Genomic DNA, 270,092 nt, shown 5'->3' on the forward strand with positions numbered 1-270,092 from the left:
ACTTATTCACACTTTTTGCTTCGCTATATAGGAGCTATCTGAAGACATTAGATACATTTTTCGATCTAGTTTTTCATGCTTAATTGCATGAGATAAAATTCAAGTGTGTGGCATAATTGGTTTTAAAGCTGTAAGAAGTTTCTTTTAAATAAATATACTTTATAAAAAAAAACGCATTTTAAATATTAGTCCATTAGAATAAGCAAGAAAAAATGCATTGGGAACAATATTTATAATTAAATACGATTAGGAATAAGCAATGTAAAATGCATGAATAAAAACTTAAAACCCTCTATTCGATTCCTGTTACATATCTCATTCTATTCAACACACATAGGAGGGGACATCCTTTTTTTTTCTTAGAAAACTGTTAGTTTATTTTAAGTATTTATGCATATACGTATGCATACGCATTCATATTTGTATATCTATACACATGTATACATATTTATGGATACGTAATATGTTTACGAACGTAATATGTATACGTATGTATATTTATATATAAATGTGTTTATAAAACTTAAAGTAGACAAACAGTTTTCTAGAAACAAAAAGTGTGTAAAAATTTCTTGAAAAAAAAGGTCGATAGATAATGCCCTTTTACAATTAATATTTTCGGAGATATCAATAGTTCCTTCTCAATGTAAATATTTTTTAACTTTTAAATAACTATTTTTTAAAATAATTTAAAATCAAAGATCAGGAACAGATAAATTCTAAAAAAAAAAAGCGAAACGAATGACGCCAACCGTTACCAAAAATTCTAATTAAATAGCATTACATAAGCTGAAACGTAATTTGCCTTTTTCAGGCAGACACTGCAATTGTCTATCCATCGACGTTGATCATTTATGTTTTAACGTATAATACGGTTTTCGGAATTTTATGTTATGCAATATTTAATTTAATTATGAGCATACGATTGATTATTTTAAGAAATTTCATATTTAAAATTTTTTATAGTATTTAATTTTTTAATATTTTAGAATTTATACAAGCAGAAATTCAAATTTGAACCATTCGAATTCGTGGCTTCAAAAATTCATCATTTTACAGCTAATATTTTCACGTTCAAAGCAAATAAAAAAATAAATTTAGAGTTAAAATAACTCTTATAAAACTTATTTCCGCATCAATAACACTTTCAGAATATTCCTGATATATTTCACTAAAATGGGCAAATTTTCCTATTTTACTATACCCTTGTTTCTCTACGGGGGCGGTGGGAGTATGCTGAGGGGCAGGGAACTTCTTTTGGGCTGTAGGGGGGCGTTGGATATGTTATGGGCGGTAGGGGGGCAATGAGCATGGTTAGTCATTCAAATTTAGTTTTAAAACTCCCAAATAAAATTATTAAATTAAGATTAATTTAATAAGTAAAATAAATCTTAAATCAATATTAAATGAAAAAATAAGAATATTCGATACATCATTTGCACCAGCAATAAGACGAACTTGTACGACACCTTTTCTCCGTTTCGAAACAGTATTGCACAGCGCATGAGTCATTTATTTTTGCCACTGACTTTTTCAAACCATTTGGCGTATGGTTCTAACTCATTTAAGCCGTTTGGCGAAAATTTGATTCATAAATTTCTTATTTCTGGGAACGGCTTATTTATTTTGAATAAAAATTTTTTTTTTTTTTTTTTTTTTTTTTACTATCGAGCAATAAATTTGCGGTTTTATTTTCATCAAATTTAGACTGGCACAGACATTCGAGAGTTACATATTCATTAGATCTATTTTTAGATTTTAGTGCGGGGTGACTACTGTGTTCTGAACTATTGGACGGATAGGCGTCAATTTGATATTCATATTCGCTTAATAACTTTAAATCGAAAGTGCTATGCTGTTTAGTTTTTTTTTAGAGTAAAATCATTATTAGAACGAGAGGAAATTATTATTATTTTTTTAAAATTCGAGTGTATTCCATTTTTGCTTTATTAGGATCCTCAAAAATATTAGGGGGGTTATTAATTCACAATTAAGATTTTGGCAGACAGCTGCCGTTACTGTTATCGGATTTTCTGTCTCCTATAGCTCTGACTCATTCAAGCCATTTGGCGAAATTGAAGTGCATGCTCTTTTAGTAAGAATGTTTGATTTGATCAGTATTTCTTATGATCGTTTTCATTCACTCCTTTCAGTTTTTTCCCAGGTTTCAATTCGATTTCATTATTTCTTTGGCCAGGTACGTGTGTGAATTAGTTTTTCATAGTATATTATTCATTAATTTTAAGAAATAGTTATTTTTTTTTTTCATCGTTTGCATTTTGTTGCCGCCAACAATGTCATTTAACAAAAAGAAGTGTCGTCAATATTATGCCACTTACTGGAAGTTTGGATTTGTTTAATCACCGTCGAACTCTCAACTAACTATGTGTTTACTTTGTAACAAAGTTTTATCGAATGAGGCCATGAAACCCTCTCGTTTGCAGGAGCATTTGCAAAAAATTCACCCTGACAAACAGAATAAAGACTTGTCATTTTTAAAGAACATCAAGGACAAGTTTCTGAAGGCACCTTCGGTCTCGGGCTTACTAGCAGGGTTGGGTTTTTGCCGTCAAAAACTGGTTTTTGACATGACAGTGGTAAAAACCGTGTATTTACCGGTAAAAACTGTCAAAAACCTACCGTTTTCTTTTGTTTATGGCATATGGTGGACAATATATTATTTTCACATAATTGCCTTTATAAATTAATTTTGAAAATGATTGCTATTGATTTTGCAACTGCATACACGTATTCTTATGGAAGGATATACATTCATACAGAAATATTGTAATATACTTATTGAAAATAGTGATACTTACTTTTATCATTATAGCTTGATTTGCAAAGGATTCAAAATTTTGCACTTCTTAATTGTTAGAAATAAACAAACAAACAAAAAAGCTTGGAACTATTAATAAATTCAGGAACTAAAATGAAGAATTCAAAATTTGGCATTTCTTAAATATTAGAAATAAGCTAAACAAAACTTCTAACTACTAACAAACTCTATGTCAAGAATTACTGCTATTTTGTCAAGTTAAAAGCTTTTATTCAGTTGAAAAAGCACATTAAACAAAACTTAATTACAAACAAAATTATATGTTCAGTAGTCTGGGTCACTGTGCCGAAGCATACGATAGCAAGTGACTAATTTTGCACATTTTTCATTGCCCAGTCGATTTCTGAGTTTAGTATGAATGAGTCTGAAATTCAAGAATAATGAGGATTCGAGATCATTGAGGATAATGATAACAAAAGGTTAGTGCAATGTTGCAAGGAAACTCTAAAAGGATTTCCCAGGCTTTTTCATGTCTCATTTCTGTGTAAAATATTGAAAACAAAAATGATAAGAAAAGTTTTTTTTTTGATGAGGCTTTCTTTTTATGTGTACATGTGTTTCTCACAGCAAGATTTTATGAATGAAAGTAATCAATCTTGACATTCTTCAGTAACGTAATATGCCAAACAAAATGATGCTTGGAAATGTTGAAAATTTTGATTAGTATCCTAATATTTTACTTCAAATAGTATGTTTTGATATAATCATGTTGGGGAAAATGCAGAAATCTGTTCTTAAATATCTTTTAGCAACTTTGTTTTAAATTTTATTGCCAAAAAAATGAATTAATTTTAAATTATAAGCAGTTAAACCCAAATAAAAATACAGTTTTATCCAAACTATGGGTTTTTGACAGAGGGGTTTTTGACATGACGGTAAAAACCATGGTAATAACCGGTAAAAACCGTCATGTGTCAAAAACTTGCCAACCCTGCTTACTAGCAACCTCGTCCCAAAAATGCGACGATGGTCTGATAGCCTCTTATAATATATCAAAATTAATTGCCAAATCTGGCCAAAGCTCATACCATAGGCGAAGAGTTGATACTTCCATCTATTAAGGAAGTCTTAGAAACAGTTTTACATCATCCAGCCGCATCTAATGTAATAAAAAATATCCCATTAAGCCGGCGACGAATTGATGAGATGGCGGAAGACGTTGAGGATTCCTTATGCAAACTTTTGATATCGAATGAAATTCTAGATAGGCTCTTTGCACGAAGATTGATTATAGATACCAAAGGAGAATCTATTTTTAACACTGTCAAAGATTATTTTAAAGAGAAAAACATTACTTTTACGAATATTATGTCTGTTGCCACTGATGGAGCTCCAGCAATGGTGGGTCGACATGGTGGGTTTATCGCCTTTTTGAAGAGGGAGGTACCAGATATTTAAGCTGTTCACTGCGTGATTCACAGACAGCATTTAGTTGGAAAAAATCTCAGTGACCGCTTGCATCAGTCACTGCAATACGTTATCTCTGCTGTGAACAAAATTCGCAGTAATGCTCTTAACGATCGATTATTCAGACAGCTATGACCTGTCTCAATAGGTTTTGAAATCTTTTCGACTCTGTGCTTGAGTTCCTGGAAGACAAAGATGTAGCTCTGAGAGACAGATTGCTAGAATTTAAGATAGACGTTGCCTACGACATGACGGATTTATTTTCAAAATTTAATGGTGTTAATTTAAAATTTCAAGGCAACGAACTCAATTTGATCACTTCAAAATCAGTTATTTCTGCCTTTCTAAAAAAACTCATTTTGTGGAAGCAGAATTTTGGTAGGAATGAGTTTAGCCAATTTCCGATCTTATCGGATCTTAAAAAGAATGGTGAAATTTCCTCTGGTGATATACAGGAATATTGTCAACATCTTGAGTCTTTTTACATGGGTTTTTCTAATCGTTTTAAAGATGTGTTGACCCTGGAAGTCCCTCAATGGGTTATGAACCCTTACGTGAATATTGAAGCAGCAGAGGTTCATATTCAGGAGGAATTGGTCGAACTTTCAACTTATGAAACTTTGAAAGCTAGCTTCCAGAATGGTGATCGTCTCACAGAATTTTGGCTTCAAGATAACATAAGTTGTTTTTACCCTGGACTGTGCTGTGACGGATCTAGTCACAAAAAAGAGAAATCGACTCGAAATCGTGCAACGAGGGGACTTGCGTCTTCACCTCACCGAAAATATTGAACCGAATGTTAAGAAACTAGCTCTGAACCATCAAGCAAAATCATCCCACTGACATAGTTACTTGATTGCTTGGTTGATACCACGTTTCAGTGTAAAAAATTACTTTTGATGTTTTTTTAATTATTTAATTAAGTTTAAATAACTCTTTTTAGCATAGATTTCTTTGTTTGTTTTCTCATTACCGTATTTATTTTGATTATAATAAATAGATTACCTGTCGGGAGAAAAGTATCGAGTTAACGTTCACACTATTCTTTTTTAAAAAACCAAACAATGTTAACGCGTAAGAATATTGCTTAAAAATGTTACCTCTTATAATTCAGCTCACCCTATGCTCCAAATAACTGAATTTTCACAAAAGGGGCGTTTAAACTTTTTTTTTGCTCCTTATGGGGGCGGCAGCGTTAAAAAGGTTGAGAACCTATGTACTATAGGGGAGAGGGGGGCACATGTGAACAGGGGGCACATGTGAACATGGTATGTTTTACCAATATGATTTGAAATAAAAAATCTCGAAAAATTTCCAATTGTTGGCAGTACTAGTCCTACCTCTCTGAAAAACTTTCAGAACAATGAGACATTTTGTTGGTCTATTCTGACAATTTCTTTGTATCAGCTGGTGTTGCATATATTATGATCGCCCGCTTCTTCAAGTGAAAGCATAATATAAATCAACCAATAAACTAAAATTAACTATTGCAGATCATTATATGAACATTCAGGTAAGTTTATGACAATTAATCTTTTTTTTTACTCAATTAAAAGTTCTTTATTTTTCAAGCTAGGTTTAAGAAGGATGATGGGGGCACTTGTGAACAAAACATCTGGGGCAGATGTGAACAGTTCACAAGTGCCCCTACATAGTATTAAGATTATTATCCTCATGATATTATCAGTTTAAAAAATATGTATGCATTTAAAATTGTCATTATTTAATTTTCCATAATTAATTTATTAATTTTTCCTTTTAAAAAAAATTTGTTTTATTAAATGGTTGATCGCGCATCACGCATATTAACTGATACACCTGAGAAAATAGAATTGCTAAAGCTACAAATGAAAAGATAGAAAAAATGAAGAAAAAAAGCATGAAAGAGTATTAGAGAAGAAAGAAAAAGGCCCATTACAGCAACCGTGGAGCATTAAGTTGCGAAAAACCCAATTGCGGAAAAATTATTGTACAGCTGAAAAATTATTTTTTTATTGACAGTACTGTTGTACAATTTAAATTCACATAGTAAGCTACAACCACCTCAGTATAATGCATATCTACATCTGTTATATTAAAGATTTTTTTCTTTGAAATATGATGATTGCTTTGTGTTTTTAATCTTGTTCATATGTGCCCCAGGCCTGTTCACATGTGCCCCCAATAGGGGCACATGTGAACAATTGAAGTCATTTTTCTAAAATATTATAAAGTAAAGAAATATTTTATTGAAAAATCTCAAAAAATTCCACAAGACAAAGAAAAGACTATTTAAACATATGGACTTTTTTACTATGAAAAATTGATGATATTTTTCGAAAAGTGAAGAAATAAAAAAATTTGTTCACATGTGCCCCCCTCTCCCCTACCATAGTTTATTGCTTTTGACATGAAGAAGAGTTAGATATTCCTCTATGGGCTGTCGTGCCACTGAGTTCAGTTTTTAGTACATCGTGTAACATATCATGTAAACAAGAAAAAGAAAAAAAACCGAGAGCAATATTATTTTTTACCAGAAAACAGCCTAATTGCGAGGACATTATGGTCATGGATATAGATCCATAATGTTCGTTGCGACTCAGTCTTCATATTTCCCTTCTACAAAACAAGCATGAATTTAATGATGGAGCCTAAGTGGAGTAATAGTTATTAAAAAAGCAGTTAATAAGTAAAATTATATGCAATTTTTTAAGTAATAGTAATTATCGAAAAATAATAGAGTAATAGTTAATCACAATTTAATTAAAAAGCAATAGTTAGTAGTTATTTAAAATTTTTATAGAAATATTTAAGGTTGTCAGGAAAAAAGGAGAATGTAATACATTATAAAACATCCCTTTCTGTGACCTTGCTTTTTATTGATCATAAAATGAAAATAGTGGAGATAATGATCATGAGAGTAATAATTTTCTCGCTTTTTCGCTGCATTAATTTGAATTTATTCAACCCCTAACTGAAAATACTGTGGAATGACTCTTCCAGGTAACAATACTGAATACAAGCAATATCTTTGCTGTGCAATCAATATTTTGCTTACACCATAATTAACAAGCATTTTAGCTGACTAATTTATTGTGCTTATTCACATACTTTAAAAGAGCTAAATAAAATAACTTTTTTAATACAGTTTCAATAAACGTTTTTTCGTTATATAAACATTGCTGTTCTATATTTAAATTTGCAGATTTCATTTACAATAGGAATTTTAAATTACATTTGAACAAACCAGTTATTAAAGAATAATAATGAAATTGAAAAAAAATATTTTGCTGGAACTTTCCAAAGATATCATTTAATTTTGTAAGCAATACAAAATAGATAACAAAAGAAACACAGAAATGCAAAAGAGATAATATTTCACGGCAGATAACAGTCAGGTGAAGAGTAGAAGGTTAAACCCTTTGACGCAGAATTTTCATTCAAAATATTTTTTATTATTTCGTAATAATTAAAGTCAAAATAAGTAAAAAACTTAATATTTTGAATTATAATAATTTATGGTTATGAAATAGAGAAAACTAAATGTAGATAAGGATACAAGTGTCCATTGCGAAGCATGGACTGACGGCGCACTTCCAAACAATGCCTTTCCAAATTTACACTTATTTGTAATCATTTAAACATAAGGGAACATAAGTAATTCAACATGTAAATTTCTTTAATTTTCAAAATTAATTATTGATAAATTTTTGAATGTAAATAAAAAAACATTTTTTCAAACTACTTTTTTTTGGATTTTAATAGAAATATAATTCCGATAATCTAACAGATTTTTTTAGTAACTATTAGACGGTTTCTTATGTATTTAAAAAAATAAAAAAACCATGTTTCTATTAGTAATTAAACTGTCTGAAAAAATATATAAAAGGGACGTCGCTCTTTCTTCTAAACTGTGTGCATCTTTGACGACAAATGAAGAATCATAACTTAAAAAGTGTATTTAAGAACCAACAAAAAACATATTTATAACAAGATAACATGCTAGCAATTAAGTAACAAAAGATTAGCTGTAAACATCTATTAGTAAAGTCTTTATAAGGGAACATAAGTAAAGTCTGGATCGGTGAGGCAGCGCCGCTGTTCGACTGTCGTCATTGATTTGTTCAGAGCCGTTTTTATGTTTTTCGGGGCCCTGGGCCTGTCGTTATTTGGGAGTCCTTTATGATTAATTTTAGTATAAAATTTTTTTAGCTTAAATCATTTTTAAAAAATTATTTTACTTTAAGGTTGAAAAACAAATACATTATTATAAAAGCGTTAATACATAATTAGTATTGAAAGTTTAAGGTAACAGTACTTTTCATGGTTTTTGAGAGTCTTCTGTCACATCATTAAAATTCATTTCCTGCCAGACATCATATTCAATGCTCATGATTGACAAATAATTAAATCTTTTTTAAATAAAAAAAAAAAGAAGTGTATGAAGAAGAAAATATAAAGGGATAATAGCTCAATGCCCTGAAACCTTTTGTTTTCGAAGCACTACTCAAGTATTTCGTTCAAGCACTTTTTTCACATTGAAAATGAAAATTTAAAAACTAATTGTACTACTGAACTCCAAATTATCTTTTTCAGTTAAAAGTAGAGAGAGTGAGAAAGAGAAGCTAGATGATTTTTCGTGGGAAAATTTAAAAAAAAAAAAAAAAAATGAAGAATTTGAATCAAGATTGAAGCTTTAATTTTTTATAAAGGATAGGTTGGGATAGAATTTTTGTTGTTTACAATACAAAATTACTTCATAATTTTCTTACAAAAACTAGTTTTTCATTCACCTGTTATACCATCTATTTACATGGAAGTATTTGTTTTAAATTTTTTTTTAGTGTTTCAGTCTCATAATTCCTTCATTATTATTCTTTGAATTTACACTAGGAAGAATTTCATTTAACAATAATAATAATATATTTTCTAAGCAAACAATGTCATCGTAAAGGAATTTTTTTTATTTAATAATAATATATTTATTAGTTGCTATGAATTTTGATTTCATAAATGAATTTTTGCAATATAAATTTAAAATTATCGTTAATATTTTTTTATTCGCTAAATTTAAAAATTTTAAATTTATAATTACATATTCATAATAATTATTTTAATTGTACAAATAATAATTTTGTATTATTTTTATATAAAAGAAAAATATCAATTTACTAATTTCGTTTTTTAAACTTGCTTCTCAAAAAACAGGTGTGGTCAATACATTTAAGAAAACAAGTATTATTAGAAACACATAATTCAAATTTTCTGTCATATAAAAATTTAAATTTTTTAAAAATAAAAAGAAACATAAAGTATGTTCTAGTATGTATGTATAGAAAGAAACATTTGTATTGTTCTACTGTTGTTGGCTGGCATACAAAAATCCCCTTTCCAAGAATTGTATAGCTGGTGCAGTAATTGAGTAAAACAAACAACCCCTTTAGAAATCAAGTTTCGAGTCCGCTTCTACAAGAACGTATTAATTCAATCATTTGCCACATGCCTTGGGCCAGGCCCATCCTTAAAAACGGCTCTGTATTTGTTAATAATGACGGAAAGTGGCGTCGGCTGGCATCACTACAGCTTCGCCAGCGCCAGAGGGTTAATGATTTCTCTCTTGATGGGGAATTAGGGAAACAGAGAGCATCTCGGAATTATCCATATTTCAAGCAAGAACCATATTTCAAGTTTCAATATTATATGTGCAGTTGATTTTTATATATATAAAAAAATAATAAATAAATAAAACGTTATAATATAAATTTTTTTAACAGTTTGAAATACGTTTTACTGTTAAAGTTACAATGAGTACTATAGATAATGAAAAGAGTAAGCAAAACATTTATCCAAAGTTCCTAAATCAGATTTTTTTCTCAGTTTGCATTATTATAATAGTAAAAAGTAAAATTATGGATATAAAATCACTATAGACTATTTTAAGAAATTTTTTTCGTGACTCATCAAATTTCAGTAAAAGAAAGAATGCAAAAAAAAAAAAAAAAAAAAAAAAACGAAAAAATAATAATAATGAATAAATAATAAATGAAAGTACTACGTGCAACATCAAATGTTTTCAATTGGAGAAAATTGTGAAATATTTTCTTAAATAACATAAACAAAGGTTTTAACTCTACGATGAATATTTATGATACACTGATGTGAAACAAACATTTGCTGTGGATGGACTAATTCTCATGCATGTTAATTAAAAAAGTATAACAAACATAAAGAATAATTTTATTAATAAAAGGTTCATTTTCCAGTTAATGATCCTTTACATCATTATCTATTAATTTTATAACCAAAAGATAATATGCTAGTGCTTTTATTAATGAAAAATCATAGCAAAAATCTAAGGACAGAAACATGTGAAATGAGACATCCTAAAAATTTAGATACAAAAAGTACGAGAAATCATTCTTATATCCTTGCTAAGTGTTCCGAAAGGAGTAAGAGGGAAAAACGGAGAGAAAAAAAAGAAGAAAAAACTATTCCCACTAATTTAGTAGCATCCGTCAAACATCCCCTCCCCTCCCACTAGATTTGACAGTCCAGACAAAAAGTAAAATTCCAATGTATCTCAGTGCCATCTTTTGGCGATATACGTCTCCACTAACTAAAAAGAAACTATTATTATTTATTTTAAATAACTGGTGCAGCCATCTATTAACAGAATAAAAAATATATAATCCACACTAGCAAAGACTCTGTTTTATGATTTAATTCAACTAAATCTTTATATTATAACATATTTTGTTATCAGCTGAATGAAAGAGTATAAAAACAAAATATGAAATGAAATTGATAAATTTGAGTAAAAAACAAATGCATTATGAAGATTGAAACAATATTTATTATATAACAATATTTTTCAATATTTATTTGGATTTTTTGTTTTCGGAATGCTTTTAGTAATAAAGAATGGGAACGTCACCTTAATTGTAATAGCAATAAAAAAAATTGAAGTTTAAAGTAAAAATTTTAAAGACATCAATTTGCATATTTTAAAGTTTTATGAAGTAAAATTAATGAAAAAAAAACCCTATATTTTTATATATAAATATTTAATTTCAAACGAATTTTTGGGAATAAGAAATAAACTCTGAAAATTTAATGTTTTTTATAAGAAAATAAAGTATTTTTTTATAACAGTGAGTAGAAGTTCATTATTGCTTAAATAATATATTGCTTTGATGAAATGTTTTTTTATTTATTTTTCTTATGTCATTTATGGCAATCTTATGAATATTCTATTGAGTCAATGAGTGAACAAAAGGGAACACAGTATTATGAGTAGTAAATATATTTTATTCTATATATTTATTGCTGCCTTTTCTCTATATATTATTAAATGCTCGTTAAATACTATTACAAAGGATTGCATAAACATATTTAAATTTAAAAATCATTCTCTATTCGGGTTTCCTCTGGTAATCCACCAGTCATTGCACATTTTGACATCAAATAAAGATTTTCGTTAGTCAAATATTTTAAAGAAATGATCATTCAACTCTTAAGGAGGTATAAATTTCTAGTGAAAAGGCAGATAATAAATATTTTGAATAAAGTATAGTCACATACCCTTTATGTAATCCTTGATCCAAAGAAGTAGTCACATTTTTGAAATGCCATTTCTCGCCATTTTCTATCGCGTAGTCATCTGACTAGGAAGGACAGGGAGGAGGCGTTACTCATTATGATTAGTATACTGCGCATGCTTGAAAACATGCCTTGAGGGATCATCCTGTTTCCTGAGGATTCACAGGCATCCTCACGCTATACACTACCAAATTGGTAAACTGCCAAATCCTCCTTTATGATGTTTACAAAACAATCAGGCAGCGGAAATGACTACACGGTTCAAGTTAAATTCCACGTCATCATATTAATTATCTCAATATAAGCATTAAATTCTAAAAATAGGTATTTAAAATATAAAAAATAATTTGATTGTAATGTTTTTACATTTAGTTTTAAAGTATCTGATATATTTATAAATAAAGATATACGGTTATGAACATTTTTAAAATGTGTTAAATTCTGAATCTGGCAATGGGTAGCGTTTCTATGACAACCAGTATTTACTAGAGTAAGCTAACGACAAATTTCTTGTTTTGTTTTGTTTTGTTTTAATCAAATAGACAATTAGTTTGAACATGTAACAAAATAAGTTGACCAAATAGACTGAAATTTATACAACCATTTGGTAACTTTTTAAACTTACAAAATATGAATGGTATCGTGCCTTGCGATTTAAAAAACTTGATGAAGCTTTTAAACTTAGAAGATAATTGTCTTGCTGATGAAGATGAATCTTCATCTCATTATACTCCATCTTCGATAATAAGCAGTTCTGTGAGTGATTCATTCGATACCAGCAATCAGTGTTCACCTCAAAAATTTACAGACAGTTATGCTCAGATTGAAAACTCAAAAAATATATGGTCAGAGGAGGAAGTTTTAGATGAAATCTATGATGAATTGGTTTCCAAGCAAACACCAAGCTACGAACTAATTTACCGACAAAGTGTAACAGCAGATGATATTTATTTGCAGGTTTGAATTCAGTTCTACACTTCTTTGTTTTGTTTACTATAATAATTAAATGAAATAGAAAGTTGTAATAATCTTATCTTTATAAATTTACAGAAAATTATGTGTGTATAGTTTTCACATCATGCACTTGACCAATGAAATTAATTTTGATCAGAAAAGTTAAGCTTACCATGATAAATTTGTATCATATTTGACTTTAATATACATCACTTGATAGCTATGCTATTTACTGGTTTTATTTAATGATTATATAATTGAATAAACGTAATAGTAAGTTGTAAAGTTTTTATTTTATATAGCATAGAGCAAGATATTGAATTCGATAATTGCTTCATTACAATATAGTAGAAAATGAATTTCAGGGTAATTGCCTAATTGATTCATAATTTAAATCTCCTGATTTTTTTTTATTTAATTATTTTTTTATTCTTTAAAAAGAACATTGATCTATATCCAAAATGTCTTTTATTAGTTTAATTTATAAATACTTTCTTACGAGTGGGATTTTTATTTTATAGTCATTGGAATTCATTGATCATGGAGATTTATTCCCGAGAAATAATGAGATGAGGTAAATGTATGTGCATTATTTGACGGTAAAAAATACGACATATAAATGTCAAAAAAAAGAGACTAAATGTTCGGAAAAAAAGTTGTGTGAAACTTTTAAATTACAATTTTTCATTATAATTTTTTTTCTTTCATTATAATTTTTTTTCTTCATTATAATAGTTTCTTTATTTGGTATCTAGCTGAAAAAATGGATCTTTGTCTTCACAACTACATGAGGATGTCAAGCTTGAATAAAAACCACTAGGATTTTATTTATTCATTGATCAATTTGTAATAATTATATAATGATTTTAACCATTTTAGTTGGAAATATGACATTACACTTTAGCTATGATATTACATTTAAATAATATTATAAGCATCATCACTATCAAAGATTGCTTGGTAAATGTCTCGAAAATAAAAGAAATCTAATTTAAATAGAAAAAAAAAATTCCTTTTTTAAAAATATATATATATATATATATCTTTTGCAAAAATTATCTATAATTTTTATCAACCCTGGGCCAACTGCTCACTAAGGCAACGATCATGGGATCTATTAGTCAGCAAAGGATGTTCTGTTAATTAAAATAAATTACAGGATGTAAAAGGGTTTAAACAGCGGAAGCTAGATGGAGACCCTCATTTTCTTTAGCTTCATTTTATTTTAATTGAAAAGAAAGAAAAAGATAACTTTCTTCATTTGAATATGTGTTTTCGATTTATTCTAGTTATATGTTAACTAAATATAAAAAATTGGGCACACTATGTACTGTTGATGAATGAACATCTTTATTCCTGATTTATCTCCCTATCCTCCAAAATAGAAAAGTCAGAATACTAGTATGAAAATATAGTTCCAATAACCAATATTTTTTTAAGAGAAGTGGTTTAAAATTTGTTCTTTGTAGTTCGAATTTTAAGTTTTTAATTTTTCTCACACGTTTGCAATTCAGTTGCAAAAATTTTAAATCTTTTGCACACAATTATGTGCCAATTAATTTACATTTAACAAGATTAAAAGGACCAAATCGTATAACTAATTATTTATTATTTGACTTATCAGTAATGAAAAAGTGAACAAAAAGAATATTTTTTATAGTGCAGGCATATTACGTATCAATAATTTCCTTACGTTTTTAAGGACACATTGTAATCTTTGAAATGAAAAAAAAAAATATATATACATACACACACACACACATATATATATATATATATATATATATATATATATATATATATATATATATATATATATATATATATATATATATATATATATAACGTCGTTGCCGAGTGAAAGGATTAAAACAGGTCTTAGGCAGGGAAGGAGGGTACAAAATTTATTTATTAATTATTAGACAGATAACAGCTATAAAAGTGGTCACGAAAAGTTTTTATCCTAATTTTTAGTTAGAGAAAATCTTGCCAAGTAAATCCCTAAAATGTTTCAATTTAGGGAATGAGGGAAATGTTAGTAATTTTAATTGGTTTATTAAATAGGTCCCGCGATTTCCACAACGAGCAAAATGTCTTAGTTTTAATTAATGCATGCTTGAGCCAAAAATAGATTTAAAGGACAGGATGTGAATTTAAAAGTGTGAAAAAGTGTTTCGATTAGAATAATAAAATATAAGAAAAGGATTTACAGAAAAGGAATAACATAAAAAAATTAATTGAAGCTTTTTATGTTACATATAAATATATAATTTTAAGTCTGTTATTTGGTTATCATATTGATTTATTTTTAGCTAAGCAATAAGAACCCTGGCTCTAACAGTTGTGAAAATTTGGTCTTTAAAATCCAACTGAAAGATACTACTTCAATTGAAGAAATTACATTGAAGATAACAGCGCATTCGCTTCTGTGTACAACTAAAATATATTATCTTAATCTTGAGCTTCCAAAAAATGTTGATCCAGGAAAATGTTCTGCAAAATGGGATCAGTCCAGCTGCATTTTGACTGTGACATTGTTTTGTGAAGAAGAAAGAAGTATAAATATTTAATTTTCATGGTCAGAATTGATCAATGATCAAACAAAACTATAAATGTATACAAATTCATTAGAAGGTAAATAGTTGTCTGTCACTTAAATTTAAAATTTTCCAAAAGCATAATATTATTTTCTGAGAATATTTTTAGGTTTCAGCTTTGTATGACTTAAGTAATTTTACATAGTTAAATAAATGTACTACTTTACAATAAAAATTATTTGTTGTTTTGTATACTCGATTTTGTAAAGGAAAACATCAAACAAGCTACAAAATCGAGAACTAATTCATGAATTGTCAAATATCAAAAGCTTGAGCATCATTATCCCAATTTTTTTTATAAAGATGCCTAAGTTTTTTGGGTAGTAATTTCCTCCATAGAGTGTATGGTTCATATTCTGATATTTTTTATTTTGCTTTTTACTATAAGACTTATGATTGTTCTAAGAATAAGATAAGTACAGCTCTATTGGTTCCACTGAATTTCTAAGACCATACTTAGGATTATTCAGAGAATAGGATAAATACAGGTCTAATGATAGCATTAATGACCTAACAAAAAAATACTTTCTACTGATAACTTCTGGGTTGCCTCTGCAGACAGATAATAAAGAAATGTAATTCATATTCTTTGTTTTTTTAAAACAGTTCTTTTGTTACCTTCTTATTCTGCAAACTTGGCTTACCATTATTTTTTACAATATCTAATTACATAAATATCACATTGAAAGTCATCATTTATATGTTATATATCAAACTTTTAATTAACCAAATTAATGCATTAAAAACAAACATTTAATGTCGTAGTTTATAGTGTTAGCTTGAATCACAAAATGTTTTGCACTTTTCATGTTCTTAAAATTTGTCAACTATAACATCTATTCACAACTTTCTTTTTTTCTTTAAAAAAAATGCTCTGAAAGGCAAAAGCCCGAGACTTTTGATAACAATAGAATAGGCATAGTGCAATAGAAAAATAATAATAGATTTTGATAAAAAAAACTCACACATTCTTTAAATTAATTAATATTTTTGTTAATTAATTCATAAATTAGTTAACAAATATTTTTTTAATGATTTAATATTAATTAACATTTTTTTACATTTATAATTATATCCTTAATTAAGGGGTCACAGTACCCAAAAAATGACAAAAATACCAAAATTTTTTTTATTGCTTATAATAAAACTTCAAACTATTTCAAATGTACAGAAAAAAATTCATCTCTCTATCTACATTTTTAAAAAAGTTATGAATGATTTTAAATTGTTCTAATACAGAAACTTGCTCAGCAGCCTGACTTCAAAGTGCTTTTTCGCATAGATGATAATTTTGTGTCTTAATCTTAATTAAATCCCTAAGGAATTTTTTCTATTTAAGATAAAGCTTTGAAGTAAACTTTTTTATCTTGAGTATAATACTCTTATTTAAACTGTGCATGGAATAAGCATTTTATGAGGTATTACAACTTTTACGGCATGTTATATATACCTAACAGGAGTTTTTACCCTTTTTTTTCTACTTTTTTACGAAATAATCTATAAAAAATATTCTAATTGATATATCAGCAAATGAATGCACAAAATTGTTAAGATAAATATTGCAAGCACTATGAAAAAAACTTTTTTTGAAAATATGTTAAAATAAAAAAGCCTTAGGGATTTAAAAATTTAGAAGTTTTTCGACTTTTTTTAAAATTTAGAAAAAATTAAGCAGTTTAATCATTTTTTGAAGATAAATTATTGATTATAGCTGAAATTAGCATGTAAAGCATCCTCAAAATGAATGATTATACCTTTATTTTAAAAAATTGTTGCAAAGGTACTGTGACCCCTTAATTAAAAAATAAATTTTCACATTCTTTAAATTAAATTTGTTTTAATCTTGTTCCTACTATAAAAATTACAAAATATTAAATTAATCTATTGTTTTATAACAGATTGAGAGATAGATTTAACATTTCCTAAAACTCTTATGTAACAATAATATTTTCTTGTCAACAAATTCTTCAAAGTTTGTTTTGAGAAAGAAGAATAGAAAATGTATTGATTTCTGTTATGCGACTGAATATTCTCCCACAGGTGGCATCGCAGTAAGGAATGATTATACACTGCAGACAATGCTTTTCGAAAACAAAAAAACTATGAAATAAATAAATAAATAAAAACTTGATGCTCCAATATCAGTAAAGTTAATTTAGCATAAATTAAATTATTACTCTTAAAAGAATCAGGCATTTCAAATGTTTTGTTTAAAAAAAGTTATAATAAAGAATTAATGACAAACCAAACACACTCAGACTACAAACTGACTGATCAAGGGAAATAATTTTGGGCTCTTTATGCAAATCGTGCACTGGTTTACTGATTTGTGTAGTTAAAAAAATACTTTATTGTCCAAAAGTACCGAGATTGAAAACCAAAGTCTGAGATATTATTTTAAATAAACTTAAATCGGCAATTTTTAAATGTTTACCTAGAAATGGTTTTTCCCAAAGATATCTAAGTTAAACAGGATTGGCATTTCTTTTGTACAATGTAAGAAACTAGAATGAATCGAAGGAACTAAAAATGACCTATACAATTGTTTAGCAAAAAGTATCATAAGAATAACTCAAACTTAAACAAATTTAATTTAATATAGTAACAGAAAGTATAATGAATATGCATATACATTTACTTTCTTTTAAATTTTTTTTTATAGAGAATCTTAAAATCTATATCATATTATTTAAGAATCGGTTTAAGCATTCATACTTAACATTATTTGATTATAAAAGTTAGCATGCTATTTGCAATTGACAATTCAATATGTGTTTTTAGCAGTATCTATGTATAGTGTGTAATTTGTTAATTTAGTGGTAATAAAATTTAGATTATGTTATTTTAATTGTCTTTTATATAATTATAAAATTAACTTTTACTTCACTATTTAACATAAAATATTAACCACTAGTTATTTTAATTCTTTAAGAAATTCATAAAAAAGAATTTTTAAACTTTCACTTATTTGAAAATGCTACATTAAATAGCTTAAAAATAAATACCATTATTTAAGCCGGATTGTAATTATAAGCTGTTTAAATATTTATTTTTGAAAAATAATTTCTCCCACTTGAGTTGGAAGAAATATAATTCGTTCAGGTGCTAATTTTATATTAAAATTTGTATTGATTCAATAAATAAAAACAAACGTTTATTTAAAAAGATCTAATTGATATTAATACAAATTGCTTATTACTAAATAAGAGCTTTAAGGCATCTTTATATATGAACAACTAGCAAGAAAGGAAGTAAACTAACTTTTACATACATGCACTACTAAAAAAAGAAAAAAACTTTAAGATATTAAATGTTTATTTTCTTGTTGAGTTGAAATAAATATTTAAGATCTTTAGATATACTTTTTATCATGTTCATATATTTATGAGCATAAGTGAATATTTTTGTATCCTTTATCAAAATATTAATCAATAGTTAAAATAGTTTTCTATGAAATAATTTTTAATGGTTTAATTATTTTTAATTTGGGACTGAACATGTTATTTTACCTTTTGTTTTAAATAAACCAAAATATCTGGTTTTATACAAAGAAAAGCTGAATAATTAATTATTATATTTATAATTTCTGATAAGTGAATTAGAAATATTAGGGGTTCTTTGAATTTTCAGAAATAATATATTTTCAAATTGAAATTGTAATTTAAATAGAATACTCTTACAAAACTAAATGTGAATATTCAAAAGAATTAGATGATAATTCTTAAACTCCAATTTTATGATAGTGAGAATTTTAATGTTTCCCGTTTTCTAAACAGAAAAAAAAATAGACAATTTATTGATAACAGACTAAATATATTTATTTATCTTTCAGAGAAATAAAACATAAGTATTTATAGACAAATATATTCATACTGCAAAAGAGGAAACATAAGTTAAGTATGAATTGTAATACTTCTTAAAGTTTAAAAGAAGAAAGACATACCTATGTATAAGATTTTTGGCACAAAATGATGTATAAATATAAAAACTAAAAATAACAAGAGTAGAAATATTAAAGCTAATTATAAAATGTAGAATTTGATCAAGTAAACAAGAAATATTTTGATTACAATAAAACAAAATTATAAAAAAGATTGTTTGACAAGCTTTTTTTTATTTATTTAAGAATATAACATAGTTGCCAACATTAAAAAATATAAGTTCCAGGAGATTGTAATATGGTGAATTTTTTACACGAAATATTTTTTAAAATAAATTATTACACAATATAAATGTCCTTTCAAATAATAAATAAAAATTATCATTCTTTTTAATTTTATTTATATACATTTTACATTCCGTAAATTTTCCTAAATTTTTACACTTCTATATGATTAAAAGCAACAGTTTTGAAGATTAAAAGTTTCTTAGACACAGCAACACCTCAAAAACAATAGTTAACTATTTTCGAAAATTATGCTCTTTGATTTAAAAAAAAAAAAAAGGACAACTCGTGGTACATAAAAATAATTTTTTTTAAAGTTAATTTTTTAGCTTAAAATTTTGTAACATAAAACAACAGTTTTAATAAATAATACAAATCATATAAACAAACTGCTTATTATACATTCTTAATATTTGAACACAGATAAATACTTTTTGCTCAGATTTTTTGAAGAAATTTTTTTTTTAATTATCATCAGGTGATATCAACTACCACAGTAATAAAAATAGCACATGCTGAGAAATGTAGAAAATGTTAAGAAAGAATATATAATACAAATACCACAACTGTGAGTTTTATTTCACTACAACTTCAAATTGTTTTAATTGCGACATTTTTAGGATGAAATATAGTTTAAAAATACATGTACAATTTATATTTTTTATTATGGAGATACAGGATGAATATACTTGAGGTTACAAAATGAGATTCTAAACATCTGCTTATAGTGTTAACACTATAAATATTTTAAATAAAAGATAGAAATCTGTGCACAAGATAGCTTCATACAACCAATAAATCATAATTTAAATTCGATAGGACTGATGAAAAGTTTGAGATATTTAAAATTCAGTTTGGATAGTTCTAATTTTGCTTCTTGATTCTTAAGTAGCGAATATTTAAGTCCATTCTAATTAATACTGACTTGCAATTGAAAAACTTCAGGAGAGATTTTGAGAAGAGTGGCTTGGTAACTAATTTCTTTAAACTGTAAATGCTATAAATGATAAAATAGAATTCTAAAAAATTGGAAAAAAAAAAAAAAAAAAAAGGAAATATTTTTCTGTTTACCACACAATGATGCTAAATACATAAAAATCTCATTTTTTCCCTTCTTTTTGTCACTTTTGTTGAATTTTCTATTGCATGGCAGAATAAGAAATTGGAATGTGAAACATGTTTTTATGTGTCACACTTTCTTGAAATAATTGTGAATAATTCTCATAGTTCACATATCTGAAGGTGCCACAGTTAAAATTTTTTAAGGAGGTTAAGTTTGAGTGCTGAGAATAATTATTATGGATGGAAAATGAAGGCGTTAGAAACAAAACTAAAATCAAGCTTAAGCAAACATTGAGTTTTCAGTTGATGAGCTATAATGAATTAACTGCAGTAGAAAATTATATGCAGTAAAAAAAACTTTTCAATAGATATATCATAAATATTAGTTGAATATGATTAGGAAGACTTGTTATCTAAGATATGTATATTAACAGATTTTTAAAATAAATTATAGTATCATTTTTAATATATAATTATAAATATAAAGCATAAATTATTCAACTAAGCTTAATTATTTTCAAAACATTTAAAATAATAAAATCTTAATTGAGCTCAAGCTTTTAGAGCATAATTTTGAAATTCTGTTCCAAATATTAAAGTTTAGATAATAAAAAATTATTTAAATAAAATGCTTTAAAGAAAAGTTAGTGCCAATGATTTACAAATATTTTTATTGCAATCTAATGATATTTGCATTAAACTCAAGCTAAAAAAATAATTAATTTTTGATTTCTAATTGTTAATTTTCGAAAATAATTACTCAAAATACTGGGAATCTAATATAACCTTAATTTGGTTTTGATCAAAGTATTAAAATAAAGTGCTCTCTTTGTGATTTTAAAATTGATAGAAAATTCTTTCCTCTTTCATTCAAATCGCAATTTTTATTTACAAATAATTTTCCTCGTTAACCAAATGCAGAACGCCGATGAGCAATATCATCGGCTCCATTTCTCTAAAGGAAGAATTGTGAAAAATGTCAGTTCTTACAATTAAAAATGTTGTGAAGAGTCTGTTAACAGATCCATAAGCAGATCCCCTGTGACGGAATTTTATCAAATAAAAAAAATTAGGTTCGAAATTTAATATAACTTCGTTTTTATGGGTTACCTACGTTAAAAACAAAGCAATACACAATCATTTATTAGAAATAGATACACGAAATATGACTATTTTTGAAACAAAGTGATACGCAAGAATCCGTAGCAATAATAAAATATGAGAAAAATTTAATAAAAAGAATTTTAAAATATCTAACAATCATATAATATTTAATCTTTCAGAAAACAATATATTCTGTATAAGGTAAAAATATAGAATATATATATTTTAAGTACAAAATTCTATATAAAAGATTTCACTGGTAATTTTTTTTAAATATAAATGTTTTTTTAGATTGCATACATGAGATTCTTTTAGAATATGGGGAATTCACATCAAAATTCGTCATGTCTCTTTAGTGCTTCTCCGAAATCAGTGGCTTGGCTTCCAACAAACAGATCAAACTTATTCAAAATTTCTTCTTTGCTTAGCAAGTTATCCTGTAAATATAGATTTTGAAAATATGAATGCAATATATAAATATTCAGTTTTTATTGAAGGGTGTTGGTCAGTAAACATAAGTCATCTACTGATGGTACTACAAAAATTCATACTTTTGTCTAAAACATACAGCCACTTTACCAAAAATTGAAAATTTTTAAAGAGTAAAAAGTTATTGATAATAATAAGGGATTATGTAAGGGATTTCTCTAGAAGCATTTATCAAAATATGGGAAACATTACAAGGTTCATTTCCAAAACAATAAAATTTTTTAAGAAACAAGCGTAAAATAAAGTAATTTTCCGAATATTATAAAATATTTGCAACTACTCTTTATTTATTAAATAATAATAATACTAATAAAATGCACATAAAGTGCATTTTAAACTAAGAAAGTGGGAACTGGCAGTAGTTTTCAACAGTTTTTAAAGCATTTTATGGACAATAGATGTCACGGGTAGAGTAGTAATAACTTTATTCTTAGTATCAGTGGACTTAGTTTCGATGATTAAAAGAGAATTTTGTAGATTAAACTCAGTTTTTTTTTTAAACTGTAAGAAAGGAAGAAAACTTTAATTGGTTTAGTTAAACTTTAATTGGTTTTCTGTCAGGTTATTACCGGCATCCTATAATAAACTTCAAAACAACTGACTGTATTTGTCAAAATTATTCATGCTTTATGGCAAAGGATGATGATAACAGTTTTTGCCAAATTTACAAAATAAAGTCTAATCTCCAAAATGAATGTATGTATTTTATTACCATTTGTAGTTCTACAAATAGACTTTATTTGGCGTACTTAAAAAATATAAAATTGTACCCCTATTGAGAAGCCGAAAAAAAAAAAAAATTTAGAAATGTTAAATCACATGAATTAGGAGAATGACCTATTTCGAATAAAACAATTAATTCATCGCTTCATACAGACAAGTAAGGTGATATCAGTGTAAAACAAAAAATTTAATTTAAATAACTTAATTAATTAACGTACTTTTTTATTTTGTTTTTCCAAAAAACCTTTCTAAATTAAAAGAAAAATTATTCAGAAATTTTTAAACATAAATAAAACTGTATCAAATTTTTATATATGGATTACTAATAAAAGAACAAAAGACTTCAACTGGTGAGTTACCAATTGGAAAAAAACAACATAGATTTATCAGAATAAAATTCAATAAAAGAGTGATTTTTTTGTCAGTAAAAATGAGGACTAAGATTTAGTAAAACCTTTTTTGGTGTATAATTGATTAAAATTTTTACTAGTGTACATGTCATATAACCATTAACAGAATTGATAAACAAATAGTAAACTCATTTTGTCCGTCCAAAATAGTGTAAACTAGGGTTTCTTAAACTTTTTACTGCGAAGATCCTATAAGCATTGTGCAAGTCTGACAAACATGTGAGTGAAATTGTCAGAATTTTCAGTTGTATTGTAATACACCATTGCAGTTTAATGGCTTTAATTTTTAATTTTAAAAGTTAGAAAAAAGGCAACAATATTAATTAAATAACAAATTTTAAAGTATAATACAATAATAAAAATGCGCCAAATCATTGATTTTGATTCAAATTGATTTTTTTCTTTGCCTTTATTGTCTTACCTTTCTCTATTTTTAGACACATTGTGTAAAATTATTTGGTAAATAATTTTTATAATGTATTAAAACAATATCAAAAACTCAAAAAATTTTAGCAGCCTCTGCTGTAGGTCCTGTGACCCCAATTCCAGTCAAGATTCACAGTTTAAGAAACTTGTATGTAAACATTAAACCCATTCTGTCCACTTTACTTACTACAACTTAGACAATTATAAATAGCATAGTTATATAAATTTACACTTATATATGAACAATTTAAGTTTATTACGAAAATCTAATAAAAAAATTAAGAACTAGCAATTCTTAATATTTTTACTTAATTTAATTTAGGAAAAAAACACCTATTTTAAATAAAGCATCACACTGTATCAATAAGTTTTACATTCAATAATCCAATCCCATTAACTGTTAAATATTTCAAAATTGCATAGTGATGTGTTTTAAATCTTCATGGGCAAAACAATTCTGAAGGTTTCGATAAATCAGAATGAACTTACTCTATTCAAATCAGATTCATAAACAAGATGTTTTGCTTCAGCTTCACTATTGTCGTAATCATCAGGCAATATCCAATCTTTTACTTCATCAAACTCCATAAAACCACTCTTATCTTTGTCTCTAAATTGAAGGAATTGATCTTTTTCAGCTTCAACCCAACTTGGTTCAGCTTCTAGGTCATTGTCGTCCCACATATCACCTGGAAAAGTAATTTTAGTAGAGAGATAAAACAGCAATAGTAAAAAAAGTACAGTACAGAACCCGTTATCCGGAAATCAGAAAACCAAAAAACTGGAATAAAATTCGTAAAATTCCTCGTAAGATTTAAAACATTTTCCTTCTTTTCTTAAATATGTTTACCTTACCATCATTTTGGAAATAATCATTAGTGTATTACTTAATCGTGTTTTCTTATTTTTAAGATTATTTCCAATTTTTTTTGTTATTTTTTAGTTGGGTTTAACAATAAAAAAAAACGGCTTTTTGTAGCGATTCAGAAAACCGGAAAAATCAGTTATCCGGAATAGTGATGGTCCCGACCGTTCCGGATAATCGGGTCTCCTACTGTACTATATTAGTTGAAACAAAAATAAAAGTTTTATAAGGTTAACTATGATAGACAAGTACTAACTCTTTCAGTATCAGTTATAGTAAATCGATACTGACAGAAGTGATTGTGAGCCCAACTCAAAAATCTTGAAAATTTCTTGAGTAAAATCATTAATGACGCATTTCAAATAATTAATGTCTTTATAAATTTAAATCATTCATATTTTCACAACATGAAATTCTAAATAAATTAAATGTAGCATAATTTAAATTAATAATTATGTATATGTTTACTTTTATCTCTAATCTCATTTATTATTCTATCAGCATTTCAAATAATTAATGTCTTTATAAATTTAAATCATTGATATTTTCCCAACATGAAATTCTAAATAAATTATACATAGCATAATTTAAATTAATAATTATGTATAAGTTTACTTTTATCTCTAATCACATTAATTATTCTACCAGAAAAAAATATTTACAAATGAAAGAGATGTCAAGTATAAATTCTAGTTCTAATATTTTGAAATAAAATATACAAGAATTTTTATACATAAATGTGATCAATGATTTCTTGAAACTTCTGGACCTTGGATTTCTGGTTAGCGAAAAATCTGAAAATCCGGATTTTTTCTGGAGCACAATCATTTCTGTACTGAGTATCAATAACTAGATACTTTCCATAATAGATGTTCAATTTTAATCAAGAAAATATATCAGTGATGTTTGTTTTGATATTATTGATGGAAGTGAATCATTTCAGCATTTTATAAAAGTTTTGTTTTCTGAAAATTAGTTTAATTAACATATTAGAAAAAAAAAACATTGAATACATATGTATGATGAATATTAATATACTTGCAACAGGCGTTCTAATGAATGCCATTGAAGCAGTAAACCTTTTTCTCCAACACACAAGAACAAAAGACACAAAGGAGATGCTTGACCATGGTAAGTATCAACATTGGTTGTAATCGTACATCAACAATTCAGTTTAATTGTTAACTTTTAATTAATGATCTGAGAAACTGATTCTTAAAGACATTGTTTAGTCCATAATTCTTTTAGTGAAGTACTTAGTGGTTTCAATAATCAGAATATTGAAGGCTCAGATGATTATTGAATAATTGGAAGGATATTTTACAAATAGAATTATAAATTAATATTACCCTTGGACCCAGACAACACTTTTGATGATGCACAAACGTCTCATTGTGCATATTACAGAACATCAATATACTTTATTTAGCTGGTATATGTAGAATGAATTTACGGGTAATTTTCTCAAAACATTACTCTGTTCTATTAACATTATTCTCAAACATTATACAATCATTTTGCTCAAGATAAGTAAGAAAAATTCATCACATAATTAACTTCATGTTGATAATTTTTACATTGTGATCATACAATGAAGTATACGAATCAATGACCAGCAACGAAAAAATATTAAAAATAAAAATTTAGTGACAAGTTTAAACTGTAATTGCATGGAAAAAATGTTATTACTGTCCCCTCGTTTTGAAGTTTAAAAAACACACGAGGAAAATATTTAATTAAAAATTTAATTAATGTTTTTTAAGAAAATAGATTATATCTAAAATTTTGAAGAAATATTAAGAACTTTCATAAGAATATTTCCTTTCCCATTACAAAAACATCTTTATATCACTTATATTTTTATATTGCCTTCAATATGATCACATAATAAATTGAAATCAATTTTAATTTTAAAAAATATATATACAAATATTTTTAAGTGTAATTTAAGTACAAAATGTATCTGAATGCATAAATTTTTTTTTTTTACTTCTTGTGATCATTTTAAGCAAGCTATATCATTAAATAGCGAACATAATCTTTTTGATGAGAAATGTTGCTTAAGGATGTAAAAGTTAACAAATTGAGAAAACAACCCTTAAAGCAATTTTTAGGAATTTGAAGTAAATAGATAACATCAAATGTCAGAAGCTGAAATAAATTTAATTGATTATTACTGGATTATCTTTTGATAAAAAGCTTTACAATATGTTAAGAAACATCAAAAGATAAGATTGTGGAGGATCTTTTGAATTACTTTGAAAATGTTAAAAAATAAATTAATCTTAATGAAATGCATTTGAAAAATGTTAAAAATGAAATTAAAAGACTGGATATGCTTTTTAAAAGTAAAAATGGAACTATTTCAAGTTTTCTATAAGGTTAAAAAAATTAGTGATCAGTAGTTGAATGTTAAAAAAATTGAAACTACTGTAGTAGCTATTTTTTTCCCCATCTCGTGGCATCCATTTTTTTTTTATAATATCATAATGAATAGTGTGACTAGAAAGAAAAAAAAAGTGTTTTATAGCAATTACAGTCAACTACTTTTAGCTTTAATTTAGTTAAGAAAAAAAGTTCAAATTCATCTAAATTTTGAATCTGATTGGTACAAATCTTCCTGGGTCCTTCAATGGGCTTTTTGAGAATATCCCTGTGTGGCTGAGCATAATTAAAAATTATGTATTTAGAGCTATATTTTACTCATATTTAAATTAGCCATTATGATTAATAGTTAATTTATTTCTTTGACCACACCTTCAAATGTGAATGTGCACCCTTGAAACATTGATTTTATTTCAACGGTAGAGAAGATATTTACCCTGTTTTCAAAAAACTTTAATTCTTAGAGGAATTAAACGTGCATTAAATAAAAAAAAAAAAATAATACTTGATAATTTCCAAAAATTTAATAATTGGCTAACGAGTAAGGTTAATAAAAAGTTGAAGGTTAAAAGAACAAATTTATAACTAACTGACTCATGTAAACAAGAATCATTATTTATTAATAATTCTTCATATTTAAACAAAGCCAAGTTTTTATTCAAAACTATTTTGAACATGGGTGCAAATAATTAGGCTCTCCGGAAAAGTTTATCTCCTAAAAGTAGTGACTACATTTCGAAAACAGTTTGTAGTCACTAAATTTTTTTAAAAAAATAGCTGCAGTTAACTACAGTTTTAATTAAGTAGTTGTAATTAACTACAAAAATAATGTAGTTTTCCCCACCACTGAATAAACTCCATTAAGAGAGAAAAGTTTTCCATACTTCTAAAAGCATTATGTGTTACAGAATTTTAAATATATAGATATAACAAAAAAAGTAAAAATGATAATTTTGCAACAAAATTAAAGAAACAAAAAAGTTCAGAAAATTACTATTACATTTTGTAAGTGACCTTGCATTATATAAATTCATTATAATTGAATAAATTAACATATATGTACCTATATACTCTTCTAAGGAAATTTTCCCATCATTATTTTTATCAATATCTTCCATAGTTTCCACAACAACAATATCTTTCATGTGAAGGCTTTCTTCTGGGTGCACAAAATTCACAAACTCTTCTTTACTCAAACTTCCACTATTATCTAGATCAGCCTTTTTCCATCGTCTCATATCCCGCTCTATCATATCTTTGTAATGAGATAAATCATCTTCATCCTCTGCAAAAAAATAAATTTAAAAACGCTCGTATTGAAATAGCAAATTTTTATTTAAAAACGCTACTTACAAGAAAAAATATCTGTTCTATTTGAATAACTAGATATTGGAGAAACTTATTTATAAAAACAGTAACAGTAGCTACTTTTCAGTTAAGCAGTTTGCTTGGTTCTATGATGTGAAATAAAATATGATTTGCAACAAAATATTGACTTCAACTAACAACGGAAGTTTTAAAACAAACAAGTAATGTAAAACATTTTTTTTAAAAGTCAATTCCTACTTAGATCAACAAAGAAAAATTTTATTTTAGTTACTTTTTATTAAATAATTAAAATTTTTTCTCTCATATAAAACTATAATTAATTAATTAAATTTAATTGATGAATTAAATTTAATTGATGAATTAATATTTGAAAAGCTGTATCAACATCAAGTGTCATCCAGTTTAAAAAAATTTATTTGAACTTGAATGGATGGATAAAAAGTATTTTATTAACAATTGAAAATTTGAATAAGATATATATTTGGTGACGCGGACCATATGTGCTACCATGTAATGTTCTTTATTGAATTTATCTGACACAGCGCATATAAAATAATTAAATGTGCGTAATAAACTATTTTTTTTGTTCAAATAGAGCTATAAGTTAGAAATTATCAGGTATGTTATTTTCAAAATAAGTGAAAAACTGAATCACTTATGGATGGTGTTTTCAATAGAAATGTAAACAATAGCAATCTCGAGCTCGGCACCTACTCTGGTTATTCTGATAGGCGATGTTTTCAAACGGATAATTTTGTTTTCAGTAAAAGAAATAAATTAGACAATTTCTGAGCTCAAATCTGCCATATTTCATAAGATATTGTTAATATGTAATTCTGGTGAGTTTGAAGTGAAAATTTGTTTTAGTTTTTTAGAGATATATTGTTAAAAAAGGTGACATGGTTGCTAGATTTTGAATAACTCGCTTTTTTGGCAGTCTTGATATGGCCTCTTTCCATAAGTTTATTACTGTTTGTTCTTGTTGCAAGCTGTGCACCATCTTACGTTAGTGTTAACACTTTTAACATTGTAAACACAAGTAATAAGTAATCAAATACATTGTTTGCATGAATCTCAAAACACAATGATGCCAAACAGCTTCAAAATCCCACGGAAACAGTAAACCGTAAATTTAGGCGGTACCAAGCTTGCAGCGTTCCCTAGTGTAGAAAACACCATCCATAGTAAAATGTAAAACAATGGCTTAACCAATCAGAAAATTCCATTTCGTTTTTCGCTCATCCCTATTTAATTAATGAATTAATATTTGAAAAAAACTGTAGTATAACCCACTACAAGTTCAAAAAAATGTATTTGAGCATGAGTGGATGAATAAAAAGTATTTTTTTAGCGATTGAAAATTTGAACAAGCTATAGGGAGAGTGTGAACTAATATTAGGAATTGAATAACAGCGTACTAAATTGATTAATAACAACAAATGATATTCAGAGTGAATATAATGCATATCAACAATAATTTTGTATCTATGAGCTTGAAATATCCTCATTATGGAAACAAAATTATTACAATTAAAATTATGATTACAATAAGTCACAATAAATCGATTCATCAAATACAACGGATGAATGGTCAAAAGCATTGATGCAGCTGACTTTACTGAAATCCGCTAAAAGCCCATTAGCAATAAGTTCAGGATAGATTAGGGAGAAACAGGTTTATATACTTTTCTATCTAGCCCCAGTTTGCTCAAGATAATTCCCCGCTTAGGTATTACAAAAATAATTACTATGTTTATTACTCAACTATTGTTGTTGAAATTATTATCTCTAAAAGAAATTCTTAAAAAATGCACTATCTGAAGGATAATGAATAATCTTGATAACCAAAAGTAACTGGGGATGATTCTTAGTCTGGAAAATCAAAATTCTTAGAAAATTGCAATTCATAATTTGAATCTTCTAATTTCATCAACAAACTATGAAAGTATAGCTTATGTTTAAATAATAGTGCTATCTATTAAATTTTTTTATTATTATAACTTTTATTATTATATATTTTACTATTATTTTTTATATTAAAGTTTTACAGTCAAATATGCACATTAAAATACTTTGTTTAAAAACTTTTTAAAAACTGCATTAATTTTTATGTAGTTTAAACTGAACTTAAATAGAAAATCATTTATTTGACATTAACAGGAAGCTAAAGGTTTGTGCAATTCCAAGGGTAGAAAAAAAAAAACTGTTCCTCTTACTATTATGAAAGTCTTATTTATAAATTACAATGTTTTGAAAATGAAAAATCATAAATAAATTAGAAAAAAATTAAAACAAATGGGAGTATAATGGGATATTAAATTTAAAAAAAATGGGAGTATAATTTAGAGGAAAAGCACACATTGGAAAAAAATCACATCTTAAAAATTGTCTAAATTTTAGTGAATATAATTTCGTTTGAATCATATGCTGATAATCACCTATCTTTGTAATAGTTCATTCAGAGATAAAATTTTCACTAGGAAACATTGCAAACATTTAATTACAAAATTTTAAAATTAGCCTAAATTTTTATTATTTATAATTTCTTCTCAATTGGCCACTGTTAAAAATATATAATCTATCCTAATAATAAATTATTCAGGGGTGAAATTTAAATTCAGTTTAAAATTGAAAAAATAGAGAGAAAAAGTAATATTTTATAATCATAACATATTAGTTTTTCCTGTCTATTTACTCTACACTACAGTTAGAGGTTAAATTAACAATAAGAAAATAATTAATACTTTATACATAATTAGCAATAAGGAAAAATAATTGAAATTCATAAATGCAGGAAACCTTTTCTTTAAAGTTAAAATTTGTAGTAAAAAGAAAACAATTTTTTATTTTATTTATAGTTCCGATTGTACCATTAGTAATTCCATAAGTCTGTTGTTTGTATGATGGCCACGGCAGTTCTTTCTCATTTTCTGGATTCAAACCAATCCACTGACGATCAGAATCTTCAATAATGTAGCGCCGCTGTGTAAGTTGGATCCAGTCTTTTAATTCATGCATTGATACAAAACCATCCTGAAATAGAGTGTGTTAAATAAAACATGATTTAGATAGAGTGATTAAGCTATAATATTAAAATTGTATCATGTTTCACAACTCCTAACATTAAAAGAAGCTTAAAAGTAACTACTCTCCCTAAAGTTAATGCAGTAGGATAATTATTTTTTGTATTTTAAGTTATTGGATAAAAACACTCAGCAAGAAATTTAAGTTTAAACTCCAAAAAATTATCTTTCATATTACATGCTGGTATGTGCACATTTCCACACATTAAAAGAAGACTTGAGATTTTGCCCAAAAGAAACCTGTTTCTCCCAGTACACTGACCGAAACTGCTCAAAACTGAAGAAACTAAAAATGACTGTAGTATGTACTAAAAGTACATTTTAAACAAATTAAATTTAATAAAGTATTAGAAAATTAAAACTTTTCCACAACTACTAATTTTTAAAAAAAAACATTATGTTACATATTTTAGTTTTGCTCACAATTTTAAAACACAGCTATTATGAACACGGTTTATAGTGAACTCCCGAATATAGTGAATGAGATGTTCGGTCCCGTGCCTTGCTATACACATATAATGTTATTTTTTGTGGATATAGTGAAGTAAAAAAGTGAAGAAGTTGGATATTATGAACTTTTTCTGCCTTCCACTGATTTTTTTTCCTTCATATTCTTTTAAAATAATTTTGAAATGTCTACTTCAACATAAATATTTATACTGATTTTTAAAACCATCTATAGAGTGGAATGTAGCGATAAGCATTTTCTCTTGTTTGCTTCTTTTATCACACTTTTCCATGCCCAAACAAAGGTCTACCGAGGCAGATGCAAGGACAAAATTTTCCCTGCATCAAGACGAAGAGTAATAAAAAATAAAAGCAAGTTAACACATTATTTGTTACTACGTAATACTTTTCAGTCAATTTTGTATTTCATTTTATGGGTCATTTATTTAAATAATGTATAATAAAAAAGAGGAGTTCGGAACCATTAGTGAAAATTATTTGCAGAACGGATATAGTAAACTCCTGGTTATAGTGTACATAGACTGTACATAGGTATGACTATACATAGGTATCTTAATATTTTGTAGCCAGTTTGAATATTCATACTTAACAGTACTTAATTATAAAAATTAGTATGCCAATAATTCATTATGATTTATAATACAGTAAATGTTTAGTACATGATTTGTTAATTAAAACTTTTATTAAAAGTTCATTTTTATTATAACAGCTCTGAATTCTTACGAATTCGCTTACGACGACGAATTCTTACGACGACGCTTATGAATTCTTAATAACGAAACCTTTACCTTATCGGTATCTATTTTGTCGACAATTTTTCCAAGTCCAGCTTTACTCTCTTCAGGTGAAAGCTCGTCAAAAGTTTTTGCTTCTTTTTCTCCCAAAAATGCTTCATGGTCATATTCCACATTGTGAATTTCTTCTGGTTCATAGTGTTTTTCATCACTTAGAATCTAAAAGTGTTCAAGAATATTAAATGTTTGCAGCAGGGTTGGCAAGATTTTGCCGCAGGTGGAAAAAACCATGGTAAATACCGGTAAAAACCGTCCTGGCAAAAACAGGTTTTTGCCAAGCAAATTGGCAAAAACCTATATTTTCCAAGATGAGAGGACAAAAACACATTTTTGGTACAAAATTATTCCTAAAATTGAAATATATACTATAAATATAAATAATAACAAAAAAATTAACAAAATTATTATTCCATAATTAAATCATAATGTAACAATATATCATTTTAGTTGTTTAGAACATTATTGATGGGAAAATTTGCAATTATTCTCTTTTTTCCAGTGAAATGAACTTATTTTAAATTAATATAACTATAATTTAATGCATAAAATATCTATCAAGATGTGTAGTTAATTATTGTACAAATAATAATTTTTCATAATATAATATTATACAAATAATAATATTTATTTATTTGTAAAAAAACATTTATTTAAGGATTCTAAAATGAAAAGAGGTCAAAAACTTTAATGTTTTAAAAATTATTGCCTTTATATTATCTATTAATATGTTAAAAATAATTTTTTCATGTAATGTATCAAAATTATTATTCCTTATGATTTATTTAAATTTGTTTAAAGTATTTTGTAATAATATTTAATCAGCAATTTAGATAATTTGGTTTTTGCCGGTTCTTACCACTGTCCTGGCAAAAAACCCTTTTTGCGGCAAAAACTCCAACCCTGGTTTGCACCTAGTTAAAAGCAAAATTTAAAAACTGTATCTTTAACGATTGATCCACTATTGGAAAGTGGTCATGGTATTAGCTTTAATTGTTAAGAATCAGTTTAATCCTTTATAACAGCTTTTTATTGATAGATGCCTGCTAGCATTCGCAGTAAAGATAAACAATGCATAATGCTGACCACTTTGCCACAATCATGCAGTAGGTTTCAAGCTTATTGAGTATTAACGCCCATGGCCCTCTTTTAGGATGACTAGCTAAAGCATTAGTACTGCACAGTAATTTAATTAAAATTATTGGTTTTACAATTAAATTCAGTAGTTTATTTTCAAATTGTTCTTACATACATAGATTTCAAATTGGCAATCAAAAAAATGCATCCACAATTTTTATCTAAATTCAATTCGAAGTATTGATAAACAAAAAGTTTTAAGAAAATAAATGAGTTAAAAATGAATATTTTTAAAATTACTCGCTTTACCACAAATAAAAAGAATGAACGAAGCAAAGAAGTAAATTACAAGAAAAAAAATCTTAAAAAGGCGGAGCCGGATTAAGCGTATGTGGGCCCCTAGACCATTCAAATCTTTGGGGCCCTTAGATTAAATTTTTTTCTTGTATATTTTTTATTTATTCAAATGTAAAAGTATTTATATATCTTTTCATTTAATAAAGCATATTTAAAATAAAAATAAATCAAATTTTACTTTATTTGAGAACTAAATGTTAAATGTTATTATTTTAGAACTAAAAAATAATAACATTTTGAAAAATCATTGTTTTTCTTAATTTTTTAAAATTTATTTTCAAAAAATCCATTTTAAGGGGGACCCCTAATCACTGGGGGCCCTAGGCCATGGCCTAGTCTGGCCTAATGGATAATCCAGCCCTGAAAAAATGTATATAGAAGGAATAAAGATAAATGTGTTTTACTTCTCTTTTTATGCAACAAAAATAAGTCAATCCTTATTAAGTAAATTTAAATTTTAAAAATATGTGCATGGAATGAAATTAAATAGTTTTCAAACAATTAGATAATTCTTAAATAGCAAGCTTAAATTTGAAAAAGCTGCAATAAATTAAATTACTAAGGTATAAAGTTTTTAAGGTTTCCAGAAAATTAACAATTAAAAAAATGAGACCTTAGTACAATGCATATTTGAATCTAAAAAAAATTGTGGAAAGAATGAAAATAATTATTGAGACAAAAAAAAAAAAAGTATCTCAATTTAATGGAATATCAAAAATGACTATCCAATAGGGTTTCTCTACTCAATATTTTAATAATCATTTTGATATTATTCTAATGTTTACACATTCATTGCTTGTAAAAGACTAACAGTTTTTGTTTACACTTTTGAATCAAGTGACAAGGATATGAATTCCAGAACTGTTTGAAACATATAAAAAAGTATAGTGTTAATATCGAAAATTAATTTATCACGTAACAATAGTAATAAATATTTAATTTAGTAGTATTTATTTCAGATTAAGCAACGATCAATACAAATTAATAACCACACAATCGTGAATGGCTTAGGTTATTCAACACGAACTTCAAGTAGACAGTTTAAGAAAAATTGAAACCATGTAATTAATAGAACATTGTTTCTAAAAGTTAACAATAAATTAAGTGTACACTTACGTTTTCATATACTCGTTTTGATGGTCCTTCAGACTTTGGTATTACTAAACAATTGATCTGAAATAATAATGTAACAAGAAGAAAAACTTGACATTTATAACCGGACATGATTATCAACAGTCTTTAAAGGATGAAAAAGTATAGAATAACTAGATTAAATTTCGGTAGCAAAATAGGATAATAAGAGAGACAAAAAAAAGAAAAATTGAAAGAGGCGGCAGACAATTCTCCCACTCAAATTCCAAACACAGTAATGTTTTTCATATGGCAAAGCAAAAAATATAAACAATCAACACTTCAGCAGACGAATTATTTGATGTATTTGATAGCGCCATCTAGTATCTGCTTGAATTATTAGGAGAGAAAGTAACTTCATAAGGAAACTTTGCCTTATGAGTAGTGCTGCCCTCTGAAAGATATATGGAAAGCTATAATGCGATCACTAAAATTTTCGATGCACATGTAAACATAAAAAGTTATCTCAAGATTTATCTTGGAAAAAAAATTATTTATTACCTTTTCTTCAAATTCATTCCGCCTTCAAATTTCAAAACGCTTGAATAAACTGCCGCATTTTCGAATGCTTTATCTTAAAAAGAATTTTTAAATGAACTCAGATTAAAAGAGACATAAATCGATGATAGAACATAATTTTGACACAAATTTTCTGAAGAAAAAAGCGATCCGCGGTATATTTTACTCAACGAGATTTTACTACATAAGCCATCAATCAAATTTATTTGTTTACAATCACGTTGGCGTCATTGGCGAGTTGATAATTTGGGATTTAGCGTCATTTTTGGCAAATATTTCATCGCGAAATTGATATTCGTGATGCTTTTGTTTTGTTTATGTTGCGTTCAAAATTAGTTTTGTCCTAACGTGTTTTCACTTCGATTTGGTAATTGTTCCTTTACTAAAAATTTTTCTTTTTGTTGCAAGTGTTATGATTTAACATAACTTTTTTGATTTGTTTGCACTGCAGTCATATATGGCTGTTCCTTTGCGGGTCTCTATCTTTTAAGGAATTGGTAACTAATTTTAAACCATAGTTTCTACTACAGAATGGCAACAAGGAAATGATAACGTCGGATCCATGGGCTTTTCGCATTGTGATTGGCTGTTGACTATCACTCATGGTTGCAAGAATTTGGGAAGTTATCGCGTTTATTGTGAATTAAAATAAAAATTTCAATAATTTTGTGCACGCCTGTCTGTGTTCTCGCGTAATCTCGTATTTGGTGTGATGAAACAATTGGTTCATTGATGGATTGTGTTTACATTTATTTCGTAAACAGACACTGGAAAAGAGGAGATTTGTGTTTAAAAAAGAAATTAGGCGAAAATGTTTTCGAATTTTTAGATATTTATAAATGTAACAATAAAAATGAATGTTTTCTTTGCTATGTTTATTATTTGTTTTTAAATAAAAGTATGTCATTTTGATATTAAGAGTATGTTCTTAATACTTTGCTCTTAATACTTTTAAATTAAGTATTCTCTTATAAAAGCTTAGCTGCAATATTTATATGATTTTCTTACATTCTGTTGTAAGGAAAAGAAAATTCGGATCTAAATTATAAGAATAATTATGTCATGTAATGTCTAATCATCCTATGCATATTTCCTAACATTTGTACTTAATTATTAAGCATTATAATTGTAACATAAAAAATAATTCTGGAGTAAAGTTCAAATTGATGTTTAAGTGTTTATATATTATGTTTATTCGACATTAAAAGTGTTTCTACTTCTAACATTTTATAAATGAATTTGTAACCCGCAGTTTTAATAAAATAAAATTATCGCTAGTTAATAAAACTATGGCAAGAGAAAAATTATCGGTAAAATTTTTATGTGGTTATCAATTATTATATATTTATTTGGAAGTAATAATATATTTGTGAATCTAAGCACATCATGATAAGCAATAATATTGAAATGATAAAAATTCTGTGGAAATAACAATAATATTGGAAATGAAAAAAATTCATGTTACATGAAATTTATTTTCGAATAGTTGACTACTTACTTTCATGATGATAGATTAGATGTTTGATTACATATTATTTACTGCTGTGTATTAAGAGTTAGGTCAAATGTGCATCAAGTGGCAGTATAAAAATGTTGCTTTTTTTAAACTTACCACTGCTTTATTAGAAAAACAATTTTGTAACAATCAAATAATAAATATATAAAAATCTATATTTGAAGCATATAAGAGTAAAATTTTTTATTTTTTGATTTAGAAACTATCAATCAAACTTTAAAATTTGAATTATATTTATATAATAAGTAGAAAGAAATATTAGCAAAGGAAAAATTTCATAATGAGTCATTGAACAATATATCAATCACTTTTGAACTGACCCCCCTACTATTTTAATGAAATTTGGTGGAACATGCACACATGATAAAGTAAACAATTCGAACAGTTTTTAATTTGAAATTTGTCCAAGTTATAAACACTTGAAAAAATAAAATTTTCACTGAAAAAACCACTAACTTGCATACATATAAATAACTGTATTTTTTTTTTACTTAAAAAAAGTTACTTTAAGAACTTTTATTTTATAAGTTACTTTTTTTTTACTTTAGAAGAAAGTAAATGGTGTTTAAAAAAAGATTTGAAACACCATTGCAATAAACCTTTCATTTGATACCTTATATGACTTTCTGAGGCTAGGTCAACTTTCAAAGCAACCTGATTTGACCTGTGATATGTGGTCTCAAAGAATTATGAAAGAAATATTTTTTTTTAACTACAACATTCTTCTACACCTTTCAAATTTGTAGCTTAGAAATTGAAATTTAAAAAAAAAAAAAAACATTAATTATTGCAAACCAAAATTTTTATTAATTGAAAGTGGTATGCTGTACAACTTTTTTCCCCTTTAAGACATTTCATACAATATACATGGAAAACTGAGTAAAAAGCCTAAAATTCTTAAACCAATATATAAATCAATGATTATTCATACCAAAAGTAGTATTTATCCCATACTTTTGTCTCCTAAAATGTATCGAAAATAACATTTTTATTTTTAGCAAGTGTATTATATTTTTCTTATTAAAAAATAGTTTACCTTTTGATATGCAAAAAATATGTGAAATAGTTACAAGATATGAATAACATTTATTTCATAGAAAATATTTTTTAAAATTATGATTATTAACTCTGTTACAATATGTTATGAACAGAATTAGTAATTTTTTAAACATATAAGCATTATAAAATTTTATGAAATAGTTAGGAATGATGTAGTGCTATTTTTTTGTTAATTATTTTTATCTCATTAGACGGTATGAAAAAATCTTAACCTGTTGTTGTTAGTACTTCAACCTTCTAAATGATCTGTGATTTATTTACTTTCAATATCAAAGGCTTCTGTGGGTACGAGTATGACAGTGAGGGTCCATGAGGCTGTAGAAAACGTATCTTAACTTCTTCGTAGTTTATATTTACATCTAAAATACATCGTATCCACCATTGGCTGTACTGCAAAATTACAACATACCCTCTAATATCTTCTAAGAGCAGTTCTAAAGGATGTAACACCACTGACTGGATCTTACTTTCAGATGAATTTTAATAAATTTTCGTTTTAATTGATGTGTGGCTTTCGTGTCTGTTTTCATATATTTTTTTGTGTACCGGAGATTGTGTGGCTTTTCAAAAAAGTGTCTCTATTTCTCACAATCATAATATGATTTTATAATACACAAAATTTGTTTATTGAACACAAATTTTAAAAAGTGTAAATAATTTACTCTAATTTTTATTTCATCAAAGTTTTTTTTTAAATTTTTTATAGGATTGTTTTGTGTTGAATGAATATCTAATTTAAATTGGTCTAAATGTTGCTAGCATATATATATATATAGATTTTTTTTTCTGAAAAAGTTATGTATGAATGCTGAAACATGAAGGAAGAAATTTTTTTTACAGTACAACTATCGTTTTATGTTAAAAGGGCATTTATTTTTTATGCTTTGTTTAGAAACATAAAGAGACCAAAGAACATCTTAAGGGATTGTGGATCTCATTTCAAATCAACTTAAATAAATAGAATTAAATTGTTTTTTATTATTTGAATTAACAGTATTTGTTTATGCTTACATGGTTACTGCTACTTTATAGCCTAAAATAATAATTTCTTGTTTTGTAATCAAATGGAGAAGTGTATTATTTCTTCTTAGTCTAAATCAACTACAGTTTAAATGGTCATAAAAAGTATATTTAATTCTTAATTTATTTACCATTTGTATCAATGTTAATGTACTCAAAGTTTGGTATGAAATAAAACCTAATATTAAAAAGAAGCTGCTTTTGTACATAGTCTCAAAAAAAAAAGCTACAAGTAAAGTAAAGTTTCATTTTTTCATAACATGTTACACATATATAATTTTTTTTCTTCATTTTTTTATCATGGCTAAAATAAATTTTCATAAATTTAATACAGAAAATGAGATTTGTTAAATATTTAGTTAATTTTTTACTCATGAAAAAAAAATATATATATAATTTTTATTTTATTTGCATGTATAGAATTGGCCTTTTATGTATAATCTGCACTAAGGCTCTTTCTCATACTGTTTAGCAGTTTTGGAATTTTGACATTTTTTTCAAAAAAATTATTGAATATAGCTTTTTTTATTTTATTTATTTTTGTCATTTCTTAGATGACCCTTTGACTATCCTTGGGCTGCAACCCGCAAACAGTAAGCCTATACTTATCCCCATGATTCATGCATAGAATAAAAAGGCATACCCCATTAATTTAACAGTACTTTTTATTATTTATTTTTAATTCTTTATTTGTAAAATCGCTGTTTGAACTCTAATGCACCATTGAAAAAGATTTTCCTTAGAGCATGAGTGGTGAGTTTTCATTGCTTATTACTAAGGAAAATAGTGAGGTTAACTGGTAATCAATAAATAATGTTTCAATTTTGATTTGCTACGTTTTATATATGGATTAATTGTATTTGAAGAGAAGTGTGCTTAGGATAAAGCTCAAACTGGACTGACTCTTTCTAGATGAAATTTCAGTTATAGTTTAATGACAGCATTACCAGAATCGACTACACTGTTCCAAACATCAATGATATTAAAGAAAGCTCATCAATATTTGCAACATGCCTGATAAACCTAGTATGAAACACAAGGATAAAAGCAGCAGAATTTTATTTATTTACTTTTTTTTTTCCAGAGTGCCTTCGACATTCTAAATGCTCCTCAATATCGTTTGAACACTAAGTTGTTCTTTTTTTCGTAAAATCTATGCAACTTTTTACAATAGCTCATTCTAAAGAGCGGTCGAAAATATGAGCACAAATGCTATGGCAATTCGCATTTCCGTCGTATCTATGAAGTTAAATTCAAGAATTTAAAAATATTTTCACATTACAGTAAAATTTATTTATCCAAAACTAATGTTGAAGTTCCTTTAAGAATTAAATATTATTTGTATTTTATTCATTAATGATTATAAAAAGAAGTGTATTTTAAAAGGTATGAAACATTTTATATCATTCTTAACATCATAATTTTTCAACATAATTTTGAAGAGACGTAGTAATTACAAGAAGTTAAAAAATGATATTTTTAAATTTTAGGTATTAGAAAAGCTATTTATCTTATTAAAATTTAAATTTGATTGTGAAAATTACCTAATTAATAATCACGTAAAATACTGTATATCATACAGGGTGTTCTGTAATTACATCTAACACGTTGTGAAAGCTGCAAATTGATATTTCATAGAGGAGAAAAAATGACAACTTCATCGTATCAGTTAAATTAATTGGTAAATAGGCGGTATGAAAAATAGAAAACCAGTTTGAATGGCCGATGACACACGAACGTGTTAAGTTTTAATCGCCTTCTAAGTTTTGTTTTCTCTAGTAATCACAAGTTTTTAGTCAATCCCACCTTCATCAGTCGTGATTCATTAAATTTTGATTTTTTTTTCCTTGCCTAAATATTAATATAATTTATGACCCTTAATGTGTGTACTCGTTTTTTTACTTACATTTCATCAAGGATTTTAAAAATATACATTAAGGTTGAACTTTATGAAATGCCCTGTTTAAGTTGAAACCTTTTATTGTTTTTAAATGAAATTATTACAACAACCAGTTTCGACAACAATGATTGTAATAGGATGATTTGAATGCAGTCATCCAACTCCATCCAAACTCAAATATGTTATGCAGTTTAAGTAATGATATTTAAGAGCTTTAAATCTGACTCTCAAAAAAAAAAAAAAAAAAAAAATCGGGATATTACTGAAAAATATTGTGATTGGAGCGCGTGGTTTTTATTTTATTTCATAATCGTCGTTCAACAGCCGACCCAATTTTGGGTTTACTGTTACCAATGTTCAACAACGTCGCCTTGTAATTTTGTACCCAATCCAGAAGACAAGGGAACTCTTGGATCAAGTGTTGGGAAATTTTTTTTATTGAAACTAACCCGCGTTTGCGTTACACGAAGAAAAAAACCACGAAATCCTATAATCCGTCTACCGTGGAGGATATTTTGCATCAGCACTGTAGTAGGTGCAAGCCGGGTGCGGAATTCGTATCGACCAGCCATTATTGGGATTCGAATCTGGTTCACCTCATTCGGAGGCGAATACTCTTTCCCTTGGTTCCATCTTCACTGAGTATAACTCTACAGGATGTTCCAATTTTATTGATTGGTACCAATTTTATTGTTTTGTCTAAATTTAGTCATCTTCAAAATGTAAATAGCAATTCGATCGTAATTTAAGGAAATAAACGTTTTTTTTCTCTTAATCCGCAATGATTAATGAGAAGCAACCATGAGGGTTGATCAGCAACGTAAACAAGGGGCGGAACTTTCCAGTTTTTAATTATAAAATTACAAAACTACGGAGTTGAACATTAGTGGTCGTAAACCCAAAAATTGGATCAGCTGTTCTACGACGGATATAAAATAAAATAAAATCTATCTATTATAGGCCTGGATAGTAGGGCACTGAACCCATGCCCAAGAGTTCGTGGGTTCATCCACAGCCGGCCGAAGACTGCCCGTGTAGTAAATGGTGACTGATGCAAGTTAAATCTATCGAGTTGCAAAGTCCTCCATGTTCCTATAACAAATCAATACCTCTGAGGGTACTGAAACAAAAATTTCCTTGTCTTCTGAATTTGTTCAAAATTACAAGGTTACAGAGTTGAACATTAGGAGTCGTAAACCTAAAATTAGGTCGGCTGTTCAACGATGGTTATAAAACAAAATCTATATTTTAAATAAGGCGAGTGAAAAAGTCTTTCTCACAGTTCAAATAAGGGGAAAAATCAAAACTGTTACTCGAGTAACCAAAAGTAGATTACAAGACAGGATGTGAATATTAAAGTGCAAGAGCGTTTAGTTTAGAATAGTAAATTAAGAAAAAGACTTCGACAAAGGAATAACATAAAAAGATTAGTTGAAGCGCTTTATGTTACACACACACATATATATATAGGGAGGGGGGAGAACTCCCCCCACTCTATAGGTACTGCTGCGGTCATAATTTTACTTCTTATAATCTTTGCTTAACTAAATTACGCCGAAGGAAAAAAATGTAGCTTTAACTTAAACTAAACTCAGTGGCGCGACAGCCCCTAGGGGGACAAGGCCTATTGGGCCCATCTCAGTTTTCTTGACATTGGGCTCTGGGGTACAGGAGCAGATGTTCCAGTTAGGTGGTCAGCCGAACGCGGAACTCCAAGTGTTTAGTTCCCAAGCATGCTTGGTACTCATTTGTCTACCCACTTAAGGGATGAAAGGCTGAGTCAACCTTGCCCGGCCTGAGGATCGAACCCAGGACCGGTGGCACGGGAGCGCAAAGCACTACCACTCAGCCACCGGGCGTCTAGCTTTAACTTAAGATAATTTAAAATCTGTTCTCCTATTTATATCCAATTATGATAGAGGCTATGTGTCTTTTTCGCTCGCACTCACTTGTTTTTTTCTATATTTTTAAAACATGAATGTAATTATAAATGGATGCAGAATTTAACAGAGTATTTATAGTTTGTCTAAGCTAAGAACTCCCCCCGCCACATGGTCTGAGGCCGTCTGCTGCTGTGGATACAAGAATAGCGTATTCCAGGGAAGGTAGCTAGCCGACCGGCCTGTGGAGGGGTTAGGGAACTGCCTTTGCACCAGAAAGGTTCTGGGATCGAATCCCGGGCAAGGCATGGATGTTCTTTTCTTCTCTGTGCTATCTGTCCTTACTGTGGGAGCAACGTTGGCCCACCTAATATGGTGCCCTTGTAAGAGAGGCCAACAAATCTGCCCTGTTAATGTCCGAATTGACGAACAATGTTAACACAGGAGGGCATTGGGGGGAGGGAAGGTAGCTTCTCTTCACTCTAGGGCTAACACAATAGACTGGAAAAAAAGTCCTCTTACTCTCGCTGAATCTTAGCCAAAATCTGTCCTAAGCAATGACCCCACATCCCTTGAAATAGTTAGACCTCGTTACCATAGTCACCGCCAAGGGTCTTGACAAATGGCTAGGCGAGTTTTTACTTTAGACAAACTATACATTAACTAGTTCATTAAACATTTTTTTAGAAAAAATTGCACGTTGAGACATAAAGGTTTGCCACCCCTGGACTAAACCATCCGACAGAGAGCAATGAAATTTGGCATACTAATAGTTCGTCGCACGAAGGTTACTGTTCACATTAAAAACATTATATTACAAACCGTTCGAGCGAAAAACGGATTGGAACATTCTTGCGTCATGTCCACTTAATTACATGTCGGATAATCGAATAACAAGCTTACACGAATGGAACCAAATCATTTTGTATGCAACTAATGTTAAACTTCCCCGTTTAAACTTACATTCTTTGTTTTTTGTCCCCGCCTAATTGCATGAAGAAGAGGTACTGAAATGAAAAAATTTTGTTTATTTTGGAGAAATGCTTCACTAACTAAAATGAAATTTTCGTTTTTCAGTTAAGATAAGGATACAATAGGTGGTCACTTCAAAAGGGTCCTGTTCATTAGTTGGTCTAAACAGGTGTTAGGGGTAAAATTGAAAAAAAAAATCTAATCTTGCTGCTAGTTATACATTGAAGTGAGCGACGAGTGTTTTACCCCTCTTTGAATTATAGTTTGTTTACGGTAAGAACTCCCCCCGCCACTAAATCTGAGGCCGTCTGCTGCTAAGGAAACAAGAATAGCGAATTTCAGGGAGGGTAGCTTCTCTTTACTTTAGGGCAGTGTTTCCCAAACTTATGACTTTTGTGTACCCTTTCTAAATTTTTCGTAATGCTGTGTACCACTAATAAAAAAATGAGTGTATTTTTTACAATAAAAAAAATTGCACAAAAGTTAAAAATCACAACTGGCTGTTGACACCACTAATTATTAACTGCAAACTCCGCAAAAAATAGCAAATAGAAAAATACGTAATCGTAAATTTTCATGGCTAGCTTTGTTTTTAAATAAGTTTGTTTGAAATTTTCGTTTATTGCAAGATATTTCGCATAAGGACGCGTACCCTCGCTAAACTGTTCCCGTACCCCTGGGGGTACGCGTACCACACTTTGGGAAACACTGCTTTAGGGCAATATGAAGAAAAATGATTCCCTTTCTCTCCCCCACCCGAGACAAAATATATCCTAAATAGTGACCCACACCCCTATTTGAAATAGTTATACCTTGTTACCATAGTCACCCCCACAGGTCCAGACGAATAGGGGAGTTCTTACTTTAGACAAATTGTACTTACTTACACATCATTTAGAATTTTAAAAAGGTACAGAGTGATTTGTTTTGTAATCAAGATTTGTGGTCCCCTCCTGGTGCGCTATTAGCTTTCATAAGAAAAAATTTCAAAAACGTAACAAATCAGTATACAGTGTGTCTTTCTCTTAAGTAAGAATAATTATTGCTTAATCCAGAGAATAACTCTGAGAATGATTGCAAGTTCAGCGAGAAAAGGATGGATTTGAATTAATAGAGGGGGGGGGGCAATGAATCTGGGAAACGATATATTAAAAAAAATTCCAAACTAAAACAGCTCATTAATTTGGAAATTCTCAAGACGAGGTTAGAAAAAAAAAGTTTTAAAATAAATAATCTGACTATACGTTTGAGAGGAATACGCAATTATTCATGAAAGTCTTAATAGAAACTGAAAGGGAAAATCTAATTTTGATAAATTGACGAATTAAACGGGTATAAAAATAGTCTTCAATTATATATTTTTTCGGAAGGGATCAAATAATATTTTAGTACCTATATGTTATACTATTCACTAATATTGATTTATTTTTATATAACTTTAAATGACATTTATATTTTATGATACTAACACAGATACTATTAATCAAAATTGTTTATTGATCATAAAACTAAGTTTATTTAATCAAAACACTATAATTTGCATTAAATACCATTAAAAATAAAATTTCGCAGAAATTTAGGATAGAATATTGCACTATCCTTTTAATCGAATAACCCGCTCAATTGCATAGATTTGGCTGGAACTGATGATATTCCTTTAAGCGGGGTTGACTGGTTAAGCCTTAGCCGTTGTTTCCTCAAAAATCTTAAAGATAACATCATTGATACTTTATAGCTCTATTTAATAACAATAAAAAAGAGTTATTGCTTGTACTTTATTTAGTTTTTTTTTTCTCGCTACGTCATAATTTCAATCAACAACAGTTCCGCAATTGACTGATTGTTGACACGTTCTCAGCAGATCACCGAAGTCGAGCATAACTGGCTGCTGTCAGCATGCGGGTGAAAAACTACTTGGATCAATCTGTGAAGGGACCGAGGGTGTGAGGTATTGGTTCTCGTTAAAATGTTATACGTAAGTACTTGACTTCACGCGCATGTCGTCGGTCTATCGAAGCGAAGGGAGCCTCACCTCGGCAGAGTTCAAAATTGTGATAGCATGTCTTCAGATGATTGTCAGGAATGTTTACCAGACCGTTACCAATAGCCCATTGAGCAGCTTTAGTGCGACGTAAACAACAACAATGAAAAAAAAAATTTACGTGGTAGCACTATGTCACCAAATTATCTCTGAAGTTATCTGAAATCACGTATTTAATTTGTCACGTCTGTCAAAATGTGTTTCGGTATAAGTAAATAATTTAAAAACAGCGGTAATTAAAATTAAAAAAAAATTCTTTTGCAATGAAAGGCAAAATTAATGGGAAAGTGGTACTAATTTGCTTAGGAAAAACGTAGAAAATTACTTCAGTTTTATTAACAGCTGTCCCTCTTTTCTTTTTCTCTGGCCTTTTAATTCCTAGTAAGAATATATATATTTTTTTTGGTATTCTCTCTTTAAAAATAAAAAGTCAAACAGCTGATAAAAAATATTTGTTAGATTACGGAATTATATATTTTACTGAAATATAAAATTCAAAATAATTAGTTTGGAAAAATCTTTTTTTGATTCATATTCAAAAATGTATTAATGATTTTGTAAATTAAAGAAGTTTCAATTATAAATAACTGTTTCGCTAAGATTTAAATAACTGCATATTAGTTAAATTGTTTGGAAGTGAACCGCGTTTGAAATATTTGACTTTTTATGAAGGAAAAGACATGGTGTTTCACGTTATATTTCATCTCACCAAATATTATTAAACTTCTAAATTTATTTCTCACCTACCCTGACATGAATAAATACAAAGAAATAATGAAAAAAAATATATTTAATGAAAATTCTGAGTCAAAGTGTTAATGCTGAAGCTCAGTTCATTTAAGTAATGTAATAGATGCATATTGAAATACTAAAAAGTAAGCCATTATGTTACAAAAAGCAACATTTATGGAGTTCAGGTACTTATTCGTATAGATTAATCGTAAACAAGCGCCATACTATTATTGTCGCCAATGATGTTTAATTAATATGGGTAATTCCTATTATATAAATTAAAAAAATTACTTATTTACAAAAATTCCAAGTTAATGGTTAATTTCGATATTATGCCTAGTAATGTTGAATACAGTTAATCTCAATTTTAATGGGCTGAACAACAAAAAACAGGTTTTGTTATGTTTTTGCTTATTAATTTTGTCAGTATATACCGTTCAGTTTTGTCCACGATTTCATTGGGTTGTTCAGTACCGAGTTATTGTTTTTTTGATTTTATTAATCCTGTTCGAAGAGTGGATATCTAGCTAGTTGAAAATAAAAAAAAGTTGAATTACAGTTCGTTAAAAATAAGTTAACTAACGCTTTTCGTTTCCCGAAACTCTTGTTTTTTTCTCAGGTCAAGAGCTAGCCCTTGTACAATACTTATCAATATTTTAGTCAAATAACTTCTAAACGTACTATTGGACGTATTTTCAAAATTTTAATTAAATATAGTAGCATTAAATTCTAACTTGAGATTCATTTAAACTGAAATAGTTGCAGTGTTATAGTAGTAGCACCTTGGATACATATGTACTATAAAATAGTATCTTTCTCTTGATATACATCTTCAAGAAAGAATAAATAAATGAGATAAATTTTCTTTTGAATATATTTATTTTTAGTGGTAAGAGTACAGCATATGTAAAAAGTATAAAAAAGGAAGAAAAAAAAATTATTCAAGTTGGATCTGAGAATTTGAAGCACGTATATATGTTTTTGTTCTTACACAATAAACAGAGTATGGTAGCTAGCTTGACTCTATGAAGGTGCTTGCAGATGCAATCATATAAGGTCTATGACCACTATCAGTGGCATCATCCTGAGAAAAAGAGCAGCTAAGTCTTTCTTTATAACTATTGCATAGCTGCCAACCTTATGAATCAAAAATGAGGAACACTACATGCGACAAAATTATACGCACTAATTACGAGAGTAAGATAAAAATTTAATTATTAAATCATAACATTAATAGACATACATTTAAATATGTAAATTAGTAAAACAAAACTATAAACACTATCTTTTGTGGGAAACTTATAATATTAATGTTTTATAATTAGGAATACCGGTATAATATATTAAAAACAAACATTACCTATTAATATATAATTATTTATCTCCAAATTATAAAACACTGGTAAATAATAATCTACATCATAAACAAATATTTCTGATGCAAGTGTTTAAATACTACAAAAAAAAAAATTTCCAAAAATAATAATTTAGTTAAATAATCAGCAACAGACAGCTATTGGAATAATATTTTCCAATAAAAAGCTACTAAAAATTACTTTAGCACAATAATCACAGGATGCATGCTTGTGGCAATCAGAAAAAAGGATTGGTTTAAAATCAAAAATTTTATGAAAATTCAGAATTTTTATAAAAATATCAGATTGGATTTAAAAATTAGGAACAAATCCGAAAAATTCTGAACAGTTGGCAGCTATGCTATTGTCTGCTTAGTCAGCTGTAAAATAAAAGCATTTTTCTAGATAAAAAAATAGAAATCATGCTACTTTAAAATTCTACAGTGGATCAGAATCCAATCAAAGACTTCAGTTATATTAATAACTGACAACCGTGCCGGAAAATAAAGAGCTTAATTATTTTTATGAATTTAAAAAATATACAATTATATTTAATACATATAGCAAAATCAATGACTGAAATGTTATCTTGTTACGGTACAGAGATATTCTTCAAACTAAATGAGACTCTGCATAAACCATTGTAGAAAATCAAGTCCTGGTAAATATATCTCACAGAAAAGCTTTAAGCAGACAATGCTGTGAGACCATTCCCCGGGACAAACATGAATCATCAGCAGAATCCAGGCAAAAGCTAGAAGAGAACAAGTTGCTTCAAATTAATATTGTAATCAAGATACCTTGTTAAGATTTCAACCAATGGTTAAGTATATAGATAAAAGCACAACTCTTCAAATTGTGAATCTAATAAAGGATTGCATACATTAGTTTGAATCAATTTGAATTACAGAATGAAAGAACTTTTAGCACAGAAGTATAAGTTTTAAGTTATAAGCACAGATTAACAGAAAATTTTTTTTTATTATTAAATCTGGCATTTCCATCTTTTTCCACGCATATGGCATACTTGCGACACTTTCAGAGTGGTCTCACAACTCTTTTGGGAGGAAGCATCACTCAAACTCATACTCGGAGATTTGACACATCTGTCACTTTAAAATCAAGACATAAAAAAGGAGTGTAAATTATTGCAACATTAGCTTTGTTGCTCGATTTTTTCTTTTTGCAGATCCCCAATTTAGTCAGGTTACTTACATCTGAAAGAGAGGGAAAGTGTCTGATTAATATTATTTAATATATCTATTGCAACATCAATCAGGGTTTACATATAAAGACTAATGGCTTTAAGAACAAGACAATCACAGGACATTACATCACAGCATTTAATAGTTAGTCACAGCACAGATTTTATTATATTTTCTTTACACAACATAAATGACCCCACAGCCAATTGTTCAGTTGGTGTGTGCACTGTTGAGTCACCGTTTACCCTAGAGACAGCCACGTAGGCTTCTTAAAGGCACGAGTCCATGATGGATCATGGAATGTGCATGTTGTGTTATCCCCACGCTGACTTTTAATGATGAGCCAGTACATGTTGATGTGTTTGTCCATTGTTCAGGTTTGATTGCACTGTTCCCAGTTTTTTAGTATCTAATCATCTAAATTCTGTCGACATCACCAGTTCCTTAATGAATATTATTTTCTAAACCTTTTACAAGAATAAAAAATAAAATCATAAATTAATTTTCTAAACTTATTAGTATCTAGATCAAACATTAAATTAGTTTTTATTTAGAATGCAATAAATGCCACTGATAAAAACAAAAGTAATAAATATTTTTGAAATAATCAAAGTAAAAGAATATATATTATTAATAAAAGAGGAATATACTAACTGGTAGGGCACTGTCTTTTCCTTAACCACGTTGTGATTAAAGACAAATACTGATAAACATTAAAAGATCATTTAATTCATTCTGACTTTAATTATTTTATTAATACTGTAATAATTTATAAACAGTGCTGTACTAACAGTAAACAATCCATACTATAACAATACAGTTGGGGAAAAAAACTCACAACGATTAAGGTATAATGCCACTGTTAAAAATATACAATTCTCCGAATAATCAAAACATTATAGTAATAAAAGAGAAAGATACTAACTAAGACACTCATATTAGCTTCTGTTAAGTCTAGATCTCATTTAAGCTAACAAAGAATAGAATTAGATCAATCTCCGTGCAATCATAATTTTTTATAATCTCTTTTAGTGTTGAACATATACCCATTGCTATTTAGAAATAGCAATTGGCATTATTCATTAGCGTTATTAGCATTATTCATTTAGTATATTTTACCAAAGGCATTTAAAGTGGAAGAGTATTTATAATTCAGGTACAATGCTCTAAACAATCTTCCCTCTGTCCTTTAAGCAGGGATGAGAGTAGTCAGAAAGTAAAAAAGAGGAAATCCAAAAAACAAAAAAAAAGAAAATAAAAAGAAGAAAAATATATATATATATATAAACAAAAATTTGACAAAAAAGTGCGATTTTTAAACTTGTAAATCATGTGAATATAAATTCCGATATGAGACTTTTCATTCACGTAAATATGAAACTCTACATCGAATTTAAAAAATGCGAAAATACAAATCATGATTTTTTAATTTTTTGATCACGATGCATAATTTTTAAATCGCACGATATTACAACCACAAAAACGAATCACGATATTGGATTTTGAGCTCACGTGAATACGAATTGCTACATAGGGCTTTAAAAGCTCGTAAATACAAATCGCGATATTGTTTTTTAAATCTCGTAAGTAAGAATCGCACTGTACAATATTTAAATCGCCTGAATAAGAATCGCAACGTTCAACTTTTAAATCAGGTAAATACGAAAATTAACAAAACAATTACTCAAGCTTATTCGATTAACAAAACAATAATGAAGATAAACGAATTTGTGAAGGGTCTGAGTAAAGGATAAATTATTTTGTGAAATGTCCGTTTTTATGAAAAGATATTTTGTGAATAGTTCGTTAACGGACCCAAATCTCTTCTAAACAGATATCTGACTGTGACTACTCTTTCTTATTTGTATGGGATGAGTTCTGGTTATCTGGCTAAATGTCAAGACAAGATTACAATATTTTTATATTATTAGTATATAAAGTTGTGTATAAATACACTTCTTTTTTTTAGCAACTTTGCTATGCATTCTTCAAAGATGTTTGCCAGTTGAATATGGCCCTGGCAGTTTAAATGTATGTGATCTTAACCAATACATTCATCCACAGATAAAGCTGATTCACAGAACATTAGCCCAAGTAAAATTCACAAAGTTTTAATTACTTCATTGAATCGCTTTATAGTGACGTTTTCAAGATTAACAAAGTGTTGATGCATAAGCTGATCTTTCAGCAAGAGAAATTTCTAAACTCTTCGGTCGAGAAAAACAACTCAGAAATATTTCTGTATTGTGATCTGCCGTGCCAACTACAATCGCCAAGGTGCTAAACAGATTTTAAACTTGCAAATTTAATAACAAAAAAAAAAACACATGTAGATAGTTGTCCGGGGGTGGTTACGAGTTATACCTTCTGAGTTCCCTTCTCTTTTTATTAGTTCCTGGCGGCTGGCTACCCAGAATTATTCTTCCACAGATAACCAAACAAAATCTCCCCAATAACCCCACAAATTTTATTAACCACACAAGCCAGTTTTTTAAAGTTGGGCATTGTACCCAATTGCACATCATTAGTTCCTTTATTTTTAAGAAAAGCAAAATAAATTATTATTTTATAGCACAACCATAAGTAATATTAATAAAAAAATAAATAAGTATCTGAATTAGAATAGTTACACAAGATACTAACAATGCCAACAAATGGTTTAGATACATAATCATTAAATATGTAAATAAATTACATTTCAACTTACCAATATGAATTAAGACAAAAACACAATCGTCCCTTCACAACTGCACACTTAATTTGTCCACACCGATTCCAGGGTGTGCAAACATCGATATCCCATTTTCATTCAGCATTTAAGTAATTAGCCAAATACTTCTCCAAGGAATCACCTAGTAAAATAGTATTTTATGAAGAGAAAGAAGAAATATGAAAAGTTTGCTTTACATTGTCCACGTAAAAATCTTAGGGTAATGAAAAAAATACAATTATAGATATAGTTTGAGAAGTTAAATAATTGAAAAATTTCAATTTCATATTAATATCCAATAAAGATAACTTAAATTTAAGATAACTTGCTAATCTGAATTATCTTCTAATTTATTATAGTATTTGTATTATGTATTTTAAATAAAACAAATTATTGAGTACAAATTGTTTTGCACATAATTGTGATACACCTATAGAATAAAACTTTTTTTTGAAAGTATGCATGCTCATAATTTATTCAATAGTTAAGACAACCTAAAAGAATAATAATGAATGCAGTAACTGTGAATGAAAATGATAAATATTATCTAAATTTGTTCCATTTCTCTCAGAGTTTTTTTTTAGATTAGTTTACAATAAAATTGAAACAAATTATTTTAGACATGATCAAAACCCTCTTCACTATTTTTAAGAAAATTCAATAATAATCTTTCTATATATAATAAGTTTTAATTAGCAACATATTTCATAGAAAAAAAAGATACCTCTGTATTATGTCACTAAAATAAACATAAATCAAGTAATTCAACTAAATGAAATTTCATTACTAAACTGCTTCACACAATTTCGGCAGATCAAACAAAGGATTTCTAAGGAAGCAGAGAAAAACTTTGATAAATGAATTTTTATAACGATTTTCTTAAAATACATACATTTTACAAACTATTTACTTTAAAATCTAACGCGTGGTATTCACAGATATTTAATAAAATTCATTAATCTTTTTAAAAATTTCATGTAATTTTTTTATATACTGCTATGAAACGTACACTAATATTATAAATCTTTAATTAATAAGAATTACCTGTAATTAAAACTTTCATGGTGATAAAATATGAAATCCCGCGCAGCCAAATACAGAAAATGGCTTCCTCTAACAATAGCTTTTGTTTAAACAACGCCAATTGCTTTGGCGAAAAAGTTTGGTCACACAATCAATATAGGGTTATAAGAAGATTGATGGATAAAAGCTAGCGTCAAGCTCACTCCGCCCAGTTACCAATTCCTAAATTGACCAAATATCGTTCCTTTGCATGTCCCCCCTGGGGAAATAAACGTTGGCCGAGCTTTATTCCATGATTTTGTACATGAAGAATTTGAACAACAGGGATTAGATGCTGCTGCTGTTATTGATAACTTAAATGAAGATATTGCCGGAGAACATATAGCAATGGAACAAAATCTTATGAATGCTGAGGCAGCTGGGTAAGTTTAACATTATAACCATAGAGCATGGATTCTAAAGCGGTAGGATATCCAGCTCGCGCTAAGAAAACGGAAGCAGGTCTTTTTCACCCTCCCAAACAGACGCTGTATCTAGCTCCACAACTCCACCTAACGGCCAGAGTAAAAGCTCTGGCAAAAACAAGTTCTGAGTGAGGGGGGGGGGAGTAGAGTCTCCGTTTCTCTCCTCATCAGGGGATGATAACGAAAGCGTTGATCACAAATCTTGGTTGAGTTTAACGACTTTAGTATTCATTTGTGTAACTTTAGCCTATTAAGTATTATTAATTGTTTAGTTTGTTTCTTCCTTTTTTATTTAGGCTTGCAAAAAATTTTAATTTATAATTGGATAGACTAAAGTAACAGATTAATTGAATAATTTTGCGATTTAAGAAAGTGTATTTTGATAACCTAATTTTAAGAACTGTAAAAACGTTTAAAAAAAATAGTCCGTTTCATTTAAATAAAAATTAAAGAATTTGCTGATTTTCTTTTTACGTAATTGATTCTATTGATTTTTCAATGATTTCAAAGAATTTACAAAAGATAAAGCAGACAAATATATTTTTTTGAGAGATACATTTTTGATGATTATTTTATTGAAATTTTTTGAAACGAACTTATAAAATTATGTGGCCAATTTCATTTTATTACAAGTCAAAATTATTATTAAATATTGCTTGGTTTTTATTTTCGAGACTTTGTTTTACAGTGATATTATAGAATTTTCTCAGGGCTAAACGTACATCATGTAAAAGCAAACATTTATTAATTTAGTTTTTTAGTAAAAGAAGTTATTTTTCAGACATTATTTCCTTCTTTCACATTTTTCTAAAACAAATTCACAAAGTTAAATGCTATTTTAGTAGTTCAAAAATTAATCAAACGTAAAATAAAAATTAATTATTAATTCAATTGGGGAGCTATAGATTTTAATTAATTGAATGTTAAACTTTGAAAGAACTGTATTAAAACTGTTTTTCCCTTAATTCTTTTCAAATAAAAATTACGCTTTTATTGTCCTTTGATGCAATTTTCTAGTAAACTCTGCCTCTGTTCAAATAGTTAATTTTAGAAACTTAAACATTTTTTAATAAACTACATTGTCAAAAAAATAATAATAAATTTCCATATAAAAAAAAGGCAAGCATAAAAAGTTTAGGAAAACATGATTTTGACACAGTTTTAACAGTAAAAAAAAAGAAAGAAAACAATCTCAGTCTATAAATTCGGCCTAATATGCTGGATAACTACATATTAATAGGAAAAAAAGTCATACCGTGGCAATTATCATTGGAAGAATTCTCTTGCTTCTGCTTCATTAACTCTTGGCCAAATATCACTGACCCCAAAGAGCTGCATAGTTTTACTAACGTCAGCTTCAATGGAGTCAATTATTTAGCAATACATGTTTTGATGACTCAAAGGATGATACTTCACACACCACTCATAAGGAAGAAACGCTCTAGGATCCAAAACATTTAAAGTAATTTTAAATAAACTTAATTATGTATTTTAAACTAAGTCAAAGAGCAAGCTGTGCGATATATAATATATATCTCACAGTTATAATATAAGTACAATTTGTAAATTCCAGCACAAGGAAGTATAAATTAATCCACCACACTATAATCTCTTCTTCATCTTTAGAGACCACTAGCTATAAAAATAATTAATATCTCAAACGTGAAATTTATGAATGGCAAAAAATAGAAAAATTAAAGTTCCAGGGCAATGTCAGAAAAATCTAAAGAAGCAAAAAAAAAAAAAACTGCAGGTTAATAGTTCCTATCACAATTTCTTCTTCACCTTTGGGAAGCACTGGCCATAAAAATAAACAATTATATTTCTTTAATTCCTGAAATATATCATTAGAGAATTAATTACTGAGTCAAACATAACATGTATGAAAATGAAAAAAATAAATAAATAAAGTTCCAGCCAAAAGCCAGAAAAGTAGTTATCTGTAAAGTCCACCAGCTGGAAATGAAAACTTATTAATACTTCAAACATAAAATTTATGAATGGCAAAAAAATAAAATATTAAAGTTCCAGGGTAATGTCAGAAAAATCTAAAAAAGCAAAAAAAACTGCAGGTTAATAGTTCCTATCACAATTTCTTCTTCACCTTTGGGAAGCACTGGCTATAAAAATAAACAACTATAATTCTTTAATTCCTGAAATATATCATTAGAGAATTAATTACTGAGTCAAACATAACATGTATGAAAATGAAAAAAATAAATAAATAAAGTTCCAGGCAAAAGCCAGAAAAGTAGTTATCTGTAAAGTCCACCAGCTGGAAATGAAAACTGATTAATACTTCAAACATAAAATTTATGAATGGCAAAAAAATAAAATATTAAAGTTCCAGGGTAATGTCAGAAAAATCTAAAGAAGCAAAAAAAACTGCAGGTTAATAGTTCCTATCACAATTTCTTCTTCACCTTTGGGAAGCACTGGCTATAAAAATAAACAATTATATTTCTTTAATTCCTGAAATATATCATTAGAGAATTAATTACTGAGTCAAACATAACATGTATGAAAACGAAAAATAAATAAAGTTCCAGGCAAAAGCCAGAAAAGTAGTTATCTGTAAAGTCCACCAGCTGGAAATGAAAACTGATTAATGCTTCAAACATAAAATTTATGAATGGCAAAAAAATAAAATATCAAAGTTCCAGGGCAATGTCAGAAAAATCTAAAGAAGCAAAAAAAAAAAAAAAAAAAGAAAAAAAAAAAAAAAAAAAACAGCAGGTTAATAGTTCCTATCACAATTTCTTCTACACCTTTGGGAAGCACTGGCTATAAAAATAAACAGTTATATTTCTTTAATTTCTGAAATATGAGTTCATTTCTGATATATATCATTAGAGAATTAATTACTGAGTCAAACATGACATGTATAAAAATGAAAAAATAAATAAATAAAGTTCCAGGCAAAAGCCAGAAAAGTAGTTATCTGTAAAGTCCACCAGCTGGAAATGAAAACTGATTAATGCTTCAAACATAAAATTTATGAATGGCAAAAAAATAAAATATTAAAGTTCCAGGGTAATGTCAGAAAAATCTAAAGATGAAAAAAAAAACTGCAGGTTAATAGTTCCTATCACAATTTCTTCTTCACCTTTGGGAAGCACTGGCTATAAAAATAAACAATTATAATTCTTTAATTCCTGAAATATATCATTAGAGAATTAATTACTGAGTCAAACATGACATGTATAAAAATGAAAAAATAAATAAATAAAGTTCCAGGCAAAAGCCAGAAAAGTAGTTATCTGTAAAGTCCACCAGCTGGAAATGAAAACTGATTAATGCTTCAAACATGAAATTCATGAATGGCAAAAAATAGAAAAATTAAAGTTCCAGGGCAATGTCAGAAAAATCTAAAGAAGCAAAAAAAAACTGCAGGTTAATAGTTCCTATCACAATTTCTTCTTCACCTTTGGGAAGCACTGGCTATAAAAATAAACAATTATAATTCTTTAATTCCTGAAATATATCATTAGAGAATTAATTACTGAGTCAAACATAACATGTATGAAAATGAAAAAAATAAATAAATAAAGTTCCAGGCAAAAGCCAGAAAAGTAGTTATCTGTAAAGTCCACCAGCTGGAAATAAAAACTGATTAATACTTCAAACATAAAATTTATGAATGGCAAAAAAATAAAATATTAAAGTTCCAGGGTAATGTCAGAAAAATCTAAAGAAGCAAAAAAAAACTGCAGGTTAATAGTGCCTATCACAATTTCTTCTTCACCTTTGGGAAGCACTGGCTATAAAAATAAACAATTATATTTCTTTAATTCCTGAAATATATCATTAGAGAATTAATTACTGAGTCAAACATAACATGTATGAAAATGAAAAAAATAAATAAATAAAGTTCCAGGCAAAAGCCAGAAAAGTAGTTATCTGTAAAGTCCACCAGCTGGAAATGAAAACTTATTAATACTTCAAACATGAAATTTATGAATGGCAAAAAATAGAAAAATTAAAGTTCCAGGGCAATGTCAGAAAAATCTAAAGAAGCAAAAAAAAACTGCAGGTTAATAGTTCCTATCACAATTTCTTCTTCACCTTTGGGAATCACTGGCTATAAAAATAAACAATTATAATTCTTTAATTCCTGAAATATATCATTAGAGAATTAATTACTGAGTCAAACATGACATGTATAAAAATGAAAAAATAAATAAATAAAGTTCCAGGCAAAAGCCAGAAAAGTAGTTATCTGTAAAGTCCACCAGCTGGAAATGAAAACTGATTAATACTTCAAACATAAAATTTATGAATGGCAAAAAAATAAAATATTAAAGTTCCAGGGTAATGTCAGAAAAATCTAAAGAAGCAAAAAAAACTGCAGGTTAATAGTTCCTATCACAATTTCTTCTTCACCTTTGGGAAGCACTGGCTATAAAAATAAACAATTATATTTCTTTAATTCCTGAAATATATCATTAGAGAATTAATTACTGAGTCAAACATAACATGTATGAAAATGAAAAATAAATAAAGTTCCAGGCAAAAGCCAGAAAAGTAGTTATCTGTAAAGTCCACCAGCTGGAAATGAAAACTGATTAATGCTTCAAACATAAAATTTATGAATGGCAAAAAAATAAAATATTAAAGTTCCAGGGTAATGTCAGAAAAATCTAAAGATGAAAAAAAAACTGCAGGTTAATAGTTCCTATCACAATTTCTTCTTCACCTTTGGGAAGCACTGGCTATAAAAATAAAAAATTATATTTCTTTAATTCCTGAAATATGAGTTAATTTCTGATATATATCATTAGAGAATTAATTACTGAGTCAAACATAACATGTATGAAAATGAAAAATAAATAAAGTTCCAGGCAAAAGCCAGAAAAGTAGTTATCTGTAAAGTCCACCAGCTGGAAATGAAAACTTATTAATACTTCAAACATGAAATTTATGAATGGCAAAAAATAGAAAAATTAAAGTTCCAGGGAAGTTCCAAGTTCCAGTCAGAAAAATCTAAAGAAGCAAAAAAAAAACTGCAGGTTAATAGTTCCTATCACAATTTCTTCTTCACCTTTGGGAAGCACTGGCTATAAAAATAAACAATTATACTTCATTAATTCCTGAAATATATCATTAGAGAATTAATTACTGAGTCAAACATAACATGTATGAAAATGAAAAAAAAAAAAAAAAAATAAAGTTCCAGGCAGAAGCCAGAAAAGTAATCATCTGTAAAGACCACAAGCTGGAAATGAAAACTGATTAATACTTCAAACATAAAATTTATGAATGGCAAAAAATAATAATAACAATAAATTACCTATGACAGAAATAAAATTGATACACCATACTACAATCTCTTCTTCATCTTAAGAATAGATATTAATTAAAATCAGTATCAGAAGCAGAATGTATAAATTATAATAAATTTTAGAAATACTGGATAGCAGCAGGTTAATAAATCCAATAAATAAAATACAAAAATCAATGAAATAGATTACAGGGTGCAGAAAAAAAAACATGGCAACTATTTTCAATATTAGTATAAATGTTTTCAATTACACTCATAGCCAAATCTTTGAACAATTAATTACTGTTAATTACTTTTTAAGCACTCAAAAATATTTTTGGAGCTTTCACACGGTACGAAAATCAAAAATAAGCACCTTTAAAAAATGCTACGCACCACGTTTCAATATAATATTCGAATTAGTACAAATTAATATCAATATTAGTAATATATAAGTAGCAGACAAAAAATAAAAACAAATTTTTAAAAAAATAAAAAACTTCTTTGATGCAAGAACTCAAGTTTTTTTTCCCATACACCCTGAATAAATTTTCTTTTAATCACAAGAATCAAGGAGATACCATAGAAAAGATGGCAACATGTTAATGATAATTTTTTTCTTAAAAAGACTCAATAAACCAATTTTATATATAAATGAAATTAATAATTAAACAAATGACTATTTCACATTTTAAAAAACTTATAATTTGGATAATTTTCTATATTTTTTCGTTTCATTAACTTTGTGAACATCAATACGATTGGAGCGATCACAAAGAAAATGCATTCTTGTGATTAAAAAAAAATTTACAATGGACACAGTCAGTGAATGTTTGTGCTCATCAGAGCAGCCTAATAGGGGAACATTTAAATCCTCCAGATTATCATATATATCATTTAAAGTATTTATATTTAAATTGGTGCTGTTAACAGTGGACATAGTTGTATTCTCTAATAAAGAGATGCAATTAAATAATTCCTCTGAGGGAAACAGCAACCCACCATTAGATTTTAACTTTATCAATTCAGCATAGGGAGGATTAACATTTTGAAAAACTAGGCTGTCTAAACATGCCTGGCAATTTGAAAACTTTTTTGCCTTTCTGGCAACATAGCCAGCAAAATATCCTATTATCATAACATCAGAATTAATGTTGTTATAGGAATGATCGTCTAAAGATGGCAAACGTGTTTGAGTTTCTGCCAGGTTACCCTTACCTTCAATGAGCGTGTCCAACTTTAACATCCATTCTCCTTTTTGTGAGGAATCTAATTCTGTGACAGTTGGGAAATCGATCAAGCTCTGCAGGAGATTGCCTCCACTAATGTTGGAACCTTTGGGTGGCTTGATCAGCGAATATGTTCCTACTAAACGGAAAACCTGTAAAAATACAGTGGAGCTCGGGTGATCGTTGGATCCACAGGCATGCCTCATTATTCCAAAAAACCTCTGTAAGAAATCCATACAGTTTAAAACATGTATTTTAAAAATTCATACATGGTCATCACATAATCCATGGCAAATATACTAGTAAATAAAAAAAAGTACCTCGAGGGAATCTTGATTAAATCTAGATGTCATAACATAAACATAATTGCAAGAACCAATTAAGAAACGTGACAACTCTAGAGTGGCTTTAAGCGTGACAATCAAGCCAGAGTAAGTCGATTGAGGAATAAAATGGTAATTCCTCTCCCTCGTGAGGCGCTCCCACTGAACAAGGTAGTCAACAAAACTCTGAATTTCCTAAAATTATAATTTCAATGTAAGATACAGTTCATTTTTAAAGCTATTTTGCAATATAATAAAAATCCTGCCTTTTAAATACCTTAAAAGCTTTGGACTGTAACCTCAAAGCTGATGACGGCACCCTAGAGTTCATTGCATCAATCAGACGATCAATTCGCTGCACGAAGGCAACACATCCTTCACTTCCAGCAAGTTTGCTATTATGAGGTCTAAAATGCTGCATTCCAGCTGCAACAGAGCTGCTGAAAAACTGAATTAAAGAAAATTTTAATTCAAGTTGAGTTCATCTTCAAGAAAAAATGCTTTCAAAATTAAAACCAATTGCTTTCGTATTTTCTAAGTTGGCTCTCAAATTGTAAAGAAATTGATAAAAATACAGCACTAAAATGAAAAGCTCTTTTTCAGAAATGCATTGTCTTCGAACTGGAAAGAATTGATCTTTAAAATAAAATTTGGCAATCCCTACACCAAAATATCAGATAGTGAAAAACTAAACACAGTAAAAGACTACAAACAAGGATTATTACCTGAAAAGCCATTGCCACATTCATGGTTTGAAAATGCTTGGGCCTAACATGGTCAGCAGTCAGCTTGGGACAAACCTTTAAGTTGTAATGGGTTGGCTTGTCACTTTCTACAACAGCATCCCAAAATTTCAAAGAGACTGGTCCATCTGGAGTCTAAAATTTCATAATATTTCTTAAAAGTAAATCTTCATTCTTAATTCACTATTTTAAAATGCTAATTTAATACGCAAAAATTTGTAATATTTAAAAAAAATTTACAATATTTAAAAATTTTATATAATTAAAAAAAAAACTACTCATAATATTCAATATAATAATAATTTTAGGGTTTAGTTAAAAATGAATAATTATTACCATTGTATTTATGTTTTTAACTATGGCATTCCTGAAACATTTTATAAGGTGTGGGAAGTCTGACATGAACCACATCTGTCTTGTCTGATCACACATATGTTCACAACTGATGTTGTCCATCGTGATACCAAATTTGTGCCACATGCTTCGATTCCATGAGGCGCCATCAGTTGTAACATTATCAACATAAAAGTTAGCATTCTCAAGGAGCATAACACACTCTATAATCAAATGATGAAGTACAGATCCTGAATAAGGAAAAGATGACTCTGAGTTGATCAGCTTTATGTAAGTAAATAAAAAATGCTCAGCATTTACATGTTACATTGAATCATATTTAAATATAAAGTTTATACCTGATGCTGCATTTTTGCTCAAAAAACATGCAATGGATTGTACCCATTTTCCTCTAAAAGGCTGGAACATCATAACCAGAGCATGGTCCCCTTTTTGACATTTTTGCCGCTCAGGAGTGTACTTCCCAAGATCTGTGAAGCCATGGATTTCAAGGGTATTAGTGCTAAAGGCCAAAGTTGGTGACAATTTCATCTCGTCTATCAATAATGAACCTAACAAATATGTAAAAAGAAATCATGAATTGTTTAATGTTAACCACAATTGGTTTCCTTACATTATAGCATCAAAAGAATATTACCTCTCCTATCATTGGAATCCATTTCTACGGATTTTTCCTTTAAAACTCCAAAAATGGCTTCTTGAAATCCATAACATCCTTTCAGTTTCTTTAAATATTTCGTTAAGGTGGTAATAGATGGTAATTGGAGTATCTTATGCTCCCTAAGATGCTTGTATGTTTTTGAACTTTTAATCTTTATCAGCAGACATTCATAGATCCACTGAGAAGTGTAGCGCATGCCAAATTTCTCACACCTTGCAGCCTGCAAGCAAGCTTTGACTGCTTCTTGTTGCCCAGTTGGTAGATCTTTTATACTTTGGTTAACAAGGTCATCCTTAGCACTAGCACAAAGCTGCTTTGCCTCCAACACTTGATTTGTAAGCTTCTGTACCTACATAATAAAAAATCAATAGCATTAGTACATATTACATGTTCATAAACAAATACTAAGGCGGTGTTGACAAAATTCAATATTTTTTTGTATTTACTAGGCAAATCATTTAGATAAAATATTACAACAAAATAGTTGATATTTAGCTATATTACAACCAAAAGTTCTAAAAATTATTACAAACAATGCATTTTCAGGCAACACATTTTTTAATTATTACAATCATTGAATAAATAAAATCAGAGTTTTCTTTATTCAAGCTAAACAACTTAAAGACTGGTCAATTTTTTAGATACATATTTAATGAAAAGTAATTTAGTTTGGATCAGAATACATGAAAGGAAGTTATTAAATCACTATTTCAATCACTAAGATAAAAAATAAAATTTAATTTTCGAGTGTAGCTTACTTTATTTTTTAATCTCAAATTTTTACGCTTGATGTTGCTGATGAGATTTCTTTTACGTGCCAGTTTGACGCTGTACTCAGAGGCCAAGAATTTATTTTTTCTCTTTTGAAGTCGACATTTCGAACACATGCCGGTTTTTTTACAGTAATATGTGCCCTCTACGTACCCATCACATTCTAAATTCCTATAATCATCAAAGTGATGCATAAATTAGTAAAAACAAAGTTAAAAAAAAAAGGTAAACTAAGATTTACTGTAAGGGGCAACTAACCTTTGAGTCGTGTTATCACAAATTTTGAGATCCTCGACTTCCTTTATCAAGCAAGTAAGATCTTCAATCTTACTAACTGAACAACTTACCTTTGTCAAAACCCCACAAAGAAAAACCTTTTAAATGAAAAGAACCCATTATAAAGGTCATTAAACACAAACTACGTACATTAAAATATTTATATTACTTTTATATTCTGAACTATTAGCAACCCTTTATAAAACATGTATTATTAGAAAATGCAAATTATAAACTAAGGTATTTAACAAAAATTTTAGATAATTCATAAAACTACAGTTATAACAGGATATAATTTATAGTATTTTTAGAATCTCAATTCAATGAAATGGAAAAATAATTTCTTTATAGAAAATGCTTATGCTCCTTCAAAATAGCTTTTGCTACCTTTTACAGACACATTCTTCACTGGTATACAAGTAAGGAATACTGGTATACTGTTAAGGAATTCTAATTGTTAAAATGTAAATACGTACATTTAAATTTTTACAAATGTAATGTTTTCACAATGTATAAAACATAAATACGTGTATGGTAACAGACAAGACATTAATTTCTAGACAGTTGTATCTTATTAATTAAAAATTTACTTTCTTTTTATTATATTATCAGAACACAATTGTAAAATATGACAGAGTGGAAAGTTTAGTTATTGGTAAGAAAATTGTGCAATAGCATTTTAGTGTTTATTTTTTGAACAGCTGCATTTATAGTTTCCCTTCATTTAATTTCTTCAAAATAGCATTGTTTTTTCTTAATTAGGATCTTAAAACATCGTACCTTCTGTACTAAAAACTGTCTGCTAATAAGTATGCCACAAAAAAATTTATTAAAGTTTCTTAGAATTTCTAAAATAAACATAAAAGCCTTTTATTATCAGAACACAATTGTAAAATATGACAGAGTGGAAAGTTTAGTTATTGGTAAGAAAATTGTGCAATAGCATTTTAGTGTTTATTTTTTGAACAGCTGCATTTATAGTTTCCCTTCATTTAATTTCTTCAAAATAGCATTGTTTTTTCTTAATTAGGATCTTAAAACATCGTACCTTCTGTACTAAAAACTGTCTGCTAATAAGTATGCCACAAAAAAATTTATTAAAGTTTCTTAGAATTTCTAAAATAAACATAAAAGCCTTTTCAGTCAGACAGCAAATTGCATCCAAATATGAAAATGACCCTATTATTGTCTTTAAAAACATAAATGCTAATTCATCAATGCAAATGACATTAATAATAAAATGAATTAATATTTATGGCTATTAATGCCTTTACCATTAATGATATAAATGTTATTTGTTGATGTAGGAAGGCCTACTCTAGAACTACAAGGAATAAAAAAAAATTCTGACAAACTTGATTTTGATTCGAAAAAACCCAGTGGTTTTGTTTTTTCTTAAAAAAAAATCTGGGTTTCCAACAGTCCCCCATTATAGACATAACTAATATAGAATCTATCTGTTTGAAAATTAAAATAAAAATTACTTTAGCATAAAGGTCTTCATTTACAATTATCCACCTCTCCAGGCTATCATCATTCCAAAAGAGAAATCCAATTGATTTCTCTAAAAAATTAAGAGTCCAACCTTTTCTAAGAAAACGGCTGATGTTATCTTTCAAGTACAGAAAGTCGAATGGTACACAATCAAGTGGTTGAGAAGTTGCAGCTATATCTATAAAAATGTTTCATATAAGTATTAAAATATTAAAAATAAAATATGTTATTTGCAAAAAATAATCTATTACCAGCAAGAATATTCAAGTTGCAAGCAACATCAACATCACTTCCTAAAATAATAAAACATATTTCAAAAATAATTAAGATTGATAATATGAGAATTCAAATAATAATTTTAAATACATGATACAATATTAAATGTAGAAATTGCCCCTAAATTGAAATGAAACAGTCAAAACTTTACAGATGGATAACCAATTTTTAGAAAAAACAGCAAAAAACAGCAACAAACTTTTAATTTTTAACTATGCAAAGTTACACAATAAGTAAATGAAATACAACTTTGAATTATATAGACTCTATGGACAGCCACAGATAGTGCAGGTCATCCGAAGCAACAGATTAAGATGGCTTGGCCATATCTGGAGAGGTCCAGAAAACAACGCAGTATGAATCACCATCTTTAAAAATCCTTCTGAATCTCGGGCCGGGCCAGAGGAAGACCTCCAACTAGATGGCTGGATGACACTACTAAAGATCTCAAAGTAATAAAGATTAACAACTGGAAAAAAGTCGCCATGGACAGGAGGCGTTGGAGGCTACGAGTGGTTGAGGCAGCCAAGGCCTGTAAGGGGCTGTCTCGCTGAAGAAGTAAATAAAATTAAAAAATTCAAATCTTATATAAAATTAGTCATATAAACTCACTAGAATCAGTTGACTTTAAAAGATACAATGCAGCAATAGAAGGGACACTTTCATTTAAAATAAAACAGTTAAAACTTTTTTGATTGCATTATATGATTTTTATTCCAGCATTTTGACAGATTTCAACAATTTATTACAGTTTTTGACCTCAAAAACCCAACCCTATTTCCAGTTAAATATTTAAATAAAAATTTTTTTGTTACAAATAGAAAAATAATTACCAGCAAAAACTTGCACAACATCCGTAAATGCTGAGTTCATATCTGAACCTAGAAAATTAATACACATTAAAAAATAATAAAATTAAATGTTTTTTCACTTTTTTAAATGGTATTCTCACTCACCAGATGTTATCAAATTGGAAGAAGATGTTAAATTCAGTGAATCAACAGATTTATCTGAAATATTATAAAAAATTAATTCCTAGTAACTATAATAATAACAGGATACGCGTATTTCTTAACTAAGAAAATGAAAATACATACCAGTTATAGCTTTATTTCTTGAAGTAGGAGGTTTCCTTTTTCTCACATTAGATGAGAGATATTTGGGAACATTTGGGAATTTAGAAGGGGTGGCAGAAGGTTTCAATCTAGGACGTTCCCTTTCTTGTTTCCAAACCACCTAGAAAAACACATTTTGATACGAAACATTCATATTATATCTTAACGACTGACATATTATTTCATAGCCCAAAAATAAACTGACATGAAACTGTTATATCTTATTTTTGAATAGAGAAAAAAAAGGTAGATTTAAGGAATCAAGAATGATTTTTCAGAAAAATAATTGCGTTGTGAGAACATTTAACTTTAACTAACAAAATTTATCAGATATAACAAGTAGAAGTAATTTAAGTTAATTTAAAACTATTAGCACATTTAAATTTACAGCAATAATAATCTTGGTGATCTGGAAGATAAAAGCAAATTAAATTTTAAGGATTCACATCCAACAGCATAATTAATCCAGACTAAATATTTTTATTCAAAGAACTTAATCATAAGTCAAATAAGTTTACAATTTAAAAATGAGTTGCTTCACTGCTACATAACTTACATTTTAGTTCGACAGGTTATTTAAAAATAATCATTTCTCTTTAGTTACGTCATACCAAAATTATACAACAATAAAAGAAATTACGGGCACATAAAAATATATTAAAAAAAAAAATGGTAAAGGACTTATCCTAGAAGCGCGCGTGGCCGGCCACCCCGCATCCTTCCACAGATCACGTTCAATCTCAGTCGTCAGCAGCAGGGAATACCTAAAATCGAACTGCCGCTCTTTCCTCCCGCTCATGTATTCATCCGCACCGAAGGGTGGCGCTACTATCGCTTTGACTATTCACACCTGTGAATGAATCCATTCTCAAGTAGGGGTGAAGGAAGGAATATTGAAAGGTGTTGAAGGATAGGGGTGTAAGTGAAAATCAGATGTGGTTGTTGATTAAAGAAAAAAAATATAGATTAAAAAAAAATGAGATTATTTAAATTAAAACGCGGTGCCCAAAAAGAGTTAAATAAAATTGTGCCCATAAATAACTAACAAAAATAACTTAAACATACCATCATAACATTCCATCCCGGTAAGGAGAAAAAAAAAATTCAAAGAATTTTTTTTTTTTTTTTTTTTTTTTTTTTTGATTATTACTTATTTGAACTAAACCTAAACATAAAATGATTTAATGGAATATCATGACGGTGTGTATTTGAGAATCGAGTTGTTTAAAGGTCTAAAAGTTACAGGGGCATCTTCGGTTCCTTGAACCAATCAACACAGTTCAACATAATTCAAAGCTTCTCAATAGACTCTCTGCAGTAAGTCCAGAGGAAAGATTTTGTTACTCGTGATGTGTATTCTTGTGTGTGTTAGGAGTTTTTCCTTCAGAAGCCTCCCATCTGTCTACTCTGTCTTTTATCACATTCCATGTCTTAGCTAGCTGATCACATGGCACTTTTCGATACATGTACTCTCACTTCAATAGTACTCTCACTTGGATAGAACTCTCATTCATGACTGTCACTTTTCGACACGATATAACTTAGCAGAAAATCATCCACCGACCAGGAACGGCAAAGGGCCCTTTTGCTGCCCCAGGCAGTAACGTTTCTTGCGTAGTAACCATCGTTGCTTATGGAGTGTACGTTGCTTATGGAGACTAACGTGATTTTAGTTCTGTTTCTCTGATGAGACATTTTGTACTTCCAAACACACACTTTGAACACAGTGAAATGTCCAACAGTTACATATTGTTAAATACGCTTAACAGTCTATTTAGTTGAAACGTCTTAGCAGGTAATGTCCAACAGTTACATATTGTTAAATACGCTTAACAGTCTATTTAGTTGAAACGTCTTAGCAGGTAATGTCCAACAGTTACATATTGTTAAATACGCTTAACAGTCTATTTAGTTGAAACGTCTTAGCAGGTAATGTCCAACAGTTACATATTGTTAAATACGCTTAACAGTCTATTTAGTTGAAACGTTTTAGCAGGTAATTATAAATCCATAGTTGCACTTCCTACCATCTATATCCCCAAACAACTCAATTCTCAAAATCACAAAAACATTGAAAAATTTAAATGACCAAAAAGAAATTTATAATTTACTCTCTTGCCAAGGATTTTAGAAAAAAAAACTTATACAATTCATGTCAAAATTGATCATAACTTTTGTGAGTTTCACTCACAGAATAAAAACTTGGCAAAATATCCTTAGATATATTTGCGACGATAATACATTGAAAACATACATAAAATTTTATATAAAAGTTAGAAATATCATAAAATTCCAACAATATATCCCTTTGTTCAGCATCTAAATGATCAAGCTGAAAATTTCCACCCCAACACTCAAAATCCTCTCCAAGTTGAGCTGTGTCAATGCTATTACATTTTTCTTTATTTGATACAAACAAACATTCCATTTTAACAAGAGACGCGTTTTTATTAATATGGATAGGGGTTTCACCTACATTCATGACATTTATAAATAGTTTATCAGAAGCCAAGGAAACAGTCCTTGCAATTAAAAGATTATCTATATTTTTGTTGGGCAAAAGAAGTATTTGTTCAGTATGTTTAATTAATTTGTTTTTAGAACGAACAGGAACTGCTAACTGCGAGAAAGGGGGTACAATTATTTTCTTATTTGCATAAAAAGGAATTCCCTCCTCTGACTTGCAAGCATTACAGGTATCATTAGAATTTGCATACATTAGATTCACATTAAGCTCATCATTTTTCAAAATTTTGTTTTTACAATCTAATATCAGTTTATTTTTACTTAAATAGGGAAAACCCAATATCATATCATAATCTCTAGAAAGTTTAGGTAGGACAAAAAAATCTGCCGAAAATCTACTAGTATCGATTTTGAAACTCAAATTTATTGATTTGTTCATGCTTACACGACCTCCATTGAAATTCTGTACCTCCACTCTACAATTCTTTTGTTTACTAGTCAAACTTAATTCGTCTAAAATGTGTTCGGAGATTAAATTTACAGTAGATCCAGTGTCTAAGAGAGCAAAATAATTTAAATTTTTAATATTTACTCCTATAATGGGAAGGTTTTTATAATTGTTAAGGCTGGGGACAAACTCTGGGCTTTCAACCGAAAGTGTACTCCTTTTTATATCTTGATTTAAATTCTGATAATCTTTAAACACCACATCGGGGATACCAACAGAGACAGGTGGTGCAGCGGTCTCTCCCCCAATTAGTTTAAACTTTTATTCTTTTTAAAACAATTATCCAATGAATGTCCGCTACGGTTACAAAAGTTACAAAATGGAATTCGGCAATATTTAGCTATGTGGCCTAATTTGTTACACTTAAAGCATTTTTTCTTTGACTGAGCCTGAAGATGATTATTAACATTTCGCGTCCTGTGTGAATTTTCTTTATTTGAATGAATGCTCTGTGCATTTAGTTGAATTTGCATATCATTTAATTTTACAGTAAGCTGTTCAATTTTATCAGTAAGGCTATCTATTTTGTTATCTGATTTTTCTCCTGCTTTAGCTTGTATAGTAGCTGCTAGCTCTAGCGGTTCAATAACCTTAAAATTTTCTTCGAATGTTAGTGCATGCTTCTTAAATTCATTATAGCTGTTTAAAGCTGTTGAGGCAATTCCTCTCAGTAACTCCACCCTCAGACCCTGTTTAGCAGCTGACAACAAGAGTTGTTGTCGATAATCCTCAAATTCAGTACTATTATTATTCGGTACACAGTTGTATGATATACCTTCTAAGCGGCTAAAAAATTGCCTGGCATTTTCGCACGGCAGTTGATATGCCTGTGTAAGTTTAGTGATATTTGAAGCCATGTTTGACTTCGTCTCAAACCTATCCCTTAAAGAATTAACTATTAAATCAAAATCTTTCGCTTGTTTTAAATTTCGTTGTGTGTTTATAAACTCTTGTGCTTCGCCAGTGAGGCGTAAAGATAGTGCTAAAATTTTATCATTTGCATCCCAGTTGCAGTATTCTGCAATGGAATTGAATTTGTCGAAAAATCTGGAAAAACTCGAATTCCCATCAAAATTAGGGATAACGGGTAAAAATTCTGAGATCGTGTGGCTTTTGACCACAGGAATAATATCAATTCTGTTTGCTGCAGCAGGATCCGAAGACGAAGTGTCTGACCGAGGTTCTGCCATTTTCGATAAAAGGCTTAACTAATAAAATTTATAAGAAATTTCCTACACCTGAAACGCGCCAAAAATTTACATAAACTTAAAATAAAATCAAAGGCTTTAATATTTGTGACTATATAAAACATAAAATAAAATCCTGATTGATATTACAGATGACGTTTATCTATTACATTCAATAATTAACCCTATCAATTTATAACACGTGCAATCCATGTTTTCTTGTAAAAACTCAAATATCTCATGAAAATCTAAAAACATTCCTACTACACAAAATATATAAAACAAGTTGGGATATTGTTTTTAACCCTAAACCTAAAAGTACACGTGATTGACTAAGATTATGAGGAGTTAAGATTCTATTCAATTCTCATAAAATGAACACAATTATACAATTAAATACAATAATCCTTAACAATAACAAGAGAGTAAAAATGAAGCATACGCAGATGTAGTGCTTCGACAATAATAACGCGATCATGTAGCAGTAATAAAAATTAATTTAATCAAGATTTAAGCAATCATTCATATATATACTATATATATTATTAAAAATTATTTTTGGTAATCACAATTAAATTTAGCATTATTAGTTTCATATTACTTAAAGTTAACGACCAGCAAGTTAATTTTTTAATCTTAAGCATTAACACGTGGCCGCTGGTCAACGGCACCAATTTGTTATATCTTATTTTTGAATAGAGAAAAAAAAGGTAGATTTAAGGAATCAAGAATGATTTTTCAGAAAAATAATTGCGTTGTGAGAACATTTAACTTTAACTAACAAAATTTATCAGATATAACAAGTAGAAGTAATTTAAGTTAATTTAAAACTATTAGCACATTTAAATTTACAGCAATAATAATCTTGGTGATCTGGAAGATAAAAGCAAATTAAATTTTAAGGATTCACATCCAACAGCATAATTAATCCAGACTAAATATTTTTATTCAAAGAACTTAATCATAAGTCAAATAAGTTTACAATTTAAAAATGAGTTGCTTCACTGCTACATAACTTACATTTTAGTTCGACAGGTTATTTAAAAATAATCATTTCTCTTTAGTTACGTCATACCAAAATTATACAACAATAAAAGAAATTACGGGCACATAAAAATATATTAAAAAAAAAATGGTAAAGGACTTATCCTAGAAGCGCGCGTGGCCGGCCACCCCGCATCCTTCCACAGATCACGTTCAATCTCAGTCGTCAGCAGCAGGGAATACCTAAAATCGAACTGCCGCTCTTTCCTCCCGCTCATGTATTCATCCGCACCGAAGGGTGGCGCTACTATCGCTTTGACTATTCACACCTGTGAATGAATCCATTCTCAAGTAGGGGTGAAGGAAGGAATATTGGAAGGTGTTGAAGGATAGGGGTGTAAGTGAAAATCAGATGTGGTTGTTGATTAAAGAAAAAAAATATAGATTAAAAAAAAATGAGATTATTTAAATTAAAACGCGGTGCCCAAAAAGAGTTAAATAAAATTGTGCCCATAAATAACTAACAAAAATAACTTAAACATACCATCATAACAAAACTTACCCCGTCAGGTAATGTAACTTGATAATGGGTCTCAATATCATCCTCACCAAAATGCAAAGCACAAACATGATCAGTAGACTTAAGCATCCTATCTGCACGAGGAATTGCTTTTTGCCACTTTTCAAGAAGTTTAATATCCTTAAAAAAATAATGTAAATAAAGTGAGATATTTATATCTAAACAACTCATATCAAAAAATATGTATTATAAAATCTCTTTTGATAGGTATATTAAAAGAAATTAACATTAATTTGTGATTAAAAATTTTTATAATTTCTAAATACGGCCAAACAAGTCATACAATGGCAAACAAATACTTTGTCATTCAAACAAGTAAAATTAGAATACCTGATATGAGTTCAAAACATTAATAATAAACTGAATAATTTTGTTACTTAAAATTACTTTGATGAAAGAATGACATAATGTAAATATTGTTACACACAAAAATTTTATTAAAATATATAGAACAATAATTATATCTTTAATTATTAAAAATCTTAATAATCAATAATAATAATATAGTAATACACAATAAATTAAAAAGAAATAATTCTTATGACATACAATGTATTTTTCTTTAATGGATAACATTAATGCACATTATTGAACAATTATGCTTATAACATACACTTAATTAGCACACGACATAACTATATCTGATTCAGCGTTGTAAGTTAGTTGTCTTCATTTCATACACTTTAAAACAGAATTAATTAAAATCAATGTAAGTAATACAACAAATCTTGTTTAAAAAAAAATTATGATAATTATTATTCTAAATAGTGATTTCACACTTAGATTTTGTATCAAAACTTATGTGAACACTTTCTTAAAATAATTAAACAGACTTATCCAAACTACTGCATCTAATTATAAAGCAGATAAGTACAAAAACTTCAAAATAGAAATTATCAAAACCAATCTTCATCCTCAACGCCATAAATGTTTGTTTTTTTCTGTTATGAAAATAAAAACAATCAAACATTCAAAGGGAGTAGCAATGAATTGTATTACAATAATTTAGTTGATATAGTGACTTCACTGAACAAAAAATAAATTACCTATACAAACACTCAGAACAATAAATTCTTTCCAGATATTCACATGAAATTTTTTGGTGTATTACACGAAGTATGTTGATATTATCAAAATATTTTTTAATAAAATAGACGAAATGATAAATAAAATTCACAGCATTCTATACTACAATTAGAAACTATAACAATAAATTTTACCATAACATAAGGAAAATCCAAAACCTTAGGTACTTTACCATTATTAATAAAATAATAATGTAACAGTATGCTTGCCTGATTCAGTTCATTTATTATTAAGTGAAAGCCATACAAATCCATATAAATGAATGTTCCTTACAATTCAAATTAATGTGTAAAATTATTCTATTTTTAACAAAGTGTTATATAAATTTCAATCTGTTAACTAGATGTTCTAATGAAAAACCTCAAGTATTTAGAATTACTGTTTTTGAACTATAATTATTTAGATGATAACATATCAATCAAAATAAGCAATTTTTGAAAAAACCAATCACTTTAACGTTTTAGTAATAAGTTTATTAAAACAACTGATAAACAAATTAAATAGACAAGAAGCAAAGACTACACTTGTGGATCAAAATGGAAGATTTAAAACAAAATTTATTTACATTGATGTTTAAAAAACAATTCTAAAATAGAATATCCTTACGATATTATTGAAAGCATAAAATAAGTAAAAGTTTAATAGCATAAAAGTCAAACAAACGAAATCATAATTAGAAACTTACATTTGGAACTTTAAACAAGCTGATACCAGGAAGCTGCTTTTCTTTTCTCTTTTTTATCTCGGATGGATATCCTGTTTTACAGCCTGGGCAGTAACAAAACTTGCCCATAATTATTCGTTAAAAAAAACAAAAATAAATTTTATATAATATCGATATTTAATAGTAACACGTGCAGTTATAATGTGCACGTGTATTAAAGACGAATGAAAAATTAGTTGCACCAGTGGTAAGTAATGCCACCTAGGGGCAGTTTTGCATCCGCTATCCATAAAATTCTGGCGAATCACATTGTGGGGGGAATTTTACATTAAGCTGGGTCTCCATAACATACTCTAGACTCCATGCCATAGAGGCAAGTTGGCGACGAATTCCGTTTGCTCGTCGAGGAGGGAAGATAACGTTTCTATCGGAGGGAATCGGTTTTCCTCTGATCATGACGTTTACGCCTCTTCCTTCTCATTGGCTATAGGTTTAGACTATACCAGTTATCAAGTAATCAGTTCCAAATCTTTGTTCTTAGATAACGTGTACAAAATGCAAATACAAGTACAAAATACAAATAACGGTGTTAATTATATAAATATATATATATATATATATATATATATATATATATATATATATATATATATATATATATATATATATATATATATATATATATATATATATATATATATATATATATATATATATATATGTAACATAAAAGGCTTCAATTAATCTTTTTATGTTAGTTTCTCTGCTATAAAACTTCATCCTAATTAATTATTCTAAACGAAATACTTTCTCACACTTTTAAAAGCCACATCCTGTTCTTAAATCTATTTTTGGCTCAACTATGCATTTAATTAAGAGCAGGACATTTTTCCCTTTGCTCTTGTGTGGGAAACGTTCGATCTATCTCATAAACCAATAGCAACTACTAAGATTTCCCTCTTTCCCTAAATTAAGACATTTTACGGATTTTACTTTGCAAGATTTTCCCAAACATATAACCAAGGAGCGCAACTTTTCGTGTGCACTTTCACTCATTCTCATGACTGCTCTTGTCTAATAATTAATAAATAAATTTTGTACCCTCCTTCCCGACCTATGACCTGTTTTAATCCTTCCACTCGGCAACGACGTTATAAGTCGCCAGGATTGAACGGTCGGGAAGGGGTACAGTACATTAAAGATATTTAATATCTCATTTGAAATTAAATAAATCAACCTCGGAAGAGGGTACCTCAAAAATATGGAATAACTTCAAATCATTTTTTCAAATGGACATTTGGTAAATAAGCAGTCAAATTCTTCTTCAACTTATGGCAATAATTAATTCATCCTGTATCTTCATCAAAAAAAAAATAAAATAATCTCTTCAATCATCAAACGTTTAGTTTATTATAAATTATACCTACGCACAGTGGAACTAAACGATCATCCGTTTTCCATGTCTATGCTGCATATTTTGTCTACGTTCCTGAGAATACTAGAAAGCTGAGCTTCAATTCCTTCCTTGGACTAAAAAGAAAAACTGCATCGAATTCCTGTTAATTAAAATGTTTTATTGAAACTATCCCTTTGAGAAAGCGTTGATTTTGCCACTCTTAAGTGCTGAGCTGGATCTTATCGTCGATGAATAATTGTTCTCACACCCACGATGGTCTACTTAAATATTCGACATTCAAAAGAAAAATAAGCTTCAATTTCTCCGTCACTATTGGTGTTAATTTACGATTCATCTTAACGAAGAAACAAATTTTTTCCCTAGCAGCTCACGTCTTTGGTTTTGGAATTGTGTTTACGGAATTTCAACGCATTCCCATCTCTGTTGTGGTTTTCAAAATATCTCGGACTAATTCGAACTTTTTCAGGTATCCTTTGAGTTAAAGTTTTTTTACATTTCTCATAAATCAATTTCTTAAATGATTATGATTTTAATTTTTTCCCATATTTGATGTTTTAAAGTGAAACTACTTTTTATATATTGATAGTATTTACTGTTGAAATTTTTATTTCTTTAAATTTTTATTTTCAGTTAATCGATTTATTTGATTGAAAAGTGTTTCAAGAAATTATTTTCATATTGTTTTATGTGTTACAGCTTCTATGATTTTTTGGTTAGTAGAAATTATATTTTTGTTTTACAGTGTTTAGGGTTAAGATGAAAATGCCATTTAAATTTTTTTCTCTTCGTAATGCAACTGCAATAATTATTGAAATTCAATTTTAATATATGAATGCAATTACGGTGTGGCAAAAATTAAATCAAGAAATGTTAAAACTAATGCAAATAGTTTGGAAAAATGAATAAAATACTTGTTGTTAGAATATAAATTGAAGTACAACCAGACATTAATGCTTTAGTCCAACGTTGGTAATTAGTTTAAAGCTCTGTTCTAGCTCAGTGATTTCCATAAACAAATCGTTTCTTTATTTCTGAACTTTAATTCCAGCATACAGATAGGAAAATGATCAAACACAAATTGAAAAATTTAGTAACCAAATACACTTCAAAAAAACGTTTAAAATAGAAATGAAAATATTTGAATTTTCTAACACACAATTGTGACAAATTAAATTACTAATTAAGATCTCTGCACAGAAATTACTTTAAAAAATATCCAAACTAAAATTTTTGAAAAAAAAAGTAAAAAAATAATGTCCAAAAAGAAAGGAAGAAAGGTATAAATTAAAAAATGAAATAAATAAAAGGTAATTTGCAAATAAACCAAACTTGCACTTCAGATTAAAAATAAGGAAAATAGCTAGATCAGTCAAAAATTAAAAACTGATTTACCTTAATACCATATTAAATTTGAAAGTTTGTTTTGGATTTCAATTAGCGATAAATTGTGTTAAACGGGTTGTAATGTAAGATCTGAGAAGACTGATCATCTTTTCTGATTATAAAAGCAATTTGTCTTTACATTTTTCCTGAAATCCGGGTTAATAATTGCAATAAAAATACCAAGAAAGAAAATAAAAGTACAAATAAATAAATATAAAGAAAGTAGAAAGAAAAGAAAGTAGATGGAAGAATAAGAGAGAAAAAGAAAAGAAAAAAGGGTATAGAAGGTAAATTTTTGGACATAAAAAAAAAAAAAAAAAAAAAAAAAAAAATTCAAATAGCAGAATTGAAAATGATCTTGTGTTTTCTAATATTCTTGAGACTAAATATGATAATGGTGCGTAACATTGTCAAAATTATGTTGACAGAATTGTGCAAATCCAAGAAAATTAATTAATTCCTAACTTCAGTTGATTTTGAAAAAAAAAAAAATTTTGTCGATATTTAGCTATTAAAGTGACAAAAAATGAAAGGTAAATAATAAATAAAGTGAAATAAAGACAATACTGAAGTCTTGGTCTTCAGAATAACAACCACTGTGAGATTTTTTATTTTATTTTGTTTTCAAACAAGGTAAACAATACTCAAATCTAATTTCAGATTGAAATTTTTCCTGTAAAACTGTATTTTGCATTTTGTGTTTTACATTTTAAATTACACATTTTTAACAAATGTTTATAAATTTTTTTTATCATGATTGACGAGTTAACTTAAATAGTTTTTTTTATGAAGAATACTCCTTATAGTGAAAAAGCTGTGTTGTGATATTTAAACTAAAGACTTTTGAAACTGAAAAAACTGTTAAGTCAAAAAAACTGTTGAAAATGAACATTTTAAATTTGCTGATGCTACTACTACAGATTTTTAATTGTGTTAAAATTTTTACAGTGAGAACATATGTAAATGTTTTATAATTCATATATTACTTTTATATATTGTTACCATTACAAATTTGGTTATTTTATTTGTACTTCTACCATAGGGAAGATTTTGCAAATAGATAATTTCAAAATTTTTGGATTCTAATTAGACATTTTTGGCGAGGGGGGATGTAACATAAAAGGCTTCAATTAATCTTTTTATGTTAGTTTCTCTGCTATAAAACTTCATCCTAATTAATTATTCTAAACGAAATACTTTCTCACACTTTTAAAAGCCACATCCTGTTCTTAAATCTATTTTTGGCTCAACTATGCATTTAATTAAGAGCAGGACATTTTTCCCTTTGCTCTTGTGTGGGAAACGTTCGATCTATCTCATAAACCAATAGCAACTACTAAGATTTCCCTCTTTCCCTAAATTAAGACATTTTACGGATTTTACTTTGCAAGATTTTTACTAACATATAACCAAGGAGCGCAACTTTTCGTGTGCACTTTCACTCATTCTCATGACTGCTCTTGTCTAATAATTAATAAATAAATTTTAATTTTGTACCCTCCTTCCCGACCTATGACCTGTTTTAATCCTTCCACTCGGCAACGACGTTATATATATATATATATATATATATATATATATATATATATATATATATATATATATATATATATATATATATATATTTTTTTTTTTTTTAAAAGAAAAAAATGATTTTGATTTAACTCTTTTTGATTAGATTAAACTTAAATAAAAATTTTAAAAAGTCTTCAAAAGCAGCACAAATTTTTTTTTGAAATTTAATTCATATCATAATTCATAAATTTAATTCAATTCATTCATCAGAAAAACAAGTTTTATTTAATTATAATCCAATCAAATTTACTTTAACATTATTATTTTATTCATTTTCAATAAGAATAAAGATTTTAATGAGACTACTTCAATAGTTTGCGGTATAAAAAGTGATAAAAATTCAGAAAAACAAGTTTTATTTAATTATAATCCAATCAAATTTACTTTAACATTATTATTTAATTCATTTTCAATAAGAATAAAGATTTTAATGAGACTACTTCAATAGTTTGCCGTATCAAAAGTGGTTAAAAATTTAGAAAAACAAGTTTTATTTAATTATTATCCAATCAAATTTACTTTAACATTATTATTTTATTCCTTTTCAATTCGAATGAAGATTTTATTGGAACATATCTCTGGGGGTACTGGATTGGAGATCGATCCATCTCTGATTCAGGTCAAAATTACGATCTGTGGATGAAGGAATGGATGTATGAATGGGTCCGTCCTATAAACGGGTGTGACGTATGGTGTGGCAGAAGTCAAATTCTTGGCCATAGATGGCGCCACTGGTAAACAAGAACTATCGCACCTCCTCTGCCTAAACAGGCATAAGTCAGCAACAACATTTTATTGGTTGGAACTACTTTAATAGTTTGCAATTTCAAAGGTGATAAAAGAACAAGAAACAAGTTTTATTTCATAAATATAAGAATCAAAACGTGCAATTTTTATAACATTACTAAATAAGATATTATATAAAAGTATAGGGAAAAAAATTATTGGTGGACTCAAAATAAATGATAAGAAAATCTTCACAGAAAAATTTACATTTTTACACTAATAATTAATTGGGGTAATGGACCTACGAAAGCAAAGTATACATTTAAAATAATTTATCCTTAGAAGGCAACAGAGAACTATTTTGTTGATACGAAATAAATTTTAGATGTTTTTGTATGTAGTTTTAAAAACTTAAATAAACATCTATTATAAAATTAGTTACAGTGAGTTGACATAAGAGTTTCTTTGTTTCTTGAATTTGATTATATCAACCTGCACTTTAGTACTTGTAAAAGTAAAATGTAATTTTTGTTTTAAGGCTCTAAGACATTGAAAGTAAAAACACACTTCTGAGAAAACACCAAAACATGCCAATCCAATGCATCAGGCAGGTCAATGTAATTTGGTATTTATATTTCTTAGTTATTAAAGACAATGCTCTTCACAGTCATAAAATTTAAAAATTAACATTGAAAGATGAAATTATTATTAAATTTTAAAAGAAGAATTTTGTTTTTTAATATTCAAATTTGCGAAGAAATTCCCGAATCGGTAAATTAGTTTCAATGAATAATTTTTAATACTATTCAGATCTGATGCATTGTAAATTTGCCTCGTAATTAAAAAAAAACAAAAAAAAAAAAAAAAAAACGCATTGAGTTTTATGTTGCGCTTTAAATGTAACCAAGTCGCTAATATGGTGACTATAATTGTTTCTGACATAAATAACAGAAATTATTACTTTTTCTGATTTTCCTTTTTCTGTGAAACATTTTGCTTAACCCCTCTCATATTTATGATAAGATCATATGTGAGAGGCGACGAGTATAATGCGTTACACCCTGTCCTTTAAAAACAATGATTTTTTTGTCAATAATGTTAAAAGTCATTTTTTAAACATCTTGTAACATTAAAAATTTTACTTAACAAAATAAATTAGGATCCCACTTTTGTTCGACATATTTCAATAATCAAAAACTTCAAAGAATAACATTTAATGACATTTTAGTCTTTTCTTTAAGGGTCAAGTTTCAGAAACATTTCATTCACATTTGTAACTTTTTTAAATTCTTCCTGACCTTACATTTTTTAAAAGAAAATTTTAAAATGTTGTTTTTTTCTTTTAGATAGATAGATAGATAGAGAGAGAGAGGAGGAGGAGAGGGGGGACAAAAAATCTGAGAAAATTGTGTTGTATTTCCCCAAAAATCGTTTATAATGAATGGCTTGAAATTTGTGGTTATATATAATTATAAATTTAATTTTTTAATAATCTACATTGAACATTTAGTAATCTATGCACCATCAACCAACAACCATAAATTCCAACGTCAGGGCTTTATTGCTAGCATCCGTTGTAACACTTCAGAAATGGTGCAGGGATAATGTTCCCAGTACCATACTGTAAGATGATTTATGGATGGGAGGTCTTTTTGTGTGTTAGCGACGATTGATAAGATTTGGTTTTGAAATAGCCAGATATTATGTATATAAATACAATACACCATTTCTAACAATAAATTTATTAATTCTTTTAAAATGTCCGTGATAAATTGCAAAATTTCCTATTACTTACATAGATTTAGCTAAAAAAAAGGTTATTATTCACAAATTTATCTTTTCATAAGTCTTTATAAAATTTAATGCTTACATTTAAGCTTTATTTTTTTCTTTACAAATTTTGACAACAATTTTCTATTTCTTATAACCAGTTATAAGTTTCTTATAACCATTTATCCCACTAAAAATTAAATAAGTCTAAAGAATATTGCGACCCAGTTGCATATAATAAATTCAGAATAAATGCATTTGATGTAGATGTAAACATAAGTAACTCAAAAAGTTAATTACTAGACAGTTATATATCGGATATCAAATTATTGTACATTTTTCTTTTAAAATTTAATGATGTTTTCTTTACATAGAAATTCATATTTTCGCTATCATAAAAAGCAATCCCTAACAAGGCAACTGTTAAGCAAAAGGTTCAATCCTGTTTCTAATGTAACATTTGTAACTATTATACTTAAGAAGTAGGTGTTTGTATTTGTACACGTATTTATAAGAAATTCTTTTAATTTAAATAAATTTAAAAAATTCAAAATAAAAATAACTATTGCTAAAACCAATTACTTTTTCGTATATTGTCTGACTGAAATAAAATTTACGGAAAATATATTTATATCGATTGAAATTAGATGCAAAAATTTTTGAAAATAAAAAGCTTTTCTTCTGTAAATAATAAAGCTGGGTCGTTGACAGAATTTGTAATCTAAATCAACTGAACTAAATATAATAAATAACAGCTAAAGTAATAACTTTTTATAAACTATTCAATAAGTTCTGCATTCAAAAATTCAGAATAATCAATTCCGTGGAATCGGAGTTTAAGAAAAATTTGCTCCCCAATGATTATGAAAATGATTTAAACAAATGTTTATAACCATGAGTATGAAAATATTACTTGTATCAATATTATTGCAATTGTTTAAATTGTTACCTATTGCAAAATTAATTTATAATCTTTAAACGTTTTTGAGCATATTTATTTTACTGAAATATTAAAAAAGAACGCAGAAAGCTATTGAAACTGAGAGAAAATCGAACTTTTGATTTTTTGAAAAGGCCAAAACGTTATGATTAAATGAAAATAAATAATATTAATAACGGAAATATAAATCACCATTTAGATGGAAAAAAAGGGGGGCTGGGGACTTAAATAGTAGTGCTAAAGAAAATTCTTTAGAGGAATGTAATGTTTTTATTGTTTTTATTTTACTTTGTAACTCATTCTAATTACACCTTTAAGGTGATCTTTCAGAAATATTTCGTATTTTTACGAACTTTGAATTTATGATTTGAACTATCCACAAGTTAACATTGGCTCCTGTCTATTGCGAAATGTTAATTAAAAGTGTATTAAAGAAAAACTATTTCACAAATAATATAAAAATTTAGATAATAGCTTTTTTTCCAACTGAAATAAAAAGCTGTATTTGCTTTTAATTGTTCATTCTGCTTTTTTATTCACTCATTGTCTTAGTGTAAGCCTAAAGCTCTTTGTAACCGTTTAGTTTTATATATGAATATGATTGAATTCAGTACTTGCAGGAAGATGTAATTTCTAATGAATTTTACACATACATGCATGTTACTTTCGATTAGTATCTCATGTTGTTATTTGTAAGTTATATGTAAGTTGCATGTTATTTGTAACATGTTAACATGTTACATTGTTAACATGTTATTTGTAAGTTTTTGTGATGCACTAGTGTAGTTGTGCATCCCTGTGTTAGAATGCCCTATAAATACTAAAATAATTTTTTTTTTTTACCAAATTTATTGGACCAAAAAATATATATCCTAATTCAATGTATTTAGACTTGAAAAGTATAGTTGTAATAATTTATGTAATTAAAGAGTCATTTTGTGTAATAATATTTAAATAAGAAAATTTTGAAATTTCAGCGTAGAAGCTGGGGTCCAAAATGTTTTACTTCGCCATATTGGAAATGATCTTAGAAACATAGCCAATGACTTTGAAAGGTTAGTTTATTAATTCATTATTTGATAGTCACAACTTGATGGGTTTGAGTCTTTTTGTAGATTTAATCTAATAGAACTATCTGTTTTGCAATTTTAAAATTTGAGAGGTCTTCTCGAAGTATTCTTGCACTGCAGTCATATATGGCTGTTCCTTTGTATGTACCCTCTGGGGAAATAAACTTCGGCCAAGCTTTATTCCATGATTTTGTTCATGAAGAATTTGAGCAACAGGGATTAGATGCTACTGCTGTTATTGATAACTCAAATGAAGATATTATCAGAGAACATATGGCTATGGCACAAAATCTTATGAATGCTGAGATAGATGGGTAAATTTAATGAATTGTTAAAAAATATTGTATATTAAATAACTTTTGATGCAATTTTTTGTTCTCTAATCTTTTCAGATTGTGGCCACTTTGCAAAATTAACATTTTTCAGTTTCTTTTCTCGTAATTTTTCTGGCATTTAATATTTAAACCGTTTCTTGTGTAATGCAAAAATTCATCCGCATTGCCACGACAGCCCTTTGTGAGCCTGGGCCTTCCTCAGACGCTTTTCCCATTCTGCCCTTCTCCCAGCAATTGTTTCCCAGTTCTTTACTTTTAGGATGGCAAAATCCTCATCCACACAGTCCTTCCATCTCTTTTTGGGCCTTCCTCTTGGCCTTTTATTGGAGGGGGTTGCATTAGAGACTCTCAATGCTGTTCGTTCTGGGCTCATTCTCACTACATGCCCGGTCCATCGCATTCTACTTAATTTAATAGATTTAATGATATCATCGCCATCAAAGATTCTATATATTTCAAAATTATATCGTTTCCTCCAGTTGTCGTTATCGAGTATAGGGCCAAAGATGGTTCGTAGGATCTTCCTTTCGAAGGTTGCTAATAAATTCTCTTCCCTTTTTGTTGAAGTCCATGTCTCTGAAGCATAAGTCAAAACTGACTTGATTAATACCTTATAAAGTAAGATCTTAGTCTTTCTTTTAATTAAGTGAGATTTCAATAATGATCTTAAACCATAGAAGCAGCGATTGGCTGCGATTATTCTTTTTTTGATTTCAGGATTGATGTCATTTTGATAGTTTATTTCTGATCCTAAATGCAAAAATTAGACACATTTAATCTAAAATGTAAGATAGTGTATGTATAATCCACAAGCTAGCATTGTCTGGCCGGGATAGCCTGGTTGTTAGGGCACTGGACCCATGTCCTAGAGTTCGTGGGTTCGAACCCCTGCCGGCCGAAGACTCTCCGTGTGGTAAATGGTGACTAGTGCACTTTAAATCTGTCGAGTCGCAAAGTCCTCCATGTTCCCATAACAAATCAATACCTCTGGGGGTACTGATCAGGAGTTTCCTTGTCTTCTGTATTAGGTTCAAAATTACAAGGCTACGGAGTTGAACATTAGTAGTCGTTTACCCAAAATTGGGTCTGCTCTTCAACGACGGATATAAGATATAAGCTAACATTGCCTCCTAGGCATTGCATAATGCTAATTAAAAATGTATTAAAGAAAAACTATTTCACAAATAGTATACAAATTAAGATAATGTCTTTTTTTTCCCAACTGAAACAAAAAGCTGTGTTAGAAAGTTTTTATTTTTAATTGTTCATCTTGCTCTTTTATTCACTCATAGTCTTAGTGTAAGCACTTTGTAACCATTTAGTTTTATATATGACTATGATTTAATTCACTACTTGCAGGAAGATGTAATTTCTAATGAATTTTACACATCACTACATACATGCATGTTACTTTCGATTAGTATCTCATGCTGGCCTAACATGTATTTTTTGTATATTTTCGTGTTAGAATGCTCTATAAATACTAAAATTATTTTTTTTTGTTACCGAATATATTGGATGCTATCAAAATATATATATCCTAATTCGATGTATTTAGACTTTAAAAGTATAGTGGTAATAAGTTACGTAATTAAAGAGTCATTTTGTGTAATAATATTTAAATAAGAAAATTTTGAATTTTCAGCTTAGTGGCAGGGGTCCAAAATGTTTTACTTCACAGTATTGGAAGGGATCTTAGAAGCATAGCTAATGACTTTGCTGACAGTCCCCAAAGAGGACAGATTAAGCAATGCGCAAATTTAGTATGTATTATTTTGTTTTCTTGCCAATGTTGTTTAATATTCTCTGCTGAATTTGAGTTAGAAATTTTGAATTTATAGAAATATTTTTTTACCCCTCTTATTTATTCATATAATTTTATTAAAGTTGCATGTTTGTTTCTTGTTTACTTATTATAGTTTACTTATTATAGTATATATTTTAAAATTTGTTAAGAAAATATATGAATTTTCTAAAGAAAACAAGCGTTTTTAAAAAGTGCTTAAAGGTGCTTATTTTCGTTTTTTAAAAGCCTTTAAAGATGCTTTTTTCCATGGGTGTTTTTAAAAAGTGCTTAATTTTCCCTTTTCCGAAATGTGATATTTTTCTTTTCCATGCTGATTTTCGCCACAAATTATGCAAAAAGACATTGTCCTATTCAACGTTTCACAATTAATTCAGCCCCAATCTATTTCGGCTTACCGCCGGTGTATGGAAGGACCATTACATGTTTGATGAAATACTTGCGGGTCCACACTTGCGTATTCTGAGCTGGATTCAGTGGTAAGGATTTTTGACTCTCATGTGCAACCCTGCTGCATTTTGCAAGAGATTCTCAATTTCAGACTTCATTTTCCGCTCTCTGTAATAGAATCGAAAAATCTCTCAAATTTTTGCTGATTACGGGAACCAACTAAACACTGCCAATGTTTTTTTCTCTATCAGTGATAGAATTTCTCTTGTTAATTTCGTCGTTTGTGACACGCCATCGTCTTTGTCACTGTAAATAATACCGGATAAAACCATCAATTGTCAAAAACTTGCCAACCCCGTCTTTGATGATAGTTTATGATAGTTTTCAAAGGGCTTAAAAATATTTTTTGAGTGCTTGAAAAGTGCTTAAAAGGTGCTTATTTTTTGTTGAAAAATTTGGCTACCACGTCCTAGAAAATGGCTCACTTGATAAAAAAGTGCTACTTTTTCTCTTCATATTCTTGTATTCGTGCGCGTTTCCCCTTGTATAAAATTCCATTTATTCAAACAGCTCTTGATTTTATTATCAGTGGCGTACGCAAGGGAGGGCTTTAGAGGTTTAAACTCCCCCCTTGAGCTCAGACAAAATGGTAAAAATGAAAATTTTAGTAGAATTATGCGGGCTATTATTTTTTGAGACAATATATTTTTATTTCCCTTATGCCAATTTTATTTTTCTCACGGTATTTCTCAGAACACTGAAAAAACATTTACTATAATACGGTTGTACTTTTGAAACCAAATTCACGTTATACTGTTACGGACTGGTTTCTTTCTGTGCTGCCAGTCGCGATAGTTTTCGAGACGGGATTTCATTTGCGAGGTCTTTACGCGATGATTCTGGAATCCTACACGTTCTGTCGTGTTTGAGACAATTCGAGAATTTTGGAGTTGCGGTGAAAATTTATATAAAAGAGGGAACGGAGAACAGTGGCGTTAGTTAGTCAGACTAAGAGTTATCTCTGCCGTTTGTCTTTCGGAGTTCGTTGCTAAATCTGATTTGTTTTGTCTTAACAAAAAGTTCATTCAATCGCCGAACCCGTCATCGTCGTTATTTCGACTAGTGAAGAAATCAGTATTCATTCCAGCTCGAAGCTTTAAGATCGTAGCATAGTGGATATTTCTGTGCCAATATATATATTTGCACTTGGATCTTTAGGATGTCAAAACGCAAGAATTTAACAATTTTTAATTATTTTGAGAAAAAATCATGACCTGAAATTAGTGAGGTGACAGCATCTAGTACCAATGTAAGTTTTTCTGTTGAACAGAAATGTGACATTTCCGTTGAAGAAAACGTTTCTAGCACATCAAAATCTGATGAATGTGAAAGTGGCCCTCAAAGTGTTACTTCCCACCCATATGACATTGGACTTTTTTCAGAAGATATTACATGCGAGAAGATATTACATTATGTTCTTAAACTTAAAAAAATCAAATTAAAATTTAACTAAACAATGTTATCTAATTAAAAAGTCAAATTATCTAGCTGTCTAAATTAGGGAAATAATAGTGCTTTATTACATACTCGAATTTCTTTTAGTAGTTTCAGAAAATCATGAACACCCCCTTGAAAAAATTCTGCGTACGCCACTGTTTGTTATACTTATTCCAGTTTCATATTTGGCACTCATATTTTACTAATCATTTTTAGGTTGACCTGGAAGCACCTACTTTTGAAGGATTTTGGGCTTTACTGGAAGAAGTATTTAGACATGGTATCAATGTTTATAATATAGTTGCCTTGTTTTACTTTTGTTCTGATATTCTTATCAGATCTGTAAAAATGGAATTGGCAAGAATTGGAACAAATTTGTTTAGATGGGCTCTACTGTACATATCTGAACAAGTTTGCAGATGGGTTTATGAAAATGGTGGTTGGGTAAGTTAATTACTTTTATGTTTAATATGAATTAGTTTAGTGGCGTAAGTTTAATTCCGGCTTTGAAAAATTGAGTAATGTGATAGCTATTTCAATCGAATCATATTTTTATTACTACTACGCGTACTCTCAAACTTAACTAACTCTTCTTTCCCAAATTGTTCTGAGTCTGTTATAATCATCTTTAATAAATTCTCCTAGTTGTCATCCATAGGGATAAAAGCATTTTACCTGGTAGAATATTATTTATTTAATACTTTGAGTAAAGACATATATTATTATTGTATTATTATAATATTATGAGATATGATTATTGTTTGTGGAAGATTTTCATATTAAGATCTGTGTCAGAATAATCGCCAAGTCTTGGCAATTTCCGGGTGAGAGCCCGCAAGAAATTGATTGAAATATCACAGTAAGAGACAAACTCGAAAGGTATAACTCATAGTCACCCCCAGACAAACATCTAATGTTTTTTTTATATTTTTTATTAACTTTTTCGTTTAAAATCAATTTGGCGTCTTGGCGATTCTAGTTGGCGTGGCAGATTACATTACGAAAATAGCCCCTGTAGTGTATCTATCACTACAAAAATATAATTCCAATTTACTAGTATATAAGACATGTTAACTCGATCCTATGTTGGGGTACCTTTTCATAGATGAAGGTTGACTTTGTCGATAACTTCTCTCCCCACATTGGTGACCTTCGGACGTAATATGAGCACGCCTACCTTGGTAGAAACGCCCACTACGGTTTGAACACGCCTACTACGATGGATGGTCCACATTGAACCGTTGACTTGCTACTTGTGACTGAGACATTATCCGCCTCATCTTGCTGTTGCTACTCAGTTTCGATGACACATAACGTACAACGACTGCTAATGGCTACACAGGAGCGACCACGACTGTGAACTTAATACAGTTCTCCCGGCTTCTCGCAGAAACAGCAATGAATCAACTAGTGGTATCCGTTCATCGAATTCTATCACAAATATAATTCTGGTGGGGGAGTACTGTAGTGTATCTACCACTACAAAAATGTAATTCCAATTTATTAGTATATAATTCTATGGTGTAGTACCTTTTCAAAGATGAAGGTTGATATTGCCGAATTCTACTTTCCCCACAGCCCCTATTTTATTTTAAATGTTAGTTTTAGAAATAAGTATTTCAAAATTAAAATTTTGCCAATTGACCAAATTTACATATAATTGCAGGATTGTTAGCAGTGAGGTGGGACATATGAGGTTTTTATCATGGTGTATACTGCTTTAGGAAAACCTATCTTTCCTCTGATTTTTAGTGACTAAAAAAGTATTTTTTACCCATACTTTTTGCTATTTGGAAAAAAATATGTTTCCGCTATGGTTTTTACCATTTTTTAAAAAAAATTATTATTGTTTCTGCCTTGTTGCAGAAAGTTACCGAGTTCTTGTAGAGAATAATTTTCTTTGGGAAGTAAAAAAATTAGCTTTTCTTTTCTGCAGAAAGTTTTGAAAGATTTTATCTTATCTTCAGAATTATATTCAAAATATGCCTTTCTCGCCCATCGGATTGGGGGAAAAATGCTTGTGATTTTTCTATTCTCATTTGAGAATAATGAAGTAAAAAAATTTTTTTTTCTGCTGTTATTATTACTGATTTACACGTAGCTTTTAAAATCCGATATTTTTATTGCAATATTATTCATTACAACAGCGGAATCTCAAAATGAAAACGCGCATTTAGTAACCACTTTTGAAGAGCCCAATTCGTGGAACTTCATCGTCAATCTCTTTTTCGGTAGTTACTGCTACAGATTTCATGATTTTTTTTAATGTGATGATGAATTTCAAAATGCGAAAAAGAAAATAATTATTGTGTTATCTTCCTGCTAAATGTGAGAATATCGCCCATAATTTTAAAATAGTAAAAAGTATTACATATTCAATTAAAAAAATTATATCAAAAAATTATTTATTTTTATTTATTTTTTTGAAGCTAACGCTTTTGTTACTTTAAATTACTGATATGAATATTTGTTATTTTTAAGTATCTTGCAGAAAGATATTACCCAGAAAACATGTAACCTTAGAGCAACATTGCGTACATTTTTTAGCTTGCTTAATTTTTACCTACTTTCTCCCTAGAAAACATTTAACCTTACGACAACCTTGTATCGGAATTTTCTTTTTATTATCACGAAAATGTTTGTACTAAAAACCTTTTTTCAATAAAGCAAAAATATTGCAGTTTCAAACATTTCATCTTAAAAGAATTAAAAATTATTTTTTAAAGTTTTTTTAAAAAGCATTGTCACTTAAGTAAAATGGTCACTTAGTTGACGTCACACTAGCGATAGGATCAAATTGCATTGTCCATTAAAATTTCATGACAAGTTGGATTTTAGCTGAGCATGCAAGACTATGTGAAAAGAAACCTTATAACCTTAAGACTAGCTTTATTTTTTATTGGATTTTTTCGCGCTTGAAAACCCTAACTCAGCCTCGATTTAGGGTTTTTATATAGAAAGTTGTTTTCCAAAGTTTTGGATTAGGGTAATGTGCGTAGATGGTCACAGATCTCGTTTTAAGGTTAGAAGGTTTACACGTAAACCGCATAACAAACCTTTTCTGGTATTCATTAAAAAAATAGTGCGTGGAGTCCCTCCGCGCGGAAGAAGTTAAACTTCGCAACCTGCGACGTTAATTGTAGAAGAATTAGCTGTAGTAGAAGGATCAATAGTTCTATTCAACAACTCTTTTTCCTGCTCCGCTCGCTTCCGTGCTCTGTAATCACCATAGAGTAAAGAGTATAGGTAGAGTTGACATGAGAAAGTAACAGTGAAGCCATCACTGTAACCGGTCGGCCATATTGGTTTATGCAAAACATTCGAATGCTGCTATCTTCTGCACGTTAAACTTGCTGATCAATGTTATTTTTATCGTTTTTTTTCTATTTCTCGTTAACGATTTTCTTTATCTTACCTTTTAAACAATGAATTTAATTATATTTTGCTTGTAAAAATGACGAACTGCTTTGCATACGGCTGTACGAATCGATGGACAAAGAAAATGCCTGGAATTACATTTCATAGGTAAGTGTAAATTCAATTCTCTTAATCATTTTCTAATTTATTATTTTTAAATTCTGTTCTTACAATTAACTGTATCTTTCATGTCAGAAGACTAAAGATTTTTTTTCTTCTTCTTAACTATTAGCTATTCATTTCAAACCCAACCTTGATTCTTTTCAATTTTTATTGAAATGAATCAAAATAGAATTTCTAAGTGGCTTATAGAATATCAAAACTATAAAACTAATTGTAGATGAGATAATGTGATTTCGTTTACTTTTATACTGCTTAATTGACAATTAATATGGCATAATTATAGTATCATGTGTTATTCGAATTAGTGGGAATGGTTAAAAGTATTTATTTTATTTGCTACAATATTTTTTGCTTTTATGAAATTTAATCTATCATGAAGAGTTTCTCAAATAATTTTGTGTGTTTTTTTTGTTATTTACTGTTATTGATCATTATTTCGTAATCTAAACATTAAAAATCAGCACTGTTGCTTTTTCAATTGTAATTCCGAACAGTTGCTCTGCTATTAAGTGAAATTTAAAAATATGATCGTAATGTCTAGTTTGTAAACAATTTGATTTTTATTCAACTGCTATTTTATTTATGATCACTCTTGCACTGACGAATGACATGAAATTTTTTGAGAGCTTTTAACACACAAACATAATTTAAAAAATCCACCCAAATTGTTACTTTTTTTCACTTTTATAACCTTGGTGGAAACCTTTCGATAAATTTTATAATAGAAAATCCAGTGAACTATAGAAACTGGCAAAAATCTGCCATACTTTCATTTTGCGAACTACTTCAGTTCGTGCATTTTATTAATAATTGATATGCATTTAGTTTAATGAAATAAATTAAAAGTTTCAGTTGTGGGTAATCTATATTGGAGTCGTGGGTTTTAGTTGAGCATAATAGACTGAAAACGGATTATTTGCGCTACTGCATTTATTTTTTTGAAATTATCGACTGGATTAACTGTAATTATCAAAATTTTAATAAAGTTGTTTATAATTGCTAATTATAAATCTTTTGAGTCGGTTCTTTGAAAGACTTATGTAATTAACGATTTTTATGCTCATGCTTTTAAGTTGGAATTTTATTTGCAGTTTTCCTAAAGATGAAAGTCCCGCAGTGGACTGATCGTTAAGACACGGTTCCCAGCAGATCACCGAAGTCAAGCATCACTGGCTACGGTCAGTGTGCGGGTGGGTGACCACTTGGATCAGTCTGCGTAGGGACCGAGGGTGTGCGGTATGGGTCCTCGTTAAACTGTGCTACCGTAAAGTGCTCGACTTCGCGCGCAGGTCGTCGGGCTACCGAAGCGGGGGTGCCATCCCCTCCGCAGAGGATCAAAATTGTGATGGCATGTCTTCGGATCATCCTCCGGGATGTTTCCCAGACCGTCGCCAATAGCCCATTGTGCAGCTCTAGTGCGACGTAAATTAACAACAACAACAACAAAGATGAAAATCGTAAACGGTTATGGATCAAAGCTGTGAGACGAGTTAATTGGAAACCTTCTTCGTGTAGTAAATTGTGTAATGAGCATTTCGCAGAAGATATGATTGATAGAACAATAAATCTGCTTGATGGTCTTACAGATTCATTGATTAAAAAAAATTTAGTGAACAAAAACTCTTATTGTTAAATAATTTAAATATTAATTTACTCTAATAATTATTAAGCTATTTATCATTTTCAATATTATTGCAAAAACCATTTACAAGATCGTGACAAATTAAAGTATTAATTCAAATTTTTTAACTAATGCATGAAATGTTTTTTACAACTCTTATTAAAATTCAATTCTTTTCAAATAATGACAATGCTTCAATAGAGGGATATAATTTATGAAGGGAAAGTTTTTCTTCTAAAATTAATAAATGAATGAAAAAATTGTTAACAATAAAGTTACGTTTTTTAAAATTTTTGTTTTTTGTGTACTTTAAAATGTGTGTATAAATAAGTGTATATTTTTAAATTCTTATCACTTGTAATACATTTAATGCAATATTTTACTGTCGAATAACCAACATATATTATTAATATTTGTGTGTGAAGAATTATTATTCTTGACTAATAAACTCTGATAGTACTTACTCTAAAAAAATATGGAAATTGATTGTATAAAATGTAAAAATAAATAAAATGATTTATTTTTCTTTTATGTCTGTGTATTTTTTAAGAATAAAATAAGAAATTCATTTTCATGAACTGAGAAAAAAAAATTTAAAGTTCAGTGTTATTCTACTAATGAAAGAATATAATAATATATAAAGTTTTTAATTCAAATTTTTTAATAAATATAAATTTTTTTTACAACTTTTTTTAAAGTATTAAAATTCAATTATTTTCTATGATTCAATTAGCAAAAAATGACTGCTTCAATTGAGGGATATAATTTATGAAAGGGAAAGTTTGTCTTCTAAAATTAATAAATGCATGAAAAAATAACTAACAAAAAAACTGAAGTTTTTTTTTCTTTTTTTTTTTAAAATTTTTTTAAGCATTAAATAAAAAAATAATAGTTTAAAATAAAAAGCGTTTTAATTTAAACTATTTTTTTTTCATTTATGTGTCAAAAAATAAATCTACATACATGAAATATTAGATTATTTGGCCTAAAAATGATTAAATTTAATCTTTAGTTATGTTATTTTAATAAATACTAAATAGTAATAAATGAGGCGCTTTTTTTCGTGTAACTAAAAGCAATAAAAAAATTAAGTTTTGTTTGACACTTAAAAACTTCCATTTATTAGCCATGCAACCATAGGTTATAATGAATGCTTTGCATAATCCAAGATGGCCGACAGTTACTTCAGTTTCTACTCATAAGAGGGTGGGAAATGCCATCTCTACTTATACTCTTAACTCTATGGTAATCACGGTAATATTGTGTATTTTTCCCTCATGGACCTCTTGAACCAGTGCTTGTGGTTGCCTCATCGTCTCGCCCTGGAAAATGTATTTGTATTAATAATGTATGTGAATGCGTCATAATGTAATTTCAGAAGAGAAAACCTAACAATTAATTGACATTCACGAGAGACGTACCTTGACATAACCTTAAATCTGTCGCATTGTCCGTGGGATTGTTTTCACTCATTTTTTACAATTGTTATCCACTAAATTTGAAAATAAAAAATACTATCCTATTAAATTATATGTGTATCAAATCAAATTAAAAAAATATTTATCGAAAAACAATACTTTTATAACTTTTATGCTATTGAGAACCAAAACAATATGGAAATGAATGAGGGAAAACTGGATCCTACCACGTAATTTCCCGTCCAATAAAAAATGTAGCGTTAAACGTTTAACGCAACCTTGTTGGAAGTCGCATAAGAAGTATAACTTCAAGAGGTTTTTTCTGAGTTAAAATAAACCTTATTTTGCTATCTGGGATTACCGTGAATAACGTTTGATCTAATGATCAAATCTTATAAGTTCTAACACTGAATCTTAATGGTTCGAGAGGGTGACTTAAAATATGATAATTAATTTAGCGCAGACGGCGTTGTAAGTTACAAAATCGAACACGAAAACATAATTTCTCTGAATTATTATACCCTTTTATTTTGACAAATTCAGATTTTTGGTCCGAAGGGATAGCCGCAATCTGGGGTTTTAAAAATTCATATCTCACTAACTATAAAAGATAGCAAAATTTAGTCAATTTCTCTGAAAAGAGTAGCTCAAAAAGTTTTACTCATACCAATTGGGAATGTTTGTATCAACTGTTGGCGGCGCTGCAGGGCGTTGACCTTGAAATGGCGTCGCGAAATTTGAAATGATGGCGCCGGGCCCCATTTAACCAAAGACTGTGATAACAAACACGAAAAAGCTAAGTGCTGCCATTGTAATGGGGATCACCCCGCGAATTATTCTGGCAGCCACAAATATAAAGATATAGTAGAAAAAATCAAAAACAACTCGCATAAAACGAAATCTCATGACTTTAGACGGAATGCTACTATCACCCCTAGCGAATTTCCCAAAACATATGCCAGTGTTACTAAAGAGAACCCCAATACCTATGAATTAATGTTAACAAAATTATTAAAACAGGCCATAGATGCATCTCAATACCTGCAACACCTCATAAGCGAGGTGACCCAACAATTAAAAAACAACCCTCAAATTAGAGAGGATAATGATGAGAGACTCCGCAACAAAAGGCTCAATGTGTTATTTGGCTCATAGAAACGAAGTCTTTAGTTACCGTACAAAGTGCAGAGAAAATTCGTCATGTTCAACATCTCAGGGAACGAATAGTCAATTGTGTGGCAACCGTCCCTCCACACATGCTCGCCAGGACATGGGAAGAGGTAGAATACCGTTTAGACGTCTGCCGTGCCACTAACGGGGCTCATATAGAACTTTACTAAGTGTTAAAAAAACTTGAAAATGTAAGCTTTTCAGTCATGTATAAAACATGTATGTATGTTTTTTGTTTCATTGAAATATTTTGCCTCAAAACCCCGGAGTTCTTTTCGAATTTTAAAAATACGACTGTTTTAAAATTTGATTTCTCAGACTCTCTTCAATTGCTTTGCTTAAATTTCATATTTTGCCATGTAAAATTACATTCTTCAAAATGATGTCAAAAATTGTATACCCATAAAACTTTTTTTGACTCTTATTAAACAATATAATAAAAAATAATAAATACTTACTAAAACTTACATTTCGCATGGAGTTTTCTTTGTGTAAAAATTTTTTTTAATTGCGTGCAAAAAAATTTCAATTTGCTTAAAAAGTTCTCGAGATATGGCGAAATACGCTAAAACTAATACTAACTTTAAGGTGTTCAAACTTTGAACCGCTCTCCTGACCTTGAACCTTTAACATTGAGAATAATAGAACGTGAAAAGCTGATCATCAGATCAATCAGAAAAGAAGAAGATTCAGAAGACTAATTTTTAGATTCGTTATTACCTTTTTCAAGCCTTATAAAATATATTAGTTTCTCGGGTTTACAGGAATCAAAAATTGACATAGATGAAATTTTTAAAATGTTTGAGGACAGTTAGACCTTGTTTTTTTAAATTGAATTAAACCCAATTCTTTCATTGAAATAGCGAGGGTTTATTTAATCAAATTAAGTCATATATCTTAGTTTTCAAAAATTTCTCGTTTTAAATTATATACTTATATTTCAATGAACATTTTTTAAAACTATTTAGTTATATGAATCAAAACATTTTGATCTATGATATTAATATTTGTTTATGAATAGTATAGTGACTAAAAGATTTTTCAAAAGTGAAGTTATTTAAAAACATTCAATATCTTCCATGAACTTAATACATAAATTTATATTTAGAAGTATCATTAAGTTAGAATATAAGCTTATGATTTTGTCTAATATACTATGATATAAGTATTCTCTTCTTATTTTCAAGCTACTGAAGCTGTTGTGGCACTCTTTGTTTAAAGCCTATCCACCGCGTCAAGGTGGTGCCACATCGGATAGGGTCGGTTTTTAATTGTCCTGCCAAAAACCGTATAAAAAGCAGATAGTGATTCGATTTTTAATTGTCCTTCGGCCAAAAATCGTGTAAAATGCAAGCAATATTTTGATTTTTAATTGTCTTAAAGCCAAAAATCACAGAAAAAGCAACTGCAAGAAAAGGTCCGGACACAGCGTAACCCTCAGAACATGCTGATGCTACTTATCACGGACATCCAGAGAGATTAAATCAATCTCTCTGGGCCATACAGAACAATTACTCTGTCTGGCTCAGAAAATCCAATTGCCAGTGAACAATGTTCACCCTGTCCAACGTTTTGCATTGAACAGCAATTGAATTTGGAAAAGAACTTGCAGATCCTTCTAAACCACTTCATAATGCCAGTGGGTATTTAAAACGCTTTTTTTTGAAAAGAACTTAATAAGAACAAGTTGATCGCACCACTATCAAAATGGAAATGATTGAAATAAAACAATGTTTCGTTATTAATCTTGTAACAATTAAATTAGAGTACTGTTGGTATGGAAAGACGGAAGATGTATTTAAGTAACGAACGTAAACAATGAGTAAGCTAATTGTTAAAATGAACTGCAAGTTAGAATTGTTTTATTCTTGAGCACAAGCTTGGTGTGCAAATGATCAGTTCCAATGAAATAGGAAAACACTTTTAAAAAAATTCACTCTTTTTATAGGAATAAGCGTTCGGGACATAATTCTTTTAATGCAATAAAAACTCGATGTAACGAAAGCAGCATAGAACGATAAATTCATTATTACGACTATTTCAATAATTCATTAGTTTCCGACAAAATATTAGTATTAAATATACAAAAATTGTATATTTAGGACAAGTTAGCCCCCTTTCTTGACAAACTTTTTTAGGGCGGGGCATTTTTCTGCCGTTCAATCCTAGTCGAGAAAGGAGAATATATGGAAGGCAACTTTATTACTTTTTAAAAATGATTATTATTTATCAATCTGAAAAATTGAATAAAAATGGGAGATAGTTTATGGATTGATGTTTTTGGATTTAGTTTTGATGTTTTGGATTCTGGAGATAGTTTTTGGATTTGAATGAGTGCAGTTTCAATTATAATTTATGTGGTTTTTAATAGCTATGTTTTTAAAAATTCCATTTTTTTTTTTATTACGATGCGTGAAATTTTGAATTCGAATAATCACTTTCTAACACTCTTTATTTGAGACGATTTCATTGTAAATACAGTCGAACCTCGTTAACTCGAACCTCGATTTCGCGAATTTTTCGATATCTCGAAGAAAAAAAAATTCCCTACAAATTTCCTATACACTCAATGTTAAAAAAAACCTTGATTTATCGAATTTCTTTTTTCTAGTCCCTCGATAACTTGAATTTTTTTTCTCCATAAATAGTGTAGATTTGTTTTTTGAAAATAAAAAAAAATATTCCAAAAAAAAATTTTAAGAATAGAAAGCCAATTCTCATAATAAATTCTCAAACAAACACTTTCTGCTGTGGAGATTGAGAGGCAGCTGAATATGTCAGAGGAGATATTTAAAGCTATAGTCCACTTAGAATAGACAAACTTTCTTACACATTTTTAAAGCAAACAACAATTGAATCTTTTTAAGTGTAAAAAGTGTTTTTAGAATAAATATGGAATAGTAAATAAGGTATGTAAAGAGCATTTTTCTTTCTTCTAACATCGATAACATGCGATTTTCGATAATTCGAATTTTCGGTATCTCGAATTTTTTCTCCTCTCCCTTCAAGTTCGAGATATCGAGGTTTGACTGTATCATCCAAGTGACTTTCCGACAGTTATTGTTGCGCATTTCCACACGATTTTTTTAATTCCGGATATTTTTGGTACGATATTATTACGATTCGCACGTTTCGAATCGTCTATTTAAATATAAATTTTTTAGCTTGCTTAATTTTTACCTACTTTTTCCCTAGAAAACATTTAACCTTACGACAACCTTACATCGGAATTTTCATTTTTATTGTCACGAAAATGTTTGTATAGTAAAAAACTTTTTTCAACAAAGCAAAAATACTGCAGTTTCAAACCTTTCATCCCAAAAGGATTAAAATTTTTTTTAAGGCTTTTGAAGTGATACTTCTTATGCGACTTCCAACAAGGTTGCGTTAAACGTTTAACGCTACATTTTTATTGGCCGGGAAATCACGTGGTAGGATCCAGTTTTCCCTCATTCATTTCCATATTGTTTTGGTTCTCACTAGCATAAAAATAAATTTTTTATTTTCAAATTTAGTGGATAACAATTGTAAAAAATGAGTGAAAACAATCCCACGGACAATGCGACGGATTTAAGGTTATGTCAAGGTACGTCTCTTGTGAATATCAATTGATTGTTAGGTTTTCTCTTTTGAAATTACGTTATGACGCATTCACATACATTATTAATGCAAATACATTTTCCATGGCGAGACGATGAGGCAACCACAAGCACTTCCACTGGTTCAAGAGGTCCACGAGGGAAAAAGGCACAATATTACCGTTATTACAGAGCACGGAAGCGAGCGGAGCAGGAAAAAGAGTCGTTGAATAGAACTAGTGATCCTTCTACGACTGCTGATTCTTCTACAATTAACGTCGCAGGTTACGAAGTTTAACTTCTTCCGCGCGGAGGGACTCCACGCACTATTTTTTTAAAAAAAATGTATTGTCACTTTGGGTCCATAATGACGCTTTAGCTGGCAACACACTAGTGATAGGATCAAATTGAATTGTCGATACAAATTTCAAGACAAGGTGGCTATTAGCTGAGGATACCCTTCAAAAAGAAACCTTATAATGACCTAGAATTAAGATTATTTTCACGTTGAGCCTAGCTTTAATAAAGGATTTTTTCACGCTTGAAAACCCTCAATCAGCCTCGATTTAAGGTTTTTATTTAGAAGATTGTTTTCCAAGGTTTTGGATTAGGGCAATGTGCTTGGAATAGAGCAGATTTTCACAGATTTCGTTTTAAGATTAGAAGGTTTACACGTAAACCGCATGTAAAACCTTTTTAGGTTTGCATTAAAAGGTTTTTTCCGAATGAAAATGAACCTTAATTTGCTATCTGAGCTTTTCTAGCGTGAAAAAAATCCTTGAATAAAGCTAGTCTTAATGTGAAAATAATATTAAATCTAGATAATTATAAGTTTTCTTTTCGCAACGTCTTGTATGTTCAGCTAAAATCCACCTTGTCATGAAATTTTAATGGACAGTGCAATTTGATCCTATCGCTAGTGTGACGTCAACTAAAACGTCATTCTGGTCCTAAGTGACGTAATCGACAATACTTTTCAAAAAAAGGCTTTAAAAATAATTTTTAACCCTTTTAGGATGAACGGTTTGAAACAGCAATATTTTTGCTTTATTGAAAAAGGTTTTTAGAGAAAACATTTTCGTGATAATGAGAAGAAAATTCTAACGCAAGGTTGCAGTAAGGTTATATGCTTTCTGGGGAGGTTTGTAAAAAATTCTCCTACAGGGGTTATAATATTTTTAAAACCTTTGAAGCATGTTAATATTTGAAGCATTATCATTTTAAGGAATAGTGTTCTAAAAATTTTTGGCATTTTTCTTATTATAATGTTTATTATACATTGATGAATGAAAATAAATGTTTATATTAAACTTTAGAAAATGGGAGTCATTACTCGGATTCAAAGTTTCAATCTTTCTGAGTTCTTACATTAAAAGTCTGTACCGCTGTGCTTTTCTTTATCCATCTATTAATTTCTCATTAAAAATTCTATCTATTGATAGATTAAACACAGAATTTCAAAACAAGAAGAGTTATAGTTTATCTAAAGTAAAAACTCCCCTAGCCATTCGTCTGGACCCATGGCGGTGACTATGGTAACGAGGTATAACTATTTCAAGTAGCAGTGTGGAGTCAGTGTTTAGGACAGGTTGGGTCGGGGAGAGGAAGGAAATTTTTTTCTTCGGTGTATTGTGTTAGCTTTAGAGTGAAGAGAAGTTTCCCTCCCTGAAATACACTAATTCTTGTTTCCATAGCAGCAGACGGTCTCAGACTTTGTGACGGGGGAGTGATTATCGTAGACAAACTATATGTTCAAACAATCAAGGCTTTCAATTGGTAAGCAAACGCCTGCATCAAATAAAAGCGGTAAAGCATGGGTGCAAGCCGCGATGGCTCAGGGGATAGAGCGTTCGCCTTCCAATTAGGCGAACCGGGTTCGAATCCCAGTGGATACGAATTCCGCATCCGGCTTGCACCGAACACAGTGCTGACGTGGAATATCCTCAGTGGTAGACGGATCATGGGTTAGAGTCCACTTGTCGTTAAGCTAACCGAAGGAGGTCTTCGTGGTTTTCCTCTCGATGTAACACAAATGTTGGTTCGTTACATCAAAAAATCCTCCACAAAGGTGAATTTCTCCCAATACTTGATCCAGAAATTTCCTTAACTTCGGGATTGGGTTCAAAATTACAAGGCTACGGCATTGAACATTAGTGGTCGTAAACCCATAAAATTGGGTCGGCTGTTCTAAAATATAAAATGTATGGGTGCCACTCTACTGTCCTGTGAACTTAAATCAGTCTTGAGAAAAATCAATTGACTAAATTTCATCAATTAATATCGCTTTGCCATTAGATTTTTCAATGTAAATTTTCTTTTTTTTCATTCGAAATTTGATATATTTTTTGTTAAAAATAAAAAAAAAAGTTATACATCTTAATGAAAGCATTGTTACTTTTCAAAATTATTGCATAAGATCAAGTAATGATGTAAAACAGTACAATGAAAGGATGGTGTCAGGCTTTTGTTTACTTCCTTTTCTCAGCCTTGCTAAATCTTATTCTTAAAAGTCGTGACAACTGGGCTTGGTTGAACTTCAACATCCGCTTGTGTTCAACAAAATTTGTACTATTTTTAAAATTAGTGTTCTCAATACCTCTGAAAAGGTATTAATAAAGGTATAATAAATTTGCCATTTGATTCTAGCTTTGTTAATTTAAATGCTAGATCTTTTACCAATGATCTTAGCAAAATTGCTCTTTCTGAATTAAAATCTTTGAAGTCTAACTCGGACATTTTTATTACTATTATTACTAATTTGGTCTTACGTGTATTGGACAAACCAAATGTATCCTTAAACTTTGATACAAACATATGTCCAAAATCAGGTAAAATACGAGAAGATTGAGACATATAACTGAAACAAAAATAAATAGGTTTCGTTTAGAAGTAAACAAATATGAAGCCATGGCTTTTTATTGTACTTGCTTCAACTCTTTAAACATTGGATTAAATTTTTTTTTAAAAAAAAGATAATATAGCGAACGTTTTAATTACGAGGCAATTTTTTCATATCATTAAATTCTATAAGTTTAATAAATTCATTCTAAGTTCATTAAATTCTATGAGTAAATTTTATAAGTCACTAAGTAAATTCTATAAGTCATAAGTAACTTTCATTAGTTTTTATTTACTATTTTTAAAAAAATACAGCAATAAAAAGATTTATTGTACAAATTTTTTTAAAATTACTTTTGGATGTCTTTTTTTAATTGTAATATTGACAGATTATGACTGATTATTTTTTTTATTTAACAGGAGAAAGCAATCAAACAAGTCGTGCGAGGGAGAAATAATGCATATGTTGCTCTTCGTGTTCTTGGGGTCGTTGTTGTATGGGGAATATATAAAGGAATTAAAAGCTGAAATGATTGTTTTAAAAATTTCCATTTATCCTACAGTGATTAATTTTTCAAAAAAATTGTTGCTCATGTAAAAAAACATTTATCCGTATCTTTAAAATATCATTTGTTTACTTAAACATGAAATAATTTGAATGTACAAATTTATTTTCCTTTATACAGTTTTTGTACTTTTACATATTAAAATATTCTTTTGTATAAAAGATAGTGTAGATTTTTATATAGTTATCTCACTTGTTTAAATCATAAATGAAACTTTCATTTTCTGTTAAACACATGATCAAAGTGCACAACTTTAAAATGGAAGATGTGCAAAAATTTTCTATGGATAAATAGACTGTACTTTTTGAAATTATGAGTCTTTGATTTGTGAATGCATTGTTTTTCAAAAACATTAAATATCATTTTAAAGGATTAAGAGTTATAGTATTAATTTTAAAATATATCTTAAAATGTGCCAAATTCTACTTTTCTGAAATTTTATCCATGTGTAAAATAAAATGCAGTTAGAAATTTTTTACAATAGAATATCAAGCACGTGGAAGTATCTTGCTCAAAGATAGATTTTGAAATTGGTAATTTATATTAAAAATTATTGGTTACGTAATAATATATTGATTAGTTAGTACAGCGGTTCCTAAAATAAATAATGTAATGGCTTGAAATGCTGCAGTCTACTTACAAAAGTACTTATTGAACTTTTATTTTTGTATGTCATATGGTACTTTTAATTGAAATTGGCATGTTAAGCAAGTCAAGATGGTATGAATCAAGAAAGGTGGTATGAAGTCAGGTAGTATCAATCAAGAAAGTTAAGGAATTTTTGTGCCTGTGTAAATTTTCTATGTATATTTTTAATTTTGAAAAGTTTTTGTTATATGTATTATCAAAATAATATTTTTGTGATTAATTACATAAACATGTGAAAAAATTAAAAAAAAAATTATTTGTAAAATTGGATAAACATTGAACGATTGTTAACTTTATAGATAAAGCACTTATAACCAACTGAGCGTTTGTAAAGACTTTCATATTCAAAATGAATATTACATTGATACTCATTCTTCCAAAGTTAAGATGTTTTAAAAACCATTCTTTCTTATCTTTTTTTTTCTCATTATACTAGCTGGAGGAAAAAGAGTGGTTGCTACTGTTACTCAGTGCCTATCAGTGCAAAAGAATATTGTTCCCAATTTTTTTTGTGATTTTAGTCCACGCAGTGTTGTATCATTTTGTGCAAAAGAGTCAAGCCTAAGATTTAAGCCAAGCTTTGAAAGTCGGTATGAAATTAGAGGTATTTGTTAAATAATATAGAGATAAATTTATGCTTATCAAAGTTAAATATATATTTCAATTCAAAAAAAAATTATTTTGTTGTTTTTAATTTTTTGAAAATATTATTAGTTTAAAATACATTTTACTGGAAGAGAAAAAAGATTTACTATCGTATAAATTTACATTTAAATTATTATCAATTATGTAAGAATAGTGACTGTTATGGATTTTTTGCTTATAAAATTTGATAAACTTATTCATTTTTCGTTTTTTAAATATTATTTTTGATACAATATATTTAATACAAAATATTCGATATAGTATATTTAGTGTAATATATTAAATTATATAATATAGATTTTTGTATTTTTATCTTTTTCTGTTGTGTGTCTAAAATGTGTCAACATAAATATGAACAAAATAAAAAATTATTCACTTAATTTGTATAAGACTGATTCATTTTTGTGAAATCAATGTTGCTTCTTTAGATAAATTCCGAATGTGACATAATATTGGAACATTCTAAATTTGTCAAACTAATTACTATTTTCTTAAAAAAAAATGTTTATATGATTTTTATTATTTCTAAAAATTGTTTCCTCATTTTCATATATTTTAATATGTCAAACAAAATCAAAAATTCATCCGCACTGTTCTATACAAAAATACTACATAATTTTTTTCAGTTAGTGTTGATCTTCTTATCCCAAACAATTTAAACAGCAATTTAATAATATTGAATACAATTAAAGTAATTTAAAAATCACTTAAATGTTTTAGAGGAAACTCTTTCATATTCAGCAAATTACTTTCAGTTTTCATAATCCAAACTTTTAAGAAAAACCAGTAATTTTATATTTTTAAAGCTTAATGTGTGTGCTGAAATATTTAATTTGTATTCAAATTGCATAAATTATTATTATAGTTAAGTCTTTTCAAGTTATTAAACATTTTATTTATCATAATAATGGTTTACGCCATTAATTTTCGTAAAAATTTCTATTTCTCGCTTTTCTTCGATTTATGTTTACCTATTACGTGTTTCTTCTATTTGTATTTGTTGTTTCTAGTTTAAGTAAAATTAAAAGGAAAAAAAAATCAAACTGTTTCAATTATTTGTGATTTTAAAAATTACGGAGTAATTTAATGTGCAATTTTTTACTATAAACTGAAGCATTTTGAAATTGCGATATTAATTGTTCGTTATGGTTTAGTGGTTCAAGCATTGAGCCGTCGCTGTGATTTACGAGTTGATTGGGGCTCAGCTTCTCTGATAAGTAAAGGCGATCGGTGCGTAATACTCATTGCCTATATGATGTCGTTGGTCACTAAATTGTGAAGTCTTTAACTCCATTATTCCCTGGCCAACAACGGGGTGTTGGCTGGATGGCGGGAATGAGTAACTTTATAGTTATTTTTCTTTTTAAAGTTATTGACCAATATAAATATTTTTGTTATAACTAAATTTTTTCCCCTACTTCTTTTCTTAAATATTCCCAGTTTAAACAGATTTCTTTTTAAAATACTGTTAGTTTCAGCAGACATTGTTATTTTCCTATTCATAATTTATGCAATAATTTATTTTTGTTTCTTAATATTGGAATGTGTTTAAAACGATAATTTTTTTTAGTGTTAATTAAATTGAGATTTTGTACCATTTGTTTTTTCAAGTGTTATGTGGTTTTCTTTTCAGTATGTTTAAATTAGCGAAGATGTAATAAAGTTAAACACTTTAAAATTGAAATTATTTTGAAAGAAAGAATATCAGTAGCATTGAGCTCTACGGTAATACAAAAAGACTGATTTCCAACAAATGTTTTATTTGAGATAAAATTAAAAATAAAGTATCTTAAAAAACTTTAACACGTATAGTTCTCAAACATGGGGGCTTCTAGATAAAGGGTCATTTTTGACATTCACATGCTACGAGTGATAATAAATTTAAATAATTAAATTTCGAAACAGAAAGATCAATTTATTTTTAGATTCTCTATAATCGGCTACGTTGAAATACCATCAATCATTAATGCCCTTTAAAAACGATTAAAAAGAAAATCGAAAGAAAACATTATTTACTCGGGTTACCTGTACAAATGTTTGAAACAAATTGTACATGTAAAGCAAGTTCTAGGTTTCAAAATTGCCAAAATTTTTCAAAATACCTGTAATTTATAGTCATTAATGTTCTTAATTTCTTTGAACATTATTTAAAAAAAAAAACGTTCTACTGATATAATGTCTAAAAAATGAATCGTATTATTAAGTACACACACTTCAAAAAACTATCTTATAATATTGGATTATAAAAAATATAAAATACGAAGCTTATTAATATATTTTTTACTATTATTTTCCGTTTTGAAAATAATAGCTAATTGATATTTATGCTAAGGGTCCCCACCCAAAATTTATGCTCCAAGCAGGGACTAATATAGGGTCGATGTTACGGCACATTCGCGACCTTCAAAACATAGGAGGAGGAGGGAGGGAGTTGCCGCATTCTGGTAAATTTCGTCCTAATAGTTTGGACAGGAGAGCTATGTATTTCACTATATCTAGAGAATTTTTTAAGCGAATCGAAACATTTTTACACGAATTTATAAAATTCGTTCGTTCAAAGACGATTCCGTGCAAAAGCTAATTTTTAACAATAATTCATTATTTTCATAATTTTATTTTTATAATTTATTTATTAATTATAAAAATATATTTTATTTTAAGGTCTATAAATTTTTACACCATTTTAAAAAAAAATTAATTTTACATAGCAAAATATAAAATTTGAACGAAATCGATCCAATAGTGCTTGAGAAATCGAATTTTAAATGTATTGGACTTTTTCAATCGTACATGGTTTGTAAGTGTGTCGCTGTATATAAAACACTGGTTTCTGAGTCAATATTTCAGAGAAATTAGTCGCTTTATTTCACTCTAAGTTTGGATTTTGCCTTATAAAATTACATATTATTTAACAAGACATAAATTTTTTTATTCCTTTTAATTAAAAAAAAAAAGATTTTTAATAAAGAAATTAATAAATGGCTAAAAATCTTTTTAAATGCAGTTATTTTTGGACAAATGAATGCCATAAATGGGTGCAAAATTTATGCTTTAATTATTCGCGTAAATATATGAATTTTCGATCATTCTTCTGATTAAACTACTATTTCCTAATATGGGGTGATGGTCGGTCTTGATGGTACCATCAAGAAGTAAGATGGTTTTTGATAGATGCTTATGATGGTAACCATCTTGTTCATGTTGCCCCCCCCCCCATTATTTCCCAGCCCGATATTTTGAGGGTCGAGAATCTGTATCCTTTGAGGAAAAAAAAAAGCTTTTGTGTCCAATTTCATAACCTTTTTTACATGAAAGGTTAAGAATTACGTAAAAAACAGCTGCTTTTTTTAAAAATAAGTATAGAAAAATGTAAAACTTATTAAATTCAAGCATTTAAGAAAGTATTAAATCTCATGCTATGATTCAAAAATAGGTCATCTCGAATAATATAGTTTATTTATTTATTTTTTCTTTTAAAAATGGTTTTAATATGACATTTTCCTTATGACCGGCTTTGAATGGCAGACCCAATTCTGAGTTTACAACTATCAATATTCAACTCCGAAGCCTTTTGATTTTGAACACAATACAGAAGACAAGGAAACTTCTGGATCAAACATTTGGACTGACTAGACTTCGTGTGGGACTTTTTGATTTAACAGTCCTGCGTTTGTTTTACATGGATAGGAAAAACACGTAAACCTCCCATGGTTAGCTCGACGGCAAGGGGATTCTAACCCATGATCCGCCTACCACTGAGGATATTTTACATTAGTACCGTGGTCAATGCGAACCAGGAGCAGAATTCGTATTAAGAAGCCACTACTGGGATTTGAACCTGGGACACCTCATTGGAAAGGCGACGCTCTACCTACTTAGCCACCGCGGCACTTAATATGACGTTTACGCATCTCAGGGTTGGGTGGGCAGGGTCACAAATAAAAAGTTTACAAGAAGTGGTAGGCTCGAACCTCTAAAAGTAGACCCAAGTTCATTAATAGTAATTATTACTCACTGATAAGCATATTAAAAGTATATTCATCTGAATATTAAGATTGATTTTTAGCAAATGAAAAATTTATTGAACTATCTCAAAAGTTATATTGGTGATTTTTAAAATTTTTTTTTTTCCCTTACAACATATTGTTTTGTCTTAAATTATCTGAATTTCAATATCATATTCGATCTATGATATCTGATAATCTCATAGTTCGGATTTCGCCATGACATTTATCATTTTCCATCAGCGAATACTAGTTTTGTAATTAGAATTAATTAAACAAAATAAGAAGTACAAAAGTATAAATTTTATTTACAATCTATAATATCATAATGTTGTAGCACCACATAGTATTTATTCTTAAAAAATTGTAATCCAACTTAAGTAAATCAATTTAATATAAGATCAAATATAAATTTATCTAATATTATGGTTTATTATTCATCAAATATTATAGAAAACATACAATATATATATATAATAAACTCTGTTTTTTCAATGCTTCAATTAAAGAGAAGCAACAAACTTGTAAAACATTACAAAAAATAGTTACAAAAATATTAAAAAGCTATGAAGCATTTTTCTTTTAATTTCTCTTCTAATTTTGATACATGATATGGGAAGTTCTTCAGTTCTAAATCTATAGGCTTGATTTTTAAATTTGCAGTAAAAATTTCTTATAACAAATTGTTTTACATTTATATATTGTTCTATATTCTTTATTTATAACAATTTAAAAGTAATTTATAAATTATGAAACTTTAAATTGATTTGAAAATAAAGCTCCAACAGGATGTCATGTAAAATCAGTATGTAATTACAAATACAGATCAAGAGGGAAGAACGGTTAATGTCCATTTTTCGAAAAATGACGATTCGATCTCTATCTGTTGCATTTTGAGGATTATTATCGTTTTCCCCCCGAGAGTTATTACTATGTGAAGATAAGGAGAAACGTTTCATGCCCGCTTTGAAATTCATTTTTTTTTCTCTCATAATCAATTTTCATGGACATAAACCGTTCTTCTCTTTGATTTTTTTAGCATGTTAACTGATAAAGCTGCAGTATTAGACAAGTGTCTAATTTTTGCTAACAAAGTAATTTCATCATTTCTTGACTAAAATATAATTTGTAGTAAAATATAATAAATTATAATAGTTATAATTATATTTTACTTTTTATATCTTGTGAATCGTACGAATGATACCTAAATAATGTAGTTTTGAAAAAAAGGAACGATTTCCCAGGAATTTCATCACTAGAGGGCACTGATGTCCTTTTTAGCGTTGGAATATAAGGCACTTGTTCCATTAGCAATTTTTTAAGTTCTAAAGTTATTTGATAGACTCCTGATTTTTCCTTGCAACTTGCACATACAAAACTAAAAATAAAATTGATCGAGTAAGTACTATAGTAAATTGAGCGTAGTAACTTTAACACAATACAAATTCCGTGCATATCACATTGTGGTTTCTCTAGTTGTTCTAAAAGTGCTAAAATCATAGTCGGACGTCAACGGGAAAAATTCAGAATCCTTTTCGTCCTGGTACAAATAGAGATTGTTCTGGTGATTTTCCACTTTGGCGGGCATCTGTTCCAGATGATACAGATTGTTCTCGATTTTGTTTGGAATCTGATTTAGATTGTTTTCTTTGGCAAAAGCGATCGCTTCATTCGCGTTGCATCGTAAGCGTGCTGAGCATTCGGGCCCGCCTGTGATCGGGCCACAACAAGTCAAGGCTTTGCAGTTGTTGGACACAGAGCATTGAAGAATGCATTCAGAATTATTTACTTCACTCAAATCACCCTGGAAGAAATAAAAAATTTATTTATTTACAAGCCTGATCTCTTCCATTTCCATTATTTTTCATATTACATTATTTATTATTATTACTACAGTCTGTACAATATTTATTATTATTACTATTTAACATATCGCTGAATCCCGATAAAAAGTTCGCTATATGGAAAATTCGCTAAATAGAAAACCACCATTTGAAATACTTAAACAACACAAAACAGGTTTTAAATTTATAAACACTAGACATAATTAAAATAGCAACTGATACACCTTTATCTCGCAAACTGGTCTCTACTATTTATTTTATAAATCTTAGCCATAGAAGAAGTCTGCATGGAAAGCAAGAATAGAGCAAAACAAAATCCAGTGTTACACTATCATGCTACATACATTTTCAACTAAAAAAAGCTAAATTTATGTATAAAATTACAGCTGCATTTATTATAAAAGTAATTTTAAGTATACATTACCACACGCGTTTCTTTTTCGTTTGAAATGCAAACAAAAAGTTTGAAAAGTTCTGGAATATTTTGGGAAATAGGAAAAGTGGATCACAAGGAAAAGCTCGTTAATTGGAAAATTCATTTCGCTATTTGGAAGTCATTTTCTGAAGAAATTTCCAAAATGTTCATGGTTCCATGAAGAAGAAAAAATCACAAAATAGAGAAATTCGCAAAATGGAAGTTCGTTAAATCGAAGTCCGACTGTACTTTCACTGTTTTTTTTAACACCCTTTCTAGTGTGCTGGTGGTGGGAGATCTTTCAATCGAAATTTCGTCCTCTGTCCGACTAGCTAGAGTCTTTAAACCTTTATCAGAGCTTTGTGCCTGATGATAGAGCAAGCTTCAATTCTTTCCTGGCTGCTACAAGCAGAATTTGGCGTCATTTTTAACGTCAAGCGAAATTTATCGTCATTAAAACTGATCTATCTTTAAACCTCATTTGATCTAATCTTAGGACACAGTGATCTGAAGCACACTGTGAATTGTCCATAACTGCTACAAGAAGAATTTATCACCAAATTTCATTTAAATTTTTGATAATTTTTTGAATAATTAGAATGCTCAAATTTGGACTGGAGTTACAAGTCGAATTTGTCATTACCAAATGAAGTTTAGCGTCATATAAAAAAATTTATCAATCAATCCACTTTCCAACAAATTTGAGTGTTCAAAACTAAACGAATGTCAGTTTCACTCACTTCGAGAGTAACAAAAAATGCCATTTCATCACCAAATGAAATTTATCCTTAATCGAAATTTCAACCACTTTTTGATTAGCTGGAGTGCTCAAATTATAACTGAAACTTTATTTCTCATGCTTATACAAGTTAAAGTTATTATCTAAATAATGGAAACAAAATTTATTTCTAACCAAAATTTCGACCGTTTTCCAATGTAAATAAAGTAGCAAACAAAACTAAAAATAAATATATGAAATAAAACACTAATGATACATATTTTAAAATAAATATTAAAATATATATTTTTAAGACTACTTATTTTTAAAACTTTTACCAGACCTAATACAAGAAGCGCAGAGAGCCACACAGCACTAGATTGCGCGAAGTCATTTTGACTGCTTTTTAATTTCAATTAGAAAAACAATGATGTATATAATGACACAATTTCTTAGAATTTTGTGACTTTTGTTCAACATAAAATTTTTTTTATGGTTAATATTTACTAATAACTTGCTATCTAACTTTAAATAATATTAAAAATTAATTTTAAACAAATTTCTTTACACATTAGTTATTCTTTTACAATCCAGTCATTTTGACTGCTATTGGGCAATATAGGTAGGGGAGAGTCGGGTAGCCCCGCCCACAGTCAATTTCATATGTATAGAATATTTTTGCAAGTCAATGGGGCAGCGGACATTAATTGTTATACAATTAAAAAAAAAGATTATTTTTAAAGTTTCAAGCATTTATGCAGCTGTTAACAAGGTAAACAATAGTTTTGAAAATATGTTGAATACAGTAGTCATGAAATTAAGAAAAATTGGTTGAATGTTTCGATTAAACTTCATTTTAATACTAAAAAAATAATTTTTTGTATACACACAGCATTAAAGTATGAAGTCTTAAGTTTTATTTGCACGAAGAAAGAAGTTTATATGTGAAAAATTGTTCGAGTAATTACAAATTTACAAAAAAATGGGATTTCGGGTAGCCCCGCTCACTTGAATGTCGGGTATCACCGCCCAATTTTATTTCGACGATAAATGTACGGTTGCAAAGATTATTATTTTATTGCTTCAAATTTGAATGTTATATGCATTTTTAACAACAAATATTGTTGTTATTAAATGATAAAATTCACTAAAAGTATATAAATATGTAATAAATGAAATAATTTTGTGATAAAAATGATAAATGAGGTTTATCTATTGTCAATACATTGGTTACTTTCATTTACACCTGAAAAAACAGTCGAAAAACATAATTTTTGTAACTGGGAGGGGATACCCGACACATTTTGAAAAGAGCTGAAAAACATGCTTTTTTAAATTTCTATTTTTTTAAGTTAAACTATTCTTTTTTTGGTTTATTCTTTTCACATTATTTAATTTGATGGTAAAACAATAGAAACATACAAAAATATTGATTATTACTCAATATTATACAGAAATATAAGCAATATTCCTTAAGTGGGCGGGGCTACCCGACTCTCCCCTATATACTAAGTTTTAGTCTTTCTAGTGTTAATAGACAATCATCACCACCGAAAACTGTCCTCACGACCCTCGAGAGTGTTGGGAATTAAAGTTTTTCGTTTTAAATTCGATAAAAAATAAAATTATTTCTTCGTTTATAGTTTACTTATAAAGTTCTTAGTTTATTTAGTTTTCTTATTACTATTTTTACTTACATTTGTGAATTCAGGTTGTACAGTAACAGAGCTGATGCCTTCATCGCGGAAAAACTGCGTCAGTGTTTTGTCGATACGAGTGTAGATGTCAGGTGATCTCAGTAGAATGTGGACAGTAGCTATGATTTCGGAATTGGTAAGTCGCCACACATGAAGATGATGGACATTCAGTATATCAGGGAACTATAATATAAGATCAATTTAAATTTGTTAATATGCGTCTTAACAAGTTCATCACCAACGAGGATGATGAACATTCAGTATATCAGGGAACCACGGGCGTACGCAGAATTTTTTCAAGGGGGGTGTTCGTAATTTTCTGAAACTACTAAAAGAAATTCGAGTATGTAATAAAGCATTATTATTTCCCTAATTTAGACAACTGGACAATTTTGACTTTTTGACAACATTTAACCAACATTGTTTAGTTAAATTTTGATTTGATTTTTTAAGTTTAAGAACATAATGTAATATCTTCTGAAAAAAATCCAATGTCATATGGGTGGGAAGTAACACTTTGAGGACCACTTTCACATTCATCAGATTTTGTTATGCTAGACACGTTTTCTTCAACGGAAGTATCACATTTTTGTACAACAGAAAAACTTACATTGGTACTAGATGCTGTCACCTCACCAATTTCAGGTCGTGATTTTTTCTCAAAGTAATTAAAAATTGTTAAATTCTTGCTTTTGACATCCTAAAGTTCCAAGAACAGCAAATATATATATATATATATATATATATATATATATATATATATATATATATATATATATATATATATATATATATATATATATATATATATATATATATATATATAACGTGATTTTGGTTTCAAAAGTACATGTAACATGTGCAAGAAAATGTTTTTTCTGTATTCTGAGAAATACCATGAGAAAAAAAAGTAGGCATAAGACACATAAAAATATATAGTTTTACAAAATAATAGCTTGCATAATTTCTACTAAAATTTTTTTTTTGCCATTTTGTCTGAGCTCAAGGGGGGTGTTTAAACCCCTAAACCCCTCCCTTGCGTACGCCACTGCAGGGAACTATAATATGATTAAATTTGAAGATATATGTCTTAACAAGTTTATCACACACGAAGATGATGGACATTCAGTGTATCAGGGAACTAAAATATAATGTTCAATTTAAATTTGTAAGTATATGTGTCTTCACAAGTTCGTCACCCATGAAGATGATGAACATTCAGTATATCAGGGAACTAAAATATGATTAAATTTGATAATATGTGTCTTAGCAAGTTTATCACACACGAAGATGATGGGCATTCAGTGTATCAGGCAACTAAAATATGATATTCAATTTAAATTTGTAAGTATGTGTCTTCACAACTTCGTCACCCATGAAGATGATGAACATTCAGTATATCAGGGAACTAAAATATGATTAAATTTGATAATATGTGTCTTAACAAGTTTATCACACACGAAGATGATGGGCATTCAGTGTATCAGGGAACTAAAATATGATATTCAATTTAAATTTGTAAGTATGTGTCTTCACAACTTCGTCACCCATGAAGATGATGAACATTCAGTATATCAGGGAACTAAAATATGATTAAATTTGATAATATGTGTCTTAACAAGTTTATCACACACGAAGATGATGGGCATTCAGTGTATCAGGCAACTAAAATATGATATTCAATTTAAATTTGTAAGTATGTGTCTTCACAACTTCGTCACCCATGAAGATGATGAACATTCAGTATATCAGGGAACTAAAATATGATTAAATTTGATAATATGTGTCTTAACAAGTTTATCACACACGAAGATGATGGGCATTCAGTGTATCAGGCAACTAAAATATGATATTCAATTTAAATTTGTAAGTATGTGTCTTCACAACTTCGTCACCCATGAAGATGATGAACATTCAGTATATCAGGGAACTAAAATATGATTAAATTTGATAATATGTGTCTTAACAAGTTTATCACACACGAAGATGATGGGCATTCAGTGTATCAGGCAACTAAAATATGATATTCAATTTAAATTTGTAAGTATGTGTCTTCACAACTTCGTCACCCATGAAGATGATGAACATTCAGTATATCAGGGAACTAAAATATGATTAAATTTGATAATATGTGTCTTAACAAGTTTATCACACACGAAGATGATGGGCATTCAGTGTATCAGGCAACTAAAATATGATATTCAATTTAAATTTGTAAGTATGTGTCTTCACAACTTCGTCACCCATGAAGATGATGAACATTCAGTATATCAGGGAACTAAAATATGATTAAATTTGATAATATGTGTCTTAACAAGTTTATCACACACGAAGATGATGGGCATTCAGTGTATCAGGCAACTAAAATATGATATTCAATTTAAATTTGTAAGTATGTGTCTTCACAACTTCGTCACCCATGAAGATGATGAACATTCAGTATATCAGGGAACTAAAATATGATTAAATTTGATAATATGTGTCTTAACAAGTTTATCACACACGAAGATGATGGGCATTCAGTGTATCAGGCAACTAAAATATGATATTCAATTTAAATTTGTAAGCATGTGTCTTCACAACTTCGTCACCCATGAAGATGATGAACATTCAGTATATCAGGGAACTAAAATATGATTAAATTTGATAATATGTGTCTTAACAAGTTTATCACACACGAAGATGATGGGCATTCAGTGTATCAGGCAACTAAAATATGATATTCAATTTAAATTTGTAAGTATGTGTCTTCACAACTTCGTCACCCATGAAGATGATGAACATTCAGTATATCAGGGAACTAAAATATGATTAAATTTGATAATATGTGTCTTAACAAGTTTATCACACACGAAGATGATGGGCATTCAGTGTATCAGGCAACTAAAATATGATATTCAATTTAAATTTGTAAGCATGTGTCTTCACAACTTCGTCACCCATGAAGATGATGAACATTCAGTATATCAGGGAACTAAAATATGATTAAATTTGATAATATGTGTCTTAACAAGTTTATCACACACGAAGATGATGGGCATTCAGTGTATCAGGCAACTAAAATATGATATTCAATTTAAATTTGTAAGTATGTGTCTTCACAACTTCGTCACCCATGAAGATGATGAACATTCAGTATATCAGGGAACTAAAATATGATTAAATTTGATAATATGTGTCTTAACAAGTTTATCACACACGAAGATGATGGGCATTCAGTGTATCAGGCAACTAAAATATGATATTCAATTTAAATTTGTAAGTATGTGTCTTCACAACTTCGTCACCCATGAAGATGATGAACATTCAGTATATCAGGGAACTAAAATATGATTAAATTTGATAATATGTGTCTTAACAAGTTTATCACACACGAAGATGATGGGCATTCAGTGTATCAGGCAACTAAAATATGATATTCAATTTAAATTTGTAAGTATGTGTCTTCACAACTTCGTCACCCATGAAGATGATGAACATACAGTATATCAGGGAACTAAAATATGATTAAATTTGATAATATGTGTCTTAACAAGTTTATCACACACGAAGATGATGGGCATTCAGTGTATCAGGCAACTAAAATATGATATTCAATTTAAATTTGTAAGTATGTGTCTTCACAACTTCGTCACCCATGAAGATGATGAACATTCAGTATATCAGGGAACTAAAATATGATTAAATTTGATAATATGTGTCTTAACAAGTTTATCACACACGAAGATGATGGGCATTCAGTGTATCAGGCAACTAAAATATGATATTCAATTTAAATTTGTAAGCATGTGTCTTCACAACTTCGTCACCCATGAAGATGATGAACATTCAGTATATCAGGGAACTAAAATATGATTAAATTTGATAATATGTGTCTTAACAAGTTTATCACACAAGAAGATGATGGGCATTCAGTGTATCAGGGAACTAAAATATGATATTCAATTTAAATTTGTAAGTATGTGTCTTCACAACTTCGTCACCCATGAAGATGATGAACATTCAGTATATCAGGGAACTAAAATATGATTAAATTTGGTAATATGTGTCTTAACAAGTTTATCACACACGAAGATGATGGACATTCAGTGTATCAGGGAACTAAAATATGATATTCAATTTAAATTTGTAAGTATATGTGTCTTCACAAGTTCGTCACCCATGAAGATGATGGACATTCAGTATATCAGGGAGCTAAAATATGATTAAATTTGATGACATGTGTCTTAACAAGTTTATGACACACAAAGTTGATGGACATTCAGTATATCAGAGAACTAAAATATGATATTCAATTTAAAATTGTAAGTATGTGTCTTCACAAGTTCGTTACCCATGAAGATGATGAACATTCAGTATATCAGGGAACTAAAATATGATTAAATTTGGTAATATGTGTCTTAACAAGTTTATCACACACGAAGATGATGAACATTCAGTGTATCAGGGAACTAAAATATGATATTCAATTTAAATTTGTAAGCACATGTGTCTTCACAAGTTCGTCACCCATGAAGATGATGGACATTCAGTATATCAGGGAGCTAAAATATGATTAAATTTGTTAATATGTGTCTTAACAAGTTCATCACCGACGAAGATGATGGACATTCAGTATATCAGGGAACTAGATAAGTTCAATTTAAATTTGTTAATATGTGTAACAAGTTCATCACCGACGAAGATGATGGACATTCTGTGTATCAGGGAACTAAAATATGATTAAATTTGATAATATGCGTCTTAACAAGTTTATCACACACGAAGATGATGGACATTCAGTATATCAGAGAACTAAAATATGATATTCAATTTAAAATTGTAAGTATGTGTCTTCACAAGTTCGTTACCCGTGAAGATGATGAACATTCAGTATATCAGGGAGCTGAAATATGATTAAATTTGATAATATGTGTCTTAACAAGTTTATCACACACGAAGATGATGAACATTCAGTGTATCAGGGAACTAAAATATGATATTCAATTTAAAATTGTAAGTATGTGTCTTCACAAGTTCGTTACCCATGAAGATGATAAACATTCAGTATATCAGGGAGCTGAAATATGATTAAATTTGATAATATGTGTCTTAACAAGTTTATCACACACGAAGATGATGGACATTCAGTATATCAGAGAACTAAAATATGATATTCAATTTAAAATTGTAAGTATGTGTCTTCACAAGTTCGTTACCCATGAAGATGATGAACATTCAGTATATCAGGGAGCTGAAATATGATTAAATTTGATAATATGTGTCTTAACAAGTTTATCACACACGAAGATGATGGACATTCCGTATATCAGAGAACTAAAATATGATATTCAATTTAAAATTGTAAGTATGTGTCTTCACAAGTTCGTTACCCGTGAAGATGATGAACATTCAGTATATCAGGGAGCTGAAATATGATTAAATTTGATAATATGTGTCTTAACAAGTTTATCACACACGAAGATGATGGACATTCAGTGTATCAGGGAACTAAAATATGATATTCAATTTAAATTTGTAAGTATGTATCTTCACAAGTTCGTCAATCATGAAGATGATGAACATTCAGTAAATCAAGGAACAAAAATATGATATTAATTTTAAGTTTGTGAACATGCAGCTTAACAAGTTAACATTTTAAAGTTTGAAGAGTGTTTAAAAAGGAAGAAGAGGGAATTTACTTCTTTTTCTTACGAAACATGTATTTTTTCTGCTCTTATTACAACTTTGATTTATTTAAAGACTTTTCATAAGTTACACGAACCTTTTAATGTTTTTGAAGTATTTCAGAATGATGGTCATTTTCTATTGTTTTTAATGTGATTTCACAAAGTAATTTTCAGAAAAAAATCACTAATTTATGATAATTTTCTATTCAATTATTGGGGTTTTCACGCAATCTTAATGGTTTAAGAGTCACATCCACATTTGATTAATTAATACAAATAATATTTAGTGCAATATCATAAAAATGGTTTTAACATTGAATCATATTCAGGGGCAAATTAATGGTGACTGTTATAAAGTGTGAATTCGGACAGTAATTTCGTTAAAGTTGAATTATACACGGTGTAAAAAAAACTTTGAAAACTGTCTAATATCTCGAGAAATATATGTAAAGTTAAAATAGTCACATTTAATATTTTTAAAAGCTATTCAGTAATGCTCAACTCGAACACCCCATACCCACTGAGGAGGGGGCGAAAGATCACCTTTTTCTCTAAGGATTCGGATTCTTGACCTTCAGTGTGGCGAAGAAAAGGCGAAAGATCACCCTTTTATCTAAGGATTCGGATTCTTGACCTTCAGTGTGTTCCCCAACCACTCACTGGAGATGGGGTGAAAGATCACATTTTTCTCTAGGGATTCGAATTCTTGACCTTCAGTGTGTGTCCCCAACCACTCACTGGAGAGGGGGTGAAAGATCACATTTTTCTCTAGGGATTCGAATTCTTGACCTTCAGTGTGTGTCCCCAACCACTCACTGGAGAGGGGGTGAAAGATCGCATTTTTCTCTAGGGATTCGAATTCTTGACCTTCAGTGTGCGTCCCCAACCACTCACTGGAGAGAGGGGGAAAGATCACTTTTTCTCTAATGATTCGGATTCTTGCCCTTCAGTGTGTAGGTAAGAAAAACATGTGATTTAAAAAAAAAAAAAAAAAAAAAACTGTTACCTCTATTAGAAGTCTTCTTGTCAGGCCAGAAACATCAATATGACTTGGTATACTTTGCAACATGATCAAGCCAAATTCACGGACTGAAAAACAATGCGATATAAGAATTTAAAGATAGTATTTCTTTCTTAAATTAATATATCATTTGCTATTCACGGATATGGTTGTCGCTGAGTCCAATTAAATTACAAAGTAAGAAATGGAGAGTAACATTTCAAATATTCGTCTATCATTGTGTGAAGTTAGATATTTTGACTAAAAAGTCAAAATATCAGACTTAGTATAAAAATATCAGACGTCAGTCTGGAACCATACCATCATTTGATTTGCAGTTTTAGAGTTTCATCATTTACGTACAGTGCCCAATAATGGACCACCCTGAATAACTTTTGATCCTAATCGTCTGATCTATACTTTCTAGGACTCAATCATAATGGTTTGAGGGGGTGAACTCAAATATGCTAATCAATTAGTGCAGGCGATGTTTTAAACTAAGAAATGAGACACAAAAACGTACTTTTTCTGAATAAACATAACCTTTTTCAGACGGATTCCGCTTTCTGACTCCCAAAATATATGGGTAGCCGTAATCTGGGAAATATGGTCCCAATAGTTTGGTCTGGAGAACGATCCAAAATGCTAACCCCTTAATGTTTATTTTATTTTTTGCTTCTTTCGGCATATATCAAAAATGTTTTTAAGCGAATTGAAAAATTTTCGCACAGAATTACATAATTGGTTTATCCAAAAATAATAATTATATGCTAATTATCCAATCCCTGCAAAAAATGACTTTTGAAAAATATTCATTATTTTTTATTATTTTATTCAATAATAGTCGAAAAAGTTTGGAACAGAAGGGTATACAACTTAATTTTGAACTTAATTTTTAATTGCAACGAACAAAATTTGTGTGAAATCGGTTGAATAGCTCCTGAGAAATCGAATTTTAAAAGAGTCGTATTCTTAATTTATGTTTCAGTAGACACACAACAGCTTCAAATACAAAATTTGAGTAGTGATGGCTCAGGGGATAGGGTGTTCGCCTTCCAATGAGGTGAACCAGGTTGGAATTCCGGTAATGACTAGTCGATTCGAATTCCGCATCCGACTTGCACCGACCACAGTGCTGACGTGAAATATCCTCAGTGGTACACGGATCATGGGTTAGAGATCCTTTGCCGCCAGGCACACCATGGAAGGTTCTCGTGGTTTTCTTCTACATGTCACGCAAACCCTGGTTAGTTCTATCAAAAAATCCTTCACAAAAGAAAATTTTTCCCAATCCTTGATCCAGGAGTTCTCTTGTCTTCTGATTTGGGTTCAAAATTACAAGGCTACGGATTTGAACATTATAGTCGTAAACTGAAAAATTGGGTCGACTGTTCAACGACTGATTTATAAAATAAAATGCAAAATTCTCTAGTTTGAGCCTTGATGGCTCAAGGGATAGAGCGCTCGCCTTCGAATGAGGTGAACCAGGTTCAAATCCCAGCTAAGGCTGGTCGATACGAATTCCGCACCCGTCTCACACCAACCACAGTGCTGACGTAAGATACCCTCAGTGGTAGATGGATCATGAGTTAGAGTCCCAATTTGTCAGGCTAACCGTGGCAGGGTTTCGATTTTTTTTTCATCATGTAATACGATGCGGGTTAGTTGCATCAAAAAGTACTCCACGAAAGAAAATTTCTCCCAATACTTGATCCAGGAGTTCCCTCGTCTTCTGCATTGGTCTTAATATTAAAAGGCTACTGAGTGGAACATTAGTGTCGCAAACCCAAAAATTGGGTCAATTGTTCAACGACGGTTATGAAACAAAATGCTTTTCTCACTTTTCTTAGTCAACCGATTCTAATTATGCAACGAGTTCTGCTTATTTCTGCGTGAGGAAGAATCCCTATTTAGACGTAGGAAAAGTTTTTTTTTTTTAATATTTTGAACAGGACTGAGGCAAGGAATATAGAGGCATACATTTACGTGTTTTCTATAATGTCGGTTAACGGTTAACTCTATTTTGTCCGTTATCGGACATCTAGGAATTAAGAATCGTTCAAATACTTACTGAAAGGATAGGTAGAACCATATAATACAGTAACAGATGCTATGGCCAAAATAGCATCTGCATACTTGAGAATGAGGCCATTCATAAGGAGTAGAATACAGCCACAAACTATGACCACTAAGCAGGAATACACGTCACGTGAGACATCCAAAACTTGGTGATTACTGTAGAAGCCAGATCCTGTAAAAAAGATTTTTTTCACAGACTATACTTATAACGAATACATATTTAAAAAAAAAAAAAACGATGCATATTCTTCAAAAATGATTTTTTCCACAAAAATATATACAGTGAGCTCTCGCTACTGTGATATCCGATACAACAATGACTCCCTCTATTACAACAATGTTTCGTGGTTCCAACGAACTTCCATATGAATTAATGTTATTCTCCTCTCAATATTACGATATTCGCTAAAGCAATAAACCCCTGTAAAACGATTTTTTTCCAATTTCAACCATATTTTTTCCATTTATTATTGACTTCCAAATAATGTAAAAAATCTTATTTTATCATCTTTTGCCATTTCACCGCTGACCACCCTAAAAGCTTCCATTCTTAGAACTGCCTCCCTCAAGAAGTCACAGCATCTCCTATCTGATTTCATTTCCTTCATGTTAAAAGTTGATGATGAGTCACAAATGACCACAAGCACCACATTAACACCTGAAAAAGAATTTTTTCCGCAGAGGGCGGGTGGAGCACAATTCACAGACGAAAATCAATTTTCGTACTTTGAACTCAATGCATACTTTGTTTGTATATTCATTCTTCTGATTATTAAGTCAACCAACAAAAATATCGGATTATTTTCAATAAAAACGGTCTTCAGGTATGTTTGCGATCTTATTTTATTTTAATTGTTTTTAATACTTAACCATAATTAACCTATCTGCAAATTAATAAACAAATAACAAATTAATCTGCAATGATATAATGCCAGAGATTAAGCAAAGACTAAATGCTGGAAATCGCAGCTATTTTGCACTTTAAGAGATTGCTAATATCAAAAGTAATAACGAGAAAAGCAAAGCTTCAGGTTTATAAAACTATAATCAGACCAACCGTTATCTATGGATCAGAGACATGGACTCTAATCCAGAAACAAGAAAAAATGCTGATTACCTGGGAAAGAAAAATTCTTAGAACTATTTTTGGACCTGTCAAAGAGGGTGATCTGTGGAGAAGGCTATACAATTTTGAAATTGCAAGACTATTTAAAGATAAAGATATAATCAATTATGTGAAAGCAAAGAGAATTCAATGACTAGGACACCTTGAGAGAATGGAGGAAAGCAGAGGCATTAAGAAGATATTCAAGGGGCAGTGTCAGGGCCAAAGGATAAGAGGAAGGCCGGTCAAAAGATGGTTTGACGAGGAGGAAAAAGACCTTAAGACTCTAAGTCCGAAACTGGAAACAAAGAGATAGAGACAGGCGACTTTGGAGGAAAATTGTTAGGGAGGCCATGGTCCAACATGGGCTGTAATGCCAGGGAGTTAGTTAGCAAATTAATAAAAACATTTATAGTTAATACATATATAACATTAAGATTAAAAAAAAAATCTTAATGTGTCTCCAAAATATTGCTGACCCTCTCTGGTCCCAAAAATATTGCTGTAATGAGGTTTTACTGTATAATACAAATTTTTTTTTTAAAAATAAAACCATTGATATTTTTTATAAAAGTGATTTTCTCTCACAGAAAATAATTAATATACAAATATTTTTTTAAACACCTTGCACAAAACATAAAAAAGAGATTTTTTCTCACAAATATTTATAACTTGGGGGCTAAATCCCCTGTTCGCTGATGCTTACCAACCCCGATGATTGATTCGCAATAAATTGCTATTTCTTGGCATAAAACAATTGAAGTTATTCAACTAAAAATGTATGTACTGAAAAGAACACTTACCATGCCTAAATATTTACCTCCCTTATGATACTTAAGATCTATCAGTAAACATAAATAATTTTTTTAAATAATCGTTTTTTGAAATAACATTTAAAATTAAAAGTATATTATTGTAACAAATTCGGTAAGTTTATAGCTGTAATTTTATATTTTTGCTCACCAAACGAACGGATGTATGATTTAAAACACCATGTACACGGATGTATTTGCATTCATTACTTTGTGCATGAAGTTGAAAGTTAGGTTCTAAATCATTTAACGAATATTTTTAACCGCAATTTATAAGAGTGTATTAATGTGATTCGCACCAAAGAATGTAAAACGGTTAATGAGACACTTTAAATAACTTTATCTTAAAATGTAATTACGTTATTCTAACAATAATACTAATAAAAACAACTCTTAATTTAGTCATTCTTAATTTCTTATACTCTTAATTCAGAGAGAAAAAAAATCAAAAACGTAATAATTACAGTACGGATTAGTAGGGTGTAGATTTGCACGAATTAGGGCAGCAAAAATAGTTATAGGAAAACAATACCTTCGTTATATCAATTTTATGCTGATGACAAACAAACCAATAGGAAAATTAGTGTGGGAAAACTGGATCCTACAATGTGATTTTTCAGCCAATAAAAATGCACCGACAATAGAAAACTACCGCACCATGATTAGATTCTTATATATTGTAAAATACGAATATTCTTTTTCCCCCCAATTAAGTCAGTGATTTATTCCTTCGATTCATTGCAATCGTTAAGGTAAATAAGCAAATAACGATTCATATTTAGATGAATATCAAACAAATTATACAAATAAACTAAAGCATTCTAAGGTATTAATTTTTTTTATTTTTATGGGTGTTAAAACTAGCCTTAACGGCTAAATCTTAACGGTCAAAATGTATTTTCTGTTTCAGTTTATCTAGTTAAAACTGTTAAAGTGACAATTAAGTGTATTTCGTCCATCAAGGGTTAAATTTTGCTACTTAAACTATTGTTTTACATAACTTTACAATAAAATTATCTTAATTTATAATATAAATTTATCATAAATCACACTAAGTGTTTTAATGTAATATTTTGTAACACATATGAAATTTAAAATTTTGGCTTGAAGTAAAGAAAATAATTTAAAATTAAGCTATTTCTCTTGTTGTTGTAGTTCATTTATGTCACACTAGAGCTGCACAATGGGCTATTGGCAACGGTCTGGGAAGCACCCCTGAGGATGATCCGAAGACGTGCCATCACAATTTTGATCCTCGTCAAAGGGGGTGGCACCCTTGCTTCGGAAGCCCGACGACCTGCAAGCGAATTCGTGCACTTTACGGTAGAACAGTTTAACGACGACCAATACCGTACACTCTCGGATCCTTCACAGACTGATTCAAGTAGTGACCCACCTACACACTGACTGCAGTCAGTGATGCTTGATACGAAATTGTAGAATCTTAACCTCCATGACTTTTGGGCAATCAGTAAATTTGAGGAAAATAGATTGCTGATTTTTGAAAGGAGGATACTTCGGTCAATTTTTGGTGCCGTTTAATAAAATAATGTTTGTAAAAGTTTATATAATCATGAAATACATGATAGACAACCTAGCATCTCAAGAGTCATGAAGTAAGCAGGACTGTGACACATTATTGGACTCTAAGATCCAACCAAACAATTGACATTCTCAAAGATTGAGGCGGATAAGCTTAATACCTCCTAGAAGAGAGAAGGCCTCAGCACTGGTTACCATAAACAAGAAATTTGATCCTTTATAGCAGTGGTTACCAACTGGCGGCGAGCGGGTCACATCCGGTCCACGAAGCTTTTTTTTTGTGACCCGTGAACTAAAATATAGTAGTTGTCATTTTTTTGCAGCCAATTTTCGTAAAAAAACCTGTATGGGTTTAAAATGCTATTCTTTCGTTGTTTAAAAAAAAAAAAAAAAAAAAAAAAAAAAAAAAAAAAAAAAAAAAGCGAATTTCTTTGTTTTTGTGAAATTTAACATACCAACGATGCAAAAATTTTTTTTTCTCAGATGAAAATCTACTTCTTATTCTAATTTGTAATTTAATACTTTCGTTTTGTACAACTTGATAAAAATATGACAGTAATATTTAATGTTTCTTTAAGCATAAAAGAGTCCTATATAAAATTTTGGTAAAGTTGCGGCCCGCCATTCGACTGGTGTTTTCAATTGCGGTCCCCGGTTTCATGTAAGTTGGAAACCCCTGCTTTATAGTTTGTTTAAAATAAGAACTCCCCCAGACATTCGTCTGGACCTGTGGAGGTGACTATGGCAACGAGGTTTGACTATTTCTAGTAAGGGTGCGAGGTTATTGTTTTGGAGTTTTTTTGACTCGGGTCGGAGAGAAAAGGGGGATCTCTTTCTTGGGTCTATTGTATTAGTCATAGAATGAAGCTACCCTCCCTAAAATGCGTCATTCTTGTTTCCAGAGCACCAGATGGCCTCAGACTTTGTGACCGGAGGAGTTATTAACTTAGACAAACTATAGTAGTCCAAACGTAATAACTTTTTTCGCATTTTTCCCCATTGCGCAGCTTAGTAGCCTGTAAGTCGTGATATCTTTCTTATTTTTCCTCCACTGCACAGTTTATGTTAGTTGCGTCGAACTACTAAATTGATCCGTGCTAAGGCCTTCTCTCTTCTAGCAGGTGTTGAGTAACTTCGAGGTGGCTACACAGCGCAGAGATGGATTTGAGATTGTTGGGAGTGAACAGGTGAAGAAATCTTGTAGTAAATCGTTCTACCAAGAGGAAGTAGACTGAAAAAGCCTTGACTAACACTAAGTTGTAGTGTGGATGAAGAGGAAGAACCTCCATGACCCCTCTGGCCCACAACGAGCTGTTGCTGGGATACTTTTTGGTAATCGTATTTATATGAAATGTATACATTTTGAAGTTAACTTTTAAAATTTTCATGAAAAAGAATGCATGAAATGTTTATTTACGAACAATTTCCGTTAAATGAAATCAATGCATAGTACAGAAAATTTTAATGTTTTAAACTAAATGGATTTTTTACTTCTTGTGTTCCTCAGGTATTCGAACGATGATCTCGGACTATTTGAGCACACTCTTCCGTTATTAACTGAATCCAGAACGATGCAGTTCACTTGCATATCGTCTTCTTTGATTGTCATGGAGCAACCTTGATGGTGAGTGTAACCTAAATATTTAAGGAATTATAATATTAGCCATGTTAATAAACAATATTTTTAAATTAGTTTTGCGTTCAGACATGTAATCTGATGATAGAAAATAATCCTAACGAAGCACAGAAAAAATTATGAAGCACATCATGAGATTATAAGTTTATAATAAAAGTTTTTATTTATTGATTTACTGATTGATAGATTAACGACATATCACTAAGACTCTCGTGCATTGATTCACTGATGTAGCCAGTATCCATGTTCATTAAGTCACAGATTCACTGATTCGTAGATTTACATATTCAGTTATTGAAAGATTTACTACTCATTCAATTCACTATAACATTTGAACTGATTCATGCAATACTCTAATGTATAAAATCGTTTTTCTCTTGAATGTTTTTCTCCATTTATTTACTAGCTGTATCAAACAGTAACATTATATATAGCAGTAATCCTACTAGCTGTATTAAACAGTAACACTATATCCAGCTGTAATATACACCGAAGAGCCATTACATTATGACCACCCTGCTAATAACATGTAAGACCACCTTTAGCCCTCAAAACTGCTATAGCACCCGCCGCGGCATTGATTCCACAAGGTGCTGATAGGTAGTCTGAGGTATCTGGTACCAAGCTCTCACCAACTGGTCCTGCAATTCCCTCACATTGCGAGGGGGTAGCGTGGCAGCACGAATTTGGTTTTCCAAGTAGGACCACAAATGCTCTATTGGATTAAGGTCAGAACTGATTTGGGGGCCAAGACATGACTTGAAAGTCACTGGAATGTTCCTCGAACCAATCCATGACGATTCGACCCTTACGACATGGTGCATTATCCTGTTGGTAAACACCATCCCCCGCAGGAAAAACTGTTGCCATGAATGGGTGATCCTGGTCTGCAACTATGTTCAAGTAGCTTACAGACGTCAGGGATTGTTCTATGAGGATTATGGGTTCAAATGTGCCATGAAAACATTGTTCCTGAGCGAGAAACCATGAAAACCTGGGCGAGCCCATTGTCATAGATGGAGGGTGGTCATAATGTAATGGCTCTTCGGTGTATTACTTACTAGCTGTCAAGGGCGCCGGCAGAATAATATAAAAGGGGTGCAACCCTCTAGCAAACAACACCCCCCCCCCCCAAAAAAAAAATTTGAAAATTCCTTTATTACATTTTGTTTTGTTATTACATATACTTTCATCTGTTAATTTTTTTCAAGATACATTTCTTCATTGTTTTAACAAGATATTTAAAAAAAAAGTACGAATTTCTTGTACTTGCAAATTTGGCCACGAGAAACTGTATTGATGGCGCTGGTATAGCTACTGACTTTGAAACACAAATAACTACAAACCGTAGTTTTGTATACTAACGTGCTTGTGCACGCTTATACTGGTATTTATTGTGTTGATGAAGTTTTGCAGTTGTGAGAAGTCAGTTTGTGTTATACATCTTTGTTAAACTAAATAACTAATAGAAAATATAATATTATTTATATTTTATTAAACGAAATTTAAAAATATAGCTTAAATATCTGCCAAGTTTGTGCATAAGAATCAACGATGACTCAGAATTCATTGAAAAAGTTATAAACAGATTTGGACAGCAAACAAGACGATTACAATTCTTGTTTGATTAAACAATTTTTTAATTGTTATGCATCAATAATTACTTTATTATTTGCTTTTGAATAAATATTTTAAATAAAAAAATTTATAACAAAATTGTTTTTCTGTGTCTCTTTAATTGTTTTAAAAAAAGCCAGGGGGGTGCAAGTGCACCCCGTTGCCGGCGCCCTTGCTAGCTGTATCAAATATCGACATTACATCTAGCTATAATATATTACTTACTAGCTGTATCAAGTAGTAACATTATATCTAGCTGTATATTACTTACTAGCTGTATCGAACAATGACATTATGTCTAGTTGTAATACAATATTACTTACTAGCTGTATCAGATTGTAATCTAATTGTAATTTATTACTCACCAGCTATATTACACAGTAACATTCATAGTAACGCTTACCATAGCCCCTCGAATTAATAAGAAGATATTTTGAAAATAAAAAAATAAATACTCTTAACATTGATTTTGCGAAAAATAATTTACCAGAAAAACACGTGAAAAAAAACCTAAAAAATAATTTGATGTAACATGTAGTTAATAATAAAACGGTAATCATAATAACGAAAATTATAATCTACATAGTCATCATAATAACAAATCTCTCTTTCTCTCTCTTAAACTACACTCTATAACAAAAAAATAGAAGCACCAAGAAGCAATCATCCGATTGCTTTGAAATTTCGTATGCATGAATGTTTTGAACAGATATGGCTGGAATGATGCCGACTGGGGACGTATAGTCCTTAGCGACGAATCCCGCTTCCAACTGCGTCCTGACAATCATCGAAGACGTGTTTGGAGACGCACAGGGCAGAGGGGGGATCCTGTCTTCACTATTGCGCGCCGCACCGACCCTCAACAAGGCATTATGGTCTGGGGTTGCATTTCCTTTGACAGCCGGACCCCTTTGGTCGTCATTAGAGGTACACTTACTGCACGGCGGTACATCGACGACATCCTAAGGCCTGTTTCGCTACCGTTCCTTTTGCAGCGCCCTAGGCTGGTTTTTCAGCAGGACAATGCCAGACCACATACGGCACGTGTTGCTATGAACTGTCTGCAAGCTTGTCAAACTCTTCCTTGGCCTGCCAGATCACCAGATCTCTCTCCCATCGAGCATGCCTGGGATATAATGGGAAGGCAATTGCATCTGGCACGGAATGTTGATGACCTCGTTCGACAATTGGATCGAATTTGACAGGAAATACCGCAAGAGACCATCCGGGAGCTTTATCGGTCTATGCTACGCCGTGTGGCAGCTTGTATCGAGGCTAGAGGTAGGTCAACACCTTATTGAACTTGTTACTGTAACTCTGCAATAAATTATTCAATTGTTCTGAAATTTTAATCATCTACTATTCTGTACATTGTCTTCCTATCCACCAATTTTCGTATCAATCGGACAACTCCTTCTTGGTGCGTCGATTTTTTTGTTATAGAGTGTATTTAATATTCTATAAATTTATAAATCTCATATTCTGTATAGCTTTTTGTTTTTTTCTTTTCAATATCCCAAACAGAAGAATAATGCACATAAGGGAGAATACAAAAATTAATATTAAAACCAGAAAAAAGAAACATTATAGAAATCAATCAAATCATTACTGAGGAGGGAGGGATTAAAAATATCAAAATCTGTTTCATTAATAATTTATCTAGAAAACATCTTAGTTTAATCAAGTGTTTAAACCGGTTTTGTTTTTCACTCACAAGTGATTTAACAGATTTTAACAGATTTTTTGCTTTCCTCTAAGTTGTTGCCTTCGATGCGAATACTTTTTGATTTTATTTAGGACAAATACTCTGAAAATATGTATTAAGAATGATCACTAAGGAACAAATTGTATATGATAGAAGTCTACATGGAGCAGCTTGTCTACCTTATTTAATGCATAGATTCATTCAGTTTTTTCCAAAAGCATATACCAATGTTGAATTGCTTGAATGGGAGAAGTTGTAACCTATTACGTTTCTGAAAATCATTTGAATTTGGTTTTGTAACCCAAATTTCAAGCGAAAAAAGCAAAACGAAGAGAAATAAATCACAAATGATATTAAAATGTACATTGTTAACCATCCTCAATGTTAAAACACTGTTTAGATACCGAAGACATTTCTTGCTTATCGAACCGAGACTATAGTATGTCCAATTCTGCGCCTTTATTTGTGCTTTAATCACGTTGTTTTGCTTTATTCTTAAGTTGCACAAAATATACTTCACCCTCATTTGGACCTAAACGCCTTGCATATGAAGCATTAACATATTTAACTACTGTTATATTGAAGAAAATTAGTATCGTCCCAATATACGATCCACATTAATTAATATTGTAGTTATTTTACGGATCGACAGAGGGCGCCACTAAAATTGTTGTTTTTACAAATTTTTTTTCCTTCACCATTTTATCACATTATTTCAGGTTTACATCTTATTTTTATTAAATTTATTATTCGCAATCGCAACATGCGAATATGACATGAGGGAGAGCAAACCGGTTCTAATATAGAGTCTCTCTCTCATCCTCTGCTCAGATACATGGCAATGTACTGCGATGCATTCCATAGTATTTTTCGCGTTTAGATTATCAAGAATACAGTTTATAACTTCCATGAAACTTAAATTAAACACTATGTTTGAAGCAGTTTTGAGATCAATGTAGTTTCAAAGCTTAGAAAATTTAAATAAATTAAAGTTAGTTTCTGTCTTAATTTTAAAATTAAGATAGAAACTAACGTGCTATGAACTTCTTTGACCATCCACACGCTAATGGTAAAATGCCATAGGTAAAGAGTTCTGTTATACGCCACCTAGTTCATTTAGATCGCCGATTTTATTTAATACAAATTTTATTTTTATACGTTAATAATTGTTTATATATTTATAAGCGATCGCAACGCTCGAATACGCCATCTGGGGAGAAGACCAGTTCCATGCATTTGGCCCTTCTCCCTTTCCTCTCCTCCTCTTTTCAATTGCATAAGAATGTACTACGATATTTTTGGCTTTTCTTAATATTTTTCCTTCTTAATTATTAAAAATATTTTTTTTTTTAATTTCTATGATGCTTTCTTCTAGAACTATGTTTAATGTAGTTTTCAGTCCCATACAGTTTCCCAACTTAAAACAATTTAATCTACATGAAAATCAAGACAGAAACAAACGTACTTCTTTCTCCTATGACTCTCCACACGCTAATGGCGAAAGCATGTAAAGTGTTGCCATAGGTAGAGAGTTCTGCCCTACGCCACCTATGGCCCATTTCGATCGCCAATATTAAATTCGTTTATATATTTAATAAAAATTATATTTAAAAAAAATATTTTTATAAACATTTTAGTAGCGCTACCTACCGATCTATAAAGAAACTACCCGAAGGTAGATCGTATGTTGAGGCAATACTAAAATATTTATACCTCCTATTAAAGTGAAGCAGATAATATTTACAATGAAGTTGACGGCGCCGAGGATGACCATTAGCATGGGGTATCTCGGTATCGTATCTTCATGAGATGCGTGGACGATGGTTTGCACTGATTCAACTAAGGCAGAGAAGCAAAGGGCAGACAGGAACAACATGTTGACAAGCAACCCCAGCACTTTTACTCTAGCCCAACCAAATGTATTCTTCATGGTTTTCTCTTTGGACATCTAAAACAGAAAAACATTAAATGAATGTAAGACGCTTCAGAAAATGCTATTATTTAAAACTATTTTGTAAACGTACCGTTTATGATATTTTTATAATAAAATATGACACACTGAGTGCTTCAAAAATAGTTTCATAAAAATATTCTATTCGATTTCGTAAACCATACTTTTATTCTTTAGTAAAAATAATGAACCTGTTGTCTGACTTTAAAACTAAGTGGATATTTTCCAATGTTAGCTACTATTTGAAATTTTTTTTTATCTCATCTTAAGATTTTAGATGAGAATAAAGTTGTTTTTATTATTATAAAGTTCTCGCCTGGGGAATGATCTACGTCATACAGGCATCTGAAGGGCAGTTTTGTTGGCCACTTTTCCAGGGGCACCATATTAGGTGGGCCAACATTGCTCCCACAGTAAGGACAGATAGCACAGAGTATGAAAGAACATCCATGCCTTGTCCGGAATTCGAACCCAGAACCTATCCAAAGCGAGGGCAATTCCTTAAACCCTACACAGGCCGGTCAGCCCTATTATCAAAATAGCATGAGGGACATGAATACCTTATTATTTCTAAATAAATTCTAAGAATTTAATGATTAAGTAGTATTTCTTTCGGATTTTTTTTATTTTTAAGAAAATGACTTGTTCTCAAATTAGCGTAATATCGAAATTACGAATTGTGCTTGAATATTGAAATTGCGAATTTTTAGGTGTGGTTAAATACAATGATTTACAGTAAATTAATAAGGTGAAATATTTTCAGTTATTTTTAAATAAAACTGATCTAAATCATACTAATATTTTTTTTTTAAATCAACAGAATTTTTTTTTTTAAAAAAAATTCTTTTTCTAAATTAACGTGTGGAGTTGTTCTGAGGTTCACGTGTTACGTCGTAGTGTCATTAAAATCAAAACGTTTGTTTCTTCACTTGTTTAGCAATTCTATTCGTGTTTTTGAAGGTCATAACCTCTAAAAGTTACAAGAAAGCGATTTATCTAAAAATATCAAACTTAGCTGCATCTTCATAAATTTATAATTTTAACGGGAAACATTTTCATATTAAAACAGAATGGGTTCTGGAGATTCAAATAAACTATTTAATTTTTTCACAGACAATTTCGAGTGTTGAAAAACTAAACAACTATCACAAATTAACAAAATAATCACATCATTTAAATCTTAACAGCCACTTGTTTTCTCTTTTTTAATTCTAATTCAAGGTTGATTTAAGCAACGCAACGATGTGGCAGGTTTCCCGTCAATTCGAGGTCATCTAAAAGGAAGGCCTCTTGTTCATTTTCATTTGAGCAAGTGTATGACAAATATATATATATATATATATGTATATTAGTTTAGTTAAATGATTTAATATTATTTTTGAAAAATAAGTAAATAAATAAATTACAGTTTAATAAAAGTTTTTGATAGTAGTTTTCTCTTTTAAAATTAAAAAATGTATCATAATCATATTTAAACATATTTCATCGAAATTAGTGTTACCGTTATCACGTAACAAAGCTACTGGAGACATCTTATTTCTTATAGCATAAATTACTTTTATTACTTAATATTTTTTAAAATTTCAGAACAAATCATATATCATATTATGAGATTATAAAAAGTAATCAAAAATAAACTTTTTTTTTTAATTTTTTTTTTATTTGATAATTATTATAGAAAAGTACAGGAAATTTATTTTTTATAACAATTGTTTTTTTTTATATAACAATTGCTATTCAAAATAATCGCATAAATGTTACCATTTTGGGTCTGAAATTACGCCTTTAAATTTTTTATTAAGATTAAAAATATTAAATATCATAAAAAGCATGAAAATAGTTTTTGTGTAAATTTGCTACCACTTTTTTTCATAAAAGAATACAGTTTTCACGTGACTATGCATCAGATATAAAATTTTTTTTTTTTTATAGATCAGGATAGCCTGGTTGGCAAGGCGCTGGATTCACGTTCCTCAGAATGGGAGTTCGAATCCAGCCGGCCGAAGACTCCCCGTGTAGAAAATGGTGACTGGTGCACGTTAAATCTGTCGAGTCATAAAATCCTCCATGTTCCCTTAACAAATTATACCTCTGGGGGTATTGAATTGGAGAGTGATCGTTCTCTGGTTCAAGTCAAAATTGCGATCTGTGGACGGATGTGAGAATGGGTCCGCCCTATAAACGGGTGTGACGTATGGGTGTGACAGAAGGCAAAATCTTAGCCATAGATGGCGCAACTGGAAAACAAGAACAATCGCCCCCCCTGCCTACAGCAATATATATCTTTGAATCATAATTAGCAAAAAAACAATTCACATTTGAGGTCTTCATTTGAATATTAAATGTATGTAATTAAATGGCAAAAAAGTAGCGTGATTAATATAAAGTAAAATGGGGGCGTAACGATTAGGCTGAGCGTCTCTATTAGAGAGATCTCGAGTTCAAATCCCTGCTGAGACGGTTGAATCTTATCTCTAATATTCTTTTCTAAAAAAAGGTGATAACTATCTAATATGTTATATACAATTTACAAAAAACATTTTTTTTATTAAAAAGTAATTTTTTTAAAAAATATAAAATTCTTAAAAACAAAAAAATTAAAAGACTTTTTTAATTAAAATATACTGATTATTTTAATCCATTTATTTCAATTAATTTTTATTATTTTTTTTTAACTAGAATGTATGGATTATTGGAAAAAAAATTACAAAATTTTAAACTAAGTTTTAAATTGCAATTTTTTAAAAAATAAATCCATATATTTTTATTAAAAAATAAAATTTTATTCATTTCTAATTTTAAAGAAAATTTATTTAAATTCTAAATTTTATTTTAAATTATTAATTTTTTACTAAAAAATAAATATCTATAAATTTATTTATTTTCAAAAATTGAAAGTTTATAAAAAATTGATTTAAATCAAAAAATAATAATTTCTAACTTAGACCAAACATATTAAACAGTTAATCATATTTAAAATAGAAAATTAGAGACTAAATTCTACCGTCCCAACTGGGATTTGAACCCAAGATCTCATTGATAGATGACGAACATTCAAACCCTTACACCACGAATATTTAAGATGGCAAAGTTTTTGCTATTTTGGAACTAAGTGAAACATAGTTAAAAACTAAATGAAATAAATGAAAGTTTAGTTAGTTTGAAACTAAATGAAACTTACTTTAAAACTAATTGAACTAAATGAAAGTTAGTTTAAAACTAAGTAAATTAAATAAATGAACTACATGAAACTTACTTTAAAACTAAATGAACTAAATAAATAAACTGAATGAAAGTTAGTTTAAAACTAAATGAACTAAATAAATGAACTATATGAAACTTACTTTAAAACTAAATGAACTAAATAAATGAACTGAATGAAAGTTAGTTTAAAACTAAATGAAAGTTAGTTTAAAACTAAATGAGCTAAATAAATGAACTAAATTAAAGTTAGTTTAAAACTAAATGAGCTAAATAAATGAACTGAATGAAAGTTAGTTTAAAACTAAATGAAAGTTAGTTTAAAACTAAATGAGCTAAATAAATGAACTAAATTAAAGTTAGTTTAAAACTAAATGAGCTAAATAAATGAACTGAATGAAAGTTAGTTCAAAACTAAATGAACTAAATAAAAGTTAGTTTAAAACTAAATGAGCTAAATAAATGAACTGAATGAAAGTTAGTTTAAAACTAAATGAACTAAATAAATGAGCTAAATGAAAATTAGTTTAAAACTAAATGAACTAAATAAATGAGATAAATGAAAGTTAGTTTAAAACTAAATGAACTAAATGAAAGTTAGTTTAAAACTAAATGAACTAAATAAATGAACTAAATGAAAGTTAGTTTAAAACTGAATGAACTATATAAATAAACTAAATGAAACTTAGTTTAAAACTAAATGAACTTTAATAAAGCATATTTTATCCTAGTGGCAGATTGATGGCCTAAGTGTATCTTATCCATGCTTTTCAAACATGCTCTTAATTTTAAGCTTAACTTTGGTTTAATAGGAATTTTCGAGCTGCGTACTTCCCTGTAAGAATAAATGAATTATTGAAATTAAAGACATAGCTTACTCTATAGCTGATGACAAGGAGAAGAAGTGATAAAATATTATAGAGCATGTGGTATGCGCTGACGAGTAGCACTATGGACTGTGTGATGTGACTGGCAACGATCTCAGCGCCGAAGACCATTCCTGACAAGGATATCATTAAATATAGGACTAATGACTTCATTTTTTTCCCTTTCTGTTTTTGGGATTACTCTGAAAATAAAAGAAATGTCAATATATAATCTCTAAAGCTGTTAAAAAGCACATTATCTAGCTAAGGCAAAGGTGAATTTCAACGAGCCGTTTAAGAGCGGACATCTTTTTAAGTAAATACTAAGTCATTAAAATAAATTTGAATTCAAATAAATGACATGTAATTCGTTAAACCTGTTAGAAATGTGCTATAGTATAATTCGTGATATAAATCAAAAATCGTCAAATAGATTCGTAATATATAAATTCGTGAAAAAAAGAGCTTTCGACAAAATACTAAAATGGAAATCTATCGACAAAAATTACTCACTTCTGCCTAGCTTAATAGCATGAGATTGCCGCAGCTGATGCTCTCTGGTTATTTCAGTTTCAGTTTTTAAAAGCGCTATATGTTGAGCCACCTCAGCTAGATTTGGCATGTGGCATTTTTAGCGGCAATCATTGGTCGATTCTCCGTGTAAGAGAAACAGTAACGTAAACGAAACAAAGCAAACGTTGTCAACGGCGGAAAAGAAATACAGCCAACATTTGGGAGCCACGTAAGAGAATTATATATATTAGATAATACCTGATATAATAATTATTCTATATTTATATAATATACCGTGTGTAATTTATCCAATCGTCGATTTTATATTATATATCGTCTAATTTAACCAATTGATACAGGAACGTAAACAAGTGCAAACCGGTTTCAGTCGCGTAAAAACAATAAAGATGTATAGTATCACCTGATAATTAAGATTTCACATGGAATCTTATAGGTGCATCGAATAATTTGGCCAGGAACTGTAGATAGACTGCAGCTTAGGGCTACGAGAACTGAAGGTCCCCCAAACCAAAATATCTTTTTATTTTTTTAGAATTTCTTAGAGTTGTTGAAAATCTGCATCCCCCAAAAACCAAAATACGTTTTTTTCTTCTTCTTTCTTTTGCATTGTTCAGCGCTGGTCAAAATTTTTAAATCAACAAAAAAGATTTCTTCCTAATTTTTTGTAAACTCTTTCCCTAATTAATATCCCTTGCAACCTTTTTCGGTGTCAAATTTCTAAAACCATCCTTGTTTGCAAATGGAAGCGTTTAATAAATTGGGGGATTCTTAAATTGGTATCACATGACTTTTAAGCAATAATAAGACAGATTTCACCACCTACTTCCAGATAAAAAAAGTTATGAACTAGCTTAAAACGTGTTTCTGTTGTAACTTTTCCTTTGCTTCTTCTTTCTTTTTCCCCCTCAAAGAATAAAAGTTATGTGTTGTGCAATAAAAGAAAAGTTCTACATTATAGCCATACCTCTTAACTACATTTAAGTCCATATATAATTAATATAATCAACAACGAAGTAATATTATAGCATGTTATTAATTTAGTGTTTAATAATCAACAACAAAAAAACAATGAGTTTGTTCTTGATGTATGGAAAACTAGTTGAACATATAAGGGCCTCACTCCCTTCAATAACTTAGGGTAGCTGTTCAAATTTTTTTTCAGTTAACCACGGATTTAAAAATAAGCTTTGAATATACTAAAAAAATAACTTGGAAACATATATTATGAAGAATGAAATTTATTAATTGACGAAATAAGCTGAATTATGGTTATGAAAAAAATATTTCTTTTACTCTGTTAGAATGGTTATCGGAAAAATATAATTATTTATTCTGGAATTCGGTAATTACATTTTGATTTTTGAAGTTCGGTGAGAGATACTTCTGCATTATATAGTTGAGAAATAAATATGGAAATTTAAAAAAAAAAAAAACTCAGTCTTTTTTTTTTCTTTATTGAAAAATTTTATAACATAAATTTTAACTGTAACATAAAATTAACCGTAATATTACATAAATTTAACCGTAACATAACATAAATTTAACCGTAACGTAAAACAAATTAGGATGACCCATTAAAAGTTTCAAAAATAACTATCGGTTAAAAAAAAAAATCTAAATTGCGGAACCCCTGTGAATTTCCCACGGAATCCAAGGGTTCCGTCCGACATCTTTCAGGAACCACGGGCTTAGAGCCTCTGGCTAAAATCTAGACCTACTAGGCAATGTGCAGATCTGAGAAATTAGGTCTAGGTGATTTGAGAAATGAAACAATTCTTTGACACTTTAACGTATCGCCCTATTCAATCTGCTCGTTAACCAGGATCTAAACTAGGATCTGCTTATTAACTAGCAACTAAAAATCAGTTTTTCTACAGATTGTCTAGTTGATACTAGATTAACTATATTAACTCGATAATCTGTAGATAAGCTGAATTTTACACTTCAGTGATTGGATGCATACGTAAATGTGAAATCACAGCTTGTCCAGAAGATTGTGTGGCTTATTGCTTTGTTTCCCAATTTTTTCCTATATTTATCCATAGGTTAACATTAAGAAAGGAGAAAAGTAAAATCTGACTGAATGGAATGTATTCAGAGTGATTTTTCGCATCGTAGTGTACACATATTATACAAAACAATAAAATTTTAATCTCTACATAATTTTTTGGATTTTTGCATAACAATCATCATGCTTTAGAAGACTCATCTAGGATTTATTAATTAGTCTAGACCAGAGTTTCATAAACTGTGGATTCCGACCCCAATTGTGGTCACGTGACCCGCATCAGGCGGTCACTAAAAATTTTAGCAATTTTGATATTTCTTTGACATAGTATAATATTTTCATAGTAACCAAATATATTTGTACAATGTATCTGAAAATAGACGCAGATAATACAATACAGGCAAATAAAACTAAAATGTTTCGACGCATTCTTATCTTTGCATTATATTCATTAAATTTGTTAGCTTGTAATTTTATTAAATTTTTCACATTATTTTACTCTTTAAAATTGAAAAAAAATTAACGTTCGAAAACTGCAAACAAGTTAAGAAACTGACGATTTGTTAGATTTGCGCAATGCTTATGGGGTTCCCCACTCCGAAAAGTTTAAGAAATTCTGGTGTTTAGGTGTAGTGTAGATAATCTATGTAAGTAAGGAATTAGATTGAATGATGTGCTTCTCTAAATAAATTTAACTTTTTTTTCTTCAACATCCTCGCCATTTTTAAAATTTTTTTAGGTCGCTACGAAATTTGGGGTTGTCATAAACTGGAAAAGATGGTCCTGATAGTAGTTTACTCAGAAAAGCGTGTTTTTTTAAAATTTATATTTGTAAATTATATTTATTTTATTTTAATACCTTTTAAATTTTATTTTTTAACCTTCGTTGAACAGCCGATCCAATTCAGAGTTTACAACTATCAATGTTCAAATTCGTAGCGTTATAATTTTGAATTCAACCTAAAAGACAGGAGAACTCCTGGATCAAGCATTAAGACAAATTAGCCATCGTGGAGGACTTTTTGATGAAAAAGAAAGTCAAAGGAAAATTTCAAAAGGAAAAATGACCTGGTTATAATTGTTTTTCTATCATACTTAATTTTGATAGTTTTATGTCCTTATGTTTTAAATAAAGATGGAGTTCGGCAGCATAATCCACTGTCGCTTTCCAAATTCCAAAGCTGCGCACTAGCTTTTATACTTTAATTTCTCTTCTTCTTAAACTTAAATTTATTGGGGGCTCAGCCTACTACAGATTATAAAAAATTTAATAATTCGAACTATTCGAAATTTAACAAAAATTGGAACGCAGTAGGGGAGAGTGGGGTCAATTGTAACATTTTTTACTTAACTATTTTTAACTAACAAAAAATCCAATATATTATTAATATTAATTGACAGACGAGTAAGGTAGACTATCCTCTACTAGAAAAAAAAATAAATACCTTATTTTAAATGTTATTATATTAATTATTAATAATTTTTGACAGTCGTGCACTTGTTACAATTGTCCCCACTTGCGGGGTCAATTGTAACAGTTCATAAATTCAACTAAAACATAGTTGATTATACATTTTATCATAGTTGTGATATATTTGTTTATTGATCAAAATAGTAGTGGTATTTTAGGAGTAAAAACAATAATGAGCAGAGACCTAAAGGGTTAAACTTTTAACTTTAAGGGATTAAAAATTTTAATTTATGCTGTGAAAGGTGACAAATAGAATGATACACATGCAAATTATTTATAAATAAATAATGGAAACTATTGGTGGCTCTTAAAGAGTTAAGTAATGGTTTGTAAAGATTATTTATATTCAGCTGTTATAATCGTCCCTTTACTTATTGTTACAATCGTCTCCCAGACGCCATTTCAGCTTCATTTGTTGAAAACAATGCTTGTTAATTAACAAAGATAATCCTTTTTTTTTTTGAAATGTTAATTAAGGTGTCCACTTACATATTCGGTTAATACTTTTTATTTGTTTAAACAAAATTACTTTGTTACAATATAATATTCTAATACCAAAAAAAGCACTTACGTAGCGTGAAAATATCTTTTGTGACGTAACTCTTTCAAAAATACATAAAAATGGTTGCCAGCAGGGGTGTACATGTAGATTTATTAAATACGCCTTGTGTGCCACCTAGGAACCAAATCTAGAACCCGACACTCGAAATTTTTGCTCTGTTACAATCGTACCCTGTTACAATTGACCCCACTCTCCCCTACTCATCTCCGGAGCTGAAAAAATAATGATTCCCCTGCCAATAATTTTCGCTAAACTGAATTACGAGACATAAAAAAAAAAAAAAAAAAAAACTTTGGTATAAAATAACTCAAAATTTAATGAATTCATCAGTAACATTTATATATTAGAATGTTCTTAAATTATTTCTCTACAAATATGCAAAATTTGATTTTTCTCATCCAATAGTTCTTGAGTTTTGAGAGCGAAAAGCCCACTTCTAGCGAAATTTTTCTGAAATTTCAAATGCAAAAATCGTCATTATCATTACTTTTAAATATGGGTAATACATACGTGTGGGCCGGAATAACCTGGTCGGTAGAAAGCTGGGCCCATGTCCGAGAGTTCGTGGGTTCAAACCTCGCCGGCCGAAGACTCCCCCGTGTAGTAAATGGTGACTGATGCACGTTAAATCCGTCGAGTCGCAAAGTCCTCCATGTTCCCATAACCGATCAATACCTACTGAATTGGAGATTGATCGTTCTCTGATTCAGATCAAAATTACGATCTGTGGATGAATGAATGGGTCCGCCCTATAAACGGGTGTGACGTATGGGTGTGCCAGAAGTCGAATTCTAGGCCATAGATGGCGCCACTGGAAAACAAAAACAATCGCACTCCTCTACCTTAACAAAACATTCGTGCAACAGCCCATTCTGGGTCAGTGAGTTCATTGCTTTACAATTTTGTGACCAACTGCATGATGATGCCAATGACGTCAGCATTAGGTACTGGCCAACTTTTGCTTCCCAGATGAACTAGTACCCATCCAGTTGAAGATGGATCGGTTTAAAGCCGCCGTCGGGGATCGAACTCCAGCTCTTCGCAATGACTGTTCATTGTCTTAACCACTGGGGTGATCACGACAAAACAATTTAATTTACAGAGAGACATTAAAAATGAATGATAGCGAGGTTTGTTGTTTCTTAGTTTCGTTCGTATATACCGTCCTCTAAAAATAAATTGTAATTTTTTTGGGTAAAGTTTTAATGCTTTTGAACTCTTTATTTACTTGGTGAGAGAGCCTTAAGGGGATATGGAACCCATCCTCATTAAAAAATGCTGTTTAGAACATTTTATTTTATTTTATAATAACATAGAATAAAATGATCTAAGCAGAACTTAATAACGTTGAACAACAGACCCGATTCTGAGTTTACAAATATCAATGTTCAACTCCGTAGCCTTGTAGTTTTGAATCAAATCCTGAAAACAAGGGAACTACTGTATCAAGCAGTGGAACTAATTAGCCTTCGCGGAGATCTTCGTGATTGAAATAATCCGTATTTGCGTTACACGGAGAGAAAAACCAAGAAAACTTACCCTGGTTAGCCCTACGGAATGAGAATTCTAACCCATGAACCGTCTACCACTGATGATATTTAATGTCAGCCGCGAGGTCGGTACGAGCATCGATCATATCGCGATATATTATTATTATTGCGTATAGATATTCTTTTACCATAAATCGCGATACTTAAATTTTTACTTACGGTTTTAGGGACCAATGTTCGTGCTGGCGATAACCCGGAAAAGCAGTCGTCGAACAAATAGATAACCGATAAGTACTTTTCAAAACCATTAGTGGCAATAATAAAATTTATTAAAAATACTTACATTTCATTTTTCCATCATAAATAATGTTACAAACGAGTGATAAATATTGGTTTTTTGTTGTTGTTGTTGTTTAATTATCGTTTTTAAGCAGACAAGTTTCGGAATTATTTTCACGACAGCAGTAATTAAATTGAACTAATTGAAAGTGGCACAAGGTCCAAAAATGAAGGGGTAATTGGGTAACATCAGCTGTATTAATGACGAAACGTTTATCCGTTCGCTTTTAACGCGGATCGCAAGGGGTTTCGAATAACCGAAAGGTCGGATGATTAGGTATCGGATAACTGGAGTTCTGTCTTTCGCGAGCCCGCGATAATTCAGAATGATCAAGGACACGATTAAGTGCGCGATGCAAGATAACTTTCTGCGAATCCTTATGAAATTTAAAAAGAAAATTTAAAATATTTCAGCAAAATAAAATTCAAAACAATCGTATTAAAAATAGATTTGAATACTTAATGATAAGATTAAGTGTCAGACAAATTTGTAAACTCGACATGAATGCGTATTGCCCATTTATCGCTGTATTTTTCTGTCAACAACTTTATTGGTTTGTTTGTGATAGAGGAGAAAAACCAACACAAGATAAAAAAGATTCCGCGATGAAAGTTCAAAAAAAGGATAAGAGAGACAGTGATATGGCCTGAATTTTAATTTATCGAATAACAAGTGGGTATTTTAAATCTTGAGGTCATGACCCAGATATGCTTCGTAAAGAAAATATCGAACCGCTTTATTTAGTTTTGCATTGTTTCCACAAGGACAAAAAAAAAATAAAAAAATTTATATATATATATATATATATATATATATATATATATATATATATATATATATATATATATATATATATATATATATGTGTGTGTGTGTGTGTGTGTGTCACGGCGAAAGACCGAAATAGGTGGTTGTTGACTTTCACCGGTGAATGTCGACAAACACCAAATACGTCGGTGAAAGATCGAATAATTCATTACATTCTTGTACGTTTGGACCCTCACCGGTGCATGTCGACAATCACAGATATGCTTTGGTGAATGTCCGAAATATTTATTACATTCGATTTGATATGAATTTATTCGTGGATATAATTACATTTATTCGATATTTTAACCATACACTGATGTTTTTTTAAGGTTAAGTGGCACTGCCCGGTACACCTACACTGATGTTTTTTTTAAGGTTAAGTGCCACTGCCCGGCATACATTTGCCTGGTATACCCTACACTGATGTTTTTTTAAGGTCAAGTGCCATTGCCCGGTATATATTTGCCCGATACTCCAAGCACTGATGTTTCTTCTAATCTATCGTCAGTAAGTATTAAAATATAGAATAAATATAAATATATCAAATAAATGTAATAATATTAACGAATAAATTAATATAAAATTGGATATAACAAATATTTCGGACATTCACCAAAGCGACTATGTGAATGTTGACATTCACCGGTGAATGTCGGCATTCTCCAGATTTCGGTGTTTCACCGTAACATATACATATAAATATACATATATATATAGGGGAGAGTCGGGTAGCCCCGCCCTCTTAAGGAGTATTGCTTATATTTCTGTATAATATTGAGTAGTGATCAATATTTTTGTATGTTTCCATTGTTTTAACATCTAATTAAATAATGCAAAAAGAATAAACAAAAAAAAAATAGTTTAACTTAAAAGAATAGAAATTTAAGAAAACATGTTTTTCAGCTCTCTTCAAAATGTGTCGGGTAGCCCCGCCCAGTTACAAAAATTATGTTTTTCGACTGTTTTTTTCAGGTGTAAATGAAAATGAACAATGTATTGACAATAGATAAACCTCATTTATCATTTTTATCACAAAATTATTTTATTTATTACATATTTATATACTTTTTTAGTGAATTCTATCATCTATTTACCATGTTACCAGCTGCATAAATACTTGTAACTTTGAAAATAATCTTTTTTTAATATAACAAATAATGTCCGATGGCCCATTGACTTGAAAAAATATTCTATACATATGAAATTGACAGTGGGGGTACCCGACACTCCCCTATATATCACGAAAGTTAGTTATTATTAGGGATCTACTAAAAATATAAAATTTCTGGGAGTTAACACTAGAAAGACTGAAACTTAATACCTATATTGTTCAAAAACAGTCAAATTTACTGCATTGTGAAAGAATAACTAATATGTAAAGAAATTTGTTTAATTAATTTTTAATATTTTTTACATTATTTACAGCTATATAACAAGTTATTAGTAAATATTAACAATAAAAAAATTTACTTCACTTGGAAACAAAATATTTATTAATGCATTATTATTTGTACATTTTTTGCAAATGAAAAGGCAGTTAAAAAGTAGTCAAAATGACTTCCTTTAGGCAACCTACTGCTATAAAATATTTAATATTATGATTTTAAATATTTCACTATTTTTATTGTAAACAAAATGCATTGTCTCACTTCTTGATACCTTTTGTTTCGCTCGGTCTCCAATATATCACTATTTCACCAACTCCCTTCATCCCCTTCAAACGCAGTAACATTTGTGGATGACCCCTGATACATATTTATTAAATTAAATAAGTTATTTTATGAGAGCAAGTGTTTAGTACTGAAAATGCTATATAATGATTAAAAAAAAAACGTATTTGAGAATTAAATATTTTATGCTACTCGGTTTTTACTCGTTACTGCCATTTACTTGCAATTGCAAAGGTCATTCAAGATCTAACCTTTTTTTTAAAATTGTGATGAAAATAAAGTACTGAAAATGCTATTTAATAATTGAAAAAAAAACCGTATTTGAGAATTGAAAATTTTGCGTTACTCGTTTTTTACTCGTAACTTCTATTCACTTGCAATTGCAAAGGACATTCAAGATAAAACAATTTTTAAAATCGTGATAAGAAGCAAAGCTCAAATTTAAGACAAGAACATTGATTTGTGAATTTTTTTTTTATGAATGATAAGTGATTGTTCTTATAATGAGGAAATCATGTAATTTCAAAGTCCAGTGATTGATTATTTGAATCAATTTGAATCTAATCAAAATGAAAACGAAGTAGTATTTTAAAACAGGACCAATGATTTAGTAAATCAAAAAAAAAAAAAAAAAAAAATCCTGAGTGATAATAAATTAATTCTATAAATGATTTACTTAAAAAGAAATAGAAATTCTAAAAAAAAATATTTCTACTACATTTTAAACATGTTGTTATAAAAATATATAAACACAAAGCTATAAAATTGTCAAAGGTAATAGTATAGATTAAGTACTGATACATTTCTTTTTGTTCTCGCATATAGGTATAATATTTAGTGTGTTCGGATTACAGTGGACAATTTATCAGGAGAAGAAGTCTTCAGATTTTTTTTTCAAGAACTGATAAAAATTGATACAATGTACTAAGATTGAATTATCTTTTACTCCAGAAACAAACTTTGATTAACCTTTTTTATTTTTGATTTCATTAAGTGCGTGGAATTGGGAATTTTTTTTTATTTTTATATAGATTATACCCTACCAGGAATGTAATGTTTTTTAATACTATGTTTAAGAGCCCGCAGATAAATGACTTTTCAATTTTTTTTATCTTTTTGGACTTTTTTGCTCATAGAGTGAATTTTTTGAACATTTTGGGATATTTTTTATTTTAGCGATTTTTTGTTTTCCTTCATACTTCCTTTTTTATTTATTTATTTATTTCAGTATTATGACGTTTTTTGAAAATTTGAGATGTACTAACTCATTCTTTCTACTTTCGACTTTTTCAACTGAGTTACTGATTTCAAACTTTCACAAAATTTTTTTAAAATTGCATTAGAGCTTTTATGAGAATGATGACCATTATCCACTTTTATAAGGACTATTGACAAGGGATGAAATCAAGAAATTTTTTTAGGGAATCTGTGAAAATTAATCAAAAATTAATCTTTCAAGCCCGAATTTCTAACACTATGTTCATAAAGAAATTTTTTACATCATTACAAAGAGTAGCGCTTACGCTATGCCAACAGAGAATGTTTTAAATCAAATTTATAAAATCAAGATTGTATAATGCTTGGGGCAATATAATAATAAGCCACATTTTCAAATGATTCAGAAAATCGTTTTGGATGAAAAACAACGCAATTTGCACAGTAAGTAATCAGATATATCTGTGTATTGATTCAGTGTAAAAAAAGTACATGAGAAATAATACCTTATTTGTCTATATAGATATTTCACACGTGTAGATATGCATAATAAAAATCATATAAAATTACACAGGAAATACCTCATTTGTGTAGAAAGATGTTTCAAACGTGTAGATGTGTATAATAAAAGATTGTACTTTAGAAATTGAGGTGTTATTTCTTATGTATGTAAAGAAGTAAATAGGATATATATCTAATGCAAATTCCTTAAGAAAAAAAAAAACCTTGTGAAGTATAGCTCTGGTTACAATTTTAAGGAGTAGTTTTATAACAAAAAATATCATCTCAGGAATAAGTGTGGCTTATCCCTACATTGCCTAAAAACTTACGAATTTTGTAAATGTCTCTACCACTTCACATACTGAGAAAAATCAACTGTTAAAATCGGGAGAAAAATCTACCGTTAAAATCAAATCAGGAGAAGAATCTACCGTTAAAATAGGGTGAAGAATCTACTGTTAAAATCGGGAGAAAAATCTATCTTTAAAATCGGGAGAAGAATCTGCCGTTAAAATCGGGAGAAGAATCTACCGTTAAAATCGAATCAACTATTAAAATCAGGGAGAAGAATCTACTGCTAAAATCGGGAGAAGAATCTACTGTTACAATCGGGAGAAGAATCTACTGCTAAAATCGGGAGAAGAATCTACTGTTAAATTCGGGAGAAAAATCTACCGTTAAAATCGGATGAAGAATCTACTGCTGAAATCGGGAGAAGAATCTACCGTTAAAATCGGGAGAAAAATCTACCGTTAAAATCAGGTGAAGAATCTACTGCTAAAATCGGGAGAAGAATCTACCGTTAAAATCGGGAGAAGAATCCACCGTTAAAATCGAATCAACTATTGCGAACACTGTGTTCAGAAAATAACATAGAATCTTTTCTTCATCCCCTTTCCGAATCAATTTAAGAAACAGGTAAAAACGTTTCTTTTATAAAGTGTATAATAAATTCATCATTATAATTCATTCATTTCTACTAAAATTTATAATACATTGAGTTTCGAAACATATTGATAAGTTGAAAAGTAATTTATGTTTTCCCCAATTTTATTTTCGAATATTTTTTGGAAACAAAATGCAAACAAGAACGAAATTGTTAAAAGAGAGAGAAGAAAATTGCTACCTTTCCCTTGACCTGGGGGTACTCCCTCTTGCAGTCAATGTCAAACTTAAGGTTTTGATGGATAACGTGGTGAGGTCAAGGACGTGTTATTTTTCTTTTTAGTTTTATTGTTAGAGGTCCTTTATTTTTAGGGTATGTTTTGTTTGCTGTTTGAAATTCTTAGTTTATTTATTTTTTAACTACAGTATTTTTAAGCAATTCGATACATACAAATCTGTATAATTTTATAACTTAAAAAAAAAAATATTCGAATTAATAGGAGAATATAAAAATGAATTTGGTTTGATTTCCAATAAAAGATATTGATTAAGCTCACAATTCTCAGATTAAAAATAAGTAACTAACAAAGATATCGCAATATTCATATAGATTCTAATTAGATAATATCGTTAAGCTTAATTTTTACAATAAAAATCTTAAAAGTATGTAGCTGCAAGGATTCCAACGGTTTTCATAAATTTTAATATGAAGTGACAAAAATGAAATAAATTTCAATATTTTAATAAGTTTGTGACTACCACAGCAAATAATTTGTTTAAAAGAAATACAACTGCACGAAAATTCAAAGTTGTCATTTCCAATTTTGGAAAGAAAATAAAAATCTAACAACATAAAAAGAAAATAATTTCTTTCGTTTTAAAATCAAGCAGCTGTGAGTTTTTTTTTCTTCCTACTTATTTTTTTATATAAGTAGAGCTATAACTAAAAGAAAAAAAACAAGCTAATTTTTGTACTTGAATGTATTGCCACATTTATTATAGTAAACATAAAATCGATCGTTAATGGCTTTAAAAATTGAATAATAGTAAGAAATTTGGTAATTATATATAATTTAAGAATAAAATCAATTTAAATGAATAATAAGGTTTTAAGTCATAGAAAATAACTTCTTACTTAATTAACTCACCTTGAAATATTTTATTCAGTGACACATTTTTTGAAACACTGATTCAAAAGAGAAATCCAAATCACATTGTCTATAACTAACAACTGTATCCTTTAGATGCGATCAATTACCACTCGTCAGCTGTAGCAATAATAAATGCTTATTTCCGAAGTTCGAGTAGCATTTTGCCCCTATCGCTATCATTAAACTCTCAAACGATAAAAGTATAATTATTTGCAACACCATCACAAAATAAATCAGAGATAAAGAAAACTCTTGTTATCGTCTGCTATCACAAGTGCTTTGCTAAAACAACTTCGAAGGAAAAGGTATTCGCATGCACTTGAAATGAAGAGGGAAAGTTGTGAGCTTTAAAATTGGTGGGGATGCTCATTTGACGTTGAGAGAGAAAGAAAAAAAACTTGTTTTCCTACAAATGTCTGTTTTTTTTGGGAGAAAGTTTTGTCAAATATTCATAATTCTTTTTTAAGTTTATCGTTCGCTATTTTAATTCTACAGTTAGTGGGAGAAAATATGAGAAAGAAATATGAAAAGCTTTATAGGAAGATATCGTATTATTTTTGCATTCAAGGGCGCCGCTAACTGAAAAGCAGTGTAGTAAATTAAGTTATAAATTTCGATTAGATGCATATATTCGATTCAGGCAGCATGCGATAATAACTCTATTCTATTAATGTTTTGTTTATGACAAATATGACTTAAAATTAGTTTTGAGTTTCCCTAAGTTTATTTTGAATCCGATTTATGTATAAATACCGAGTGCACAATAGATAATCATTAGCATCTTAACCTGAAGATATTTCGTTTATTCTTTTTCAAGAAGTACTCTTTTTTAAAATCATTTTAACGCAATTTTTAATCATGTAATTTTAAAAGGCAATATACAAAATTTAAACGAAAGTTAATTGGTCAAATAATTCTTTAAAAAACAAAAGTTTAAAAATAGGGCTTTTTTAAAATTTCCTTACTCAGAAATTTCCTAAATTGCTAAAATTTTGAAAACTATATAGTTTAAAATTGCGTGAAAGTTTATATACCTAAGAATTCAAACATTTTGCGACCACAATTAAACAAATGTAAGTATTAAAATTAATTTTTCAAGTGGAATTATCTTTTGATAGACAAATTTTATGATTATGATTGTGTGAAACTTTTTTTCCGCTAAAAATCTTCCCGGAATACAGCAAAATAAGCAAAACGTGAAATAAACCTAATGGGACCCAAATCTTTTGATAACTCTCTTGATTTCCACATTTTTTAAAATAGCGATTCTCATTTTTTTACCACTAAGGAACACTAAATAATCAACCTATTTTCGGCGGAACCCCGACTTTATAAATAAAGAATATATAAACAAGTGTGAGCTAATTAAATAAAAATTGACAACTTTTTTTAAAAATATTTCAAAAGAGAAACGGGAGCCGGGAAGCGGGTTCGAATCCCAGTCGATACGAATTCCACATCCGGCTTGCATCGACCAGAGTGCTGACGTGAAATATCCTCAGTGGTAGATGGATCATGGGTTAGAGTCCCCTTGCCGTCAGGCTAACCGTGGGGGGTTCTCGTGGTCTTCCTCTCATGTAACGCAAATGCGGGTTAGCTCCATCAAAAAGTCCTCCACGAAGGCAAATTTCTCCCGATACTCGATCCAGGAGTTTCCTTGTCCTCTGGATTGGGTTCAAATTACAAGGCTATGGAGTTGAACATTAGTAGTCGTAAATCCATAAAATTGAGTCAGCTGTTCAACTACTGTTGTAAAAAAAAAAAAAAAAAAAAAAAAAAAAAAAAAAAAAGAGAAACTGATTTTTTTCTTCGCTTTATCATTAATAATCTTAAATTAGGTCTTATGGCATAAGTTGAATTCACCGTCCCAGAGCTGAATATAGTCTAGTAGTGAAATTATTATTGGTGTTTATAAGCTGAAAACGATTAAATTAGGCCGAATTATTCTAAATGAACTGCTAGAAAATTGCTATTAGGGAAATATATTTATTAACGAATTTAAATTTTAAAGAATGATATTTTTTCACTGCCCATTTACTTTAAATAATTACATAAAGATAATCAAAATATCAAATACATTATAAATTATTGATTAGATTTAAATATAATTACAAGAATCATAAGAAAATAGTTACGAAAATTATCTTGGAACCCCTTCAACTGTTCCACGGAACCCTAGATTTCCCTGGAACACCATTTGAGAACCGCTGGTCTAGACTGCGACAACCCCCATATTTTGATGATCAAAAATAAAAATCCGTCGAAAAAAGGTATGTTTATTCTTAGAAAGTAAGTTTTTGTATCTGTTTATATAAGTATCAGTTAGCATTAATTCATTAGCTTATTTGAAGTCCCACATTTGAACCATTAAGATTGGCACTTAGTATGTGAACATTTAATTATTAAAATCAAAGTTATTTAAAGTGATATCTTTTTTATTTTGCCTGCTGTAAAACCTTTTAATTAACAACATTAAAATTTAGGTTGATTGAGAAAATAAATAGGATTTGGAAGTTAGTATTGAGTTACTTCAGTATGAAAAAAATTAGGTTGGTGACAAGTGTTTTAAGAAATTTCACAGTTTAATTTGGCTTCAATTTTACGAAATCAGATCGTCAGTTTCCATATGCCGATATATTTCTTAAAATTTTCACATTAATTTTGGTAGTTTATTTCATAGAGCACAGAGTTCCGCATTAGATTTGAGAACTCTAGTTAGAAGTAAAGTGGAGGGAGTTTCATTTACAAAATTTGACCTACCTAAACAAGCAAGTGAGTTAGTAAAATCAGGTTTTTAAAGCGATGGAAATATACAAAAATCACATACGACTCAAATAACAACCGTAATAGTTGAATGGAAAAACTTGAAGATGAAGTTATTCTCATTTAAATTGGATTTTTTTTTATCCAAAGGAAAAAATCGGAGCTCATGAATTAAAAGTGCACATTTAAAGCAAAGCAAATAGTTTCTCTTAAGTAAATTGCAATGAATTTTTTTTATTTATTTATTTATTTTTTTTAACTAAAGGTTTCTCTACTAACGTGACTGCTTCAACTTTTTCTTAGTTTTTTGTCGTGAAATAAAAATTTCCCTTAAAAAAATGTGCGTGTATACGTATATATATATATAATTTAAATATTGTTACTTTGGAAGCAATATTTTTCATTCCTATTCAGGAGACACGCATTTTATTATAATTTATCAACGGCATGAATAGCTAATCCATATTGGATTAACATCTTTATCATTGTTAAAGTCCGTAGTATTGTAATTTTCAGCCCAACCCAAAAGACGCCAAAGAAACTCCTAGATCAGGCATAGAGAAAAACTCACTCTCAAGGAGGAATCTTTTATTGAAAATAAGCTAAATTTGCGTTACACGGAAAAGAAAACCACGAATGCCTCTTATGACAGCAAGGTTCTAACTCATGATCTACGTCTACTAAAGGTGGGATATTTTTCGCAAGTACTGCAGTTGGTGTGAGCTGGGTGGGAACAGTATACAAAAGATCAGTCATCATTGGAATTTTAACGCCAGACAACTCAAGAGTGCTCTTTTCCCTAAGCCTTTTAGGTAGAAAACTAGAATTGACATAGAAACGAATTTAATTTGAAAAAACTGTTTGAATTGGAACTATCAAATATCCATGATAATTAGAAAAGAGGAAGATGCAATGAAATTCCAGAAGTTTTGTTGTTGTTGTTGACGTATGCCTGTTTTAGGCAGAGGGGTGCGATTGTTCTTGTTTTCCAGTGGCGCCATCTATGGCCAAGAATTCGAGTTCTGCCACCACTATTCGTCACACCCGTTTATAGGGCGGACACATTCATACATTCACAGATCGTAATTTTGACCTGAATCAGAGAACGATCGATCTCCAATCCAGTACCCCCAGAGTTATTGATTTGTTATGGGAACATGGAGGACTTTTGCGACTCCACAGATTTAACGTGCATCAGTCACTTTACTACACAGGGAGTCTTCGGAAGGCGGAGTACGAACCCAAAAACTCTCGGACATGGGCGCAGCGCCCTACGGACCAGGCTATCCCGGCCTTCCAGAACTTTTTGCAACAGTAAAAGGATTCTAACTTTGACCTAACAACCATTGGAGATAATCTTCAACATTATTGTGGCTTGTACAAAACACGGCCTCACTAACACTTACGATTGATATTATCGACTACCTATTAACGTAAAAATTTCAAATTTTAATAAACGTAATGTCAATAGGTGGATCCACAGGGGACAGGTTGATATGAATTCTGCTCCTAGCTCTTGCCAACCACTGCGCTGACGTAAAATATCCTTAGTGAAGACAGATCATGGGTTAGAATCCCCTTACCATCAGGCTAACTGTGGGAGGTTTTCCTCGCATTGAAAGCAAATGTGAGTTAGATCCATCAAAAAGTCCTCCACAAAGGCTAGTTTGTCCCAATGCTTGTTCCAGGAGTTCTTGCGTTTTCTGGGTTGGATTCAAAACTACAAGGTTATGGTGTTGAATATTGTTAGTCGTAAAGTCATTATCGGTCTGTTAAACTCCCGTTAACATATTAGCTCCTCTGCAGTCTCCCCTCATGATGTATGCTTTCAAATTCTTATCAATAATGTAGGCTCACACATCTAATGTATAGTATATATCATGGGTTGTAAATTTATATTTAGGAAGAAAATAAGACTAACTAATATGATGACAGGAAAATTTTTTTTATCAAAAGTGGTTGAATTGTCGTACAAAAAATTTAAAGGAGTTTCTATTGTCTTTTATCTGCTCATAATTTACTGAGACAAACTTACTGGTTTTGATGTTTTTAATCTCACCTTCTTCAATTGTGATTTGAGATACCTTGAAAATGTTTCCATTTATCCAAATTTTATTATTAATTTGAAACTCTTAATGTGTTATTTTGTAATACATTCAAATCCTTGAATAGATATATAGTTAGTATTTGGAAAATATTTTATGAATAATAAAATGATTTTCAAACAAATTATGCAGCCTTGTAATAATGAACCTAACCCAGAAGATAAATTCTGGATTAGCAAAGAGATAAACTGTTTGTTGTGAGGATATTGGTTAAACCATCTTGCATTTGTGTTTCATGGCGAGGAAAACCATGAAATGCTCACAGTTTACAAAACAAATAAAAGACACCCTTTATGAACATAATACAATATAAATACCAAAGAGGAATTCCTGGCATATATTTTCAAGTCCTATATAACTGTGAATCATCTTATACTAAAATAAATAAATTGTTTTCAAATCACTTAAGTAAAAATCAAAAGATAATTGATAATTTTATGGGGGGGGGGTATTTCTTTTCAGTTAATTCTTTAATATTAATTAATATACCTATTCAGTGTTTCAAAACACTTTTTTTTGTCCTTACTTGATTAAAAAATATAGTGAATTTTAAAAGATTTTATTGAAAATGGAAACAAGATAATATAAAACAAAGGGACATTTTCTCGAATATTTATTATTATTTTTTAAATAACGGCAGGCACTGAACTTTCGTTCTTCGCCTTAGAAGATGCCGGAAGTGTTGCTCATTTATCGTTACCCAGTGGGCACCTGTGAACCAAAGTCAAGGAGACGAGCAACATTACCTACGCCACAAATACCCGTTCATAGGGTGGGCCACATTCATACATCAGAAGACAACACAGAGAGAAACATCCATACCCAGAGCGGGATTCAAACCCGCAGCCATTGGCTTCACAGTCAGGCACGCTAAACACTCGGCCACCTGGCCGGCCTCGAATATTTATAAATAAAAATAACTGTCTTACTGTTTCTCAATTCACAATTAAAAAATATTGCCAATAAACTAATTAACATTGATTCTGTGTATTTAAGGTAGCTACTTTCATATTTTAAAAATAAATAAAATTAGTAAAATATTTGAATTTGTAATAAATCAAAATTAGTTATTTTTGAAAACCCAGGACTATTTTCTTTATATAAGTTCACTTTTTTTTATTATTCTTAGGGTACAAAAATGTCACAATTTTCGGGAAAGTCCATGTAGTAATCAGTATTTTAAAATAAAAGTGTAAGCACAGCCCTTTAGTAAAAACTGATCATTAAGTTATTAATAAAATTTTACAGTCATGTTTAAAATTTCAGTAATAGTTCCAAGAATAATTTTGATTTTTTAGATAGACAGCTGTGAACATATTGCAAACAATTTTTATTTTGTGTACATAAATCAACATTTATTTCATAAGCTTTTATTTTAACTCAATGACTGAACACTAATACTGAGAAATTTTTTATTTAAAAACTACCAAATCATTTTTTTATCACCCTCATCATAAAGTTTACGTATGTATTTCAAAAGATCTAAAATATTAGTCCCAAACTTGGCTGATATAGGAAATATTGGAATATCAAGAGCCTCTTTAATTTCTTTCAGTTTTGTACCATCAGAATCCAAATCACACTTGTTCGCTACAACAGCATGTGGCCTAGTTGAAAGTCCTTCTTGATATTTTTCGAGCTCATATTGAAGTTGCTGTAGCTCTTGTAATGCATAATTAGACAATACATCAATGACATACAATATTCCAGAACATCTTTCAATGTGTTTAAGAAAAGATATTCCCAGACCTCGATTTTCGTGCGCACCTGGAATAATTCCAGGTAAATCAGCAACTGCTAATTGTACGTAATCATCATAATGAACTATCCCAATATGAGGATTCAGAGTTGTAAACGGATAGGAAGCGATTTTCGGCCGAGCTCTGGAAATCGCTCTGAGGAGAGTAGATTTCCCAGCGTTTGGAAAACCCACCAAGCCGATGTGGGCCATTATTTTAAGTTCTAGAGTATATTTACGAACTTCACCTTTTGCACCACGTTCAGCAATTTCAGGATGTCTGTTTTCGTTACTAAGAAAAAAATGATTACCATGTCCTCCAGCACCACCTCTTGCTGCAACGAATTTGGAGTCATGCTCGTTTAATTCACACATTAGTTTGTCCTCTTCTTTGACCAACGTACCAAGTGGTACATCAAGAATAAAATCAGAACCATTTGCACCATGCATATGTTTACCACGACCTGAAATTCCATTACAACCTCTCGTAATTGGAGGAACATGATCTAAGGATTTTGTTTCACTATTAGCTTGTAATATTACATGGCCACCATGACCACCGTCACCTCCACTTGGACCTGCATTTGGATTTCTCGGTAATCTTAAAAATGCTATACAGCCATCTCCTCCTTTGCCACCTGTTGCTGTGATTTCTCGAAAATCTACAAACTTTTGGGGTTTCGTTTCATTAACCTGCGTTAATTTTGTCTTCCGTAAAGGTTTTGCAGACGATTTTGAATAAAATCGTATAAACGAACTAAAAGACAATAAGACCCGCATCTTAAAAGGAGTTATTAAACTTTTTAAATGATATATAATTACTTTACTGTTGCCGGTTTTTTACATTGATTGATTTTAAATTTACACAGCAGAATAGGACACAGTTTGTAAATAAACAAACTTCTAAGTAAAGTTACAGTTATTAAAACTTTTCAAAAAAATTTAAAAGCTTTTCTGATGTAAACTAAATTACGCTATTAATAAATAAAAATAATACAATAAAAAATTTAATGAAGGATCATATCCAAATTAGTTAAATGTTTCAGACAATAAAATTAATAATACTTTTAATATGGAGACTCAAATCGTACAAAACTAGGTAGCCAGAAACCTTGCTGTTCTGTATTTGATAAACAAAACTGTGACAGATTTGTATTTCAGTTATTTCTTTTCTCTAACTTTAAATGGCTATCTGAATAGGAAATAAAATACATATTACAAATTTGTTACATCCACTACATGTGTGTATGCATTTAGATATTGCATTTTGTTCTTGAAAGGAAGCTTGGGCGAGTTCAGCTTTTCGTAAGAGGCGTGATCTTCAATATCATTCTATTTCATTGCTGATTTATTTTTAAATTATTCTGTACCATTTTTCTTGAGCCTTAAAAAAAGTAGTCATAGATAAATAAAATTTTAATTGTTTAAAGCTCATTTATTTTGTTTAAAATATGTTTTTTTTTTAAGCACACTGAAATGAAACAATCTAATTTGTTTTATGTTTCCCTTTAGAATTTAAAGAAACATGCAACTTGTTAATTTGCTTTTATAATTACAGGGTCAAACTACTTCTTAAAAATGGCCTCTTTATTTGATCAGTATGAACAGGCTGCATCACTTTCATCAGGTTACATGACAGGGAAGCCTGTAATACCAGAAATGGTAAGTTTACATTTGATTTGCGTAACATAAAAATTATTTTAAAATTGGGGGTAATTATAGATGTGATTTTATTTCTTTTGAAAATTGATATGAATTTGCTACAGTGTTTTTTTTATTTATCTTGGCTAATAACAACTTACAGTCAAAGTTAAATTTCATGAGACATATATTACTTTTTATAAATCATCAATGTATTTAATTAAAATGAATACACTGAAATTTTCTATCTGTTGGTATTCACTTTTCTTTTTTAATATCCAATGTATATATTTGAGTTTTTTTGAGGAGAATATTATTATAATCTTTTAGGGGAGTTTAAATATTAAACATATTTTTGGCAATTTCAGTCTCCCCTCCTTGTTAGTAGAAATAAGCAAATCACAAGCCTTCCTCCTATGATTATATTAGAAAGTTGCAGACCTGCTTTGAATTTTGGTTTATCTTTGACATTTACTGTAGCAATCTAGTTTTAAGATTAAATTCAAATAAACAGATGTAACTTTGCAATAAAAGAAAGTTACATTTGAATTCATTTTATAAAATTTTGACTGGAATATTTTTTCAGGAATCTTTTGTATTCATAACTCTTAAACTCTGCTAAGAAATTTTTTTTAACATTATTTCTTTCTCTTTAAATTCAACTTCAATTCCACAATTAAAAATTTTCCACTTGTAATTATTTGTTAAGCTTTTTATTTTACTTTCTAAGAAAATTTTGGAAAATATAAAGATTTTAATCTCTTGTGTAAGCATTTCTCCTATTGCTTTGCCATCCTGAGTAGCAAAAATAAGCAAATCATTAACTCCTCTCCCAACTTGGCTAGTGCTTACGTAATATTTGAAAGGCCAGTAGGCCTTTGTAGCCTAAATGAAAACTGATATAAATCCACTGTCACTCAATAACATTAGATATAAGAATTAAAAACTATTAATCAATAATGTGATATTAAAACAACTGCCAAGAATCACTGTACCTCATTTTGCAATTTTCTTAAAATTATAAGTTAAATTAAATCATTAAGTTTAAAGGGTAATTTTAAAATATTTATAACAATTTAAATTCAGCACTAGATTTAATTCTGATTAGCTACTTTTAAAAAATTGTTTTTTCTAAAAATACAACATTTTCTTCAAATACTTTTTTAGATTAATTTATTTATTTCAAACAAATATGTTCTTTTTTTTTTTTTTTTTTTTTTAAATCAGTTTTTTCTTTTGTGCATGATTCTTCATTTTTGTGTGTACAACCATTTATACAACTTGACAAAATCACATTATTAAGAACTTAGTGAAACTAGTATAATGAACAGTTATGAAATTATTTTTTTCTCTTGTTCTGATATGATTTTAAGCATAAAGGTTGAGGGAACAATTTCAAATTCATTTAAAATTTTTTTTGGAAATACCAGCATGCCTTAACAGAAAGATTTTATTTTCAGCAATAAATTTCAAATGTATTAGAATTTATTTTTGCATTCTAAGCACTGAAAGTTACAAAAGTTTTTTAATTTTAAATTCTGCTTATCAAGCAATAATACATCTGTATTTTAAATCCATTTTGTAATCAAAATATCTTGGTTAAATCAAAAAACTAAAAATAATATATATATATAGTACATAATTGATATAATTTTTATTATCTTTGTAAAGTTAAACTTTGAATCTACCTTTTTTCTTCCTAATTATTGATATACGGGCTTGTAAAATCACCCGCTTTATAAAATCAAATGTCTCCTAAATGCACATGATTTTAATGAAAGATATACACTTCATGAATATAACAGGTCAATCCTTAAAGATTTTTTCAAATATTTGTGTTTTCATTTTTATAGACAACTGCTGGTCTAATTAATGCCAATTTAGAAGATGATGCTCCTATGTTTACTAAAAAAAGGATAAATTTCAAGTAAATATTAATAAAGTTTTTTTTGTTTTTTTTTTTTCATTTCATTTTTGGAATAAAATTTGCTAATTTTTTTTAAATAAAACTTAAATTCAGAGTATTATAGAAATGATCATCTCTTATATTTGTCTTAATGTTTTTTTTTAATTCAATATATTCTTAAAATTTTAATTCTTAACAATTTCTAATTCACATTGTATATAATCTTTTATATTTTTTTAATGTGTTAAATTTTAGAAGGAAATATGTGAATTTTCAGAATAAGAAATCAATTGGCTTTTTTTTTTGTTGTATCTTCTGATTACATTACTTTATTAATTTATTACTTAATTTTTTGTAAAATATAAGATAGACTAATGAATCAATTGAATATTTAAAATTATTAGTCAAAAATATTTTCAATAAGAAATGTTATTCATAGTTAAGAAATATATTATTTATCATTGCATTTGATCTCACATTTTTAAATACTTTTATTATATTTTAGTCCTTCTGATTCTATTACGCATATGACAGTTTGTAACAATAAATTGATACTTGGCATGAGAAACAAAATACGAAGAATGGATTTAAATAATCCAGACAATTATGATGGTATGGTTCTTTATGCATTATTTTGTTTCTCTTAATAAATATGTTGTTTCCAGATTAATTCATTATATTATTTAAAAAGTGCATTCGATAAAACTTAGTATTTTTATTTTATAAGTGCTTGGTTTGTATGGTTTGTTGTAGGTTTTTCCTAAGTAAATTTTTTGGATGCATTATGGAGTCTCTGTAAATATGCATAATGTGTTTATTAGTTCTTTATATTTTTATTTGAAATAAAGTTTTATTTACTATTTTAGGTGTTATTTTAAGCCTGTAATTTTTAAATGTATATCTAACCTGTGTATCTCTGATTAAGTTGCATAGTCATCAATTATATTTGTGGAAAGTTATATAATTACAAAAGCATTCATTTACTTGAACTTTTAGTTATTAAATTTTTATATATATGGCCAGTTTCAAATGTTTCTAATTGTTGTATGAAAAATCGCTAAGGAAAAAAAAATCTTTATTCTATCTTTTAATATATATAAAAATCTATCTTTTTGTGTTTATTGTTATTTATTCCCGTTAGTGTTATAGTATTTAGTGTTGATGGGGGAATTAATTTAACTGTTACTGATTTTAAATACCTATCAACATTTTTCAAATGTAGTTTTTGAGACAATTTAGTTCTTTTTAATGTATATATATATATATATATATTGGAGTACTTTTAGTTTGCTTTCACAAAGTATTTTAACGTTGAAACGGAACTTAATAAAATATTTTATGTGAAAAATGGTTCCTTCGCAAAATATTTTATCTTAAGATATCTAAACCTTCTTAATATTTTCTAATTTTTCATTAATCCTTTTATTCATATTCTTGAAGTTATAATTAAAAAAAAAAAATCTTAAATCTCTATGTCTCAGACACAGTGTTCTTATATAAATTTTAAATCTACTGGTCTTAAATCTAATTTCAAAAATATGGACTTACTCTTTTATATATGTATTTATATTTGCAAAATTAAATTGTTATCCACAAAATAACTTTGATTTCTATTTGCAGTTTTCTCTAATAATGATTTCCTTTTATTTTTTAAAAATTAGATATTGATTTGCAAAAAGGGACATCAGAAAGAGTGAAAATTTATGAATTGTTTCTTGATCAGTTTTCTCTAATAATGATTTTATTTTATTTTTTAAAAATTAGATATTGATTTGCAAAAGGGGGCATCAGAAAGAGTGAAAATTTATGAATTGTTTCTTGATCAGTTTTCTCTAATAATGATTTTATTTTATTTTTTAAAAATTAGATATTGATTTGCAAAAAGGGGCATCAGAAAGAGTGAAAATTTATGAATTGTTTTTTGATCAGTTTTCTCTAATAATGATTTTATTTTATTTTCTAAAAATTAGATATTGATTTGCAAAAGGGGGCATCAGAAAGAGTGAAAATTTATGAATTGTTTCTTGATCAGTTTTCTCTAATAATGATTTTATTTTATTTTTTAAAAATTAGATATTGATTTGCAAAAAGGGGCATCAGAAAGAGTGAAAATTTATGAATTGTTTCTTGATCGCATGGGTAAACATCTCCTTATTAGTTTGGTTAATCCTGGAAATGAAGGACCCTTTGAAAATTTATACCTTTTTCAATCTTCAAAGAAAGCTCAGCATTGTAATAAAATGAAGGTAAAAAAAATATATTTTTTTCGTAAAAGGTATAATTTTAGATCTGTACTCTTTGTGAAGTGTTGATTCTCCTATTATTATATGATTGTTATATGTTTTATAATTTTTTTTAGATGATAAACAGCTATTCTAATGATTTCCCTCTGTAATGAATTTTTCAGTGACAATTTTGAAAAATATTAAATCACTTGGTGTACTTTATAGTTACTTTAATTACAGTTATAGTTGCATGCTTTAGTTTCTAAAATACTACCAATTCAAGTTGTGAAATTTAGCTTGTATATTTTCAATATTTTTGCTCAACTAATGAAATTAAATTAAGGGAATTATAATTTTTTCTTTCTTTTTATTAGCTTTTGTTAGTTTTCTATTATTAATCTTTTTAGTCTATTAGATTTTTTTTCATTTTAATTTGACTTCATTTCAATTCTCCTGAGCTTAAATAATTACGAATTCACTTATAAAACTATTAAATTGTGAAATATAGCTAATAATATTATTTCATACAAACTTAGACTTGTATAGATATTTTCAGTATTCATTTTTATTAAAGATTTTGTTTGAAAAGGCTACATTTTACTGGAAATTAGGAATGCTTTTCCAAAATCATGTGACTTTTAATAATAATTAATAAAACAGAAATTTAAATTTTTAGGGACAAGTTATAAGTTCTGTAGCGTGGAATCCTCTGGGATCTACTGACAATTCAACTGGAATACTACTTATTGGAACTACGAAAGGTAACTTTTTAGAAATAGTTATTCCAGCCTAATATTTCATTTATAATGCATTACGGTTACATTCATTATTTTAAATTTTAGTAGAAGTTTATTAATTCTATTTTCTTAAACAATATATTTAGCAGTATTACCTTTTTTCCTGTAATTTTGAAATTCTATAGTTGTTGATGTAAACATGAAGCTCTATGGTTAAAGTTTTGTTTATTTTACAAATGCATATTTGATATTTGATTTTTTTTCAATGCCAGCACTTTATCATTAAATTGAATTATTTTTATATCATGATTATGCCTGTTTGTTAAATAAAATTTTAGGTAGATTCAAAAGTTTGTTCCAAACTAAAAATTGTAACTAAAATTTATTTTAGTAAATGCTTATCTGTGCTCAGTATACATATATCTGGAACTTATCTTATTAAACTGCATTAATTATTTATTTTAGTTTATTAATCATCAAGTATTATATTTAATAATCCTATAAATATAGCGTATTAAATTAAATTTACATTAAAAGTTTGTAACTTTTCCTATTTTTAGGATTAATTTTTGAAACCTTTTAGTAACTTTTCCTATCTTTAGGATTAATTTTTGAAACTTTTTAGTAACTTTTCCTATTTTTAGGATTAATTTTTGAAACCTTTTAGTAACTTTTCCTATCTTTAGGATTAATTTTTGAAACCTTTTAGTAACTTTTCCTATTTTTAGGATTAATTTTTGAAATCTTTTAGTAACTTTTCTTATTTTTAGGATTAATTTTTGAAACCGAATTAGCATCAGGAGATGATAGACCTTTTTTCCAAAGTAGCCCTGAACAATATTTTAAGCAAGTATGTCTTCAGTTGCAATATAATTTTCTCTTTTTTTAATATTATTATTCTCTATTTTTTATTATTATTTTTGCCACTATTAGCTTTATAAACTTTTGGATAATATTAAATTTTTATAAACTTTCAAATAATAATAAATTTTGTTAAAACTGCTATTTTTCAAAGAAAATAAAAATAAATTAAATATTCTTTTGTTTCTTATTAAAACTTCAATATTACATTAGGTTTGCACAGCTTAGATATTTATTGCAAAATGCATGGATGAATACGTGAATGTGAGAGAAATTTAATCGCAAACTTGTATATATTTTTCACAAAATACCGTAGAAGTATTTACTGGGCAGTGATGTAGCTTTTGGCAAACATATGTGGGATTTATTGCACCCAAAGCTATTACAGTATTTTGTGAAGACGGTTAATTTTAAATTAATAAATATTTTTGAGAAATCATATCATTTAGGCATCATTTTCCATGTATTTGGATATAAGTGAAAGAATAAGTTAAATGCTTGTTTTTAAAAAAAGATAAAGACATACTGTAACAGAAGGATTATTCATTTTATTGGTATCAAGCACTGGGATTGATGTAATCTAATAATGAATCAATCTACGAGTTTGACAAATACCAATGCTATTGAATTGCAAATTATTTGATGGTAAGGCAATTTGTTTATTTATCACATGTTTTCTATCTTTCTTTATGAAATATTAATAAATATATTAATTAATTAGTATAAATAAAGTATTAACTGGCAAAAATAGTAGCATTACTTAATAAAATTTAAATTTTTTGAAAATCTTAAAAAAAAGTCAAAAAAAGCTGCTAGCTGAGGCTCAGTCCATTATGGGCCTGCTTTTTGTCATGTGTAAAGTTTTATTTGTAGATAACTTTATTTGCTCATTTTGATTTTAGATGGTTCAAGAAATCCATGTGTAAAAAACGTTTTACTGAGTTTGAACTAAAATATGAAATCTAGACCTTTAAATCAGTCAAATAAATGTATAATGCTGGCTTTATTTTTAGGTTTTTGATCTGGGGGTTACAAATGTACTGAGCTCAGACTGCAAAACTATCACTGGTATTGTGTTTCACAAAATTTCTGGTGATAAATATTTTGCATTTGTAACAACACCGCAGTAAGTTTGTAATATTCTTGTATAGCATCTTTTTAAAAGCAATACAATTTTAACAAATTTTTAAATATGCATTTGTTTTATTTTGTAAGGAGGCTTATTCAGTTTATGGGAGATTCTAATTCCAGTGACCCACCTGTTCTGCAAAATGTATTCCATTATTATAAAGATGTTCCTGGTAAGTTAATTTATAAAGAATTTTTTTTTAGTTAATTATTGGTTTAGCGAAAAGTTTTTTTCCAATATCTTCCTTAATAAATTTGATAAAATTATTTTGGACTTTATTGAATTTAAAAGTGTTTCAGTTTTGATAAAAATTAAAATTGTTTTTTCCAAATTTAAATTTTGGAACTTGCTCAAAATCTTTGTTGAGTTAAATGCGTGTAATTTTTCCTTATCAAGTGTGTGATAAGTTTTGCCAAAGCTTTTTTTAAAGATTTTAAAAGATTGATGTATCTTTAGATTTTAAAAGATTGATGTATCTTTCTTAGTTGTTGATTAAAATGAGATTTTTTTTAAAAAATCAGTATGTTTAATTCAACATTTAGCATCTCTTTTAGCATAATTTGAATTAAAAAATAAAAAATGCAACCACTGAACTCTCCAAGCATTGAGCCCTAGGGTAAAATTGCACTGAGAATTAGCTGCTACTCATTACTTTCCCATTAAATAATGTGAGGAAAACCATTTTATTTATTTATTTATTTGATACAGGTAAGCCTGCGTTTTAAATTTCGAAATAAACCATAACTAACGCTCAGAGGATTGATATCAAATTAGCATTAATGTTACAATTGTGATAAAAATATTATCATAATTTTATTTTTCTGACGATTCAAATGTTGTATAAGAATAATTTTGATGATTTTTGAATTTTCTCCCACTGTCAGCAAAAGTAAGAAAATTGCAAACCTCTTACGTTTATGTATAACTTACCATTTACCCAAGGTTTGACTTTGAGTGCGACATTAGAAGAGGAATAAAAACTAGATTTTTCATCGCCTCTAGCTTTTGAATCTCGTAGCCTACTTACAAACAAACATTGCTGGGCAAAAGCAGCTTCAAGTCATATTTTAAATCAGGCGCATGATGATTGGCTCTTTACATCACATGGTTATTTGTCGCCTATCCTAGCAAGGCTGAACTCTCAACTTTAGGAATCGTGTAAATTTTACAAGACCTTGTTAGACCAGTGAAGTCAGTAGACTTTCATGAGCCGTTTTCAGTTTTTTAAATGGGATGTAAGGTCTTTTTTTCCCCCGATGCCTTAGGAACCTTACAATTGCCTATTAATGAAAGAATCCAATTACAGTGGAAAGTCGCGTATCCGGAATCGGCGGGACTTTCCGAAGTCCGGATAATCGATTTTTCCGTATAATAGACCCCCAAGGTAAACAGAGATTAAAATGATCTGAATCTAAGAAGCAGAAATTAAATAACATTATTTTTCGGGCAATAATGTTTTAGTATTAGAATGATATCTAATCAATCAAAAACAAAATATTTAAAAAAAAATAATTATTGCTATTATAAAAATAAATATAGGAAACTAAAAAAATTTACAGTTTTGAAAATATTAATTGCTCTCTCCGCCATTTTGAACTAGAACGTTTCAAGCAAGAAGGGGAAATTCCCGTCATTCATTCATTAAGGTGGGTAGGTGAAGAAGCAAAATTCATTTCCTTCTTACTTGCCATTCAAGTTGAAGGGGGGGGGGGAAGTGACAAGTTCTTATTTTCTCTCCTGTCATTGGCTATCAATCAAGCATAAAGGCGTGGCATGCTGATTGGGTTCTCTTTATTTTTTCTTGTGTGACTAAAGGGGATTCCCCCTCCACTTTAACGTTTGCTGTGTTTACCCTTTTTCACAGTACTTCTTTCCCTAACACTTTATCAAAAAGGTTCCAGGAAATGCCTCTTTTACTAGCCAGCTGCACAGGAAAGAAGGGGGGAGGGGACTCAATTGTGCTCTTTTGAAAACAAATCTCCCCCCCCCCTTTCCTGCATTCCAGAGGAGGAGCGTGGTAGATCTTCTGTTCTCTTTTCTGTTGATTTATGGGTTTAATGCATAGATCACTAGAAGCTAAGAAAGGAAAAAACCTGTCAAAATCCTTTTTTTTTTTTTTTTTTTTAAGAGAGTGGGGAAGATGAAGAAATGTTTGTTTATTTTGATTGTTAAAAAGTGTCCGGGAAATTGACCCTTCCGGAAAAGGGACGTCCGGATATGGGACGTTACACTGTATTAGAATAAAAATTATTTATTTGTTCTCTTTTTTTTCATGGTGCTGTGCATGATAAAAAGATTAAAGTATATTTTTGAAATAATAATAATAAAAAAATTTCATTCAATAAAGTATTTTTTAAAAAGTAAAGAAATTTAATATTACTTTCAAAAACTAACAATTTTAAACAGATTTTTAAATTATTTTTTATTTTAAAATTATAAAAATGCTGCAAATTTTAAAAAATTGTGGTGCCAGAGTAAAAGGTCTAAGAATTCTCATGTTTTTTTGCTTGTAGCTATATATTTCTACTTTAAATTGACAAAATAATGTATTAATGTACTTAGTGATATAAATATACTGGTTCGAATTTTATTTCATAATCCTTATGACTTACTATTTTTTTTTTGTCAGAGAGTCACATTGAACTTCCTGGGACACTGTCTTACAGCAAGCTTCAACTTTATTACCCAAATCCAAAAGTTCTACCAGTAACATTTGGATGGATGACTGGTAAACATTTATTTTAATTTCGCATTTTTATCTAAAATTACTTAATATTTTCTGCAATAATTTCGCTTTTGTAGAAAAAACTGCTAATTTCTCACCAAAATACACTAAGATCAGTTTCTTGTGTTAATGAATAAATAGAAAACTGATACTTGCTATGTAACAAAGTTTTTTCAACATTTTAATAGAAAAAAACAACCCTTTCTAATTTCAAATATCCATCAATAAATAGTTAATTTGCTACTAAAAATAACTTCATGTAAAAATAATTTCAGCTATTCAAAGAACTTAAGAATGTTACATTGGCTTACTCAACGCAATGATTGTATACTGCAGGTCTTAAAAGCTCTATTCAAGATGAAGTGACACAATTTTCTGGATAAAAATTTTTTTACTGATTTCTATCTTTTTGGCCTGATATTCCTGATTTTTGTGTGTTTACAGAACCTCCCATTTTTTATGAAAAGTGTGGATTTTTAAATAATCAGTTTGCAGAATCAAAAAGTTTGGATTTCTGGTCCAACACTTTTTTATTTTGATAATAATGTTTGTAGAAATCATGAAGTTCAATAGCTCAATTGTGGGGATTGTCCACAAATTATATACATTATTAAAGCGTGTAGTCTTATGTGCAGGATTCATTGTATCAAACTTTTTGGAAATTCATAAATTTTATGAAAAAGAATCTGTCTCGATTAACATTTTTACATTAACAAATTTTAGTGGTGAAGAATTCTTTGATCATACTTTTATTTATCATTTTCACTAAATGCTTAGGGTGGAGTCTTGCAGTTTCATAGTTATTCATTCATCTCTTTTATCTGATATTAAAAATGATCAATTCCAAACAACAATGCTCTTATCTTATTAAAGAATTTTTAAATGGTGATTTGAAAATATTAATCGGCATATTCCTTGTTTTCGGTTCAAAACTGTTGAAACATTAATTTAATATTATTTGATTAAGAATGTTTTGAATTCTATTATTTTAATTAAATAATATTAACAAAATATTAACTAATTGATATCAGTTATTTTTTATATTGCAACAATACTGTATAACTTTTCTGTTCGTTGGTTTCAAACTAATAAAAGTTGTTCATTGCTTTAATAATAATGATTCATGCTAGAAACTGTAGAAACTTTCAGTTTTGAACGAAATGATTCTGGAATTGAAAATAGTATATTTTATTATTTTTTTACAATAAATCTACCTCTAATTTATTTTGAATTCAACGAATTATACTTTTTCTTTTCTTTAGTTTTTCATTTGCTGAAAGTAGTTTGGTTTGTATATACTGTTTTACAAGATGAGTTTTTTTTTCTTTCTTTTTTTTAAATAATTGCCTTGTTTTTTCTTTTCCCACTACAAGATTTGTTTTTGAAATTTGTCAAGGTTGTTTGTATTTAAAGTGGAAATTAAACCATAAGAATTGAAATGTCACTTATGATAGTTTGAAATTAAGATAAGTTGTTTTTTATTCAAATAATTTGTCTGTGATTCCCCTCTCAATATTCTTTGCATATTCTGGAGGATAAGAAAAACTTTCAATGAAAGCCATCCCTAGGCTCAAAAGTTTAATAATTTGTTACAATTTTATTTTTTCTTTAGAACCTGGCATAGTATATGGTGATATAAATTATGCTGCTGATTCTCCAAAGAATCTGATTGTAAAAAGAAAACTGCTGCAGTATCCTTTTGAAAATTTTTATGAGTCTTATTATTATGGTTTTATTTAAATTTTTTTAAAAGAGATTTATGACATTTATTTCTTGAAGTTTTAAGATTCCAACTGAAAGTGTTATGTAAATATGGTCTGTATGAAAATTTATATAAATTTAATTTCTAGTTAGCAAAGTCTGTTGCCAATGCATTGTTTTTCTTTTTAAAAAAAAATCTGGTGTATTTAATAAATTAACTATAAAATAGTTATCCTGAAGAGAAAAGTGGGAATAGAGTGCCATTGTCGATTATTTTAACAGAGTTTCATGTTCTTGTTCTTTTTCATGATAGGTAAGATTCTATTTTGAATTGTTTTCTTTAGATATTCTAAGATTGTAATTAGCTTAAATCATTAAATATGTGAAATATATTTAAATCATTAAATACATTTCATACATTTAATGATTTATTTTTTATTGCAAATAAAATTTGCATAAGATGTAAGCATTTAATTTTTGGGAATGTCAATATGGCTTTTTTAGTAATTTCTATGATTTTAACTATGATAACAAAAAAGCGTATAATTTCATCTTAGTATATGAAAAGCACAGACACTTTTGTAATGTCTAAGCTGAAACAGGGAAGATGTGCAGTTGACTAGACGTTCGTCTTGAAATACATACATTTATTTCTTTTTTTACTTACATATAATTTCTTTTCGCTTGCTCACTTTTTGAAATTATTTTTCTTTTGGTAATTATAAAATGTCATACAATAATCTTGCCTATCTTATTCTTTTGTTTAAAAGTTTTATTAAAAGTTTTGATGTATGCTGCAATTAAATTCTTAATCAACACAAATATCATGCTTTTAAATTATCTGATTAGTTTTCAATATTAAGTGTTTGTTATTATGCAGCTTCAATTTTTTTAACCATATCTATTTTTGCTTACAGATTAAAAGTCATAAGTGTATTGAATCAACAGTTGGTGTTTGAAGATTTTTTTTCTGAAGTAATATATATTTTATTCTATATGTCATTATAACAACTTCTGTTGTCCCTGTAAGGATAGAAAACTATAATATTGGAATATCATGAATGTGCAAAAATAGTGTGACTAAGGAGTCATAACTAAGGAGTTCTAGAATAATTTTGCTAAACTCTTATACTACTTTAAAAAAAAAATAAGAAAATGAACAAAATAAATGAGAATAACTCAAAATGTTAAATATAATATGCTGTGAGAAACTGTTTTTGTTAAATAACATTCATTTAGATAATTGCTAAGTCTAAAAATTGGAAGACAAATATTTTGAAAAGTTTTTGATGCAAATTTTACTCTTTCAAAAGAGATTTATGAAGATTGGTAATGTAATTTAATGAATTCATGCTAGGTATATTGATTTTTTATGGTGTTGCAATAACCTTTTTTGCTTATCAATAATGTAATATATATTTTATTAGTTTTTGATTTCCAATTAATGATCACTATAATGACCCTCAAAGTTTGGGCCAAAACGAACGTTATAGCATGGGTAAAATTCTGTGAGTGTTAACTTATAGCTAAAAAAATTCTTGACTAATTTTAACTAGGTGATGCTTTCTTTAAAAAGAATTTGCTAAGCAACAGAAAAATGGTCATAAAGCAATTTTTTTTCAATATTATTAATTTGCACCTAAAAGTTACCTTTAACATAATACTTCATTTGTGAAAAATTGCTCAAAAATGTTATGCTATTTTGGGGCTGCCATTTTTAATAAATAACCTATGTCAAGATAACTGCAAAGATCACATGTTTTAACTTGAAAATAAACCACACTAGAGGACTGACATTTCATCCAAAGAGTGAATGCATTACTTAAACAAGAAAAGCATGATTGATAAATTTGTTATATCTTTTGAAAGGAAAGTTAAATAGATTATGAATGCCTTATTTTAACCTATTGTATGCTTCTGGAACATCCTAACAATTTCTGCACATTTGTGCAACATAGTCTTTTTTACTATCAGTGTAAAGTAATTTATAATTCACTAACTTTTAGACAATAAGTCACAGCAACTTAGGATAGCAATTAAGGGTGTCATGCCGCTCTTCCTTCTAAATGTTATATGTTTGTTGTGTGGGAACATCTAAAGAAATAATGGTTTAAATAATTTCTTTGAAACTTGCAAAATTAAACCAGTGGTCAGCAAAATCAAAAGGCTAAATTTCAGTCCCTATTTAGTCACTACTATTTTGAATTACACATTATCTTTACAGAAAATGAAAAGATTATACTAATGGAATTATCAATTATGCCATAAATATAATCATCAGGTGACCCAAAGGTCGTAGGTTGCTGACCACTGGTTTATTATTCATGAATTTTAGTTTATTTAGATATTTTTTTTTCACCTATAGACTTATGGCTCTCTGAAGGGAATCGTTAAAGATCCAGAAAAAGGAACCATTTGGGCCTTTTCAGAAATGGGTATTTATAGATACAGGATTTTCAGAGAAGAGAGGTAATCTATCATGAGTACTAATTCAAGTTGAAATTGTAATTATGGATGTTAATTATTATTTTTTTCTTTGTTTTAGATATGTTTGGGAAGTTTATTTAGATAAAGATGAATATGAATTAGCTAGGAAGTATTGCAAGGTAATATTATTTGTTTGATTAATGTGTTTTTAGTGATTGATAGTCTTTAATGATAACTGAAGACTTGAATAAACGCAGAGTATAAGTGATATTTTTGAAAAAAAAAATAGATTTATTGAGAAAAGTTCTTGTTTTAGTCTTATTTAAACCATACAACATTCTTTTGTTTTGATAAATCTTTTAATTCTAAAGATCTTAGTGAAAGATTCAAGAGACAGTCTCTGAGCGTTTTTAGAAAGACAGAAGCATTTAAGTGCTTTTGGCGTTAAAATAGTAACCTTAGAAAATATGTCTTTTGTAGCAAATTAAAACGCCAATAATGCGAAAATGTTGAACAGCTTAAATAAGCGTTAAGGATTTATAAATTTTTGCCAATTACCAGAAAAAAAGAAATGAGGGCAAGAAAGTCATAATTTCTTACTACCAATGCATAAACTCTAAAGCTTATTTACTTAAATTCTCTAAAATATCACTTATAAATAATATCAAAATTTTGAAAATCGATTTGATATTACATCTAAATAAAATTTTTGGTTCTCTTAATATCAGTTTTATAGGATTAATATATTCATATAACAGGGATGAGTTTTTTCACTTTTTGACATTATTCTACTGTTTTCCCCCTCAATTTCATTAAACAAAAATTTCTTCGTTTTTAAAAAAAGCTCTGCTGAAAAAAAAATTATATTTTTTATGCTTTTTCTTACCTACGCATATATGATTTAAAATTACTCTCATGCAATTTAAAATTGCACATAGTGAATCGTATTCACGAAATTTAAAATTACACACCATTCGTATTCGCTCAATTTAAAATTGCACATTGCGATCTATATTCACGCATTTTTTACACATTGTGATCTATATCCACACAATTTTTAATTGCACATCATGATTCATATTAACCTGATTTATAAATCTCACATCGGGATTCTTATCCACATGATTTAAAAATTACACAATGAGGTTCTTATGTGCACACATTTTTTTTATTAAAAAAAATCGTACATCAATATTTTTTCATTAAAACATTTATAATATACTATCGATATATGCATGCTTTTTTCTTGTTGAAATTTCGGGTATATGAACTGTTTTTTTTTCTTCACCATATCATTTTTGATATCCATTTTTTTTTTACAAAACTCATCCCTAATTATAAACACAGTAAACTAACAATTTTTTTTTAACAAGTTTTCTTCTGATGTTTCAAATTTTTTAAAACTAAACAATTTTCTATTTATGGTTTTTATGATTTCTCTGTTTTTCCCAAAACTCCATTGAATGGAAAAAGAAACACTGTTTTAATGTTTTTGAAAATATTTAATAATAGTGTATTGATAAATAATTAAACATGCATTTTAAGTAATTTTCTATATCTTATTTTAATTAGCTCTTAATGGAATATATTGATAAGCAAACAGTTGTAACTTTAAGTCAAATGACTTTTTTTTTGTTCAAGTAACCTTAATTTTTTAAAAATGTATCTAACAGTAAATTATGAATAAAGTAGTTAAAAATGAGCTAAAAATATGTTATTAATGATAGTAGTGTTAGCAATATTTTATTATTTTATACTGATCATATAAATTTAGGAATAAAAAGCCAATTAAGATATTCCATAATGATTTTGATCAATTTTAGTTAATTAATTTACTGTATATGCAAAATAAAGAAACAAAGGAAAATAAGAATGTGATATTAAATTAGCTGTATATTTTTTTTAGAATGATCCTATTAAAATTGATAAAGTCTTGTCAAAGCAGGCAGATGATTTGTTCAAGAAAAAATGGTAATTTTTATGTATTATTTATATTTAAACCATTTTAAAATAGCAAGTCAATACTCAAGCAAATTTCTATGAAAATTGTTAAATGTTACTGATTTTTTAAATGCCGTTAACAATAGTTTTAGATCAAAATTAAGCAATAATTTAAAGCTTTTTGAAATGTCTTTTTGAATATAGATGACATTAATATCGTATTGGATTTATGTTAAGCTGCATTTTAAAATCAGTGACATATTATTTAAGAAAATGTTTAATCTCGTTTTCTAGTGTTTGGAATGTTATGTACACAAATACTTGAAACAATTTTTAAAAAACTTGAGTAAAAGTAAATTTAACATGCTAAGTAATTTTAACATTATTCTGCATTACAGATTAAATTCTGAAAATAAATTCAGAAAACAATTAAAACTTAATATTTCCATAGTTTTATTGAATTATTTTATTTGACCTCATTTTAATATATTTGATACTTTATTTTTTCTCTTAGTTTTGAAGAAAGTGCTGTTATTTATGCTCAAACTCACACCTCATTTGAAGAAATTGCTTTAAAATTTCTGGAAGCAAGACAGGATGGAGCACTGAGAAAATTTCTGCTGAAAAAATTAGATGGACTTAAACTTCAAGATAAAACTCAAATCACAATGATTGTTATGTGGTTGATGGAAATATATCTGAATGAGCTTGGTGTTTTGCGTACATCTGGAAGAAAGAGCTCTCAGGAATTTGTTAATCTTCAACAAGAATTTCGCAAGCTAATGAAAGAGCCTAAAATTAAAGTTAATATTTTTTCCAATCTCATTTTCTTATCATTGTATTGTGATTTAATTAAAAAGATGCATTTTTGATTCATTTTTGATTAAAAAGATGCATTTTTGATTTTGATTCAGGCAAGCTAATGAAAGAGCCTAAAATTAAAGTTAATATTTTTTCCAATCTCATTTTCTTATCATTGTATTGTGATTTAATTAAAAAGATGCATTTTTGATTCAGGAAGTGAAAAGGGTGCTAATATAGGTAATGTTAGGGTGCAGATATGCTGTCTCCATTACCAATTCCTAACTGCAAATTAAAAAGCAATGTGGTGCTTCTCACCTTAAAAAATACATATTTAACATGTGTTTTACCTTAAATATTTTTGGACCATGACTTTTTTATCATAAAATTAACTTCGAGAGAAAAGTATAATAATATCAAAACAAATACCCAAATAAATTTTGGTGTACTTATTCTTAATTATAACTGATTTCAATCTTATAATGTATAGTTTTCTTTGTTCTTTTTTGCAGCCAGGATAGCCTGGCCTGTAGGAGATTGTGCCTATATTAGAGGTTGTGAGCTTGATACTCGTTGGAAGAAAACTCCCCGTGTACAAAATGTTGTAGTGCACGCTGAATCTATCAGTGTCACTAAGTCCTCCAAGATTTTGTAACAAATCAATACCTCTGGGGGTACTGGATAGGAGATTGATCGCTCTCTGATTTAGGTCAAAATTCTGATCTATGGATGAATGAATGGATGTATGAATGTGTGCTCCCTGTAAAACGAAATGTGATGCATGTATGTTGTCTCCGAATCATCCTCTGGGATGTTTCCCAGACCATTGCCAATAGCCCATTGTGTAGCTCTAGTGCAACATAAATGAAAGAACCTCTTAAGTTACCTAACGGAAAGGTAAATTAAGAGGTCAGGAACTCATCTCATCGTGTTAGACTATACTGTTAATTAAAAAAAAGAAGGGAAAAAAAACAAAAAACAAAATTATATAACTTTGAGTAATTAAAGCCAAAGCATACTTTTTATAAATTTTTATAGTTTTACCCATGGTATTTTTTTTTAAATATTTTAACATATAAAAATCATTTACTTGTTAAGCACTCTTTTTAATACAGTAGAGAACCATTTATCCGGTATCCAGATAACCGGGAAACCGGGGGAAATTTTCATCGGTTTTCCCGCCATTTTAAACTAGAACAATTATGAAAAAAAGCAGAAATTGAACTCATCCTTGAAGTTGAGTAGAGGAAAATGTAAGGAAGGGGAGAATTTTTTTCCCCGTTTATCCAGAGAAACGTCATTTCCTCCTTGACCTTGAAGGCAGGGAAGGGAGGAATGTTTTATTTTCTCCTTTAAGCCGTCAATCAAGCTCAAGTGTGTGGCATGCTGATTTCATTTTCTGTTTGATTTACGAGGGGGTGGGGAAAATGCGTTGCATGCATATCAGTGAACAGAAGATGAAAGAGAAAAATATATTTATCTGTTTGACATCGATTAATAAAAATAAATTCTTTTTCTTCTGAATAAATTTTCATTCTTTGCAAGCGCGGTATCATTTGCAAGTTTTTATTGATGTGGAATCACATCTGCTGTAATTAAATATCAACGTTTTTATCAACAAAAAAAAAATAGAAGGAGAATTGTTTATTAATTTAAGCATAGGATTATTTTATGAAGCAGATTGCAGTTTTGTTTTTCTGATTCCACTACGTTTGATATTTTTTTCTTTTCACGATAAATTTTGCACTTAATAAATTAATTCTTTTTATTCATAAATTTTATCATTAGTTTTTTTTAAAAAATTCCGTTGATCGTGCCTTGTTCCGGGTTTTAATATTTATGCTAGTGCCTTTTTTAACTATTGTTTCGGTTCGATAATTTTCAAGTGTTTTTGTTTAGTTAATTAGTTTTCCTTTTATTTTAATGTTTCCCCGTATAATTAGGTATGAAATATATTGCGTTATTTAACCATTGGCTTTGTTTATATTAGTTAATTTAGGAATTGTAATTATTTTTAAAAAATAAGTACGAGAATTTTGTATTTTTTAAACTTGTTTTCCTTTTCTAAACTTGCAAATTTTTTTTTATTCTTTTAATTGTTATTTTTCTACCATTTTTTTTTTTTTTTAAAGTTAGGAGTACCTTTCTTTTTTCTCTAACTTTATGCATTAAACTTTTTCCTTGTAATTCGGGTTCGATAAAACATCGATTAATGACACTTTTTGGTCAATCCAGAAAACTGGGAAATTCAGACATCCGGGATAGCGATGGTCCCGAGCATCCCGGATAATTGGTTCTCTACTGTATATAATGCCCAAATAATATGTATCCTGAGTACAATATACATATGTGTTTTTAGGAATGCATTTCCAACAATAGAAGTGCTGTGTATAATTTAATGTCTAATCATGGAGATGAAGAAAACCTGATATATTTCACAAATCTCATGAAGGGTATGATTAAAATTTCAATCTATTGCATATCGATATTAATACTGCATTTTGATATGATGATGAAAATTAGTTATATTTTCTTTTATCTATAGATTTTGAAAAAGTTATACTTTATCACTTACAACATAAAAATTATCGAGCTGCTTTACTGGTCCTAACAGAACATGTGAGTGAACAGTTAACTTTATTAAATTTTGTTAAAACATTTTACTTGAAATATATACATATAATATTCTAACATTTTCTTAACATCTTTTCTAGCATTATATAGCATTTTCTTATGAGATACTGATTTTTATATTTTAGAAACTTATTAGGTAATTTGTATTATAATTATTAAAATACTGCAATAAACTTATTTTGTGTTATTAATTGAAAGTCATTAGTGTTCAATCAGTGTTCTGTTTCTTATGTTTTAAGGCATAAAAAAGTGTAATATAAAATACTTATTGCTTTTCAATTTTATAAAAAAGATATTTTTATTAAAATGCTAAAAATCCTGTAAAAGGTAATATTGTAAAAAAAATGAAATAAGCAAAAAATACTGTGCATCTTTATAAAAAATCAACCTGTGTATTGTTTTAAAAAAAAATTTTTTTTTGCATATTATTTGAAAAATTTAGGATAAAATAAAACCTTCAAATAAATTAAATATGTTTTCTTTTTCTTATAGATGAGGCTTACTTTGTTGATTGAAAATTTTTTTAAAATTTATCATATCCTAAAACAGAACTCTGACTCTTTTTTCCTGATCATTATCTCTTCAAATGTATAATTATCTTTAAGTGTTCATATTACTGTTGAAATTATTATTTAAACAAAAAAGTAACTTTCTATGACTTGTTTCCTTGGCTGAGAAAAAAAAGATTTTTTTTTAGATTTAAGCATTAGTTCTTTTCTTATTAAAATTGTTCTTTATTCAATTAATGCCATCAAGTTTTTGTTTATTTTTATCTCAATATGTTCATTTATAAATGGGAATTATTTTTTTTTTGTTTATTTTTCCTTACCTTAATTTTTTTTTCATATATTCACTACTTTTCCCTCATTGCTATTTATATAAAATGACAAACCTGAAAATGCTGTGCCTTTATTTTCTTTTGTATATAAATATTATTATCTTATTTGCTGTTAAATTGAATTTCTATTTATTAAAATCTTGATGATCTACAGAGCCGTCCTGAGTTGTTTTACATGTTTTCGCCTGCATTGATGCAAACTAATCCAAAAGAAACTGTTGATGCTTGGATTGCCCAAGATCGTCGATTAAACCCTGTTCAATTGATTCCTGCTTTAGTCCAGTTTGATAGCAATAATGATCCCAGATTGGTAGGATAATTTTAAACTTATTTTCTTATTTCTGGTGTATTTTAACTGCAGATTGATAAAACTTACTGTGTGCATCTAAAATAATACTTTTGTGGCGTAACTACCACTACGAATATTAAACATCAATTCACTGGTATGTAAGGCATGCTAATTTGACTCAATCATGAGGTACCTTTTGATAGATGAAGGTTGGCATGGTCGATAACTCCGCCGCCACATTGGTGACCCGGACGTGATTTGTACACGCAGTAACGCCTACTTCGATGTATGATCCACACTGAACAGTTGACTTGCTACTTGTGATAGCGACATCATCCACCTCCTCACTCTGTTGCTGCTCAGTCTCGTCTCAAGCATACACACACCATCGACCAGCATACATTCGACTGCTAAAGGCAACACAGGAGCGTCCACGTCTGTGAAGTTAATACACCTCTCACATTCAGCACTAAAAAAACCCAGTGATCTTAATTCCAGCTCTCCCGTTCTTTCACAAGTACAGCAACTAAAAGGAAACCGTTCATCAAATTCTATCTTTGATAAAATTCTGGTGGGGGGGGTACTGATTTTTTTTGTGGCGTAACTACCAATACGAATATTAAACATCAATTCACTGGTATATAAGACATGCTAACTTGATTCAATCACGAGGGGCCTTTTCAAAGATGAAGGTTGGCATGGTCGATAACTCCGATTATACTCCAAAAAATTTAGTATAATTTTGATTATACTAATTATTTATTCTCACTAATTCTTGATTCTCACCAAAGAAAATCATGGCTGGCTAAATAAAACAGTTTAAGTAGCATTATTTTTAAGAAATATAATTGAAGAATTTTCCCATGCTTTAATAGAAGACAGAAGAACTATTAGAATTGTTAGTTTTTTTTAACTGATATTTATTTTTATTTATATAAAATTTTAGCTCTATAGCTTTTATATCTAAACTAAATTAATTTGTAAGCTAAGAAACAAATTTTTTCGTAGTAATTAATATTTATTCAACTCTCCTGTATGGGTATCATTTAATTTTTTTGCTCTCTAGGAAATTAATATTTAAAGCAAAAGAATAACAACAGGTTAAATTTGAATTGTTTTATGAATATATAAAGTATGCATTATAGGATTATGTTAGAAAAGCATGTGGGATAAATGAACTCAGAGTTTTTGTGCATATTCATGCTTTAACATACTATCAAAAACAATTGTTAACTAATGACAAATAAAATAAAAGTGCGCTATCTAATTCAAAATATTGCTGGTGCTACTCACTTTATCTTTATCTCAGATTCTCCTTGATAAAGTAGATATTCTTAGCTAAAAGAATCAAGCAATTAAAAAACAAACACAACAAAACAATATATTTATTTTTTATGGAACATCAACAAAGTTACCACTCTCTCAAAAGTAAAGTTTAATAAGAATATTGCAATCACTTCAGTTAAAAAATTGAAAATGTAACACATGTCATTTTATTGTAATTTTCAGTAAATATTTTGCATACATGTAGTTGAGTTTCATTGACATAATGTCACTGGGGAATGACTCGACAACGAAAACATATTCTTCATTCATGTAGTATTCCTTTTATATTTTAACATTAAACTGTCAGTTGTCCAGCTATCTTATTCTTTCTGTTGTGAAAATTTTATTCATAATAGTGCAAAATCTAAATCTTGCATAAATTTTGCAGACATTCTTTTTTAAATAGTGATGCATTTGTCACCATAAATAATAATATTCTGCTTAATATGTTTTTTTTTCAGGGTAATGAAGCTATAAGATACCTTGAATATTGTGTTGATAAAATGGGAGTCAGAGATCAAGCTATTCATAATTATCTATTAACATTATATGCCCGTCTACAAGAAACTGAAAAGCTTATGACATATTTGCAGCAACAGGTAAAACAATATGGTTTTGATTTTACTTTGTAACAAGTTAAGAAAAAACTATTATCCCCTATTTGCATCTAAGTGCACAACAAATGGATATCAAGCTCCCAGCGCAAACATATATCAACATCAAAAACTCTTAAAAAGACATTGCACAGCCTTTTTTTTTTGGTTGTTGCTTGCTTTTTTTAATCATATGAAATGAGGAAGCAAAAGTTATTGAATAAGAGCTATTGTTTGTTCCCAATAAAATTAGAGAGTTGTGTCATATTTAAATAATACTTTCTGTTCGCATTTAAAGAAACTAATGAAGGAATAATAAATACCGTTTCTTGCAGATGATTTTCTTCTACTGCAAAGCAAAGGTCAGAATTCTTTATTTCGCATTTTATTTGTCTAGAGCAAGTCAACATAAGACGCATCATTTTCAGTGGTCCAATCAAAGTCATTGCTCTTGTAACGTCATATATTTGTTTCTTTTCAAGAACGAATGTTCTCCTTATTTATTGAAATGTGTCAACATGTTTAGGGTTCCAAGTAAGACTAAGAAGCTGTACCCTTTTTTCTAATAATTCTATAATTTATATTGTAAAAGATAGCATGAATTAAATATCTGCCTGACGGGTTTGACTTTTTAAATCTTTTAAATTTTATTGAAAGCATATTTTTATAATTTGATAACAAAATAAAATGGAACTATATGCAGTCGCAGATGATTATTTGAATCCTGTACCACAATGGTCTTTTCTTAACTTGCAACAGAGTATAGAATGTGATATAATGATTTTCAATTCTATATCTGCCTACTTCCCCTATCTGATTTTTCAATGCTCCACTACTAAAACGTGATTATATATTCCATGTTACATGGTAAAAATGATCAAGCTTTCTTGAATAAGGAGGCTAGGATGTGTATTTTAATGTAGTGTTGAAAATCTTGTTAAAAAAATAACCTTCCATATACCAGAGGGAAAAAGAAAAAGAGGATGACCTAAAACAGGGTGGCTAGATAAATAGGAGAAGTGGTTAAAGGATGTGGGAGTTAATATATAGAGAAATATATCATCAAATAGATCTGGATGAGGTAAACTAACTAAGGCAGCCTTGGACGGTAACCAGTCATAGTGCCTAAGAAAAAGTACAATACAGAGCCCGTTATCCGGAAATCAGAAAACCGGAAAACCAAAAAATCGGAACGAAATTCGCTCAATTTTCCGCCATTTTTTAAAAAAAAAATTTTTTTTCCTCATAAGATTTCAGGATTTTTCTTTCTTTTTTGAACGATGTTTACCTTACCATCATTTTGGAAATAATCATTAGTGTATTACTTCATCGTTTTTTCTTCTTTTTAAGATTATTTCCAAAAATTTTTTTTTTAGTTGAGTTTGACAATAAAAAAAAAACGGCTTTTTGTAGCGAATACCGGAAAAATCAATTATCTGGAATAGCAATGGTCCTGATCGTTCCAGATAATCGGTTCCCTACCGTATAATGATTTTAATAATGATGCTATATATAATGTGACAATGATTTTATGTATAATATATTATTTAAGTGTGGTGACTATGAAAATTATTATTTTGAAGTTCAACTCAATGCTTATTTTTTTGATGTTAGAAGAATTTAAAAAAGAAAAAAATAGTGTTGTGTTTAGAGAACATTTTATAAAAAAAATTTTTTTTAGTGAAAATGTGTATCAAATTTCTCATTTTCAAGAAAGAAATTAAAATAAAAATTTAGTCTATACATAAAAATATTGCTTTGATCAATACTTGGAGACGAGAAAGCATAAGTCCATAAATCCTAGTTCTAGTTTTTAGGTGAATATCATAAACTTGATTTTTTTTCTTATATTTTCAATTTCTCAGCTCTCAAATTTCCTACTTAAAATGTTTTTTAGAAAATAATCCTTGAAATTCTTCATGTTTTCAAAAATTTAACAAATTTTACCTTCCAAGCATTGAGTTCCTGAGTAAAATTGTACAGACATTTTCCTGATATGCACTATTTTCCAATTCAATGATATTGAGAAATTGATTTTTTGATGCATGAAAGTGTACATCTGAAAGTTTAGAAAAAGTCAGGACTGACACTCAGAGGGTTAAAAGGAGATTAAATTAAATAAAATTCCTAAAACGATTTGATATATGCATAAAATAATTACAAAATTGGTTTGCTAAATTATCTTGATCTATTTGCACGTAGACTGTAAGTGATGTATGCATAACAGTAAACTGGCAACTGCTGAATAAATTTTCAGTTACTTAGGCTATACCTTAATATTTGTCGGTTTCGAAAAATTGATTTTAAAATTTCTTTCAAGTAAGTTGATCATGTGTTCAGATATATTTTCATTTACTTGTTCAATAAATTTCTAAAAAACACCCAAGCAAATTTTTCAGCAAAGATTGCTACTTTGAAAACTCTTGAATCAGTTACCTTTTCATAGTGAGGGGCAGAGCTTTTTTTAGACTTTGTGGGGCCTTGGGAAAAATAGGTATGGAGCTTTTCATATTTTAGAATTTCTCCTCACCTTGGAAACTTAGATTTTCGGTAAGTTTATGGACTTGAAATTTTGATTTAATTTAAATAGAATATTTTAGGGAACAGGAACTTCCTTTAACCTGAAACCACAAATAGTTAGAAATAAAAAACAGTTTCGTAAATTCAGAATATTAGAAGCAATCGAATTAGAGTTCTACTGGTAAAGTTCCTTCTCTCAGTAAACAAACCTTTATTTTAAATACTTGAATGTATTTATAGGATGAATCGGATGTTCCTTATGATCAAAAATATGCATTGAGAATTTGTTCAGAGCTTACTGGTTTGGAGAAAGCTTGTGTGCACATTTATACAACTATGGGATTGTATGAAGAAGCTGTGGATTTGGCCCTGAAAGTGAGTGCATTTCTGAATACATTTCATATATGTATATCTCTTTCTATGTATTTTACTTTGTTTTTATGAATATTGGTTAATTGTAGGTTGATGTAGAGTTGGGAAAACAAAATGCTGATCGTCCTGAAGATAATGATGACTTGCGCAAGAAACTATGGTTAAAAATTGGTAATAAAATATTTGGCTTTGTTTTAGATATCTAAAATAAATTTCAGGAACCCTAAATAGTGCTGAAACCTTTCAAAGATATGAATTTCATTATTTTAATATGTATAACAGTAATTTTATGCATTTTAGTTAGCTAATAGACGTTGAAGAGTTTTTTTTAGTATATACTTAAACCAAACTTTTAAATCTTCCTCATATAATAGTTTAAAGAAAATTATCATAATCAAACTGTTCTAAAAATTAATTGTTGACCAAATCTATTATGCTTTTCCTGTGGTAATGCATTAGTTGAAGTTGCTGTATATAACTGATTTTATCTACTACTATTTGTTTGCACTAATTTTGTAATATTTATTTTCTTTTGCATTAGTTATTTATTTTCTTATGTAATTTTCTTTTGCTATTTCCGCCTTTGCACATATAGTATATTTCTAGTGTATTGTGTCTTTCTTGATTCTAACTAACAGATTTTGTGATAATTTTACTTTTTCTTTCTGTTTTAAACTTTAGCCAAGCATGTTGTAAAAGAAAAGAATGACATTAAAAGAGCTATGGAAGTATTGCAAGAATGTGATCTTATCAAAATTGAAGACATCCTACCATTTTTTCCAGATTTTGTCACCATCGATCACTTTAAAGTATGTACCCATTTTGGGAAATATTTTGTTTTTAATTATTTGGTCCTCATTTGTGCAAATGTTGATCATTAGAAGATTGTGTTTAAATTGTTTTTCGTTATTTGATTCAGTTTGGAGGTGGTCATTTAACAAGGTTTGACCGTATTAATGACGTCCAGTTTCTCAGTAATATGTGCAGAATGCTTAAATATTCTACAGCCATCTAACTAAATTCATTTACAATTACCTGTTGGTTTTGCCTGAGCTATAAATATTAAAGTTAATTATAAAATATAATTATAAAAACCTAATTATTAAAGCTATGGGATTGGAGAATTACTGATTGAACACATAGTTTTCAAAAGTTTATTTTATTCTACCTCTAAAATAATTTGAAATGAAGTCATAAATAAAATATTTGTGTTAACTATAACACATGCATAAACAATCGAAAAAACAATCATGTATTTTATAACAACTATAAGGGGTCATTCAAATATTAAGTAAGCATATTTTTCATAATATCAGCCTCCCCCTTTATGAAAAAAAAAAATCACAATTCCCCTCTCAGGCTTAAGTACGTTAATTGTTATTCCCACTGCCTAGTTTATTTTATAAACCTTTTAGTGTACGTTGATGTATACATATTAATTTATTTCATAATATTTATGAGTATAATATTCTTTATAAATCCTTTTGTATTTAAAACTGTTAACCCCTGAAATAGGCAACAAAAAAAATTTCCGAATTTTCTTTTCCAAAGTTCAAATTTTATTCCACATTTGAAGTTTTTCTAAGTGTAATTTTTTTGTTAAATATTTTTATTTTTGAAAAAATTTTGAAAATAAGGGGATTTTAATGTCTTATGTTAGCACTGCTCATACCCCTCCTCTCCCCTAGTCAGTAAAAATAAGCAAATCCCCAACAACTCCCCCCCGTTTAGTGTTTTTGTAATATTTGAATAACCCGTAATATTCTCTGAACAAATAAAAGGAGAAATTTTTAATTCAAGAAGTGAGAAGGTGACTCCCACAAAATATTCTCTTACATGCCATAGATTGAGTCACAAATTTAAGATCTTGTAATAAAAATTTACTATCAAAGTTAGCATCAGGATTCTAATAGAAATGAGACAAATATTTTTTTTGTTCCACTACATTTATCTATCTCGCTTGCCTGAGATTATGGTGGTTGTGACTTCAATTGAGTGGAATCAACATAATTTCAAAAAAGAAGTTTAAAACTTTTATTTTATTAAAAATAAACTATATTTGTTTTATCAGCATAAGCTGTTCTCACTAAGTCACAGAAATTTCATTTTTGACTAATTTATTATTTTTTTAGAAAAAAACATTACTTTTTTTTACATTTTAAGATTTGTTTCTAATAAAGGGGGAGTGAGCAATTGAATAGCTTTTAAAAAAAATAGTGCATGGAGCATAATGACTAGTTTATGTCTGGTTTGAGTTTTAACTATATTAAACTGTTCTCACTAGGTCACAGAAATTTCGTATTTGACTAGATTTTTTTAATATTTTTAATTTCATTAAAAAAACATTACTTTTCTTACCCTTTAAGAATTGTTTCTAATACAGAGGGAGTGAATAGTTGAATAGTTTTTAAAAAATAGTGCATATGAGGCATAATGGCTAGTTTATGTAGGGTTTAAGTTTTAACTATATTTTGTCACTGAAAAGTTTAGTATTTTTCGGTGATAACAATTTTAGATTTTCCTTTAATAGTAATTCAGAACTTTTGTTATTTTTAGGATGCAATCTGTTCGTCATTACATGATTACAACCAGCATATTGAAGGTCTGAAAGAAGAAATGGAAGTTGCAACTCAAAGTACTCAAGAAATTAGAACTGAAATTCAAACATTTCGAAACAAGTATATAATTTTTACTTTTTCATAGGCATATTTTTACTAAATACACATTGTGAAAGTTTTAATTACAAATTTAGATTGAAGATTTTAAAATTAACAATAATTGTGTATCATGATTAGTATTCCTATATAATTGTAATTACTTTGAGCGGGCTAATTTTTTTTTTATGATCATAGCCGAGGATTAGATTTTTGTTTGTTTGTATTTCAAATGATCTGTAAGAAAATTCAAATTTTTCTATACTTGGTATTGTCAAAAATACTATTGTCCTTTTGTACAACTTAAAAAAATTAAACATTAAAATAATTCATTTCACTAATACACAAATTATTACAGTAAATACAATTCTCTAAAAAAATTTCTTTAATAAGCAATAATATTGGACGTGTAACATAATATTTTTCAAATTTTCTACCTCCTTACCATCTGAACTTTGAACAAAATTGTACTAAAAATTTTCCTGTTGTAACTCTACTTTTCCACTGAATAACAGAGGAAAAATTATTTTGAAAAGCCAGATCTAGTCTCCCCCTTTATCACCGAGTTAATAAGGTATAAAGTTATGCAACTTCTCCATTCAAGTTGAACTATAATGACTAAATTTGGCACTTTATTAAGTTTGCAGAAAATTAAATGATAGTATAGTTAAACAGGGTGCATAGCATTTTTAAATAGTGCTTAAAGGTGCTTATTTTTGATTTACGTTTTTTAAAGCCCTCAAAGGTGCTTTTTTTATTTGGTGTTTGTAAAAAGTGCTTAATTTTTATCTTTTAAGAAGAGATTTTTTCTTTGCCAAATTGATTACGAAAAATTCATGATTTTTATAATTTTCTCTGCAGTATTTATCAGAAACTAGTTATTTTATCATGATTGTGTAAAGTTTTTGAAAATGTTTTTGAATTTTATTAATTTTATGTATATAAATGAAGAACTTTAAAAAGGATAGAAAAAAAAATTTTTGTTGCTGCACAGATCCTAGTTATGATTTTTTTATTTTTTGGAAAGTGATTAAAATTATTTTTTGATTTCTTAAAAAGTACTTAAAAGGTGCTTATTTTTGATGAAAAATCTGACTATGCACCCTGTTAAAAACATCCCAAAATTTGTAAAAGTGGATATATTAAAGCATTTTCTTCGTTTTAAATTGCTTTTAATATTTTCTTGACAATAAAAAAGTTATATGTAACCTTTTACTAATAAAAAATGTTCCACAATTGTTTTGTATTTATGATTGCAGTATTAATGATTTTGTATTATGCTTTTGTATTTATGATTTTTGTATTATGATGAAATATAAGCTGCAATTCTGCTGACTGAAATTATTGTTTACAAAAATATTACATTAAAAGCTATGTAAAATATACATTTAAATTATGTTTTGTCTTAGGTTTAACATGGTAACTGCTCAAGAAAAATGTGCCTCCTGTGGTTATCCCATTATGGGACGTTCCTTTTATCTTTTCCCTTGCAAGCATGTTTTTCACTCTGTTTGTATGGTTTCCGAAGTGAGTGTATATTAAATAATTCATTCTTGTTTATTATGTGATATAAATTATATTATACAATGTTTTTATACTTCCTTATAAATATTAAAACAATTATAAGTACAGTCAAATCTCCATTCATCCATCCTTCCCGCATTGTTTTCTCACGTGTAAGGTCTTGTTTCAACAGTTCTTTCACATGTGTTATGCTTATAATCTTAATAACACCCAGTTAGATCATTTTTAAAACTAGCAGATTACTGTTTCCATCGTTTAGAAAATTTACCATTGTTGAAAAAATTTTAAATATTAAAGGAAAACAATAACAGTAATTCCTTATACCAATGATGAAGAAGAAAATGATGATTTGCTAGAGTTAGAGGAAAATGCTTAAAAACAGCTGGTTTATGCATCACTTGATGAAAATGTTGAAACTTATGGTGGTGTTAATTCAAGAAATGGTCAGATAAGCTACAGAAATAATACGTGATCTCGATGAAGATGGTAATATGGAACCCTAACCGTGTGCAAAAAGACTTATATACCTTTGAAACAGTTCGTAACTGTTTGTATTCACACATATTTACAGAAAATGTATAGTAATCTGTTACAAATTTCGAAAAAGGATTATTTGCACGGATCATCTTTAATTAATCTCATTTAAATTCTTTAATCTAATTTAAATTTCTTATGCTTATTGTAAATTTCTTAATTTTCAGATTTATTATTTTATTACTTTTTCGTACAGTCAGAGCTCATTCTAGGCAGAAAAAAGGGCAGGGTGCAAAAGTTTAAAAAAAGGGCATTATTATTCTAAAAAGGCAATTTCTTTCTATGGTCACTATGGCTCTTTCCATTGTCAATCAGTAAAAGAATTTTTTTTTACTTTACTAAAAGTAGCGAAGCAATCATATTAATTACTAATTTTTATTAATAAATTAGCATATATATCGAGTTAATGAGCTAATTAGCTTAGTAGTTTATTTCAAATGCATGCATATATTAGTAAAATAATAAATGCATGTTTTTAAGTGTTTGTAGTTATGATTTAATAATCAAAATGATTAATAATAATTATGATTTAATGATAGTGGAAGTAACAAACTTTCAAAGACAAGTGCAACAAGAGGTGTGATAGCTATTTTTCCTTTCCCATATAAATCTATGTATTGACAATGACAAACTAAATAAAAAGAGTTGAAAATAACAAAAGTTTAGGAAATCCATTGTAGTGTTTGGGGAAAAATAAAGAAGGGTTGAGGAAAAAAAGGGCATAAAGTCTATTACATCAAGGCACTAATTAACTTCAGGGGGAAACAGGGTGGATTGTTTTGACTAAAAGGGCAGCAGTATGTTGCGCCCTGTTTACCCTGCCTAGAATGAGCTCTGCGTACAGTTTAAAGTCTGATAGGACCCGCATTTGTTATTTTTCCATATCTATGATTTAATTTAAATAATCTACTGCTTTAAAATGTTTTCTAAGTTTCATGGTTTTAATTGCTCACATGTTCAAGTTCAGGCAAGCACAATACTGTTGTGTGATTAAATCAGGATTAAGACTCCTGCTTTTTGTTGCAAATAGTTGATAATTTTTTCTATTTCTTTTAAAAGGGTAAAAAAATATTATGGACTTTGTTTTCTTCTCATTAGACATTGTTTCCTTAACCGCTGCATGGCAAACAGGTCTTTGCTAGACATAAATTTATATTGGCTTTATAAATATTAGGTACTCACACTATTTTTATTTTCATCTTTATATTAATGCTGCAATTAATTGGTTACCTTTACCAGCCATTCAATTATTTGAAACTAATACTCAATTTTTATTTACGCAATAAATCAAGGTTTTTCTTAGCATTTTATTGTCTAAATTTTGAAAATTTAAATGTTGTTTTTTTTTATTGAAATTTAATTTTTTATTTTTTTTGAAAATTTTAGGTGCAACCCCATCTACCCCCAACAAAACAGAACCGTATTACAGAGCTCCAAAGACAACTAGCTGCACTGGTAGGACAAGATGATTCGGCTTCTATATCTTCCGCATCATTAATGTCTGCATCAGTTAGCACTAAAGACAAATTAACTGTAAGAATTTCTTTTTGAAGTTTTTAAATAACTACTGTTGCTTTTGTCGATGAAAGTGTTAAGAATAAGTTCACAGAAAGTTATTAAAGAGTTTCCATTATAAAGAAGAGACATCACGACACATACTCTGTGATTGTGAGGTCTATTCTGCTCAAAGATTTGAGCATTTAGTGCAGCATTGTGTCAATGCCTGGGAACTGCAAAATGTTCCTGTAAGGTGTCTGCTGAATTTTATTTCAGCTATAGGGCTTTCATGCTAATCATGATTTAGGGTTTGGGTACAATAGACCTCTGGTTGATGTGCCCTGCTCGTTAGAGCTGCCCAAACTCTAAGTCTAAATCTCTCATTATAAAACTACAGTACGTGAAAATGTAATAAATTGTTTTCAAAGTGAAAAAAATGGGCAGCATTTTTTCCCCTTAAGTGTTCAAAAGCTTATTTACTTGTTTTAGAGTTATTTTTTGGTTCCTTTTATTTGCAATTGAATTGAGGGAATTCCATAGTATGACATTTTGAAAAAAAAGTCCAGAACTAAGAAATTAGTATTAATTAAGCTACACACTTGTGCATGTAATTGAAACTCATATATTGACTCAATTAAAACAGTTAAAACAATTCCAATCTCTTTTAGTTAAAGATAAAAAAAACACTGTGAAAAGGATAATCTAAAACTTTACCTAAATTCAGAGATTAGGTGGTCCCGCAGTGGACTGATCGTTAAGACACGATTCCCAGCAGATCACCGAAGTCAGGGATTACTGGCTGCAGTCAGTGTGCGGGTGGGTGACCACTTGGTTTAGTCTGTGTAGGGACCGAAGGTGTGCGGTATTAGTCCTCGTTAAACTGTTCTACCGTAAAGTGCTAGACTTCGCATGTAGGTCGTCGGGTTACCGAAGCGGGGGTGCCATTCCCTCTGCAGAGGATCAAAATTGCGATGGCATGTATTCGGATCATCCTCAGGGATGTTTCCCAGACTGTCACCAACCCATTGTGCAGCTCTAGTGTGACGTAAATGAACTACAACAACAGAGATTAGGAGAGAAGCAGTTTCTTAAGATGCGATGTTTATTCATTTTGTACACATTAACCAATTATCATCTAGTTTTTCTCTTTAAACTTCTGGGAATTTGGCTTTATAATATTTTCTTTTGAGAATATTTTATGTAATTTTTTTCTTATGCATTATTTTTAAATATAATAGTTATTTACTGGCTCAGTGATGACACTCATGATAATGAGCTTTGTTTTCCTTATTTATTTACTTTAATAAAAATACAGTTATAATATCAACTTCCGTAATGTGATAAATGTTTTTTTTTTTTTTTTTTTTTTTTTTTAATTTTTTAAGGCTGAACTTGATGATCTTGTTGCTTCAGAATGCTTATACTGTGGTGATATAATGATTAGGTAAGTTATTTATCCATTGTAATCTAGTGAGCAAAATATTTTATCTAACATTTATGATTTACTATACAAAGTGCTTTGTAATCACCAAGCTTAATATATATATATATATATTTAACAATCCTTGTCCAAAAGGAAGTTGAATAAGTATGTACATTAGGGTTATATATTTATATTTAAAAACCGTCTTTTTTTTCTTCTTTTTTTAAAAAAATTAATTTTTGACAATTAATAAACAAAACATTAAATTTTTAACACATTTATCAGTTTTGAAATTTATACCTTGCCAAAAGTGCTAGAGTAGAAAGCTTTGTGACAAAAATTTATCTTATCAAAAATTACATTACAGTTTTTCATTCAGGGTATTAAGTTGAATGATTAGGTGTGTATCCTAACTATACATTTATAATTAATATTCTAGCTTCCAGAACTCACTATAATTGCTTATTTATTGCCAAATGAAATTCAAAGAAAATTTTATTAACAACCTTTGACATCTTCTTGATTTCCTCAGGAAATTAAACAGGTTTTCAAGTTTCTAATTTCGCTTCCAAAAATAATTCATCAACTTTTTATAATTAATTCATTTTTTCCTCCCTTAATAATCTTGTTACACCAGTTTGCCCCACTGAAATGAACTTACTGTATGGTGCACTCTTCCAGAAAGTGTGCATTGCATGTCAGTAAGTTGAAGTTAGGATTTTCTTATTGTTGCATAGCAATATATTGGAATATTTTGCAAGATTATAAATAAAAATGCTGTTGACTTACAAAGCATATTAAGCACATTCTTAATATACTTTTAGTGGTCTAATCCAATATAGGTCATTGAAGTATAAACTCGTCACAATTTGAAGCAGATTGGATCGGTTATAAAACATCCTGCTAGCGCCAGCTAAATAGGACACTCGTACACACAGGTCATTGTATGGATACCGGCTAAATATTGCACTCGTACATATAGGTCATCGCATGGATGCCGGGTAAATATGGCGCTCATACACACAGGTCATCGAATAGATGCCGGTTAAATGTCGCATGTACACACAGGTCATTGCATGATGGATGCCGGTTAAATGGCGCTTGTACACACAGGTCATTGCATGGATGCCGGCTAAATATGGCGCTTGTACACATAGGTCATCACAGGGATGCCTGGTAAATATGGCGCTCATACACACAGGCATCGTATGGATGCCGATTGAATATGATGCTTGTACACACAGATCATTATATGGATGCCGGTTAAATATGACGTTCGTACATTCCAGCAATTCCGAGGATGACAGTTAAATATGACACTCATATACACAGATTATTGTGTGAATGTCTGCTAAATATTCAATATGGCACTCATACCTACAGGTCATCGAGTGGATGTCGGTTAAATATGGTGCTTGTACTGAAAGAGTTAAACATTAATTTGTAACCCCTAATGAGTGTATTTTTTGGCATATTTTTTTTACATAGTGTTTTTAAAATGTATATTAAAGGTGCCATTCGTGAAATGCCATGTATATTAACTAAAATGAATTCATAAAATATACTAAACATAGTTTAATAGAATTATGCTGCATTGTTTTTATTGTTTACTTTTTAAGACATTTTTATTGAACACTATTTACATAAAAACTTACTTAATTGAGCTAATATTCAATAATTTGTTTGTAGGTCGATTGATGTAACCTTTTTGAACATGTCAGAATATTCTTCTATTTTGAAAAGCTGGGAGTAGCAAGATTAATTTCATGTATAATTATAAATTAAAATTATTATCTTGATTTGATGGATTGAAAAAAAAACTTTCTAATTCATCATAAAATGAAATATATGTATATAGCAGCTGGACTGTGATTATTTTATAAATAAATATTTTTTATTTAATCTTACTATATTCATGTTTCTTTTTCCCTGTGAATTATTTAGTATGGTAAACTATGAATCAATTTTATAATTGGAGTTATAGTTGAGAGTTAATGTTTTGTTTTTCTAAAACTCTTTTGACTGGAACATAATTTGTTTTTACAAAACTGTTTCCTGTTATGGTTAAATTATATTAGTTAATTGATTTATATATGAAATTAGGGAGTATGTAACTTAAAGTTTAAATTAATATGAAATAAAGTATTTTCATAACTGCTAGTAACTAAGTTAAAAATACAATTGTTGTGTTTTGATTTTTCATTATATTTTAACCACATGCAACATTCCAGAGTTTTAATCATTTTTGAAGAAAAAAAATTTGTTATAGTTTATTTTAATTTATAGAAAACAAACTCTGTATACATTTGCTTTTATGTGTTTTTTAAAAAAAATATTTCTAAGCGAATAAGTTCTTTGTGATTTAAGTGTTTAAATTTTATTATTTCTATGAAATTTTACTACAGTTTATTGTACAGTGAAGGAAGGACAATGTGTAAAGCTCTAATGACTTTTTATTAATTTTATAGCAAACAGATCCTTTGATATTTGCTTTTCTAATGCTGACAGTGACTAAAATGTTAAGTTAGTACATAACTTCATTTTTAAAACATAAAAACTGATTTTAGTCAAGAGTTTTTTTTTATTAAATTCTACTTTTAAGAATAATTTTTTTTTACATATTTTTATGTAATATATGAAGATCTTAGTGGAAGAACTGGCTAAGGGACATTTTAATGAATTTGAGTAAATAAGCATTAAAGTTTATACGTTCTTCCTTTTTTTTTGCTCAGTCTTTATGAAGATATAATACACACAAAAAATTTTGGGGGTTTATTTATTTGATTCTTACTCATTTTTAATGGTTTTTGTGCATAGTATTTGCTTGTTTTTGTGGTGGATTTTTAATGTTTTGCATCGAATGTAATTTAGTTTGAAAAGATAAAATAAAAGCATATACAGGGTGTTCCAAAATTCTCTTTACAACTTCAAAAATAAATAAGATATTTATATTCTGTCTTTTGCATGTATTACTGCAACTAATAAAGTGTTGTTTAGTACACTTCAACATGCGCACCATTGGTAGCCCTAAGCACTTCCAGTCTGTAATCAATTTCAAGCCAGGTGATGTAAAGATAATTTTGGAACACCCTGTATATTGAGCTCAACTTTCGCAGAGTTGATGTTTTACCAGTATCTAACACCTTAATTGGCAAAAGTTCGAAAAAGTTTAATTGGATAAGTTCAGAACTTTTATCTATTCAGTCAAGTTGTTTTGTAAACTCTATACATTCTAAACCTGGTTTTTTTCTCCAAAAAAATATTTCACTTAACTTAGTTATGATAGATTTATTTCAAAGATTGTTTGGCCTTGAGAAAGAAGACAATATCTCTGTTTTCTTCTTATTGGAGATATTGCATTCTTGCTGAGAATAGTAAGTAATTTCATTCATTTCAATTATGTAATAAATATTATCAGTTCTCAATAAAAGTTTTTTTGTGCACAAAAAAGAATCAAGTTATATGAGAAAACTTTAATTTCTTAATCAGACTAGACTATAAGGCTTATAAATTAAAAGTGTCTTAATTTGTCCTTTCCTGCTGTAGAGTTCTGTTCAGATTCTTTTGTTAGAGAGCTGCGTCTCTGCCATCCAGAGTAGGCTTGATACCTTGGAAGTTTGCTTGCAGGAGTGGCACTGACACTACTAATGGCACTTTTTCCACTCGAAGATGCATCATCCAACACTAATGACGGCTTACTAGAATGAAACACGTTTGAGTTATACAAATCAGAAGTACTCGAGGAGTGTTTTTTGTTTGTTATAGCACTTGTAGTGTTACTTCCACTAAAGAAGGAAGTTTTTGTATTAATTTCAGGTGGTTTTAGTTTGCTTAAAGCACTAAAGCTGCTGGTTCGGGTTCTTTCCGGCACAGTTGGCGATTTCTCTCGTGTTGGTGGTTCTGGAGTTTTCAGTCGCCAAGAGGAACTGAAAGGGCTGGTTGGACCACTCTGAACGGGTGGGCTTGTGTCGCCTATATGTAGAGTGCTTGAGCTGTCGTTCCTCATTTGAGCAGCTGTGAACGGTTTTGGCGAAGTCAGTGATGATCTTCTAGTGGCAGCCAAAGTGTTTGGTTGCATAGTGGATGAAGTTACTTTGGTTTGTGGTAGAAGTGGTTTTGTAGTGGTGAATGAGCTTCTACTTGCTGGTGTCTGTCCCATACTTGCTTGTGGTTTTATCTCTGAAGTTTGATCTCCACTCAGGCGTCTAGTTCCCATGTAGAAAGATGCTCGTGGTTGAGATACCTGAAATATTATATAATTTATCACTTAATATGGATTCTGTTTTCAATATAAAGGTAAACAATAATAATCTAGAGCTCAATACCTACTCTAATTCCAGTTAGAAAGTTTACAACTGCTTACTACAGCTTATTTTGCAAGGCGATATTTTCAAACGGATAATTTTGTTTTCAATAAAAGAAGTAAATTAGATAATTTCTGAACTCAATATTAATATCTTATGAAATACGGCACATTTAAGTAATTCTGGTGAGTTTGAAGTGAAAACTGGAAGCTCCCTGGCCCAAGGTTTTAATAGATAGGAACAAACTATTCTTGCCCGCTTTCGAAGTGGTCACCTTAAATTAATGAAATTTTCAGAAGGATCCAAAAACTTTGTACCAACTGTTCTTCAGACCAGGCTTCGCCTCACCACGTCCTCGCGTGCCTGGGGCTCACCAAGCAGGATTTAGCAGATGATCCATTCACGGTGTTGGATTTTTCGAGAGTGTATAACGTCATAGACCTGGTGTAGCACTGCTTGCCAATGGGGGCGTGCAACAACAACAACAAGGAAATACATTATGTAGAAAAACTCTTTATATTGAGCAAATTATTTACTTGAACATACTGGGTATTATTTAATGACAACCCTTAAAGTATATTTTTAGAATCCTTCTCCAAAATGAAATTTAAAAAATTAGTGCAAATTAATATTTTAAGTAAGAGAAAAATAAAGACTCTAATAAATTCTCAGAGAAGGGAGCGGGAATAAAAGCATCAGAACCTGTTCGATTGCTAAAGGAATTTTGATAGTGTTTTTAACATTTATCTTTCAACTGAAGTTTCGGCTGGTCGTGTTCTGTAATTTTGAGCATGTGAAGAACAGTCATTAAATAAAACTCTTTTTAGTGAAATATCAATTGATAATGCATGGCGATACCAGCAAGACTGCTTGGGAAATCAAGCTAAGTTTTAAAGCAGAGGGTGCGTTTATTGTTTTTCAGTGGCGCTATATATAGCCAAGAATACGACTTCAGCCACACACACGTCACAGTCCGTTTTACAGGGAGGACCCAATCATTCTCCATTCATATACAGATCGTAATTTTGACCCGAACCAGAGAGCGACCAATCTCCAATTCAGTTCCGCCAGAGGTATTGATTTGTTATGGGAACTTTGAGGACTTTGTGACCCCGACAGATTTAACATATACCAGTCACCATTTAATACCCGGGAATCCTTCGGGATTCGAACTCGCGTTCTCACGGACGCGAGCCCAACGTCCTACTTACTAAACAGGCTATCCCAGCCTGATATTGCATACAAGTAACTGTCAAAAAAATATATATGTTGGTGTCGCTTGAATGTAAATTGACTGGCTGTATTGTTATTTTAAAGACTGTTTACAATAGTTTTTAACTGAAAATTAAATAACTTATGTTTTAAAAGTCATTTGAAACAATATCGAAGAAATTATGAAGCAATAGCATCAAGTATAAAATTGAATTTTGTTATAACGTAAAAGATTCTTTACTTAAAGCTGCTATGAGCTAGAAGATAAGACCAGTAACACAGACTGTAGAGTTAACATATTTCCTAGAAAACGGTATATATAAAAAAAGTAAATTAGAAAGTTTATAAGTACACACACAGCTGTTATTGTACACTAATACAGTAGGGAACCGATTATCCGGAACGATCACGATTCCGGATAACTGATTTTTCCGGTTTTCGGAATCGCCACAAAAAGCCGTTTTTTTATTGTTAAACCCAACTAAAAAAATTTTTTGGAAATAATCTTAAAAAGAAGAAAAAACGATGAAGTAATGCACTAATGATTATTTCCAAAATGATGGTAAGGTGAACATCTTTCAAAAAAGAAAGTAAAATCTTATGAGGAAAAAAAAATTTTAAAAAATGGCGGGAAAATTTATCGAATTTCGTTCCGGTTTTTTGGTTTTCCGGTTTTCTGATTTCCGGATAACGGGTTCTGTACTGTACTAAAAACAAATGACCTAAAATGCACATTTTTTTGAAATTCGCAATTTCCGATATTGTGATTAGTCAAAGCGGTTTTTGAAAGAAAAACAATATTTATCACTAGGGTAACTTTCTTTTGATGTTGAAGTCTTTCTTAGGCTTTGAAAATAGAAGTATCCTATGGTAATTATTATTTTTATTTTATTTTATAGATTGTTTCAACACTCCTCGGTTTCGGCAATAATGAGCAAACCTGTTATCCTGTTTTGTTCTTAGCAATATTATCTACATTTTTTTTTGTTTTGTTCAAAATTGATGACCTAACAACTTGGTTATTTATTTTTTCTATAATTTTATACCGTTATCGAAATAGAAACGCTGAATCCACAGTTTCCCACCAAGTGGCTCATTAAGTAATCTCGTCGTTTTGTAGCACGTAGCCACTTTATTATACTTAGACACCACTTTTGTTAATATAGCTGTAGCTACTAAGTCGATTTATAACGTATCCATAGCTTGTTGGAAAGTTTGAGATTTTTTTTTTTCTGCAAATTTTTTTAATTCAAAAAATTTTATTAAAATTTTTTTTTTAAATTTCTTATTTTAACGCATGCATGTTCTCTGAATATATAAGTACGTTACGTTAATGTTAACTTGTATGCATTCTTCATGTGACGTTTGGTTTGATTTCTACTAAAACCGCGGCTTTATCAAAAAAAATTATTAACAAAAAAATATTAGTACTTTCATGTAAACAATAAAAAAATAAAAATAAATTCAGTAAATAACGTTTTTAACTTTTCTAAATCAATAACTGAAAAAAAAAATAATTTCAAATTGAAAAGCTTCATGGGGAAAATACACTTTGAAAATAATCTAATTTCGAGTATAGAACTTATAGTTGTCTGGAGGCTTATTTTTTCTTTATTCTCTCTAGATGACACGATGTAGTCTTTAACTGAAAAACATTTTGTAAGCAGACAGCCTCCTAATGTTTTTATACATTTCAAAAAAGTTTTTTTTCTTCCTTTTTTTTTAAATTTAAGAAAATTTTTACTTAAAATTTTCTACTATATAGTTCAATTATTAATATTATCACTTACCTGAGTTTCTAATTGTGGAATTTTTGATTTCTTATCTAACTCCAAGAAATGGATATGCTTTTCTAGTTCTTCGATTTGTTGAAACAACTTTTCTATATGCTTCAGTAGATCTTGATTCTGGAGCATTAGTTGATTATTTTGTTCCTACAGTTTATTTTGCAAAAAGAGAAACCTATATTATTTCAAATTGTAAAAAAATTGTATACTGAATAATTGTACTTCTACAGTTAAAGTAATTAGTCAGATAAATGATATTAAAAGCAGTTTGGCAATAAGTCTTTTTTTTCAAAACAACACTTATTATACTCGCAGACATGATAACTTCAATTTTCCACTAATTTAACTATTTATTTATGCTTATTAAGTAATGTATATTTTTAAAATCATCAAATTTGTGTATGTATTTTTTCCCTAATAGTTTTATTACTTTTAATAAATAAAATATACATTAATTTTATTATTGTATAAGAGCAATCATAGTTTTATTGAATAATTAATATCTGATATTATCTTATTGATATTAAGTAAAAAAGGTCTTACTTTAAATAATATATACAGTGTTCCAAAAAAAAAACACCTTGAATAACTTTTGATCTAATGATCGTATTTCCTCGTTCTAGGATTCAATCTTAATGGTTCGACGGGGTAACCTCAAATATGATAATTAATGTGGACGATATTTCAAGTTACAAAATCAGACACAAAAACGTACTTTTTTCCGAATAAACATACTCTTTTTTTCAAAGGATTCGGATCTCTGACCCTCGAAGTTCATGGAGTAGCCGCAATCTGGGATATAGTTTGGTCAGGAGAGCGATCCAAAGTTTGGCCTCCTTAATGTTAATTTTGCTTTTTGCGTATTTCGCCATATCTCGAGAACTTTTTAAGGGAGCTGAATTGTACACACAATTATAAAATTTTTTTATCCAAAGATAATTCCATACAAGAAAAGAATTTTACTAAATATTTATTATTTTATATAATTCTCGAAAAAATTTTGAATTGTAAGGTAGATAATTTTTCACATCATTTTAAAGTTTGTAATTTTACGTGACAAAATACAAAATTTGAGCATAATCAATCGAATAGTTCCTGAGAAATTGAACTTTAAAAAAGTCGTATATTTAGTACCATCCTAGACGACATTTAGCAGATTGTGGCTACCCCCTATAATTTGGGTGTCAGAAATCTGAATCCGTCGAAAAAAAGGTATGTTTATTTACAGAAAGTACGTTTTTGTGTCTGATTTCTTAACTTAAAAATATCGTCTACACTAATTAATTAGCATAATTGAGGTTACCCTCTCGAACAGTTAAGATTAAGTCCTAGAACATGAAGATCCGATTAGCAGCATCAGATTAAAAATTATTCAGTGTATCCCTGTTATTTATTTTTTTTTGTGGCGCACTGTATACATTATTTAAGGTAAGACCTTTAAATCAACTTAATTTTACTTAATATCAATAGAATAATATGAAATATTACTCAACGAAACTCTGATTGTTCTTATAAAATAATAAAATAAATGTCATTAAAAATAATCATACCATTTGAAAAAAAAAATGCTGGTAAAAATTCGAGGATTTTAGGAAGATAATCAGTAAGCAAACTTTAATTTCATTCCATTTATGTAGTGTCATCGTGTATCATAAAAGATAAGTGCTTATACAAAACAATCAAATCTTACACAATAGTAATAGGATTGCATTTAATGAGTATTGCATTGTTTGCACAATCGCCTAAATATTGTCTAATAAAGTTCAATGAAGAGTCATGAATATTACAGTTGAATTCTGAATATTTGCTTAGTTCATACTATTCTACACACAAAAAAAATATTAAAGAAAAAAATTAAAGAAATTACTAACCTATAAACATAAATTTATTATCTTTTGCTCATCATTTTAATTTTTTTCTTTATTATATTATTCTTCTATAAAGAATTTCCTTACAATAGTTTTATTAATGAAATGCATGTTATATTGTTTGAAAATAGAATAGGAGTCACAAGGTCATGTGATTTCTCCGTTATTGCGGTGTCCGAAAATATGGAGGCGAAAAATCGTTTGAGATTCCTATTCTATTTGCTTACAGTATAGTAGCTTCTATTAAAGCATTTACTTGTGCTTTGTGTCTAGCAGCACATTCAGCCTCCATTTGGTCCGTCAAGAGTTGTACTTGATAGAGTGCCATCCGTGTCTGCTGACATTGTTGGTCCAATTGATACTTCAGAAGTTGTATTTGGTGCTGGGCACTGCTGGGGTACTTCTCTTCTAATAGTTCTATCGTTGGAATGCTATTATGTGCAGATGTATGCTCATTGGGCTGAAATGAAAGAATAAATATGTTTAACTCTGACAAGAGCGTTTTAAAAAAGCAACTTAATTTACTCGTGCGAAAATACAAGTAATAACTAATACCAAATATTATTAATTATGCTCTAATTAATACAAGAAAATAATTAATTTCCGTTAGAACATTAAAAATTCTTATAACAGTAGAACATAAAAAATTCTTATAACAGTAGAACATAAAAAATTCTTAATTTTGAAAATCTAGTTTTGTTACCCAAAACAAAATATATTTCTGGATCGATCGTAATTGGTATGTAGTAGATTCAGGTGGCGTATTACCGTGGAGTCTGCAATTACAATTTCTTAACACTGAATTCACATTACTTAAAAAATTAAAGTTTTCTTGCTTTTTTTTTCTTTCGAATTACCTTTTTTGTTTGAATTCGAATTCTCATATTTTGACAAACAACCACCATTTTTTTTTTAAGGAAAGGGGAGACTTAGTTCGTCTAAAAATTTAGTGTACAGCTAGAATATGCAATAAAATGGGTTTATGATGCCGATGTAAAAAGCAATAAACTTCATTGGAGTAATTAGGAAATCTTGTTGGTATTATCATGGCCCTTCAATCAATTCCAAATTGTTATAATTTTTCTTTGTCGATTATGATGCATTTAATAAAATTGAGCTTACTATCCAAAATAAAAAAATCAATTTCTTCCATAGTTAGTAAAAAGAAAAGAATGAAATAATAGTATTATTAATATATATAGTAGTATTATTTATTCATTTTTTATGTATAAACAAAATGTAACAGTTAAAAATAAATTATTTTTTATACTCTCAAAAAGTTATTGAAGATATAATTTATTTTGTTCTCAATTATGTTAATATATTTTTATTTCTATTTATTTTATTAATTTTGATTAATACTTGGCACCATAGTAAAACCTATTATGTCTAAACCAATTCTTTCAGCTTAAATAATTAAGAAACTGGTGGACCATTTAGGTTTGTCTTTATTTTTAATTGATACGATAAAAATCTGATTGTTAGATCATTAGTTGGCTCTTTTATTATTTTCATATATTTTTTTAATTGCAGCACTGTACATTTACTATGATTCTTGCAAGACATACTCCTGTTTTTTTTGCTTTTAATTCAGTTACCAAAGAAATAAACTATTGAGAAAAAAAACTTACTTCAATGGTTGGGCAGCGCATGATCAAGTCTCGTTCTAGAAAGTCTTGGTCACCAAAAGAAAGTTTTAAAGGACTAAGATGACTCCTTTTACTTTGAAAAGATGAATTATTCTCAGGAAACTCTATAAAAAATTCATCTGTTAAATATATTTATAATTATGTTTCTTTTATATTCATATACAAACAAATAACAATAAAAAAAGACGATTCATTTATTTTAATTGGAAGTTATATTTTTAATTGGAACTTTTTTTTTCTTGAAAAATATCTCATATGTATCAATAAAAAAAGTCTGTGAATAAAATTTATTTATAAAAAAAAAAACACTAAATAAAAGAGGTTTATTTAGAATGGTTGCTTTTGAAGTAAAATGATTTAGAAATGGAATTTTCGTTGACAAACTCCTGTTGCCAGAAAAAGCATTGATAAATCCAAAAGTTGTTTCATAATTTAATTCGGAAACCAGTACTTAATCGTTCGATCAAAAAATTGTTTACTAAATAAATGATCATGTGAATTGAGATACCTAATTTTTACTCTTAAAGTGGTTAATAAATAAGAGTTTAAATAAGAAAGGAAAATTGAAAGATTAAGCACTAAAATAATATTAAGCATTAAAAAAATAGGTAAAGTAAGTGAGAAATTTTTGTTTTTAACTTTATAAAAAATGTTTTTTTGAGAAAATAGTTTTCATTTCTCACTACCATAAAAATCTCCACATTAATGTTGCATAACTCAGTAAATTTTTATGGAATTAACTTGATCTTGTGCAACTCCAATTTCCAATTAAGCAATAAAATCTTTTTTTTTTTTAAAGAAATCTAGATAGGTAATTCTTTTTCGCTATAACGTGTTATTAACCCAAAGACGATTCCTTATAAGCTGAGATGATTTATAAGAATGTTGATTTTTAGCAAACATATTATGAAAAATTGAACTTTTCGATTAAAGAAATTTAGCCCTTTGATACAATTAAAGTGTGATGTAAATTTTACATCAGCAAACCTTAAAGGCTGAATCTGGCATACAAAAGTAAATAACTTATTGTGAATCGTCCTCAACAGATGGCTCTGTCAGTAAATCATTTAAAAAAGAGGAAAAAATTGAAATATGAAAGAAATGTTACATCCTGTTAATTGGTTATAATTGATTTTGGGTAGAAGTTCAAATTGGGATTTTTTTTCAAACTGGAATTTTTTTTTCACTTATGAAAAAAAAATTTTTTTGCTTTAAAACTTTGACTTAATTTTTGTTTTTAAATTTACGTTTATTCTTTAATTTTAAACCTATCACATCAAAATTCTTTTAAACAGGAAAAAAAATTTTTTTTCCTCAGTCAAACACGAGGAACGAAGTTTTTATATTAACGATCAAATTGTGTATTCTTTATTTCATCAATAAACTAAGAAATTGCTTAGTTGTAAAAATTCAAAAATTAATATAGTTCGCCTTGAACTTAGATTTTTGAAAAAAGAAGAAAAAAAACTATTTAGCAAATGAGGTAGTTATCAAAAAAGCTGTTTTGCCTCCGTGAGCAAAAAAAAAAAAAAAAAAAAAAAAAAAAAAAAAAAAAAAAATAAATCCACTTCAAACCAAAAAGGAATTTAAAAGAATCCGTAAAGTTTTATTTTTAAATGTTACTTGAAAGCGTTTCTAATAACTGCGTTTTAACTCTTCGCTGTTTCCAACTGCTATCAAGCAGGTTTTGATGCTTTGAGCCTCGCCTTCCTCGATAATGTTTCGACAAATTTTGATAGGTTTTTTGCTCCTAAACAATATTTTGCGAACCCTGATCTATATATAGAGTTTGGCGTAAATGTATCCCTAACGTATATTTTAAGACAACTTAAAAAAGAAGGTAAAAAAATTAAAAGAAGTCAAATTTAAAAAAAATATCAACTCAAATTAAGTAAAAAATGTATACAAATTAATGGTTTGGTTGCAGATATATATTTCAGCGAGAAAGAAACAAAGGCTCTTAAGGAATTACTAGTAAGGAAGGAGGGATGAAAAACATTAAAACCAGTTTGTTTGCCTAATAAAAGCGGGAGGTGTTTTCAATAATTTCCTTTTCATTTCTGTTTGTTCCCTACATCAAAAAAAGATCTTTATCAAGAAATTGTTCAGTTATAAGTCAAATGTTTCAATAATGAGTTATGTAGCTTGTTATCTTAACACTACATTGACATAGAATCTCAAATACCGTTTAACCCCTTCCTTCTAGCTCCTGTGAAAATGACGGGGTGAGGTTTCGCTCTCTATTTCTCCCTCCCGTGAAATTTTCAGGCTGGAGAGTAAAGTTGTCACTCGTCAATAAGAATAAAACTAATTCATTTCTTTTGTCCGGAAAACATTATATTTCTCCATTTACACACCAGATGGCAGTACCAGGATATTTTTAAGGTAATTGTAAATAGTTCGTTTATTTTAAACTAGATGACAGCACTAATCAAATACGTGTATTTGGAGAAATAGGCACTTTTATGACCGTTTTTTTTGAAGATGGGAAACTTTTTTTAAAAACGTTAAGGGGTTAAGGGAACATTAATATCGTTGAATTGGTTCTACTTCTTAAATGTAAATGTCATACTTATTTCAAACTTACCTTCGATGTTTGTCTCCACGACAGAGTTTTGGGTACTTTCGAGAAAATCTGTGGAATTATAAAGGTTGGTCTGTCTGTCAGTTTGCAGGGACAATCCTGAAAACGCACTTCCCACACTCTGAGCGATTTGCAGTGCTTGATCCTAAATCAATATTAATAAAACAAATGCTTCATTTTCACAGAATATGAATACATATAATAAAACAACATGTGTGCACCCTACTTAGCTTTATATGCTTCTATATTTTAACACAGGGGCCATTTAATTTTGGCTAAAAATGTCTGTTGCCTAGAAACTGAGATAATTCTATAATAACTAAAACTATTAATTAATAAATCTGTCACCACCGAGTAATCAACAAATACTGAAAAATCTTCTGTTTTTATGTCATTCTTTTTTTATTTTTCCCAACTTGGTTGCTTAGCAACTGAGACAAATTAGGTCTTGCTCTCTTGAATTGGTTCATGGTTACATTTATTTAGTCCGTTTTCGGAAGAGACAGTGCTTGGCCGTTTTTTTGGGACTATTTACAAATGTATGTTTGTAGCTTCTTAGCCCCCAAAATTATGATCAAATTTTTTAAATTTTGCCTAACCCTCCTATGTTAAGGATCAGGAATGTAAATATGCAAAAAAAAAAAATGTTTATTCAGAGAAAGTATGTTCTTGTTTCAGATTTCGTAACTTGACTAATAATTAGCACTAATTATTTAGCATATTTGAGGTCACCCCAGAAACCATTCAGATTGACACTTAGTTCGTGAAAATCCGATCATTAGAACGAAAGTTACTCTGCGTGATATCTTTTTTTTGCTCACTGTACCATATCAAAACCAGTTTGATTGTCTAATGAAACTCGGTGATGTCTCCAATATTCGCCCTTTATTTCCTTGTAACCTTCAACAATCATAACTACAAAGAATCAAATCTCATCAATTACAAATAATCTAAAAATATATATCAAGAACGGTGATTACAAAATACCATGTATTTTAAACTTTAACTGTGACATAAATCACCAGTTCTAATTATTTAAAATTGTATATTGTGGGATGAATTTTTTAAGTGCTGCTGGGAATTAAACAATTGTCTTTATCCACATTTAATTACATTTTTTTAAATATGTTTACTTATTTATTTTTCACACGCTTGCGCTTCAAGAAGATCACGGGTATCCACACATGTGACCTATGACGTCAGCGCCAGCTATCATTTATAAGAAAAATGGCGTGTTAAAATCGATCTAATTTTCTCCACATAAGTTAGAGTGTTAATTAACGTGAATTTAATAAATTACAATGCCGTATCGCATACGGAATTCGTTAAAATTTAATTCTTTTTCGTCTACGTATTTTACTTAACATAGATTTATTATTTGTTTATGTATTTCATAGTAACCAATATACATATTTTTATTTTGTGTACATGGCAACTTCGATTCATAATTAGTTTTCTTATGTTTACATATTAGTTTTACGTGCAAGTCTTTGTGAAAGTATATAGAATATGACACTTAAGAGAATTGATACTTGGCCTGCTTAGCTTACTCACAATAGATCGGGAAAAAACAGTTGCTAACGTAAACAAAGCTACGTTTCAACAACCAATCAGGATCGAGATGCCCACACTACGTCATTTGCAGGTATCCAATTTTTAAAGTTTTTTTTTCACACATACTAATAATTTCCGCAACAAATCATTTTCAGTGGTGGCTAAAGAATTATAAAGGAGTTCTTAAATTGTTTCGGATTACTGAAGTCACATTTCCTGTTTAAATATTTCTTACATAAGAGTAAAGGTAGCCAAACCGTGACTCGTGGACAAAACGTGATATTGCTGCGATTCAAAAGTGACTTGTATTCGAATTGAGTGTGTGCGAGCGAGGTTTGCCGATTCTGCATTAGTGTAACTGCTAATAGGGATGTCCTCGGCTAATTGGAAAAATCCAGCTTTTTGAAAACTGAGGATGTCATTTTTTTCCCCAACAAAAACTAATCTAACTTTATTGGGAACAAAAACAAACACATAAATACAAAGAATATATATTCGTCGTCAAGAGGAAAATCCTGCCCAGGCGACAAAGAAAAGTAATACAATAAATTTAAAATAGAAATTTTTTAAAAAAAAGGGAGGGGGATATTACAATCATAAATTATTTTGCTCATCATAAGACATCACATATTGTTGAACACTGTAATAATAGAAAAAAAATACATGGAACTATATAAAAAAATAACAAAAGGTAACATAAGAAATTCATTTGGATTGGCACAAGACTGGTATAAAAAATCAAATGCTTCCTTTAAAGGGAAAAATAGAGATCTAAATCGTCAATGTTCATCACAAATTGAAATAAAGCACGCTTAAAAAAGGAAGAATATATTTGGATGTTTTGCAAATGGAATGGTAATTTATTATATAATTTAGGTGCTAAGTAAAAAAATTGTTTTCGTGAAATTTGTTTTATAAAGTGGGGAATCTCATATATTTCAGTTGGTCTCCTTTCAGACACATTAGTTTTTAATTTGCATATTAATTTATTGTTGTGAAAATAAAGTAAAATACGAAAAAATACATTATGGCGAAATGGTAATAGGTTAAATCTTGTATATATATTGGTAGTAGTTATACTTGAATTATTTATATTTAGAGAATTAATAATCTTGAAGCATTTATTCTGAACTGAGGCTTATTAGGCTTATTGCAAAAAACCTTATAGGGGCTTTTCAAAATGACATTGGTAGTTTGCAAAAAGCGGAATTTTTCAATTAGTCAAAGACAACCATAAATTTGGATTCAAAATACCTTACATATAAATTTTAAAAATTAAAGAGGTAGTTGAAGTCAGCATTTTCCTATTATTTTGAAAGTATTAGATTATTTTCCTATTGTAATCTTTCGAACAGCCAACAATATTTTTTTGAATTAGTGCACATGAAAAGGACGAAATTTTAGATTCACACACAACATAAAAAATACAACCTATTTTCATAGGCTCTTCAGTTTTGTTCTAATTTTTTTCCGACTCTCTGAAACAAGAGAACCATGTTAGAGTACTATGAAAACTGAGCGCTAACATTATTGTAAAAAAGTTATTTTTGTATGATTAGAGTAACTAAAAAATATTTGTCATCCAAATAAATGAATTTGAGTATAAGTTTTTTTAATATTTCGTCGTTAAAAAAATTAAATTTTTTATATCAGGAAAGTATTATGAATTGAACTGATTTTGATCAAAATTGTATTAGATGTCATAATTTTGGCATGGAAAAAAAAACATGGATATCAAGCTAATTGTTTGGTTGAGTTGGTGGAAAAAAAATAAGTAAGAAAAAATTTTAAAAATATTATTAATTAATTCGTAAATTTAACAATTAGCCGGTTCTCAAATGTATCAGTTAATTAGTTCCTCCATTCATTGTTTAATTTATTCGTTTTATTTTTGAAGTTATACTTCTTATGCGACTTCCAACAAGGTTGCGTTAAACGTTTAACGCTACATTTTTATTGGCCGGGAAATCACGTGGTAGGATCCAGTTTTCCCTCATTCATTTCCATATTGTTTTGGTTCTCACTAGCATAAAAGTATTGTTTTTCTATAAATATTTTTTTAGTTTGTTTTGATACACATATAATTTAATTGGGTATACTATAGCCTACGTCACAGATCGTGTTATTCCTACTAAATTTAACTAGTAAACAGCATTTTCTGCGAACCTGATTTCTAGCAACAAGTAAAAGCATCAAACGAAGTGTCTTGTTTTAAGTCGCTACTCGCCAGGTTGGAATTGTATTAGTCTTGTTCCTTTGGAAATAATTTATATTGTTGTTTTACCGAAGTTTATGAATTTAGTAAGCATATTTAAAACTCAGTTTATTAATTAAACTAAAAGGTAAATGTTATTCCTAGTAAGTGGAAGTAGTTGAGCTTTTTTCATATTATACCCAATAGGGTAGTATTTTTTATTTTCAAACTTAGTGGATAACAATTGTAAAAAATGAGTGAAAACAATCCCATGGACAATGCGACGGATTTATGGTTATGTCAAGGTACGTCTCTTGTGAATATCAATTGATTGTTAGGTTTTCTCTTCTGAAATTACATTGTGACGCTTTCACATACATTATTAATACAAATACATTTTCCAGGGCGAGACGATGAGGCAACCACAAGCACTGGTTCAAGAGGTCCACGAGGGAAAAATGCACAATATTACCGTGATTACAGAGCACGGAAGCGAGCGGAGCAGGAAAAAAGAGTCGTTGAATGGAACTAGTGATCCTTCTACGACTGCTGATTCTTCTACAATTAACGTCGCAGGTTGCGAAGCTTAACTTCTTCCGCGAGGAGGGACTCCACGCACTATTTTTTTCCCTTCCTTTCATTCATTCACTTATTACTTGATTCATTTGTACACTTTCTATATCAAAGATCTTTATAAGATATAATTTTTTTTAATTAAAAAAAGAAATAAATGGGCGTTGTAGTAATGGAAAATATGGAACACTGCTTGTCAAATTTTAAACGAAGACTAAAAATATCAAATGATACTACATTAAGGTCTCATTTTAAAGTGAGTAAACTCAGTTTATTAAAGCTTATTCCTGCTCAGTTTCTTAAAGCTTACTCAGCTTCAGCAAACATGAAACTAAAAATCAAACAAGGTAGAAAAAATGTACCCATGAGATTTTTAAGGCTCTGTGTTTCAAAAAGAACAGAGATAGTCAAATAAGGTCTTATAATCGAGCACCATTATAAATTAAGTTTAATAAACGTATAACAAAGACGTTCGGTCGTCTTAGTAACGGAAAAGTATTAAATAATGACGCTAAATGAATCTTGTTCTATTTTAAGTTAGCTTCCTTTCTTTCCAGAATGGAAAGTAGCTGCTTTGAATGGGAACAATTATAAGGGTTAATTAATCGATGTAAAATTGTAAGAAGCTAAAAAAAAATTTATTATAAAAAAGAAGAAAAAAGCAGTTATAGTTTCACTTCTACAATGAGTTTGTATATATAAAACCAAAATATAGAAAACCAAACTATAGAAACCAAAATATAGAAAGCATTCCAGCAACAGCCTGTTGCATGGGTGCAAGTTGGAAAAAAGACCAAGAGTGAAATTTTTTTAACTGAAATACCTAACATACACAATACCCCCTTTGCATATGCAAACTATCTAAGAAAGCTTTACCATAATACATCAAGTTTAAATACTGTACAAAAAATATTTATTCATCTGTTTTTTGATAAAATAACAACAGGACATAAGAAAGCAGACCAATAACGTAGACCTAAAAAATATTTTTAAGGACAGAAAAAAAAATTCCGATTTCCGTCTTCGAGTCAGTCTTGTTTCCGTCATACTTCCGTCCGCGGACATTTTCGAAAGACGGAAGACTTGCACCCATGGCCTGTTGTGAACCAAGAGGTCATGGAGGTTAAGGCTCCACAATTTCGCGACCAACGCAATGATTCTGGCAATGCGGCCAACATTACGCTCAGGACGCCTTTTCCTGCCAGACAAAGCTAGTACCCGTCTATCTGAAGCTGGGTGAGCTTCAAGTCGCCACCAGGGCTTGACTTAGGGCTAGGGTGGTTCTGTTTTCACATATAAAAATATCGTAAAAGAATCTTCACTATAAGATTCTAAGAGACAGTATGAAATATTGGAGTGCTTTGTTTATAGTTATGAGGTTCGTCTTTTTATCGACGTTGAATCTAAAGATTCCATATATAATAGTACCGAAAAACGTTGATGTACTGTGAAAAACGGAATCATATATTGGCGTCATTTATTTATACTGAATCATAAAACTACATCACGGATCCACAAAGGGTGCTGTTGAACACAGTAATAAATTCTTTAGAAAAAAAAAGTAAGTAATAGATATCACATAACAGGTAAGTTTTACAATAAAGTACTAATTTCTTTTAAAAATTATATTATTTTAAGTAACGCATTATTTCTTAATTATATAAAAAAAAAGTATTATTACAGATTTTAATTGAAATTGGATGTTCTTTCATAGGTTAAAACTTGTTTTATTTCTTTCATTTTTAACGAAAAATTCTAAATTTAGGGGAGAGTCGGGTAGCCCCGCCCACTGTCAATTTCATATGTATAGAATATTTTTTCAAGTCAATGGGCCATCGGACATTAATTGTTATATTAAAAAATTTTTCTTTTCAAAGTTTCAAGTATTTATGCAGCTGTTAACATGGTAAACAATAGTTTTGAAAATATGTTGATTACAGTAGTCATGAAATTAAAAAAAATTGGTTGAATGTTTCGATTAAACTTCATTTTAATACTACAAAAATAATTTTTCTATACAAACAGCATTAAAGTATGCAGTCTTAAGTTTAATTTCCACAAAGAAAGAAGTTTATACGTGAAAAATTGTTCGAGTTATTACAAATTTACAAAAAAAATTGGATTTCGGGTAGCCCCGCTCACATGAATGTCGGGTATCACCGCCCAATTTTATTTCGTCGATAAATGTACGGTTGCAAAGATTATTATTTTATTGCTTCAAATTTGAATCTTATATCCATTTTTAGCAACAAATATTGTTGTTATTAAATGATTGTTATTAAATGATAAAATTCACTAAAAGTATATAAATATGTAATAAATAAAATAATTTTGTGATAAAAATGATAAATGAGGTTTATCTATTGTCAATACAGGGTGTTCCAAAATTATCTTTGCAACTTCAAAAATTCATAACTTCGAACATAAACAAGATATTTTTATTCTGTCTTTTGCATGTATAACTGCAGCTAATAAAGTTTTTTTTCAATAGGCTGAAAAGTTATAAGTGAGGATGTGGACTCCACAACAGAAAGCTCAATGCCTCTCATGGTTCATAGAGACGAAATCAGATACACAGGTTCAACGGAACTTCAGGACAAATTTCCAAAGAGACCCCACCATCCAGACCCTCCATCCGTTCATGGCGCAAAAGCTTCATGAGCACCGGATCAGTATTGCATAAAAGTGGAGCCGGACTACCCAGCACAAGTCCAGAAAATGTGGAGCGATAACGGCCATGAGACGCATTGAGCTTTCTGTTGTGGTGTCCACATCCTCACTTAAAACTTTTCAGCCTATTGAAAAAAAAACTTTATTAGTTGCAGTAATACATGCAAAAGACAGAATATAAATATCTTGTTTATATTCGAAGTTATGAATTTTTGAAGTTGTAAAGATAATTTTGGAACACCCTGTACATTGGAACATTGGAATACACCTGAAAAAACAGTCAAAAAACATAATTTTTGTAACTGGGCGGGGCTACCTGAAACATTTTGAAAAGAGCTGAAAAACATGTTTTTTTAAATTTCTATTTTTTTAAGTTAAACTATTCTTTTTTTTTGGTTTATTCCTTTTGCATTATTTAATTAGATGATAAAACAATTAAAACATACAAAAATAGTGATTATTACTCAATATTATACAGAAATATAAGCAATACTCCTTAAGTGGGCGGGGCTACCCGACTCTCCCCGATAGTTTAAATGAAACGCTTTTATTACATAGACTTGACGTCATTATGAGCTCAAACAGTATCGAAAAATATTACGTCATTTTGGCATAGTTCATCGATCAAGCTCTCACGCATAAACAATTCTTTTTTTTCGTTAAAGGTTAACTACAATGAAGTACATTTTTTTTGCTGTTCTTTCTCTAATATATTGTAGGTCATGACTGCAATAACTTCAAGTGAAGTAGGACATACTCTAATGACAGAACATGTCTATATTTAAGAGTGAAGAATTGTACTGGTCCCTTCCTTTAAAATTAACTCACTACTTGAGTAAGAGGGGGGTTTATTTATTGTTGGATGGCGTAAAAGAATAAATAGCTAAAATGTAATTACTACAGCGGCTTCAATCCAAACAGCTTGTGAGAGAACAATTTTGGCTGTTTGACAGAAAAGACGACGACGCGGCGATGCCAGTGATTTTATGAGAAACTAAAGACTGGGGTTAATTAGTGGTTTAATATGCAATTATGGAAATTCTAGGAAATCCGATGAGGACAATAACTCAATTATAATATTAATACTGTTATATAATTAAGCGAAGAATGATTGATGAGAATAATAATTGATTGTAATAGAATAAAATAATAGTAATTGCTTATGGTTATCTTTAAATTACAGGTACAAATATTCGGCAAGTACGAGGGTTACTCTGAAATTTTTGAGATACGCGTAGACGAAAATTTACAAAATAAAAAAAACTTTTTAATTTTAAAATACAAAGTATTTTAACACAGCAGACGATTTTTTACTGACTTACTTCATCTTGTTTAGCGTAGAATAACTTTTAAACAGAAGAGAAAATGAAGTTGACGCGAGAACATTTTCGCGCTATGATTTTCTACGATTTTAAAGCAGGATTAAATCAAGAAGAATGCGTTCAACGGTTACAAATAGTATTTGGCGATGAATCTCCAGCTCGTGCTACTGTATTCAGATGGTTTAAAGAATTTAGCAGAGGTTGCAATTTTCTTCAGGATGAAGAACACACAGGAAAGCCGCCGTCGGCAGTAAACCCGGATAATGTGTCTGCCACACGAAAAATGTTAAAGGATGATAATCGCTGTACCTATCAAATTATACAGAAGGAACTTAGCATTGGATCCGCAGCCATGCACAAAATTATTCATGAAGAATTACATATGAAAAAAGTAGTTTGCCGTTGGGTTCCCCATAATCTAACTGAGCATCAAAAAGAGGAGCGTGTCAGAATCAGTAAATAAACTCTTAAATTGCTAAATGATGGTGGCCACCGCATCATTTCTAAAATTGTAACTTGTGATGAAACGTAAATACCGTTTTTTAACGTTCCAACGCGTCAAGAAAGCAAAGTATGGGTCTTTGAAGATGATCCCACTCCGACAATGCTGAAAAGACAACACGCACTGAAAAAAGTGATGTATGCCGCTTTCTTCATAAGTACGGGATTGGTCAAAGCCATCAAGTTGGAAGGACAGAAGACAGTAACAGCAAACTGGTATACCACTAAATGTCTTCCAGAAATTCTACAAGAAGTGAATGTTAGGGGACTAATACTTCACCATGACAATGCATCTTCACATACAGCCGGATTAATAGTTGAGTTTCTTAAACAAAAACAAATTAAAGTGATAGAAAATCCGCCGTATTCACCTGATCCAGTCATGTGTGACATTTGGTTATTCTTTAATCTAAAAAAGAACTTACGTGGACGTCGTTTTCATTTAGAAGAAGAGATTGATGTGGCTATAAATGCATTTTTTTCATCTATTCCAAGAAATGAATGGCTTGAGGCATTTAATCCGTGGAAAATTCGACTACAAAAGGGCATTGATACTGGAGGGAACTACTTTGAACACACCTAAAATTTTGTAAGTGTAAATTTAAAAACCTAGTTGTATCTCAAAGATTTCAGAGTGACTCTCGTACTAAACTGAACAGGAGTAGAAATTAAAAAAGCTAAGACCCCAGTGACTGAAAGAAATTGCTAGTCTGCATTCATTTTCATTGGTCCGTTTACAAGTTTCTGTTAGGTTTTTTTCTTATAATAAAATAAATTTTAATGAAAAATTACAATAAAGAATGCGAGAATGCATAATGTTACCAATTATGTATAATGTTCCCAATTATGATCAAATATATTACTAATTATAGACAAAAATACTGACTAAAACACGAAACCGAAAATCAATTATGATATGAAATTAATTATGACCACTGGCAGCTATTGCATGCTGGTCCAAGTCATATTTCAGTGGTCTTGGACCACCGTTAATTTTGAGATCTGCTGAATATTTCAAATTAATCAGCAGATTATTAAATTTCGATGAAACAGCAATTTTTAGTCCAGTTTGAATGTAATTTTTGTCAATTATTATAAATCTATATCTTATATATGACATAAAATTTTGTACGACTTTTTAAAAGTTAGATAACTAAGTTATTTAACCGACTGTGTTCGATTGTCAACTGTATTCTTTAATTTGAGGTAAAAATTTTTATACCTTGTCATTCAAAAATTTTCGACCATAATTAAATTATTAAAAAGAACTATTATAAATAATTATTTTTTGCGTGAAATTATCTTCGGATAAAAGAACATAAAAGTTAGGTGCAACAATTATACGATTCGTTAAAAAGTTCTATCTAGATGCATGGTAAAATACGCAAAAGGTAAAATTAATATTCACATGTCCAGGCTTCGATTTAATCATTGGGACCATATTTTCAGATAGCGGCGACCTACCTTATTTTGAATGTCAAGAATTCGAATTCGTTTAATAAAAGATATGTTTATACAGAGAAAAAGCGTTTTTGAGTCTGATTTTATAACTTAAATTATCGTCTGCGTTAATCAGTTAAATTATTCGAGATTGGGTTCTCTATTCCTCAAGATTGAGTTCCAGTACACTGGTGTGCAAAAATAAAAGACGAAGTTGAAAAACTAGCATAACAACAAGGCTGGCAGTATAGGTCATTGAGAAGGTAGAAATCACGGTAAGGTAGAAAATGTGCATATATGCATCATGACGTACCGGAGAGGGTGTCGTAAGGAAATAAAACGCGCTGGAGGTGCAAGCTCAGTATTCATGTGAATGGGATTGCACAGTATACATCAGTTCAAACGAAGTGAATTTTTTGTCACGGTGTAATATGGCAAACAGACAACACAGAGGACGACATCTGGATGAATTTACGCGAGGTCGAATCATTGTGAAGTTGCGAGAAGGTCGAAGTGTGACTGCGGAGTCCGGTATCACCCACAGTATCGTTTCAAGAGCTTGGAACCCATTTCAGAGGACAGGGACAGCTATCCGGCGGTTTAGTAGAGATCATCCTCGCACAACCACGGAAGCGGACGACCGGAATATAGTCCCACAGGTTAGAACGACGGCTGACAGCAGAAGAAATCGCTCAGCACACATAGCAAAGTATCCGCTCGTACAAAGTACAAGCCCGATATCGCGATTTACAGTGGTTAGGAGACTGAACAAGGGTGACCTGTTAGCACTACGGGCAGTACGGTGTGTTCCATTAACGCCAATTCAATGGAGACGCCGTTTAATGTGGTGCCGAGAACACAAACAACTGGACATATGCACAATGGGATCGAGTACTCTTAACGGATGAGAGCAGATTTAGTTTGACCAGTGATTTTGGAAGCACACACATGTAGAGAGAGCGAGGAACACGCAATAACCCCTCAAACATCATCGAAAGAGACTGATTTGGAAGAGGCGGAGTTTTTGTACGGGGCTGTAACATATTTGGTACTCGTACTGATCTATACATATTCCAAGGTGGTTTAGTCACTGGTGCCCGCTATTGTACCAAGGCTCTACTTCCTCATGTGCGTCTTTTTTAGAGGTGCTGTTGGTTCTGAGTTCATCTTCATGGACGATAATGCTACACTTCATTGTCACAGAGGTGTTGGAGAGTGAAGAAGCAACGCAAGAAGCACGCAAGGAATGACCGGCGAGGTCCCCGGATTTTAATCCGATGGAACCCGTGTGGGAATCTCTAGGGAGGCGCTTGGCAACATGTCCCCAGCCGCCAGCACCAATTCCGCAGATGCGATTAGCACTACAACAGGAATGGGCAGCAATTCCTTAAGAGCTTCTTAACAACCTGGTTCTAAGCATGGGCAGACGATGTCAATCCTGCATAGCAGTCAGAGGTGATCATATTCCTATACACTAAAGGCTAGAATTTCCTTGCCTATCTCGTGTAACATTGACTCTTTGGTCATTTGTACAATTGTGTTTTAAGCCTGTATTTCAATAAAGTTCCTTATTGTTTCTGTGGATTAAATTTTTTCAATTTTGAAAGTTGTTTACTTTCCCATATTCTTACATTTTAAGTATCCTATGCTATGATTTTTATCGATTTTCAACACAGCTGTTCAAACTTACATTCGAAAAACCATACTGAAAGAAAACACAAATAATTAAGATCAAAAAGATAAAACTTCTTTGAAAAAAACGCGCTAAGAAGCAGCAGAAATTTCAGAAAAAAGTATCAATACAAAACAAATGAAATAAAATAAAAATATGACCACCGAAGCCGACGTCTTCAGGGGGTACCGGCCCCGGTAGCCATTAAAAACAAAACCATTTCTATTTGAGGGAGAAGCAAAAGCTTAAAATATCTCCCTCAGTACCCCGATGGTTTTGTATAGAGGTCCAGGAAAAACAAGATACATTCAAAAGAATAAACAAATTACGAAAAGAAAATCAATAAAAATCATCAGAAAATTAAAAACTCACAGTCACAGGTCAAGAATCAACTTCAAAAGCGGAGGAAAAGAAAACACTACAAACTGAAAAACAACGCCCCCTATAATAATGCGCAGTAAAAGTTTAAAAATGATATGAAAAGGTCAGGAGAAGGAGATACGTAGAAAAATTAATAGAATGCTTAACTGGGGCTGCTCAGTTAAGACTGGAATTACGCCCTGTTAAAAGAAAAAATAAATAAAAACTTAAAAACCATCAATCATTTTTTTAATTAAAAAATTAACATTACAAAAATTAAAAGGAAAATCATTTTTACTCAAATTATTCAAAAAATTATCCACAGCTTCCCTAAAACTTTCAACATTATTACAAATTTTCTTAATCCTAACTAATTGCGAAAAAACAAGATTTTTGAATATTTTACTACACAAATTAGTTTTAAAGTTGCAGAAAAAAATAACATTAAAATTAAAGGCTTTTCTTTTATCAAACACACCAATTTTAATAAAATTGTTAACAATATCAATTTTAAAATCTAAATATTCAATATTAAAGCAATTTTCATTAGTTTTTTTCAGGACCAAATCACTAGGATAAATTGTATAAATAAAATTATAATCGTCACAATTAAACAAAATCAAATCATCAATATATCGGAAAGCATCAAGTACCCCATGTTCAAGAAATTTAGCCTCAAAAAAGTGCAAAAAAATGTTGGCAAAAGCCCCAGAAAAGGAATTACCTTGTGGAATTCCAATAATTTGTTTATAAAAATCTAAACCATTAAAAAGAACATTCTCAAAAAGATTAAACTTGCATAAATCTAACCAGTTAAACCTATCAATTTTTTCATCAAATAAATACTTGTCATAAATACCTTCACAAATCTCAATAATTTTTTCATGTGGTATGCTGGTATACAAATTTTCAAAATCAAAAGTGTTAATGCTGGAAATATCATTACTTTTAATAAAATCCAAAACTTCAACATTACTTTCAATAATAATATTTTTCTCTTTTTTAATTTTAAGCAAAATAATTTTTAAAAAACAAAAAAACCTTTTACTAATATTAGAATTATAACTATTAGTACCACATGCTATAAACCTAAATTTAATCGGATTTTTATGAAATTTAACTATTGGAAATAAATATGGAAATGTAATCTTATTTAATTTAAATTTTAATTTTTTACTAAATGCAATAATTCTTTTTTCAATAACTTTTTTATCTTCTTTTAACTTTAAATAGGTATTATTTGCATTATATTCCCCAATAATCAATTTTTTAAAAAAATATTTACACATAATACAGAAATTATTTGAAGCTTTATCTACAACAGTAACAATGAATTTATCCCTAAGATTTTTAGTTTTCCTAGATAAATCATAATCAATAAAAGTACCTTTAGGAAATGAACTAAAACTGGTATTAAATAAATTAAATCTAACCCTTTCAATAATTTTAGCTTTCCACTCAGAAAAACCTTCAACAGGCCAATGATATTTTCTGGAAATTTTTGCAATAAAAAAATCTAGATCTTTTTTAATGGATAAAATAAAATCTTCTTTTTTCATCTTAACTCTGGTTCTAAATTTTGAACCCTTACTTAAAATGCTAATTAGATCCTGATCACCCACAATTTCCAAATTTCCGGTAATAACATGTCCATAATCATTATCAATAAATTTTGAAAAACCCTCCTCATTCAATAACAATCAGATTTAGAAATACAATTAAGATTTCGACTTAAAAAATTATAATTACACACCTTTTTCCTAAGTGTAGAAGAATATTTAAAAGCAGCAGTAACCCTAATTTGTTCTAAAGGAAAGAAATCAGAAAGACCATGAATAATCTGTGGTAACTTAGCATTTTCAAAATTCTTATCATGAAAATTAATCGTACAAAAAACCCTTTCGACTTTAGAAACATTATTAAAAAGCAAATCAGTTTTATTAACACCAATTTTTGATTTAATTAAATCCAAAACTATAAATTTAACAAGTTCAGTATCAAATTTATAAACAAATTATTGGAATTCCACAAGGTAATTCCTTTTCTGGGGCTTTTGCCAACATTTTTTTGCACTTTTTTGAGGCTAAATTTCTTGAACATGGGGTACTTGATGCTTTCCGATATATTGATGATTTGATTTTGTTTAATTGTGACGATTATAATTTTATTTATACAATTTATCCTAGTGATTTGGTCCTGAAAAAAACTAATGAAAATTGCTTTAATATTGAATATTTAGATTTTAAAATTGATATTGCTAACAATTTTATTAAAATTGGTGTGTTTGATAAAAGAAAAGCCTTTAATTTTAATGTTATTTTTTTCTGCAACTTTAAAACTAATTTGTGTAGTAAAATATTCAAAAATCTTGTTTTTTCGCAATTAGTTAGGATTAAGAAAATTTGTAATAATGTTGAAAGTTTTAGGGAAGCTGTGGATAATTTTTTAAATAATTTGAGTAAAAATGATTTTCCTTTTAATTTTTGTAATGTTAATTTTTTAATTAAAAAAATGATTGATGGTTTTTAAGTTTTTATTTATTTTTTCTTTTAACAGGGCGCAATTCCAGTCTTAACTGAGCAACCCCAGTTAAGCATTCTATTAATTTTTCTACGTATCTCCTTCTCCTGACCTTTTCATATCATTTTAAACTTTTACTGCGCATTATTATAGGGGGCGTTGTTTTTCAGTTTGTAGTGTTTTCTTTTCCTCCGCTTTTGAAGTTGATTCTTGACCTGTGACTGTGAGTTTTTAATTTTCTGATGATTTTTATTGATTTTCTTTTCGTAATTTGTTTATTCTTTTGAATGTATCTTGTTTTTCCTGGACCTCTATACAAAACCATCGGGGTACTGAGGGAGATATTTTAAGCTTTTGCTTCTCCCTCAAATAGAAATGGTTTTGTTTTTAATGGCTACCGGGGCCGGTACCCCCTGAAGACGTCGGCTTCGGTGGTCATATTTTTATTTTATTTCATTTGTTTTGTATTCGAAAAACCACTTTGTTCTTTTATTTTTGCACACCAGTGTATGTGAAAATCCGAGCATTAGATCCGAAGTTAATCAGGGTGTTCAGTTTTTTTTAATTATACACACTGTACATGTACCTTACATCTCTTTTCACTATGTTTAACACTGCCGCACATAATAAATCTGTATAAGCACTGCTTTTCAAAATTAGGAGATTTTTCAGATTTGGTTGATTATCTCCAGAACTACATGGCAGATTTTCTGATGAAATTTACTATGAATACAGGTTGACATTATATGAATAAAGGAATAATTCAACAGATGTAACACATAGTGTCAAGCTTACAAATGAGCTTATTAAGCTATTATATAGAGATGCTTAAGCTGACGTCACTTACTTATCCATTGAAAATATATTACTGATCAATCAGTATAGGCTTCTATACTATGCTCGAATTCAGGGGCTCTACAATGAATTACAGATAGCAACCAATAAGTACACCTTTCTATTATGTGAATATGAATCATCCAATAAGAATGGAGCAATGCAAACAACTACTGATTAATTTCTCCACTCAGTGATATAGTTCAGTCTCTGCTTTGGACATCTCCATGCTTCTAAGTTCAGCAGACGCGAAATTTAATCATAAACAAGGCTGAATCTATATATATATTTCTCTTACACGGCGATAAAAAAGAGCCTCATTACAACTCCCCGAATGGCAACGCTAGAAAATCGACCAATCATTGCGGCTAAGAATGTCACATGGTGAGGTGGCTCAACATATAGCGCTTTAAAAACGGAAACTGAAATAACCAGAGTGTAAAATATTATGTGCTTATGCGCATCGTATTTTTTGTTAAATAATTTATTTATTATATATCAGTTTATAGATGGTAACGAGAAGAGTTTTGTGGTTGCTATGGTGACTATTTAGAATGTAAATTGTTATTTTTTTTTTTTTTGAGTGAGTGTGATATTTCTTTTTTGGAACTGCGATGCTGTAATTTTATTGTTTAGTTAATAAATCTTCCTTTTGTATTAAACGTGATAGTAGTTTCCTAAATTATTTGATTCGAAGTCCTTTGAGTTTTATTTGAGGTCAGTTTATTTTGTATTTTTTGACAAGAGAGAGCATTCTCACCAAAGGTGATTTCTTCCGAAATTCAATGTTTTGTTTATACAGGTTTTTCCATTGTAATTCACTTATTTCAACTTTTAATAGACTTAATTATAGCCAAAATTTTAACCTTTTTAAAGAGATATCAGTTTTAGAAATTTTATCTTAAGATTTTATACTATAGCACATTACTAATAGGTTTAACGAATTACATGTCATTTATTTGAATTCAAATTTATTTTACTGACTTAGTATTTACTTAAAAGATGTAAATTTAAAAAAAAAAGGTCGTTATATGGATTTGAATGATTGTTTTGAATTCTTAGAATTTTGTGAATTTGCAATGTATCTAAGTTAGTAGCGAGCGAAGCGAGCTTGGTTTGCGAAGTAAACTTTATAAGATTGCGTAGCAATTTTCGGGGGTTGGCGAGCGTCAGCGAGCAGGGGGCGCAGCCCACTAGTTTTGAATAATACTTAAGTTAAAGATCTAGTTAAGCCTTCATTAAAAGAAGTAATTTTATTCTTAGAAATATTTTGCAAAATTATGTGGGCAACAGTCTAAATTTAACGCGCCATGAAACCACACATATCTAATATCACGAGATAATCGTAGAACTCATATCAAATTAAATCCTTTCAAGTTTTGCTGTCGTTCCATTCTAAATTTTTACTCTAATAAATAATCAATCATTACTATCGCAGACTTATCAAGTCTTAAAAATTTTTAAGATGGAAAATTTTTCGTAATCAGAATCGGAATTCTCAGGCTACCCAAGTAGTACAATCCACAGAAACGATATCGTAAAAACTTTGAGCATTGAACGTTGTACAATATCGTAGCGAAACATTGTACTATATAAAAATGGACCCCTTTTATAACGTATATTCAATATCGCAAATCAATATTGTTCGATATTGTAAAAACGTTGGGGAACGTCGATCGATATCTCTCAGCATTTCGGATATCTCTAAATTTATACTTTAAAATTATTTTTTGGAATTATAACAATTTGACGTCATTTTTTGTCTTTTAAATGACTAATTTTGATTTAAGAACACAATAAAGTTTGAAATGAAAAGTTTTACAAACAGACTTTTAATGTGAAATCGACGGGAATCGTACAATATCGTACACACAATGTCTATTTTCGCCAATATTGACAATGTCGATCGATGTAGACTAAAGCTCTTACAATATCCCTGTGCTACTTGGGTAGTGCAAAATCCATCGCAGTTGTCTCAAGCCTCGAAAAGAGTTGGATCATTGAAGAATCTTGGTGTGAACAATAAGATCTCCGAACAGAAAAAACGTCGTTCCAAGAAATCGAAAGGAAAAAAATCAAAGAAGTCCAAGGGAAAAAAAAGGAAAAAAAGGAAGACGTCGAAAAAAGCAATCCAAGAAAGCTGGCGAAGAGTAAAAGTAAAATGCAAAAATATTCGATTAATTTGGACTTACCATTTTAACAGCCACTAAAAAATTAAAATAAATATCTGAATGTAAATTTGAAATAAGCTTTTGCTCGAGTCTTAGAATGTTAAGATCTTAACTTATCTCACTGTACTTTGTTTAACTATTAAGTAGCATACTGTACTTTAAAAGTATTTCAATTTATTAGCTTAAGTACCAAATGCATGACAATTTTCTAATATTTTTATCGGTTATTAGTTAAAAATACTTAAAAAGGTTTGCTCTCATCTAGGTACTGCTGCCATTTCTTTTTATTAAGGTAAAGAAAGGGATACCTCTATGCGTCTATCAACCTTTCAACAAATAACTAAGCCTCATTGGCGTTAATAATGATAGGTCTTCAAAACAATTCACAGCCTAATGATTTACAGCTTTCAAAAACGGAAAGTGCTAAAAAAAATAGTAAATTAAGAAAAATTGAGTTTTCAAGAAAAACCCAATCCAAACGAGAAAGAAAGTACAAACTTTGATGTAACTATAAATTAAAGAACCTGTCTGTGCTATACAAAAAGAATGCCAAAAAAATAACATTTATGGAAACATCGTGAACTTTAATTCGCCAAATAGATTATATTAGTTACGACATTCTTTCTCAAATCTCTCTTAGATTATACGCAATAAACTGTACTTTTCGGTTACCCCGGCGCAAGAAAGTTCAATTATTTTTATTTAATTAAATTTTATTTTATTTAATATGTTTAAAAAAATAAATAAAATAGAAAATTTTAAAAAACCGTTTGTGGAGGTCTATATTTCTTGGCGACATTTCGATTGCTCCCGGTTAACCGATAAATACTAAACAGATATTCAGTTAGCAGTTTAACAAAATAATTATAATTAGTAGTTTTATGCAACTTGAAGTAAAAACTATTCCCATAGAAATTTAGACTTCATATTCGGAGTGCGAGAATAATTTACACAATTTATATCTGCTTAATTAATAAATAATACGTTACTTATATTTATATAATAAAATTGCCAGTAACATACTTTAGTTAATATGCATATTAAAGTCAATGCAAACCATAATTTTATAACCTTAATTGCTAACTGCTTAAATGTTAACCACTGAATTGACAAAGATTTTTAAAATATATATCAATGGCGAAACACCCTGCGTATGTAGTTCAACTATTTTTTAAAAATTTTTAATTATATTTAATTTTTTTTATTTAATTTAGTTTTTTTTAATTTATTTTTTTTATTTAATTTTATGCGTTTAAAAAAATAAATAAAACAACAGATATAAAAAAAAGTTAGTGAAGGTATACATTTTTTGGAGATTTTCGATTGCGCCCGGCTAATCGAAAAGTAAAAAAATATTTTTATTTGATCACTTTATCTAATACTTAGAACTGTATATCTAGTATTGTATGGCTAGCACATTCTCAGAAAAATTGACTTAATTTTGAACCATAATATGGAACCAGTGAATCATAATATTGTGCAAATTTGTTCTAACTTTAATAGAATGTTAAATTTGAAAATGTTCTTATGCAATTTGAGTCAAGTTTAAGAAAAATTGATTAGCATGATGTTATAATTCAACCCGGCCTCTATTTTGCGGAAAATTGGTTCAAAATTATGTTTAAAAATGACCCAAAATTGCAAATCTATAATTTGTCACTATTTTGACACATTTGCAGTTAAAACCAACATAAATATTATGAAAACTGGAGGAGTGTTTCATAAAATACAAAGTATCAATCTGGTTAATAAATACCCAGTCTTTAAAAACATATTTGCCCCATTTTACTATTATTTGCTTTAATGTTTTATCGTTGAATTTAAGAATAATTTTTTTAGCTATAATATTAAAGAATAACACTAGTGCCATCTTTATATTTGCTTTGGTAAAAATAGTGAGCAAGGAAAACTCAAACAAATGATTTTTTGGGTGCTTATTCTTTTCGGGGCGCCTTGAAAATATTGCCAAACTATTAACAACGAGAGTGGTGTTTAATTGTGGTATTAAGTGCTATGGTAATGTGTACCTCATATACTGTGCTAATGAGTTTTTTAAAGCACTTCCGCAATGGATAATTATCTATTAAGTACTACTTCTTTCAAAAAGTGTAATCTAGATCCTAATCTCGAATTATTAATTTACTGAGGAGGTATAAAATTTTCAATAGCTTCCAACATTGATGAAAATGTTTTCCTTTTCTTTTAATTCGTCGCCGTCACATAAGCTCCCACAAGTACAATTATCAATTTAGTTGCAGACATTTTAATATTTATTCCTTGGCGAAACAAGTAAAGAACGAAAACCTATTTCGCCAAAAGAGAGTGATGCCGATAGTTTTATTTTCTTTCTTTGAAAAGTTTAATTTGGATTTTACAAACTCTTTTTTTTTAATTTGGTGAAAGAGAAAACTCACATCAATATATATTTATATAGTACTATAACAGTGGAGCCATTTTAATATTATTTACCTTGGCGAAACATGTAAACAACGAAAACCTATTCGTCAATAGGCAGTGATGCCAATAGTTTTTTTTCTCTTCTATCTTTGAATAAGTTGAATATGAATTTTTCATGCTCATTTGTTTCTTTGGTTAAAGTTAAAGGTTATTCATTAAGTTTTTTTTAGTTTTAAGTGGGTTTTTTTTAAACTAATCGAATCATATAACAAAAAAAATTGCACTATTTTTAAAGAAGTCACAATTCTGTCATTCGTGTATATATATTTATGCATTAATTTTATTAGTTTATTCGGTAATCACAATCTTAATTACGCATCAATTCTATGTTTCGTCAACGCATAGCTAAAGTTATCCAATCAGACAAGCGGTTGTGTCATTAGGAAACGTAGGCAGAAAGTTCACTGACATTAATTACTTCATAAGATCGAAAGATAAAAAATATTTTTTAATGAATTTTTTTTGCTGAAATAAACTTTTTTCCCACCCTTTACTCTAAAATAACTTATCAATTCATTTAATTTACTTTATTATTGAGTGAAAAATTTGCATCATGATACTGCAAATAATACATGTAAGAGTAATTTGAAAATTAATAATTTTTTGTTCAATTATTTACATATATAACAAAGAAATTTCACCTACATTTATATCAAGGGTAATTTATTTACTTTTAGGGTAAAAATTTATTATTTTACAACGCGTAAAAGATAACGAAGACGGAGTTTAGAGAGTAAAAAATAAACTACGGCGACGTAAACTACGGTTTCGTTTTTTTACGAGCACATAAATTAAAGACATAAAACCTACACTAAATATTTGAGATTTATATATGTTGAAAAAAAAAATTTTTTTTACAAGACACATAATTTAATAGTTTTAAAATGTTTTTTTTCTGGATACGTAACAATTTACAACGAGTAAAATTTCTACCACAATGTATGAAAATCATAAGGATATATTATTTAATAAAAATGTTTTTAAGTAATAGCAATCTTTAATATTAAATTTAAGGAGCTTTTATTTTTCCACACAATTTTTGAGATCAGTATTTCATCATAAATATTTTGATTGAATTTTAATGTTTGCAAAAGTACTTTATAAGTACTGTGACATTTTTAAAGTTAGGCTCAGAGGGTAAGTTGGACATTTTGGTACATTTAAGGTAAGTAACTGGTAGAGAAAAATATTTTGAACCATACAAAATGTGTCATTTTCACCGATATTAACACTTTCAATCATTTATTTATAAAAAGTACATGTCAATGTTATTTAATAATAGTCATCATTCATGTTAATATTTAGACGTTTAATTTTTATAACTATTTCAGCATGCAACGCTCATCTCCCCACATTTTTCGGCAAGCATGCACAATTTTTTACGGTATTTGCGTATTATCCCGTCGACCATTTTCGCCAACATCGCACCAGAGTCATTTTGGTATCTTTTAAATCTATTTTATAATAGTAATTAATAGTAAGAAATTCACAAAATACAAATATAACTTATAGCAAAAAAATGAGTTATTTAAATTTGAACAATTTCAAAATTTATTTTCAAATTTAGCGAAAATGGTTGACGGGATAGTACTAATTCTACTTATTCAAAAATTTCGAAATTATGCATGTTATTAATATTTGCAAGAAAAAACATTACTTCCGAAGTATCAACTCCAAGTGTTTCACAGAATTAATTACTATGTTACAGTTTAATTTTTTTAATCACAATTTTAATTTAGACGAAGCTTAAAAAAAAATAGGTACTTTTTTGTTAGCTGAGCGCAAGCGAAAAGTTGCCCAAAATATGCAATCTTCCGTCAACTTTTTTTTAAATATTTTTTTAAAATTTTATCTATTTTTTAAACACGCAAAAATAAAGTAAAATAATAATGAAAACAAAAATATTTCACTTTCTTGCACCGAAAAGTACCGAAAAATAATCAATTACTTCATAATTTTTCGATTTATTTTACCTTTATGTAAATTTTTTTATATATGTATATATATATATATCCTGAGCCATTAAGTTCGACTTTTCAAATTTAATCATATCGTATTACACTAGTTTTATTCGATTTTACATAATACACATGATGCATTTTATATAATATAGATAATACATATGATAGACATAATAGTATTAAACAAATGTCGGTTAACTATATTAAAGTATTTTATTAAAATAAATGCGGTGAACTAGCAGGTGGCAGAACTGCCTAGTTATTTTATAAAATAATTTTTTTAAAAATTCTTGCAATGAATTTTTTCCTTTTCTTTCAAGAACATAAATAATGCTAAAATAAAAAGGGCACCTTAAAAAGGTGCCCTTTTTGTTATAAACTTTTACCCGTTATTTATCAAATTAATTATGCATCACATTTCAATAACTTTGGCATCACAATAATAGCTAGGTATCTATTGAAGAAATGTATTATGTTATTTTCAAGTACGAATATTTTAGTCATCTGTATTTTATTGCAAAGAAGAGAATTAAAAGTCTACAAACATTTAGGCTTTCAAAATTTCTTCAAATGGCGTCTTTTAAGACGTTGCCAACGAGAAAAAGACGAAAACTGTATTAATTAATTATCTGCTCTGGGACTTGAATTTCATTCATTGGATTATTTCTGTGCAATGCTCAAAGTTCTTTGGCTCAACTTATGTTTTATGCATTGCAATTCGAAAAGAAGTGAAGTGATTATGCCTAACCATGTGACTTAATTAAATCAGATTTAATTGGATACCTGTAAGCGTTGGTACGTGTGTGTGTTGAACTTGATTGGCTTCTGTATCGGCAAATGCCACGATTTACCTATGATGATGTTCTAGCAGACATCCAATTGTATAAATTTTCGTTTTCTTTTTATTTATTTATTTTATTTTATTTTTTATGTAATTGAGGCATTGTTATACGAATGGGAAAGAAACAAATTTGGCCTCTTTTCGGTGGCTGTGTTTGACTAACATTTGAATTGTATATTTACAAAAACTACAATCCGCTCTTTTGGATGTATAGCATCAATTTTGTTTTTCAGCAAAACTATATTTTGTATAATTTTAATAATATTTGGCTTTCATTTTTTTATTTTCTCATTTTCTGTTATACCTGCAGTAGTTATGAAATTTTTTCAGAAAGAAGATGGTTTTGTCGATTATAATGTATATGAATATTATCATATAAATATTTATATTAAATAAGTCAAGGCACGGTTAGGTTTTGTTTAAAGCTAAACCGGTAGGCTACTTAAGGCCTATGATAGGCTACATAAAGAAAAATTTACTATGCATTAAAAAATGTGTACTACCACTTATTTCATGCACAAGGTGTTTTTCAAACATAGACCACTTTCTGTGACAGGATGTAAATGAGTTAACCTTAAAAACAAAGCTTTTTTTTTTATTTCTAATGCAAGGTCGTCAGATTTTTCGCATTTCAACTATACATTTACAGCATAATATGTGTATAGTGTCAATTAAAACATTGAAAATTTATGAATATATTAAAATATTTTGCAATTATTCGTAATTAAAAATGTCCCTTATGCTACAGTTTTTTTTTAAAAACAACTTCAATTTTTTTTTATAAAAAAATTTGGTCACAAATATACTTAAGATGTCTTGACCAAATAAATTTTAACAAAAACGTTTTTAAATATAGAGAGGGTTAGCCAAGAAATAATAATAATAATTAAAAAAAAATCTTGGCAAAGCAAAAATACTAGTACGCAAAGTTATTTCCAAACAGTTCTTTTCCAATTTTATGCTCATTATTTTATTGCATATGTTGATGGGGCAAAATTTTACATAATGCTTATAATAAAAGTAAATACAACATTTTTTCTATTTCAATAATTTTAAAATGGTTAATAATTCATGCACAAGCTTAAATATGTTTATTATTAAATGTCATTTTATAAGGGTTTTTTTATAATGAAGGAGCACCAATTTTAGTTCTTAACCATTCATTAGGAATAGTAATCAAATTCAAAAAGATAATAACAGAGAATGATACTAAGACAGGATAAATAATTCAGTCAAAAAACGATAAATATGGGAGTTAATTTAATTTTTATAATTTTTTTGGAGCTACTAGTCAAATTCAAAAGCATAATAACAGAGAATGATATTTAGAAGGAATAAATATTTCAGGTAAAGAACGTTAAATACGAGACACTGAAATATTTTACATGTAAAAATTATTTTTATAGGTTTCATTAATTCTTAATAAATTAATTTCATTTATTAATTAATTTCATTTATTAATTAATTTCATTAATTCTGATGATAACGAAAGAAACCTTGATTTGCTTTGTTAATTAAGTATTCAATCATATGAATTTCCTATCTAATAAGAATGCATGGACACATACCTTTCAACATTTGATGTTTATGCGAAATATATCTTTTAGCGGTAGTGAATTAAAGTCAAATTTTTTAAAACAAACCTTTTTATGATCATTTGCTAATGTGACTCCTCGCTTAAATTTTTTGGCGCTCTAATAGAAAGCAAAAATATATTTTGGTATTTTTTAATTATAAAAACAGTCTAAGTTACTAAAAAATCTGTTAGATTATCGATGTTATATTTGTAGTGAAATGTAAGATCCAAGAAAGTAATTTAAAAAAATTTTTTTTCATTGCTATTCAAATTGTCAAATAAAATTGATTTTATTTGACAAATTGATTTTACGAATTAAAGATGAATTGATTTTGTGAACTAAAGAAATTTCAATGATGAATAACTGTTTCTTTTCGATCTAAAAAACTGCAAATGAGTGCGAATTTGAAGAATAAGTGTTTGGAAGTGAGCCATGTTTGGAAGATTTCACCTTTAACGCAGAAAAAGACATCAGTGTCTCAAGTAATATTTCATAATTAACAATTATTAAAATACTAATCATAAATTTTTTTACTTATTTTGACAGAAAATAAATCCAAATACTGAAAAAAAGCATGAACAATGTGTTAAATAATATCCTCAAAATCTTTCGTATAATAATATCAAAATCCCATATAATCCAAATCTTTAAATTCATCATATTATCAGTCCTTATTATTACTTCTTATGATCGTTCTCTAGTTTCCATTCAAGTTGAACTATTATATCTTGTAATCGAGTTTAAGTGGTCAAATTATATGATTCAATTTAGTACATATTAAGTCTACAACGAATTTGATTTAGATCACGGCTCAAAGCGCTCCAAATTATCTAACAGTAGATATGCATTTAAAGACTTACTTCTAAAGTAAAGTTATCCACGTTTTGGCTTCCCGTCTTTGGTTTGGAGGAGGGAATGAGAGCTTTAGGCCTACAACCACCGTAAATTTGAGATTGCTGTTGAGGACCTTCGACCTCCGGATCTCGGAATGAGAGTCTTTTCTTTTGTTTCTGCTGCTGCTGTTTTATTTGTTTATCCTGTAGAGTGAATTTAAGTCCAGTTCTATTCATCTCTTAAGTGAAGTGTTCCTGAAGGGCAAGTGCCTGCTTCACATGGCCACCTCTTGGGCCAGCGTGCAGCAGTAAGGGACAGGTGGAATGGTTCACGATTTCGTGTGGCTTATCTCTACTTCTTCTCCGGTTAAACGGACCTTGCCGATCCATCGAGGTATGGACAGGTTGATCAGCACAGGTGAGTTCGTTTAGTTAAGGGATGAAGCTTCAGCATGATGCTTCAAGAAATTGTTGATTCTGAAAAATGGAAGAACTTTATCAATGATTTTAACAAAAATAATTTATTTGATATAGAAAGCTATACATATACATAAGTTATAATCAGCACGGGGCGTAAAGTAATTGCTAATTCGGAAAATGGTAGAACCATATCGGCGATTTTAAGACAAATAATTTATTTGACATAGAGGACGATACATATGCAGGTTTCAATCAGCATGGTGTTGACGTAATTGTTGATTCGAAAATAGAAGAACTAAGTCAAGGGTTTTAAGAAAAATAATTTATTTGACATAGAAGACGTTAAATATGCATACATTAATACATAAGTTATAGTCAGCATGGTGCGTAAAGTAATTGTTTATTTAGAAAATGATAGAACTATGTTGATTATTTTAAGAGAAATAATTTATTTGATAGAGAAAACGATACATACGCCAAAAAATGCTAAGTATTAATGATTATAAGAAAAATAATTTATTTTAGATAGAAGACGATACATATGCTTAAGTTCATATGTAGGTTTTAATCAGCATGGTGCTTGACGTAATTGTTGATTCGGAAAATAGAAGAACTAAGTCTATGGTTTTAAAAAAAATAACTTGCTTGAGAGATAATACATATGCATAAATACATATCTGAGTGGTGCTTGACGTAATTTTTGTTTCGAAAAATAGAGAAGAACTTTATCAATGATTTTAATAAAAATAATTTATTTGACATAGAAGACGATACATATGCATAAATTCATATGAATTTTTTTTTATTAGTGTGATGAGCGAAGTAATTGTTAATTCGAAAAATCGTACAACTATGTCAATGATTGACAGAAACAATTTATTTGGCTTAGCGATATATATATATGCATAAATTCATATGTAAAATATTATCAGCATGGTTCTCGATGTAGTTGTTGATTCGGTAAATTGAACTACTATATCAATAATTTTGAAAAAAAAAATTATTTTACATTGACGATATATATCCATAAATTATGTGTCAAATATTTTCCGCATGGTGCTTGACGTTATAGTGGATTCGGAAAATAAAAGAACTACATCAATGATTTTAAGAAAAATAATTTCGTTGGCATAAACGATATACATGCATAAATTCACGTGTAAACTATAATCAGCCTGGTGGTTGACGTAATTGTTGATTCGGAAAATAGAAGAACTATATTAATGGCTTTAAGAAAAACAATTTATTTAATAGAGAAGAAGGTATTTGCATAAATTTAAATACACTATACATGATTTTGATGCTTCTACTCCAACATGCGTCAATCAAATCTTCAATTTCCGAATGTGCATTTTGTAGGAATTTTTATTTGGATGGAAAATGCTATGATGGAACTTTGGAAAATGCTTTGTATTAAAAAAAAATAATCTGTTTTCAAAACATTTGAATTCTACACAAAATCGTGTATTTATATCAGAAAGAGAAGGAAGGACCGTAGATGAAAATTGATTAAACTTTTTAGTTTGTTTACGAACGGCATCGTTAGAACGGTTTGGAGTGGGCTCCAAAAGATCCGTGTCAGGGAACTGACCCAATGTCTGACAAAAAGACAAGCGATTAAACAAAAATAAAGACACAAAATATTTACAATGAAACTAACTAGATCAAAGCTTCTCACACATGACTTTTTAAAATTTAAATGTAAACTAAATTTAGAAAATATAAACTAAATTTTAAAGAAATTATGTGGCTTGCTAACATTTCACAATATAAATTAAGTATAAAAGTAGAATTTAATAATACAAAAGTTGGATGCAATTCTAGTGCGTTAAACGGAACTGAATTAATCGTGCATCACAAATCGCAGCGAACAATTTGTTGGAATCTTAACCAACCATTAAAATGAACCATATTTCAAGCGAAAATGAAAAATTATATTGTTCAATTCAAGCACGTAGTAAAGATAGCAGAAAATTCGCATATTATAATTCTATATATAGCCAACGCGGGATCTGATACTTCGACTTCTTTTAGATTCTGAAATTTATTCAATAAATCAAGATTAAACGTGGACTTATATTGTCATGATCATTTAACGAAAATTTGTAAAGGCTTGTTTTTTCTTTAGATATCAAGCATCGATAGTTCTTTTGTATTAAAACCTAAAATGAAATTTCAGTTCTAAAGTACTGGGTAAAATAAAACTTTACTGAGAAATGAAAACATATTTCAAAATGTTAACAGATGTAAACAAAACTATAAAAGAACGTGGAAAATGAAAATTTGAAACCATTATTTATTGCTAAAAAATCACTGATATCGCTCGATATTTAAAAATAGTGACACGTGGACGCCGCTGCTTTAAGTGTTCACCTTAGCGTTGCACTTTGCTCAACGGCTGCGAAAACTACAAGATTTAGTAACTTGAAATTACTAGGGTGTGTAGAAAATAGTACAGGGATTAAGATGGAATAAAAAAATTAACATCCGACTATTAGTTCGAGAATTACTAACTGTTAAACTTATTGGAAAAAAAACTATACGGGAGGCTGCTCTAAAGGCCACAGGAATGCAACTACTGACTAGGGAAACTAGGGAAGTGTGACTCACAAATTTTGAAATAAACTAGTGGGGTGTCTGCCTTATGAAGAATAATTTTAGGGGGCAACATTCGTTTCGGCCCATAGAAGGTCCTATAAGAGATAAAAATAATTCTATAGATAGAAAAATCGGTATTTTATTACTTCAATGCAGACTATTAGTTATTGTAACTGTTTCATTCTCCAATTAATTTGTAATTAATTGGTTAATTAATTAATTTGCTAATTAATCAATTAATTAGAAAATTAATTAATTAATAATTATTAGTTAATTGGTTTGCAATTACATACTCCAATTAATTTGGAAAATTTTTTGAAGAAAAAAAGTTAAAAAAATTTGATGTCAATTTTTTTTTAAATTAACCTAATATGTTCTTCTGAAAAACTACAGATATATAAAATTTTCGAAATCAATTTTGACAATAAATATGCATTATATAGTACTTGAAAGTACCACAAAATTAATTGGAGTATGAGATAATTACAATAACTAATAGTCTGCATTGAAGTTATAAAATATCTATTTTTCTATATATTGAATTATTTTTTATCTGTTTATTTTTTTATCAATTTTTATGTATTATGGGCCAAAACGAATGTTGCCCCCTAAAATTATTCCTCATAAGGCATACATCCCACTAGTTTATTTCAAAATTGGCGAGTCACACTTCCCTAGTTTCCCTTGTGAGTTAAAATTTGGCATGCTGATAAGGCCATACATGTTAATGAACTTAACACAGAGGTTTTTCAGAGTTATTGCTATATTAAGTGATTTTTTGTGAGTTTGTTCTCAATTATTTCTATTTTACAGTTACATTTTGTGCTTTACTGAAAATCTCTAATGCTTAGAAACTTGAAATTACGTAGGACTATTTTGAATTATAGCATTAGCGAGAAGTTTTTTTTTTCTTCCAAAATTCCGATTTGTTAGAAAGTTATTGCAATTTCAACTGCTCTTTCGCATTTCTCTTCCTTAGAGGAATAATTATTTACTTAATGCCGTAGAAAAATTCTCTCTCTCGCAAATTTTATTTTAAAGCTAGTCCTTTACTCACTTGGTAACAAAAGTAACAAAAAGGAATTAATAAAAAATAAGAAAGGTTAGATGTTCGTCAGTTATAAATCTTAATATTTGTATCAAAATTTTTAAAACTATAAAGACTGAAGAGATATAACTGTTTCCAACGCGAATTGTTTGTTATATGATATTTACCTTACTCCTGACTGAGGTTCTCTCCATTAACAGCAGATGGCAGAGGCGCTTATAACTTCCTCTTGATGATACGAATGCATTGATTTACACTAATCTGAGCGGCTATGACGTCATAGGAGGATTGCAAGACTTCCGGTTTTATTTTGTTTTAAATTTTTCTTAGGAAACTGAATGAATAAAGTTTTCGTTTTATATTGTCAATAAGTAAAATTACTTCTTATTTATTACTGCTTATTCTGTCACATATTCTGTATTAAGTTTATTTATTTTGCACGTACATTTGATTATTTTTCAAAACCAGGTATCCTTTCATTTCGTTACGATTAACAACTTAATAAAACGCGCTTACATAAAATTATAAATATTATACATTTTCTTAACAAAATGATAATTTTTTAAACAGAATTTTAAGAAAAAATACTTTTGAGAAGATCAAGGGAGGAGAGCAGTTTATTTCCATTAAAGCTGATTCTGAGAAAAAAACGAATTTGCACACAAACAGGAACCATTTTTCCACAGCATGGCCTATCTTCATGCAGTAATAACTCTCGGGAAGGTGAGGGTACCGATTTTCCATATAGTTGATTTGCCAAAATTAAGTCCTCAAAATGCAACAAATGACAATACAAAAGTAATTTTTTGTAAAAAACGGGCTTAAACTGTTCCTCCTCCTTGATCTTCAATGATAAATGAAGAGCAACCACGGGGGTTGGAGAGCGAAGCGAACAGGATGCGGTGCCTTCTAGTTAGTTTAAAAAAGTTTCAATTGTTCTAATCTAATCCATATATCATTAAAACTCAATAAACTACAAAAAATATTAGAAACTTTAGACATCAGAAATGTCCCGGTACTTTTAACACTTCTTATTAGTGAACCGTTGCCTTTTGACACTAAAATACTGCAAGTCAACATCAAACCTAACATTAAATAGTGTGCGTGTGCGTAGGGGGTGCAATATATAGAAATTCTGAACAAATCATCAAGTGTCTCAACTTTCAAAGAGTTTCTGCAAATTGCCTTCAGTCTACTGCAACAGCTGAAGCCTCTCTCGTAAGAATCTGCGATCACGGGAAGAATAGCGCGAAAATGATATGATCTGCAGCATATTCGAGAATCTCGCCGAACATTCTTCATTGTTAAAATTTTCCAGGATCTGAGTCAATGTTAATGGAGAAAACATAAACTTGAATTTTGTTTACTCAACTAATACGATATCCACTTGTTCGTTAAATATATTTGGGTTTAAATAGATGGAATTTTGTAGAAGATCCTAATAGATGGAAATAGTCGGGGGGAAACCCAAACTCAAGAATATTTTTTTTTCTGCAAAACCAACCCAAGGCGTTACAAACATGCAAAGAAGTTAACATATCTGTAGATTGCAGTTTTTCTGTATTGCACATTTTTTCGTATTTGATTAATCTCCCTCTTAAAGTCTGAAACTATTCCTCGCCCTTTTTAATGTTTGTACACTGAAAACTCACAATTCAATATGGTAGTTTGATTTTAAAAACTACATTTTGTAAGTTAGGACCTTCTCTCCAGCCTTATTACATATTTACTTAAGACTTTTCTGCTTGCCAAACGATAATATTTTGTAGTCGAATTTGTAAAAATTCCTAACTAATGAATCAAAATGATCTTTCAGCTTTGAAATATTGTACTTAAGCTAAAAATGACTATTTTTTTATTCAATTCTACGTGTCCTAGATAGAAAAATTTGACCTCAGTTAACATTCAGATGTTTGCTGATGGCGTCTTGTGTCATTGCCGCTTTTTGGACAAATAATCTTAATTGTAACGTAAGAATCTTCTACAGATTCATAATTATCCCTAAATAATATGATTATTGTTATATTATTGTATGATAATTATTATCTCTAAATAATAAATGAATGGGTCAGTTCACCGAAAAAGTGAAATCAAAACTTTTGAAGGCCAGGAACTTGTTTCAGGTATAATGTTAATTGAATTTAAGCACAGTTTTAAATTTAAATTAAAAGCATATTCGAATTAATTTAAAATGAGATTTTGAAGATTCAGGTAAGTCTGACATTCTTTAAAATGTACATTAATCAAGATCTTTAAACGTTGATTGATTTCGTGATGAACTAAAGACGTTGCCAACTTTTGGAGAAATGTAATTCCTCCAAAATCAGACACGCAACGTATGTTGATTAAAGAGAAAAGTTCTCTGACACCTTAGTGACCTGTGTGTGTTAGTAGATTTGGCGTCCAGCCATCCGCCAACGAACACAACCTTTAGTTCTTTTGGCACTTTTTTTTTCGAATTGATGAATATGAAGTCGTCTGTTATTTTGAACATTCTGGAACAAATATTTGGGGCAATAGAGGCTTATAGTACTCGAATGACGTCAAGATGACAGCTGAAAACTTCCCATTTTCTTCTCTGCCACAAACGTGAGAGCAAGAAAAGAATGTTTGTCAAAGAAAAAGAAATCTTTCTTCAAAAAACGTAGCAATAACACCTGTTTCGTATTTTGAGACAGCAACATCTATGCCAAAGGCTGAAACAACATCAGAAGTAACAGGTTAAAATAGAATATGAGATATTTCTTTCTTCGGTATTTATGGTTCGTTGCTTCCCTACACGTGTATATTGTCACTCCGAAGTATCTCTCTAGTTTCTACGTGTTTACTGTAGCCAAATTACATGTTTATATTGAGTAAAATTATACACGTTTTTTATTTATTGCTTTCTCAAGATTCTACATTCCATTTCAAAATTTTGCATTATCATTAAAAGATATAAAGTGGTTTTTCCTTTTGTATGTCAATTGTTCATTTTTACACGTTTATTGATGTTCCTAAAGATAAAGAGTGAGACACCAGAACAAGCTAAAACTATAGATTATGGGCAAGTATTTGAAATTAATAATCATAGTGATTCATACGCTAGAATTATAGATTATGGGGCAAGTGTTTGAGATTCGTAATCATTGCTTCCTTACACTTGTATATTGTCCGTCACTCCTAGGTATACTATCTGGAAAGTACGCGAAGAGATTATAGTGAGGTTGAAAGTTTCGCTCATTTTGCTGTGATGTTTTTCTCTTGTGTTGACTAGATACTGAAGTTGTCAACATAAAAAGACTTTGTTAAAATGTCAATTGTCTCTTTCCCATCTTGGTGGACTTGCTTCGAGGATTGTATTGATTAATACAACAGACAAAAGAACATGATAGTCCAAAGACTACTCTCTAATGCCGATAAAAAAATAAAATTGTTTCTTTTCGAAATCTTCCCACATGAAAAATCTTAAATAATCACTTGTCTTCTTTTGCCATTGAAATGGGTTGGAGCAGGGCCGTTTTATCCATTAGGCACTGTAGGCAACTGCCTAGGGGCCCCGCCACGTTCAGAGGGGCCCTGTGCTACAGAGAAATAAAATTGACAATGTTTCTTAAACAGTAAAAATTTAGTTCGAAATTTCAATGACGATTGTCTTGCTCTGTACATTACATCGACGCTATTTTAGTACATTTCTGAACGCATTCCAAATTAGATATTAATATTATGGTAGTTAGTTCATATATAACGCAGTAATATAATCGCAAGCAATTTTATCGCGGTAATTTTAACGCCGACTAATCAGATGACTATACAGCAAGAGCAGCTTTTTTAACACAACACGCTTGAAAAACGCGCAAAATTCTACGTTGTGAATGCACACTTACTGTTCTGGTACCTACCATAGGTATGTATATTCTATGGCCAAGCTACCAAACAGAATGTAAAAATAAGGTTGGCAGTACTGGTTCTTTCGTCGCATGACTGGGGAATTCCCCGATCCGCTAAATACATACGTTGTACTGTGTCATAGACAACATTTTTGAAACATTTTTAATGTAATCGTTGAATTTTCACTTCGTGCAATTTGTTTGCGAGTTTTACGGCTGTGAATGAAAAGAGAGTTTTACACTTTGTGTTTCAAAACTTACGAATTTAGAGCTAACTTAGCTCTAAATTAGTAAAAAACAGCGTAATTATGAATAAAGTGTTGTGTTAGCGAAAAAATATATTAGGAAGTTAGAAGACGGTAGGGGGGGGGCGAGACTAGCATTGCCTAGGGGCCGCGACATGCATAAGCCGGCCCTGGGTAGGAGAGCTTTTTAAATGTCAGATACTGCACCAATGCAATTCATTCGAAATCGCATCAAAAGTGATGGCATTTCTTCAAATAGATTGGGGCCCTTTTTTTCCAGACAATCGTTTAATGGAGGAGAGCCTTTCTCGTGTGAAAATGCATCGAATACTGGCCTTACTTGAGCTGTAGAATGTTCTTTAAAAACTCCTCTACGTGATAGGTAATGAGAAACGTTCTAAATTTCAGACTGTGGAACCAATGCACTTATTTCAGAGTCTTCCCATTCCTTGAAAACAGAATAGAAAAACAATTTTTAATTTCGGGAACCCTTTGGCAAAATATACATCGGGAAGTCAAGTGTCAGAGACTCATCGCGTGGTTGCCACACAGTGTCTCTCTAATTTCAATGCAGCCAAATTGCCTGCTGATTGTCCAGTGCGCATAAAAAATAAACGGACCACCCTGGATATTTTTTGATCTAATGATTGGATCTTCACGTTCTAGGACTCAATCTTAATGGTTCGAATTAGGGATTCAAATATGATAGTATAGGGATTCAAATATGATAATTAATTACTGCAAACATTATTTTAAGCTTGGAAATCAGACACAAAAACGTACTTTCTCTGAATAAACATACCTTTTATTCGAAGGACTCCGATTTCTGACCCCCAAAACATAGAGAGAAGCCGCAATCTGGGAAATATGGTCTCAATAGTTTGGTCTGGAGAGCTGTCCAAAGTTTGGATGCTAATTTTAACCCTTTGTTAATTCTACTTTTTGCGTATTTCCCCGTATCTCGAGAACTATTAAAGCAAATTGAAAAATTTTAGCACACAATTCTAAAATTCGTTTATCCAAAGATAATAACTTTTAGTAAATATTTATTACTTATTATTTGTCATGGTGAGTAATATATATATATAGATATTTTGAAACTTTAAAATCAAAATTTGAACATTAAAATTGCGTTTCTCAATATTTTTGATCGTGTGACCGCCCCCTAATAAGCATTTAAAAAATGAATAATTGGATATTTGCGGCTCTAGAAGAAGTGAAATGATTATGCCTAACCCTGTGCATGATATACGATTTAATCGGATGCCTGTTAGCGATTTCACGCGTGCTTGTTGAACCTGATAGACTTCTGAATCGCCAAATGCTATGATTTAGCTATGATGACGTCACTTTCAGATATCCACTTCTCGGACTGCTTTAAAAAAAAAAAAAAAAAATTATAAATAGAAAAGCATTTCTATTTTTTTCTATTGTTTGGACAAACCTACAGAGTGAAAAAAAATCAACAACCTCATTAAGTGTGTTTTTCGAAGCTATCTCGCTAAAGAAAATAAAAATGCTTTTTAGTTTAATTAGTTTAAGCGTTTTTCATCTGAAACAAAGCTATTGTTTCTAATTCTGTAAATCATTCTGTCGTAAAGAATTATCTTGACTTCAGAACAGACAAATAACTAAAATATTTTAAAGTTTATTAAACTTCTTTTTCACAAAAAAAAAATAAATAAAAATAAAAATAGCTAATCTAGCGAGATTTTTTTCATCAAAACAAGAAATTTTAAAACCAACGAATTTCGGAATTTTTGCGAATTTCCATTAGCGCAAATAATGCAGTATTGGGGCATTTTTTTTAAATATTAAAAAAAATTAGATTATAACGCTTTTATTTTTGACTAAACTGTGGTTTTTTCCCACTTGTTTTGCGCCATTATTAGAATGAGCATAGTAGGAGCAGGCTAAACTTGACCTAACGTTGGATAAACTTGATCTAACGGTCAAGAATAATTGTTGCATACATGCATCAGCTACAAAAGTAGCATAGTATTCGGAAAGGAAAAAAAAAACGTTATTTTATGAAGTCTTCGAAAAACTGCCTCAGTTATTTCGATAATTGGACAAAGTATGATTAGTAGTACAACTATCACTAGCACTATCTTAGAAAAAATCTTAAAAAAAGCACTTTTTTCTTTATTTAAATTAATTTTTTCTTTATTTTTTTATAAAAATAAAAAATTATTTTTCGTTATTTTTTGGTTTTGCGACCCGCGGCCCTAATGTTGAGAAACGCTACATTAAAACAACTTTGTTGCTATCACTGAGAAGTTTCCCTAGCGACCATACTAGTTGGCAGCTTTGCTCATGAGAGAAATTTGCATCTTGGACCAGAATAATTTTTGAAATAACATTGAAAAGAATAAAATACCAACATTTAAAATCATAGTCTTGAAAAAGTTGATGTTACTCATTGAATAATATTTAAAAAAAATTGAGGATTTAAATAAAACAGTAAGTTGCTGACTTCAAATAGAAATTAAAATGTCTTTCTTTTTTTTTTTTTTTTAGTTCATTTTTTGTTTTTAAGTCCCTTACCTATAATTAAGTGTTTCGATAAAAAAAGAGAAACACTTTCGTTTATTCATTTAAACAACCTGCAAGGTATAAAATTAAATTGAATATTTTGGGGTTGTGGGTGTTAAGACGTTTTGGCAAGAATTAAAATAAATAAATTAACGCTATTCGAATGTAAGAAAAGTGAGTGACATTTGAAAGTGGGTGCTTCCCATTTTGGCTTGACGCCTAAAATGGGAAGAATTTATTGGTTTTTCAGAATGCTTAAGCGAAATAATGAAACACAAATACAAACTTGATACTTTAAATTTTTTTTTAAGTTTGTTAATAATAGAACAAATATTTTTCTGGTGAATATTTTACTTTAACTTTTCGTTATATATCTTAATTTGTATAAAACATGAACTTCAATTATATATATACCGTTAGTATATTCTCATTTAACTCTTTATAGGACTTATATTTTTCTAACTTAGTTATGTTAAAATATTTTTTTGAGATTGAGATAAACATGAAAAAGAAATTCGTTTAGCTTATTGCCTAAAATGAGTTTAATTTTTAAGACCATATTTTGGATGAAAGGTCAATGGGATTTTCAAAATTTTTCCACTTCAAAGAATTAAATATGAATTTGAACTTTTGTGCTTATATATAACGATATTCGTAAATTCTGTGTTTATTAGAACAAATAAACTGGACAGGAAATAATCAAATAAACGAATGCTTAACAAACAAGACAAATAACTACCTGGTCAGGGATCTGTCCAGACATTTTGTGACAGGTCCTGTTTTTGTAAAATCGTGAAAAAACTATTCATAATTTGTGAATATAAAATAAGCATTAAGTCACATTCCTTCCAACCATGGTCCTGCTTTTGTGATTTTGTGCAATTAGGGTCTTGTTATTGCAAAAAATGCTAAAAAACCTTTTCACGAAATTTTTAAATTGTAAATAGATATAAGATTCTGCTCAACAGTTGCTGCTACTAAATTAGAGATCCAATATACAAATATTTGGTATTTAGCCTATACTGCTCAACACAGAATATTCATTTCGGACGAATAATGGAAACAAAATCACTCACATTTTTAATAATATCAATTGACATATTTTAAATAACACAACTTAGTAATGTATCACTTTTAATGTGTTACGCATTAAGTAAACTTAAACATTTCTTAAATTTATTATATTTTATTTAAAAAAATTGCCATAAATTAATTTTTATTCACATAATATTCGATTAATTTTATGAATAAATATAAATTGATCAATTATTTATTTACAAAAAAAAAAATATAATTTGATATTAATAAGAATGCGCACACGATGTTTGTAAAAGTAGAAATATCTTCTTAGATACTACATTTGGAATTTAAACTTGGGGAAACTTAGTTTGTCTTGAACAGTCTTTCTCCCCCCCCTCTCCCGGGAAGGTTTATTCGATTAACAAAACAATAATGAAGATAAACAAATTTCTGAAGGGTCCGATTGATTAAAAAATAAATTATTTTGTGAAGGGTCCGTTTTTATGAAAAAATATTTCGTGAAGGGATCCGTTAACGGACCTAAACTTCTTCCAAACAGACCCCTGTTGGTGTTGGCTCTTTTGCTTGATCCGCGCAAACCTTTACTGGAAACAAAACCCTTCATTTTTTAAAAAAAAAAATTTCTTTGTAGATGGCCGCACAAATCATTGTGGACAAACAACATCCTATCTAAATTTAAAAATTAATAAAGTTAGTGGAAAGTAAATTTCTCACGGCCTTATATATGGGCTTAATATACAGTTTCGTATGAGACAATACACTGTTGTCGCGGCGATAGTTGCATAGATAAAATCGGGTAAAACATTGAACAAAGATGAATCCGTTGGTTCCAATGGTTTCTTTTACTAATGGTTTTTATTTTATTTTCTAACCGTCGTTTAGCAGCCGACCCAATTTTGGATTAACTAATTTTCAACTCCGTAGCCTTGTAATTTCAAACCTAATCGAAGACAAGGGAAAAACTGGATCAAATATTAAGAGAAATGTTCTCTTCGTGGAGGACTTTATGATGGAACTAACCTGCATTTGCGTTACATGGTGAGAAAAACCACGTACCCCCTCCACTGTTAGCCCGACGGCAAGGTGACTCTAACCCATGATCTATCTACCACAATGGATATTTTACGTCAGCACTGTGATCGGTCCGGAATTCCTAATGGTTGATCATGCTCCATGCAAAGTAATTTTAAAATAAGAATAAAATTGTATAGAATTTCTTGCCTGCAAGCGACGTCACGTTTGAATCCGCCAAACAGGTTCGACACACTCTCGTGAAGTCGCTTGCAGGCATCTAATTAAATCTGACCTGGAAATTTATTCAGCGTGGAAATTAGCCCAATCTTTAAAGCTGTAACGTTAACACGCCATGCACAACCACGTGATTAGACGCAACCATGTGATTAGTAGCAAGAACCCAATAACATAAGCAAAAGAACGTGAAAAGAACGCAAATATTTTCACAAAAACAGTTTCGGTACTGTAGAGACGTCTAAGCTGACGTCACTTCGCTTCCTGCCCATTGACAATGCGTCAATGATTAATCAGTTATATAGCAACCAATAGAAATAAGTTTCTATTGGGATTGGAATACATGTCGCTCAATAGGAATAGTGCTGATAGCTACTTCGTTCACAACCACAAAATTACGAAAATTGATTGATTGATTTCACTGAAGGACGTAGTTCATCTCTATAATGAAGCACTTCAAAACAAGGACTAAAAAGAGAGAAACACAGACGTTTTAATAAAATAAAAAAATAATAAAAAAGGACGAATGAATATGGTAAAAAAAAAAAAATCGAACTAACGTTTTCACCAATATTGGTTTGTTCTGTCTTTTCTTTTCGCAACTTTTATGCAATTTCTCCTCCCCTGTGTTTCTCGCTTTCCTTCTGTTTCGACACTAAAAAAGGTGTTTCATTATAGGATGGCGGCGATAGTATGCCTCTTTATTTTTTTTATTTTGTTCTTTTCATGTTGTCTTTAATCATATTCAGAAATCTTTAATGATTTCATGATGTCTTTAATCATATTTAGATTGCAAAACTTTAATAAAATAAAAAAAATAAAAAAGGACGAATGAATATGGTAAAAAAAAAAAAAATCGAACTAACGTTTTCACCAATATTGGTTTGTTCTGTCTTTTCTTTTTGCAACTTTTATGCAATTTCTCCTCCCCTGTGTTTCTCGCTTTCCTTCTGTTTCGACACTAAAAAAGGTGTTTCATTATAGGATGGCGGCGATAGTATGCCTCTTTATTTTTTTATTTTGTTCTTTTCATGTTGTCTTTAATCATATTCAGAAATCTTTAATGATTTCATGATGTCTTTAATCATATTTAGATTGTAAAACTTTAATAAAATAAAAAAAATAAAAAAGGACGAATGAATATGGTAAAAAAAAAAAAAAAATCGAACTAACGTTTTCACCAATATTGGTTTGTTCTGTCTTTTCTTTTTGCAACTTTTATGCAATTTCTCCTCCCCTGTGTTTCTCGCTTTCCTTCTGTTTCGACACTAAAAAAGGTGTTTCATTATAGGATGGCGGCGATAGTATGCCTCTTTATTTTTTTTATTTTGTTCTTTTCATGTTGTCTTTAATCATATTCAGAAATCTTTAATGATTTCATGATGTCTTTAATCATATTTAGATTGTAAAACTTTAATAAAATAAAAAAAATAAAAAAGGACGAATGAATATGGTAAAAAAAAAAAAAAATCGAACTAACGTTTTCACCAATATTGGTTTGTTCTGTCTTTTCTTTTTGCAACTTTTATGCAATTTCTCCTCCCCTGTGTTTCTCGCTTTCCTTCTGTTTCGACACTAAAAAAGGTGTTTCATTATAGGATGGCGGCGATAGTATGCCTCTTTATTTTTTTTATTTTGTTCTTTTCATGTTGTCTTTAATCATATTCAGAAATCTTTAATGATTTCATGATGTCTTTAATCATATTTAGATTGTAAAACTTTAATAAAATAAAAAAAATAAAAAAGGACGAATGAATATGGTAAAAAAAAAAAAAAAATCGAACTAACGTTTTCACCAATATTGGTTTGTTCTGTCTTTTCTTTTTGCAACTTTTATGCAATTTCTCCTCCCCTGTGTTTCTCGCTTTCCTTCTGTTTCGACACTAAAAAAGGTGTTTCATTATAGGATGGCGGCGATAGTATGCCTCTTTATTTTTTTTATTTTGTTCTTTTCATGTTGTCTTTAATCATATTCAGAAATCTTTAATGATTTCATGATGTCTTTAATCATATTTAGATTGTAAAACTTTAATAAAATAAAAAAAATAAAAAAGGACGAATGAATATGGTAAAAAAAAAAAAAAAATCGAACTAACGTTTTCACCAATATTGGTTTGTTCTGTCTTTTCTTTTTGCAACTTTTATGCAATTTCTCCTCCCCTGTGTTTCTCGCTTTCCTTCTGTTTCGACACTAAAAAAGGTGTTTCATTATAGGATGGCGGCGATAGTATGCCTCTTTATTTTTTTTTATTTTGTTCTTTTCATGTTGTCTTTAATCATATTCAGAAATCTTTAATGATTTCATGATGTCTTTAATCATATTTAGATTGTAAAACTTTAATAAAATAAAAAAAATAAAAAAGGACGAATGAATATGGTAAAAAAAGAAAAAAATCGAACTAACGTTTTCACCAATATTGGTTTGTTCTGTCTTTTCTTTTTGCAACTTTTATGCAATTTCTCCTCCCCTGTGTTTCTCGCTTTCCTTCTGTTTCGACACTAAAAAAGGTGTTTCATTATAGGATGGCGGCGATAGTATGCCTTTTTATTTTTTTTATTTTGTTCTTTTCATGTTGTCTTTAATCATATTCAGAAATCTTTAATGATTTCATGATGTCTTTAATCATATTTAGATTGTAAAACTTTAATAAAATAAAAAAAATAAAAAAGGACGAATGAATATGGTAAAAAAAGAAAAAAATCGAACTAACGTTTTCACCAATATTGGTTTGTTCTGTCTTTTCTTTTTGCAACTTTTATGCAATTTCTCCTCCCCTGTGTTTCTCGCTTTCCTTCTGTTTCGACACTAAAAAAGGTGTTTCATTATAGGATGGCGGCGATAGTATGCCTCTTTATTTTTTTTATTTTGTTCTTTTCATGTTGTCTTTAATCATATTCAGAAATCTTTAATGATTTCATGATGTCTTTAATCATATTTAGATTGTAAAACTTTAATAAAATAAAAAAAATAAAAAAGGACGAATGAATATGGTAAAAAAAAAAAAAAATCGAACTAACGTTTTCACCAATATTGGTTTGTTCTGTCTTTTCTTTTTGCAACTTTTATGCAATTTCTCCTCCCCTGTGTTTCTCGCTTTCCTTCTGTTTCGACACTAAAAAAGGTGTTTCATTATAGGATGGCGGCGATAGTATGCCTCTTTATTTTTTTTATTTTGTTCTTTTCATGTTGTCTTTAATCATATTCAGAAATCTTTAATGATTTCATGATGTCTTTAATCATATTTAGATTGTAAAACTTTAATAAAATAAAAAAAATAAAAAAGGACGAATGAATATGGTAAAAAAAAAAAAAATCGAACTAACGTTTTCACCAATATTGGTTTGTTCTGTCTTTTCTTTTTGCAACTTTTATGCAATTTCTCCTCCCCTGTGTTTCTCGCTTTCCTTCTGTTTCGACACTAAAAAAGGTGTTTCATTATAGGATGGCGGCGATAGTATGCCTCTTTATTTTTTTTATTTTGTTCTTTTCATGTTGTCTTTAATCATATTCAGAAATCTTTAATGATTTCATGATGTCTTTAATCATATTTAGATTGTAAAACTTTAATAAAATAAAAAAAATAAAAAAGGACGAATGAATATGGTAAAAAAAAAAAAATCGAACTAACGTTTTCACCAATATTGGTTTGTTCTGTCTTTTCTTTTTGCAACTTTTATGCAATTTCTCCTCCCCTGTGTTTCTCGCTTTCCTTCTGTTTCGACACTAAAAAAGGTGTTTCATTATAGGATGGCGGCGATAGTATGCCTCTTTATTTTTTTTATTTTGTTCTTTTCATGTTGTCTTTAATCATATTCAGAAATCTTTAATGATTTCATGATGTCTTTAATCATATTTAGATTGTAAAACTTTAATAAAATAAAAAAAATAAAAAAAGGACGAATGAATATGGTAAAAAAAGAAAAAAATCGAACTAACGTTTTCACCAATATTGGTTTGTTCTGTCTTTTCTTTTTGCAACTTTTATGCAATTTCTCCTCCCCTGTGTTTCTCGCTTTCCTTCTGTTTCGACACTAAAAAAGGTGTTTCATTATAGGATGGCGGCGATAGTATGCCTCTTTATTTTTTTTTATTTTGTTCTTTTCATGTTGTCTTTAATCATATTCAGAAATCTTTAATGATTTCACGATGTCTTTAATCATATTTAGATTGTAAAACTTTAATAAAATAAAAAAAATAAAAAAGGACGAATGAATATGGTAAAAAAAAAAACTTCGAACTAACGTTTTCACCAATATTGGTTTGTTCTGTCTTTTCTTTTTGCAACTTTTATGCAATTTCTCCTCCCCTGTGTTTCTCGCTTTCCTTCTGTTTCGACACTAAAAAAGGTGTTTCATTATAGGATGGCGGCGATAGTATGCCTCTTTATTTTTTTTATTTTGTTCTTTTCATGTTGTCTTTAATCATATTCAGAAATCTTTAATGATTTCATGATGTCTTTAATCATATTTAGATTGTAAAACTTTAATAAAATAAAAAAAATAAAAAAGGACGAATGAATATGGTAAAAAAAGAAAAAAATCGAACTAACGTTTTCACCAATATTGGTTTGTTCTGTCTTTTCTTTTTGCAACTTTTATGCAATTTCTCCTCCCCTGTGTTTCTCGCTTTCCTTCTGTTTCGACACTAAAAAAGGTGTTTCATTATAGGATGGCGGCGATAGTATGCCTCTTTATTTTTTTTATTTTGTTCTTTTCATGTTGTCTTTAATCATATTCAGAAATCTTTAATGATTTCATGATGTCTTTAATCATATTTAGATTGTAAAACTTTAATAAAATAAAAAAAATAAAAAAGGACGAATGAATATGGTAAAAAAAAAAAAAAATCGAACTAACGTTTTCACCAATATTGGTTTGTTCTGTCTTTTCTTTTCGCAACTTTTATGCAATTTCTCCTCCCCTGTGTTTCTCGCTTTCCTTCTGTTTCGACACTAAAAAAGGTGTTTCATTATAGGATGGCGGCGATAGTATGCCTCTTTATTTTTTTTATTTTGTTCTTTTCATGTTGTCTTTAATCATATTCAGAAATCTTTAATGATTTCATGATGTCTTTAATCATATTTAGATTGTAAAACTTTAATAAAATAAAAAAAATAAAAAAGGACGAATGAATATGGTAAAAAAAAAAAAAATCGAACTAACGTTTTCACCAATATTGGTTTGTTCTGTCTTTTCTTTTTGCAACTTTTATGCAATTTCTCCTCCCCTGTGTTTCTCGCTTTCCTTCTGTTTCGACACTAAAAAAGGTGTTTCATTATAGGATGGCGGCGATAGTATGCCTCTTTATTTTTTTTATTTTGTTCTTTTCATGTTGTCTTTAATCATATTCAGAAATCTTTAATGATTTCATGATGTCTTTAATCATATTTAGATTATAAAACTTGTCCCGGAAAAAATATTAATAATTATTTACAATTTTTATTATTTTATTTTAAAAAAAATTAATAAAATTTTGACATATAATTAAGTCAAAATCGTAAACAACTATTCCATGATATTAATTTACATGAATAAATTAAAACTTTGTAGGTTGGTTGATAGTCCCTAACTCTGACTCGGTAGTTGCAAATAAATAACGATTAAAAAATTAATTAGTTTTCATTTGCCGTGTAACGAATATATACTATAATATATATGTTGTTTGAATAAGCATATTGTATTTTTTTCGCTTAATCAAATGAGAGAAAAGGCAAATGTGGATAAAAAGTGTTATTATTTCAAAAGTTTAAATGGGTTTTTCTTTGTATGAAAGTACTTTTTTCGAATTACATATATATTTCACATTTTATATTTTTATGAACTGTGGTTGCACAGCCGACCGAATTTTCAGTTTACTACTACCAATGTTCCTCTCCGTAGCCTTGTAATTTTGAACCCAATTGAGAAGACAAGGGAACTCCTGGATCAAGTATTGGGAGATCATCATGGAACTAACCCGCATTTGCGTTACATGAAGAGGAAAACCGCACTCGGGTTGCCTAACGGCATGGGGACTCTTACCCATGATCCATCTACTACTGAGGATATTTTACGTCAGCACTGTGGTCCGTGTGAGCCGAGTGCGGAAAAAAATTAAATTGTTGTTGTTGTTAATTTACGTCGCACTAGAGCTGCACAATAGGCTATTGGCGACGGTCTGGGAAACATCACGGAGGATGATCCGAAGACATGCCATCACGATTTTGATCCTCTGCGGAGGGGATGGCACCACCGCTTCGGTAGCCCGACGACCTGCGCGCGAAGTCGAGCACTTTACGGTAGCACAGTTTAACGAGGACCAATACCGCACACCCTCGGTCCCTACGCAGACTGATCCAAGTGGTCACCCACCCGCACACTGACCGTAGCCAGTGAGGCTTGACTTCGGTGATCTGCTGGGAACCGAGTCTTAATGATCAGTCCACTGCGGGACGAAAAAAATTTAAAATAAAAATAAAACAGTAACCGAATAAATTATATATTTTATCTTAATAGAATGAAGAACTAAATCTGCAAAACCAAATCAGTGATTATGTAATAAAAGAATTTTGAGATCTTTCAACTGAATTCTTTTTAATTTCTAATGTAAAAATTAAAAAAAAAATGTCGTAGCAGTCGTTTGGAGTAAATGAGCAAAGCGAGCAGAAGCAAACCATCCTTGCATTTTACTAAAAAAAAAAAAAAAATCGCAATTTTTTTATTAAAAACATTTTTTTTTCTTCTTGAATTTTTAATCACGCTATAGTTACATTTGAACTAATTTACAGGTACATTTGAACTAATTTACAGGTACATTTGAACTAATTTAGTACACTTATTAAGTTCAATTTAATTAAAACACACTAATTAAATGACACTAATTAATTGTAATAAAAGTTAAAATAAACTTGAAATCAGTTTCGTTAATAAACAAATAATTCGCATGAGTTCGCCATTGTTTTGAAAAAAAAATCAAACATAAAAAAAAACTAATTTCAGCACAATTTATCATACATATCTTTGTTCTGACATAGTTATTTACCATCGACAATAGTTGGATTTAGTTGCGAAAATTTAAACGAAGGCAAAAACGTAATGGCTTTCACAGCACAACGATTGTAAACGAATAGCAGAAGGACACGGGTGACATCAGTTAGTGAATAATAATTTACAATCATAATCAAGTGACTAGAATTTAATATCTATTTTTGCAACACGCATGCTATTATAATGAGTCTACTTATTTGTTCACTCTCCTAATTTGAATTTGTTTCTCATTCTTTTACAAATCGTTGCCCCCAAAAGTTATTTAAAAAATTTCAAGATGCTAAGAGACAATAAGATTTTATTTTTTTTACCTATTCCATTGATATTTGTCTCAACATATATTTAAATATATTTTCCTTCATTAATAAGTCATTGTCACTTCTTTTCGCTTCAATTGCTCTTCGGTTCTTTAAGTTATAACAAGTTTTACACAATCAGCGCAAGATAGAATTTTAATTTTTTAAGGTACCTTTTCATTGAGTTATATAATACGTTTTTTTTATTCGAAAAAATTGCTAATGTCGCAAAGTTTGCTTTTATATTATCAATTATTAATTAGCCATCGAATTATGAAAAAATTTAAGAAAAGATCAAACCATAAACACTGAAATAAACGTTTCAAAAATGTTCAAATGATACAATGTTCCAATTTCTCTATTTTATAAACTAAAGAATATATAATATCTAACGTTTGTCTCATTACTAAAATATTGTTTTCAGAACGCTATAGATTTTTTTACGATATTTTATTTATAAGTGGCTTTTAATTACGCTTCGTTTAAGCAAAATGTTCTTAAAATTTTCACACATTCCAAATAAAAAACTGTAAAAATAGATCCTGTATAAAAACCTAAAACCAAGTAAATTAATTTCATAAAAAATTAAAAAAATAGTGTACAAAATAAAAATGCAGAATAAGACATTATGACATTCAATTTATAGACTGTTAAAAATTACAATGTTAAAAAAATTAATCATATCCATATTTACAGTTTATGCAATTAAACTATACCCATATTCTATGCCTGGTACTTCGGAAATGATTAAAACATTATTAATTTAAAAAATATTAAAAATTCCCGATTTTTATAAATTTGTCATGAAAAAATTTCATTTACACGTTTATTTAAACACAAATGAAATGAGACAGCATTACACCTTATCACAACTTTATGAGACAGTATTGCATTTTCGCCTAGGGTCCTTCGTAATGTCATAAAATTAAAAAGCTATTCGATGAAACAAACAATATGAAATATAATATTTTCGTAGAAATAACTAAAGAAGATTCAGATTTCAAAAGTTATTGATTCCGTTATTACATTTTTAGTTATTTTACGTAAAAATTGAAGATTTATTTCTTTTCTTTTTTTTTGCGCTACGTAATTTAATTTAGATAGGCCATTATGATTCTTTCTGCAGCCCAGTCTGTAAATGAGTTCGGTCTGTTTCCAGGCGGCCCGGTTTATCCCATAAAAATAATTAACTGCACTCAGTATCGTTCGGCCTGATGCTGTTGCTCGAGGTGAATTCATGATAATCAATATTTACCACAATTAATCGATTTTCTTTGATATTTATCTATTCCGAGGGTCAGTAAAAAAAAACCTTCTACAGTATCAATATTAAAACTGCACACTTGTGAAGCTGTTCGATTCTGTACCAAATATATTAATCGTACCTATATTAGTACGTTTGGCACCTATTAAAACTCCACCATTTACCATTATTGAAGTAATTATTGCAAAAATAAATTAAGCAATATTGGAGTCATTAATAGTATGGGGATTTTTACGCTTTTGCTGAAATAATTATTACCATTTTACCATCAATTTAGCTTTTTAGTACATTGCTTGTTTTTTTTGTTTCAGTTAGTACCTATTATCAAAATTAATTAAGCATCATTTACGTCAATGATAGTTAGGTGATTTATTAGGCTCTCTTGAATGAATTAGTAACATTTCTCCATTAACTTTACTTTTTGCATAATAGTAAGTGTTTAGAACGTAGATAGATTATTTTTTTTAATTTCAATTAGAGCAGATTACTAAAATTAATCAAGCATTATAGGGGTCAATAGTAGTATGGCGGATTTTTGTGATTCTCCAATAATAGTGCTTTCCAGTACACAACTTTCTTTATTTTATTTCAAATACCGTTCATTTAAAATAATTTAATTTTATAGAAACAAATTTTAAAAGTGAAGCTATAAACAAAATTTCAGATAACTGTGGAAATACTATTTTGTTGACGTTGTGCCCCTTTGATATCATGTTCATATCAGTCATAGAGTTCATCTGACATAACAAAATCAGCCTCTGACATAGAAGTCAGAAGCTGATCTAGATCAGTGTTCCATTATCATTTAATCAATTTTCGCTTGCACTATTCCTATTGGACGATTCGTACGACTCGACGATTGTGAGAAGATAGGTAAGTGAAGAGCGAGCAATAATTTTTTTCTTCTTTTTTTTTAATGAAAACTATACAAACGATGCAATCTTAAAAATATTTGAAGGGGAAAAAAATGTCTGCAGACTAGTTCCAAAACAATGAAAAAATTCTTTTTTTCAAACGTCTTTCCCGAACGATCGAATTAAAATTTTGATCGGTTTTTAGGATCGGGGGTGGAAATAGTCCCTTTCAACCATTGTCCAAATTTTGGGACGTTGGCTCAAATGATTTTTGAATTATTAAAGGGACAGGCACACAGATAAACTCTTCATTCTCTTATATGCAAAAAGGGTCACTGGTTGAGTCATTACTGTCTTTTTTTGTGCGAAGCCGGGAGAGCTGTATTAAGATCACCGAACTTTTTTTTGCTTATCGTGAGAGCTGTAATAAGTTCACGGTCGTGGTCGCTCCTGTGTTGCCTTGTAGCAGTCGAGTGTGTGCAAGCCGACGTTGTGTATGATCGAGATGAGACTGAGCAGCAACAGTGCGAGGAGTTGGTTAATGTCGCAGTCGCAAATAGCAAGTCAATGTGGTTCAGTGTGGACCATCCATCGAAGTAGGCGTGTTCAGATCGAAGTGGCCGTTACTGTCAAGATAGGCGTGTTCATATCGATGTGGGCGTTTCTGTCAAGGTAGGCGTGACCGAAGGTCATCAATGTGGGGCTAGTTGTTATCGAGAATGTCAACCGTCATCTATGAAAAGGTACCCCAACATAGAATCGAGTTAACATGTCTTAAATACTAGTGAATTGGTATTATATATTTGTAGTGGCAGATACTCTACACAGTGGCGTAGCGAGGGGTGGGCAAGGGGGGGGCATCATGCCCCGGGCGATACTCACAAAGGGGCGCCAAATGGTCCGCAAAACAAAAAATTGCTGGATAATTTTTTTTTATTATAATTAATTTCTGGAAAATATATTTTAAATTAGTGCCAGTGTAATATAATAAATGTTAATTCATAAATATCATTCATAATATTTAATTCATATTAAATATTATATTAAATTCATATTCATATTAAATGTATTTCAATATTTAATTCACGTCCTTGTCATCGCGCTCTGCTTAGAATAAAAATGAAATGTTATTAAATGTTATATATAAGTTTAATGTCAGCATAAATTATATTGTATATTTCACTATGTCACTACCTTTCAAGTTCAAGGCATTCTTGGTAAGTAATAAATCAAATAAGATTACTTACTACATCTACTCGACAATTCTATTATTAAGTGAATCGAGTATGAAAAGTTTTGTTAACAGAAAAATTTTTTGTTCTCATATTTGTCACCACAGATTCAAAGTAAATTCATTCATCTTCTGGCATCTACAGTTCGAAATCAACTAATAAACGATATCAAAAGAAATAAATATTATGGACTTTTGTTTGATTCAACTCCTAATATCTCTCATCGAGAACAAATGTCCCAAGTCGCTAGGTATGTAGATGCTGATTTTATCAATAAAAAAGTTTCCATCAAAGAATCTTTTTTGAGTTTTATTGAAATACATGCTAAAGATGCAGCTTCGATCGAAATATTAGAGAAATTAAATTACGATGAAATTTCATTAACAAACTGCAGGTCAAAATGTTACGATAATGCTGCCGTGATGGCAGGTCACACATCTGAAACGCGATGGAGAGCCAGACTACAAGCGGTTATCGTTATCATCTATGGGCTAGAGAATATAAAAAAACTAATAGAAAAATTAGTAGAGCACACTACCACTACAAGTGACAACAGAAGTGAAGCTACAATTCTGTTGCAAAATATACTGACCTTTAGTTTTATAACTTTAGTTCATTTCTGGTATGAAATCTTAAGAAGGATTGATCGTGTGCAGCTCAGATTACAAGATCCTAGAATGAATTTTAGAGAAGTGTTCCATGATCTTGAATCATTAGCGACTGAACTAGCCGAAATTTGAGACAAGCTCTGTAAAGAGGCAATAGAAAAAGCAGAGTCTCTTTGTGAAAAATGGGATATGGATACAACAATACGTGCCTGGAGAATTGGCTATGGTGATCTTTCCGTAGAAGGTGAAATTTCTCGCGTTATGAAAAGCACTCTTGATCGTCTCCAACAAGAAATGTGTACACGATTAAGTGACCTTAATTTCAAATTTGGATTTCTACTAGACGTTGAAAATTTATTAAACAAGGATAATGTTGATAACGACCTTGAAAAAAAATTTAAAAAATCTGGGTGAATTTTATAATACAGATTTCAATGTAATAGAACTTTTTATCAAAATATGTGGCAGCAAAATATTACTCCGCAGTAGAAAAGAAATTAAATCTAAAACTCCATTAAAATTTCTTACTTTTATAATCAATCTCGAATGGAGAAGATGTTTTTCCAAATCTGAGAGCGGCATTTCAAATACTCCTGACTATCTCAGTATCAATTGCACGCTGCGAACGTTCATCCAGCAAATTAAAATTAATTTTGACAGATCGCCTAAGTGACCTAGCATTTTTAAGTGTGGAAAGAGAAAAATTTTAAATGATCAATTTTGATGATATTATTGATACATTTGCTTCAGCAAACGCACGGAAAATTTAGACATAGTAATTAGTTTTATTATTGTATTATAATCATATGATTATTAAATATATGTATTTCCTTAGAGATAATAAATATTTACTTTGTTATTGTTTTAAAACTGCGTGTTTTTAAAATATTTCTTTATAAATATGTAAAATAAATAATAGGTATCTTTTGAACTAATTCTAGATGATAATATACATTTCAAAATCTAGTCTAGTTCTCTCAACTACATTTTTTGTCTCAAATTTAAAGCCTAGCTTGAGTCTATGACTTTATTTATTTTACTTTATTTATTTATTAATTTGCGAGTATATTTTACATATAATATTATGTGGTTTTCGAATGGGGGGGGGGGCGCTAAAAGGGTATTGTGCCCCGGGCGCGAGTTTGGCTTGCTACACCACTGACTCTACATATCAAACATTTCCGGTGAAAGAAATAAAGAACATTCTGGTTTCAAAAGTTATTTATGCAGTTATTACACTTGAGTCATTTTACGTAAAATGTTATTTATTTTTACGTAAAGTAACTAAATTATTATTATTTTATTTTTTCTCTACGTAATCTAATTATGTCTATTATCTATTAGTCGATTAGACTATTATGATTATTCTGCTGCCTAATCTGTAAATGAGTTCGACATGTTTCGAGGCGGTTCGGTTTATCAAATAAAAATAATTAACTATAATGAGAATCATTCGGCCTGATGCTGTTGCTCGAGTCGTTGCTGATGTCGTTGTTTATAAAATATAAAGTTACTAAAATTGGGAGTAAATATATCTTGTTTAGTATGTTAATCGTAACAAAATGAACGATTTCTTACCTGGATTTGAAAAAAAAAGGCCATTGCACTTGAAAAAAATATTTAAACTCAGAAATATAAAATGTCTGACATAATAAGAAGTAAAAAATGAGAAGTAATTTTAGTTGTTATTAATCTATAACGATAACCTAATATTGTATAACAGTTCAAATTCGATACGGTTTTTTACATATCTTGAAACTTCTATGTTTTTAAAAAAATTTAATATAAATGTTATGCTTTACACCTGGAAACATCTAATCTATTTCTTTTATTTTCTTTTCATTTCGTGTAAAAAAAATTTCTGTTACTATTGACATCAAGCCAAGCGTGTGAGTAGTTAAAATGCAAAGTTTGAAAAAAAATTTTTAGACCTAAATGGATAAATAATCATTACTTAAAACTTCCAAGATGAAAAGAAAATTGACGAATAAAAGCACTTTAAACTGCGATTACTTTCGATCAAATTAGAATTTCGAAAGATATTGAAATTATAACAACTATAATTGAAAATGGACCATTCAGCATGTCAAAATTTCAACTCTGTAGTTGTATTTCAGTGGGCAGTAGATTGGCCGAAGTCATTTTTTAAATACAAGTTTAACAGTTAATAATTCTCTGATTATCGAAGGTTAATGTTTTTTATTCCAGTGTATTCTCTGTACAGTTTTTTTTACCATCTGTAATCAATCATCATTTAAAACATTGATAAAAACGTCAAACACATCATAATCATAATATAAACATCAAACACATCGTCAAGCATCTATACAAACCATCGTAATTTCGAATTTCAAAGCCTTGTAGTTTTTGTGCAGAAAAACAAAATGTAACTTAAAGTCGATAGCCTTACTGACCCAAAAAAGCGGCGGCCCTTACAATTTTTAAATCTAGAGAGATGACATCAGTGTGTAGCGCAACTGCCAGCATAGTAAATTATACACCAGACAAGTTCTGGTACCCATCAATCTAAAGTTGGGAGGGCTTCACGCCACCGCTGAAAATTGAACCCCAGTCCTTCCTAATAACAAAATTTAAAAATGTGTTTTATCACTCAAGTTCTTAGCTCTTACATTATTGTTAATTAAAATGAAGTTAAAAATATTACAAATTTAATCTATACTTATAATAAAACGAAGAATTTTGAGTGTGTCTGTATTTAAGATTACGAGAAAAACCGTAAGCAATCAACATGAAGCTGAGTAAACAAATTACGAAGTCAGAGTTGTGATTTTTTTAATTGTGTTTTTAATTCAGAGACATTTAAAAAATGGAATTTGTTCATTGGCTTAACGGTAGCCATTGTTTTTAAATAAAATATAGACTATTCAGTTTTATCAAATATTTTAAAGATAACATCAGTGATGTTTACTAGTAGGTAATATTTTTAAGCGATTATGTTGTTGCAATCTAGTCATTGTTTTATTGCAACAATAGTTTGTCAGTTGAATAAAATTTTAAAAGTAATTTTCAATTTTTTTTTTAATAAAAAATTCGAAACTATTTTCTTCTTCACTTTAAACTTAGGGGACAATTGCCATAAAGCGTGAATATAAAACTGCTAGTTCAAAATGTTTCTAATATATTATTCTAAATTAGAATAGATTTTTTGATTTAAGGGTTCCATAAATAGTCCTTTTATATCCCTTATAAGTTTGATAGATAATATCCTTTTATAATATCCTTTTATAATATATCCTTTTTATAAGTTTGATAGATTTACTCCTATTTTAAATTATTCGTAAAATCTCAAAATTTCCTTACAATTAATAAAATTTGTTTACTTTAATTTTAATTCAAAATTCAAATTTTTTCAAATCAGATTAATGAAATATTAGCAATTTAGCGGCATTTTTACGAGAAAAGGCTGATCAATTTTGATGCTAGAAAAAGAATTCTAATAAGTACATTCAAACTATTTCTGACAACAAAAGAAACCTTGAGGTATAAATAGAAAAAGTTTTTTTTTCCCTCACCACATGAAATTAAATGATCAATTGTGCAGATAGTCTGCAGCTAGCTATTTTATGCGAATTAAATATTCCTGAAATAGTTTCAGACTCTTCATTGTTTCGTCAGAAGAACAAATAATAAGTTTATGATAATTGGATAAAATAAATTATTTCTCTCCTAATTATTGCAACGAAAAAACTTTTTTCTTCCCTTCTGATCCTTAATTTTAATCATGTATTTAAGTACTTATTTGTTTTAATGACAAAAGATAAAAAATGCGCATGTAAAAAAATACCAACATTTATTTAATACTATATTTTATTTTTTATGCCATGAAATATTTTTAAAAAAAATATCTTATCGTAAGGCCTGGCACTTTTTAGGGTGTTAACATTACTTTTTGTTTCGCTGTTCATAAACTATAAAACTTAGAAATGAGAAATTAATAAGACCCGCAGAAAAACATGCAGAGATTACAATGAAGTAAAAAAATAGTTTTTTAGAATTATTAATAGTCAAATTTGTTGGAAAAAATACCATGCGGGCCGCTCTACAGACCGCAGGAACAAACACAGAGTTGAAATTTGGCATGCTGAAAGGATCATATTTGTTTATGAACTTTTCATTAGATTTTTTTTTCTGAAATACTAATTTATTTGAAAGTTATTGCGATTTTAAATGCTTTCTTGCGAATATTTCTCACCTGCTTTTTGTTGCATTTCATTTATCTAATTAAAAATAATAAGACTTAGAAACTTTAAATAACGAAGGTTTACAGAAGAATGTAGAAGGCTTGGCGAACAAAGAGTATCCTTTGGCCAAGGTACAAGGAGTTCCTTCGAAGGAAAAAACTCACGTTTCGATTATTAGTTCAAAAATAAATAACTGTTGAATTTGTAGTTAAGAAGAAAAAAATTTAAAAGAAAGGCCCATTTAGAATTATAATTCTAACGAGACCTTTTTTTTCTTTGATCGAAATTTGATTTTGTTCGAAAAATATTACAATTTTAAGTGTTTTTTTTAATTGTTTTTTTTTCAATTAATGATTATTTAAATACAGATTACAGAATTTAAATTTTAACTAAAATTCAATACATAAAGAACTTTGACAATATCGCAGACATCTCTGTAAAATATTTAGAAATTTATATCACAGTACTTCCGTGCGGCAACACTTATACAGTGAAAACATTTGATTAACATATTGTATAAAACTATTTAAGTTGTTATTATTGGAGGTGGTGTAGAAGAATTAGAAGATTTAAATATAGTTGTGCTCTGTATTCGGTTTGGTTACCATTAAAGGTTGTTACACAAGTTAAATTTTAAAGGTGACCTAGTTCGTCACCAAATGCGGCTGGTAAGAGATAAAATTTATATTCATAGGAAATAAAATAATAAGCAATAGTTTATTATTAGCATGTTATAAATTAATAAAAAATCATGCTGTAGATAAAAAAAACAAAAATTAAGGTTTTAAATTAAAATAATGCAAAAATTAAAAACTAATTTAAAAAATATTTCTAATTTGCCTTCTAAACAATATGTTTTAATTATACCGATTATCAATCACTTGTTATTTCATGGATTTGGAAAGAAATTTCTGATTTTTAATTTTTTACTAGAATTACTAAACTTTTATTAAAAGTGAGTAAACTTTTCAGTATGGCTAACAGACCTTCCATTATAAAGACCGATAAGTCCTGTTTTTATTCCATAGACGATATGCTTTTTATCACCTATTAGAACATCCACATTGAACCCTTCATTACAATATAATATTCGAATTTAATTCCATGTTTCTTTCTTTCCATAAATAATAATTTGAAAACTATTGTCAAAATTTTGTTCACTTTCAAAACAAAATACTTCCATTAAACGAAATAGTCATTTGATTTAGCATTATAGTGTCTGTTTTTGTTTGGACCACAGAAAAACATACCAAGAGTTCCCACTCTAATTCTAGAGCATGTAAAAAGGCAAAACGTTTTTTGTTCCGAAAGCTTGGCAGAATAGTAACTCTCTCAGCAAATTAATCTCAGTGCCACGTTGCGGTAAAAAAAAAAAAATCACTATTTAGATTGCAATGGTTATCGTTTGCTTTGATTAATTATAATTGGGTATAATATGAAAAAAACACAACTACTTCGATTTAGTAGGAACAACATATGACGCAATGCTAAACGAATGGAATTTAGTTGTTGTTTATTTAGTTATTGTTATTAGTAGTTGTTGTTATTTGTTTTAGTTGTTGTTGTTTATTTAGTTGTATTTAGTTTCAATAACTTTTCTTTATAATGCAATAAAATCTGGCGAGCAGCTATTTAAACGATCGAACACTTCGTTTGTTTATTTGTGGCTTGAAGTTAGGCTCGCAGAAAATGCCGTTCATGGGTTAAATTTAGTAGGAACAACACAACCTGTGACGTAGGCTATATTATACCCAATTGGGTATAATGTGAAAAAAAATCACTACTACTTCCACGTCGAATTTTTTTTTCTCTAAGAATAACATTTGCCTTTTAGTTTAATTAATAAACTGAGTTTTAAATATGTTTACTATATACATAAGCTTAGATAAAACAACAAAATCAATTATTTAAAAAAAAAAAAAAACTAGACTAATACAAATTGAACCTGGTGAGCAGCAGCGACTTATAACAACACACTTCGTTTAATCTTTATTTGTTGCTAAAAGTCAGGCTCGCAGAAAATGCCAATTACTGGTTAAATTTAAGGCTCCTATACTAATTCAGCGGCTCTAGTTAAATTTAGTAGGAATAATGTGACCAGTGGCGTATGTTATACTATACACAATTGAATTAAGTGTGCTGTAATCATTTGATTTTGTTTCATTTTAGTTGCATAAAATGCTTGGATGTTTGATATGAAGTCAAAAGTACATCTTGTATTATGATTTATTTCACATATTTTAATTTCTCACCTTTTTTCTTGTTCTTAAAATTATTTTAGTGTTGAGTAAAATACATATTTATGAGGATGAAATTTGTAAGGATCATTAATCCTTTTAAACTAATAGAAGAATAAATACGGATAAGCATTATTAATGTAATATTTTTTCTTTTCTCTGTTTATAACAGAATTTATCATGTGATAGAATTAAATTCGCAGAGCTAAAATTTAAGGTAAAAGATGTGTAATTGCTTAGAAAATTTTATGTTACTACACAGAAACAAAAGGATTTTTATTAGCACTCTCTCTTTATCAATATCTTTGTTCTGAATTACCTATTTTTATAGGAATGAAGCAAAAACACAGCTTTATAACTGTACACACACATTAAAGTATTTCATTCGCTCATGCGATAAATGTAATCCTCGTTTATAATAAAATCGATCAGAAGTGAAAAGAAAGAATGACAGAGACAATAAATTATAAACCGTAGAGTATCAACTACTATACGAACCTACCTAATTAACTGTTTTCCTTTTAAGTCGCTAAAGGGCGAAACGGCCCGTTGGGCTAGCTAGAAGGAAGGAAAGCGAATCGCTCATGGTTTGAATGTAACGAGGTCGTTTACTCACGATTTTAATTAAAAAAAGAAAAGAAAGAAATAAAATTTCTAATTTTTGAAAAAGGCATTTATTACTTTTGCATGTCAGTATTAATTTTACTTGCCATATGTATTGCCCCTAATTTCTATTAACTAGTATTTACTATATTAAGGAAGTGAACAGGTAAAAATAAAGGCGTTTAAAATTTTTAGTAGCAATATTTGTTCAATTTAGCTTTGGTTAAGATGTGTGACTTTTAATAAAATTTGAACAAGTTTTAAGATACTCACGAAAACTTACGATAATAAACACAGTATCAGATATATTGTCGATTTAGTTCATTCTAAAATTTCTTGTTGAACTAAGTTTTCCAAAATCATTGATATTAACAGTTTTTTATAATTTATCTGTTTGATATTTTGCTTTTCTATAAATCACTGGATTCAGTAGCAATAGCGACAGAATCCTAAAAAAAAATATAACCAACTGATTAACCTATTTTTAAATTGATTTGAAATTGTAGCAAAAAGTATACAATAAACTTTATGACAAAGAAGAATAAAAATTAAAATTAAAATAAAATTAAAATTAAAATTAAAATTAAAATTAAAATTAAAATTAAAATTAAAATTAAAATTAAATTAAAATTAAATTAAAATTAAATTAAAATTAAATTAAAATTAAATTAAAATTAAATTAAAATTAAATTAAAATTAAATTAAAATTAAATTAAAATTAAATTAAAATTAAAATTAAAATTAAATTAAAATTAAATTAAAATTAAATTAAAATTAAATTAAAATTAAATTAAAATTAAATTAAAATTAAATTAAAATTAAAATTAAAATTAAATTAAAATTAAATTAAAATTAAAATTAAAATTAAATTAAAATTAAATTAAAATTAAATTAAAATTAAATTAAAATTAAAATTAAATTAAAATTAAATTAAAATTAAATTAAAATTAAATTAAAATTAAATTAAAATTAAATTAAAATTAAATTAAAATTAAATTAAAATTAAATTAAAATTCTTTTTTTAAAAAAAAAAATAATGTTTTTACTAAATTTAACAAACATATGTTAATGTTCAACAATAGTTTTTTTTCGGTACTTTTGTAGTTTTAGTTTTTTCTCTGTTTGTAATAACACAGTATCATGTTTCCTTTTTATCGAATTGAGTTTTATTGGAAATTTTCTTTTAAACATAGGCAAATTACAAGTGTCTACATTTTCATAACAATTAAAAACAGATAAAACAATACGAAACTTAGGATGAAAAAAACTCAAACCGTGTATTAAGCACATATTTTGTGTCGTAAATACAAAGTTTTTTTTTCTTTTCATTTTTTAAAAAAATTAACAAGTTAATTTTTATTACAAAAATTAAAAAAATACCTTTGAATTAATTCTTAGCACTAGAAGAAAAATCGCATATGAGCACATATTTTATAAAGTTAAAATTAATTTGCTTAAAAATACCTTTAATATCTTTCCAAACACGAGAAGAAATTGCGTATGAATATATATTTTAATCAAAACTAATTTGCTTAAACAAAACTAATTTGTTCTGAATATAAAAATTTGAAAATACATATAAAATCTCTCCAAATACCGAAATAAATAAATAAATAAATAAATGAATAAATCGCGTATGAACACTTATTTTGTGCAATTAATACTAATTTACTACAAGCTTCCAATAACAACATGAAATGACATATAAACATAAATTGTGTACTATCAAAGCTGTAATTTATTTAAAAATAAATCAGTTGCATTTAAATATGCAAATTTATAAATACCTATAAAATCTTTGCAAACAAAAAGGAAAAATTGCATATGATAGTATATTTTATAATGTCAAAATTGTTGTGTTTAAAAATAAACCACAAATACTTTTGACAATAAAAATTTAAAAGTAACTATAAAATTCATTAGGATTTTATAGTTACTTTTGGATTACAAATATTTTATAGTTTACTAGGATTTTGCTTCTAAATATGCAAATTAGTTTGGATTATAAATATATAAAATTATTTACATCATCCTTCTGCGGCACCAAAAATAATTATCGCAATCGACTTTTTATCAAATTAAATTCCAGAAGATACAGACCTAAAACATTGTTTTCTCACCTTGTTCATAAGACCACGTAAACTCTAAATTATTTTAAGCAAAATCATTTGATTGTAATATAAACATTGTTAAGGTTACTTGGTCAAAAGAGTTCTATTAGAAATTAGAAATCTAGTAAAAAGAGTTCGTTTGGAAATTAGAAATCGAATAAATAGAGTTTGGCTTGTGATTAGAAATCGAATAAAAAAGAATTTGATTGGAAATTAGAATGAGAATTTAAAAAAAAAGAGTTCGATTGGAAATTACAAATCAAATGAAAATATTACGATTGAAAATTATAAATCGAATATAAAAAGTTTGATTGGAAATTAGAAATCTAATAAAAAGAATTTTATTGGAAATTAGAAATCAAATGAAAAGAGCTCGATTGGAAATTAGAAATCAAATTAGAAATCGAATAAATAGAATTCGGTTGGAAATTAGAAATCGAATAAAAGAGAATTCGATTGGAAATTAGAATGAAAATTAAAAAAAAGAAGAAAAAAAAGAAAGAGTTCGATAGGAAATTACAAATCAAATGAAAATATTACTATTAGTAAATCGAATATGGAGTTCGGTTGGAAATTAGAAATCTAATAAAAAGAGTTCGATTGAAAATTAGACATTACATGAAAAATGTTCAATTGGAAATTAGAAATCAAATGAAAAGAGCTCGATTGGAAATTTTAAACATAAATAAACTGAGAGGATCTATGATTTTCGCTTTTAAGTATTAATTGCAAGGCTCGGCATCTTAATCAAAGTTAAAAGTAAATGAACAAATAAAAAAAATCTAGGACGACAAGGACTGTCGTCCTAGCATTATTTAATAAATTAACACATTTTACGCCGGTAATACTACAATAATTAATTTAAAAATAAACTAATAATTTTTAATTACGAAAATTTCATAATTAAATACCTGCGAAATCTTTCTTAGTACCAAAAGAAATCGTCGTCTCGTTCGATTTTTCTTTTTATCACGTTCGATCAGATTAAATTCCAGAAGAGCAGCATCCTCACACTCTTTCACAAACACAGCATATATTCACACCTTGTTCACAATTCGACACAAACTCTAGAACATTTCAAACAAAATCATTCGATTGTAACCAAACCACCGCAAAGGTTATTCGGTAAAAAATAAAGGAATTTCACAGTTCGTTTATTTAAATTACGATCGCACCTCCCCACGTGGTTGCTTAACATAACACTCGTCCATCATAATTTATGACACGTAAAAAAGTTCTCGGGACGAGTTGGGTGCTCTCGATGAGCTCTGGCATAACATGTTCCGCTATGTTGTTCTTTTTGGCTGCATCCTTGGTGTGTTCTTCGTCAAAGTGTCGCACCTTTTCGCCAAGGTACAAGAATTTTTTTTTTTTTTTAAACTTACTTTGTCTCGGCGATTTCTTTTTTAATTTAAGCCGCAAGAAGGCAGACTCGTGGTTAGGAAAAATAGAACTGGATTATTTGCTCCGATGATTTTCAGGCTTGATGTTCACTGTTCTGAGCAGCTTCATTACCTTTATTTAAGAACCAATAATGCATGCATGGAATTAGCTACAGTGGTTGGGGACGATGATGCATTATTATAATAGGCACGTGAACAAAAAAATTGGGAGTTTTTGTTGTTATTAAATCATTTTAAAAACTGCTAATCATGAAACGTTAGAATAGTATTTTTACTCTTTTTTTTTCCTAATCAAGTCATCGTTATTTAATGAAAACAATTTTAGTAGGACATGTCTAGCGAATATGTTGTTTTCCAAAGAAGTTGACTTGGAGTTTCAATTTTTACTCGACAGATTCCTTCCCTTTAAATTGAGGCTACGGTTTCATGTTCTCTTATCTAATCGATAAATTGGGAAAATACTCATTAAAAACCATCGATTAACACTAGTAATTAATGCAAACTAATTTCTTAGCATGTTCTCTATGCATAAAACAAACTGATAATTATTTTAATAAAAATGTTTGAAATAAGGTTGCAGAGGGTCTTAAAAATTTTCAAAAATGAAATATAAAAATGAATCAAACGTTGATATATTTAAGTATTTGTAAAATCCACTACGCACTATTTTTCATGGGAAATATATCTGTAAGCAAAACTTCTGGTTTAAAATTGAAAAATTAAAGTGATATAAAAAAGAAATTTAGAAATTCGGTGTCCCACAGTGAATTGACCGTAAAGACTCGGTTTCCAGTAGAGCACCGAAGTCAAGCATGACTAGCAGCGGCCGGTGAGTGGGTGGATGACCACTTTGATCAGACTGCGAAGAGATCGAGGGTGTACACTATTCCTCCTTAAACTGTTCTACAGTAAAGTGCTCGACATCACGCGCAGGTCGTCGAGCTACCTTACCAACAGGGGAGCCTGCAGAGGATCAAAATTGTGACGTCATGTTTTCGGATCATTCTCAGGGATGTTTCCCAGACCGTTGCCAATAGTTCATTGCGGAGTTCTAGTGAAAACGTAAATAAATTATTACTACTACTCGGAAATTCCGCACAAAAATAGAATAATAGATGTATTCAGTGTAGCTCCAGGAATTGAACCCATTGCCTCCATCCTTTAAATCAGTTGGCAGAAGGAAATGTTCCTTTGTTATAGAGATTTCGTTAGGATAATGTGTGATATAACCAGTCTTCTCAAAATAAAGTTATTCATAAGCCATTTGTGCAACTTTTGCGATATGTAGATGGCCTCGGAACTCTCTATTTTCGAGGAGCGCCCTTATTTGATACAGGTTCGAATTCTGGCAAGTTCGCCTTTTTTCTCCTAAACGTAACCAACCGCATTGGTGACATAAAATATTAGACGGAACCGCGGTGGCTCAGGGATTAGAGCAATCACCTCCCTCGTGACCCACGTCTGAATCCCAGCGATGATTGGTCGATATGAATTCTGCTCCCGAATTGAATCAACAACAGTGCTGACGTAAGATATCCTCAGTGATGATGGATCATGGGTAATAAATCCCTTGTCGTCAGACGAACAGTGGGAGATTTTCGAGATTTTACTCTCAATGAAACGCAACTGCGGGTTAGTTTCATCAAAGGAGTACTTTACGTGGGCTAGTTTGGGTCAATTCCAAAGGCTAGGTTGGTCCACTTCTTGGTCTAGGAGTTTCCTTGTCTTCTGGAACGGGTTCAAAATCACAAGACCGGAGAAAAACAATGATTGTCATAAACTAAAAATTGGGCCGGCCGCTCAATGTTGGATATAAAATAAAATAAAATATTAAAAATATTAGACGAACCACGGTTTAGTTTCCATAGTATATGGGCAAATCATCTTTATTTTTCTAAATAACAAAATTAGCTTCCACGAAATTTCGAACCGAAGTTTATTCAGCTTTCAAAGTATCCTTGTCTTTGGAAGTGGGGACAAAACTATAAGTTCTTGGAGTTGTTATATACATTCCAAAACACTTACAAGCTATTCTATACCTTCGTAAGTGCTTTGGATTTATTCAGCGACTTTAGATCACAAATCTGCTATACATATTACATTTTTTCTTTTATACCTGCAGCCCACTTACTTCAACTACTCATTTACGAAAATATATAATGGACATGAGCCGGGATGGTTCAGAGTTCACATTCCAACGAGGTGACCCTGGTTCAAATCCCAGTGATGGTTGGTTGATACGAATTCCGCATCTAGCATGCACCGACCACGGTGCTGACGTGAAGTATCCTCAGTGGTAGAACGGATCATGGGTTAGAGTCCCCTTGCCGTCTGGCTAACCGTGGGAGGTTTTCGTGGTCTTCCTCTTTATGTAACGCAAATGCGGGTTAGTTCCATCAAAAAGTCTTCCACGAAAGCAAATTTCTCCCAATACTTGATCCAGGAGTCTTCTGGATTGGTTTCAAAATTACAAGGATACAGAGTTGAACATTAGTTGTCGTAAGCCCAAAAATTGGGTCAGCTGTTCAACGACGGTTATGAAATAAAAAAAAATAAAAAAATATGACGGACATCATTCGGCATCCTGTTTGGACGGACCACAGTGCTGAAGCAAAATATCCTCAGTGGTAGATGGATCATGGGTTAGAGTCCCCCTTGCCGTCAGGCTAATCGTGGGAGGTTTTCGTGGTTTTCTTCTCCACTCTCCAGGTAACGCAGATGCGGTTTAGTTCCACCAAAAAAGTCCTCCACGAAGACAAATTTCTGCCAATGATTGATCCTGGAGTTCCCTCGTCTTCTGGTTCGGTTTCAAAATTACAAGGATACAGAGTTGAACATTAGTAGTCGTAAGCTCATTTGCTCACAAAATTGCGTCTATTTAAAAAAAGAAAAAAAAAGCACTGTTAACAAGCGAGAAACATGCTTGCGCTCATGTAAAAACTAAAAAATGTCAATCATAATCAAATGAAGTATCCAAAACAGATGCATAAATATAACTTCAGGGGCTTTATTTTATACACTATCACTTTGCTTGGATAGTTGATTTCTTATCACTGCAAATCCGAATTCCGAAATCTTGATTGAATCCGTTAAGTTAGCAATATTTATAATTTAATCTCGTTCTAAAGAAATTAAATAATAACAAATTATAAGATTACTTATTATTAAACAACATTTAATAAGAATTTTCCATATAAATTAACTATGATTAAACAAGCTAGAGAAAAGTTAAGTGTGTTTTGAACATCCTTTACCGGGACAAAAAATGCCATTATTTTTCCACAAAAGTCTCCCTCATGAACATCACTCCTGCAAACACACCCTTTCTATCCGAGCCGGTATGAATGCTGGGAAGTTTACATTACTGTGTCCAATAAGTAACGCATCATTCGTAAACCGTAGTCATGATCTCAGAATTAAGACTAATCTACAAAAAAAATACGCATTTATGGGTATTTTAAGATCTTGGAGTGGTGTTGTCATCTCCATGACTGACACCAAAATTATGAATTCAAACATGGTGATTCTAACACAGTGGACAAAATCTGAAATAACTGAAAACATGTATTCTTTAAGGATGTTTAAGTATTAAAAATGCGCATTTATGAACAAAATTAGATAAAACTCGACAGTCTAAATGGTGCTCATTTTCAAAAATTAAAAATTATAAATTCAAAGATGGTGATTGTAACACAGTGGACAAAGTTTGAAATAACTGAAAATATGTATTGTTTAAGGATGTTTAAGCTTTAAAAATGCAAAGAACAAAATTAGATAAAACTCAGTAGATCTATAATGGTGCTCATTTTCAAAAATTAAACATGTTCCATAACACATTAATAAGCATTCAGAGCCATGTGAATGTATGTAAATAGGTTTAGTGATCTGAATCATTTTTCACTTAAAACCATCACCAGTAAGCGGATAAACGATTCGACCGATTCAATTCGAATTTATGAACTTGTCCTTTGAGTAAATGTAGAAATTTGAATGCTTAAAATTAAAAGGATTTCAATTATTAGTAAATTAAATAATATAAGAAAACAGAATTAAATTAAATAATATTAAAAAAATGTATAAATGCGTGCAATATTTTTTTTATTCGTTGCAATCTAAGCAAAAAGAGAAATTAACATTTAGGGATTCAAACTTCCTACACTATTAAAACAATACTTACGATTACTTCTTTGCTATTTTAAGGATAAAAAAATACTGAATCCGACGAAAAAAAGCTATATGTTAATACAAAGAAAGTAATTAACTGTTTTTTTTTTATAACTTAAAATAGCTTTTGCGCCAATTGATTAGCATATTAAAAGTCCCTTTCGTAAACACTAAAACTACATAGTGCGTAAAACTCAGCTATTTAGATTAAAACTTCCCTGTCCAGTTCTTTATTTTGTTTACTTAACTTCACCGTCTACTTCAAATCGAAGAAATATTCCAACCGTTTGAACTTTTAACTAATCTGAGCACATTAAAGGTACAGTCAGGTACCTTTGATGTATCATGTACCTTTAATTTTTTTTTAACCGTTTCTATTTCGTAAATTAACATGTATTTTTTCACCAATTCATCAGCATATTAAAAGTCTACTTTTCAAGTATTTAAACTACATAGTACGTAAAAATCAGCTATTTAGATTAAAAGTTATTCAGGGTGACCCGATCCAGTTTTTTTTAAAATTTTGTTTACTCAACATCGCCGCCTCCTTCAAATCGAAGAAATTTCCAAACCGTTTTAACTTTTATAACTAATCTAAAGGCATTAAAGGTTTAGTCATGAGCAACTCCCTCAGACGATTCCACTTTATGTTCTAAAGACACCATCCATTTCTTCGAAAGCTACTGAGCCAAGCATGGGGTCGAACAGACCTCGGAAAGAAGAACAATGCGACAACGAGTGAGAGAAGGGACGCGTGTCCCGAAATAGCAGCCCTATCCCGTCCCAAATTTATCCCTCAAACCAGCTATTTTGTCTTGAGACAGCTGCTGCAATCTGTATAGAAAGGGATACGTAATTATCGCAGGCTGAAGAGAGGATAAAAAAGAAAAGGATAAAAAAAAGTAATGATAAAAAAAAAACAGCAAACAAAAACACGTGCCCGCTGCCACAGCAAAAGAACAAATAAATACACCGATGGTCCAAATTTGGAGTACGAAACTATCAAAGAGAGGGGGAGATTTAAGGGGCTTTGGGACATGGGCCAGTGGCAGACGTAGACAAATGATGATCTCAAGTATCAGCAGCATGGAACTTAAGTACTAAAGACTTTAATATCTTTCACCCCTTGATGAACATTTGGGGACATAATGTTCCTAATCTCTGCAAAAATAGTCAATATGTTATATCTGGGACAATCGTACTGGGGACAATCGTCAGCAATTTCAAATCATGACGTCTGGTTTTGTTTTTTTCAATCTCGTTTTTTTCTTTTCTGAGAGAGAGAGTACTGCTAGATTAAAGACTGTCGCGGTGGTTCTTAAAAAGAGTTCTGAAACTTTTATTTTAAGGAGCGGGGCATCTTTTTTAACACTAGATTGCCTAAGGAAGTCAGTTTGACTGCTTTTAATTTCAATTAGAAAAATAATGATGTACATAATGACACAATTTCTTAGATTAGAATTTTGTGACTTTTTGTATAACATATAATTTTTTTTATTGTTAATATTTACTATTAACTTGTTATATAACTGTAAATAATATAAAAAATGTTAAAAATTAATTTTTAACAAATTTATTTACGCATTCACAATTTAGTCATTTTGACTGTTTTTGTGCAATATTGGTATATACTAATTTTCCGTCTTTCTAGTGTTAAATATATTTGGAAAAGGTATTTTTATTAGTTATATAGATTGAGACAAAGCATAAATAGTAAATCGATTTTCAAAAAGACATGACCAAAAGACAATGTTTAGCATTCACAAAACCATGGTTCATAAAAGGTGTTGCATGGAACTTCGGAGTTCTGGAAAAAGATCACAGTGGTTCCGAAAACAAGAACTTTTTTTAGGGCAGTCATGATTTTTAAAACAAATAATTATATTCATATCCAATTAATAATTCATTAAATATTTAATATTTAAATTATGTGTCAAAAGAAAAAAAGTTAAAATTCAAATAATTTTTTTCTGTTAACGCTGAATAAATTATAAAAAGCATGAGCTACTATAAAAATTGCTTTAGTATTTCACATTAAACTTTTTAAATCAAAATAAAATGTTGTCGTAGGCAACTAATTCAAGGAGTGCGATTGTTCTTGTTTTTCCAGTGGCGCCATCTACGGCCAGGAATTCCATGCCTGCCACACCCATACATCACACCCGTTTATAGGGTGGACCCATTCACACATTCACAGATCGCAAGTTTGATCTGAACCAGAGAACGATCAATCTCCAATTCAGTACTCCCAGAGATATAACTTGTTATGGAAATATGGAGGACTTTGTGATCCGACAGATTTAACGTACCCCAGTAAATATTTACTACACGGGGAGTTTTTGCCGGCTGTATTTGAACTCCGTGCTTACGAACGTTAGTTCAGTACCCTGCCAGCCAGGCCCTTCAAAATAAAATATGTTCAACAATAAAAAAGTATACTTCTCTATTGTTGATATTTATGTTGTACAGTGCATAAATAAATACGTAAATAAGGCGGAACACCCTGAATAACTTTTGATCTAATGATCGGCTATTGAACTCGTAATCGGACTCAATCTTAATGGCTTTTATGAAGCCTTAAAAAAAACATTTTTCAGAAACTATTCGATTGATACTATTCGACATAAATACTTTTGCGTAGTTTTCATTTTTTCGAATAACATTTAAAATTAAAGGTATATTGTTATAATACATTACGGGAGTTTACAATCTTTAATTTAAGGTAGCGACTGATACTTTAAATACTGTTTATGAATACATCACATTGTTCATAAAACTGATCGTTAAGTTCTAAATCATTTTACTTAGATTATTATGTCCATAATTGATTGTAAAATTCATAAAGTCAAAGTTTCGCTTAAAGATCGTCCATCAATTAGGGTTCCACTGCCGAAGAAAAATTAGAAAGAGCACTAAACTGCAATTACAAAAATAATACAGTCAAACCCCGCTATAGTGAACACGGTTTATAGTAAACTCCCGGATATAGTGAACGAAATGTTAGGTCTCGTGCCTTGCTATGCACGTATAATGATATTTTTTGTGGATATAGTGAACCAAAAAAGTGAGAAAGTTGGATATAGTGAACTTTTTTCTGTCTTCGATTGATTTTTTTCGTAATAATTTTGAAATTTCTAGTTCAAAATAAATACATATAGCGATTTTTAAAACCATCTATATAGGGGAATGTAGTGATAAACATTTTTTCTTGTTTGCATCTTTTTTCTTACTTTCCCATCCCTAAACAAACCAAGCAGATGTTTCCAACCCAGCATTCGAAAAAGCCGTAATCTTCTAGTATCTGAACAAATGTCGATGAATTTGGAAAACGATTTTATGAGACTACTTTTATGCTGACTTTTACGTGCTCGAATGGCAGGTTAGACAGGTTTAAAAAACGCAATAACAGAAATTCAGGAAAAATTATCTGAGAGTCGGGAAGTGTTTCCATATCTGATGTTGAAGATTGCTCATCAGCTAAAGATTACTAATGTATATATTTTTTTTCTTTTGTACGCAAGACGAGTAATAAAAAATAAAACATTTTTGCTACTACATAATATTTTTTCAATCATTTATTTGAATAGCGTGTAATAAAGGGGAGGAGTTTGGGAACCATTAGTTAAATTGCCCGCGTAGCGGATATAGTGAACTCCCGGTTATAGTGAACCGAAATTTCGGTCCCTTGAACGTTCACTATAGCTGGGTTTGACTGTAATTGTATAATTATTTGAAACACTCTTATTGAAATTATTTAACTTTATTACCTGCAATACACGGTGCATGCATGTAACAAATATTTAGTTGAAAGCCGGAAAATTCGTTAGTTTAAATTTTAAAATCAATTTGGACAAGTTGTCAAGATTTAGGCAAACAATTTGGAGTAGCCTCGCGGAGAAAGTAAAAAAAAAAAAAAAAAAAAAAAAAAAAAAAAAAAAAAAAAAAAACTTTTTGTCAAACAAAACGGTGACACTCAATAGAAAAAAGATCTCACACAAAAACTTTTTTTGGTTAGCCCGACGCATAAGTAGTCTCTTATAACCATAAAGCACTGAAAATACAGTGCTCTTTTATTTCTGTGCTGTGATCAGAGTTATTCAGAAATCAGAAACAGTAGAGGAAATCTTGATTTCGTGGGCCATGACTGAGGTTAGTGCTGTCCTTATCCTGAGTTTCAAAATCTTGTTTAAAGTCTTATAAAGAAAATATTTCAATTTTTGTTACTTTGAACGTATTCTTAAATTATTAACAAATCCCG

At 29.3% G+C, this 270,092-nt stretch overlaps 7 protein-coding genes and 1 long non-coding RNA gene across 15 annotated transcripts; 3 read left to right on the plus strand and 5 right to left on the minus strand.

Annotated features, from left to right (window-relative positions):
* The first annotated feature begins 12,005 nt into the window (after nt 1-12,005).
* Nucleotides 12,006-15,563, plus strand: Dnaaf6 (Dynein axonemal assembly factor 6). The gene is made up of 2 exons (XM_016071156.4): nt 12,006-12,781; nt 15,091-15,563. Exons 1-2 carry the CDS (start codon nt 12,455-12,457, stop codon nt 15,346-15,348), a joined length of 585 nt encoding a protein of 194 aa, XP_015926642.2. The 5' UTR covers nt 12,006-12,454; the 3' UTR covers nt 15,349-15,563.
* Nucleotides 15,564-19,167: 3,604 nt separating this feature from the next.
* LOC107454105 (calumenin) lies at nt 19,168-35,573 on the minus strand. 4 transcript variants are annotated; one of them, XM_016071172.5, is made up of 7 exons: nt 35,226-35,573; nt 32,673-32,837; nt 31,204-31,366; nt 28,068-28,292; nt 24,244-24,443; nt 22,007-22,143; nt 19,168-20,537 (listed from the first exon to the last, which is right to left on the minus strand). In XM_016071172.5, the coding sequence occupies exons 1-6, from the start codon at nt 35,331-35,333 to the stop codon at nt 22,039-22,041; spliced, it is 966 nt and encodes a 321-aa protein (XP_015926658.1). In that variant the 5' UTR covers nt 35,334-35,573; the 3' UTR covers nt 19,168-20,537; nt 22,007-22,038. The 4 variants fall into 4 exon arrangements, with proteins under 4 accessions (XP_015926658.1, XP_071038707.1, XP_087017684.1 ...); XM_071182606.2 differs by having other exon boundaries at nt 28,068-28,289; nt 35,226-35,568; XM_087161558.1 differs by having other exon boundaries at nt 19,168-22,143; nt 35,226-35,572.
* Nucleotides 35,574-47,141: 11,568 nt separating this feature from the next.
* LOC147811909 (uncharacterized) lies at nt 47,142-53,308 on the minus strand. 2 transcript variants are annotated; one of them, XR_015433180.1, is made up of 3 exons: nt 53,194-53,308; nt 52,147-52,291; nt 47,142-49,451 (listed from the first exon to the last, which is right to left on the minus strand). It is a non-coding gene; the product is annotated as an uncharacterized LOC147811909 (long non-coding RNA). The 2 variants fall into 2 exon arrangements; XR_015433179.1 differs by lacking the exon at nt 47,142-49,451 and having other exon boundaries at nt 49,564-52,291.
* Nucleotides 53,309-53,460: 152 nt separating this feature from the next.
* On the plus strand, nt 53,461-102,895 carry LOC107454098 (apoptosis regulator R11-like). The gene is made up of 5 exons (XM_087161559.1): nt 53,461-53,594; nt 82,402-82,479; nt 84,475-84,592; nt 86,737-86,964; nt 101,106-102,895. The coding sequence occupies exons 1-5, from the start codon at nt 53,560-53,562 to the stop codon at nt 101,211-101,213; spliced, it is 567 nt and encodes a 188-aa protein (XP_087017685.1). The 5' UTR covers nt 53,461-53,559; the 3' UTR covers nt 101,214-102,895.
* Nucleotides 102,896-106,829: 3,934 nt separating this feature from the next.
* Nucleotides 106,830-147,401, minus strand: LOC107454104 (proton-coupled zinc antiporter SLC30A1). 3 transcript variants are annotated; one of them, XM_087161560.1, is made up of 8 exons: nt 147,040-147,401; nt 134,418-134,608; nt 130,101-130,335; nt 124,921-125,064; nt 119,963-120,142; nt 117,898-117,980; nt 111,223-111,405; nt 106,830-108,352 (listed from the first exon to the last, which is right to left on the minus strand). In XM_087161560.1, exons 2-8 carry the CDS (start codon nt 134,577-134,579, stop codon nt 108,005-108,007), a joined length of 1,335 nt encoding a protein of 444 aa, XP_087017686.1. In that variant the 5' UTR covers nt 134,580-134,608; nt 147,040-147,401; the 3' UTR covers nt 106,830-108,004. The 3 variants fall into 3 exon arrangements, with proteins under 3 accessions (XP_087017686.1, XP_087017687.1, XP_087017688.1); XM_087161561.1 differs by having other exon boundaries at nt 147,027-147,383; XM_087161562.1 differs by lacking the exon at nt 134,418-134,608 and having other exon boundaries at nt 147,040-147,384.
* A 5,907-nt stretch (nt 147,402-153,308) lies between these two features.
* Nucleotides 153,309-154,565, minus strand: LOC107454111 (mitochondrial ribosome-associated GTPase 2). Its single transcript, XM_016071181.4, has one exon. It carries the CDS (start codon nt 154,426-154,428, stop codon nt 153,334-153,336), a length of 1,095 nt encoding a protein of 364 aa, XP_015926667.3. The 5' UTR covers nt 154,429-154,565; the 3' UTR covers nt 153,309-153,333.
* Nucleotides 154,566-154,745: 180 nt separating this feature from the next.
* On the plus strand, nt 154,746-189,853 carry dor (vacuolar protein sorting-associated protein 18 dor). 2 transcript variants are annotated; one of them, XM_087161563.1, is made up of 29 exons: nt 154,746-154,953; nt 155,207-155,310; nt 157,143-157,216; nt 157,701-157,807; nt 159,269-159,441; nt 160,097-160,181; nt 160,928-161,007; nt 162,032-162,144; nt 162,234-162,319; nt 164,777-164,875; nt 166,485-166,563; nt 166,803-166,886; nt 167,491-167,548; nt 168,939-169,042; nt 169,119-169,179; nt 170,907-170,971; nt 171,456-171,744; nt 174,102-174,195; nt 174,288-174,361; nt 175,369-175,524; nt 177,291-177,428; nt 180,183-180,317; nt 180,404-180,485; nt 180,996-181,123; nt 182,871-182,992; nt 184,378-184,495; nt 186,413-186,559; nt 187,909-187,967; nt 189,636-189,853. In XM_087161563.1, exons 2-29 carry the CDS (start codon nt 155,227-155,229, stop codon nt 189,697-189,699), a joined length of 2,958 nt encoding a protein of 985 aa, XP_087017689.1. In that variant the 5' UTR covers nt 154,746-154,953; nt 155,207-155,226; the 3' UTR covers nt 189,700-189,853. The 2 variants fall into 2 exon arrangements, with proteins under 2 accessions (XP_087017689.1, XP_087017690.1); XM_087161564.1 differs by having other exon boundaries at nt 154,825-154,960.
* A 1,551-nt stretch (nt 189,854-191,404) lies between these two features.
* On the minus strand, nt 191,405-262,048 carry LOC107454107 (uncharacterized). The gene is made up of 7 exons (XM_087161567.1): nt 261,179-262,048; nt 226,858-227,307; nt 201,354-201,495; nt 198,749-198,870; nt 197,374-197,577; nt 195,253-195,396; nt 191,405-192,189 (listed from the first exon to the last, which is right to left on the minus strand). Exons 2-7 carry the CDS (start codon nt 227,065-227,067, stop codon nt 191,458-191,460), a joined length of 1,554 nt encoding a protein of 517 aa, XP_087017693.1. The 5' UTR covers nt 227,068-227,307; nt 261,179-262,048; the 3' UTR covers nt 191,405-191,457.
* Between the last annotated feature and the right edge of the window lie 8,044 nt (nt 262,049-270,092).

This window comes from Parasteatoda tepidariorum, chromosome 4 (genome assembly GCF_982258835.1).
Source record: "Parasteatoda tepidariorum strain Cologne lab strain chromosome 4, Ptep-v5.0, whole genome shotgun sequence".
Taxonomy (NCBI): Eukaryota; Metazoa; Arthropoda; class Arachnida; order Araneae; family Theridiidae; genus Parasteatoda; species Parasteatoda tepidariorum.

Coding starts and splice junctions, on each gene's coding strand:
- Dnaaf6 (XM_016071156.4), top strand. CDS start 12,455: ATGAATGGTATCGTGCCTTGCGATTTAAAAAACTTGATGAAGCTTTTA. Junction 12,782..15,090: donor CAGATGATATTTATTTGCAG/GTTTGAATTCAG, acceptor ATTTATTTTTAG/CTAAGCAATAAGAACCCTGG.
- LOC107454105 (XM_016071172.5), bottom strand. CDS start 35,333: ATGTCCGGTTATAAATGTCAAGTTTTTCTTCTTGTTACATTATTATTT. Junction 32,838..35,225: donor CAAAACGAGTATATGAAAAC/GTAAGTGTACAC, acceptor GAACACTTTTAG/ATTCTAAGTGATGAAAAACA. Junction 22,144..24,243: donor ATGAATCTGATTTGAATAGA/GTAAGTTCATTC, acceptor CTATATTTACAG/GATAACTTGCTAAGCAAAGA.
- LOC107454098 (XM_087161559.1), top strand. CDS start 53,560: ATGGAACAAAATCTTATGAATGCTGAGGCAGCTGG. Junction 82,480..84,474: donor ATAGCCAATGACTTTGAAAG/GTTAGTTTATTA, acceptor TTGAATTTTCAG/CTTAGTGGCAGGGGTCCAAA. Junction 86,965..101,105: donor TTTATGAAAATGGTGGTTGG/GTAAGTTAATTA, acceptor TTTATTTAACAG/GAGAAAGCAATCAAACAAGT.
- LOC107454104 (XM_087161560.1), bottom strand. CDS start 134,579: ATGAAGTCATTAGTCCTATATTTAATGATATCCTTGTCAGGAATGGTC. Junction 125,065..130,100: donor CTGCTTCACTTTAATAGGAG/GTATAAATATTT, acceptor TTAAATATTTAG/GTTACACTCACCATCAAGGT. Junction 111,406..117,897: donor CAAGAAGACTTCTAATAGAG/GTAACAGTTTTT, acceptor CTTATATTATAG/TTCCCTGATATACTGAATGT.
- LOC107454111 (XM_016071181.4), bottom strand. CDS start 154,428: ATGCGGGTCTTATTGTCTTTTAGTTCGTTTATACGATTTTATTCAAAA.
- dor (XM_087161563.1), top strand. CDS start 155,227: ATGGCCTCTTTATTTGATCAGTATGAACAGGCTGCATCACTTTCATCA. Junction 169,043..169,118: donor AGGATTTTCAGAGAAGAGAG/GTAATCTATCAT, acceptor TCTTTGTTTTAG/ATATGTTTGGGAAGTTTATT. Junction 180,486..180,995: donor GAAACTATGGTTAAAAATTG/GTAATAAAATAT, acceptor TTTAAACTTTAG/CCAAGCATGTTGTAAAAGAA.
- LOC107454107 (XM_087161567.1), bottom strand. CDS start 227,067: ATGAATAGAACTGGACTTAAATTCACTCTACAGGATAAACAAATAAAA. Junction 198,871..201,353: donor CGTGGAGACAAACATCGAAG/GTAAGTTTGAAA, acceptor AATTTTTTATAG/AGTTTCCTGAGAATAATTCA. Junction 192,190..195,252: donor TTCCACAATTAGAAACTCAG/GTAAGTGATAAT, acceptor ATAATATTTCAG/GTATCTCAACCACGAGCATC.